Raw genomic sequence first — 276,417 nt, 5'->3', positions numbered from 1 at the left:
TATATATAATAATATAATAATAATGTTATAATATTATAACAACTGCCACCATTCCATGGTCAGCCCAGAGGGACCCTGACACTTGTTCTCTGCTGTCTCTTCCAGGAATGGAGGGATGTACAAACATCTGGGAGCAGCAGGACACCAGCACAGCCCTGTGGGGATAGGGGCGAAGGCGATTCCCTGTGAGGACCCAGCAGGAGCACCCCAGACCCTGGAGGAACGTGGGGTCTCGCCGGGAACACGGAGAGCTCCGGTTCTGCCCCGTCTCCAGGGATCTGTGCCAGGATTTGGGGCGTGCTAGTGCCGTAGGGTTGCTGGAGAGCCTGAGAGCCATGGGGGAGCCAGCAGAGAGGAGGGCCGTTCCTCCAGGAGGCCCTGCGGAGCCGTGAGCCCTGGCTGCTGGTGGCGGAGGGTGCCTGGGGCTGGGCTGCTCGGCCAGCCCTGGGCCGGGGGCCGAGCCGCGCTGCCTGCAGGGCGCCGAGGGCCGAAGGGCCGGCCCGGGCCCCGCGGGGGCAGCCCCGGTCCCCGGGGCGGCGGCGCTGCCGGCCGAGCCGCTGCTGCTGCAGCCGCCGCTGCCCGGCGCGGCCGCGGGGGACAGGCCGGCGCTGGGGGCCTGGGCCGGCCGCGGGTGCGCCCCGGCCCAGCGCCGCCGCCAGCGCTCGCCTAGCGCCGGCAGGGCCGCCCGCCTCGCCATGGTGCTGCCGCCGCCCGACCGGCGCCACGTCTGCCTCACCACCATCGTCATCATGACCTCCATGGCCTTCATGGACGCCTACCTGGTGGAGCAGAACCAGGGGCCCCGCAAGATCGGCGTCTGCATCATCGTGCTGGTGGGGGACATCTGCTTCCTCATCGTGCTGCGCTACGTGGCCGTGTGGGTGGGCGCCGAGGTGAAGACGGCCAAGCGGGGCTACGCCATGATCCTGTGGTTCCTCTACATCTTCGTGCTGGAGATCAAGCTGTACTTCATCTTTCAGAACTACAAAGCGGACAAGAAGAACCTGGAGACGGTGGCCAGGAAGGCTCTGACCCTGCTGCTCTCCATCTGCGTGCCGGGGCTCTACCTGGTGCTGGTGGCCTTGGACAGCATGGAGTACATACGGACCTTTCGCAAGAAGGAGGACTTGCGGGGGCGCCTCTTCTGGGTGGCCCTCGACCTGCTGGATATCCTGGACATCCAGGCCAACCTGTGGGAGCCACACAGGACCGGCCTGCCCATCTGGGCAGAGGGGCTCATGTTCTTCTACTGCTACATCCTCCTCCTGATCCTGCCTTGCGTGTCCCTCAGCGAGATCAGCATGCAAGGCGAGCACATCGCCCCGCAGAAAATGATGCTCTACCCCGTGCTCAGCCTGGTCACCATCAACATCGTCACCATCTTCATCCGGGCCATCAACATGATCCTGTTCCAGGACAGCAGGGTCTCCACCATCTTCATCGGCAAGAACATCATCGCCATCGCCACCAAGGCCTGCACCTTCCTGGAGTACAAGCGGCAGGTGAAGGAGTTCCCGCAGAACGCCATCGCCCTGGAGCTCCAGCAGAACTCGCTGTCGCACAACCAGACCATGCACGGCGCGCAGGGCGTCCCCCACGAGCCGTCGCCCACCAGCGAGATCCTGGACACATGAGGGCTGCCCCGGCCCGGCGCTGGTTCAGACGGCCCCGTGCCGAGCGGAGAGGGGCGATGCTGCTCTGACAGACCCCGGCAGCCAGGGCTCCTCTGGGCACAGCAACACCGACCGCGTTCCGATTGAGTGTGGAGTGTCCTCTAGGCGTCTTCATCTCAGGTATAACCCTAGGAGTCCTCCCGAAAACCAAATGGACTTGCAAAGGACCTGGACCAGCTGACCCCACCCTCTGTCCCCCTCGTGCCACTATGTCCCCTCCTGAGCAAAGACCGCTAAGGTTGCAGCATCCCTTTGTACCCCCGAGCACCTCACCTTTACTCCAAGCCCGGATCAAGATTTTGTTACTGGAGACCTTTTTACGGAGCAGGGACAAGGGCGTAGGGGTGTGGACGGGGGGGAGGGTGGGGCGTTTGAAGCAGTGACCCCTGTGATCGTCGATGTCTCTTCTCTCCAATGGTTGTGTTTACAGTTTCCTATTTATGTCGGCTCCGGGGGCTCTCAGGCTGCCCTGTGGGCCAGTGGTGGGTGACAGCAGGGAGCCCTGCAGTGGGGAGCAGGGCTGGGGCCGGCGAGGCTGCCCCAGCCCGGGCCCAGGGGGACTGAGCCTCCACCGAGCCCTGCGCCGACTCTGCCGGCAGCAATATCTGACGAGCTAAAGCTAATCTAATGCTGGTGTTTTATGTATTTCATTCACTCCAAACGACTCAGCACAATATTTCTATTTTTAGAAGGGTCCCTTCCTCTCTCTCTCTCTCTCTCTCTCCCTGCCATCTAGAGCCTCTCTGCCTGCAGCAGCCCCAGCAGCCTCCCCAGCCCCCGGCACTGCTGCTGGCAGGCATGGGCACCCAGGAGGGATTAGGAACAAGGATGGTGATGATGCATTTCACTCCGGCATCAAGTGTTTATAAAGACGGCTGCTTTCCACAGCTACTATATTTTTAAAATAAATATTGAAAAAAAAAAAAAAAAAAAAAAAAAAACAACAAACCCCCAAAAAAGCTGGGAAGGATGTGCTGTCCTGGGCAGGTGGCTGGGATAGGGATGGGATGGGAATGATGTGCTGCCCTGGTGTCTTGGTTTGAAAGACAGGTGTTTGTTAGGGAAGGCAGGAAACCTCTCTTGAAATGGAAAATGTAAACCCCATCCCTACAAATTCTTATGATTATGAAATTAAGGAGCTCTCAGGCAAAAATATGGGCATAAGAATAACAGTTCCTTACTAGGAAAATTAAAATAGAAATGCAGTATTAGAAAGAACAATCCCCAAACACTGCCAGAGTCAGAATCCAAGATGACACCCGTCAGTCAGTCAGGGTGTTGGCACAGTCCCATTCAATGGTGGCTGCATCCTCCTGCAGGGGCAGATGTGGTTCAGCTGGAGCAGTGCTCCTGGAGAAGGTGCAGTTTCCTCTGAAGGTGCAGGGATGATGTGGAAAGGTCTGGCTTTCCTCTGGAATGCAGTGGAAAGAAGGTCCCTTGGTGTCCAAAATGTCAGTTTTTATCTGGGTAGGAAAGGCTTGGCTGCTCCCCTGGCTGTAGCATCTCCCAGTGGGATGATGGAATTTTATCAGCCATGCAGTGGGACTGGATGGGCCAGCAGCAGATGATATCTTCCTGGAGGGAGGATGGGTTTTGGAAAAGATAAAGAACACTACCCCACCTGTTTTAACAGATGGTGATAGAATAGAAACCTTTGGTCACATCCTGCTTTTCAAGCCAAGACACCCAGGCAGGTAGCTGGGATGGGATGGGCTGGGATGGATGTGCTGCCCCAAGCAGGTGTCTGGGAAGGGGATGAGCTGGGCTGGGATGGGGATGGGCTGAGCTGGGGTCTCTCTGCAGGCGTGGGTGGTGGTGAGGGGCTCAGGCACGGGCAGCAGGGTGGGAGGCGAGGGCCAGCTGGACAATAAAAGCCCCATGAGAGCAATGGCTTCTGGTGGTCTCTTCTCTGCCAGCCTGGGGAGTGTGGGGCTCAGCTCTCACAGAGTCCAAATCATTGTGTCCTCTTCTGCCCCACCTCCCCTGGACTCCCAGGTGCCATCCCGAGGCTCTGTGCCTGCACTCATTGACCAGTGGGCCCACAAAGGAAATAAATCATTTTTCCAGCTGCAATGCTGCCCCAGGGCTGGGTGTGTCTCAGCTGTCCAACCCTGGGGGAGGCACGAGGAGACAAACAGAAAACCTGCATCTCAAACACGCTGAAATGGGATATTTTTGCTTTTTCTGAACAAAACCTTGCATTTTGAGGAGATGGAATAAAGCGCCTGGTGGTGTTTACATTTCTCTTCCACATTTTCCCGTGGCTCTGCTTACTGAATTTGACCTAAATCCACAAATCATTTCAGTTTCCATCTTCTCAGCCCATCACAATCTGTCCAAAACATTTCAACCATCCCTGATCCAGACTTCCAATTTTAGGACCAGGCAATCACAGTCTTGCTTGGCCACCCTGTCACCCAGGGATAACTCTAATGTTAATGAAATCCACAGAGAAATAAAACAGCATCTTTGCCAACAAAAGTGAGTTTGCAACAGATTTAGCCAACTGGAAAAATTTCTTTCCCCTTTCCCTCAGGAAACATGAGAGGAAGTGGGCAGGTGATTTAAAAGGTATTAGCAGAAATTAATTAAATTGCTAAATTATTCTGGAATACCTGTGGAATTACATATTACATCTGCTGGTGCCTTTAAAATACATGAGATTAGCAGCAGTGCAATTAACTCCCAAGTATCTAATAACATTCTGCTGCTCTTTTAGGTAATTAATTTATGAGCTTTTTGTTTTATACTTCTTCCCCAGGACTGAGCAGGGGAAAACCTTCAGGGGAACCTGTGTCATGGTGCTGTGCACCCTGGGGCTGGTACATGCCAGCTGGGCAGTGCCCTGGTGCAGAGGTATTTCACCCTGGGGATAAAACCAGTGATCTGGTGGGTTTCTCTGATGGCTTGGGTGTTTTCTGTTGTGTTTCACCTCAATAGATAGCTCTGCATCCTTGCAGAATACTTTCATAATTTCTTGAGCTGATCTGTTGCTGAAGTTGCTTGAGGGTATCTGGGTGGGATTGCTTTATCCTCCTGGTTCCATAAATTCCAAGAAGGTTTAGGAGTCCCCACAAGTTTCTCTTGAGCTTGCAAGACCCTGCTTCCTACTGCTGACGAGAGGTTTTTGTCTCTGTGGATTGGGGTGTCCCTGTGGAAGGAGCTGGAGCAGGAGCAGAGGTCCTGCAGGTGATGCTCAAATGGCAGCACATCATTCACAAAAAGCCACAGGTGCTCAAAGTCCACTCTGATGAGAGGAGGGAGAAGAGGCTTTTCCCATCTTCTGCTGCTCATCATCCCCAGGGCTCTCTGTCCATCACCTTCTGCCTCAACACAGCCCTTCCTCTTCTGGGAGCAGCAGTGAGGAGCATTCCCTCCTCAGCAGCTGCCAGAGTGTCCTGGTTTGAAGGACAGGTGTCTGCCAATAAAGGCAGAAGCTTCTCTTTCAAATGGAGAATGTAAACCCCCTCCCTCCAAATTATTATTATAATTTTGAAATTAAGGAGCTCTCAGGCAAAGTTATGTGAATTAGGAATAACAGTTCTTTACTAGGAAAATTAAAATAGAAATGCAGTATTACAAAGAACAATCCCCAAACCCTGCCAGAGTCAGAATCCAAGCTGACACCCGTCAGTCAGTCAGGGTGTTGGCACAGTCCCATTCAATGGTGGCTGCATCCTCCTGCAGTGGCAGATGTGGTTCAGCTGGAGCAGTGCTCCTGGAGAAGGTGCAGTTTCCTCTGAAGGTGCAGGGATGATGTGGAAAGGTCTGGCTTTCCTCTGGAATGCAGTGGAAAGAAGGTCCCTTGGTGTCCAAAATCTCAGTTTTTATCTGGGTAGGAAAGGCTTGGCTGCTCCCCTGGCTGGAGCATCTCCCAGTGGGATGATGGAATTTTATCAGTCATGCAGTGGGACTGAATGGACCAGCAGCAGATGATATCTCCTGGAGGGAGGATGGGCTGTGGGAAAGATAAAGATGATTGCCCCAGCTGGTTTAAAGCTGGCCCATTAGCAGATAATATGTGCCAGGAGATCAGGGTCACTGCCCCACCCGGCTCAACAGATGGGGACAGAATACACATTGCTGGCCACATCCTGTACTGCAACCCAGGACACAGAGGAAGGCTGGGGAGCAGGGAGAGGCTGGGAAAGGAGATGTCTGCTAGCAGAGGGGACAGCCAGAGCAGCCAGCAAAGCCCTTGGGGCGTGGAGGCAGCACTGCAAGGGCAGCACTGCAGCTGTTCCTGCCCCCGAAATCCAGCACAGACAATCCCCCGGGAGCCATGGGACCAGCAGGAGGGGTGGCAGCGCCTGGGCAGGGTGGCTGGCTCCCAGCCTGGCTGGCTGTTAGGGGAAGGTGATATTTTGCTGTGGGCAATGAGAACTAGAGGAAACAATTAAAACTAAATAGGCTGGAACCGAGCGATTTTTCAGCTTTCCGCTGAGAAGAAAAAGAGCTCCTTTGTGAACAGTGAAATCCTCCTGGCAAGCTGTGGAATCCCACCTGATGAAGCCAAAGCTGCACCATTAAAATGCAGAAGGGGTGCAGAGTGGAAAATCCATGGGGGTGGTGACCCTTGCTGCCATCAGAACCAGGCCATGAGCACAAGGCAGGGAGGGCTGGGGGTGCTTTGGGGACCCAGCTGGTGCTGTCCTCCCTGTTGCCAACCCCCCTGGCCAGTGCTGAGGGTGCCCCTCCTTCCAAGTGACACCCCTGGAGGAGCCAGGTCCAGCCTGTGGCTTGCAGGGCACACCAGAGGCAATGCAACCTCTGAGTCCCTCCTAGCCTTTCTGCCAGGCTGGTCCCAGGGGTGAGAAAACTGCCTGTCTGGAAAATTAATCCACAAACACCAGAGGTTTATGTCCAAAAAGGAGACAGAGGAGTGCTGTAACTTTATTGGAATAAAGGGAGAGGCCATGGGGCATTCCCCTGGGATATCTCCAATTTTTGGAGGATGCAGCCTCCTTTTTATCCCAATTTCCCATCCACATTTCCCTCTCTCTTTCCCCACTGGCTGAGGTACTTGAGAGGTACAGACTTCCCAGAATACCTGATACCTGAGATTCCCCTCTAATGTACAACCCTCCCTTTTAATTTTTGATTCTTACAGAATTCATGGTTTTTCCCCATTGCTTCTTTCATCTTTCAATATCCAATTTCATTTATCAGCAAACCTACAGTTTTTTTTGTAAAGGCAAATATGTTTTTTCCATTCATCAATCAGTGGAATCCTTCTCAATGTTTCTGTTGTCTCTCAGTGCTAGTTTTATCCACCAGCAGACCCAGAGCTTGTTTGTAAAGACAAATCCCTCATTGCTCTCACTGCCCCAGCCCTGCACAGGCACAGGGGATCTGGTATCACTGCTGGGCAGTGCCAGAGGGCTGGGCCAGGCACTGTGGGGAGCTCCCCAGTGCAGCAAAGCAAGCTATGCAGGCTCTTAAAATGCATCTGAATTGAACTGCTGCACACTTGTCACCTGCCTGGTGTCAGAAAAACACCAGGAAAGAGCCTGGACCCAGCTGCTGTGGTGCCTTCAGCAGCTCCTCACTGGAGCACAGGGTTTTACCCTCCTGGAGCTCATCCAGCCCAGCATCCTGCTGCTGCTGCACTCAGCTGTGTGCTGGCAGGATGCTGAGTGCAGCTCCAGCTTCTCTTTCCCAAGGTCCTGGCAGCTCTCTCATGTCCTGCTTGTCCTCAGCTCCTTTTGGCAGGTGAAAATCTCTGATGCTGGAGCCTGTGTGCAGGGCTGGAGGAGGGTTCAGGCACTGAGCTAAAAGCAGCAGGCAGGTTCTCCATGTGAGCACGGCTCTGGTGGCTGTGCAGGGCCCAAAAGGGCTTGGGAACACCTGGGAGAAGAAATGCACCCACCAGAGCCATGTAGCATGAGAATGGACTCTGCAGAGTCTCCTGGTGCAGCACTGGAACCATGCATGAATAAGGGATTTTTTCTCCTTTGGGTCAGTCTGGGTTAATTTGATGGGCAGAGACAGAATAAACTTTCATGCCAATAACTGTTTTCCCCCACCTGTCCCAGATTTGCTTCACTTTTTTAGCCCAGGCCAATGCTGCAACAGAAAACAGGGCAGGTGTCCAGAGCACCTTGACAGCAATTCCCATCCTCCTAAATTCCTCCTGCCCAGGAACTGAGACAAAAGTTTAATCCTGACTGAATTCTTCAGTTGTGTCTGGTTTTTAGGTCTGGCATCCTTGAAGAACAATATCCATTTAAATTGCTGGCTTGGGCTCGCTCATTTAATTTCATCTTAATAAAGATTTTATGTGGTTTTGACATATCCAGTGTCTCGAGTGTATTGACACAGGCAGCCTGAAGAAGCATTATGACCATAATGGCTCAAAAAGCATTAAAAAGACCCTGGCAAGGTTTATCGATTGCCCTCTTTTACAGCTGCTTGAAGACAAAGACCAGTGAATACCGTGTTCTGTTTTTATGTGAGCCTCCCCGGTGTTACAACAAAAGGCAAACAAATGCCTGCAAGCTCTCCATCAGGAGAAGGAGCAGCACTCCTCTTGCTGGGATGCTGGCAGGAGGGCGATTCTAAAGGAAAAATCCTGCAGGTCGCAGAAAAGTCACCTCCAAGGATGGGATGTGAAAGTGGAAATAAATCAATCAGTGATGGAGATGCCCGGGTATCTGGTGTATCCCCAAGGAATGGGGACTTGCTGTAACAGGTAGAAGGAAAGGGTGAATCACCTGCCAAAATCTGTCCTGTGGCTTTCCCCACGGACTCTTCCCAGCAAATGCACCCCAAAGTCTCTGTGAAAGCACAAAAGCGTTTGGAAAAACCCTCAGAATGAAAGTCAGCTAGCACAAGTCTATTCTAGTAACAGAACTGTTCACACCAGCAAAAACAAAAAATCTGTCCCGTAAAAATCAATGAAGAAAATATGTAAACACAGCTAGAAGGAGAAAATTTGATGAACTTATACCATAACCCTTAGCCACCAATAAACTCATTTTTGCTGTATTTCCTATAAATACAAGCTGTGTGAATAGAAAAATAGCTTGTCCTTCCTGAAGAAACCTATTGCTCAGTCTGATTATTACTGCAACAGTGCAGAAATTAATTAATTAATTAATTAAATAAAATTGGCTTCAGGGCAGGGCACAGGGAAAGAGCAAGGAGCTTCCTGGTGTCCCAAGAAGCAGGTGAACCAAACTCACCCAGTGGTGGCTGGTGCAGAGTAAGGTCCAAGGAAGGACCTTCTTTCTCCAGCCTTGAAGAGATGTTGCTACAACACTAAAAAATATCAATTTTGTGCCATAAAGTCAGCAGATATGAGGTTTGCAGCCACAAATACATTTTCTATTCCCTCCCCATGGCTGTAGCTGAGTGATCACCATTGCCTTGCTTGCCAAGGATCCCCTGCTTCTCCAAATCTGCAGTGAAACAGCAACTCATGGGGCTGAGGATGCTGAGAGCCAGGAGCAGCACCTTGGGCATGCCAGGCACATCCTCCTGCAGCCCAAGTGGGCCAGGCAAGCAGGCAGCTGAAAACCCAGCATCCCAGCTCCCAGGCTGCTCACATGGATGGAAACCCAGCATCCCGGCTCCCAGGGCTGCTCACATGGGTGAAAACCCAGCATCCCAGCTCCCAGGCTGCTCACATGGATGGAAACCCAGCATCCCAGCTCCCAGGGCTGCTCACATGGATGGAAACCCAGCATCCCAGCTCCCAGGCTGCTCACATGGATGGAAACCCAGCATCCCGGCTCCCAGGGCTGCTCACACAGCTGAAAACCCAGCATCCCAGCTCCCAGGCTGCTCACATGGATGGAAACCCAGCATCCCAGCTCCCAGGGCTGCTCACATGGGTGAAAACCCAGCATCCCAGCTCCCAGGGCTGCTCACATGGATGGAAACCCAGCATCCCAGCTCCCAGGCTGCTCACATGGGTGAAAACCCAGCATCCCAGCTCCCAGGGCTGCTCACATGGGTGAAAACCCAGCATCCCAGCTCCCAGGGCTGCTCACATGGGTGAAAACCCAGCATCCCAGCTCCCAGGGCTGCTCACATGGATGGAAACCCAGCATCCCAGCTCCCAGGCTGCTCACATGGATGGAAACCCAGCATCCCTGCTCCCAGGGCTGCTCACATGGATGGAAACCCAGCATCCCAGCTCCCAGGCTGCTCACATGGGTGAAAACCCAGCATCCCAGCTCCCAGGGCTGCTCACATGGGTGAAAACCCAGCATCCCAGCTCCCAGACTGCTCACATGGATGGAAACCCAGCATCCCAGCTCCCAGGGCTGCTCACATGGATGGAAACCCAGCATCCCAGCTCCCAGACTGCTCACATGGATGGAAACCCAGCATCCCAGCTCCCAGGGCTGCTCACATGGATGGAAACCCAGCATCCCAGCTCCCAGGCTGCTCCCATGGAGCCCACTCTGCCCAACAGAATAAGTACCTCAAGCAGAAAAAGGCACTGTTTGCCTTTCCTGTGCTGGTGCCAGGGAGAACTTAGTATTCAAAAACTGTTTTCAGATGTTTCACTTCACAGCTGGTGAATGAACTCGGAGAACTCAATAAACCTCTTTGTGAGACATTATCTCTCATTAATCTCTCAAATGAGGCTGGCACCTGGAATTGCATCAATCTTTACCTGCACATAGTAGGAAACAGGGGAATGGGCCATCATCAGGAAGTGTGTTATAATGGGAGAATCCCAAGCAGAAAATGAAGAAGAAATCCTTGTAAAATTTTCCTCTTGATCCCCTCCTGGCAGGAGGACATCAACTTTTGGAAGAGATGGATTTTAAAAGTGTCCTGGTTTGAAGGACAGGTGTCTGCCAATAAAGGCAGAAGCTTCTCTTTGAAATGGAGAATGTAAACCCCCTCCCTCCCAATTATTATTATAATTTTGAAATTAAGGGGCTCTCAGGCAAAGATATGGGAATAGAAATAACAGTTCTTCACTAGGAAAATTAAAATAGAAATACAGTATTACACAGAACAATCCCCAAACCCTGCCAGAGTCAGAATCCAAGCTGACACCCGTCAGTCAGTCAGGGTGTTGGCACAGTCCCATTCAATGGTGGCTGCATCCTCCTGCAGGGGCAGATGTGGTTCAGCTGGAGCAGTGCTCCTGGAGAAGGTGCAGTTTCCTCTGAAGGTGCAGGGATGATGTGGAAAGGTCTGGCTTTCCTCTGGAATGCAGTGGAAAGAAGGTGCCTTGGTGTCCAAAATGTCAGTTTTTATCTGGGTAGGAAAGGCTTGGCTGCTCCCCTGGCTGGAGCATCTCCCAGTGGGATGATGGAATTTTATCAGTCATGCAGTGGGACTGAATGGGCCAGCAGCAGATGATATCTTCCTGGAGGGAGGATGGGCTGTGGGAAAGATAAAGATGATTGCCCAGCTGGTTTAAAGCTGGCCCATGAGCAGATAATATGTGCCAGGAGATCAGGGTCACTGCCCCACCCGGCTCAACAGATGGGGACAGAATGCACATTTCTGGCCACATCAACCCAACACAAGAAGGATCTAGGGCCTCCAGCATTCTACAGGAGTTACAGGGGCACTGCCTTTCCCATCCTGCCATCCCAGGAAATGTCCAAAAACTTTAAATGGTGCTGCCAGCTCAGGAGCAAACTGCTTCACAGTTCTGCCAGCTTGCAGATCCCTGTGTGGTTTCTGTCTCGTCCTTCTGCCAGCAGTGAGCTGGGCTGGCTGTGCTGGAACATCTAGCACGTGCTATCACACTCCTACAAGTGGGACACAGCCGCCAAAGGCAGGACAGCTCTGGAGAGCATTTGGAAAGGACAGAGATGATTTAGCAAGTCTTGAACAGCTTGATGCAGAAATAGCATCCGGAGTGCTCTCCCTTGCAGGGGATTTTGAAATTTATTTGGGCATCCTTTGCTTTGGTGCAACAGATGGTAGGGAGGCATGGTGGCCTGGAATATTAATGCTTCCTCCAGCATCCATGTCCTCAGAGCAACTGGCAGCTCCATGCTTTTGCTGAACATTGTGCAGCCTCATCTTCTATCTTGGGGCTGGGCACTTCCCACACCAGCTAGGAATTAAAATTTGTGCCTCTGCCCACAGTGCCCCCTCAGGGGTGGGGCATTTTGCATCAGGAGAACTTCAAGGCAAAGGCTGGGGAGCAGGGATGTGGTTATTGCAGGGATACCACCCCCTGTGCCCAAATGGGAAAGTTAGGAAAAAATAGAAATGCAGTGAAGCAAATGTGTTCTGTGGCTGTAACCGCCACCATCCTCTGGGAAGGGTATTCAGCCCAGATTTTAAGAGTTGTCTTTTATTGATGACTAATGTTCCGTAACCAGCGTCCAACGAGGAGCAATTAAGCATTCCCTGAGATAAAATGTATGTCTTGGGGCAATAAACAGGCAGAGGATCATCTACTGTGATGTCAAATGTGGATTTGTACTGTGGAGCCGAGTGTGGCATAAAAATCCCTCTGCTGCCTTGCCAGGGCTGCTTTCCCCCTGTTCCTGGGAGGCTGCAGCAGCTCCCTGCAAGCTGGAACTGGGGAGCATTGCCTGACTGTCTTGGCTTCCAATATTGAATGTAACCAGCAGTTTGTATTCTATCACCTGTTAAAACCAGCTGGGGCAGTGCTCTTTATCTTTCCCACAACCCATCCTCCCTCCAGGAGATATCTCCTGTTAATGGCCCATTCAGTCCCACTGCATGACTGATAAAATTCCATCATCCCACTGGGAGATGCTCCAGCCAGGGGAGCAGCCAAGCCTTTCCTACCCAGATAAAAACTGAGATTTTGGACACCAAGGAACCTTCTTTCCACTGCATTCCAGAGGAAAGCCAGACCTTTCCACATCATCCCTGTACCTTCAGAGGAAACTGCACCTTCTCCAGGAGCACTGCTCCAGCTGAACCACATCTGCCCCTGCAGGAGGATGCAGCCACCATTGAATGGGACTGTGCCAACACCCTGACTGACTGACGGGTGTCAGCTTGGATTCTGACTCTGGCAGGGTTGGGATTGTTCTTTGTAATACTGTATTTCTATTGTAATTTTTCCTAGTAAAGAACTGTTATTTCTATTCCCATATCTTTGCCTGAGTGCTCCTTAATTTCCAAATCATAATAATTTGGAGGGAGGGGGTTTACATTTTCCATTTCAAGAGAGGCTCCTGCCTTTCTTAGCAGAGACCTGTCTTTCAAACCAAGATAGTGACTCAATTCCCAGCTGGTTGGTGACCAGCCCTGAGCTCAGCTTGGTCACTGGTGCTCCAGCCACCTCCCCCTGACAGGCTGTGAGCCCTTCAGAAAGGACACAATTTCACAGCTCCATGCCCAATATCAAGAGCCCCAGCAATGACACAGATACATTTAGTGGCACCCACGCAGAGCCCTGCTGGCTGAGCTGCAGTGTTTCACCAGGATGCTGAGCAGCACACCAGCCTTTCTCAGGCTCTAAAAGCCAGCAGGATGTGGGCCAGCGTTTCAGGGCTGTGTAGGGAGGAGCTGCCGTGGGTCTCAGCCCTCCCAAGCACGATGCTGTCAGCAGCAGGGTGTTTTCTGCTGGGATGGCAGTGCCATCAGTCTGGTGGCTCGTGCCACCCCTGCTTTGGGCTGCTGGGACTTGTGAGCATCACTTCCCTGGCTGGCTCTGTCTGGCACACTCATCTCTCTGCTACCTCACACCTCTGTCAGGCACTTCCCAGGGGCTCTGCCTGATGGAGCTCTTCCTTTATTTTTCTTACAAGTAGAAAATTGCATCTAGACTGTTAAGTGCAAAGAACATGAGTGCTGTAGGGCTCAGGGTTTGAAAGGAAGTGTGGACTCATGGCTGCTGTGCCTGTGCCATCCCAACACTCACTCCTTGATTCCTTTGTATTTACAAGGGCAGGCTCAGAGCACAGGCAGCTGCAAGAGAAGGGATGTGCTTTAATGGCTGGCTCTGCTCCTCTTCCATGGGCTCATGTGGGATCCTGGAAACGCTGCCAGTGCCCACAGCCAGCTAAAATCTGGAGCTCTGTGCTGGGAATGCCCTGGCTGCAGCACGTTTCCAACCCCAGCCTTTCCAAAGCACACACCCTGGGGATTTGCTTCTGTCAGGACCAGGCTTATGACAGGTTTCTGATTCTTTTTCTTTTTCTCCGACATCCCACTGAACACCACCCAGTGGCCCTTACCATGCTTCCAGTCTGTCCTTGGGAGAAACCCTGCTCTTCTCCTGCTTATACTTTGCCACAATGACCCTTTAATCCCTCCTTTCCTGGGCTGAGCAGCTTGCCATACCCATCTCCTTCAGCCCCAGCTTTTGCAAACACATGCCCAGGAGCACAACAGCCACAGGAGGGGTGGGGTGAACCCAGCACAGTTTTCAGGAGCACAGGAACAAGCTTGGCATTTAATCTGTTATAACCCCAAGTAGGATTTAGCAAAGGATCTACCAGTAATTGTCAGTGCCTAAAGGACTGTTAAATATGTCCTTTAACTGGTTTCTGAAGGACTTGTGCTATTTTAATAATAAGCGTCTCAAGAAAGAAAAGCTCTCTGTGAAGCATTAGCTCTGGGTTCCAAAAGCAATCTCACTAACACACAATATAAACTTTGATTGACAAGGCCAATACCCATAAACTGTGCTGATTGACACTAATTAGCCTGCCAGCCTTTAATTGCTTCTGATCGTGTTCTACATCGCTCTGATTAAAAAATTAGTCCCATGAAAAAAAAAATCAATGCGGCAGGGGGTGGTTTGAGATCCCAGCTGAGAGCCTGCCCTGGAGCCTGCAGGGAGCCTCCCATCAGGCTTGCAACACCAACCATGGCCAGCACCAAGCCATGTTTTCCTCTCCTGCCTCTTCTTCCTCCCCACAGGGCTGCCTTGGCAAGTGCATCCTGCACTGCTCCCTCTGTGCTGCTCACAGGGTGGAAATGGGGCCAGGTTCCCCTCCTGCTGCTGCCCACCTCCCCACCTGGTATTACAGGAGCGTGGCAGCTGCAGGACCCAGGTGTCTTGGTTTGAAAGACAGCTGTTTGCTAAGAAAGGCAGGAACCTTTCCTGAAATAGGCAATATAAACCCTCTCCCTCCAAATTATTATGATTTGGAAATTAAGGAGTTCTCAGGCAAAGATATGGGAATAAGAATAACAGTTCTTTACCAGGAAAATTAAAATAGAAATACAGTATTACAAAGAACAATCCCAAAACACTGCCAGAGTCAGAATCCAAGCTGACACCCGTCAGTCAGTCAGGGTGTTGGCACAGTCCCATTCAATGGTGGCTGCATCCTCCTGCAGTGGCAGATGTGGTTCAGCTGGAGCAGTGCTCCTGGAGAAGGTGCAGTTTCCTCTGAAGGTGCAGGGATGATGTGGAAAGGTCTGGCTTTCCTCTGGAATGCAGTGGAAAGAAGGTCCCTTGGTGTCCAAAATGTCAGTTTTTATCTGGGTAGGAAAGGCTTGGCTGCTCCCCTGGCTGGAGCATCTCCCAGTGGGATGATGGAATTTTATCAGCCATGCAGTGGGACTGAATGGCCCATTAACAGGAGATATCTCCTGGAGGGAGGATGGGTTGTGGAGAAGATAAAGAACACTGCCCCAGCTGGTTTTAACAGATGGTGATAGAATACATACTGCTGGTTACATCCTGTGTTGCAAACCAAGACACCAGGAAGTGCCTCCCCTGTGCTACTGCCTTCTCTCACTCCCCTGGGATAACTCTCAGGAATCCTCTGTTTTCCACCTCCCCCAGAGACACAGGGCAGCAGGATGAGCTCCTGTGTGCTGCACAGCTGGGGACAGTGGGTTTGGTGCCAAGGACAGCCCAGCACAGGGCTAATGCTGCTCCATCCCACACCCACATGCAGGCTGTGGGTGTCCTCCCTCTTTGCCACTCTGGGTTTTGCCCAGCCTGGATGCAGTGAGGGGGTTGATGAGCAGCAAGACACAAGAGTGGAGGGTAACAGGAGATGGACACCAATGCTGAAGAGCAGGAAAGAGGGGATGAAAACATCCCAGTGGATGAATGTCTGAGGGGAGCCACTCCTCGGTTCTATGCAAAGCCAAGGACATCCCAGGGGATCATCACCTCTCCCCTGACCTCCTTTTGATGCCTACAAGCCAGAGCTGAGGAGCTTTGTGAAAAACACTGTTCCCATGGCAGCCAGCAGCAGCTCCCGGACCAATAAAAGCCAAGATATGATCACACTCTATTAGTTTGATAATATCACTTATAGTTGACTTAGAACTGCATCCCATCTAATTAAAAGGGAGCTGCTCGCGAGAAGCGCGGGAGCTGAAAAAGGCAGAGAGGATCCTTGCCCTGAGCCCCAAGCCTGTGCAGATCCCTTGTCAGTGAGTGGCTTTTTATTTCCCACTCCACACTGGAGCTAATTTCATCCATCACCAGAACCAATGTGACTCATGCCCCCAGCAAGAGACAGATGCAGTGAGCACCAAGAGAGAGGGAGGGGAAGGCACTGCTCTCCAGGGCCACTGTCATCTGGAGCTCCTCTCTTCCTTAATTACACTCCTCTGTCTCCTGGGCTTTCCAGGGGCTCGTGCTTCTGCACAGTCAGGGAAAAGAGAGCAGCAAAGCCCCGGAATCCAGCCCAAATCCTCCTCCTCTTCCTCACTGCAGGCAGGCAAGCGGAGGGAAGCAAGGCTGGCACAGGGCTGGCTCAGCACAAAGTGTTCAGCTGGAGGCACAGAGAGGGCACGGGCTCCTCACAGAGATGTCTTCTTGGCAAACTACCAGCTCTTGTGGAAAGCAAAATGCTGCATTTTCTCTTACAGCCATAATGTCAGGATTCCCCAGAATGCCCCCAAATGAGGAGAGGAAAAGGAGAACTTGTGTGTGAGAAGAAGTGAGGGCTGACTGTGTCCCATTTTCCACCTGTGGGCTGTGTTTTTGAGGCAGTTCTCAGCTGCTGGAGCAGTCTGGATGGTGTGTTTGCTCCCTGAGCTGTGATGAGCAGGGCTGGTAAATCACCAGCCACCACCCCAGGCCATGGCCAGTCTCCTCTGCTGGATCTGGCAAGGAGCTAAATGCCAGGGGCAGAGAGGCAGCTTGCACAGGGCTCAGGGAAAGGGGAAACAACAAAGCCCCCTGTCAGGAAAACTGAGCCACAAACACCAGAGGTTTATGTCCACAAAGGAGACAGAGGAGTGCTGTAACTTTATTGGAATAAAGGGAGAGGCCATGGGGCATTCCCCTGGGGTCTCTCCAATTTTTGGAGGATGTAGCCTCCTTTTTATCCCAATTTCCCATCCACATTTCCCTCTCGCTTTCCCCACTGGCTGAGGTACTTCAGAGGCACAGACTTCCCAGAACACCTGAAATTCCCCTCTATTGTACAACCCTCCCTTTTAATTTTTAATTCTTATAGAATTCATGGTTTGTCCTCATTGCTTCTTTCATCTTTCAATATCCAATTTCATTTATCAGCAGACCCACAGCTTGTTTGTAAAGGCAAATCCGACATTCCTCTCACCCCCATGCACTGCCCACCCTGTGCAGTCCCTGGGCACAAACTCTTCCTTGTTCACATCCAGGGAAGGGGGATTTCCCCTGAGCAGGGCTTTCCCCAGGTAAATTACAGAGTATCCTGCTGTCTGTCCTTCCTGATGGGTGCAAGATTTGCTCCCTAAAGTCAAGCTTGCACAAAATGCAGTTTTCTAGGTGATAAATCTCGCTCTGGCAGGCTTTACACTGCCTGAAATTCATGTTTTCCAGACTCTGTACTGCATTGGTGTGTGACTCTGAACTCCATATAAAGTGTTACAAGTTCTCCTCCCAGCTCAGTCACACAGAACAATCCTTTTCCAGCCCCAGAACCAAGGACACGCTGCAGCTTCAGCCCCAAAAAGGGCAAACAGCAGAACTGAGGAGAGAATCTGGGAGGATGGGACTGCAGAACCTGGAGCTGGAATGGGACAGTGAACCCCAATATGGGAATGGACCAAAACTTATAAAAGTGTGAAAACTCGTGACTCTGAGCCCATCTTGGGTGTAACCTCAGCTGGGCTCTTGTACTGCCCAAGTGAATCCTTTGAAGGGCTTTTAATAAATCCCTGCTTTATTCCTTTAACTCTGTCCAGCCTCTGCTCCAGGGACCCTCTCCAGGCATCCCCACATGTGGGACTTTGCAGCTGGTGGCTGCTCTCTGCTGCTTCCTTCCCCTGTCAAGCACTGACACGAGGAGAAGAGTCAATAACTGGAGCTGATGAACTGCTTAAATCAAAGATTCACCCCATGTTAACACACACCACCAGGATGCAGGGAAATTAAGCAAACTCATGAAGCAGAAGCCAAATTATCTCCAAATGGGTTCTCTTTCCAGAGGTGTCAGTCACTTTTCAAATTATTTTCCCTAGCTGGGGATGTTGGGGGAAGGTGTCTGGGATGAAGGTGCCTTCTGCTGCGTGACAGCCTCTCCAGCTGACAGGCCTGGAGAATCAGATCATTCCTCTGTAAAATCAGCTTTCACAGCCGTGTCCCTGCGAGCTGAGGGTGACAGGCTGGCAAGGAGCAAGTAGCCATGGCAGGATGATTGCCAGCAAGGGGCAGAGCAGCTGGAAAAGCACGTGAGAGCAGCCTGGCCAGTGGTCCGTGAGCTTTAGGGGGAAATGAATTCCAGAATCCCAGCATTTAAACAAAGAAAGGAATCCTGTCAAACCCTGCGAGGTGTTTTTCCACCTAGTTACCAGGCTGATGGATGAAAGTGAATGCTGGCATTACACACAGCACCTGTCATGGTGTCTCCCAGCAGCCTGATTAATACACAAGGTGAGCACGTGTGAGGTTTGTAGTCTGGAAATCGGCTCACAGGGGGATCTCAGAGCACCTGGGAGTGGAAAACCTTCACCCAGTGGTGGCAGCTCTGTGGCACCCCTCAGACAGCAGTCCTCTGTCACATTATTTTCTCATTGAGATGATTCAAAGTGAATCTGGGTTTATTTAAATAACAAGCAGGCAGGGCTGGGAGCTGCTCTGCAAAGCTCCACGTTTATTTCCCCCGGGATCTGCTGCCAGCAGGATGCTGCAGGACTGAGAGCAGGTCAGGGTGTGCTGCAGGGCAATGATCATCCCCTACAACCTCCCTCCAGCCTGGAGGCCTCTGATCCAGCCTCTGAAGTGCAAATCAAAGCAGCAGCATCAAAGGAGACATCGGGGGGCAGAAAGGAGAATCTATTTTTTATCACTTCCTCTTGCCCCTTGCAGTGGTTCTCCCTGCCCAGGTGTACAGTGAGTGAGGCCAATGTCTGCTGCCCCCAGAGCCAGCCAAGCAGGAGGAGCTGGTCAGGGTCAAGGACACAAGAGGAGGAGTTCAGCCTTTTTTATGAAAATGAGAGGCCCTTGAGCTCCCCAAGAAGAGAGCTTGTGTTGGGCTGCAATACAGGATGTGACCAGCAATGTGTATTCTGTCCCCATCTGCTGAGCCGGGTGGGGCAGTGACCCTGATCTCCTGGCACATATTATCTGCTAATGGGCCAGCTTTAAACCAGCTGGGGCAATCATCTTTATCTTTCCCACAGCCCATCCTCCCTCCAGGAAGATATCATCTGCTGCTGGCCCATTCAGTCCCACTGCATGGCTGATAAAATTCCATCATCCCACTGGGAGATGCTCCAGCCAGGGGAGCAGCCAAGCCTTTCCTACCCAGATAAAAACTGAGATTTTGGACACCAAGGGACCTTCTTTCCACTGCATTCCAGAGGAAAGCCAGACCTTTCCACATCATCCCTGCACCTTCAGAGGAAACTGCACCTTCTCCAGGAGCACTGCTCCAGCTGAACCACATCTGCCACTGCAGGAGGATGCAGCCACCATTGAATGGGACTGTGCCAACACCCTGACTGACTGACAGGGTGTCAGCTTGGATTCTGACTCTGGCAGTGCTTTGGGGATTGTTCTTTGTAATACTGTATTTCTATTTTAATTTTCCTAGTAAAGAACTGTTATTTCTATTCCCATATCTTTTCCTGAGAGCCCCTTAATTTCAAAATTATAATAATAATTTGGAGGGAGGGGGTTTACATTCTCCATTTCAAAGAGAAGCTTCTGCCTTTATTGGCAGACACCTGTCCTTCAAACCAGGACAAGAGCTAAGGCATTGGGCAGCTGGGCTGCTCCTGCCTCCTCCAGCTGTGGCTTGGGGGCAGCTGCTCCTGCCTGGTTTGAATGATCCCTGCAGCACCCAGCCCTGGCAAAGCAGAGGCAGCAGAGATTTCCACCTGCCACAACAATTCCCTTGGGAATTACTCCTGACAGGCAGCTTGCTTCCTTGGGATGCTCATGTGCTGCTGCTGTCCTTCCTCCTCTCTTCCACCCTGGCTGTGGGCTGCAGCTGCTCAGCATTTACTCACATTTATGGGCTGCTTCTGAGATTGGTGGCCCTCTACCATGCAATTCCTCCAAAAATCCCACTCAGGACCAAACTGGGGTGTGAGACCAAAATCATCCAAGCCAGAAGCCAGGATGCTCTTGAGCCAACCTGTCCTGGGGAGGCTTCACCCTCATCAAAAGAGGTGAATAAAATGATTGCATCTGCAAAGTTATTGCAGGAGAACCCAGCTGCTTTGCCTTTTCAGTATTTATGACCCTTTTTATTTGTGAGTGCTCAAAAATATCAGCTTATGCTCACGTTGGTGGAAAGGAAACGCATCACTTCTGTTTAAGAGCAGAAAATAAGGAGGGAATCTTCCTGCCATATGGAAAAGCTCCTTTTATTGTCTGTATAATAATTGCACAGACTTCCAGTCTGCAGATAATTTGCAGAGGACAAGGTGCTCTCAGTAAGGATAAAAACTCATCAAAAATAAACCTCTTTTGCCAGAAAAATATTTAATTTGGATTTGGGTCAGGATTTCAAGCTCAAGCAAAGTGCCTTTGCAAATCACCCCCCACGCACGTGGTTCCACCTTTCTGAATGCCTGCATCTCCAGGGTTCAGAGGAATCCACTGTTCTCAACATCAAAACATTTCCTGACATTTTTTCCTGCTGGAACACACAAATTCTTTGTAGATGCTTGATCTCTGGGAGTGCAAGGGCATTTTGCATTTCCACGATTTCCATCTGGATGCCCACCATGCATCCATGGGCCTACAGCTGGAAACACACCTGGGGGTGACAACTGGCAGTGCATTCATGGAGAAGGCAGCTCCAAGTGCTCCAGGAGATGGAGACCATGCACTCCACCTTGGGCCAAAGGCAGCTGGGAGCTGCTCTGTGTGCCAGGACCTGGCTGGGCCAGCCAGGGCAATCCCATACCCACTGTCCTGCTTGGTGTCATGTGCTCCATACATAGATTTGTCTCATATATAGATTAGTTTCATATATAGATTAGTTCCATATATAGATTAGTTCCATATTTAGTTTTGTTTCATATATAGATTTGCCTCATATATAGATTTATTCCATATATAGATTTGTTCCATATTTGTCTCATACATAGATTTGTTCCAAATATAGATTTGCTCCATATACAGATTTGTCTCATATATAGATTTGTCTCATATATAGATTTATTCCACATACAGATTTTTTTTAAGGGTTAAGCAGGCATTCATGCAGCATCCTGATATCCCAGGCTGTTCCTGGCCTTGCATCCTCCACTGCTCAGCTCCCACCCAGCCCTGATTTCCCCAAGCCCCCACCAGCCTTGGGGCTGTTTCCTTCCTCCTCTGCTCCCAAATCAGCATGAAGAGGAAAGCAGCAGGAAAGATTTCCATCTGAACGCTTCGAGGCTGATTACACTGGGAAAGCAACTGGGAACAGGGCAAACATAATCACAGGTAGCAGTGTGAGCATCATTAAATCAGGCACTGAAAAAGCAGCCTCTTCCAGAAAAACTTCATTTCCTCTAATTCCTGCCTTTGGCCAGGCTGGTGAGGTATTTACAGCACCTTGTTTGGGATTAAAATCAGCACCCAGGCTTGGCAGCCTGTTCATGGCTCCCTGTCCCAGGGGATGGCACCTCAGAGCTTCTCCCCGGAGCTGGGAGCTTGTTTAGCTGACAGAAAAGGGGAATTCTGAGGAGAACAAAGCAAAGATTTCCCCCAGCATGGCAAGGAAAAGCCCTTGCACACTGAAGTTGTCAGAAGGATGGCCTGAATTATTCAGGGGGAGCTCTGTGATGCCTTCACAGAGTGCAGCCAACTGCTCTAGCTACAAGGTGTGTGGGAAGCAGCTGCTCTGGCATCTGACACTGAACATCAGAGAGGGCCCAGGCTGGAAATGTTGTTTTTACAGCGTTAATTATGGATGCTGCTCCAAGCATCCCCCAGCAGATACCCTCTGCCTGGAGCCTTGCTGCTCTGTGAGCTACCCCACAGCACCAGCAGCACCAGGATTCCTTGGATGGGCTGGTGGGCCCAGCAGCTCCATGGGTTTGTTTTCCAGGTATGTCCTTTTGCACAGCCAGGTTACAGGAACCCCTGGGCTTGGGTGGGTTCAGCTCACTTGAGTATTTCAGGCTTTTCTTTTTCTTTTCTTTTCTTTTCTTTTCTTTTCTTTTCTTTTCTTTTCTTTTCTTTTCTTTTCTTTTCTTTTCTTTTCTTTTCTTTTCTTTTCTTTTCTTTTCTTTTCTTTTCTTTTTTCTTTTCTTTTCTTTTCTTTTCTTTTCTTTTCTTTTCTTTTCTTTTCTTTTCTTTTCTTTTCTTTTCTTTTCTTTTCTTTTCTTTTCTTTTCTTTTCTTTTCTTTTCTTTTCTTTTCTTTTCTTTTCTTTTCTTTTCTTCTCTTTTTCCTTTCCTTTCCTTTCCTTTCCTTTCCTTTCCTTTCCTTTCCTTTCCTTTCCTTTCCTTTCCTTTCCTTTCCTTTCCTTTCCTTTCCTTTCCTTTCCTTTCCTTTCCTTTCCTTTCCTTTCCTTTCCTTTCCTTTCCTTTCCTTTCCTTTCCTTTCCTTTCCTTTCCTTCTTCTCTTCTCTTCTCTTCTCTTCTCTTCTCTTCTCTTCTCTTCTCTTCTCTTCTCTTCTCTTCTCTTCTCTTCTCTTCTCTTCTCTTCTCTTCTCTTCTCTTCTCTTCTCTTCTCTTCTCTTCTCTTCTCTTCTCTTCTCTTCTCTTCTCTTCTCTTCTCTTCTCTTCTCTTCTCTTCTCTTCTCCTCTCCTCTCCTCTCCTCTCCTCTCCTCTCCTCTCCTCTCCTCTCCTCTCCTCTCCTCTCCTCTCCTCTCCTCTCCTCTCCTCTCCTCTCCTCTCCTCTCCTCTCCTCTCCTCTCCTCTCCTCTCCTCTCCTCTCCTCTCCTCTCCTCTCCTCTCCTCTCCTCTCCTCTCCTCTCCTCTCCTCTCCTCTCCTCTCCTCTCCTCTCCTCTCCTCTCCTCTCCTCTTCTCTTCTCTTCTCTTCTCTTCTCTTCTCTTCTCTTCTCTTCTCTTCTCTTCTCTTCTCTTCTCTTCTCTTCTCTTTGCTAAGCCCTCAGCAGATAGGATCTCTCCTACTTCAGCATTTTCATGTAAGCTTAATTCCTGATTTCACGAGAAGCTGGTGTTCTCTCAGAGTTGCCATAGCTACTGATGCATGCATTTCTGATTTCACACACTAATGACTGTCCCAACCTCTTGTTTGTGGAATAAACTGTGTAACCCTGAAAGCAACATAAAATGAAATATTAAAGCACTTACGGTTCAGAAAGCCGACATCATGAATCAGCAATTGGAATTAATCGCATTATCAAGCCTGGATTAAAATAATCCAAGCCTTTAGGCTGACCAAGAGATCAGGACAGCCCCCAAAGCAGATTTTTTGGGATGCTCCAGAGGCAGTGTGGTGTTGTGGGGAGTGTCACCCTGTCCCTGCACACCAAGATTGCCCAGGCAGTGGCTCCAGCTTTGCTGCTGCAGGAAATAATGGGGAGATTTGGGAGCCTGGCACCAGGGGGAGAGGTGCAGGATGTGCCTGTCCTGAAGAGCAGCATCACTCTGCTCTTCACCCCGACTTCCAGTGCTCTTTTCCTGCCCTGAGGAGAGAGAAGCAGCAGCTCTGGGTGGCACTGGCAGCACCCAGAGTGGCACAGGGACAGGTGCAGCAATGGCCATGCAGCAAAGCCCAGCTTTGGGGTGCCCTGGTGGCCTCTGGAGCTCTGAGTCCACCTGCAAGGCTGAGGGTGCCCTCCCACCACCCCAAAGCTGCTGTTTCTGCCTGCTCCCACACCACAGCCGTGCCCTGGGGACTGCCAGAAGTCCTCACACATCCCTGCTAGCCCTGCTAGCCCCAAGGCTGACAGTGGCTCTGTCCTCAGAGGGGCAGCAAGGTGTCCCTGACACCTCAACACACATGGGGCAGGTGAGCAGGGCTGGCAGACCACAAGTGCCTTGTGCTGGCACAACTCATTTTACACTTGACTGGCTTGAGACTAAATTATAATAAATGCATGATAAAATATTTCCATTTCCAGCCGTGGGGTGGAAGTGCAGCATTGCTCCCCTGCCAGCTCCAAGCTGTGCTGGCAGTGGCCCTTTCCCCTGGCACTGGGGGTCCCTGCCTTGTCCTGCAGCTCCCAGGGATGGCAGGAACCCACTGCAGCGTGCTGACCTTGGCTGGCTGGCAATTAGAGTGGATGTGGGTAGTCACAATTAAAGCAAACACCAATTAAAGCCCAGCAGCAGCAGCAGCAGTGTCCTGCCCTTGACACTGGGGCTGTGTGCACGTGGCACCCAGGGAGCTGGGCCAGCCCTGGCCACGCTCCATGTGCTGGGCAAGCACCAGCCTTGGGACAGAGCCCTGACCCAGAGCCCAGATTCAAGTGACCCTTCCAAGGGCTGGCCTGTCCTCTGGCTGAGCTCTGCCTGGGAGCAGTTTCCAGCCTCTCTCCCATGGATGCAGGGTTATTTTAAACCCCCTTGGGCTCTGGCAGGAGATCTTTGCTGTGTCCCAGTGCCAGGATAAGCTGGGGTGCATCCCTCTGGGAGGGGCTGCTGGAGGCAGGGAGGCTCCCTGGGGCAGGCTCTGAGCCAGGCTCTGGTCACCTTGGCCACTTTATTCCCTATAGACACACAGAAATTATGGCTTTCCTTATCCCTGCTGTGGGCACTGGTGTAAGCTTTGAGTTGTCCCATCACTGCCACTTCCAGCTCTTCAGCTTCCCTCTGAACTGCAGCTTCACCTTATTATCTCTGTAAGCACAGCAGAGGAAAGAAATGGTGGGAGGAGGAAAGCAACTAATAATGTTAACTTTTATTTTTTTGTTAAAAGACACAGAGCAAGGACGTGGAGACACCTGGGGTTTCATCCCTGATGTGGTGGTGTGGGGGCTGGCCATGTCTCATAGCTCCTGGCTCCTGTCTTTGTGGAAACCTGGAGGTCCACAGCACCAAGGGACCCTGAAGGAGATGTAAAGCAGAAAAAATTGGATTGGGAGGAAACTTGAAGATCATCCAGTTCAAACTCCCCTGCCATGGGCAGGGACACCTGCCCCTATCCCAGGCTGCTCCAAGCCCCAGTGTCCAGCCTGGCCTTGGACACCTCCAGGGATCCAGGGGCATTCACAGCTTCTCTGGTCCTTTTCCAGGACCTCCCCACCTCAACAGGGAAGAATTCCTTCCGGACATCTGGCCTGAATCTCTCCTCTCTTGGAGGTGATGGATTTTGGAGACAGCCCAGGATGCACCAGGTGCTCAGTGCTCCCATGGGGCTTGGCAGACCATGGGGGATTTTCAGGTCTCTGACCTGGTCTCACAGGGCCCTGGGGATGCTGGTGAGCACCAAAACCACTCAGACACCTTTTCTGCTCCATGCCCTGGGAGCCTGCACTCCTGGCTGTCCGCCTGGAGCAGCCGCTCAGTGCAGAGATTCCTCAGTAATTCTGGGAGGTGTTTGCTTTACTGTTCCATCTTATGTATTTGCATACATCCAATTTACCAAGCTGCCTCAGTAATTGGGCAGCTGGTCTCAGAAATGCTGATTTACTGCACTGCTGATGACATAATATGTGCTTGTGCTTGAAGAGGCAGCCACAAAATCCCTCTCCCCTGAGCTGAATGCCACTATTGATTTTTCCTATTGGATTGATATCACCATGGGCTGCTGTCTTAGTCAGCACATTTGATACATTGGGAAGAACAGATCTTCTGTGTTTCCTGCATGGGGCATGTGCATGCCCCCTCTCTTGCAAGGGAATAATAATTCCTGACCATTGGGAGCAGGAAAAAGACTGCAGAGGGTTGCAAACAGTGAATGTCACCTTGAAATGTTTATTGGTTGTGTTGGGTTTTGCTCTGCCAACACCTCCTGGGCTGGGAACAAATTCCTGCTGCCTCTGCAAAACTCACAGAATGGTTTGGGTTGGAAGGAACCTGCAGATCATCTCATTCCAGCCCTGCTGCTGTGGGCAGGGACACCTTCCACTAGGTCAGGCTGCTCAGAGCTCCATCCAGCCTGGCCTTGAGCACTTCCAGGCATGGTTCATCCCTCATCCCTCCCTGCCCATCGCCAGAGCTGGCCTGGCAGCCAAGCAGAGACTTTTGTATTGCTCTGGGCAGCAAATGTCCCCAGCACTGGCAGCAGCAGGGATGCCCAGGCTGCCCACCCCACATCAGCATGGCTGGCTGAGCAGGACAATGTGCAGGACAAAGGAAAATGGCAATGAAGTGTTCCCAGCCAGCTTCCCACATGGCCAGCTGTCTCCTGTGCTTTTTGTGTTTGCTTCCTGTCCAGCCTGGAGTAAGAGCAGGCTCTGAAGGGAGGCATTTGTCACTGCCCAACAGGACTGGCAAGCAAGGTCAGCCTGGACTGCTGCTGCTTGCTCTGTCCCCAGACCTCACCCACATTCCCTCTCAGCCTCCTGATGCACAGCAAAGAGCTGCAGTACAGACTCTACACAAGTAAAAAGAGCGAGAAAACAATTTTACTTGTAGACATCCTTATTCTTACATCTTTACTGATTTTCTTTTTTTTTTTTTTTTCTTTTCATTCCTGCAGCTGGCAATTCCTGTGTTTTGTTGTTTCCTAAAGGAAAGCTTTCTCTTTGAAAGCAGAAATGACAGGTGCTGGTGCTGGGCTTGCCCACCCCTGGCACAGCAGAGAGCTCCTGCCTGGGGGACACGGTGTCACTTTGCGTCACCCAGCGGCTTGGGGACATCCAGCAGCACAGGGCAAGGAGCTCTGAAAACGTCTCATGTGCTGTGACTCACGAGAGCCTCTTTTTCCAGCACAATGGGTTCACACATCCCCCTCCACGTGCGTTTTTGGGTGGCAGAAAAAGCGCCGGGAGGAGAAACGCGAGCGAGCGGGCGGCGAGGAGGAAAATGAAAAGCACATTTTCCACCAAAATGGAAAGGGAACACTTGCAAACAGCAAGCTGAGGATGCCTGGAGGGGTCTGGGGTGCAGATCCCCACTTCTCTGATGAGTGGGTCCCCAGCTCCACGCAGCAGATTCAAATGCCAGGCTCCCCACTCGGCCCATGCTAATTCTCTCCTGTCTCTTAGTAACTGGTTGGTACAGGTTATGTTAATGTGGATTTAAATTCTCCAAAGAGCAGGAAAATAAAGGAAATTATGAATCAATTTACATTTCATCTGATTCATAAACCTACACACTCTACAAAATGAGTTGATTTGAAATAATTAAGGTTAAGAATGTCCTCATCACCTCTTCAACACTCCTACTGGATGCACTGCATCTTCCCTGTCTGCTCCTGCTCTCTTTAGCGTTTCAAATTACACATCCTCCATTGTTGTTGTTTTTTTTTTTTTTTCCAAGACACTGCAAATTTACCAGGCAATTAAATAGTGATATGTAATAATAGTAAAAACAGCAAAAGCAATAATGCTTGCAGCAAGAGGAGCAGAATGTGATCTGCCTTTCCCCAGCACACATCCATGCTCTGCTGTCACAATTCCTTCTGCAGAGCTGCCAGGACACTCGCCCCAACCCTCCTAAGGATTTCTCATCAAGGTAATTGATTTTCCCAGCAGGTTTTACTGTCAGGATGATACATTCAAATCAGCTCCACCACAGCTGACTCATGTGTGAATAGCCCCCAGTGAGAGGCAGAACCCACTCACCACGCAGAAATTTTGAGGGGAAATAGAGAAAGGACCTTTCCATTGCCTCAGACCATCTGTAAGGGAAGGTGACCCAGCTGAGTCTGAGCAAGTGTGTGGCAATTTTCTGTACCTATTGAAAGCAAAAGAGGGAGAATGGCAGCTCTTGTGGGTGGGTGCATTTTTTGGCAATGGGAGGACGTGCTCCAGTGTGTGCTTGCTTCCATTGCTGCTTTCTATTGGCAATTATAGATTTGTCAGTGATTACAGTAATTCTCCTCATTGGGAAATAAACATCAGCTACATGCAGCTCTGTGGTGGCAGTTTTAACTCTCCAACATACAAGTCCCTTCTGTCCAGATTGCTCCAGCCATAAAGCAGAAGGAAAATGTCCATGCACCTCCAATTCTGCTTCCAAGGTTTCCCCAGGGAATGACGATGTGCCTTTCCCCACTGACCCCAGAAAAGCATCATGGCAGGGATCTGCAGGCAGGAAATTCCCAAGATCCAGCAGGCAGAAGCAGAGGAGGCAGTGCCTGATGGCATCTGGAGGGGTCTGCAGCATTTCCAAGGGGTGGGATGTGACATAGGAGTGACTCATGTCTCTTTCCTTGGCTGGGCTTGCTGAGCCCTCCAGTGCTTTGGAGTGACACAGAAGCTCAGCTTCCTTCCCTGTGCCCTGGCCCAGCTCCATCATGCCAGATGCTCCATCATGGTCCAGACCCTGTGGCTGGTGGTTCAAGGTGTCCCAGCTCTGGCAGGACAAGGATTTGTGTCTTCCTGCTCAGAAACAGGCTCACAGGTGTGCCAGCCTGCACATGCACAGCAGGACAAGGCAGCCACTTCCTGGCTTGCTTCTGGAGGAACAAGGCATCAGAAACAGAGCTGGTTTGGGGCCCCAGCTCAGGAGAAATCTGGAGAAACCAAAGGCAGCTAAAAGGCTCAGGGCCAGATGCAGTGCTGCTGATAGCCTGAGCTTGGACCAGGACCAAGCAGCCAGCTTTGGTGATTTTGGGGTCCAACACACCAAGCCTTCCCTGGAAGGGGAGGAAATAGCAGTGATGTCTCTGGGGAGACGAGCACGTCGCCTCTTGTCACGCTGCAGAGACAAGCTGGAGACTCTGAAGCCCTGTGAGCAGCACAGTCTGAATTTCAGCCCTGCCAAACTGACTCAGCTGCATTTGGACAGCCAGACAAATGTCCAGGGGCCATGTCAGACCCTGGGAAATGCAGGGCAATTAGACAAGGCAAGCCTGTGGCTTACTCTCCTCTCTCCCAGCCTTCCAGCCTGTACTGTGCATTGGGAGTTATTCCTGATATTCCTCCTCTTCCTGCCTGCACCCCACTCCTTGACAGGGCTGTAAATCACTCTTGACAGGTTTAATAATGACTCAAGGGCAGTGAGGAGCCAGCAAGGAATGGGTGCTGCTCCTGCCAAAACCCAGGTGCTTCCCTCACCCGTGCCTGGCTCTGTGGGGCAGCCACAAAGGTCTTGGAGATAAAATGCCAAATCCCAGCTGGCATTTCACTCAGACTCCTCTTACTGGGGCACAGGGAGCCCCAGCTCTGCTCCGTGGCCTGGGGCTGATGGCAGCACGGGTCCTGCAAGCCTCCCCTGTGAGCTGCAGCCCTCCCAGTGAGAGATCAGCATGGCCTGGTGCTGCAGGCTGGCATCCTGCAGGACAGCCTGTCTGTCACACCATGCTGCCAGCAAAGCAAGGGCTGAGGCTTCTGCTGGCCAGGGAGCCACAGCTCCCTGTGCCTGCCATTCCCTTGGGGGCTGCAGATCGATTCTTGTCACTGGATACTGCTGGGAACCAGGCAAAAAGCAGCCTTGAAGCCTTGGGTTTCTCAGGCTGCTCAAGGACAAGGAATTATAACAATGATTAAACACCTGTGGAGACGAGTACTATGTGATATTCTGCAGAAAGCATGTTTTCAGAGAGGTGTTGCCTTCTGGGACCAAGGAGCCTTTTCTATTCTGTTTTGCACCAACTACCCTATATAACTGTAATGTTTTTTTAAATAGAAGCTCTCTTTTGCTCCTCCATTACACCAAGAACTATGTTACATTACCCTTTCCACTGCTTCTGTAGCCCAAATGCAACAACTTCTCTCCCAAATAAAGCCATGGGTCACAGTCAAAGGGCCACCCTACAGACCAGTACAAGGATGGCACATGCCCTTCTGCCCCCTGCTCCCTGCAGAGCTGTGTTGGGTTGATGTGGCCAGAAATGTGTATTCTGTCCCCATCTGCTGAGCCGGGTGGGGCAGTGACCCTGATCTCCTGGCACATATTATCTGCTAATGGGCCAGCTTTAAACCAGCTGGGGCAATCATCTTTATCTTTCCCACAACCCATCCTCCCTCCAGGAAGATATCATCTGCTGCTGGCCCATTCAGTCCCAGTGCATGGCTGATAAAATTCCATCATCCCACTGGGAGATGCTCCAGCCAGGGGAGCAGCCAAGCCTTTCCTACCCAGATAAAAACTGACATTTTGGACACCAAGGGACCTTCTTTCCACTGCATTCCAGAGGAAAGCCAGACCTTTCCACATCATCCCTGCACCTTCAGAGGAAACTGCACCTTCTCCAGGAGCACTGCTCCAGCTGAACCACATCTGCCCCTGCAGGAGGATGCAGCCACCATTGAATGGGACTGTGCCAACACCCTGACTGACTGACGGGTGTCAGCTTGGATTCTGACTCTGGCAGGGTTTGGGATTGTTCTGTGTAATACTGCATTTCTATTTTAATTTTCCTAGTAAAGAACTGTTATTCCTAATTCCCATATCTTTGCCTGAGAACCCCTTAATTTCAAAATTATAATAATAATTTGGAGGGAGGGGGTTTACATTCTCCATTTCAAAGAGAAGCTTCTGCCCTTATTGGCAGACACCTGTCCTCCAAACCAGGACAAGAGTGCACAGTGAGCAGCCCAGAGTGGCTCCTGGGGACCCACAGCCAGGAGGGTCTCTGACATCCCCCTCCAGCAGCCCCAAACCTGCCACTTGGATGTGTACCAGGATGTCTGGCTCTTACTGCCCCTGCCCTGAACCACCCACCCCTTCTGGCCTCGGGGCAAGGCTTTTCTTTTTCCATGTTCTGCCTTGGATCGCACGTTCTGCTCTGCAGACCCCTGGGTTTGGGGTGCCCAAAGACTGGAGAGGCAGGCAGGGCTGGGAGAGCCTGGCTGTGTGCACTGACAGCAGGGGATATGATGGGAGGGAGTATCCAGCTGTCATCACCATCATCTTGTGGCCAAGGCAACGCTGGGACGTGAGTTTGCCCTGCTGAACCCTCCTCGGATGAGCAGCAGCGAGCACCGAGCTGCTCTTGTTCACAGATCCCTCCTGTTGGGTTCTAATGTGATGATCCAATCTGTCCAACACAGCTGCAGCTCCTGGGCTCCTTCCAGCTCCCGTGTGTGGCACAGAAACACTGCCTGCTGCCCAGGAATGAGCTGCCCATCCTCTGCCCCTTCCCCTTGCACTGCTCCCTGGACATGTCCCCACGCCCCAGGAGTGGCTACACACAGGAATCTTCCCCTGACTTTTGGGATTTGTTGCCCGTGGTACAGAGTTTGAAGAGCTCAGACCAGAGGGGGGATGCCCAGACTGACGCTGTGCAGTCACATCATCCCCTTTTTCACCCACAGCTCTTCCCCAAAGCACCAGAATTCTCCCTTTAACTGAGGTGGTTTGGTCCCTGAACTCTTTTTAAGGTGGTAAAGAGGCAGAGCTGTGCAGATGGTGTGGGTGCAGAGGCAGCACAGACCCCTATTTCTCAGCTGGGTGGGCAAAGCAAACGCTGCCTGTCTGCTCCACTTCTCTGAACCACCCCAATCCCACAGGAGAGGAGGCTAATGGGGAATGGGATGCCCCCATCCTCTCTACAGGGCTCTGTGCACATAGCTCAGAGCTTATTCTTCTGAACTGGGGCTTTTCCTTGCCCTGAGCAGCACTGTGGGTCAGCATAGCCCCCTGCTCATCCCACACCACCTTGGGAAGGATTCCCTCTCCATCCCTGTCCATCCCACACCACCTTGGGAAGGATTCCTTCTCCATCCATCCCATATCACCTTGGGAAGGATTCCTGTTCCATCCCTGCCCATCCCATCCCATCCCACCTGTCTCCTCTCCCAAGGAAATTTGTAAAAGACTATTTTAAAAATACTGAACTGACTGAGTTGTTTTCTGTACCTTTTCAGTGTGAAAGAGAAGAAGTGTGTGTAGGGAAAAAAGTGGTCTTAAGTTTTATTTTGAGGTTTTTTTTTTCCTTTTTTTCTAGGAATAAACTTTCTCTTTGCACCATTTAAAACTGAGCCTGTTTTGCCTTCCTCCTAATCCTATCTCACAGCAAGAAAATTTCAAACTAGTCAGCCAAAACCACTGCATTAATTGGTGTTTCTGCCCAGTTTCAAACTGAAACCAGGACAGTGGGGCAGGAATGGGGCAGGAATGGGGCACAGCACAGTGCTGGCCAGGCAGGCTCTGTGCTCATGCAGCTCCAGTCAGCTCCTTGAAAATGTTGTCCTACTTATTTAATCTTTGGGAAAGATGCCTGATGGGTTTTATAAAGCGTCTGAGTGCGGTTTATGCTCATGGGCTGCAGGAAATTAAATGCCTTTTGGTTGTCTCTGAGGGTAGTAAAGAAAGAGTTCAGGAGCCTTATTAGGCTTCATTTCCATTTCTCTCCATGTTGAAGGAATACTAAATAACTTAATCTTGGTGGATTTGAAGTATCTGTCATTTGCTTATCTACGGGACAAGCCACAGTATAGAGTATTACAAGTTGAAAATGGAAAAATAATCTTACTCATTTTCTCATTTACTTTATTTTTCACTTTTTTTCCCCCTCCATATCCATCATCCTGCAATTGTAAACAACTTGGGCAGCTGAACTTCTGCTTCTCTCCAGTTTCACTGCCCTGACTCCAGTCTCCCTGCAGAAATCCAGACATGAAATGGCTCCCACAAGTTCTTATGCTGGGCTCACATTTCCCAATTAGAGGTCTCCAGGAAAAAAAGTGCATCCTATTTCATCTTCATTCTGGGCCCAGAAGAGTTTTCCTCCCTTGTGTTTTGGATCTTTTCCTCTGAATGGATCAGCCTGAGGAGGGCCAGGCACAAAGCAAGTGCAGGATGAACTTGCACTCACCCAGTGACTGCACCTTAAATTAAATCCTGCCCTGAGCTGCTCCCCCAGGGAGGCTCTGAGCCCTTGGGAGTCCAGGAGGGGGCTGTTCCTCATTTTTCCCTAAAAACAGCACCAAAAACCACTTGCTGGCTTACTGCAAGAGATGGACTTCATGCTTTTTTCACATTTTTGTGTCCACAGGACATTTCTCTTTTATATTCTGTGTATTAAAATATATATCAACTGATTGTTATGTCACAGGGAAGCAGCACAGCTATTTTAGTAATGATCTGATTTATAGATTCATAAGCTTTAGGGCCAGAAGGGACTTTTATGATCTGCAAAGCCGTGGCCAGAGTCACTTGTCTGATGATTCCCTTCTTCAATCCTGGTGTTTCTGGCCAAGTGACAATCCATCTTTGCAGAGAGAAACCCTGTCAGAACCAGACAGCACAGAGTGCTGGAGGGTCCAGCTCTCCTGCAGACACCCCATAGCTGTGTGGCAGAGGTGCCTGGCACTTGTCCCCAGCTGTCCCCACTGTGGCCAGCTCCCAGCTCACTCTCCTTTAACAGAGTTCTGGTCATACCAGAGGAAAAAATCCTGCTTCAGCCTTTTCCTTATGAATGTCTGGGGCAGTTTCAGGGCAGGTTGGGCCAGGCTTGGCTGTGGCTGTGATTCAGCTGGAGTCAGGAGCATCCACAGGCTCCCCCTCCTCACCTTGCCCATCACCTGCCTTGTCCTCAGAGGACAAAGCCTGTCACAGACGTCACAGACTCTGCCAGAGTCCCTGAGCATTTATTTTCATTTTTTCCTTTCCTTTGAGCAGAAATGCCTGGGGGTGGGAGCCAGGCTCTCTGCAGAGCTCTGATCCAGCCTGGGCATGGTGAGGACACTGAAGAATCACCCTGTTGTGAGGTGTCCAACCCTCAGTGGAATTTTACAGGTGGAATGGGCAGGGACCAGCTCATTCCCCACATTCTGGGGCTGCCAGGAGCCCCCAGGTGCCCTGGGCTCACAGCAGTGACACTGTGGCACCGTGAGCTGCTTCACCTGCAGGCACCAGGGATTCACCGGGCTCCAGTTCCATCAGCAGGGTTCATTAGGTTAATTAACACTGTGGACACACTCTGCTAATCAGCTTTGCAGTGGGAGAGTGGTTTCAGCAGGAGCTGAGGAGCTGCTCAGGAGCTGCTCTGCTAAACCCAGTCAATGGCACAGCTCAGGGAGATGATTCAGGGGATTTGTCTCCCCAGCTCTGGGGGTGTCCCCAGCTCCCCTGAAGTCACAGGGACCAGCTCCTTGCTGGCAATTGTCAGGAAAGTTAATCCACCAACACCAGAGGTTTATGTCCATAAAGGAGACACAGGAGTGCTGGAACTTTATTGGAATAAAGGGAGAGGCCATGGGGCATTCCCCTGGGATATCTCCAATTTTTGGAGGACCCAGCCTCCTTTTTATCCCAATTTCCCATCCACATTTCCCTCTTTCTTTCCCCACTGGCTGAGGTACTTGAGAGGTACAGACTCCCCGGAACACCTGATACCTGAGATTCCCCTCTGATGTACAACCCTCCCTTTTAATTTTTAATTCTTATAGAATTCATGGTTTTCCCCCATTGCTTCTTTCATCTTTCAATATCCAATTCCATTTATCAGCAAACCTACAGCTTGTAAAGGCAAATATCTTTTTCCATTCATCAATCAGTGGAATCTATCCTATTGTTTCTTTTATCTCTCAGTGCTGGTTTTATCTACCAGCAGACCCACAGCTTGTTTGTAAAGACAAATCCCCTACCAGTGTGGCAGAGCCCCCTTTGCTCCTTGAAACAATCCCAGGATGAGGGTAAGGGAGAGAAAAAAATTTTCAGGGCTGGTGTCAGCACCCCAGTGCCAGGTCAGATCAGTCCAGCTGCTCAGGTGAGCCCACCTGGGCACCTGGAAGTGCCAGGCCCCCATTCCCACTGAGGTTCCAATGCCAATGCCAGTTCTGACAGGCACTGTCCTGTCCCACTGAGGCAGGGCAAGGGTTTCAGGGACTGGTAACAAATCTGCCACACAAATACATTGCTGGATTCAATGGTCTAGTGCCATTTGGAAAGGATTTGCATTTTCATACATCTGAGAGGAAGATTAGAGACACCACCTTCAAAAAAAGCTCTCCTGGGCTATTCCCTCCTCTCTCCTCAGAGCACAGAAAGCGACTTTGAGATATGAAACAGCACTGACTGCAGATAAGTTGAAATAAAAGCACTGGTTATGGGACCCAAAGGATTTCCTGGTGGGGAGAGCTCTCCCCTGAACAAGCAGGAGGATGTGGCTGGTGCTGGCTGGAGCCTGGGCTGGCTGCAGGGCAGTGACACAGCTGTCCCTGTGACCAGGGACTGGCCCAGGCTGCTGAGCTCAAGCAGCAGGAGGGAAGGTGATGGGAAATAAGAGTGTTTTCCCACATGGCATGAGCAGGAGGAGAGAAGAGGTGGGCACCAGAGCATGCTGCAGCTATCAGGCACATTGACTGAAGGGCCAGAAAACAGCCCTCAAAACTTCACCCCAGCAAATAAAGGGCATATTTACTGGGATTCAGTGGTTTGGGAGTGGGTGACAGGGAGAAAACTCACCTCCATCCTCAGATAATTCTGATGTTGCTCTTGGATGAGATCATGCTGGTGAAGGTAACAGCACAGATAGAGTGGGGCACTTTGGCATTTGAGTCGGGAGAGCCCTGCAGTCTGATCTTAGGAGTGATCAGGAAAAGACACATTATGTGAATTAAAATGGGGCTGGCAGGCTCACTTGGAGAAGGCAGCTGAGCCAGGAGCCCTCAGCTGGCAGCACTGGTGGGGTCAGGGCTCGGCATTTCTGCCACCAGCATCACTGCAGGCAGCATTTATTCCTTGGTGTGGGCAGGGCTTTGCAGGCTGTGCCAAGCACAGGGGCAGAAATGTCTTAATTTCAGCATCTGCTCGGGCTGCAGGAGCACCTTGCAGCACTGGGATCCTGTGCTCCCGAATTTGTTGGAGTGCAGGATTATTTCCCATTGATTTCAGGCTAATCACACAAAGAAAAGCAACATCTGCTGCGTGAATGGGCTCCCAAGGAGAATTAACTGCTCCCACCCACAAAAGAATGGGAAAGAGTTGAACCAGCAAGATTCTCTTTAGCAAGAAGAACATTTATTTTTAGCGCCTCGTGTGGCCCAACCCCTCCCTCTCTCCTTTCTGCCAGCACCAGTTGGAGGCAGGAAAATACTGCTGGCATTGACTTTTCTCCTTCCTCCCCATCATCCCCATCCTCACATCTTGACCCCCCCCCCTCCACTGACTGAGGAAAAAATGGAATTTCTAGCAGACCATCCATCTGCAGTGCACATAAACTTATTTTCCAGCAAAACGAGAGAAACTGAGATGATTTGAACCCGTGCCAGGTTTCCCCATAACACACAAATCATCTGCACTAAGGTGGGGTGGGCAGCGCGGGTAATAAGATGGGAGCAGCAGAGAAAAGTATCCTAACAAGAGTGTGGTAATTAAGACTGGGCTGTTTGTTTCCCTTTCCCAGGAAGAGGCAAGCCATAAATCAGGGAGGCATCTGCCGTGCAGGATCCAAGGGCTCTCAAAGCAGTGGGAAAAAACCATCCATCACTGTTAGCAGAAGGAGGATCCCTGTTTAAATTACAGATACTCCAACTATTCAGTCGCAGTTGTTTGGAAACAAAGTTTTCCTGAGCTGCCCATCCCTCCTTTCCCCGATGGAATGATGTAAATCCTGCAGTGATGGGAGCCAGGACCATTCACTGTGCTGCTTTAATTCTCCCCTGGTATTTACAGCCACCGGGATTTGGGAGCTGATGTATGTTATTGTTTCATCTGAATATATCTCCGGGCAAGGAAGTTGAGCTGCGAGCACAGAAATGTTCATTGCCCAGACAGGAGAGGTCCCTTAGGAGAATATATCAGAGTTAGCATGTAAAATAGAGAGGAATGAGAGAGAAATCCTGCCTTTGCTGGCCAGCACCTATCAGTGGGCTGTGGGAAGGTTTGCCAGGCTGGGGAAGGGGTTGGCACCTGTCCCGGGGTGTGTGTGAGTGCCAAGTTAACTGCAGTGATCCAGGGGAGAGAGCTCCCAGGACAGCACCTCCTCATCCTCTGGCTGTGTCCTGCACTCAGGAGCTGAGCAGTAATTCCTGTGAGGATCAAAGCTGCATTCCCCCTTGAAGAATCCAAATATTGTGTTTATTTGTCAGCCTGAAGTGGCTACCAGAATCCTGAGCAGCTAGACACTGCAATTAACATATTATTTGAATACCATACATGCTTGCCACACAAATGAGGAAGATGCTCCTCTTGCTCCTTAGAAGCTGAGAAAATCCATATTTCTTCTTGTCCCTGCTGCAGCATAAAAACCATGGCCAACATTGCACCTCTGGACTGGATGAGCCTGGTGCTTTGAGCTTTGCTCTGCTGCAAAGAGTATTATCTATTTCAGCAGCACCCAGTGTTTGTTTTTCTGAAACAAAAATGTTTCAAGGCTTGGGGTTTGTGGGGAACTTCCAAAAACTTGGGATAATTTCAAGTTGAAAGGAAGCCACGGTGCAAAGATTCAAAATGTGTATGAAGACAAAAATCTGAGTTTTCAGGTGGTTTGATTAGCAGTCTGCCTGCACCCCTCTGGATAGCAAAGATGTGTCTGTGTTTTCAAAAACAGCTCTGAAGCTGTTTCCAGGCCCACCTCTAAAATAAATAAATAAATGCATACACAAGTGTGTGCCTGATGAGAATGAGCCCTACCAGCTCATCAGAATAAAATGTCAGCAAATGCCAGCAAGTTCCTGACCTTAACTCCAACACACTTCCTCCCCTTCCTGAAGTTATTTGCTTCCTTCCCAGACCTGGTTATTTGGAAGTTGATCAGAAATTGGGCAGAAAGAGCCTGTGCTGGTGGTGCAGACCCACACACCTTGCCTGGTGTTCCTGCCCCCTGGGGCTGTGCAGGCACCTCGAGGGACAAGGTGACCCCAAGCCCACCACAGGCTCACAGAGAGCAGATTTTGGGATGCCCTGAAGCCACACAGGTGGCTCTCCAATAGCAGGGCCAGGGCCCTGAAGGATTTGCTGCTGTAGGATTCTGTGGAAGGACATGAGAGCCTTGGGGGGCACGGAGCTGTGAGCTGGATCCCACCCTGGCTGTGTGGCTGCCCACCTGCCTGAGGGCTAATTTGCTTTACAAATGACTGTGCAGAGCTGCAGAGTCTGCCATCTGCCTCTTCTTCTCAGCCATGCCCTGGGATGTTCCCCATTCCCACCTGCATCCAGCACAGGAAAAAAAAAAAAACAACATTTGCATTCCTGGCCAAAATATTTTTATTATTTCTCTGGGAGGAGGGTTTGAGCACAAGCAGTGCACGGGGTGTTTTCCCCAAACCCACTGTGCTGTGCATGCCTGGCAGTACATTAAACCCCTGGTTTGGGGACACAGCAGCAAGGGAAGGGGGTGCCAGCCCCCTGATGTGCTCAGCATTGCCACCTTGGAGGGCAGCTGTGCTCTCCTCCCCACACAGGAGCTGTGGGGGAAGTTTTGGGGGAAGTTGCAGCTTGGTCGTGCTGGCACCAGCAGTGCTGCAGCTACAAAGTGCTCTGCAAACACTGCATTTTAGGTTGGATAAAAATCCTGCTCCAGACTGTGGATATTACTGTAACATATAGGACTTTCTGGTGGTATTTTCACTGTGTTTTTTTAATAAGGGTGAGACTTGTTGGTGCAGGCTGACACTCACAGGCCAGGTTGCATTTATAACTTACTTGTACAACACAATCTCCTTTCTGAGAGGAATGAGGGATTTGTCTTTACAAACAAGCTCTGGGTCTGCTGGTAGATAAAACCAGCACTGAGAGATAAAAGAAACAATAGGAGAGATTCCACTGATTGATGAATGGAAAAAGATACTTGCCTTTACAAGCTGTAGGTTTGCTGTTGTAGACAGTGTTTAGACATAATAGAGCTATAGTAAGAATATTGCTTAAGTTTTTCAGATGGAGCAAGATAGGTTGTATGTGTAGTCTATACGTAACCTGGCATGTTAAGAAAATAGAATTTTAATAGGTTAAGAAGTGGTGGTCTGAGTTTGTGTCTTAGCTTGTTAAAAAGATTCTATTTATAAGAATATGTATTGAGAAAAGTTAGTGCTTTTTGCCATCGCTTTTCTACTTTTCTGTTTTTTGCCATTGCATTTTCTGCTTTTCCTGCCGTTGATTTTCTTTTTGCTTTTATTCACCATCAACTTCAACACCCTAGGAGAAGGCAGGAGCTGCTGCAGCAACATCAGCCCCACCTCTGGGAGCAGCTTCTGCTTCTATTTAAGAGTCCAAACTAAAACTTAGCATAATGTCTGTGACTGTGCCTGCAATAAATAACCTTTTAGAAACTGTTAGCTGCTTCGCTCATTTTAGAAGATAACTCGACAAAGTTGGTGCCTAGACCACCAGAGGTTCATTAGCCTCCCAATTAGTGCCCCGTGTCTAGTACCTCGCTCATAACCTCGCATTTGGTGCCCCATGTTTCCTACCTTGCTTTTAACTCTCTTTACTAAAAACGTAAATTACTGTCACAAAAAATTACTGAGAGAAAAAACAAAAGAGGATTTTAACTTCCTTTGCCTTCGCGGGATGCCAGAGGCAGTGTGTGGGTGGCAGGTGGGGCTGGTGTCCCCGGGGCTGCGGTGTCCCCGGGGCTCCGGTGTCCCCAGGGCTGCGGTGCGGAGCAAAGGGGGAACAACCTCCACACCCCGAGATTTGGGGAGAGGCTGAGGGGGACGACCGCGGACCCTCCGTGCAGTCTGGGCTTTCCGTGCCGCATTTCTCGGCCTTCCCAGGAGATGGCAGGCCAGCCTTACAAATCCTGACATCCCGCGGATCCCGGGAGCGGCGGCGCCGGCACCGGGACCGGCACCGGGACCGGCACCGGGGCTGCTCAGAAATGCCCCAGCGGTGTCTCAGGGTGGCAGAGCCGTGTCCCCTGCCATCCCCTCGGCCCTGGTGGGGTCACCTCAGCCCCCGGGCGAGCCCCGGTGCCGCCAGCAGGGATGCGACAGCGAGCGAACCGGTTACACAGCCCCGACGGGTTATTCCAGGGCTGCTGATTATTGATCCGGAATGGGAGGAGACAGGATCTGGACTTGCAGGACAAACACGAGCGTGAGAGTTGATTTCCTTCCTTGTCCTTCCCGGACCTTGCGGCACACCTTGCTCCACGCCTGGGAGCGGCAGCAGCTCGGAAAGGCAAGAGGCAGTGCAAGGTCGCTGGAGAAGAAAAAAAATAAACCACAAAAACAAAACCGAAACCAAACAAAAAACCCACAAAAAATAAAAAATAAACAACAACAACAACAACAAAAAACCCAAAAAAAAAAAAACCAACAAAACAAAAAGGAAAAAAAAAAAAAAGAAAGAAAGAAAAAAAGAAAAACAGGGACCCCGCTGATTTTTGTGACTCAGCGAGAAGGTGGAATGGTGTTTCCCGTTTCACGCTGCTGTTTGCCGTGCCCGCGGTGCAAAAGACCCACGAGGAGCTGCAGAGAGGCTTGTCCCTTGCTTCAACCCCAATATTTTAAGGGCTGGCTCCGGGCACTGCAGCAGGCTGGGAACAGCCCCCACACTGCGGGAGAAGCCAGAGGAGCGGGCTGGCACTGCCCAGGGATCTGCCAGCAGCCCCAGTGCTGCCAGGCAAAGCACCGGGACTGCCTGGAAGGAGCTGGTGTGCTCCCCAGGCTCCGAAGGCTTTCCATCAAACCTGCTCCTGGGGAACACCTCCCCGAGGGCACCATTCACCCCAGAGATGCTCGCAAGCCCTCCCACGCGGGATTCAGTCCTTCCCCAAACCCACGGGGCTTTGCTGGCTGTGGAAATCCTCCAGTCTGCAAGAATGTGTGTCTGTAATCAAATTTAGCACAGGAGCAGGGCTCCAGAGAGGCTGTGGGATCTCTGTCCCCGGGGATACTTGCAGTATGCCTAGACACAGCCCTCATCTCAAAGCTGAAACCTACCCTGCTTGGATGAGAATCCCAGGGGATGTATGTGGTGTCTGTATCATTCCCAGCACCTGGGATTTGGGATTTCCATGCTGCCAGGCAAAACCTTCACTAGAGATAAACAGAATCCTCCAGCAAGAGCCGTGGAGCAGATCCAGCCTCAAGAATGTTCCACCACCAGCTTCTGCCTGCCGCAGGCTGAAGTGAGTTCAGGCAGATGTTCAGCTCTCTGCACCCAGGGATCTCTGCAGGTGCAGTCACAACAGCACCGATCCCCTGACCTCTCCCAAAACCAGGAGGCAAAGTTTTCCAGAGCCCAGGGCTCGCTGGTGTCTTGCTTTCAGTGGGAAATCATCCCTTGATTCACTTGTCCAAGCGCTGGCAGCTCTGTGAAATCCCACCCTGGGCCTGGCACGGGGAAGCTGGCAGCACAGCTGCTCACACACACCTCTCAGGCAGGACGGAGCACGGGGATTTCTCAGCTTGTGCTGTGATTCTCTGTGCCCAGACTGCCAGCCGAGCCTCCGGGCGTGCTGGGAAGCCCACCCAGTTCTGAGTGCAACGACACATTTTTCAGACGTGGCTGGAGTGCTGTGGCTGGCACTGAACCCTCTTATAAACTCAAAGGAAGTTTCACCACATCGATCCAGTCTGAAAAATCAATGGCCCCGGATCTGTTCTGCGCGGGGAAGGATCAGCAATCAGCGCCGCTCTTTGCACTGCAGTCATTTGGAGCCCGGAGGGAAGCGGGCTGTGGCTGTGGGAACATGCAAGGGCTTTGGGACCCGTGGTTCTGCTGTTCAGGAGCGCCTCTGCACAGGGGAGATGAGCTCTGCAGCACCCCTGGGGGTCCAGCACAGAAGGATGGAGCCCCACATGTGCCAGGGGGGTAAGGGATGCACCAGCCTAGACGTGGGGTCAGATCTATGTGAGCTGCCCCTGAACAGCTGGAAAGCAGCTCGGGGCTGCTCTCAGTGCGTAGGAAGTTGTCTTGGGGTGACTTTATGATGATAAGTGTATTCACAGCTTTTGGGACTTCGGTAAAGAAGGGCCCGGGGGTCTGCTCTCAAGAGCTGCTCTTTCTTTAAGCACAACATGGAGATTTTCCATTTCCAGCTCGCTCCGTTCCCACCGTGTAGAGACCCAGATTTGCGTGCGGAGTTCCCTGTTCCCGGAGGGACGCGGGTCCCGCTCCCAGCGCCGCCCGCCCTCCCCGAGCCGCTCCGCAGGCGCCGTGTCCCATTATCCCCGCTTGCCTTTCCCGCCTATTTGAATTTTGGCGGCGGGGCGCCAGCCCGGCCCCGCGCACCGGGCACTGGCTGTCAGCGCCGCCGCTCCGGGACCGGGACCGGTAATACCCGGGAGGGGACGCGCAGCTCCCTCCGGTACTGGTGCCGGTGCTGCCCGGGAGGGGACGCGCAGCTGGTCCCGCTCGCTCCGGTACCGGTGCCGCCTGGGAGGGGACGCACAGCTCGCTCCGGTGCCGGTGCTGCCCGGTAGGGCGCACACAGCTGGTCTCGGTCCCTCCGGTAACGGTGCCGGTGCAGCCCGGGAGGGGACACACAGCCGGTACCGGTCGCTCCGGTAACGGTGCCGCCCGGGAGGGCACACACAGGTGGTCCCGCTCTCCGGTGACGGTACCGGTGTCGCCCGGGAGGGCACACACAGCCGGTCCCGCTCTCTCCGGTGACAGTACCGGTGCTGCCCGGGAGGGCACACACAGCCGGTCCCGCTCTCTCCGGTGACAGTACCGGTGCCGCCCGGGAGGGCACACACAGGTGGTCCCGCTCTCCGGTGACGGTACCGGTGTCGCCCGGGAGGGCACACACAGCCGGTCCCGCTCTCTCCGGTGACAGTACCGGTGCTGCCCGGGAGGGCACACACAGCCGGTGCCGCTCGCTCCGGTACCGGTACCGGTGCTGCCCGGGAGGGCACACACAACCGGTGCCGCTCGCTCCGGTACCGGTGCTGTCCAAGAAGGCACACAAAGCTGGTGCCGCTCGCTCCGGTACCGGTACCGGTGCTGTCCAGGAGGGCACACACAGGCGGTGCCGCTCGCTCCGGTAACGGCAGCAGCGGTCCCAGCCCCGCTCGCTCCGGTACCGGTGCCGGTGTCCCCGCGGGCACGCGCAGCCCGCCGCGCCCCGCTCGCTCCGCGCGGGCGCGTCCCCGCCCCGGGGCCGGGCGGGGCGGGCTCGGAGCGGCGGCAGGGCCGGGCCGGGCCGGGCGAGCTGCAGCGCTGCCCGGCCGCGGGGCCGCCATGCCCGCCAAGTCCAAGTACAACCTGGTGGACGACCGGCACGACCTGCGCATCCCGCTGCACAACGAGGACGCCTTCCAGCACGGCATCTGCTTCGAGGCCAAGGTGGGCGGCGGGCGCGGGGAGCCCCGGGGGTCGCTGCGCCCCGGGATGCCCGGTTTACAGCTCGCTCGTTGGCGTAGCCGCGGGGGGTTGCTGCTTTTCCCCTTGGTGTTGCCCGGTCTCCCCTAAACTGAGCTGCGGAGTCGGGCGAGGCTTGCCACCTGTCCGGTAGGGATGCCCAGTGTGGTGGGATGGAGTGGGGTCACCCTCCGGCTTCACCCCAGCATCCCTCCCTGCCCTGCATCCCTGCCTGCTCTGCATCCCCCCCTGGCCCCGCATCCCTCCCTGGCCCCGCATCCCTCCAGGGCTCCCCGGGATGCTGCTGGGGGACGCTGCCCCCAAAAGCGGGGTCCGTGTGCATCTTCCCGGCTGGGGGAGAGCAGAGGGCTCGGGCTGTGCTCTGTGGGCACAGGGTTGGGGTGGGGCTGGGGTCTGCAGGATGCCCCGGACCGGACCCTGGTGGGTGAAGCGTGCGCGGTCAGGGGCACGCACCCGAAATAAACGCTCGCTGTTTCTCTACAAACCATCCGTGCTAGCGGATTTGGCGCGGAGTGCTCTTTTCTTTTTTATCTTTTCTTTTCCGCTGGGACTTTTCCTTCCCTCGCTCCACGTCGGCTGTGGCTTCCCGCAGGCTGGCAAAAGCCAAGCCACCGAGCGAGCCACGCTGGCCAGCAGGAAACTGGGAAGGGGCTGCCCAGGAGGTTGGGAAAGGGGAAACACTACATTTGCTTCTCCTGGGGAGCACGGTTATCGTTCCACGGAGATACTCGAGCCAGGCTGGCTTCGGAGAAAAGCCCGGTGTAAGAGCGGGAGGGCAGGCGTCTGTCACACATTGTTGTGTTCGGAGAACATGTGCTGTCAGGGGAGGAAAATTTGGCATCTGACCGCGTGCGATGCCCCCGGGGCAAGGCTGCGGCTGGTCGGAGGGTGTCGGAGTGTTATTTTCCGCCTTTTCTCGGGGCCAGGAGGGCTCCTCTGCAGAGGCCATCACCTGCCCGATGGCAGGCACTGTGTGTTTGCGGGGCAAACTTAAACCTGCTTTGCAACTGTTTCCTGGTAGGGCTGCTCAAGCTCAACTTTGCAGCTTTTGCTGCAGGTTGGTGGGAGCCCGTTGGTGTTGTACTGGCAGCACCTGCTCGCCCCTCACCTGCCGAGCATCTCACCTTCCCAACCCCGTGTGCCTCTTCCATGCCAGCCTCGGCTGACCCGGCCTGGGCAGTGGGGCAGGGGGTCAGGAACCTGCTGGTGGCTCATCTCTGCTCCACGCTGCCGGCCTGGCTGTGCGAATGCAGGGCTCACATCAGCCTTTGTTAGCTCCTCTTTCTCTTATTTGGTATCCGGTGGCACGCGCCAGCGCCGAGAGCGAGCCTAAGAAACCCAGCTCCCCAATTCCTGGGCTTCTCCAGCAGCCCTCGGTGCCAGATACAGAATGCAGATGGCTGAGGCAATTACTCTATCCTTTTATTAGATTGCTGGAGATTAATTAAATGCTTACACTCCTTTACTTCCTCTTATCCCCAAGAATCCCAGGCGCTCGCGCCCGCACGGCTCGTGTTGCAGCCAGCAAGAGCCACAAAAGTGTGGAACTGTGCTCTAGAGCAGAACTTTGGGGGAGGTTAAACCGGGAAATCGCTGCTCTGGGGTGTCAGGACTCGAGTGGCTGTCCCCTCAGATCCTCCTGGGAAAGCTGGTGGTGCAGGCAGGGGGATCCCGGTGTTGCAGCTCAGCAGCTGGACCAGCGCTCTTGGCTGCAGCAGCCTGAGATTCCTGACGAGCCTGCTTGGGGCTCACTGCAGGGGGGTGCCCTGGGCCTGAGTCAGTGTGTGCTGATTTATGGCTGGAGTTTTTAATTGTGTTCTTGCGCTCAGAGCTGCTGCTGGCTCCGAGTGGTGCGTGTGGTGGGTGCAGTGCGTGTTTTGGTCCAGCAGCAGCGGCTGGCATCCGTGCTGCTGTCCCTCCTGTGTCTCTCCTGAGGGAGTCGTGGCATCCTGGGTGGCCACAGGCAGGCAGAATTTGAACCTTTGTCAAGCAGAGGGGGATGGACTTGGTGTAAGCTCGGAGGCTTGAACCCTCTGTGTGCTGGCACAGGGTCACCGAGTCAAAGTGCCCCCTAAGGATTATGTTAATCCATTTTCTGGAGACAAATCCAAGAGATGGAAAATCCCACTCCATCTTCTTAGGAGCAGGAGTGCATTTCACACTTTTGGGTCTGTTTTCATTGGCCACTTCTCTTGGCACCAAATCCTGCTGATTCCCAGAGATGCCTTGGTCAGGCTGCAGGGAGTCGGAGGAGCTGGCTCCAGGGGGAGGCAGGACGTTTGTTTTCTTCTGTCCTGCAGCCTGAACTGTTGAGTAAAGTCAAAAGCCTGGCCTCTTTTGGGTTAGCTGAAAGAACTGGGAGCTGCAGCATGGTGCAGGGGATGAACAGAAATTCCCATCTGTGCAGTGGTTTTGTGGTGAAATAAATGGGATGTAAAGAGGAAGGACACCTCCTCCACCTCCACGAGTAGGAGAGGGATGTGAGCTTACTCCTTATCTTCCCAAAGCCCTGGTGCTGCAGGACAAAACCCAAGGGCCACCTTGTGCAACACCAGCAATTCTGCACATTCAGGAATGATGACTCAGGCTACTCCAACGCCTCCAGAGAGAGCAGCAGGCACAGGGAGTGGAGTGGGGTGGTGGAGCCTGGCACTGGGAGGCCAGACCCTCATCTGTTGGATGCTGGTTTGCTCAGGGAAGTGTTACTGTCCCTCTCCTGGGGCTGGGCTGGGGTTTCCTCCTGCCCCAGAGGTCTTGTGGTCCAGAGGAAGGTGCCACCTACCAAATGCCCATTGTTTGGGGACAGCTGTCCCTCCTTCAGGCCCATTAATCCCTTTGCAGTGCCTTGAGGTGTGTGGTTTCCAAAGAAGGGGCAGGTGGGTGTGAGGATGCTCCCTGCTGCTCCCCTGGGCAGGCAAGGGGAGAAGTGGCATCCCAAGCACATCTCAGTCCTTGGTGCACCCAGTGCCTGTGGTCTGGGCTGCCTGGGCATCCCCTGTGCTGAGAGCTGCTGTTCCTGATTCCAGCCCTGCTCGCAGGTGGATGTGGGGCTGCAGGTTTGGGAGGGTTGCAGTTCTTCTGTGCAGCAGGTGGGGTTTTTGTGTTTGGCGGGTGGGGTGGGTTTTTTTTTTTCCCCTTAAGTGGTCTTGGCAACCAGGCACTTTCTCTCATTTTTGTCAGTGCTTTTCTCTGCTTCTGTGCGTGGGAAACTGAGCTGAGCATCTGCTGCTGCCTATGTTTGGAGATGGGACACGGAGGAGACTTGAGTCTGATCCGTGCTGTCCCTTCCCCTGAACCTCCCCAGCCCACCTGCCTGCCACCCTCCAGGGGCTCCAGGCACTGCCAGCTGCTCCAGAGAGAAATCCTGTGCAGGAAAACCGTGGTAGCCTCAGGTGAGCACTGAGCAGGGAGCACCTGTGCATTTCCACACTCGTGTATTGTATTTTTATTTACACAGGAGCTGCAAATAACACTAACTGAGTGCAGGCAGCCCTGGTGGAGGTGCTCAGTCCCCCTGCCCTGCTTCAGGCTCCTTTTCCTGGAGGGCTGGGAGGCAGCAGGCAGGTTGTGTGGTGCTCTGCAGCACTCTGGCTGGCTGGGAGCGAGCTGGCAGCTGGGTTTGGGGGCTGTTTGTGCTGGCAGCTCTGGCGTGCTCTGTCGGGGCTGCTGAGCCCAGAGCAGAGCTGCAGCGTGCCTGAGCCCGGGATGGCTCACTCCAGGCTATAAATAACCTTCCCCAGTCTACAAAGGCTCTCCTCTGAAACACTGGCATATTTCTGCCATGCTTGTTAAGTCAGCTCATCGCCTGCTTAGTGGGGCTCTTAGCAAAGAAAACTCTGTCTGGCTGTGGCACAGCCGTGTCTGCCCGGCCCCAGGCGGGCAGGGCAGGTGCCAGGGGAGCAGCTGCAGGCTGGGATGCTCCCAGCCCTGCTTCCTGCAGCTCTCTGGGCTTGCACAGCCCTGCTGTGGGTGCAGGGAGCCAGGCCCAGGGCGGGGAGGGAAGCAGGGAGAGTGGGCAGTGGGAAAACTGCATCCCTGCTGCTGGGACCTGCAGCACAGGTGTGCCCCCTCTGTTGTGGCAGGGCACGGTGGGTGTGCTGCTCCTGGCTCTGGTCAGTGCCCTGCAGCCCCCAGGGCTCTGGGTTTCTGCACTTGAGCCCCAGGGCAGCTCCTGAGCAGGGCCAGGGCTGGGAGCAGCAGGCACAGGCACTGGTGTCCTTCAGGACACAGCCTGCCTGCTGTGGCTGTCCCAGCTGTGGCTGTCCCTGCAATGTCTGTCCCAGCCATGGCTGTCCCTGCAGTGACTCTCCCAGCTGTGACTGTCCCTGCTGTGACTGTCCCAGCTGTGACTGTCCCAGCCATGGCTGTCCCTGCAGTGACTGTCCCTGCTGTGGCTGTCCCTGCTGTCACTGTCCCTGCTGTCACTGTCCCAGCTGTGACTGTCCCTGCTGTGACTGTCCCTGCAATGTCTGTCCCAGCCATGGCTGTCCCTGCAGTGACTGTCCCAGCTGTGTCTGTCCCAGCCATGACTGTCCCTGCTGTGACTGTCCCTGCAGTGACTGTCCCAGCTGTGTCCATGCCCAGCTGGGTGGCTCTGGGTGGCTCTGACACCTGGCTGCCAGGCTGGGTGTGCAGAGCCCTGCTCAGGGAGGCACTGGGCAAGGCTGAGGTGCCCAGCTCAGCTCAGCTCAGCACTCAGAGTAGAATCCTGGGCCTTTTTCCATTCCAGTGGGCTGGCACTGTGAATTTTCCATCCCTGTTGGCCTCTGAGCCTGCACCACCAGAGTGTGAGTAAACTTCCCCCTTTCCACCCAGCAGAGGTGCAGGGCAGAGCCAGGACCTGCCAGCCTGGAGAGCAGGAGCAGTGGGACAGTCAAAGTCCTGGGAGTGGATTTGTCCCTGCTTTCCCTGACAGCAGCAGCCTGGGGTGAACCCCTTATCAGGCAGCCTGCAGACAGGCTGGGTGTTCCCCTGGTGCTGCCCTTTGTCCCTCACTTGGTGGCACAGCTGAGTGTGGCAGGGTCAATGTCCCAGTGCCTGGGGCAGCCTCACACCACGCTGGGCTCTCTAGGAATTTGGGGATCCTTGTGCCCACATCTGGTGCCTCCCATCTGGCTGCTGGTACCTCTGGTGTCCCCTCCCTTGCCCAGACAGGGCTCTGCTGGCCCTGATGGAGTGGGGCTGGTGGCAGCATCTCCCCCACGCTGGGAAGCAGCAGTGGTGCCCATCTGTGGCAGGGTCCCTGGAAATCAGCAGCCAGGCAGTGCAGGCTGCCCTGTGAGCTGGGCATGATTCAGCCCTGACCTTTGCACGCAGGCAGAGCAGCAGGGATGGCATCTCCTCCCCAGAAGGGCTTTGGCTGCCCACCTCTGCCCACCTCTGCCCACCACCCATCCCACCCACACCCCTGCCAAGGTGTCCCCCAGCAGTGATGCCATTGGCCTTCAGCTTTCCCAAAATATCTGCCACCTGCTGTCACTGAGAAAGCAGCTCCTCAAGGAACTCATTCCTGACAGAGCAGAAAACGAGCAGCATTCAACAGCCTGGAGGGAAAATGAGGAGCTGAGTGACTTGTGCAAACAGCGCTTTGGCAGAACGCTCCCCTTTGTTTTCTGCTTAAAAAAAACAAATTTATTTTTTTTTCCCCTTGGCATTTCCCAGAACTGGGCAGATCTTTTGTAAGCCATGGGTGCAGTGGTGTAGGCTGTGTGCCCAGGACAGAGAGGAGAGCTGTGTGCATGGGGAGGGGGCAGAGCAGAGTCCCTGTGAGGAGCCTGGTGGTGCTGCCATCCCAGGGCAGGGCATGGATGGATGGATGGATGGATGGATGGATGGATGGATGGATGGATGGTGGATGGATGGATGGATGGATGATGGATGGATGGATGGTGGATGGATGATGGATGGATGGATGGATGGATGGATGGATGGATGATGGATGGTGGATGGATGGATGGATGGATGGATGGATGGATGGTGGATGGATGGATGGATGATGGATGGATGGATGGATGGATGGATGGTGGATGGATGGTGGATGGATGGATGGATGATGGATGGATGGATGGTGGATGGATGGATGGTGGATGGATGATGGATGGTGGATGGATGATGGATGGATGGATGGATGGTGGATGGATGAATGGTGGATGGATGATGGATGGATGATGGGTGGATGGATGGTGGATGGATGGATGGATGGATGATGGATGATGGGTGGATGATGGATGGATGATGGATGGATGGATGGATGGATGCATGGATGGATGGATGGATGGATGGTGGATGGATGGATGGATGATGGATGGATGGATGGATGGATGGATGGATGATGGATGGTGGATGGATGGTGGATGCATGGATGGAGGATGGATGATGGATGATGGATGATGGATGGATGATGGATGGATGGATGGTGGATGCATGGATGGATGGATGGATGGATGGATGGATGGATGGATGGATGATGGATGGATGGATGGATGGATGGATGGTGGATGGATGGATGGATGGATGGATGGATGATGGATGATGGGTGGATGGATGGATGGATGGATGGATGGATGGTGGATGGATGGATGGATGATGGATGGATGGATGGATGGATGGATGGTGGATGGATGGTGGATGGATGGATGGATGATGGATGGATGGATGGTGGATGGATGGATGGTGGATGGATGATGGATGGTGGATGGATGATGGATGGTGGATGGATGGATGGTGGATGGATGATGGATGGTGGATGGATGGATGGATGGTGGATGGATGGTTGGATGCATGAAGGATGGATGGATGGATGATGGATGATGGATGATGGATGGATGATGGATGGATGGATGGATGATGCATGGATGGATGGATGGATGGATGCGTGGATGGATGGATGGATGATGGATGGATGGATGGATGGATGGATGGATGAGTGGATGGATGGATGATGCATGGATGGATGGATGGATGATGGATGGATGATGGATGGATGGATGGATGGATGGATGGTGGATGCATGGATGGTGGATGGATGGATGGTGGATGGATGGATGGATGATGGATGGATGGATGGATGGATGGATGGTGGATGGATGGATGGATGGATGGATGATGGATGGGTGGATGGTGGATGGATGGATGGATGGTGGATGGATGGATGGATGGATGGTGGATGCATGGATGGATGGATGGATGGATGGATGGATGGATGGATAGATGATGGATGGATGGATGGTGGATGGATGATGGGTGGATGGATGGATGGATGGTGGATGCATGGATGGATGGATGGATGGATGGATGGATGGTGGATGGATGGATGGATGGATGATGGATGGATGGATGGATGGATGGATGGATGGATGGATGATGGATGGATGGATGGTGGATGGATGGTGGATGCATGGATGGATGGATGGATGGATGGATGGATGGATGATGGGTGGTGGATGGATGGAAGGCTAGATCATAGCACAGGGATGGTGAGGAGCAGCAGGGCATAGGAAGGACTGAAAGCACCCTGCACAAGAGCTGCTTTGTGCTGCATCACAGCCAGGAGCAGCACTTGGCAGGGTCAGGGCTGCCTTTGTGGGGCTGCACCAGGGACCCCCTTGGCTGCCCATTCACCCAGCAGGGGGGTGGCCTTTCTTCCCCTAATTGGGCTGGGGAGGAGGAGGAGGCTGCCCAGAACAGCCCATGGGGATTTGTGACCCCTGATCCTGCTTGACTCTTGGGTGTGCGTGGGGGGACTCCAGTTCTGTCCCCCATCCCTAGGCAGGGTGGATCTGGAGGTGATTATTTGGAAAAGCCACATTCTCATGAGCACATGTTGGTTCACAGGGCTTGGGGAGGGCGAGTCCTTTCACGGGTTTATTTCCTTTGCCAGCTCTTTTGCACAGCTTTATTTTCTTCCCTTTTGTCCTGGGCACCTTTCTTTCTCCTTCCTGCCTCCCTTGGCCCTGGGGTCAGCTGGCTGGCAGGGATGCTGGCCTGAGCCCCAGGAGCCAAGACAATGGCCCTGCAGGGCCAGGGCCACCACATGTGCTGGCACCTCTCTGGGGCACAGAACCCTGTGCCTGGGGGTCTCTGAGCTCCTGCCCTGGCAGAGAGGAGCTCAGGCTCAGGGGTGGGGTGGCTGAGTGGGAAGTATTGCTCCCTGGAAGCTCAGGCTGCTTTGCTTATCCTGGTCTCTGCCTCACCTGCTTGCTCCCACACCCAGGCTGGTGCTGTGAGTAGGAGCAGGAGCAGCCCTGGGTGTGCTCATTGCCTGCACATCACTGCTGAGTGTGGATGGCTTCTCAGACCATCCCCCAGCTGGCCTGGGGGTTTGTTCAGCTGAAGGGCCAACCCTCAAATCCACATTTTGGGGGGATGTTCACCATGCTGTGAAGGGTTACTCTTCTGCAGCGCCGTTGTCACGTGTGATTTCTGCCCTGAAGGCAAAAATAATCTGGAGAGACTTTGTCCATCTGCTGAGTTGTGTGAAATGTGTTAAAAAAAAAAAAAGTGAAAATACCTGCCTCCAGAGTGGAGATGGGAGAGGGGGTTGTTTTTGGGGCTGTGAGCACAGTCATGGTGAGCAGTGAGTGCACCCTGGGGCTGGATGCTCTGGAACCCAGGCAGGGTCTGTGACCTGTGCCCCTCAGTTTGGGTACCTGAGCTGGAGCAGGACAGCATCAAGACAACCCTGCTGCTGTTTCTGAGGAGGCCAGTGCAGAGGGGTGGTGCCTGACCCTGGGTGCAGTTGTGGCCGTGGGCTGTGGTGGCAGCCAGGACATGGCATGGCTGGAATTCCTGTGGCCTGGCAGCTGTGTCCTTCCTGCCCAGCTGGCACTGCCTGCCCTGTGCTTGGGCTGAGCTCTGCACCTGCCCAGCCAGGAAAGCACAGGGGAAGGAAAGGGATCACCAGGAGTGACCTCGTGCAGCTGGGAATAGCTGGAAGCACAGGGGCTTCCTCTGGCTGTCCTTCTCCTCCTCCAGGGTAAGAATCCTGCTTCCCCTGTGGTCCCTGGCAGGAAAGTGCTGTGGGAAGGCTTGGAGGGAGTCCAGCAGGGATGTTTGCCTGGCAGAGCAGGATGGGGAAAGGCTCCTTCCTTAGGTGCTGCATGGGGACTGCAGCTTCAGGGCTCCAGCTGCCTCTGCCCTCCTCCTCAGCTCCTGATTTTCACTGATGGTTTCCCCCACCTCAGAAAAAGGGGTGTGTTGGTGTCTGAGATGGCCTGTCACTGTGCAGGGGGTGTGACAGGGTTCCTCCCAGGGCTGTGCTCTCAGCAGGGCAGCGAGGGGCTGTAATTCCCATTACATAAGGCACGGCACGTGGTGGCCACGCCAGCTGTTTGGGGGTTATTTTTATATCCTGCCTCTGCACATCTCCTCTCAGCACCCTGCTGGCCACTGGGCACCTGCTCTGTGTGTCCCCAGGCTGCAGCTGTGTGCCTGGGGATGGGTGTGGGGGGCCAGCAGGGAGCTGAAAACACAAACAAGGGGCTCCCTGAGCTCCTGTCCCACACACACAGCCCTGCATCCTCTGCCCTGTGCCATCCCTCCTTGGAGATGCCAATCCCAGTCTCCAGACCCCACCAGAACCCCTCTCAGCATCCTCTGCCTGAGCTGGGTGCAGACTCTGGGGTGGGTGCTGCTGCTGGGAGCAGCCACCTGGGCTGCCATGGTGCCAGCAGAGGTGGTGGCCCCTGGTGCAGGGCACGTAGCCCTGCTGGGTTTGGTGCCCACACTGTGCTGCCCAGGGTTACGTCAGCCCTGCTGTGAGATGAAGCGTGGGAGCACAGAGGGCCAGTCAATAGCTTTTCTCCCCACTACACGTTTTTAGTGCTCAGCATTGACTCTTCATGGCTTGTCTGTCTTCTGATCCTTCTTCAGAACCTGCCCTCTTGCATTTTATGTTTTAAAAAGGGTTTTGTTCCTGTCTCTCCGTGCTGGGTGGCGGTGGCGCTGCCTTTGGTCCCCTTTGAATAGCAAAGCAGCTCCTTTATTCTGCAGGCTTGGCCTGGAGGCTCAGCATTCCTGCAAAAGCAGCCACAGCTTTGGCAGGGCTGCAGTGAAATAATGGAGGGCCTGTCACAGGACAGGTTGGCCCGGCTATTTTAGGGATATTCCAATATCCAGGTCTGTAATGGATGACTCACTGCAACCGAGGGGATATTTGCTTATACCTGTGTGCTTTGATCATGGCCTAGATGAGTGAGTCCTGCTGGCCTGATGGCTGAAGTGATTTTACTGCTAGAAAAAGGGGTTTTTGGCAGCTTGCAGTGCTGTGGGGAGCGAGCAGCTTCATGGCTGGAGGCGGGCAGGGATTCAGGAGCAGCAGGAAAAACACTGCTGGTTCCCCAGAAGTGACCCTGGGCACCCTGTGTGGGTACCAGAGGCCAAGGTGGGGCCAGGGGCTTTGCAGGGCTGCAGGAGCTGGGCTGAAATCCTTTCTTTCCTTGCAGTACATCGGGAGCCTGGATGTGCCCCGGCCAAACAGCCGCGTGGAGATCGTCACGGCCATGCGGCGCATCAGGGTGAGTGGCACCTGCTCCTTCTGATTGTGGCACCTGCTCCTTCCAGTGTGGCACCCTGACCCTTCCCATTGTGGCACCTGCTTCTTCCCAGTGTGGCACCCTGTTCCTTCCCAGTGTGGCACCTGCTCCTTCTGATTGTGGCACCTGCTCCTTCCAGTGTGGCACCTGCTTCTTCCCAGTGTGGCACCTGCCCCTCCTGATTGTGGCACCTGCTCCTTCCAGTGTGGCACCTGCTCCTTCCCAGTGTGGCACCTGCTTCTTCCCAGTGTGGCACCTGCCCCTCCTGATTGTGGCACCTGCTCCTTCCAGTGTGGCACCTGCTCCTTCTGATTGTGGCACCCTGCTCCTTCCCACTGTGGCCATCCTGCCCCCCATTGTGGCCATCCTGCCCCTTCCCAGTGTGCCCATCCTGCTCCTTCCCACTGTGGCCATCCTGCTCCTTCCCACTGTGCCCATCCTGCTCCTTCCCACTGTGCCCATCCTGCCCCTTCCCACTGTGCCCACCCTGCCCCTTCCCACTGTGCCCCCATCCTGCCCCTTCCCACTGTGCCCCCATCCTGCCCCTTCCCAGTGTGCCCATCCTGCCCCTTCCCACTGTGGCCACCCTGCCCCTTCCCAGTGTGCCCATCCTGCCCCTTCCCAGTGTGGCCACCCTGCTCCTTCCCCTTCCCCATCCAAATCCCAGTGCCTGTGCCTCTCCTCCACCTGCGTCTGCAGTTTTTCCTTGCTCCATTCCTGTCCTCCAGCATTTTCACAACTCTGTGTGTCCCTGCCTGTGCCAGCTGGAGAGGCTCAGTGTGGCACAGTCCTGTTGGCAGCACAGAACAGGCTGCCTGTGCAAGGGTTTTAGGGATTTTTGGTGCTTGTGAAGGAGTTTGAGCAGCATGGGAGTCGGGGTGCTGCCTGGCAGAGGCAGCAGTTAGTGCTAAATGGCAGTGTGCAAATGGAGGTGCTGGGCTGGCCAGCAGTGAGCTTGTTTAGCAGTGAGTAGGTCAGGGGGTGTCAGCTGCTAATGAAGTCATCTGGCTTCCCAAAATACTTCTAGCCAGGATATGGGACACCCTTGCTGTACAATGCCTGGCCAGCAGCCAGGAGAGGAGTTTTTCTGCTGCTGTGCTGCCCAGCCTGTGGCCAGCAGGGCTGCAAGGTGTGCAGAGGGGCTGGGAGGGCAGCACACCCCACATGGGCAGCACACCCCATGTGCACCCCAAGGCTCACTGCCCCAGCTGAACAGAGCAGCAGCTTGCTGCTCTGCAGCCCTGGGGCTGGGCTGGCCCTCGGCTGCTCTGTGCCCATGGTGGCTTGGGGTGTCCTTGGGCCACAGCAGGGAGTGTCCCTGTCCTCCAGGGGTGGCTCTGTCCTGGGAGCAGCACCTGGAGCCTTGCAGGGATGTGGGGTGAGGGAGGAGCTGTTCTGCTGCTCCCTTGGGATCCCATAAGCACAGAGCTCCTGCATTCTCCTGCTGTAATCCCATTTTCTCTTTCACCAGAGGAGCAGAGGAGTCTCACATCCCAAGGGGAGGAGCACCACATACAAAGGACAGACATTTCAAGGCTCTTCTGTTTCCAACTTTCAGTGTGTAAATATTTTGTGGGCTTTCCTCAACAGCTTTCCCACTTGCTGTCCTCCCTGTGGGGTTAATGATGGCATTAGGTTTGCTCTCCTTGTGTCCAAAGTTTGGGATGGAACCACTGTTATGTCACTTCATTGCCCTCCAAGAAAAGACTTTTGAACCAATGCACCTCCAGCCCCAAAAATCACAGAGCTTCCACCTCAGTGTGGAAGGACTGGCACAACTCTGAGGCCTCAAAAAACAATAAAAATAAATAAGAACACCAAAACATCCTTGTTTCCCAGGAATGCACCTCCCAGAGCACAGCTACCCTTCTGCTTTAAGGCACAGCATAATCCCAAATACTGGCATTATGGGGAAACCAGAGGCAGGAAAAAATTTATTTAGGCACAGAAAGCAAGCTCCTGCAGACCACTGATGGCCTATAAATAATAAATATAAAAGTAAATATAATTATATAATAGAATAGAATAGAATATATACAATATAATATATACAATATAATATAATATATACAATATAATATGCACAATATAATACAATATAATGATATAAATATATTATATAAAATATAAATATATATTAATAATATAATATATTTTATAATAAAAATAAATACAGTAGACCTCTTCCCAGGGCTTGTTTCCTGGGCAAGCACTGGGGCTTCTGTGAGTTCAACTGGCTCCTGTCTTCTCCTCATCCCAAGCAGGGTGACCCAGCCCATGTTGCTTCATGCCCTGAATTGCTGCAGTAGGTTGGATTTCTCTCCTGGTTCTGTCTCCAGCAACCAAAAAATTTCAAAAATTTAAAAAAAAAAATTAAAAATAAATTACAATGACAACTGTATATTTTTTACAAATGTAAATTCCTGCAAATGCTTTCCTCCCCATTCCCCTGGCATGTCTCCAGGGCAGCCAGCACTGCCTGGCTGGGGCTTGGTGCCTGGTTCTGGAGAATTTGGAATCAGCCCTTTTGGATTGCTGAGTGCAGCTTTCATCCAGGATTTTTTATTTTTTTGGAGCCAGAAATCCCATCTAGGCACTTCTTAAAAGCTGGAAGTCTTCTGCAAGGCTGTTTCTGGGAAGTGTCCAGCTGGGTTTTGCAGGCTCAAAACAGGGAGGCATTCCAAGCACTTGAAAATCTTGCTCCTCTACACCTCCCACTCTGTCAGGTACATCTGATTTTGTGGGACTTGTGCTGCTTTGCATAGCTGAGCTCAAATTTAGCCAAATTGGCAAAATTGCTGAATTTCTACGAGCTTGTGTAAAGCAAGATTTCCCATCCTCTGCAGGGCACAGGTGCAGTTGGGCTGGTGTGAAAATTGGTGTGTTATTGGTGTAGAGCTCCTAGTGTAACTCTGAGCTCCTTCAATTGGAATATTTCTCTATTTCTCAGCTCTCCCTGCTCCTGCTGTGGTGGGTTCTTAGAAGCCATTTACAGCAATGCCTTCCTTGTTCTTTTCTTCTTTTCTCTCCCTGTGCATGGAGCACATTTGGGTGCCTGGGACAGCCCATCCCTGTCTGTCTGTCTGTCTGTCTGTCTGTCTGTGAGGACCAGCACAGTGAGAGCTGGAGCTGCTCATGCTTTGGCCACCTGAGCCATGGCACTTGGTGCAATTATTGATGAGCTAATGGCTTGATGTGGTTACCAAGATGAGCAAGATTATGTTGTGTTGGATCTGGGAGGAGCTGAAAGGATGTCTGTAATAATTTCAGTTGCTCTGACAGGCACAACAAAGGGGTGAAGCCTTGCATTTCTCCTGGCATCACCAGTGCCACTTAGTGTCATAATAAAACAGTGGCTAGTCTGGTATTGCTGCCATGGAATGGGATCTCCTCCTGTGGTTAGTGTTTCATCAGTCAACTGGTTGAATTAGTCTTTTGTCCAGGACTGCCCAGGTTTCCAGGAGAGCTGCTCCAAGTCATGGTAAGCTCATTGCCTCTGAGCTCCCAGCAATGCCCTGTCCACGAGTTCTCTGCCAAACCTGGCACAGCAGCTGCCCAAAACAGGGTGGGGTGGCCAGGCTGGGGCAGGAAGGAGCAGGGATGGACAGCTGGATGTGTGGAACCAGTGAGGATGAAGGAAACCATGACCAGGAGGTTTGGGGAAGCTGCTGAGCCAGGAGGTGCTGCCATGTGTGCTGTGCCCTGTGCCTCTTGTGTCTCAGCACTCCTGTTCTGGGCCAGTGTCCTTGGCCTTGTCCTTTTTTTTTTTCCTTTATTTTTTCCCTTTTTTTTCTTTTTTTTCCTTTTTTTTTTTGCCCAGAAAGGAAAGATTTGTTGCACACTCTTTCTCCCAGGCATGAGTGGATTCAGCCTGGCTGTGGAGGCAGGGAGGTCAGCAGCCTGTTCTGGGAGATTTGGGGTGGGGTTGGCACTGGTGGCTGCTGTTTGTGGGGGTTTGTAGAGGTCCTGCAGCAGCAGCATCCTTTGCTAGCCCTTCCTTTGGTGATGGCCTGAGCCTCAGGCTTGCACAGACCTCTGCTGAAGGTGTCACTGTGGGAAAAGGCTGTGGTCAGTGTCACACCCCCAGCTCGGTGCACAGCAGCCCCACCATCTCACCAAGAGGGTCAGGCTCTTCTGCTGCTGGGAGATTGCAGGTGGAGATATTTGCCTGCACTTCCTTGTGCATTTTAGAGTGAATTTCTGACTCTGGTTAATAAGCTCCTGGCTGGCTGGGAGGTTGATGATGAGAGAGGTGTGCTGAGGTTTGGCTGGTTTCAGGCTCTCAGCAGTGCTGGGCAGTGCAGTGCAGAGCTGAACCCTCTCCCTCAGTTTGTGGCTCCTCTCACCCTTGGCACTGCTTTTATTTGGAGGTTTTTCCCCTTTGTATTTACTACAACATGGAATTTTCATGAGTTTTTTAACAAATCAGTGCTTTCATCAGTTTTCTGCCTCCATGGCAACGTTTTACTCTTGGGATGGAGTGGGACCAAATGCTCCCTGGTGCTGAGTGCTGGTGCTGCATGGGCCTGAGCAGCAGCCTTGTTCTGGGCAGCCACATCTTCCAGCAGGCTTGAGAGACAACTCCTCACTCTTGCTCCATGGCTAAAGGGAGATAAACCCAGGAAAAGGAGACCAAGGGGTTAATAAAGCTGATAAGCAGGGGTCCAGCAATATTTAGCATCCATTTTATGGGTGAGAGCCTAAGGCACAGGGAGGCTGTGACTTGTCAGACTCATTCCACATCCCTGTGCAGGGAACTGGGCTGAATTCAAGTCAGACCAAACTGAAACCAGCTTTGAATGCCAGTCCTGTGTCTGATCCTTTCTGCTCTTGTGCTTCCTCAAAGGCCAGGGAGCCTTTAATTTAATCTGTTGTGGTGTTCTCTGCAGCATCACCTCAGCACAGAGACAAAAGCCTGGGGCTGCAGCCTTCCAAAAGAAATGCCACGTGCCCCAGATTCTTCCCTGCTAAAATTAATTCTTGGTGGTTTTGGCTCGGTGCAGCAGGAAGGGATGCTGAGCCCTGGGGAGGCACAGAGCCTGCAGCAAGGGGAGAGGGATTTGGGGTGTCCAGAAAGGAGAGAGGGATTTGGGGTGTCCAGAAGGGGGAGAGTGGGATTTGGGATGTCCAGAAAGGGCAGAGGGATTTTGGGGTATCCAGCAAGGGGAGAGGGATTTGGGGTGTCCAGAAAGGGGAAAGGGGGATTTGGGGTGTCCAGAAAGGAGAGAGGGATTTGGGGTGTCCAGAAAGGGGAGAAGGATTTTGGGTGTCCAGAAAGGGCAGAGGGATTTTGGGGTATCCAGAAAGGAGAGGGATTTGGGATGTCCAGTAAGAGGAGAAGGATTTGGGGTGTCCAGAAAGCACAGAAGGATTCTTAATCTGTGGCTTGGTTTTCAGCAGTGGGAGTGTAACCTGAGAGGGAAAAATCCCAACCAAAGCAGTTCCCAGTGGTGGAACTGCTGCTCTGTTCCAGCAGAAGCTGCAGAAGCCAGCCTGAAATGTGCATTTGCCACAGGAAACTTCAGCAGAGATGGTTAAATTTCAGCTTAATCCTTTCACAGGAAGCAGCCTGACCTGTGCTGTTTTAGTGTTGTTGTTGGATTGCAGCAGAGATATGCATCTGAGAGAGCCACCTCTTTCTTTTCCTCTCCAAGGCCTCCAGTTTTGTTTTAGCATTTTGCTCCAGTCACATTTTCTTACTCCCTCTTAACATGATGGATGGGACTGGTCTGGACTCCTTCAAACATTCCCTGATCCTTGGCAGCTTGGGGGATGTGTGTGTATCTCCAGCACAAAGAGGACATCTGTGCTGACCTCTGCTTACATGCTAAGGAATCCACTTTATCTGAAAGGAGCAGAGAAATCCAGAATAATTGCCCAAAGCTGTGAAAAAAGCCTGTCCTGCTGTGGTCTGAGTGGATCAAACTTCAGCTCCCACCAGTTGATTTTGTGCATCAAAATCAGAGCCTTTGATGTGAGGAAGCTCTTCCCAAATCCCCAAGTTTGGGCTGTGGACAAGTGCCCACTGAGCCTGCTCTGTGGAAAAACCAAATTATCCACAGAGAGTTTGTTTTGACCTCTGGGATGTGGGAGGCTGGGGAAGCTGCCTTGTGTTCTTGGTGATGTTTTCTGTTTCTCCTTTGAAGTGGGTGATAAAGCAGAAGTTCTGCAGGGATGGGTTGTACTGGGAGTGATTTTGGGGGTTTGAGGTAATGTCACCTTCCTGTTTTGCTGCACGTGTCCCCACAGTGTCCTTTGGACTGGGGTGACACCTTGCACTGCCTCCAGGGTCTTGTTAGGATACATTTCTGCATCTTGGCAGATGCAGCCTCTGTTCCTTTTTCCTGTGAGAGGCTGCTTGGCCAATGCCATATAAAATCATCCTGAAATGAGCAGATGCCAGATTCCTGCACACTTGGCCTGGATAGCAAATACTTTTTTTTTTTTTTTTTTCTTTTTTTTTTTCTCCCCCAGCCCTGCATAGAAATGAGCATTGCTGTGCTCTCCTGGCTGGGGTTTCCTGGAAGCACAGTGGCATTCTGTCCTCTGTCTCTCATTGCTTCATCTGGGGCTCTGCTGCTGAGGTGCATTTCTAACTTCTTCTTTTCTAACTCCACCTCAAATCTTGGTACTTTTATTACCTGGAAATTTTTTTTTCTATAAGTCTGTCTGAATCTTTTGAAGGACATTATTCTTGTTGCCTTTAACACGTTAGAATTTAGTGAATGGGTTTTAATACCTGCATTAGTTATGGTTTAAATAGGAACTGTGAAGCAAGAGTGATATGAATAATCACCTCTTTTCTCCATTGCAACCCAGAAACATTGCTGAGCACTGCCAGCATCTAAAGAGCCCCACAGGGCTGGCTTGTTTCTGATGCACCAAGCGTTTAGTGCTGCTGCTCATTCATTCTTTATTAATTGTCTGAATTTCATCATCGCTGATTTAGTTACAGAATTGCCTTCCTTGGCGTGGCACTGCTTCTCTGCCTGCCTATTCTCATTTGCCATCCCAACTGGTCTTACTCAAGCTTTTTATGCAACAGTGGGAGAGCAGTAAAAAAAAAATACCGAAATAAATTCTGTATTTCACAACTTGGGGCATAAATACCAGTGTGATTTGGCTGGCTTTGCTGAGCTGACACCTTCCTGAAGTGCTGTGTGGGGATGTTCTGAGGGTGCCCTTGCTGTATCACCTGCCCTCAGGGTGGGTTTGGGGGGGCTTTGTGCTCCTCTGCAGTGTCAGCCCTGCCTTTGACCCTTCCATGTGGGCAGGGGTTTACCTCAGCTGCCTTGAAAAAGCTCATTTTGAACACAGGAATTTTGTTTTCCTTCTCAGGTGGAGGCTGGACGTTGCTCAGTGCTGGGGTCCCCGAGGCAGAGAGGGGCAGGAGTTGATCGGGGATTATTGTGAAGGGCTGAGCTGCTGCAGTGCTGCTGTTCAAGCCAAGCTGGGTCTAGCAATGAGCTCAAACCCACTCTGGGCTGGAAGAGCAGAGGCAATTCCAGGATCTGGCAGCTCCTTCCCTTCTTCAAAGGGTGCTTGCACCGAACAGCTCTGCTGCCCCTGCCTGCACAGGTCAAACCAACATGTCTAATTAAAAATACCACAAATTCCAGGCAGACGTGGGCTTCCCAAGGAATGCTCCTCTGCTTCTTCTAGCAGCAGGTGGTGGATGTGGGCACGTGCCCAGCTGTGAGGAGCAGGGTGGGAGCAGATGCACACAGAGCCCGCCCTTGTTTTCCTGGGCTGCAGGAAGCAGCTCCCAGCCCGCTGTTATTGTGATAACCAGTTTGACCAGTATCCCACAGGCACCCACACACCAGTTCATTCACACCCCAGCAGGGATGGCAGCATGTGGAGCCATGTGCTGTGCTGCTAGCCCTCCCTTGGCTTGCTGGAAGGAAAGTGTTTTTTGGGAGGTGTTTCAGAGCTGGGGGATAGAGGGTCTGCACTGACCTGCCTGAGAGATGCTGCTTTCCCAGCTCCCACCTGGAGCTGCCACTGGATATTCCAGGCTGGAGGAGAAATGGTATGGCTGGGCTGGAAAGAAAGCCCCACCTTTGTGTCCTGAGCTTGGTGTTGGTCAAGTGACAAGTTGAGCAGTGACAGTGGCACTGGGACCCATCCATCCATGGTGGATGGAACTGAGGGATGTGCTCCTGCATCCCTCATGGCACAGTGATGCTGCTGCTGCTGGGCCTCTTCTGAACCTCTGATTGAAAAGTGGTTTTTTTTTAAACACCCTGAGAGGTATGGAATGCCTGAGGATTTCTTGGTAAGGGAGGTAAATCATCTTGCAAATGGAAGTCTTCAAAAGAAGGGCTTGGCATAAGTTGCTGCCTGTTCTCAGTTTAACCCTGTGACTGGTATTGATTTAATTCTTACCAGTTCTGATTTAATTCTTACCAGTTCTGATTTCTCTGAGCTTCCTGTGAGGCTGCTTCTCCTGCAGATGGCTGGTGAGTGTGTCCCAGTTTGCCACCTCAACTTGTGAAACTCGGAGGCAGCGAGGGGAGGCTGGAGGAAGCGGATGGAGGAGGAAATAGCAACCCGAGCAGAAGGCATTTATTGTGAAGTATTGGATGTTATTGGAAAACATATTTTGTGTGATGGATGGGTATGCTGCAATCCTGGGGTGGTTTTGAAGCAGCAACCTTAACTTTGCTCTGCTGCTCTCACCACATGGGTATTTTTAGCCCGATTCCCATTTATACCCATCGGTATAAATGAGAATAAACAACCATCACAGACGGGTACCGAAATTAAACCTGAAGTTGGATGGGAAAATAGGCACTGACCTTGTCAGTGCAAACCAAAATCATATCTATTTCAGACAAACACACGTACCTCAGAGCTGCATTTCCCATATGTGCAAATGCAAACTCCAAGGAGCTGAGGCAGAGTTTTAAAAAGCATCATTGAGCCCAAGAACAAGCATCCAGTACTTCATTATTCCTCCTCTCTTCCAAATTGCTGTGGCCTTAAACTGAGGTCCAGCTCGTGCCAAAAGCCACCAGCAATGGGGTGTAGGCAGGAGGGCAGGGGAAATTAAATCCTGAGGAGTAGCTTAAACCCAAACTGCCAGGACCCATCCCTGGTGCAAGTGTGAGTGCCACGAGCTGGTTTTGTCCTCAGCTTTGGTGACAGGAGCAGGGAGCCCAAGCAAAGTGGCCACACTGAGAAGATCCCCACATTTCCCTCCTTTTCACATCTTTTTGTCTGCCAGCTGCTGGAGGGAGCAGGGAGGTGCTGCTGGCATCCATCCCATGGCAAGTGCCCTCTCATGTGTGCAGCATGGGCAGATTGAGAGATGCTCAGAGGAACTGGGGTGCAATGGGGTCCCACACTGAAGGGTGGGATCAGACACAGCACTTTGGTAGGATGGCTTAAAGCAGTGTTTTAACAACTGGTTTCAGTCCATTTATTGCTGATCTCATCAGCAGGCTAAGCAGGAATTTCAGTGTGCTTCCCTCCAGCAAGCCTGAGTCCCCTGAGTGCAGCCCAGAGGAGAGGACTGTCAGATATACTCTGAAGCTGTTCAGAAATTCCTTTTGGATGAAGCAATGTGCTCTCCTGGGAGGTGCCCTGCTTCCCAGCCACATCATCCCCTGACACCTGCAGCTGTGCTGGCAGGGCTGTTCTGTTTTGGGGGCAGCAGCAGGGAGGGATGGAAGGATGGAAGAATGGGTGCTCCATGCCTGGGGAGCCCTGGCAGGATCTGGCTCTCTGCTGCCCTGGCAGGGCTGTTCTGTTTTGGGGGCAGCAGCAGGGAGGGAGGGAGGGATGGATGGATGGATGGATGGATGGATGGATGGATGGATGGATGGATGGATGCTCCATGCCTGGGGAGCCCTGGCAGGATCTGGCTCTCTGCTGCCCTGGCAGGGCTGTTCTGTTTTGGGGGCAGCAGCAGGGAGGGAGGGAGGGATGGATGGATGGATGGATGGATGGATGGATGGATGGATGGTGGATGGATGGATGGATGGATGATGGATGGATGGATGGATGGATGGATGATGGATGCTCCATGCCTGGGGAGCCCTGGCAGGACTCTGGCTCTCTGCTGCCCTGCTCCCTGCCTGGACACCACACAGTACCACAGCTCACATGGTTGTGGACTCTCCTGCTCTGCAGGGCTGCTTCTGGCCAGCTTGTGCTACTTCTTAGATCCAAAGCCATATTTATAACCATTCCCTCTCTCCAGTGCTCTTTTCTTTCAGGCTGAGAGGCACACTTCTCCAGTTACCCAGAAGGAAAAAGGAAGGCATGGGTGGTGTGGCTGCAGTCTGCTCCTGGTGCTTTGGCACCGAGCTCTGGGTGTGGGTTACCCACAGAGGGCTCAGTGCTGCCTTCCTGCTCCTCCTGCTTTCCCTGCCCAGCCCCAGCATGGCTTGGCACCCCTGGCCAGGCAAAAAGAGCCTTTCCCTGGCAGGTTCCCCTTCCCACAGGTGGTTCCTGAGTCCCTGCAGGGCACTGGGGCTGGTGCCATTTCTTTGTGGGGCTCAGCACAGCGAAATCCTGGCGCCCTGTGCAGAGCTGGGTTTGCCACTCCTCCCAGTTAGGGCTGTCAGGATCCCAGCAAGGCTTCCCAGGCTCCCCTCCTGGGAAGCTGCTGGCCATGTCTGAGCTTTGCTGTCACTCCCCATGATTTCAGCAGCAGGAACTGGGAGCTGTGTGCCTCCCCCAGCCGTGCATTCCTGGCGCCGTGGAGCCTGTGCCCACTGAGCTCAGCCCAGCCTGTCATTCTCTAATAAGTTAATTCTTCATCAGGAGCACAGGCCCGGCCTGACCCGGGGTTAAAGTCTAACTCAGGAGGGATTTTATGAGCCAGCTGCAGGAGGAGCTGCCAGGGGAGCTGGGGGTGCTGCCAGCAGCTCTGCATCCAGCACAGCTGCCCCGAGGTACCCCACTTTGCCCACAGTCCCATGGCCTTGCTGCAGGAACTCACAGAAATTCAGCTTTTTGGCAAAAACTGCATCCTCTTCTGTGCCTTTTCTTATGGCAGGTTTTCATCCCCTGCCTCCCAGGCAAGCAGAGCAGCAGTGAGTTTTGTGGGAATTGCTTTTTCCCTGTTAATTGAATTCTCAGAACACTGCTCTCTTCCCAATACAAGGTGCAAGCTAGTAACCTTTTCCTCTTTTTCTTTTTTTTTTAATTTTTTTGAGTTGGGAGTTTTTGAGTTTTGAGAGGGTGTATGGGGATGGGGGCAGCTCACTACTTCCTTTTAAAAACTATTCTGTTTATTTGTATAAAAAATTCCTGGTACCTTCCCTTACTTACTAGTGGGCAGCTTTAAATTGTACCTGAGGCAGTTTAGACGGGCTGGAATGAAATGAGGGCGTTTTTATTCAGGTTAACATTTTTCAGATGCTTGTGAATGTGGGGGATGATGGATGTAGAAAGACATCATCTCTCCTCCTCGGTGCCTGACCTTGGGTTTCAAGTTTTCTCACACTTCTGCTGTGTGGAAACAGCCCCATAGGGATGAGGAGCATCTTTCTAGGGATGCTGAGTTTTCCCTGCTTTTCACACATTGGATTCATACATAATTTTACTCCAAGCTGACAGGGTTACATGCGCTCTCCATTAAGGAACATATGTTCCTCAGCTCTCCAGAAAGGGCACTTTTAATACTCTGCCAGTAGGAATGATGCATGCACCAGCTGCCTTCTTTTCCTTCCAAAGTTATTGAAATACTGAACTCTGTACAAAAGACAGATGTTGAAAATAGACTCCCACTAACCCAAGGTCGATGGGAAGGCTCCCATGCTCTGGTGGAGTGGATGTTTCTCTTCCATTTAAAAAGATGAATTTTTTTTTTTTTTTTTTTTTTTTTTTTTTTTGTTCTGTCAGGATACTTAAGGGATAATCTTTATTCACTTGGATTTTATGAGTGATCTTGTACTTCTTTTGCATTACTGAGGCCACATTTGCTTTTTTTTCTCAAATAGTTGCAGGGCACTTTAATTGTTGTATCTCAGATGTCCATTTTCAGTCTTTGCTCAAAAATTTTAATTTTTCAGTAGGAGACAGACAGTGGAGCTGTGCAAATCCAGGAAGAGATGATTTTGTTGATTTTCTGTTTTCTGTGCATTTCCCTGAAATTAATCTTTCTCTTTCTTCTGGCGTTGCCACATTACTATAAACAAGAATTAATGTAATTAACCCAAGCTTGTAGTATTATTAGAGATATTTAAAGGTCCAGAAACATACCCAAGATGGGCAGAATGCCTGGGTTGGAGGCTAAGAAAGCTCTTCTGTTACGGCATTTAATTGGTTATCAGCAGTACAGTGAAATTCTGCATGGTGTGAAACCAAAGGGGATCATGGCAATGCTGTGCAAATCCTCTTTCCTTTCTTGATGTCAAGCTGGATAATTATTTCTGTATCAGTTCTTTATGAAGCTGTAGGCTGGGATTCAGCTCTCCAAGACAGAGCCATGGGTAAGCTGAGCTCATCACGTTTGAAATGTGTTTTTTCTCCTCAGGCAGTCCCCACATCCCAGTGCAGTGCCCAGAGAGTGCAGGGTGAATTGCTGCCACCCAGCTCCCAAATACAGAGAATTCCTCCTGCACATCTTTGGGAATGCAGGATGTACTCCCAGCATTGGGTGGCAGTGGAAACATGTGGGTTTCCTTTCCTTGTAGCTGCTTGTTTTGGGTGCAGCAGCACTGGCTCCTAGAGTCCCTTTGGTGGCATTTCCAGCCCTGCCATCATCACTCTGCTCTCCTCCCAGCTCAAATCCCAACGCTTTGCAGCCCTCTTTGTTCTGCAGCAGAAGGGGGAATGTTGACAGGCATGGGCAGATCTCTGTCATCACAAACAGCTCCAAGCCAGGGAGGTCCTGATCTTTTTTCAGAAATATTCTTCCATGGCCCCCTTAAGTAAAGGGGTTTGGGTTCACCCTCTGCAGTCTCTGGGGCTTAGAGGAACTCCACAAAGCTGACACTTCCTTAGACCAAACTAGGAAGCCCCTCAAAAGCAGCAATAAAAAAAAAAACCCACCAGACTAAAATAGTCTGTCTTACCCCGAGATGTTTTTCTCTCTTCCAAGCTCACATCAATTAGCACTTGGGGTAGCCCATAGCAGAAACTCCCCAGCACCAGGAGCTCCAAAATGCAACTGGATGTGTATGATCAGTGATTGTCAGGACCAATAAATCAGGCATCAGCACCCAAGGTGCCATACAGTCACCCTGGGTGCTGCAGAGAGCTCCCAGATCAGCCTGCAGCTCCTGGAAAATCACATGCAGAGCCTCAGAAAGGACTGGGTGAATTAGTCCAAGGCTGTCAGGCCAAAGCTCATCTTTTCAGGGCTAAATCAAGACATTTCTGTAGTGTTAGGTGCCAGGCACTGGTATAGTGTCCTGACAGGACACAAAGAAAGGGGTTTGGAATGCAGTGATGGGGATGGCACTGGGAAGCCCACAGAGGGGGGTTCCTTGGTGAGACCCTTCTCCCTGAGGAATAAACCATGCCAGCAGCACGTGGGGCTGTGCTGGGGGCTCTGAGCCTCACCACAGCCACGGTGGGAGCCTGAGCTCTGCTTTCTGCAGCCCATCAGAATGGCTTCAGCCCCAGTGTGGGTGGGTTTGTGTGGTCAGTGCTTGGGGCAGGGCAGAGCTGTGCTCCCCACGCTGTTTTCCAAACCTTCTGAACCTCCCATCCCCTGCAGCCACTTCAAAAGGCATTGAGGAATTGTGCTCTCAGTCTTTTATCATCTGATCACAGGTCAGGGCCAGCAGCTTTCTGTGCCTGCTGGCTCTGGCTGCCAGAGCCAATGCATCACTGAGGCTGGGAATGTCACAGGCAGGGCAGCACTGCTCTGCAGGGACACTGCCAGAGGGATGAGAGGAGAGATGCACCCCCTGTGCCTTGGGAGGGCCAGGGCAGGGTGCAGGGGTCAGACAGGGGGTCTGTCCCCATGGCTGTGCACGGTGGCACCAGCAGATCAGGTGCCTGATGTGGCTGCACCTGTGGAAAGCAGTCATGGGACTCCTCAGAAACCCCACAGCAGGGTCAGCCCAAATGACTTTATCAACCCACTCCTCCGCCAGCCTTCTCCCTGCTTGGAACACTCTAAATGCCAAACTGGGGGATTTGGGGGGAATCTCATTCTCTTCCCAGGCCAGAGCAGAGCTCTGTGTTTAGTCCCTGATCTTTGGAAGTTGCTGTTGGTATTTTTTCCTGTCTGGTGACTTCTAATTTCATTATCCCATCTCCCCTGGAGGGGTTCACAGGATCCTCAGCAATCATCTTCAGTTTTATACTGAGCCCAAAAATACCCAACTCAAGATGCCATTTCACTTTCCAGGGCTCAGCAATGGCCACGAGCCAGGCTGCAGATCCCTGGGGGCTGGCAGGGCTGGGGGGGTGGTGATCCCTCTCTGGGGGGGCCTCTGAAACACAAGCTAACATTCCCAGCAGCATCCTGAAGTGGGGAAAGCATTATCCACATCCAGGGGCTGGATTGTTTCCGAGTGTGTTCCTCCAGATGCTGAGCAAGGCAAAAAGACCCCTTGTCCTGACCTGGCATGGATGTACAGGCTGATGTGGGGCCAGGAAAACCTGTCCCTGTCCCTCTTCATCCCTCCCTGGGGCTGTCCTGGCACAGGACGGCTCATTCAGGTGTTTTCTCCCATCTCCTGCAGTATGAGTTTAAAGCCAAGAATATCAAGAAGAAGAAGGTGAACCTCATCGTGTCGGTGGATGGTGTGAAGGTCATTCTGAAGAAGAAGAAGAAGGTAGGCAGCACTGGTCCCTGGGGCAGCAGTGCCTCAGCAGCAGAACCCCTCCCCTCCTGCTGCAGCATCCTTGAATTCCTGGGAAGCCCTGGTGGGCTGGGAGAGGGAGGGATGGGCTGGGGTCAGCCTGGTGTGAGTCACGTTCCTGCAGGGTGGCTGAGCCAGTCCTGGTGTGCTGCAGATGAGGCTGGGGGTCCTGTGGGAGGTGATGTGGGCTGTGGCCGGTCCCCAGTAGCACCCAACCCTCAGCAAAGGGTTGCAGGGGAGCAGCAGCACAGCTGTGATGACAAAAGCTTCCCCAGCATGTCTCCCTGCCCTGTCCCTGTTCTCAAGGACAGCATCTGACGTACTCATTTGCAGCTTCTTTCATTGCAGAAAAGAGAATGGGCCTGGGACGAGAACAAAATGCTCGTCATGCATGATCCCATCTACAGGTAAGGCTGTGGGGTGGGGGCAGAGGCTGGAGTGGCTCTGATGTGCCCCTTGCCCACACCACACCACACCAGCTGGGCACTGGAGAGCTGTCCTGTGCAGGGCAGCTCATGGGGCTGCCCAAAATCGCCAGCTCTCCTCCTCCATCTTGTTCCCAAAAGCCAAGAGCAGGGTGTGTCTGTCCCAGGGAGGCCAAACTGGAGTGAGAGAGGCCCCCAGCCATGCTGGGGAGGGGGTAGCAGGCAGGCTGTCCCCAGGGGCTGAGCAGAGAAGTCCCGTGCTGCCTTTGCAAAATATTTGCTGCTGCTGAATCAGCAGGCAAATTTTCCCAGCTGAGGTAAAACCAGTGCCAAAAAATTTTGTGATGGGCTTTGGCAGGGATGTGCTGCAGAGATTGGGCATCTGCCAGCACCCTGTGCCATGGGAAGTATTGACTGTGGCCTTGGCAGTCTCCTAGGCACTTGGGTAATGTGTCTGCTTATATCCTGCCTTCCATTCTGTCTTTGCAGGATATTCTATGTATCTCATGACTCCCAGGACCTAAAGATCTTCAGCTACATTGCCAGGGATGGCTCTAGCAATGTCTTCAGATGCAACGTCTTCAAGTCCAAGAAGAAGGTAAAGATGCTGGACCCTGTCCTGGTGCACTCTGGGTGGAGCAGCTGGGGCAGGACCCCATGGCACTGCACTGGAGCTGCCAGCCCGGGGCATCCTGGGGGTCTGGGACCCTGTGACAGCACAGGGAGAGCTGTGCCAGGCTGGGGGGTCACCATGCAGAGGCAGCCCAGCTGAAGCTACATCTTTTCCTTTTCCTTTTCCTTTTCCTTTTCCTTTTCCTTTTCCTTTTCCTTTTCCTTTTCCTTTTCCTTTTCCTTTTCCTTGCCTTCTCTCTTCTCTTCTCTTCTCTTCTCTTCTCTTCTCTTCTCTTCTCTTCTCTTCTCTTCTCTTCTCTTCTCTTCTCTTCTCTTCTCTTCTCTTCTCTTCTCTTCTCTTCTCTTCTCTTCTCTTCTCCTCTCCTCTCCTCTCCTCTCCTCTCCTCTCCTCTCCTCTCCTCTCCTCTCCTCTCCTCTCCTCTCCTCTCCTCTCCTCTCCTCTCCTCTCCTCTCCAGAGCCAGGCCATGCGGATCGTGCGCACGGTGGGCCAGGCGTTCGAGGTGTGCCACAAGCTGAGCCTGCAGCACACGCAGCAGAACGCTGATGGCCAGGAGGATGCAGACAGTGAGAGGAATGGAGATGACCTGGATGTGCCAGGTACAGCTGGGGGGTGGCAGCTGTGGGTCACACCCCCAGGCAGTGGGTCTGCACGGCAGCCTGCCCTGCTGTGCTCCAGGCTCAGGCTGGGATCTGGCCCAGCAAGGAGCCTTCTCTAGGTGTTAGCCATGGTCTCTCAGACATGGCTCTTGCTGGGAGCCCATTAGCAGTGCCTGGGGCTCTGCTCTGTGCTTGGCTGCACACACTGCAAACATTCCCTCGCTGCTTCCGCACAGGGGCCCCCAGCACAGACCTTCCTCGTGTCCCCAGGCATGCCTGGCTCTGAGGCCAGCTCTCTGCAGCTCCCACAATGGACACAGCCCTGTTTGTGGTCTCCCAAAAAGCTGTCAGGGCTGCAGGCAGGCTGCAGACCCTGCTCCTTCTCAGCCCTGTGGGTACAGGGATGCCTGGCTGGGGCTGCTGGTCCAGCCCCATCACTCTGAGCTGTGCAGGGTCCCAAGGAGCAGCAGCTTTGCTCCTTGACTCCTGTGCTGGAGGGAGGCAGAAGTTTTAGGAGAGGTTAGTCAAACCCTTCCACTGGCAGGTCCTGCTGCCTGTCTCTGTATGGATTCCCTGCCCTGCCATGCCGTGGGCTGGATCCCCCCCATCCCAACAGCAGCAGCCTGCCTGAGCTGTGGTTTCCTGCTTGCCTCTGTGACCAGTTCTGTCCTGATGACCTAATCACGGGGCTGCCCTGGACCGGTCATTGTTTGGTTTTCCTCCACACAATGTCCCAGCCACGATATGCAGCTCCCTGGGGAATGCAGAGCATCTGTTTTTTGTTTTTCTTTCCCGTAATCTCTTGTTTACCTTTCTCCAGCTTTATCTGTGTTTTCTGTTCTCGGTGGCCCGTTTGTCCCACATCAGGGCTTTTGGCTGCCAGGTTTGGTGTGCTGGGCTGGGTGAGCCGTGTCTCTGTGCCTGGAGGGTGGGTGGGCATGGCCACTGTGGGTGCCACAGCCCTGCCCTGACCCTTTCCCACAGCCTGTCGCCTCTCAGGCGTGGAGAGAGCGGCTGCCTCTGCCGAGGAGACCGACATTGACGCCGTGGAGCTGCCGCTGCCCGGCGCCGACATCCTGGACTTCAGCCGCGGCGTCACCGACCTGGACGCCGTGGGCAAGGAGGTGGGTGCCACTGCTAGCCCAGCTGCCTGGGGGCTGTGACGTGCACCCCCAGGGCTCTGGGGTCAGGAGGGGGTTGTGCAGCATTCCCCAGCTCCCTGATCAAAGCTGTCTGCCGCTGCAGGGCTGCCCTTTGGCTGGGGCCCAGGGCGCTCCTGGAGAGCCGAGGCTCAGCTTTGTGCAGCCGCACGGAAAGGGTCTGGGGCAGAGCTGGGCTCCACCAAAAACACAAAAATAAAAGACTTTTTTGGTACAGTGGAAATTCCCATGCCTTTTCGGGAATTTTCTACAAAAGTGTTGGGGTTGTTGTTGAAACTGAAAAAAGTACTGTTTTCAAAGCACCCTCAGCAAAGCGTGCATTAGCTTTGAATGCAGCTGCTTCTTTTCTGGGTATTTTGGGCAGCTGCTCTGTGCCACAGCTCGTGTGTGGCTCTCTGAGGTGGGTACCAGGGGATCACACCTTCAGCACTGGTGTTTTGCAGAGCTGCCTCCACCCTGAGGATATCCTGACGGCGTCACCCAAGATGCTGCTGCCCTCATCTGCCCAGCTGCCCGACCTGGGAACACCCCTGTCTGCCCACCACCAGATGCAGCTTCTCCAGCAGCTCCTGCAGCAGCAGCAGCAGCAGACACAAGTGGCCGTGGCACAGGTTGTCCCCTCTGTTCTTTCCCAGGGGCAGTGGCAGGGCTGGGGCACACTGCTTGGCTCTGCTTGCCCCCAGGTGTGACTGGGGTGTGCCTGGGCAGCTCATTCTCCACGCAGCTATTTCTCATGGAAGCAGCTCTGGCTGCTGTATCCAGCTCATTACCTGAGCTTTACTTGTTCCCTGACCCTGCACAGAGCTCGCTGCAATTCACCAACTTCCTTTGTGGCCTGAGCTATGGGCTCCAGCAGCATTTCTGTGCTGCCCCCTGGCTTTGCTCCTCTCGCTTCAGTAAATCAGTATTTGTGGATCAGTTCTGGCTGAGCTGCTGCCTCCAGAGCCCACATGCCTTTTGGGGTCACAGGCTGCCAAGTTGTTTTCCCCTCTGGAAGAGAGATCTGCATCCTTGGGGAATCCTTTGTGTCTGTCCAAGTGTAGCGTTGCTCACAGTCCAAAAGGCTCCAAAGTGTCAGATATTGCACCCCTTGCTCTTGGCCTGGCTTCATGGAAAGTTGTAAATCCCAGTCCTTTGCCTGGTCTCCTGTCACTCCCAGGCTTGTTGTGCTTCAGCTCAGCTCTGCCAAGGGCACTGCTGTGCCACTTTGCTGGCCACACTGGGCCAGCTGGCACTGCCTCCTGGTCCCACCCGTGGGGGCAGGTGGCCCTGCAGCTGCAGCAGCAGCTCACAGCTTGGCAGGTACAGAGAGCTTCCTCTTCTTCCTCAAGGTCACTTTCTAGGCCATGGGAAAATAGCCTCTAGTGTTTGGTGGGGATATTTTTGTTTTCGAGTTATTTTTTAATTTTTTTTTTTGTTTAGTTGTAAATCTGTGCTTTTCTGGTCCCAGTCCAGTTGTAGGAGCCATAGGTGGGTGTCAGGAAGGGGTGCTGAGCCCAAGTGGCCCCCAGGTCACTGCTGCTCCCTTGTGCAGTGTACATTTCTGTATTCTCCTTGCTGAACACAGATCAGAGAGCTGCCCTGGGCAGGAGCTCCAGGCATGGTTCTGTGGACACAGATGTTTGCATGGAGGTAGCTGTGCTGAGATCAGTGCTGCTCTTGCCCGTGGCTCCCTGCAGGCATTGCTTCCCAGAGCCAGGCTGAGCGGGCAGCTCACAGCCCAGAGCCAGCCCCTCAGCAGCACCCTGCCATCCGTGGTGCTGCAGCCCCTCCTTGTGACAGAGCTGCTGCCTGGGCCCTGCTTCTGGGAAAGATGCCCAAACCACAGCTTTTCCAGGGCCAGCTCCACTGCATGTGCCCTCACACACCCACAGCACCATCCAGAGCTGCATCCATCTGGCTGCTCCTGGGCTGCCCTTTCCATGCACATCCCCAGCTCAGTGCTGCCCTTTCCACGCACATCCCCAGCTCACTGCACACTGACAGCTCAATGCTGCCCTTTCCATGCGCATCCCCAGCTCACTGCACACTGGCAGCTCAGTGCTGCCCTTTCCATGCACATCCCCAGCTCACTGCACACTGGCAGCTCAGTGCTGCCCTTTCCACGCACATCCGAGCTCATTGCATCACTGACATCTCAGTGCTGCCCTTTCCATGCACATCCCCAGCTCAGTGCTGCCCTTTCCATGCACATCCCCAGCTCACTGCACCACTGACAGCTCAGTGCTGCCCTTTCCATGCACATCCCCAGCTCACTGCACACTGGCAGCTCACTGCTGCCCTTTCCATGCACATCCCCAGCTCAGTGCTGCCCTTTCCATGCACATCCCCAGCTCAGTGCACACTGACAGCTCAGTGCTGCCCTTTCCATGCACATCCCCAGCTCACCTGCACCACTGACAGCTCAGTGCTGCCCTTTCCATGCACATCCCCAGCTCACCTGCACCACTGACAGCTCAGTGCTGCCCTTTCCATGCACATCCCCAGCTCAGTGCTGCCCTTTCCATGCACATCCCTAGGTCACTGCACCACTGACAGCTGAGTGCTTTGGGCTTTTCCATCAGGGAGGCCAGGGTACAATGTGCTGAGCCCTGGGGTGACACCACCCACATGCTCCCCATCCCATCTGCAGTTCCCACAGGGAATGCTGCTTCGTACAGGTTGGGTGGGGTGCTGGTGAGGCCTGGGACGGGAGCAGGGATGGCCAGAGTCGAAGCCCTTGACCCTGGAGCAGCAGTGCCCTGCTCACCTGCTGTATCCTGTCCAGGTGCACCTGCTGAAGGACCAGCTGGCAGCAGAAGCAGCAGCACGGCTGGAGGCCCAGGCTCGTGTGCACCAGCTCCTGCTCCAGAACAAGGACTTGCTGCAGCACATCTCCCTCCTGGTCAAACAGGTGCAGGAGCTGGAGCTGAAGCTGGCGGGGAACACGACCAGTAAGCGCTGCCGCCCCTTCCTGTCCCATCGCAGCTAGCCAGGGCTGTGGGGGACCTGCATGTGGGTGCTTTTCTCGGGGCTTTTTGTGCATTCCCAGTCTTCTTGTTCAGAGGGATATTTGTGCCCTTCTGGCCTGGCTTGTGTGTGTGCAGCAGGGTGCTTGCATGCAGCGTGGAAGGGCCTTGGGGAGGGCTGTATGGACAGGTAGGCACCTACCTCCATCAGCTGTACGTCTGCTTTCCCCAGTGCCTGCATGCTCCAGGCCAGCTCCATACCTGCCCAATTTGACCTTCCTCTCCAGCAGATGTGGCCACCAGCTCTCTGCAGGAGCTGGGCTGGAAGATAGTTAACTGGCCAGCAGCAGCTCCTGGCATTAGTGACACCAAAAACGCCCCTCAAAAGAGCGAGAGTGCAGAGGCTGATACCCTAACTGTCCCCCAGTGCTGACAGGCTGTGCCTCAGCCGTGCCCTTCTCTTGCAGCAGGCTCGCAGGACAGTCTGCTGGAGATCACCTTCCGCTCCAACGCGCTGCCCGTGCTGTGCGACCCGACCACCCCGCAGCCCGAGGACACGCAGCCGCCGCCGCTGGGCCCCAGCCCGGCCTTCCCCAGCGCCCTGGGCAGCCCCATAGGTAGGAACGACTGCCTGGTGAAGCTGGAGTGCTACCGCTTCCTGCCCGAGGCGGGGCCGCCCGCCCCCGAGCCCGCCCTGGGCAGCCTGGAGCTCATCAAGTTCCGCGAGTCGGGCATCGCCTCCGAGTACGAGTCCAACACGGACGAGAGCGAGGAGCGCGACTCCTGGTCCCAGGAGGAGCCGCCGCGCCTGCTCCACGTGCAGCCCAGGCAGGACCTGGGAGACAGCCTGGAGGATGAGATCGCGGTCTAGGGGTCAGCAGGAGGTGGTGCAGAGCTGCCAGGACCTGCAGGAGCAGCCCCACGGCCCTGGCAGGGAGGGAGGCGGGCAGAGGAGGGAGCGTGGAGGTGAGGATGGAGCCGTGTGCTGAGCTGCAGCATCCCTGCTTTGCAGGCTGACAGCTCCTCGTGCTCCCCCCTGGCCCCATCTCCCTTCAAACTGTGTGTCAAGGTCAGGAAGAGGCCAGGCATTTCTGCTGCTGCTGGGGAAGCAGTAAGGCAGGGGAAGGGTTCTGCTGGGGAATGGAGAGCAGTCCAGGACAGTGAGGGGGCAGCTCCAAGGTGGTGAGCAAGGACAGAGCAGGTGTTCTGGCTCTCTGTGTGCTGGGCAGGGTGGGGACAATAGCAGGGCCGTGCTAGGTGAGGGTTGGTGACGGTGCACTGTGAGAGTGGGTCTGTGAGTGAGACGTGAGGCACTGAGGGACAGTGGGGATGAGCCTGGAAAGGATCTGAAGGGCTGAGATGAGGTTGCTCAGGCTGGCCTGGTGCAGGCAGTTGCTGGCAGGAGGATGTGGCACTTCCAGGACAGGGTTTATCCGTGCCAAGGCAGGTGGAGCCCGCTGCTCTGCCAGGCTGTGGAGCAGAGAGGAAGACACAGTGCAGTGTGGAGCAGGGAGCCAGGGTGTGCAGCACCAAGCTGTGGAGTGTCCTCCCCCTCATTATCCAATGGCTCCTTGGCCCAGCTGTCAGGTTTCAAAGCCTTCCTCGTGCTCTCAAGTCACATTTTCAAGCAGTTCCCATCACCACAAACTCCCTGCTTTGCTTTATAGACAAACCCTCCCATTTCGGAGCAGTTGTTTTGCCCCAGACCAAGGCTGGGAGCTGCAGTGCTGGCATTGGCATTTTCAGGGATGAGCACACTTCCAGCCCTCGATGGGGAGTGAACTGCTGGTGTCTGCAGGGGTGCTTCACCACAGCTCTGGTTTGCACCCTCTGGAAGAGTGAATCCAAGATCTCGGGGTCCCCCACCAGCCCTCGAGACACTTAGAGCTGGAAGCCATCTGTGGGGGCCTCCAAGGGACCCAGAGCTTGTTCCTTTTCTGCAAACACTTTTATCACCTGCCTGGTGCTGAGCCTCTAAGAGGCCATGGTTGAAGGCCATGAACCAAAGTCCTGTTGTCCACCCTGCTTCACGTGGAAGCCCTCGATGAGGTGGGGATTTGGCACAGTTATCTTCCTCCCCATCCTCCCTCCTGTCCTGCTTCTGCTTTGCTTTGTTGCTTCCGTGCTGCTCCTACCTTCGCCAGCTCTGTCTCTGCTCAATCTGCCTGCAGTAACCCCTGGCTGACACCACCTCTTGCTCTCCTCCAGGGCTTAGCCTGGCTGCTGAGGAAGGTCCATCACTTCTCTCTGCCCTGGTCCCCTTGGGCCTGAGGGCTGCTGAGGGGTGATGTGTGGATGAGACCCCCGGGGTCAGCATGAGCTGAGCTATGCACCCTCCACCACGTGAGAGGACTGGATGGACTTGAGGAGCTTAGAGGGTCTAGTGGGGAGGAAAGAAGGACATGTTTAGTGTCCCCAGCAGTGCCCTGGTGTCCAGGGGAGCTCTGCAGCAGCCACCCAGCAGGCAGAGTGTGAGAGGGTGCTGCTTGGTACGTGGTGCTCCTGTCCTCCACATGGCTGTGGGGACAGCTGTGCCACCCCTCTGCTGGGGACCCAGCATCCCACTGCCAGCTTGCAGCAGTTGAAGGCAAAGGCAAGGCTGCTCCATCTAGGAGGAGGACGTGGGCATGGCAGCACGCACAAGGCATGGCACTTAGAGGGCAGCGCAGGGTGGTGGAGCTTGGGCAGGGGTTTCCACGTGGGCAGACATCATTCAGGGGAAAGGACAGCTGCACACACAGGGCAGGTGGAGGGGGAGCCTGAGAGGAACAGCAGCATCCCAGAAGTCTCTTCTCAGGAAGCAGGTGGGGGGAGCCACCTCCTGAGCCACCGCTGGGGCCCATCCCAGCTGCCACACAGATCTGTGTGCCATCCCACACACAGAGCCCAGGCTGTGTTGTGCCATCCCACACACAGAGCCCAGGCTGTGTCCCAGCCCTGCAGGGCTGGCAGGACCAGCTGCAGCCTCGGGCTCCTGCCCATGCTCTGCCCACAAGGGACAGTGGCAGGTGCCCCACAGGCTGGGTGGGATCCTGCCAGCACCATGCTGTGCCATGGGTGTACACGTGTAAATGACCCCTCCTAAGTCAGCACTGCCTCCAGGACTCCTCTCTAGCCTCTCACTTTTGTTATGGACCTTGACAGGGGTTTTATAGCTATATTTTTTGTCCTTTCTTTTCCTACAACTGTCGTATTACTAACTGTTGACTCAATCTATCTGGGAAGCCAATCTGTCAATGTAAGTGCACTTAACCCTTGGGTGTTGTCATTAGTCAACTGGCTTTTGCTAAATAAATCTTTCTATTTCTCAAGGCTTTCTGTTGTCTCTTTCTTCTCACTGACTCTTTCTTTCTGTACTTCTTTCCCTCTCCATGCTGAGTGCCAGCACCAGCAGTGGCATCCTCTGCCCTTGCAGAGACCCCCTCCAACCTGAGCTTCCTCCCCAGCCACAGGATGCCCACGAGAGCAAGGTGCCCCCAGAATATTGCTGCCAGTAGAGGTGTTTCAGTCTTGCCCTTCAGCCACAGCACACCCTTGTCTCAGGGCTGATCCAACAGCTGCAGGGTGCCAGGGGCTTCCTGGCTTCTGCAGAGCCCTCCACGCAGATGTAGAGATGCTAATCAGCACTGCAAGGGGCTCGGGAAGTTTTTGACTGCTGGAGAAGGAAGAGTAGGGAAGAGCCTCTCTTAAAGGATGGCAGAAGTGTAGCAGAGCCCAGGCAGAAGCCGGCTGCTCCTGAAACAATTCATTCTGCTGCTGGCAGGAGTGATGGAGCAGTGCCCTCCCGTGGCAGCCGCCTGGCTGCTGGGGCTGCAGGGACACCCGGGGGCTGCAGGGACACCCGGGGGACTGCAGGGACACTTGGGGGGCTGCAGGGACAGGGACACTTGGGGGGCTGCAGGGACACCGGGGGACTACAGGGACACCCGGGGGGCAGCAGGGACACCTGGGGGCTGCAGGGATCCCTGGGGGCTGCAGGGACACCGGGGGACTGCAGGGATCCCTGGGGGCTGCAGGGACATCTGGGGGCTGCAGGGACACCTGGGGTTTGCAGGGACACCTGGGGGGGCTGCAGGGACACTTGGGGGGCTGCAGGGACACCCGGGGGGCTGCAGGAACACCCGGGGGCTGCACGGACACCCGGGGGGCTGCAGGGACACCCGGGGGGCTGCAGGGACACCCGGGGGCTGCAGGGACAGGGACACTTGGGGGGGCTGCAGGGACACTTGGGGGGGCTGCAGGGACACCCGGGGGGCTGCAGGGACACCCGGGGGCTGCAGGGACAGGGACACTTGGGGGGGCTGCAGGGACACTTGGGGGGGCTGCAGGGACACCCGGGGGGCTGCAGGGGCACTTGGGGACTGCAGGGACACCTGGGGTTTGCAGGTACACTTGGGGGGCTGCAGGGACACCTCTGGGGTTACAGGGACACCTGGGGGGGCTGCAGGGGCACTTGGGGGGCTGCAGAGACACCCGGGGGGCAGCAGGGACACTTGGGGGGCTGCACGGACACCCGGGTGACTGCACGGACACCTGGGGGCTGCAGGGGCACTTGAGGGGATGCAGGGACACCCGGGGGGGCTGCAGGGACACTTGGGGGGCTGCAGGGACACTTGGGGGGCTGCAGAGACACCTCTGGGATTGCACGGACACCTGGGGCTGCAGGGGCACTTGAGGGGATGCAGGGACATCCGGGGGCTGCAGGGACACCTGGGGACTGCAGCCCCCTGTGCCTGGAGCTCCTGCTCTCTGGCCCTCCTGGGAGCTGTGCTGGATCTGGGTGTTGAGCAGCCACGGGGAATATGGGGCAGCTCAACATGCACTGCTGGCACTTGGAAGCAGTGAGTTTGTCCTGGACCATGATCTGGGTGTGCTGCTGGCCAGCCTGTGCCTCTCAGGGGCTGGAAGTCATCTGATGAGCCAGAAGAGAGCTGTCCAAGAGGTTGTCACTTGGCTCACACTCCCGAGAGCTGGAGAAGAGGCTGCCCAGGCACTGCTGGGCGGCTCTTGGTGCAGATGAATAGCTGTAGGGTGAATCCCAGGGTAGATGCTGCAGGTGCAGGCAGGGAGCTCACTGTTCAGCAGGACTGTGGGCCCCAGAATGCAGAGGAAAGGGCCTGCAGTGAGTTGGGGGTCCCTGTAAGAGCCCAGCCCATCATGGGGTTGGGGCAGTGCTGACAGCCCTTCCTCTCTGCCTGTGCCATGGGGTGTGGAGGTGGTTGTCTCTGTCCCAGTGTGTGCCCCTGAGATGCAGAGGTAGAGCTGGGCAGAGGGTGCTGATGGGCAGCGAGGCCCCAGAACAGCACCAGGCTCACCCAGAACTGGCTGGAGCCATCACACACACCCACACTGACATGGAGCCAGGGGGGTGTGAGCTGGCACTCCTGGGGGTACCCTCACAGCTGAAGGACTCTTGCTCAGAAGACATGGTGGAGAAACCAGGGTAGCTCAGAGGTGGGATGTGACTGCAGAGCACCTGCTGCCACCCAGACACCCAGCCTGGCTGAGCTGAGCTGAGGGAGCCATGGTGGGGTGGGCAGTGCAGAGCCCACCCTGTGGGTCCCCAAGAGAAGGCCCCGTGGCTTTACCAGGGTGTGGCTGACAAGGGACCCGCATGTGATCCCATCCCTTCAGACAGCATGACAGGCTTGAGCAGGGGGTGGGCAGCACCCCTCACCTGGCACTGTGGAAGGGACAGGCCTCTTCTCTGGTAAATGCTTGCTCTCTCTCTTTTTCCACAACCTGCTTCCCCAGTCGCATGGTTTCAGGTAAGAGAAGCTCTCGGTGTGTTGGCAGTGCCAGCGTGGAGGCCTGGGCTCGCTGCTACCCTGTCTTGCCCCACGCTGGTCCCCTGTGCATGCACTGCCCTGTGGAGCCTGGCACGGGGAACAGCCTCCCAGAATTGCCCCCAGAACTGTGTTCTCCCAGCGCTGGTGTGCCAGCCGTGCTGGGCTCCCCCCAGCCTGGCTCTCACGCTGTCTGTGCTTTCCCCCTGCAGTGGACCAGAGCCTGTTTGAGAACGCCAGCGCGGTGCCCCCGCCGCGGGCGCAGCCCGTGCCCGGCGCGCCCCAGCCCTGCCGGCCCGCCGGCAGCCAGCACCTCCGCAACCTGGGCAAGGCCGTGGGCGCCAGGGTGAGCGACCTGCTGCGCCGCAGGGAGCCCGCCGGCCTGGGAGCCATGGAGGTGAACGCCAGCGCGGGGGCTGTGCTGGGGGCAGGAGAGCCGGCTGCTGAGGACGGGTGAGTGCCCCGCAGCGTGCAGCCCGCTGGGGTCATTGGGACAGGCCGTGTGAGCTGTGCCTCTGTGCTTGCAGGGCTGTGGGGCTGGATGCCTTTCCCCGGCTGGAACCCCCGCCCCCCATCACCAAGAAGCGCACGCCGCGCGCCCTGAAGACCCCCCAGGACATGCTCATCGCTCCGCAGCCGGAGGGGACCAGCACGAGCAGTGGCACCGAGGAGCCTCCCGAGCCAGCCACGGCCCGCCCTGACCCCACAGAGCAGCAGCTGGGCATGGGGGACCCGTCTCCTCCAGAATGCCCTGGGGTCCCCAGCGTGACGGGCACCCCAGAGCCCAGTGGGGACCAGCCGACCAGTGCCTTACCCGTGCCCGACCTCATCCATAAGGGCAGCCGGGAGAGCCAGTGGCAAGTGGGTGACAGGGCCACTGAGATATCAGCCAGCACAGAGAAGGCCTCATGGAGACCAGGGCTGGAGCACGAGCCAGCGGGGAGCACAGGGCAGCCAGAGCCACGCAGCCCTGGCTGGGAGGTGGAGGGGGCCCATCCTGACCTACTGTCCTTTGAGTAGCAGTGGGTAGCTGTGACAGGGGCACCATGGGGGCTGGCTCTCCCCGACTTGTCTCTCGCTGCCACTTGCCTTTTTGGAGGTGTTTATTTTGGAAAGGGAGAAGCCTCAGGGTGGAAAGAGCCATTGCTGCCCGGTATGGGCTCCGGGCAGCCATGACAACCTGCTTCTCCTCAGATTCCCAGGAGGGGCACAGCCTGTCCTGCCATGGCTTCTGCAGCCCCATTCTGGGCCTGTTCACCCTGGCCAGTGCCAAACTCCTGTTGTGCCACAGTGCCACTGCCACCCTGTCTGCAGCCAGGAGCCTTGCTGAACTGGGGACCAAGGGGGTGGAAGTGCCAGCCTGCCCCAAACCCATCGGCTCTGCTGGAGTGTGGGATCCTGTGAGCATCCCACAAGTGCTACACACTTCCCATGTCTGCACTGGCTGCCTTGGTTCAGAGGATTTCCAAGCTTCCCTGTGCTTGCTGAGATACCCTATCCTGGGGTACCAGCAGGCTCCCCCAGCCGTAGTGCCTGGTGCCAGCGAGCCAGGACTGCAGATGTGCCCAGAGCCTTCTCCAGGTGCTGGCCTCGTGGTGTTTCTGTGCTGAGTGCCATCTCCTTGCAGTGGAGCCCCAGATGCAGGAAACCTGGGCACCTGGGACTGCCAGCTGCTGGCCAGTGGGCTCTGGCAGGGAGCTGAGCTCTCTGTGAGACCCCTTCCAGCTCCTGCTTGTTTCCTGGTCTCATCCCAGCCACCACAGACAGAACTGTCCAGGCAGTTCTGGGCCAGTGTCACTGCTCGCCTTTATTTCCTGGGACAGTAACCTCTGCAGGATGGGGACACGGAGCCACGTGGTCCTCTGATACTGCTGGATGAGTGTTTCACCATGGATTACAGGAGGGGTTAGCCAGCCTGGGGACACCTGTGCCATTGCAAGGAAGCAGCTGTGAGATGGAACTTTCTGCTTAGAGCTTTTATGTGCATCCTCACCACAAAGGTGGTTTTCAGAGGAAAAATTCCCAAGCTCTGGGTTGGGTTGGAGGAACGCAGGAGCTCATGGATGGGCCTGCTCACAGCTCCTTCTGGGCCACGCAGGGTGGTTGGGCTGAAGAAATGACTTCCACCACCCAAAGCCATGCTGTCCCACTGAAGGAAGGAAGCTGTGAGCATGGATCCCGTTGCCCTGGGAGCAGCCACCCATGTCCTGTTGGTGTGGTGATGCTGTGCTGGCGCTGGGGCCCTGCTTTCCTCTGGGAAAGCCCTGCTCAAGAGTGAAGGGATGCAGAGCTGCACAGAGCCCGTGTTCAGTGCTGAGGTGTCCATGCCCTGTGACAATGATCATGCTGTTAATGGCCACCTCCACCCTCAGATACAGGGTGTGTGTGTGTGCTGCCCAGGTCTGCACTGCAGTGTAGGTGTTGATGGAAATCAGGACTTGTAGCCCCTCTGTAAAGAACCAGCATCTTCCATCACTGTGATACCAATGGAACCTTCCCCATAATGAAGAGTTGTCACTCACAGCTGGTCCAGTGCCTCTATTTATGTTGTCAGGGTGCGTGTGTGTGGTTTGGGACAATGGGACAAGAGATGCAGATTGCACAATAAATTTTTTTTTTCTTTTTTTACCCACTGATGTGTGGCATTCTCTTGATGGGAGAGGACACCCTGCACGACCCGGGCACCATCCTGGTGGGGAGCCAGGGAGCGGAGGAGGACTTTGGTGGTGTCGAGATCGGGGTGGAGAACGCGGCTGCCCTGCTGTGCTTGGCACTGAGGGCGCGGGAGTCCTGCCTGGTGTCTGGGCTGAGGGGGTGCCCGGGCTGAGGGGAACGGGATCCTGGGGGTGCTGGGGGGACGAGACCCCGACGGGAACCCCGGCTGGTGTCTGGGCTGAGGGCGTGAGAGCCCCCGGGAAGGCTGAGGGGGGCTGGAGCTTGGCTGTGCCCGGGCTGAGGGGCCCGGATCCCGAGGGTGCCCGAGCTGAGAGACCCCGAGACTATTGAGGGGGCTGGAGCCTGTCTGTGCCCTGATGAGGGACGGGACTCCGAGGCTGTTGAGGGGACCTGACCCCGAGGCTGTTGAAGGGACTGGAGTCTGTCTGTGCCCAGCAGAGGGGACCGGACCCCGCGGCTGTTGAGGGTACCGGAGCCCGCCTGTACCCGGCTGAGGGGACCGGGCCTCGGGGGTGCTGGGGGGACGGGACCCGACGGGAGCCCCGCCTGGTGTCGGGGCGGAGGGCGTGCGAGCCCCAGCAGTGCTGAGGGCGCTGCAGCCGCCCGCAGCGGGCTGAAGGCACCGGGCCCGGGTACCGCGAGCCCCCGCCCGCTCCCGGGCCCAGAGCCCGCCCGCCGGGGGCGGTGCCGCCCGCCGTGCCGCCCCGTTTCCGGTGTCATGGCGGCCGGAGCGCGGCGGCGGCCGGGGCCGGGGCCGGTGCCGGGGCAGCGGCGGGGCGGCGGCGGGACGGCGATGTGAGGCGGGGCGGCCATGTCGGGGTGCGCGTGGGGCGCGGCGCCGCCGCTGCTGGAGGCGCTGGGCCGGCTGTGGGAGGTGCAGGCGCCGCTGGGCAGCGGCTCCTCGGCCTCGGTGTACCGGGTGCGCTGCTGCGGGGACCCCCGGGCCCCTCCCGGCGCCGTCAAGGAGTTCGTGCCGCCCCCGGGGCCGCGGCCCGGCCCCGCTCGCCGCCCCGGCGTCCGGCCGCCCGCCGCCGACTGCGCCGAGTACGGGTTCCGCAAGGAGCGCGCCGCGCTCGAGCAGCTCCGCGGGCACCGCAACATCGGTAACGGCGCCCCCGCACCGCACCCGGCCCCGGGGCCCCAGCACCCCTTCTCGGGCACCCTCTGGCCCCCGAGCGCCCCCAGGGCAGGCTCCCCTGCCGCACTGGTGTCTCCAAACCGCCCTCCCAGCCAGGGGAGGGAGCTCCCTTCCTTAGGGAACACAGGCAGGCTCGCTCCCGAACGCCCCCCGGATTGGCACCCCTGCGCGGGCAGATCTGAGGGCCCCAGCCTGGACACCCCAAAGCAGCTTCCCTGCAGTGCTCCACCCTTCCCTGGGTGCGGGATCTGCAGGTGACATCCCCAGGGTGGGCAGAGCGGGTCTCACTCCTGAATCCTCCTTTGGGCAGAGCCCAGAGCCCCAGCGAGGACTGTGTTCCCTGTGGGACAGCAGTGGGACGGTGTGTTCCCACTGGGCTGCAGCTCCTGGGCTGCCTTCGTGGGTGGGAATGAGCCTGGGAAGGGAGGAAGCTTGTGTGTGAGACGTGATTGCTGGAAGTGCCAAAGTTCATCCACCACTGATACTTGTTGTTGGTGTGAATTGCTTTTTACTGCCATAGTGTGCCTGGACACCCGGACAGCACATGGGTTCTCACTCTGCAAAGTTAGTCATGGGATGAGATTGGCATGTCACTGTGTCCAGTTTGCCCTCTAGGATGTGCTTATCCATGTCCCAGAGACTGTCCTGGAGCACTCCTGGAGCAGGAGCACTTGGCCCTGTCACTTCAGCAGAGCCTGGGGAGTGTTGTGAGACCAGCCTGTCCTCCAAAGTTCGGGGGTGACATGGCTGGTTTTCCCTTGCTTCTTCCTGCCTAGTTCTCTGCACATCACCCAGATGTTAGAGGTGATCTGAGCTGCCTGCCCCAGCTGGTTGCCCATGTCTGTCCCTGTGTCTCGTTGCAGTGACACTCTACGGCGTGTTCACCAACCACTACTCTGCCAATGGCCCGTCCCGCTGCCTGCTGCTGGAGCTGCTGGACATCAGCGTGTCCGAGCTGCTGCTGCACTCCAGCAACCAAGGCTGCTCCATGTGGATGATCCAGCACTGTGCCCGAGATGTCCTGGAGGCCCTGGCTTTCCTGCACCACAAAGGCTACGTGCACGCAGACCTCAAGCCACGCAACATCCTGTGGAGCGCAGAGGAGGAGTGCTTTAAGCTCATTGACTTTGGACTTAGCTTCAAGGAGGGGAATCAGGTTTGGAACGTGCTACTCTTGAGGCAGATGGCTCTGTGTTGAGTTGTGTGGCTCTGTGATGTTTTCCAAGTGACCTGATCTGAGTAGGAGTTGAGCTGGTGCTGAGGGTTTACTGGAACAGACACTGAAGCTGTGTTGCCATTCTCCTTGCATGTCTCTGGTTTCTGTTGGTGTTTTAGCCTTTGTGCTGCAAATTCCAATGTTAATGATGCACTGAGAAAAGTGGTGTCTCAGCTTCCTGGAAAGTTTGCTAGTTTTTATGTGGTCAGATGAGTGGGAGCACCCAGAAATGCAGGATTTCCTTTTATCATCCCTTATCAGGTGTAGTAGTAATCCAGGCTTTGCCATCAGCCTCCCCAGCCAAGTGTGTTATCTCTGGCAGTGTCCTTGTGCTTGCCTTTACTTTCACCCTATCTTCAGCAGCCTCCCTTCCTCAGGAAGTCTGGATGTTTCTTTCCCACAAGTATCGAAAGTGCCCTGGGTGAGCAGTGTCTGTTCTTTACTGACACACACAATCTCTGCCTGTGCTACTCTTTGTCCCATTTGCTGCTCTGCTGCTCAGTCTTCTTGCTGTCAGTTTTGTTGTGGTGATACTGAGTTGTTTGTCCTTGCCCATTTTATTCTCTTTCATGGCTTCTGATGGAAGCAGAGAGCCTCAGGAGGTTCTGCTGTTGGCTTGATAGATCTTCCTTTCACTCCTCCCTCTCTCAGTAGCAGCCTGTGAGGAGTCTCACTGAGACTTTACTCTCATCTTTTCCATCAGGTAACCTTGTATCACACTTGTCTGTAATCACTGGGTGATGGATGATATTTTTTTTCTGTGCCTTCCTACACTGTCCTGGTTTGTCCCTATTCCACGCACTTTACTCACTGAGCAGTTTGAAATTTATATACTTTTTTTACTGGTTTACCTGGTATTGACAGTACAGCCCACTGATTGTGAATATCAGAGGGCTGTGTGGGTGACCTATCTCTGAATTCTTTGGTACAGGAGTTGTTTTTAATGTTTGGACTTCTTAACTCGCCCATGTTGTCTTCAGTTCTCCCACATTCTTGGCTGAGTTTCTGGTGATAATCTGTTGCTGTCTATCAGCAAAATACATGCTCCTGGTGTCCTGTGTCTAATGCAGATATTTTTATTTAATTCAGGTCTGTGTTTTGCTGCTTGCTGTGTGAGTTGCCTCATAATAGTTGATGGGGTGTTCTGTTTGCTTCCAATCTGCCTTCTTTGGGCTGAGTTTCCTTTGCCCTTTCTCAGAAACACACAGGTTGTGTGAGTGAACCTTCTGACCTTGCTTTGAATGTGCACCAGGTACCAGTGTCCCGTCCCCAGCCCTGCCTTGGACTGCAGCCTACATGCATGATTTCCTTATATGAGTCAAAGACCATACTGCTTTTATTTGTGACAACCCTGCCAAGCCTACCCTTATGCAAAATTTCCTGCAATTGCTGTTTAATAGGGAATGGTTTTACAAAGAGCAAGGTCTCAACCGTTTGCAGCTCTCCAAATGCTTTAGGTGGTAGGAGTGAAATTCCATCTTGCACTTTTTGCTGGTGCCATTGACCACAGTGTTTTCTCTGTCTCTGAATGTTGTTTGGGGGCCTGCCAAGTTGCTGCTGTTGCCATGCTGGAGGTTCTACTCTCTGCTGATAGGAGTGGGGACATGGATGAGCAGTTTGTGTATAATTTTTAAGTTCATAAAGCACTTTTGAGCTCTGTTACTGGAAGATGTCTTCTGTAAGCTTTATTTTCACTCAGAGAACCACATAATCTTGGTCTGAATGTATTCTCATGGTAAGAATTCCTAATCCTGTGCCTTATCCAGGAGGAGGCTTGCAGGTTCTACCATCATCCCTTGAGTTGCACCAGTGTGTCTATAATGAGTCTCCCTACATGTTAAAAAGACCCAGTGTGCAGTTTGTCTTTGGGCACTTCAAAGACTTGGCTGGACAAAGCCACAGCTGGCAGACCAGGTATTGCCTGGCAGCAGGAGACTGGAGCCTTCAGAGCAGCCCCTCCAGCCAGTACTTGTGTGATTCTGTAATTCCCAGTTTTCTCTGGAGCAGGCAGCGTGTGGGCATTTCCTCTTGCTGTGCCAGCCACAGCAGCTGGGCAGGTATTGATTGCTGCAGCACTTGAGGCTTCCAGGGAAGAGGTGCAGGGGAAGTGCCTTGGATGATTTCCTTGTCTGAGCACTTCAGCTTCTTCCAGAGAACATCAGCACCTGGATAATGGCAGCTGGGCTGGCTGTGCTCTCAGGCAGCCAACGGGGGAGCGTATTGTGGGTGTTCAACCCTCATCCCAAAATTTCCAGCATCATCTGCATGTAGGAGAGGTTAAGGGGCCAGTCCACAGGGACATCCAGCCCCTTCCTCCAGCAGTGCTGTCTTTCAGAGGTCAGATGTTAGTGCTGTTTTGCTCAGAGATGTTTTTCTTCCAGACAGTCCTGTTTTTCCCTCAGCTTATTAGTGCAGGGAGTTGAACTTCCTGCCCTGCATAGCTGGGTCTGCAATGCTTTCTTCCAATTTAGCAGTAGTATTTTGGGGACCCCTTTGGAGGGATATCAGAATTGATTTAAGGATGGAACAGAGAACCTGAGTGTGGAAAATGAGCTTTTTCCATGTGTTTGTTTACCTGTAGGATGTGAAATATATTCAAACAGACGGGTATCGGGCTCCAGAGGCAGAACTGCAGAACTGCCTGGCACAGGCAGGGCTCCAGAGTGAGACAGAGTGCACCTCTGCTGTGGATCTGTGGAGTCTGGGAATCGTTCTACTGGAAATGTTCTCAGGAATGAAACTGAAACATACAGTCCAATCTCAGGAATGGAAGGTGAGACGGTTCTTGCTTGCACCAAATGAATCCTTCTGCTTCTTGTCCCTAATCTGGATTTGTGAGGTAGCCCCTGGCAACTAGCTAGTGTTTCCAGCATGTTTATCTAATCCTATTGCCTTGAGAATTAAGGTTCCTGAGCTTTAAAGACCCACCTGCCCTGTGGGACTGGCATGTCTGAATGCTGCTTGTGTTCAGGTTACTGAAATAGGAGTGTTCCAGGAGTCTCTCTCTGGAGCCTGTGGCTTGCCTGGATTTGGCAGGCAAGCTGTGCTGGCTGTAGTTGTGGCATAGGAGGAAGAACAAAATCAGTGATCAGCTGATGGCTGTCAGCTAGTTCAGCAGCACAATGGCAGGGGAAATATTTGCTGGCTTTAGTTTAATGTTACTGTAATTTGGGGATCTTCTTGTAAGTCTGTATTTTGGGAAGACAAGAGGAAAGCTCTATATTGTGAGCCTGGAGCCTGACTGTCCTCTGTTCTGTGTGAAATAACTTTTTGTGTTCCCCTTCCTAGAAAAAGCATCACAGTTTCCACAGCAACAGCAAAGTTTCCTGTATGTGGAAGTTTCCAGCTTTTGCTGACAAATGGGGAAAAGTTGATTTGATGTGAGCCTGCTAGTTTAACATGTGAGGCTTGGGCATTGGGGATCCCTCACAAAACCCCAGAGAACCACAGCCCTGTGCATCCACTTTGGAAAACGATAGGATATTGCAAGCCTTGCACAGTCTGGTTTTTACCTCCCTAATCAGTGTTTCTTTTTCTTTCCAGACAAACAGTTCTGCCATCATTGATCGCATATTTGCCAGTGAGGGGGTGGTTAATTCAGCCATTCCAGCTTATCACCTCAGAGACCTTATCAAAAGGTACTGTAGCATATTTGATAACTGTTGATTAAAGATATGCTCTGTAAAGCCAAGCCTTGCTCTTAGCAGCTTAGAGCCCACACCTAACACTTCCTTTTCTTTTTTTTTTTTAATTTCCTACTATGCTGGTAACAAGGTCAAGCATTAGCAGAGATGTTTCAGTTCCTCTGATTTTGGCACACTTTGGAGTAAGCACACAGAGATTATCCGTCATGATGTCGATCATTTGCTGTTTCAGTTCTTTGTACTTGCAGCTGAGAGATTGTGTTTGGGGAAAACTGCAGACTTTGCTGCTTTTGGGGATTGTTACCATAAAAATGAGGGAGGGGGCAGAAAGTGCTGCTCTCCACTGCTGCCAAGATTCAAAGGCACTTTTGCAGTTCTCCTGAGGAGTCTGCCAAGGGGATTGTTTTCAGTGTCCTGTGACTGTGCTCTGAGGCTACAGAGGGAATGAGGACAGCTTGGCAGAAATAGCATTGGGAGCCCCTGGTAAAGCCAAGTTAGGAATATTCTCAGTCAAGCTCTAGGTTATTAGCTGCTTTGAATCCCATTTGTGAAAAGATGTGGGAGCACCTTGGAGTGTGATCACTCTCATGGGACTGCATGTATGCCTGGGGTGTATGATGAATGGCCTGAGGATGTGGAGCTGGAACATGCTGTGTTCCTTGTAGACTTGTAGGTGAGCAATTTTCATTATTTGGTGCTGAAAGACATCAAGAAGGAAAGCCTGCTCTGCCATCTACCCAAAATGCTTTCAGGGGATCCTTCTCGTGTGCTTCAGCTGCAAATTGCAAGATGTGCTTCCCATTCTTCTCCTTGTGCTATAACCACCCCAAAGAGAGGGTGTTGCACTATGCTGAGTGGGATGTGTCAGTGCAGGAATGTCACATGTGTGAACATAAAGGTGTCTTCTCTTGCAGCATGCTTCATTGTGACCAAGGAAAACGAGCCTCTGCTGAGAAGGCTTTGTGCAGCCCATTCTTCAGCATTCCCTTTGGTAAGCTGTGGCCCCTGCTCAGGACTCTCTCAGCATGTGCTGGAAGCAGCACAGAGGGCAATTAACTGTTGTTTTAACTGTTGTTTCTTGGTCTGGCCTTGTTGTTGCTCCTCTGTGGCACTTGCCAGCTCTCCATGGCACCACAGGAGGGAGGTCAGAGTGATGCCTGTGCTCTCAGTGCTGCCCTGCTCTTCCAGCCCCACAGGCTGTCACTTTTTCCTAGCTGGACTCTGCTCTCAAGAGTGTATTGACAGCAGCATTCATCTGAGGGCACAGAAATAACCAAGATATTTGCCTAACATTCTGACTGTTGAGGTGCTTTTGAAGAATGAAGTGCTGTTTATGGTGAGTGGATGGGTTTTCTTACCCCAAGTGTTTCCCAGTTCAGAAATCACCAGGAATGTGAGTGCCTGGGGCAGTGGTGGCTGCTGCCTCTGCACAGGTCAGACAGTCCCAGTGTGTTTGTGGTGTGAGCCTGTTTCTGCAGTGACTGGCCTGCAGTGACCTACCTGGCAGGTCATGGGCAGATGTCACTGTCACGTTCATCTGGTGCTGTCCCTTTGATTTAATAAAGCAGTGGTGTTTCCTCAAGACCTCCTCACGTGCCTTGCAGGCAGTCAGCAAAGGTGGGCTGGAACCTCCTGCTTAGGCTTGTGTCCCTCCCTGTCTTCTGTTCCAAATGCAGCTCAGTAGCATTCTCCAGAGCTTGTCTGATTTCCAGAGCACCAGTGGTGAGCTGTGCATCCACGTTTTCTGCAGCATAAATTAATGCTTCAGGCTGAGCTAGCATTTCCCCTGCTTTTCTTAAGCTCCTTGCTGTACCTTGCAGCAAAGATTAAGTACTGCTTCTTACAGATACTGATATTTCTGTATGTTAGGCAAAGGTGACAAATTCATTCCTATTTTCAAACTTCATGTGTGTCTCAGAAACTGGGGCTGTTCTAATCAAAGCTGAACCTTGCAGCCAGGACTGCTTTAGAGCAGAGGGAATTGTATATTGGCAGTGCTTCCTGGGCTGGTTTCAAACACACAGACCTCTAACTGTACTGAGGAAGGTGCTTCTGTGGTTAGTGCTTGGAGTTTATATAACAGCTGCCATTTTTCTTAGTTCTCTTTGCTGCTTCTTTTCTTTGCCAGCCTTGCACATACGCTTGTCTGCACAAAGAAGCATTTACTGCTGCTTTCCCAGCACGTCAGAAAGTGATCTGTCCTTGCCTTTCACTTGGACACAACTCTTCTGTTTAGAGCAAAGACAGCTGAGAATAGCTTTCCTTGTCATTTACAGCTAAATCTTGACTTTCCTGTTCATCAGGTTCTTTCCTGTGTTGTCAGTGTGGTTGGTGTCACCTGGCATTTGCAGAGGAGCTGGGCAGAAGGCACCTCCTAGGGCAGAGGGGGATTGTCAGAAATGCATTTGTCACTGGGGTACAACACCAGGTGTCTCTTAGTTCTCTGAGGGGTTGGTTTGCCTTATTCTCTGTAAAAAGACATATGAAATGAAGGACAGGTTTGCTTCAGTGTCTGTCTTTTCTCCCAGGTAGCAAGGGACAGGGCAAGAAAAAACAGCCTCAGGTAGCAACAGAGGAGGTTTAGATAGGTTGTCAGGAAAAACATCTTCAGCAAAAGGGTTGTCAGACATAGGAACAGGCTGCCCAGGGAAGTGGTGCAGTCACTATGCCCATTAAAAGATGTGCAGATGTGGCACCAGGGGACATTGTTTAGTGGTGGGCTTGGCCATGCCAGGTTTCAGCATTTAAAAGGTCTTTTCCAACTGAAATGATTCTGTGATTCTGTGAATAAAAAGATTGGCATATAAGACCATGGTGACACTTAAATGTTTTTTCAGCCTTCAGTTCATCTGGTGTGTCTTGGTTGCAAATAGTCCTGTGGAAGAATAGAACTGGAGGTGCACTAGGAGCTGGAGCATGTCTGGTGATCTAAAGGCAGCACCCTTCTTCAAAGGGCTGCCCTGAGAGCTGTCTGGGTATCATCTGTACTGATAAGGCCTTTCACACTCTGAGCTTTTCCTAAGGGCTCTTCCATGACAGGCAGGAGATTCACAGCATCTGTGCTTGCCTTGCATCTCTTCTTGCACTGTGAGATCATCATCTGACTGTGCCTGGCAGAGATGTCAGCTCCCTCACAGGCATTGTGTGCTTAGCTGGGAGAAGTATTTCCTAGGAAATAACAGCTCACTTTGCAGGCAGAGCCAGGAGGCTCAGACTGGGGGAATGAGACCATTTCCCTCTTCTCTTCCCTCTCACTGTCAAGTGGCAGAGCTGTGAAGTCCTGCTATTGTGTTCAGCTGCTGTAGCTGCCAAAACAAATAAACATATCAACACTCTCCAAGTACTGCAAGTTGGGTTGCCCAGATCTTAGATTCAATAGTGGCTTGTTACTAGCGTGCAGGAACATGAAACCAAGCTTTTTTTTCCTGCAGAAGTGACACTTCTGTGGCTTTGAGTTTCTAGAGAGCTGATTATCGTCAGAATGTGACTGTCACAGCTTGTCATTAACCTTTTCTCCTTGACTGTTGCCTTCTCCCACCATGGCATCTATGCTGCCCTGCTCCAGGCCACCCTGGAGCTGCTTGTTTTCTAGAGCCAAGTGCCCCATGTCCAGCACCCAAAGGGCTTCATTTCTGCTCCTGAGAAGTCCTTCACAGGATCACTGCTCACACACCTTGTGGCCGTGCCTGATTCTACAGCAATGCATTGTTCAAGTAGCTTAAGTATGGTGGTCTTCAAAACAGTGGATTGCAGCTGGGTTTTAAGGGGAGGAGGGGTTTATGTGGTGTTCAGGGAGGAACTAAAAGATACTCTAAGGAGATCTGAGGCCTGTGCCTTAGAACAGCTGAAGAATGGGAATTGGAGAAGCTGGCCAGCCTGTTTTCAGCTTGTCTGGAAGCAGTGATAGGAGAGGCAATTGTAGAGCATTCCTTTGATCTTCTCACATCTCCATATAGATGGGGTAGTTTGTTCAGCTAGCATAGTTCTTGAGGTCACATCAGTTTCTGAGACTGGCTAAGCAGACACAATTCTAGCCTTAATTTGAAAAACAATTTCAGATGCTGGCCTCAGAATAATTGCAGAGTGCAATTATTGGCATTAGATAGATAGATATAACTATATCTGTATATATATAGAGAAAGAGAACCCTTTGGAAGAGTCTCTCACTGTACGAGTAAAGATAAGATGGAAATGGAGAATTCAGACTATAAATGCAGTTAATAGTGGAGAGAAGCAAAACTGTACTGCAAAGAGCAGCAAGTGCTTGAGTATCACAATGCATATTGAGTCAGCTTCCTGTTAGCTCTCTCATTTGACATTGACTTTGTTTCTTTAATTCTGTGGGTGTCAAACAGCTCCCCATATTGAAGATTTGGTGATGCTCCCCACTCCTGTGCTGAGGCTGCTAAATGTTCTAAGTGATGCTTCTCTGCAGTGTGAAGAAGAATATGAAGGTTGGTGCAATTCCCATATAGCAGTGTTGTCTTACACACTCTGTTTTCTGTGGCTTTGGGAATGTGACAGCAAGCAGGTGAGCAATTAATAGGCACAAGAAAATAGGCAGCAAACAGAGCTGCCCAGCTGAGCTTTGGTTGCAGGGGGTCAACTGCACCAACAGAGAATGGACTGAGATTGAGAGAGACAGCAGAACTTGTAGAGAATTCTTGAAGTACCCCAGATTTAAAAAAAAAAAAAAAAAAAAAAAAAAAAAAAAAAAAAAAATTTCTTCTTTGGTTAGATGCCCACCAAATTCTCAGTATGTACAGGACTCTGAAGCCCAAGACCACAGATCCTTAAAAATTTGCTAATGAACTTGCCCAGGATCTCAGCAGAGAACTAAAATATCTCACTGGAGTTCCTGAAGTGTGGTGGATGGCAGGCATGGTGGTGGGATTTGCGTTTCTGTGAGTGGCACAAATGACAGAGCTCTGGGGACATGAGCTGAAAGGCCAAGTTCTGCTCACACAAAGAAGGGCTTGTGCCAGCTCCTTCAGCCCCCCTCCTCCAAGTGCCACAGCAGGCACTCCTAAATCCCCCATGTTTTAGCTACTGGAACCTGCTGCTGGAGGTTCACTGCCTGCAGAGCTCAGTTCCTGAGACTCAGTTCAGACATTTCCATCTCATTACATGGTCATTAAGTAGCGTCAGCTTCTGCTGTGTCACCTCGTGCTTGTTTGTTTTAAATAGAGAGGAAAGTAGTATTTGTTGTCTGGGTGTTCTTGATGTGTTCATCTCAGCTTCACTTGTTTCTTGGCTCAACCTAGTTTGCAAAGTGAAAGCTCTTTCTTTTCCCAGATATCCTGGAAGACATAAGGGAGGAGTGTCAGAAATACGGACCGGTGGTTTCCTTGCTTATTCCAAAGGAGAATCCTGGTAAAGGCCAAGTAAGTGAGTAGAGGGAAGAGGCTGTATGTGTGTTCCTATGTGCACTCCATGTGCTGCAGGACTGCTGCTCAGTGCCTGCAAATCTCCTGGCTGATGGCAGTGCTAAAAATAAATGGCTGTTTTGAAGAGCAGGACAGGTTCCTTCCTGGTTATGTAAGGTTGGCCAGTCAGCTTTAGCATGGATGGAAGGAATGAGAGGGAGAAGCCAATGAGTGGGAGAGGAATTGTTGAGGGTGTAGACCACCAGCATACTTCCTCCTGTCTTACCAAAGGGAGGAGCAGGAGATGAAATCCCAGTTTAGAGATTAGACTCTAAGCTCCAGCGTCCTCTGCTCAACCAAGGATGGAGAGGAAAAATTTGTTTGGGGATGGTTTTCCCCTATTGCAGGGGTGGGAGGGGGCAAGTGGCATGGTGCACTGGAGGTCCTACTTCTCCTCTCTCTCTTTCAGGTCTTTGTTGAATATGCAAATGCTGGTGATTCCAAAGCTGCCCAAAAAATGCTGACTGGAAAGATTTTTGATGGCAAGTTTGTTGTGGCTACGTTTTACCCACTGAGTGCCTATAAGAGAGGATATCTGTACCAAAACTTGCTGTAGGCAGTAGCAACAATCAGGAGAGTTGTCTTGCTCCTCTTCCTCACGTTTTACAGTTGAATGTGCAAAAGAGCTTCCTAGCCCTGCTTCCCAGTCGTCTGTGAAGGAGAGGTGCAAAGGATTTGAATGGGCTTTGAAACTTCCCTGCTGCTTTGTGATGTGCTGAGGAGGCCGGGACGCTTTGGCGTGTGCTTGTGTGTGTGCTGTGCTTGCTCGTTTACAGGGGGCGTGGCTCTGCCCGGGGCACTGGGCTGGCAGCAGGGGACAGGGGCAGCCTGGGAGGCCCAGCAGATCCTGGCAAGGGCTTCTCCCTGACTGGAACTGAGACCAAAGTTTTGGCCTTAGCACTGGGCTTGGCTTGGGGGAGAGCATTTCTTTGTTAAGCTTTCCTATAATGCAAGTCCTTCTCTCCTGTGTTGGGGGAGGAAGAAGAGGAGGAGGAAGGCTTGCCTGCTTTTTGATGATACCTGTTATAAATAAGGAAGCAGAAACACCATCCTCTCTAAAGCAGACCAGGAGGGCTTTTGAGTCTTCCCCTCACCCAGAGCAGAAGGGGGCAATGCAGTTGGATCTGCTGAGCCTGTGGGATTACCCTGTTGTCCTGACCTGAGCAGAGCCGTGCAGCTGGGCTGGGCAGTGAGGTGTGGATGATGCTGCCTGTGGGGAGCTGAGCTTGCTTGTATGCCTGGGGTGGGCTGGGACTGACTGGGAGACCTGGTCAGAGCAGTGCCAGCCTCAGTCCCAACACAACCTGTAAGCACTTTGTAGCCTGAGTAGATGTGAAAACCCCACCATGTGGATTCATCTTTCTAGCACATACCCTGTGCTGGCACTGATGCTCCTAGCTCTGATGCCAAATCATCTGTGATATGTAAGCGTCTTTGGGTGATATTTTTGGGAAGGAGTGCTACAGCACACAGTATTCTTCGTGTCACAGCAGGACTCCTGCCTTGGGAGTCTTACAAGAACAAATATTTGTCTGTTGTAGGTCCCACGCTTGGCTTTTCTGTGTTGTGCGTTTTGGTTTTGCATTAACCCATTAAGACTTGTAGATTAGAAGCACTGACACTTTTGGTCCTTCATAGGTTACAAAAAGGGCTTGAGGCACTCTGAGATCCTGTACTGAAAGGGCTTAATCAGTCATCAGACTGGACTAGCCAGGAGAAGGTGTTTCACAGTGTCAGGGACAGCAGCCACATGCCTTGGGGGAAGGCACTGTGGTGAGCAGCATCACCTCCCCCAGAGCACGCTCTGCTCCCGTGGCTGCAGTCAGCTGCTGCCCTGGGGCAGGCAGGGGCTGTTTCCCAGGGATTTCCAAACCCATGCACCCAGCAGAGCCTCTCCCTTCAGGGTGGGCACTCTGCTCCTCATGGGCATAGTGTGAAACAATCCTGTTTAGAGAGTCACCAGTGTGTTCTGGCCTGTGGTCTTGGTCCCAGTTTTATCGAGGTGAAAGCCCTCCTGAATTCTTTCCTTCAGATGAAATACTTGTGGACAGCTGCCTGAACCATCCCTGACCTTCCTTGGAATAATACCTGAATTACCTTGCAGTTTACTGTTTGCATCTTATTGATGCTGGACTTGCTGGAATCCTGCACTTAAAAAGTTCCTCTTGATTTTTTGCCTTGTGTGTGGTGTGTCAGGAGATCCAATGTCTGTAGCATTTCACGAGTCTGAGTTGCTCTCTGTGCTGGTGTATAGTCCTGTCTACTGTGGCCCTTACCAAACTCCCTCAGAAAGGACCAATCTCTGAATTCTTCTGTTGCCTTTGAGATGGTGGGCTTGCCAGGGGAAAGAAAAAAAATAAAATCCCACAATGAGTTTTAAGGTGTGATTTGCTGATCAGATTTTTCTGGGAATGATGCTACTTTGGTGTACATAGCTGTTCCTCAGCCTTTGCATAGGTGGGGTATGTGATTCATTGCTTTTAATTTATCTGTCCTTTTAGTGAAGCACCTTTTAGTGTCTGGGAGGAATGGAATGATTAACTGGGTGAGGGTTTTTCCTATGTGGAGAGCAGTGTTTAGAGTATGGTTGGGTCTTGGCTGATCTCCTGAGCTCTGTGTTCCTGCTGTCCCTGCAGGTTCAGCCAGGGGTCAGAGCACTTTGGTCCAGACATGCTCTTGTTGAATGGCACCATGTCAGCAGCACTGAGCTGGCAGGAGCAGACCCCAAAGCTCCTGCTCTGCTGGGTGCCAGCCCAGGTGGGGCCACTGGGAGCTCCCCTGGGTGCAGGGTGTGAGGTCTGTCACCTACAGCAGCACTGGTGCAGGGAGATGCTGGGATGCAGGAATGGAATTAAATGTGTTTAAGGTTCTCACATACATGTGTCTGGGACTGTGAGCAGCTCTGTCATCTTTCAAGCATGACTTTTTCAGCCAGAATTTTTTCAACTAAAGATAAAGCTGTGCCAGGATTGATCTTCAGAGAGGAACTATGGCCTGTTCCTGCAGCATGGCAGCTGTTCCACCAGTTTGGCTGGGGTTTTGTTCAGCTTCTTTAATGGGAGCTAAGTAAATCCTCAAAATGCAAACTCCTGCTACCAGACACTTTTTCTCCAGATGTTCATTGACCAGGCTTGAGCACTGAGCTGGGTAAAAACCCTAAAGCTGCTTTTCTTTATATTCCTCCTGGCAAGAGTTGAAGATACTGATCTCAGTCCTGTCACTGGATGCACTCTTCTGCAGGCTGTGGGGTACTGGGAGGTTTAGAAGCGTTGTATTGTTATTCCTCACCCTCTGCCTTCAAAGACTTTTTCTATCAAGATGAAGCTCACTCTGGTGTCTCAGACCTGTTGGTGTCTTGGCATGAGTTTTAGCCCTGCTAAAACCTCTGAGTTCCTTAACTCTAGATTGTATCTGAAGTGTGCATGGCGATTCAGTCCAAGGTGTCTATTGTAGTGTGTCTGGGATGGGCCTGGCTTTCTTCATCTCCAGATTACTGCCTGCTTGAGGTGCACAAGTGTTGAGGCTTTCCACTCAGATGCTCGCTGGGTTTCCTGGTCTGTGCTGTTCCCCCTGGTAACCCTTGGTGTAGCACCAACCTGCACATCCTACCCTAGCCATAGGGTAACTGGTGTTGAAATCACTGGCCAAAGCACAAGTCAGCTCCAATCTTAGCTGTACTCCTACTTATTCTCCCTGGTGTTCAGCCTCTAGCAGCACAGCCTGAGCACGGTGTTGTAGCCAGGTTTTCCCAGAGGGTTCAGTACACTTGCTGCTGCTGTGCCGGATCCTGTACCCACGTGCCTCCCTTCGGGTTCGATGTCAGCTCTTGTATCCCTCACTGCTGAGCAGATGTGTGCTTGATCCAGGTGATTAATAAACGATGCTTCAGTACGAGCTGCTTGTCCAGCGTGCCCTTCTTGTGGGACACAAACGCCACAGAGCTGAGCAAGTTCTCTGTCCCCGAGCACCAGGGGGGACAGGGTTGTCACCCAGCGTTGGTGTCTGCCAGAGCTCCTTCCAGTTCCAGTGAGGGGTGCTCGTAGCTGTGGGATGGAGGGGGCTGTTAACATCATTATTAGGCTTTAACACAAAACCAGTTCATCTCAGGAGGGGGATTTCATGGCAGCTGGTGGCTCAGCACAGGACATCTTCCCCATCTCCTGGGGTTGACAGGGGATATGCCAAGTATCACTTGGAATTACCATCAAGTCCAGGAAATCTGGATGTCTCCATTCTACCTCCCCATTCTCCATCCCCCTTAGCATGTGTGTGTATGGGACATCATCTTAGAATGCGTTTCAAGTCCTCCCAGCCGCCTCCAATCCAAGGATCAGTAACTGTGACTTACCCTATAATTTCCGTACTGTTATAACTCCCGTTAAGACGCTAATAAAAATCCTCACTTTCCTCTAACTGTACCCCCGGTTAGCTGTGCACAGCCCCACGCAGGGCTCAGCCTGGCCGGACCCACCGTGTCCCCTCCCGGTCACTCGGGGCTCGGTTCTTGCGGCAGCACCGCTGACTCACGGCCCGCAGGGGCGCTTCCCAGAAGGAAGGCAGCAGGGGCGAGCCGCCTCTGACGCACAGCCTGCCCGGGGGATGCTGCTTGCACAACTGCCCCGTCCCGGCAGCGAGCCTGGCGCGGCTCCAGAGGCGCTGCGCGGGGCCGGGGGCTGCGCTCGGTGCCCTTGGGGGTCCCTCCCAGTTCAGCACGTCCTGTCATCCTGGGATGACGGCACGAGCGGCGCGTGTCACCGCGGCTGATGCCTCAGCGCCGCCGGTCGCGGCGGGGCGGGCCCCTCCATCCGCGCATTTTGGGGCGGATTTGGGGCGGATTTGGGGTTTTTGGCTCGCCCCTCGTCGCCCCCGAGCCCGCCGAGGCCGCGCGCTGACGTGGCGCGCGTTGCCATGGCAGCCGGCCGCGCGCGCCCCCGCTCCGATTGGCGGCGGCGCCCCGAGGGGGGCGGGCGGTCCCGCCCCTGCCCGGCGCTCATTGGGCGGGCGCGCCACACGTGGTGCGGGGCGCGGCCATTGGCCGGCGGCGGCTATAAAGGGCGGCGGGGGGCGGCGGCCGCACGGCGGCGGGCGGGATGGAGGCGGCCGGCGCTGAGGGGGACGCGGCGGTGGCGGCGCTGCGGGAGCGGCTGGCGGCGGGCGGGCAGGACCATGTGCTGCGCTTCTGGCCCGAGCTGGACGGCGCGGCCCGCCGGGCGCTGGCGGCCGAGCTGTGCCGCATGGACGTGGCCGAGATCAACCGCTTCTTCCAGCGCGCCCGGGGGGACGGCGGCGGGGCGGCAGCGGCGGCGGGGCTGGACGCGCGCATGGAGCCGGTGCCGCGGGACGTGCTGGGCAGCGCCTCCCGCGACCGCGGGCTGGTGCCGCGCTGGGAGAGCCGCGGTAGGTGCGCGGGGCGGCGGGGCGCGGCGCGGAGCGGGGCCGGCGCGGAGGGCCCCACGCGTGTGTGCTCCCGCAGGGCTGGCGGAGATCGCCGCGAGCCGCGTGGCCGTGCTGCTGCTGGCCGGCGGGCAGGGCACCCGCCTCGGCGTCCCCTACCCCAAGGGCATGTGCGACGTGGGGCTGCCCTCCCGCAAGACCCTCTTCCACCTGCAGGCCCAGCGCCTGCGGAGGCTGCAGCAGATGGCGGAGGAGCAGCACGGCACGGCCTGCCACATCCCCTGGTGAGCCCGGCAAAGGGGGTGCTGTGGGCAGGGTCCCCCGGGCACTGATGGGTCCGGCAGATCGGCACAGCCCGCTGGCTGTCAGCTGCCCGCAGCCCCCGGGGTTGGTGCAGCTCCCTTTGGGAGCCCGAGGCTCGGGGTTGGTGCGGTTCCCTTTGGCAGCTCGAGGTTAGCCTGGATTAGTGCAGTTCCCCTGAGTAGCCCCTGGGTTGATGCTGAGCCCCTCCAAGGACCTGGCTGAGCCCCTCTTGATGCCAGTGCTTTGCAATGGGCACAGCTCTTTAGAGTGGCACTGGCAGGTCCCACGCTGTCAGACTCAGTCCCACGGCCCGTGCAGGTGTTGTATGGTTTTGGAGATACACGTGTTGCAGGGAAGGGTGAAACCCTTAAGTGGCTTGTCAGTGATGGGACCACAGGGGCTCAAATCCTGCTGACTGTGGAGGAGGAAAAAGCCTGTCCTGAGTGTTCCCCACACTGGGGATGAGGGGTGTGAGACCATGCCTCTCCTCCCTGCTCACTGGGTGTCTTCTGCTCTGCCACAGGTACATCATGACAAGTGGCCGCACTATGGAGTCCACCAAGGAGTTCTTCCAGAAACATCGGTATTTTGGCTTGAAGAAGGAGAATGTCATCTTCTTCCAGCAGGGCATGCTGCCTGCCCTGGGATTCGATGGGAAAATCCTGCTGGAGGAGAAGGGCAAGATTGCTATGGCACCAGGTAGGTGGCCAGGGGCTGACAGGAGAGGTGGCCAGGGCTAACATATTGTGCTGTTTTGGGGACTGTGAGCTGGCCCAGGGCTGACTGGGACTGGGAGGTGTCTGTCGTGGCAGGCTGGGGTGTGGCTGGGCTGATGCCCCTCCACATCAGCTCATGGGGAAGGAGTGTGGGTGGCTGAAGGACAGCAGGGCGTTGCTGCAACCCCAGTGATGTGTTCCCTCTGCAGATGGAAATGGGGGCCTGTACAGGGCCCTGGGCTCACATGGCATCATGGATGACATGGAGAGGAGGGGGGTGCACAGTGTCCATGTCTACTGTGTGGACAACATCCTGGTGAAGGTGGCTGACCCCAGGTTCATCGGGTTCTGCTTGGAGAAGGGAGCAGACTGTGGGGCCAAGGTATGCTTTAGGGAGTAGCACTGCTTCTGCAGAGCTGGCTGGGGTCTGTCTTGCTTCTTGCCTGGCTCCCCTGACTTTTCACCCTTCACTTGCTGCCTTGCCACAACCAAGAGGGATAGCTAAGTACCTGGAGCTCACTGGTGAAGTAACACATGCTGCCAGAGTCCTGCCTGCCCCTGGCCTCCTGGAGAATGCCTGGCACTGCTCTTCTGCCTTGCACAGGAATGTGGCATCAACAGGCCCAGGGCTCAGAGGTCCCCCAGGGGCCAAAAGGCTGCTTGGGAGCCCTGTGTAGCTCTTTCCTGGATGGCTGTGGCTAGCACAGGCAGGATCCTGCCAGCTGTCCCCAGCCTGACATCCTGGTCACCAGACCAGGACATGGTGGGTGCAGCTGACACCAAACCCAGTCCCATGTGTTGTGGGTAGGACATTGCAAGCTTAAAGCTTTATTTAACGACGGGCTTGACATCCAAAGGTTTTGTTTGCATTGGGCTTGGCTCTGGCAAACAAGTGAAAGGACTTACTGGCCTTGTAGCTTTCAGAGGGTGAGCTGAGAAAGGGAAGCCAGTTTTTCCTCCTGGCCTGCCTGAAAGAAAGAGGAAATAAACCTTAGCATGCAGAAAGGAGAAAGCCCTATGCCCCTGCATGGCACTGCTCTGTAGTGACAGTGGTGGGCAGGGATTTGCTGGGGTATCCCACACCCAGATGGAGGTGTGTGAGGTGCAAGGAGGAGAGGAAGGTCAGGGGGATGGCTCTGCTGAGCCAGCAACCTTCTGGTTGTGCATAGCTAAAAATACCCGTGCCTGCTGCCAGCTGCGCGTTGGCTCGGTGCCACATGCTGCTGTTCCCTCTGGGTGTGTGTGACACCTGTCACCCAGCCCTGCCTCCTCTAGGCCCCGTTGGCAGAAGCACCTGGGAGGGCAGGGCTCCAGCAATCCCCATCCCTGCTTACAAGGGAACGTGTCTGAGGTGTGGGGCTGCATTTCCTGACAGTGCTTCCCCCGGCAGGTGGTGGAGAAGACCAACCCCACGGAGCCGGTGGGCGTGGTGTGCCGGGTGGACGGCGTCTACCAGGTGGTGGAGTACAGCGAGATCTCCCTGGCCACCGCCCAGAGGCGGGGCTCCGATGGGCGGCTGCTCTTCAACGCGGGCAACATCGCCAATCACTACTTCAGCACTGCCTTCCTCAAAGACGTGGTCAAGTAAGGGCCTGCCCAGTGCCTCCAGCTGGTGCTGGAGTGCTGCTGCCCAGCAGAGCTGCCTGTGCCTTGCTTTCTGCTGGGGTGCTGGGATGAGGCCCCCCAGTGTCTGCACAGACCCTTCCTTGAGATAAGGTTTCTCCAGGCCGTGTCTGGATGCTGCTTCCAGAGTGCAGGCGTGTGGGGAGAGCAGTGGGGGGCTTGGGGCAGCCAGGGTCAGAGCAGGGCAGCCATGCTGCTGCAGCACTGTCTGAGCTGGGGATGTGGCTTGCTTGGCCAAGTGACATCTCTCTCTTGGCCCACTGCAGCACATATGAGCCACAGCTGCAGCACCACGTGGCTGAGAAGAAGATCCCACACGTGGACATCACTACAGGGCAGCTCATCCAACCCGAGAAGCCCAACGGGATTAAGATGGAGAAGTTCGTCTTCGACATCTTCCAGTTTTCCAAGTATGTCCTGTGCTCTCTGTGGGGCCCAGGCTGGCTGCTGGCTGTCCCTGGGGCAGCTCTGAGAGCCTCTGGGGCTGTGCCAGGCTGTGCCCACTGGTGATGCCCCAGGATCAGGGTAGGGTGGAGGGATGGGTGCTGTGTGCCCTGCTCCTGCTGACCCTATAGACCAGACCTTCCCTTCCCTCCTGCTGGCTGTGAAAACAGCCTGTGGATATGGGCTGGGGGAGGGCTGTGGGCCCAGCCTGGCAGGGGAAGCAGCCACAGATCCCAGACTGACCCTCCCATGCTGTGCTCCCCAGGAAGTTCGTGGTGTACGAGGTGCTGCGTGAGGATGAGTTCTCTCCCCTGAAGAACGCAGACAGCCAGAACGGCAAGGACAACCCCACCACAGCCCGGCATGCCCTGATGTCCCTGCACCACTGCTGGGTGCTCAATGCAGGAGGGCACTTTGTGGATGAAAATGGCACACGCATCCCTGCCATCCCTCGGTGAGCTGCTTCTCCTGTCACTCCTGCTCCTTTTTGGGCTGGATATTGAGCACAAGGGATGTCAAGCCCAGCACTGATAAGTGTCACAGAAGCAGCCAGCTGTGGGTCCCCTCTCCTGGGTGATCTGTGGAGCAGAGCTGGGTGGGAGCTGTGTGAGCAGCAGCTTTCCTTCTCACTTCAGCACCTGGGAACTGAACCCTGCCAGCCTCCATTGCCCAGCCGAGGCTGCCTCTGCAGGGAGGAGATGGCTCCCTAAAGCCACCAGCAGAGCTGTGCAGCAGCCAGGCTGGCATCAACACATCCCTCAGCCACAAGAGCTCCTGCCACCCTCTGCAGGGATCAGCAAACCCCAGCCTGGTTGTGCTGTTTTCCCCCCTTGCTAACCCTTGTTTATTCCCATGTAGCATCCCAAATGGAAGGTCAGCTGCCAGCCCAGCAGATGTCACTGACAAGTAACTATCCCAGTGCCAGGTGCATGGTGGTGGGGCTGTGCTTAGGGACTAACAGGCTGCAGGCAGAGCAGCGTGCAGGCTAACAGGGCCGGGGGCTGGTGGCCGCATGCGGGGCTGGGGCATGGCACCCCTGGGCACAGGGACACCTCTTCTCCTGGTGGTGGGCACGGGCAGCTCTGCTCCCTGCTGGGCACCTTTCTGCAGGGGTAACGGGATGGGTGGGGCTCATGTGTTGGTACAGGGACAGGATGGCAGCCCCCAAGTGTCACCCCACAGGCAAACACCCTTTGGTGCCACTCCCTGTTTGTCACAGCATAGCAGGGACTGGTCCCAGCCAGTCCCAGAGCTGGGGATGGCTCCTACATCCCCATGTCCGCCAGGCATCCGGGCAGATCATCCCGAAATGGGATTAAAAACATGAAGCAAACGTCAGGCAGGCTTTGATGTAGCATGTGTGAGTCTGAGCACAGCAGCCAGCTGGGCTTTGTGTGACTCCAGCTCTCAAGTTTGGAGGATGCAGAGTGTGACATCAGGGAAAGCCCCTGGCTCAGTGCTGGAGAGTGTACGGGAACACATGGGGAGCTTTAACTCCTGTTGTGTTGGGCGTGCTGGGACCTGGGGCTGGTGAGTGTAAATGACTCACAGAGTTAGTTAGCAATCTTGTTACCTTCCCCTCCTTCAGAAGCTGTATCTTCAGGTACTTTCTGCTGGAATACAGCTGTTTTATCTCTGTTTTAATTCAAGGCTCCAGGTGTTTTCAGGCTCATGACTAAGCCATGGCACTAGTTAACATATAGGAGAAAGGATGCACCTTGTCCTACATTTACCCTTCATTACCAGTTATTGTCAATTTGTTTTTTTAAAACAACTGTCTTGAATTAACACTCAGGGTAAATACCAGTGTGGGTAGGGATGGGTGAGTTTTATTTACTGACACCTGGGACAGGAGGGGGCTCAGTGAGTGCGTGGCAGCAGGAATGAGCTTTACCTCCCTGGGTGAAGGGAGCATGGTCACAGATGGCATCCTGCCATGCCTGCCTGGCCACTGGGGCTACTGCCTGGGGAAGGGGCACCCTGGGGTGCTGTTGCCATGGCTGCTTGTTGGGTCCACACAGCTGGATCCAGGGATCATCCAAGCATGTCCTGGTGGCAGTAGGAGCAGGGTCAGGGACCCCACACTGCCCCTGCCCAGCAGTGCTGCTGCAGTGGGCAGCACTGGTGTGGTTCTGATATTTTGCTCACCAGCTCCAGCTCACAGGCAGAACAGAGGAGCCAAGACAGTCAATCTAACAGGCAGAGGCAGGAGGAGCAGGGAGTGTTTGAGCAGAAGTACTTACCCTGTGTGCTTAGGATATGCTTTAAGCAAGAGAGGGCTTACAGCAGGACCTCTTGTGTCCAGCCAAACAGGAAGGTGCTCTGTGATTGCATCTCACATCACCCCAGGGCTGCAGGGGGAGAAGGAAAGGGTGACTTGTTTCCATGCAGCATCAAAACCAGCAGGGCTAGGGGCACAGGCACTGCTGTGGTTACACACGTGGAAGGGCATCATGGAAGCTCCATCTAAAGCTCTCTTCCCTTTCAGTCGCTGCTGGGATCTAAACTTTAGCTGGCACCTCTGTGGAGAGCACGCAAGGCTTGACTAACCCAGGGCAGCTCTGTGTGGCCCAGACAGCCTGTCCTTGGCAGAGCTTGGGCCCCCTCTGTGTGCTCCCAGGCTGCACCTAACTCTGGATGTTTCTCCCTGCAGCCTGAAGGATGCAAACGACCTGCCAATCCAGTGTGAGATTTCTCCCCTGGTGTCCTACGGAGGAGAGGTGAGTACTGGGGGCAGGGCACACACAGAGCAGTTCCAATTCACTGGGGGCTTTGTGGGGCAGTGCCCCCCGGATTTCCAGCACAGGGGGGAGCAGAGGCACCCCTGTGATGTGTGGTGTGTCCCAGTGAGCCCCCTCTCGTTCTGTAGGGTCTGGAGAAGTACGTGAAGGACCGGGAGTTCCGCACACCTCTGATCATCGACGAGGACGGGGTCCACGAGCTGGTGAAGAACGGGATGTAGTGGCAGCCTGGTGCCAGGCAGGGCTGCCCATCCCTCCAGGAACTTGGGCACACAGAGGAGGGATGATAGCTGGGCCTAGCAGGGGCTGCTCCTGCTCGCTCCAGCCCTGTGCAGAGCAGGGTCTGACCCACTCGGTTCTTGGCACGCTGTATGCTTCTATTTATATTTTAATTTAAAAACCAAACACTATGGATTCCCCTGCCACAAGGCACAGCTGTGGTGCTGCTCTTTGCACTCTAGGCTGTGGGCATTTATTTTTAAACATGTATATAGTAATAGTCATTGTACATGCACAAAGAGGATTTTTATGGTACGGGGCTGGGTTTAATCTTGAATTTTTATTTTTCTTAAATCTACATGACTATTTTTTTTTTTTTTGTTAATAGGGTCCTTGCCCATGTCCTCCCTTTTGGTCATCCTTTGTATATTGCACAACTGGAAGCACCCAATTAAACTCTGAGTCCCTCCTGTTTGTCATGTGGTGGTGTTTGAGTGACTGACTTTCCACCAAGAGGCTCGGGGAGCAGAGAGCTGGCTGCTCATGCCAAGTGCTCAGGGTGAATCCAGCCAGGCACAGAGCCCTCCACCCCTGCCATGTGCCCTCTGCTGTTTCTGGAGGGGCTCTTTAGCTCCTGCATGAGCCCACTGCTCCTGGTGGTGTCCTGGCTGCCTGGGACAGAGCAGCTGTGCTCCCTCCCCTCCTGTTAGGGAAGGAGGATGTAGAGCTTGGCAGCTCCTCTCCTGATCCTAGTGTGGTCACAGCCTCCTGCTGCCCCGTGGCTGCCTGGGCAGGGGTTTTCCCTTGCAGGCCTGGGAATGGCACCCAAACCACTCCCTGTGGGGGAAGTCACCACGTGCCCCCAGTGTAAAGGTGGCTGCTGGGCTCAGCCAAGCCCTGGGTTCCCTGGCACTGTGCCTGGGCCACCAGGGCAGTGTGGGGGGTCCTGGCTGGCACTGTGCCTGCTGCTGGCTCACCACAGGCTGTGTGTGGCCAAGCCTTTGGCCTTTTGGCTTTGCAGACCACCACCTTTGCCTTAGGTCCCAGGACAGAGCTCCAGGGTGCTGGCAGCTGTCAAGTTACTTGAGCACCAATTCCAGGTAGCAGAGGGCAGCGGAGCAGAGCTGGCTGGGGTTTGTGCTGGTGTGCACCTAGGGCAGCCTGGGCTTCTCCCTGCCAGCTGATGTGGGGCAGCATATGGGGCTCTGCTCCCTGCCAGCCCAGAGGGAGCTGTGCCCTGCCTCTGTCACCCTGGGCGGTGCTGCTGCTGCAGCCCCTTTCTGGTGGCAGTGACTGGGTCACCAGTGTCTGCTGGGGGCAGTGGGTGGCTTCCCCTGCCTGTGGGTCAGTTGGTTTGCCTGGAAAATTCATGTTGGTTGAGGAGCAAGGCTACAGCCCTGAGGCTTTGGGGTATCTAGTGGGACAGGAAAGCCTTTTAGGGAGGTGCTGAGCTGCTGCCAGGGCTGCTACTTCCTTCCCAAATAATGTGAGTGTGGAATCCAACACAGCCAAAACAGTCTAAAAAATAATTTTTGAGAAAGCTCTTTAATTGTGGTTTCTGCTGCTGCACAAAAGTCAACACGGGCCCCTTATTAGTAATATTATTATTTTCTCCCTGCCCCGTTGCATAGCCGTGCCCATGATGCCAGGCTGGAGCCTGGAAATGATGTCAAGCCACCAGTTCTGCGTGAAGCTGAGCCCTGAGCCAGGCTGGCTCTCTGGCTGCTGTGCTGGCCACGTGTGCCCGTGCAGGAGCCCCAGTGGCTCCCCCAGGGGCCCAGACAGGGGCAGCCCTTTGGGACACTCTGGGCTCCTGTGGAGTGTCCCCATCCCCGCATTTTGGGGTGTCCTACACAGTGCAGGACAGGGTCCTGGACGTGCCTGCCAGGGGGCAAGTGCTGGAAAGTGAAACGTTGCCTATTGCTTTAAGTTCCCTTGCTGGCCATGGGGATTTTTTATTTTTTTCCCTCTCGCTATGAATGGGTTTTGCTGTAAATTATAGCTCTGCGCACGTTCCCTCGGGCCAAGGAAAATAAGCTGTGCCGAAAAGCCAGCCCGGCTCGCTGACTGGCTCCCCCTCTCCGCTCCCTAATTGAAACCAAATGTGCAAGATGTAGGATTGTGGGATTTCTGGCCGGCTCCCAGGAATCCACAGAATGCGAGCGGGCTCCCAGAGGCATCTTGCATCAGCCCGGGGAAGTTCTCTCCTCACCTGGCTCCCCCGGCCCGGCCGAGGGGCTCGGAGCCCGCCCGGCCCCGGCCGCCGCCGCGCTCCGGTGAGTCTGGGGATGAGTTTGTCCTGCTGGGGCTGGGATTTTGGGGGGATTGGGGCCAGCAGGGCTGGGCTGTGGGTCTGCCTGGGAAAGCTCTGGGGCAGCAGCAGGGCGCTGTCCTCGCTCGGAGAGGTGGCAGCTGACCCCTTTCCTGCAGCTGACCCCCAGTGCCAGCGTGTGCCCCCGTGCCTCGTGCCAGTGTCCCTGCTCAGCTCCCACCCGTGTGTGTGTTGGCAGGGCTGGGCAGCCAGAGAGGCCCTGCTGTCCCCAGGGTCCCCCAGCCGGGCAGCAGAGCTCAGGCCCTGTGCTGTGGCCAGCCCTGGGTGGCCCTGGGGCGATGCTGGCTGGCACAGAGCAGGGCTGGCAGCCTGGGGAGCCCACGGGACACTGTCCCCAGCCCAGCCGTGCTCTGGAGGTGGCACCAGGGCACAGGAGCTCCTCGCACCCCAGCTCAGCCAGCCAGCCCAGGGCTGGGGAGGCGCTTGCTGCTGCAGAAAATGGGGCTGCATCCAGCCCAGAAAAAGTCTAAAATGGCATTTTTGGAAGGGAGGACTACAGGTCCCGGCATGCTGCACTGTGCTCCGGCTGCTGGCGCGGCATGCTGGGGGCTGTAGTCCTGCTCCCTTCTAAAAATGCCATTTTTGGGGCAGGGATCCTGAACCCCCTCATCCAAACAGCCCTGGGCTGGGTGACAGCCAGCTTTCCTCACTCAGGGACATCCCAGTGTTCCCCCAGCAGCACCAGCCCATGTGAGGACGGCAGCAAGGGTGGCAGTGCCCACCTGGGACCTCACCTGGAACAGGCTGGCAGCAACAGGGACCATGGCTTGGGTGGGGTTTGTCTCTTAACAAAGGCGGATTTCGTTTTCCCTCCCTCAGTTAGTTCCCTGGGTTGCTTCAGTAGAATAAGGAAGGAGGGAAATAAGAAGGGAAAACAACAAAACAGCAGCAGCCAAGGGAAACTTGAAGCCTGGGCGATGCCAGGGAGGAGCTCCAAAAACTCTCTCTGCACTAAAACTTTCCAGTGATTGAAAATTTTCAGCAAACATTTGCAGTCAAAACGTTGCAGAGCCATCCCTTTTGCAGGGCTGGTGGAACAAAACTGATTTCCAGCTGTGTTCGACTATGTGTCCCCTAGCCCTCAGCCTGGTGTCCCCACACCCCTGAGGGGTGATCAGCACTTCCCAGTGGCTATGTGGGGATGATTTCCCTATACCAGGGTAAATGTAAATGCATTCCCTGCAGGAGATTACAGCATCTGGTATCCTGATGCTCGAAGAGTTTACTCAGCCTGAAAGAACAGTGAGGGGAAAATATCCCTGGATATATTTTGGAATGCAGAAGGAAATTAAGATTTAAATGTTGGGGGGAACTGGCCATCATCAAACACAGCAGCCTCCTGCGTGTGCCTCTGGGCAATGCAGCTGAAATTCCCAGTTGCTGCTGAATTAATTGCAACTAGCTACAGTTTCCCACATATGTGCTTTAAAAAAAAAAAAAAATTAGAAAAAAGGAGAAGGAATCATCCCAAGTGCAGGTGTTAACCTGTGCTCCTGCCAGGAGCTGTGGTCCCTTGACTCCCAGTGGGTTGCTCTCTCAAAGGTTAATGTGTGTTTAAACTGGATTAAAACGGGATTTTTTTTTAAATAGAAAGAGAACTGATTGCATCTGTGAAGTGTCCTCTTGGCAGATGAGGGGTGCCAGGGAGCCTGGGGCAGGGCTGGTGATGTTTAGGGTGTCCCTCGTGCTTCCCCTGGCACGGTGCCATGGTGGTCACCCCGAGGTGTGTGGGCACAGCAGGAGCTGCTCGGGCTCTGGGAGCTCCTGGCAGCTGAGGGCTGTGGTCACACAAGGGCAGGCACATCCTGGGGAGGTCCCTTTGTCCCCTCCAGCAGCACCAGCCCTTTTTCTCCCCATGCTGTGGCCCAAGCCCTGTTGCCAGGTCCCCTCCAGCCCCATGCCATGCTCCCCTCGAGCAGAGAGTGCAAGCTGGCTCCTGAGCACACCCTCTGTCACACCCTTCTGTGTCACCCACGTCCCTGGGATCCACTCTGCCATGGGAAGCTATCCCAGTAAACCCCTGGAAATCTCAGGTGTAAAATCCCTGGAAATCTGCTCTTCCCTCTGGGAGCCAGCAGGCAGGGACCCCACTCTGGCACCGTGGGGTTGTGCAACTCCTGCCCTGCACAGGCAGCCAGGAGTGGCCGTAGCCTTTGTGCCCTGTGCTGGAGGTGGCCAGTGCTGGCCTCAGGGAGCTCCCTGCAGGTCCTGTGGCCATTCCACGGGGATGTGGCACACCATGGCTCCAAGGGGTGCTGTCTGGGATCCCCATGACCGCCAGCACAGCTCTGAGCCCTGGGCTCTGTTGCTGCTCCAAGGCTGAGGTGGGGACGTGGGGTCTCGTGCAGGAGAGGTGCTCCCATCCTCAGCTGGGCTGGTGTTTGCCCCTGCTCAGCTGCCTCAGCCTGAGGAGCCCTGTTCTGTCTCACAGGACTGCCGACATGCCAGCCACCCCCAGAGCAGCCCTGCTGCCACTGCCCCTGCTGCCACTGCTGCTGCTGCACGTCCCACATGCTGCCAGAGCCCAGGTCAACCCTGGTAAGTCACACAGACAGGTGGCTGCAGGTGCCACCATTGCATTTCCCCGGGCTCCATCACCTCTGGGCGCAGGATGTGGTGGCCCCCCAAGGCTGCACCTGCCACTCTGCTGTCCAGCACCTCACCTGGGCACCTGCAGTGACCTGCAGAGCCCCTTCTGTGTGCCCCTGGACATGGCAGATTTGGCACTACAGCCAGAGCCCTGTGCTCCCAGGGGGCCCTTGCCATGGGGGCTCCCTGAGTCTGGAGGTGTCAGGTGCCAGGCTGCTGTTTGCTGGGCTGTGCCTTCTCTGGTGGTTTTGGGGAAGTGGCTTGACTTGGTGCCTGGCTTTTCTCAGAAACCACAACACTGCGTGGCCAGCAGCACAAGTGTGTTTAGATGGCTGTTCCTGCAGGGCTCAGCCCCATCCTGTGCTGCAGGGATGGACAGAGCCCAGCTTTTCCCAGGGAGTCCTTCAACAAGTCCCTTCAAAGGCTTCTTCCATCTGTGGGAGGAGTTAGCTGGGTCTTCCCTGGAGGTTGCATGGTGCTTATTTAGGGAGGCAATCCTGCTTCTCCTGCTGACAGAAATGGATTTGCCTGGCCAGGATGGTCATTACCAAGACAAAAAAACAGGGCTGGCTCCATGTTTGGCAAGAATTAAACTGGAATTCTGTGGGAGAGCAGGAGACAAGAGGAGATGCTCCCGCTGTGCCAATGCTCACGGTGCAGATGTGGGATACGGTCTGCCTGATGTGGGATATGGTCCCTGTGGGTGCTGTCCCGGGGATGGTGGCACAATGGCACCAAAGTGGGTTCTTTGCCAGTGAGCCAGGGGCTGTGGGCTGGGAGGTGGGCCAGGCACAGAGTCCTGCCTGGCCCTTGCCACCTCGGTGCAGTGTTTGCTCGGGGTGCTGCGGTGGGCTGGAGCCGGCAGCCAGACGGTAAACACGGCCAAACAAGCCGCCCTTTCAGCACGGCTCTTGGCAGCCAGGCGTGAAAAATAACTGCTGGGGAGCAGCGGGGATGCGGTGCCGAGGGATCCCTGGGGCTGCAGCCCGCCTGCCACCCCGGGTACTTTTCCACTGCTGGGGAGGGGTGGGCAGGGAGGATGGCTGCCTGTCTTGGTCCGGTGGATGTGCCCCAGCCTGGCCAGGGAGTCAGGGAGGGAAGGATTCCCTCCTGCTGAGCTCTGTGCCCGTGTCCTTGCAGCTGTGTGCAGGTACCCCTTGGGAATGTCGGGTGGGCACATCCCCGACGAGGACATCTCGGCCTCCAGCCACTGGTCTGACTCCACGGCCGCCAAGTACGGACGGTGAGTGTGGGCCCCCTCCTGCAGCAGCCACAGCAGGGGCTGGAGAAGGGGCACACAGGGCTGGCCTGGGCCACCCACAAACAGCTCCTCCGCTCTGGGCTCGCAGGCTGGACTTGGAGGGTGGCGATGGAGCCTGGTGCCCCAAGACCCCCGTGGCACCAAACGACCTGAAGGAGTTCCTGCAGATCGACCTGCACGCCCTGCACTTCATCACGCTGGTGGGCACGCAGGGCCGCCACGCCAAGGGCCACGGCAACGAGTTCGCCCCCATGTACAAAATCAGCTACAGCAGGGATGGCACCCGCTGGATCTCCTGGAGGAACCGGCACGGGAAGCAGGTGAGGAGGCTGCACCGGCTGGTGGCTGAGGAGGCTCCTCCTGCCCATCCCCACCGTGCTTCTCCCTCTCCAGGTGCTGGATGGAAACACCAACACCTACGACATCGTCCTCAAGGACCTGGAGCCGCCCCTCATCGCGCGCTTCGTGCGCTTCATCCCGGTCACCGACCACTCTATGAACGTGTGCCTGCGCGTGGAGCTCTACGGCTGCCTCTGGCTGGGTGCGTGCTGCCCTCCTGTGCCTGTCCCCGTGTCCCCAGCGCCCGTCCCGGCCTGCTGGCCATCCCAGAGGGGCTGGCTGTCCTGCATATGCTCACCCTCCCTCCCTGCAGATGGGCTGGTGTCCTACAACGCGCCGGTCGGGCAGCAGCTCGTCCTTCCCGGGGGCACCATCATCTACCTGAACGACTCGGTGTACGACGGGGCCTTTGGCTACAGGTGAGGGCTGGGCAGCTGGCCAGGGGGATGTTTCTTCCCTGCTTTGTCAGGCTGGTCTTCAGCAGAGCAAATGCTTGTGGTGTCCTTGAGGCAGGGGATGTGGCCGGCCTGGGAAAGCTGCACATCATGATGGGGACAGTGTGATGCCCCAGCCCTTCCCTTGGATTTGCTCTAGCTGCACCACACGTTCATCACCCCACAGCCTTTTCCAGAGGGAACACTGGGAACAAAATCCCCCCCGAGTGTCCCGTGAGGAGCTGCCAGGGCGTGCTGGGTGGTGCAGGCTGGCGGGGCTGGCCAGAGTCACGCTCCTTCTGTCCCCTTGCAGCATGACAGAGGGCCTGGGCCAGCTGACGGACGGGGTGTCAGGGCTGGACGACTTCACCCAGACCCACGAGTACCACGTCTGGCCAGGCTACGACTACGTGGGCTGGCGCAACGAGAGCACGGCCGGCGGCTACGTGGAGATCACCTTCGAGTTCGACCGCATCAGGAACTTCACGGCCATGAAGGTCCCCAAACCCCCGCCCCGCCGGCCCCCCCGTGCCCCTCGGCGGCCGTGCTGACCGCCTGCCCCACAGGTCCACTGCAACAACATGTTCGCCAAAGGCGTGAAGATCTTCAAGGAGGTGCAGTGCTACTTCCGCGCCGACGCCGGCGACTGGGAGCCCGGCGCCGTCTCCTCGGTGCTGGTGCTGGACGATGTCAACCCCAGCGCCCGCTTCGTCACCGTGCCCCTGCTGCACCGCATGGCCAGCGCCATCAAGTGCCAGTACTACTTCGCTGACACCTGGATGATGTTCAGCGAGATCACCTTCCAGTCAGGTACCCGCCACCCCGTGGGGCCAGGCTCTCCCGGGTGGGAGGCTCGAGGGGATAGCTCAAGAACATCACCCTGATGTTCTCTTCTCCCTGGCCAGATGCAGCCATGTACAACAACTCGGTGCCCCCCGCCGAGGCACCCGTGGTCCCCACCACTTATGGTAAGCGTGTCACCTGTGCTGACAAGGAAAGAGGCAGGGGTCACCCCACACCCCACTGTGACCAGCCCTCCCTGTCCCCTTCTCTGGCTAGACCCCATGCTGGACCTAACCCTAACCCTAACCCCTTTTCTGGCCAGACCCCACGCTCAAGGTAGACGACAGCAACACGCGCATCCTGATCGGGTGCCTGGTGGCCATCATCTTCATCCTGGTGGCCATCATTGTCATCATACTGTGGCGGCAGTTCTGGCAGAAGATGCTGGAGAAGGTGGGCGAGCGTGGCGTGGCTGGTGAGGTGCCCTGTGGTGGTGGGCTCACTCTGGGAGGAAACAGACTCCTTGCAAGGGCTGCTGCTCCCTTCCCCTCTTTAGAAAGGCTGTGCTTTGCAGCCATCTCCCATGCAAGGGCACTTAGCTGAGCAGGGTGGTGACTTTGGGACTTGTCTGTTTGTCCATCCCTCTGTCCTGAAGCTGATCTGGGGGACAAGGAACTGGGGCGTGGAGGGTTCTCGCCACAGCCACCACCTAACCAAGGTCAGTCAGAACTGATGAAGCCAAGCCCTCCTCCATAGAGGCAGACAAGAGAAGGGGGGATCATGAGGACGAGCTCAGGCAGGTGTTGCAACCCAGGGACTAGCACTAGAGAGGAGGTTTGATGCTGTGGAACAGGAGCCACGCCGTCCTGCCGCACTGTGGGGAACCCCAGCTCTCTCCTCCCTTGCCCCGCTGTCACAGGCGTCACGGAGGATGCTGGACGATGAAATGACCGTCAGCCTCTCGCTGCCCAGCGAGTCCAGCATGTTCAACCACAACCGCTCCTCCTCCCCCAGCGAGCAGGAGTCCAGCTCCACCTACGACCGCATCTTCCCCCTGGGGCCCGACTACCAGGAGCCCTCCCGCCTGATCCGCAAGCTGCCCGAGTTCACCTCGGGGGAGGAGGACACAGGTGAGAGCCAGGACACTGAGCTCACAGCACTGAGCCTGCTGAGCCCCTCTCCCCAGCCCCAGCTGCTGGCCACTCTCCAAACATTTTGGCACAGAGGTCTCACAAGCCCCCGTGCATCCCACATGAAGCCTGTGACCACTGATGTCCTCTGCCAGGCTAAGCTGTGTCCCACTGTGGGATGCTCTGGCACCTCTTCCTCACCCATCTGGAGGCCAGGCACTGATCTCTGCTCGCCTGGAGCTCAGGGCTTGGCTGGTTTGGTGTTTGGTGGGGAAGGAGTGCAGGGCTCTGGGGCAGAAGGGACAGAGCGGGAGCAGGGAGCAGGGGCTGCAGGGCAGCACACCCACGGCAGGGCTGGCCCCTCTGTGTCCCCCCAGGCTGCAGTGGCCCTGCCAAGCCCCAGGCCAGCGTCCCCGAGGGCGTGCCGCACTACGCCGAGGCCGACATCGTCAACCTGCAGGGCGTGACGGGCGGCAACACCTACTCGGTGCCGGCCCTCACCATGGACCTGCTCTCCGGCAAGGACGTGGCCGTCGAGGAGTTCCCCAGGAAGCTGCTGACCTTCAAGGAGAAGCTGGGGGAAGGCCAGTTTGGGGAGGTGAGCTCCCAGCAGGGATCAGGCCAAGCTCTTCCCAGCTGGTGGGAGGCCGTGGGTGAGCAGAGGGAACGGCTGCCCCTTGCTCCCCCAGGTTCACCTCTGTGAAGTGGAGGGCATGGAGAAGTTCACAGGGAAGGACTTTGCCCTGGAGGGCTTGGATGGCAGCTCCGAGCACCCCGTGCTGGTGGCTGTGAAGATGCTGCGGGCAGACGCCAACAAGAACGCCAGGTAGGGGCTGAGGGGGGCACACAGAGCCTCGCCAGGAGAGCTGGGGTGCTTGGAAAGCATCCCCTGCCTCCATCCATCAGCTGTGTGCTCAGTGCCATTGCAAGGACCACACACCTGAGCTCTCTGGGGATGCTGGGCTCTCCCATGGCAGGATCCTTGGTCCTCACCAGCTCCCCAGTGCCTGTCTACATGCTGAGCCCACCCGTCTTCTCCAGTCTCAGGGGAGAGGGCCCACAGCAGACTGGGGTGGGTGGGTGGCTCTTGGCCAGTCTCTGCTCACCTCCGTGCCCCTCTGGGTCTGTCTGTGCGAACTCGTGTGGTTTCTGTTCCGGAAAGGAATGATTTTCTGAAGGAAATCAAGATCATGTCTCGGCTGAAGGACCCCAACATCATCCGGCTGCTGGCGGTGTGCATCACGGACGACCCCCTGTGCATGATCACCGAGTACATGGAGAATGGGGACCTCAACCAGTTCCTGTCCCGCCAGCAGGCAGGCGGCCCCGCTGCTGGCCACACACCCTCTGTCAGGTAGGGGTCCTGCTTTGAAAGACTTAACAAAGGCAGAGATGGACAGTGAAAACCCCCTCCCTCCAAATTATTGTAATTTGGAAATTAAGGGGCTCTCAGGCAAAGATATGGGAATGGGAATAACAGTTCTTTGCTAGGAAAAAATTTAAAATAGAAATACAGTAATACAAAAAAATCCTAAGCCCAGAACACTGCCAGAGTCAGAATCCAAGCTGACACCCGTCAGTCAGTCAGGGTGTTGGCACAGTCCCATTCAATGGTGGCTGCATCCTCCTGCAGTGGCAGATGTGGTTCAGCTGGAGCAGTGCTCCTGGAGAAGGTGCAGTTTCCTCTGAAGGTGCAGGGATGATGTGGAAAGGTCTGGCTTTCCTCTGGAATGCAGTGGAAAGAAGGTCCCTTGGTGTCCAAAATGTCAGTTTTTATCTGGGTAGGAAAGGCTTGGCTGCTCCCCTGGCTGGAGCATCTCCCAATGGGATGATGTAATTTTATCAATCATGCAGCGGGACTGATTGGCCCATTAACAGGAGATATCTCCTGGAGGGAGGATGGGTTGTGGGAAAGATAAAGAACACTGCCCCAGCTGGTTTTAACAGATGGTGATAGAATACAAACTTTTGGTCACATTACATTGCAACCCAAGACAGCAAGGCTGCCTGGGAGAGCAGGGACAGGAGCAGGGTGGCTGCTGTCCTCCCTCCGTTCCCCCTGCTGACGGGTCCGTGTGCCCCACAGTGACCTGCGGTTCATGGCCACCCAGATCGCCTCGGGCATGAAGTACCTCTCGTCCCTCAACTTCGTGCACCGGGACCTGGCCACGCGCAACTGCCTGGTGGGGAAGCACTACACCATCAAGATCGCCGACTTTGGGATGAGCAGGAACCTCTACAGCGGGGACTACTACCGCATCCAGGGCCGGGCCGTGCTGCCCATCCGCTGGATGTCCTGGGAGAGCATCCTGCTGGTACACGGGGCCCGGGCTGCTCTGACACACGCTCTGCCCTGTTCCCTTGGCCTGGGGGGTGCAGGAGGGGTGGAGAGGTCTCTGCTCGCTGCAGCCAGATTTGGGGTGGAGCGTGGGGAAAGCAGGAGTGGTGGCAGCTTTTCGAGGCAGGCTGGGGTGAATTTTGATGTCCCAGTGCAGGGCATACTTTAAGGAGGATGCTTGGCATCTTATCCTGGCCATGGTCAGAGCTGGAAGAGGGAGCAGTGCTGGTTTTTACCTTTGCAGGGAGCTGGGTCTTGGTCTGCAGCCAGCCAGACCTGCAGCTGCCCAGATCTGGATGCTGAAGCGTCCAGGAGGTTTAGATCCTCGAGCACCTGCAGCTCCTGGAGCAGGATGGGGTAAAGCCCACCCCTGACCCTGCTCTGCTCCCTCCGGCCAGGGCAAGTTCACCACGGCCAGCGACGTGTGGGCGTTCGGGGTGACGCTGTGGGAGACCTTCACCCTGTGCCGGGAGCAGCCCTACTGCCACATGTCTGACGAGCAGGTCATCGAGAACACCGGGGAGTTCTTCCGCGACCAGGGCCGGCAGGTGGGGATGGGACAGGATGTGGGATGTGGGATATGGGATGGGATATGGGATATGGGATGGGATACGGGATACAGGATGGGATATGGGATATGGGATATGGGATATGGGATATGAGACGGGACAGAATGGGTTATGGGATATGGGATATGGGATGGGATGGGATACGGGATACAGGATGGGATATGGGATGGGACAGGATGGGATATGGGATGGGATATGGGATATGGGACAGGATGGGATATGGGATGGGATATGGGATATGGGATATGGGATATGGGATATGGGATATGGGATATGGGACGGGACAGGATGGGTTATGGGATATGGGATGGGATATGGGGTATGGGACGGGATGGGATATGGGATATGGGATATGGGATATGGGATATGGGATATGGGATATGGGATTGGGATATGGGATATGGGATATGGGATATGGGATATGGGATATGGGATATGGGATATGGGATTGGGATATGGGATGGGATATGGGATATGGGATTGGGATATGGGATATGGGACGGGATGGGATATGGGATATGGGATATGGGATATGGGATATGGGATATGGGATATGGGATATGGGATATGGGATATGGGATTGGGATATGGGATATGGGATATGGGATATGGGATATGGGATATGGGATATGGGATATGGGATATGGGATATGGGACGGGACAGGATGGGATACGGGATATGGGATATGGGATATGGGATATGGGATATGGGATATGGGATATGGGATATGGGATATGGGATATGGGATATGGGATTGGGATATGGGATATGGGATATGGGATATGGGATATGGGATATGGGATATGGGACGGGACAGGATGGGTTATGGGATATGGGATGGGATATGGGGTATGGGACGGGATGGGATATGGGATATGGGATATGGGATGGGACAGGATGGGATATGGGATATGGGATATGGGATATGGGATATGGGATATGGGATATGGGATGGGATATGGGATATGGGACGGGACAGGATGGGATATGGGATATGGGATATGGGATATGGGATATGGGATATGGGATATGGGATATGGGACGGGACAGGATGGGTTATGGGATATGGGATACGGGACAGGATGGAATATGGGATATGGGACACAAGATGGGATATGTGATATAGGATGGGATATGGGATATGGGACGGGATGGGATATGGGATACGGGATATGGGATATGGGACGGGACAGGATGGGTTATGGGATATGGGATGGGATATGGGGTATGGGACGGGATGGGATATGGGATATGGGATATGGGATATGGGATATGGGATATGGGATATGGGATATGGGATGGGACAGGATGGGTTATGGGATATGGGATGGGATATGGGGTATGGGACGGGATGGGATATGGGATATGGGATATGGGATATGGGATATGGGATATGGGATATGGGATGGGATGGGATATGGGATATGGGACGGGACAGGATGGGTTATGGGATATGGGATGGGGTATGGGATATGGGACGGGACGGGATGGGATATGGGATATGGGATGGAATATGGGATATGGGACACAAGATGGGATATGTGATATAGGATATGGGATATGAGACGGGATATGGGATATAGGATATGGGATATGGCATATAGGATATGGGATATGGGATGGGATATAGGATGGGACAAGAGGGCCAGTGGTGCCCCTGGGACCTGGAGAGAGACTTTAAGGTGACAAAACAGGGAGCGTGGCTGTGAGGCAGCTGTGGGACAGGAATTCCTCTGGGGAGGAATCCTGGTGAAGGGCCCATCATGGCAAACCTGTGCTTTACACAGCCCGAGGTGCTGCTTGCTCACTGACCCCACTGCAGTATTTAGGGTCTGGGGGACAGAGGCAGGTGCCCCTGGGCCATGGGCAGATGGGACACTCTGACAAATGGAGCTCTCCAGGAGCAGTCTGCACCTTGCTTTCTGCGGCTGTAATTCTCTCTTTGCCAATTTTGCCTTTTGTTTTGCAGACCTACCTTCCCCAGCCCGTGCTGTGCCCTGACTCAGTCTATAAGCTAATGCTCAGCTGCTGGAGACGGGACACCAAGGACCGCCCCTCCTTCCAGGACATCCACCGCCTTCTCCAGGACTCAGGCAGAGAGGAATGACCCTTGGCTGCCGCCTGTCCTGCTCCCCATCCTTCCCTGTCCCCGGAGGAACCCCATATGCAAATGGAAGCCACTTCACTCGGACTTAGCCATAAACCCCGAGCAGCTGCTCGTGTTCTCACAGTGCAGTGAGGCCTCTGAGGAGACCCCAAGGACACAAACACAAACCCCATGGCGTGGGACAGCTTCCCTGCACACCCGGCAGCAGCAAGACTTGGGGGAGAGTTATTTATTGGAGCAGCGTGTTCTGGTGACAGACAAGGACTGGGACACAGCGGCTGTTCCTCCCTGGCTGGGACCTTCTCGGTGGGGAAGCTCAGCCCCCATGAGCCTGGGGCAGGGATGTGTGCCCTGCCACAGGGACAGCCGGCAGCCAGCACCTGCGAGCTCCACCAGCTCTCCGTGGGCTCTCCGTGGGTGGAAACAAAGACTCCACGGACATTTAGGGCGTTGGACATGCCACAAGAGCCCTCCCTGCTGGCCAGCCCCAGGTGCTGAGGGAGAAGCCTGAGGGCTGTCCAGCACCTCACCCAGCTGCTGCAGTGAGCAGCCAGGGAGGAGCGATCATCCTGTGCCCAGGGGACATTCCCTCACCCACCACAGCCACTCCAGGGCAGCTCTACTGCCCACCAAACGCATTTTGGATGCTAGCAGGGATGCCAGCACCTTTTACTGCCATGGGGAAATCTCCAGGTTGTCCTCCCCCACATCTTCATCTGCCAGGAGAGGAAGGCACGCAGCAGAGTTCCACTGGCAGCTGCCTGGTGCCCATGCCTGCATGGAGCAGGGCACTGCAGCTCTCCTGGCCCTCAGCCTGGGAGCACAGCCCAGCTGGAGAAGCCCACCTGAGCTGGGCTCTGCCACCCCGAGCATCCCACAGCCTCTGGCACCCGTCCATCCTCCCAGAGCTGGCACCACGTGCCCTGGCAGGTTATACCCCAAGCTTGGACCAGGAGGAACTGTGGACTCGGGGGGTCCAGGGACCCCTCCACACTTGTACACATTAGTTCAGCACGGTTCCCAGCACCCCATGGCTAAGGCATGTGTATATTCAGTAGATGCACCTGTGTGTAGGGGCAAACCCGCTGAAGAGACACTCGGTACGTGAGCCTGGCTCTCTGGTTTCCTTGGGCGCCTCCGGAGCAGCTCAGCTCGCCTTCCCTCGGGGCTGGAGGGCTCTGGGGCTGCGCTGTGTGCTGGGATGTGGTGTGGGAGCACAGCCTGAGAGCTGGAGCAAGGGGATCCACTCTAGCTGGGTGGGAGCAAGGGTGCTCTGGGGCTCAGCATCCATCTCAGGACATGTCCATGAGCCCCGCAGCGCTCCCGCAGACACACCCTGCACAGCCAGCCCTGCCCGGCACGGCGCTGGGCTCTGCAAAACCTGCCCCGCTGGCAACGGGCGGCAGCGCGGGGCGGAGCGGGATCCAGTGGGAATGGGAGGGGGAGCGGGAATGGGGAATAGGGAAGGGAAGGGAATTGGAATGGAATGGTGAGGGAATGGAATGCAATGGAACGGGAAGGGAAGAGGAGGGAATGGGAAGGGAACGGGAATGGGAATAAGGAATAGGGAAGGGGAATGGAATGGAATGGAATGGAATGGAATGGAATGGAATGGAATGGAATGGAATGGAATGGAATGGAATGGAATGGTAATGGAAACGGGAAGGCGAATGGAATGGAATGGAAAAGGAAGGAAATTGGAATGGAATGAGAAGGGAAGGGAATGGGAAAGGAATGGAAATAGGGGATAGGGAAAGGAATTGGAATGGAATGGAATGAGAAGGGAAAGGAAGGGAACAGGAATTGGAATGGGAATAGGAATGGGAAAGGATATGGAATGGGAAGGGGAATGGAATGAGAAAGGAAGGGAAGGGAACAGGAATTGGAATGGGGAGGGAACGGGAATAGGAATAGGGAAGGGAAATGGAATGGAATAGAATGGAGTGGAGTGGAATGGAATGGTAAGTGAACTGGAATGGGAACGGGAACGAGAAGTGAACGGCAATAGGAATGGGAATGGGAAGGAATAGCGGGAACACCCGAGCCGCTCCGCGGAGGGGGCGGGCCCCGCGCGAATGGGCGTGGCCAAGGTCACGTGGGCACGACAGCTGTAGGCGCGGCCTCACCGGGGCGTGTCCCTTTGTGGGCGTGGTCACGGTGAGCGCGTCACTGCGGCCCCGCCCCCCGCGCTCTGCTCACCATCACGCCACCTCCCGCGCGGGCCCCGCCCCCCTGCCCCGAGCTGATTGGCTGCGGGGGCGGAGCGGGGCGGGGCCGGGCGCGCGCCGCGCTTATAGCAGCGGGGGGGCGGCGGCTGGGGGCAGACATGGAGCGCGTGGTGCTGGTGACCGGAGCGAGCGGGTGAGTGACCCTGCCGGGGGCAGCAGGGAAGGGCTGGTCTGGGTAGGGCTCGGCTCTCTCTGACCCCGTCCCCTTACAGCGGCGTGGGGCTGGCGCTGTGCCGGCGGCTGCTGGAGGAGGATGGCCGCATCCACCTGTGCATCGCCTGCCGCAACGAGCAGAAGAGCGAGGCCACGCGCGAACTCCTGCTGGCCGCCTACCCCGCCGCGCAGGTGTCCACCGTGGACGTGGACCTGGGCAACCTGGCCTCCGTCCTGCGGGCCGCCCGGGAGCTGCGCTGCAGGTACGGGATCTGCCCTCCCTCACACACCGGGCACCCCTGAGCCGCTCTGACCCGCCTCCTGTGCTCCCTTCCCGCAGGTTCCAGCGCCTGGACTTCGTGTACCTGAACGCCGGCATCATGCCCAACCCGCACGTCAACTTCAAGGCGCTGTGGCACGGGCTCCTCACCGGGTAGGACATTCTGCCGGGGCTTCCTGTGGGGTGGCATCGGCAGGATGGGCCCCGTGTGGGATAGAGCACTCACTGTGGGACGCTGTCCTGTGCGGGGTGGGTTTGGCCGAGTGCCGTGCTGGGGTGGTCCAAGGTGCCCAGTGCCACTCCTGATCCCTGGTGTGAGGTGATAAAAGGTGCCCAGTGCCCCTCCTGATCCTGGTGTGAGGTGTAAAAGGTACCCAGTGCCCCTCCTGATCCCCGGTGTGAGGTGTAAAAGGTACCCAGTGCCCCTCCTGATCCCCGGTGTGAGGTGTTCCAAGGTGCCCAGTGCCCCTCCTGATCCTGGTGTGAGGTGTAAAAGGTGCCCAGTGCCCCTCCTGATCCCGGTGTGAGGTGTAAAAGGTACCCAGTGCCCCTCCTGATCCTGGTGTGAGGTGTAAAAGGTACCCAGTGCCCCTCCTGATCCTGGTGTGAGGTGTAAAAGGTACCCAGTGCCCCTCCTGATCCTGGTGTGAGGTGGTAAAAGGTACCCAGTGCCCCTCCTGATCCCGGTGTGAGGTGCCCCTCCTGATCCCGGTGTGAGGTGCCCCTCCTGATCCCGGTGTGAGGTGCCCCTCCTGATCCCGGTGTGAGGTGCTCCAAGGTGCCCAGTGCCCCTCCTGATCCCGGTGTGAGGTGTAAAAGGTGCCCAGTGCCCCTCCTGATCCCGGGACTGAGCCCTGCTGGGTGCGTGGGGAGGGCAGGAGGTCACCCAGATCCCACAGCCACTGCATGAGAAGTGTGGCTGTGTTGAAGTCTGGGTCTCTTTGCTGTTGCTGTGATGCCAGTGGAAGGTTTGTAGCTGTTCATAGCTGTGGCTCACAGTATTTTGTGAAGCTCATGGCATTGGTAAGAGCATGGTACTCTGTGGGGAAGCTGAGCTGATGGGTGCAGTGACTTGTGTCAGTCTAACAGAGCTGTTGGGGTGGTGAGCCAGACTGGTTTCCCTGCCTGCATTAGGTATGGCCCGAGGGCTTGGCTCCATGCTGGAGCTTGATTAAATTATCTGAGCGTGAAATGAGGGAAGGAGATGTCTCTTCCTTCACTTTCCCATGCTAAAGCACAGTTACAAGTCTTCTCTGGCCTAGTCAGTATTGAGGCACTTGCAAATAAAGGACCTGGGATACTCTGTAGACCTTTCCCATGGTTTGATATCGCCCTTGGAGGTGAAGCTGTGTGGAGCCTGTGAGATGGGGGGTACTGCTGAAGTAGGGGGGTGGTGGATTCCTCCTGGCAGTGTGAATTCCTCACTAACTCCTGTTCCTGGCTTCCAGGAAGCTGCTCCACATGCTGACCACTGCAGAAGGCGTCATGACCCAGACGGACAGGCTGAATGGAGATGGGCTTCAGGAGGTGTTTGCCACCAACCTCTTTGGACACTTCATGCTGGTGAGGCCCTGTGTGAAGGCTGGACCCTCAATCTGATGTTTGATGTGGGTAGGGATGGGTCTGGACAGGACAGATCTCACAGGTTCAGGTGCTGATGAGGGCTGCAGATAAAGAATGACAGGGAAAAGGCCTTGACATTTGTTTAAATGCTGACTTTTGTTGCAAGAGTTAACGTGATTTTGAGGTTGCTCTAGTGAGCCAGCAGACAGAGGTCTGTCATATATAGTTCTCCATTCAGGGTAAATACTGAGGCTTGGCTGTATGAAATTCTGAGGTGCTTAGCTGAGCTGTCCAGCAGAATGACAGCTGCTTGTACAAGTGTCTGCTTCTGGCTAGTCTAGGAAAAGCTGGCTGAGAGCACTGAGAGAAGCTCACAGCCTCAGGTGCTGTAAAGTTATACCCTGAGAGTGGGGAAGTGCTGTGTTAAATAAGTCAACAACTCTCCTTCCAGGTGCGCCAGCTGCAGTCCCTGCTCTGCGGTCAGGAGAAGCCCTCCCGACTGATCTGGACCTCCTCCAGCAATGCCAGGGAGTCTGCCTTCAGCCTCTCTGACTATCAGCATGCCAAGGGGCAGGAATCATACAGTTCCTCCAAATATGCTACTGACCTGACAAGCGTGGTTCTGAACAGGAAATTTAATGGCCAGGTGATGATGGGGTTTGTGCTGCTGCAGAAACCTACTGATTACTGTTGAATTAGTGTTTGTAATTATCGTGGCATTGTTGTTACCTGGTTGCATTCGTTCACTCATAGCAATCTGGTGCGTTCCTTAGTGCACAGGTAAGAACTAAACATGGCTGAGCTTGAGCTGCTGGTGTAGGAGGTGGAGAATCTGCCAGAGAGACTGCCAGGTTCTGGAGTTCTGGCCAGAAAAACTTCCCACAGCAGGAGATTCCGGGAGCAGTTCTTACCTTGTGAGCTCTTCTCTCTAGATCAAAGCTGATGTTAAAGAGCAAAGAGGCTCTGCTTTTCTCATGTGTCCCTGCCTGCCAGCCCAGGGCTGCTGTGGCAGTGCTGGCAAGCTGCAGGCTCTGCTGCTGGCCCTGCTCTGCTGCTCAGGTTTGTTACAGTGAGCTGTACAAGCAACCTGCCTTCCCTGTCCTGGGGGAGTGATGGATTTTGTTGGCAGCTGCAGCCCTGGTCCAGCAGTAGTGGTTGTGCCATTCTCAAACACTTCCAGATGAAATGGTTTAGTCCCAAAAGGCTGAACTCTTATATCTTAAAGAAGAGGTAGCCTTTGGGCTGTAATTGGTGGTATATCTGCTGTGGCTGCTGAGCTGCCTGGAGATTGCACCAGGAGGCTGCACTTTATACCCTGGGGGTTTGGAATGGGCATGGATTTAACACAAACACTTCCAATTTTCACCTCTTAAAAATCACTCCATCTAATTGCTGTCTGCTCTGGTACTTAGTGGAGTATTACTGTCTGTACACACCCTCCCCTCCTGAGGAGTACAGGGAGGGAAGGAGTGTGACCTGTTCTTTTCAGTGTGGTGCAATTGCACCCTGACATGGTTTCTTCTCTGCAGGGTCTCTACTCCAGTGTTGTTTGTCCTGGGCTCGTTATGTCTAACATGACCTATGGAATTTTGCCTGTTTTTCTGTGGAAGCTGCTCATGCCCATCATGTGGTTGGTAAGTGGGTAAATGTCCTGGCTGGTTTTGTGCTGTGACACACTTCACTGTGAGTGATGTACAGCACACTTCTGGCTCCTTGCTGCCTGTGTTTCTATAGATTTTGTCCTTCTGTTGGGCTGGGCAGGCTGCACCCTCTGCAGTCTTTCCCTTTCTCCTCTTGGGGCCCCAGTTTCCAAGCTGAGTTTGAGGTTTGGTGCTGGACTCTGTGCAGAGGGGCAGGGTTCAGCCCTTCAGCCACAGCAGTGTTTGTCAAGGCTCCCCTTGGAAGATTTGCCAGCTTTGCTTGGGCTTGTGAAACACCATGAGCTTTCTGGCAGCAGAGCTGGGAAGTGGCTTGGCCCCTGTGCTTTGAGATGCTGTTCATTTCTAGAACAACCTGTTTTTCAGTGTTGTTTTTTAATTCCCACCCTATGGAAAGCAAAGCCTCCTGCTCTCTACTGCCTCTCCCCTGCTTCCCCAAAAGTTTCCTTGCCTTTCTTCCTCTGGCCCTCAGCTTTCACTGCAGTTCTGTCCCTGAGGGCTGCCTGCTCTGAGCCTTGATGCTCCTGCTGCAAGAGTGGCCTTTCATCTTAAGCTGCCCCAGTTGCAGCAGCTGATCCTGATGGATCACATTTCTCCTGGCAATGCCTTCTCAGCTGTCCTCCAAGCTGGCAGAACTGCAGATCCCCTCTGCCTTCTGCCATCCCTGCCCTTGAGACCCTCCCAGCAGAGGCACCTGTGAGGTGTGTGTGGCTCCTGCCTTGGGGTGGACTCTGTGGGAGTGTGGAGTGACACTTGGTGATTGCTGGGGGGCTCCAGAAAGCAGTTTGTGGTGGTAAAGGAGTGCTTTAGTCAGTGTGCAGTGTTACCAGTTTGAGAAGCATTTCTGGTAGATAATCTGGAGTGTTTGGGCTGCTCAGGGCTTGCCAACAAACCTTGGGCCACAGCACAGATTCTGCCATGTCCTTCTTTTCCCTCAGATCCGATTTTTTGCCAAAACTTACACTCTGACACCCTATAATGGAGCAGAAGCTCACGTAAGTAGTTCACAACTTGGTATTTTAATATTCCTTCCTTCTGGGTAGCTCTTCTGAGGTCCTGTGGCTTGAACAAAGAGCCTCTCAGCAAGGCTGCTGGATGGGTGCTGTGTTTGACCCCCAAATAGCACACAGCAGTGAGTGTGGGGGACCAGCTGTCCCCAGGGCTGATCTGCCCTGTGGTGCTCTGTGACCTTCACCCAGCACCCACAAATAAAGGATTTTGGGAAAACATCCTGGCCAGGGGGAATGATGTGCAGCACAGGGGATGGAGTTGGGTGATGGGGGGCGCAGTGGGAGCAAGTTTAGCCATGCTGAACTGCTGAAAACTTCACAGATCACATCTTCCCCTGCTTGGTGGGAGATCCTGTGGTGTCTGCTCCTGTGTCTGCTGGCAGTCAGGCTTGGCTGGGACAGTGTGTGCTGGGCTTGTACATCTTTGTGCTGTTCTTCCCAGGTGTGGCTGTTCAAACAGAAGCCAGAGTACCTGGATGCCCTGGTCAAATACCACAGCTGTACCACTGGACTGGGGAAATGCTATGTGGAGCCAAGGAAGGTAAATGGAGAGGAGCTTCCTGCTGCAGGGGCCTTGGCAGGGGGTCTGTGATCCCCTCTGCATGGGAGGGCTGGTGCCAAGGTGTCCTGTGCCTGTGGTGGAAGATGCCTGTTGAATGCCAAGTAGCAGGAAGGGATGTGGGGTTATCTGCAGTGTTTCCTAGAGCAGCTCTGGCTTAGGCTGGAGTTGGAAGGTAATGGAAGTGATGATCAGAGCAGATTAAGTGTGTCATGATGCTTCCTCAAAATTTTTTTCTGGCTTATGCCGTGGGGGCAGATGCCTTCAGCTGGCTGTTTGTGAAGGTGGAGGCTCTGGAAATGCACCCTGCTTATCCCCAGAGCTGCCCTTGTGTCTGCTGGCTGCCACTGAGGGGATGGTCTCACAGGGCAGTTTTCCTTGTCTTCCAGATGGATGTGGATGAAGACATTGCTGAGAAACTTTACCAGAAGCTGTTGGAGCTGGAGGAGCAGACTCTAGAGAAATACCATGATCTCTTAGACTAAGTAAAGCCATTCTCAGTGGGGTGAGAGTCTTGTATCAGTAACGTGGGATTTCTTCATTCTGGTGCTACCTCTGTTGCCAGCTGTTTTGCAGGCACATGGCTTCAGACACAGATCTTCCTTCTCAACAGAAGGTGAACAGTTCCTGAAAATGGAAGTGTGAAAACTGAAGAGAAATACTTAGACCTTTTGCTATGGGGGTTTTTCTTTTGGCATAAAACTGGAGACCTCGAGTAGGCAGAGTCTGTCCTAACACAGTTGCAAAGCAGGGCCTTGGATGACTGAACTGTGCATGGTTCAGGAGCAGCCTCAAAACCTGTGCTTTCAATCTGGCAGCAGCCTGGGGTGCTGCCCTGCATCTTGGCTCTGCTGCTGTTTGTAGATGGCTCAAACACATCACCTGTGGCTGATCCTGATGTACTTGAAGGCTCACCTTCACCAGAGCTGGGGCTGGCTGTGCAGACCTGCTCTGCAGGATTGAGCCTCCCTGGCAGGCAGGGTCTGCACAGCAGCTGGAACCAAGCTCCTGGAGAGGTGGCCTGAGCAGCACACCCTGCCTCAGCTGTGACCACAGATGCCTTGCTGTCCCCTGGGGATGGGCATTGAGGGTTTTAACCATGGCTGGCTGAAAAGGATGGTGTTAACCTGGACTCAGGGCCAGTCTGCTCTGCTCAGAGCAAGAGTGAGAGGTTGCCATGTTGTTTTATCTATTTAACTCTTTTTATATAAATCTCTTGTACCAACCATTCTTCCTGTTCTTGATCTGGGGACCTTCACCAAGTACCTGCCACCCAGTAACTTCAAGTGCTGTAATGAATAAATGACTGAAACTGACTTGTCCTTGAAGCAGTGGTGTTTTTACTCCAATATCCATCTACCCTTGAAGCAGTGGTGTTTTTACTCCACTATCCATCTACTTTTGACTTGGAGGGCTGGAAGGAAATTCCATTTGTTGCCTTGTGCTGTAAACCTGTGTGTACCTGGCAAATGTGGAGTCTCTCCCCTCTGCCACAGAAGAGCTGCTAGCCACCTTTTTGGCTTACTTCTTTAGGTCAGGAAAGACATGAGTGATTTCTGAGGACTTCAGTGCTGAGCAGCTGTGGGAAGTCAGACTATTTCCCAGCCCAAGGCTCTTGGGAGATGTCCCTGCTGCTTGCTCACCCTGCTGTGTCACATAATTACTAGCTAAATGCTTGGTGGCAAGGGAGCCCAGGTGCTTCCCTGGGGCTGGCAGGGTCAGGTGAGGTCAGAGGAGGCTGTGCTGGATGCCCACAAAGAGGGGTCTGGGTAGGGAACCTGCACAGAGCTGCCAGCCAGGAGGATCCAGGCTCTTGGTGGAGTTGGCTTGCAGGGATACAGATTTGAAGAATCTTGCTTTCAGTTTTTAACTTCACATCCTCCACTGGTTTTGAGCAGAGGTGTCTCAGTCTTGAGTTTGGGCTGAGGAAACCCTCCCAGTTCAGCCTGGTGGAAGACCTGAGCCACCAGCATGAGTGTAGGTGGGAATGTTCTGGGTTTTGTCCTGACAGTAGAGCAGAATGAGGAGCTGGCCCTTGTGGGGTGTGAACAGACTGGGCTGTGCTGCTGTGGATGTTTATTGAAATGCAATAAAACCACTCCCAGCACCAGATCTGCATTCTGTTCAGCTGTGTCCTAAACCACCCTGGGACCAAACCCCTCTATTTCTGGTGGAGTGCCTCCCACTCTCTGCAGAGTCAGTGGCTGATCCCAGGCACAGCATCCCTGGCTCGGCTCTGCAGAGGGATGAAGCACAGTGCCTGGGTGGGTTTTGGATGAGTTTGGAGCTTTGCTGTGCTCACTCACCAACTCCTCATTCAGCATTCTCCCCCCACCCCAAATGCAGACACCCTCAGCCATTTGTTATCCCATTCTCTCTCTAGGCTGAGGTAAATGAAACAGCAAGTGTTACTCAAAGTCTGACACAATGCTCCTGAGCTGAGTGCAACTCAGTGGGAAATGGGAGGGTCAGGGCTCTGGTGCCAAGCTGATCACCTGTACTGCCCTGTGCCAGCTGGCACTGCAGCTCTGCCAGCCTTGGGGTTTGAGTCAGTGAGGTCTGGAGAGCCTAGGAGACATAGCTTTGAATGATCTAGCATACTTCAGAAAAATAAATATTTTCTGATACATGGGTTTGGTGGTTCTGTTGGATTTTTTCCTTAAAGCTTGGGAAAAAAGGGGAAAACTTCTAGGATGGGCAGAAGTTGATGACCAGAGGTTTTAGGTTTTATTTCAAGTGTGCTTGTAGGATGAAGTTGGACATTTAACAGGAAAGGTAGGGATGGGATGGGACAAGTTCAGTGGCTGATGAGGGGAGAGGATGGACCAGTCTTTATCCATGACATTGGTCAATAAACCTGTGAACTTGTGTCTGGTTCATCTTAAAAGCTCTCTGTAGCTCTCCCTCGAGGATTTGCAGCTCAGGGTTAGAGAAGATGTATTTTTCTGTTTTCTGCTGTGTGGTTGAGCTTCCCCTCACTTGCTGGGGTGGCCCTTGGTGCACTGGAGTGTTGTTCCATCCTGGGAGGTGCAGGTGTGGGATTCAGGGATCCTGCAGCCCGTGGCTGTGCTTGGTGTGGGTGCAAAGTGGCCTCTGGAGAGCTGGAGCTCAGCTGCCTGCTCAGAGTGGCACAAAGAAAGAACAGAGGGTTCAGGAATGACCTGAAAAGACGGGACAGACCTGTGATGTCCCACAGGTTTGGTGCTGCAGGGGCTGGAGAGGCACAGCCAGCCCAGCTGTGTCCAGAGGAATGCTCCTCAGTGGGAGGAGGTGCTCCACTGTTCTGTGGCACTTGTCACAAGTCCCTGCTTCTCCACAGGGGTTCCTGTCTGATCCCAGGCATTATTTTCTGTAGAAAATAGACTTGGCTGTGCTCAACCTCAGTGAGGAACTGGGATGGGACTGCTGTGTGGGATGGGAACCATAAACACTCCCACATTTTGCCTTTTGTCCTGAAAGCACAGGTAGGGCCTGGATCCTTGAAGCAGGGGCTGCCCAAAGGGCAGGAGGTGGCTGCTCCCAGGGTCTGGCTGCCCAGCACCCAGCTGTGAGAAGAGCTGGGATGTGCTGGGATGTGCTGGCCTGCAGGGAAGGATGGCTCCTCACACCCTGCTCCTGGCTAGCAGACACCTGAACACAGAGCTTCATCCCTTTCAGCTGGATTTTCACTTCTGTGCAATGAAAACAGCTCCAGCCCAGAGCTGAGAAATCCCAGCTGGATAGGGCAGAGCTGGCTGCCATGAAGCTCTGCTAACACAGGAGCTTGCTCTGTGTGATCCCTGGGTATGGAGCTTTCCAGAGAACCTCCAGGACAGGTCTTGAGAGTGAAAATTGGCTGTGGTTGCCCTGCACAATCAGCTGATTGTGTGATCTGGGATCTCATGGCCATGCCTCATCCTGAGCCACTGGTTTTTCACCTTTGTAAGCAAGCACGTTGCCTTGCTCCAAACACAGCCTGAGTTTTGCTTTTCAGCTATGTAGGGCATGGATAACAGGAGGGTGGGTGGGACCTGAGCCCTGGCCAAGGGAGGAGAAAGCTTGAGATCAGCATGTCAGAGCTGAGATCCCGTGGCTGGGTGACCTTTGCCTCTCCAGGAAGGGAATGGAATGGGATGGGATGGGATGGGATGGGATGGAAGAGAACAACAAGGACTGGCATGTCCCTGTAAACAGGTGGATGTAACACAGCCAGCTTGTTTGGAAAGACCCAGGCTGAGTGGATGGCAGCTTTGATGTTGAAAGCCCTGGAGGGGAGCTGCCCAGAGTGGGGAGAGGAGAGACAGCTCTGGAGAGCTGGGTGAGGAGCAGGGAGCAGGAGCACCCCTGAGAGGGTCCCAGCAGCAGGGAAAAGCCAAGAGGGACCTGGATCTGGGTGGGTCTTGCTGAGAATGGGCAAACTGTAGAGCCAAGACTGCTCCTGGGGTCGGGGAAGATTGTCAGAGCTGCTTTGGAAAATGGAGCTGTGCTCGGAGGAGAAATCAGAAAGGGAGCTGGGGGATGAGCTCAGGAACAGCCAGTGAGAAGAATCAGTAAAAGAATCAGGATCAAAAGAATCAAAAAAAGAAGGAGTGGTGAATTCCTTGTGAACTCATCAGTTGATGCTCCTGTGCCCGAGCAGAGCGTGGAGAGGCTGTAATTGTGATGCTGTAATTAACATTTTGGCTCCTGTGCTCAGAGGAGAGGCTGCCCTGCCAGAATCCCTCTGCAGACACAAGGGTCTGTACCAAACCACGGTGCTGGCAGGCAGGTGACATCCCCCTTGAGGCTGAGCTGCTCTCTGTGCACTCATTTCCCCCTCCAAGCTGCCTCCAGCACAAACAGGAGTGTGGTGGGTGCCACAGGGTGTAGGACCCTCTCTGGTGCAGGAGAAGCCACTAAAGACAAAGATGGTGCACCAAGCTGCAGGCTTGGCTTCCTCTGTGTCCCAGCAGGAGCTCAGGCTGGCTCAGGGGGGGCTGTGTCCCTGGGCAGCTCCCTGAGTCACTGTGGCTGGCTCCCCCTGGGCAGCTGCAGCAATATTTGGTGTCTTTGTCACCTGGGCAGGAGGTGCCTCCTGCCTGGTGAGCCAGCAAAAGCCAAGCTGGCTGTGATGGTCACTTCCAAGCTGCAGGGTGTGGGGGCTGTGGGGATGCTGCTGTGGAGCCTTGGGATGTGTGTGCATGGCTTTCAGGGGCTTATTGATGGCTCAAAATGCACTGAGAGCAGAGCAGATCCTCACTCTGCCTGGCAGCAGCTGCCCCAGCTCAGGGCTTTGGGAGGGCTGCATCCATCCCTGCCTTGAATTCCTTGGATACCTCGGAGCAGGTCATGGCTTCCTTGGCTTTGGGCAGCTCTTGGGCTGACTCAGGCTCTTCCTGCTGTGCCCAGCTCAGGATGGGCATTCTTTTCTGGAGAGTGATGTGCTGTCAGCTGGGTGGAAGGAAGGCAGAATGAATGCTGTGGGAGGAAAGACTCAGGGCTGTGTGACAGCAGAAATGCTGGAGCACAGCAGGGTGGGAGGCCAGTCTGAGGATGGCTCCTCCTCTGGGCATGGGCCAGCTGCCAGGCAGGGCCACAGGTGAAGTCAGGGGAGGAGCCCACAGCAGGCACCGTGCCTGGTGTTTGGGCTGGGAGCACTGGATCGAGGTCAGAGAATGGGAATGGCAGGAGAAGCTGGCAGCCAGGGCATGGCTGGGGTCACACCTGCAGGGGTCTGTTACAGCCATGGTGCCATGAGCTTGGGAACCCCCTGGTCAAGGTCCCTGGTCAAGAAACCCTCCCTGGGAACATTGGATAGAGGCCAGAGATTGGGAATGGCAGGAAAATTCAGTAGCCAGGGCATGGCTCTGGGGTCACACCTGCAGGGGTCTGTTACAGCCATGGTGCCATGAGCTTGGGAACCCCCTGGTCAAGGTCCCTGGTCAAGAAACCCTCCCTGGGAACATTGGATAGAGGCCAGAGATTGGGAATGGCAGGAAAATTCAGTAGCCAGGGCATGGCTCTGGGGTCACACCTGCAGGGGTCTGTTACAGCCATGGTGCCATGAGCTTGGGAACCCCCTGGTCAAGGTCCCTGGTCAAGAAACCTTCCCTGGGAAATTGAATAGAGGTCAGAAAATGGGAATGGCAGGAGAAGCTGGCAGCCAGGTCATTGCTCTGGGATCACATCTGCAGGATTTTATTACAGCCCGTGGTGCCATGGCCTTGGGAGCCCCCTGGTCAAGGTCCCTGGTCAGGAAACCTTCCCTGGAAACATTGGATAGAGGTCAGAAAATGGGAATGGCAGGAGAAGCTGGCAGCCAGGGCATGGCTGGGGTCACATCTGCAGGATTTTGTTACAGCCCACAGTGCCATGGGCTTGGGAGCCCCCTGTCAGGATGTCCCCCCTGGTCAGGAATAGGCAAAGCATTAATGATCCACCTCTGGGTTCCCTGCAGGCCCACGTGGTGCTGGCCATTCTCCTGCTCTCCTTCCATGTCCTGCATGGGTCAGTGTAGCTCTGGAGGGCTCAGCTGTGGGGACATCCATGATGGATGCACGAGGTGGGCGCTCTGGCACATCCCCTGACCCACAGAGAGCTCTGGGGCACCCTCTGCCACATGCAGGGGGAGCAGAAGTCCTGCTGGCAGTGAACCCCTGCCTGTCTGAAGGGCAGGCAGTGAGTCAGGCAGCAGCAGCACAGCCCAGCAGGCAGCTGTGGCATGGGCACCAGCCCAAGGGCTTCCTGCCACCCACGTGTGGTGGCCCTTGGCATCCCCATCATCAGCAAAGCCCTTCCGCTGCTCCTGCTGGGGCAGGCACGGTGTCTAATGAGCTGGGACAAGGAGGGCAGGGCATTCCTGCAGGAGATGGTGCTCCTCATCCTCTGGGAGCTGGGTCCAGCTTCTGCTCTCACCTCCTTCCCCAGACTCAAGGACAGCACTGCTGCAGAGCTGCCGAGGACACAGGGGAGAAGGGGGAGCATGGAGGTAGAAACTGGTGGTGTGAGGGTGTCCCAAACACCTCCTGGGCCCCCAAAAACCCACGGGATTTTCAGGGAGGTGTGGGCACTGCCATGGCAGGTGATGTGCTGTTGGTGTCCCAGGGCAAACAGAGAGCCTGCTGGATCAGGTTCCATCGAGCCCCAGAGTTGGAAGGGACACACAGGGATCATCAAAGCACCACTCCTGGCCCTGCACAGGAACACCTGAGAGCATTGCCCAAATGCTTCTGGAGCTCTGGCAGGCATGGCCACCTCCCTGCAGATCCTGTTCCAATGCCCAGCCACTCTCTGGGTGAAAAACCTTCTCCCATTAAATAAAACCAATAAAACCTTCTCCTGTTGCTGGCCACCAGAGAGGAGAGCTTGGTGCTTCCCCTGAGCATGCTGCAGGCTGCTGGCAGGTCTCCCCTCACCTTCCTTGGGACACAGGTGACACAGGGCAGGTTTGGTGGCGCTGGCACGGGTGGCACCTCCGGATGTGCTGCCCAGGGCACCTCAGTGCCAGGTGCTGCTGGCATGTGGTGGCTGCTGGAGAAACCTGTCCCAGCACATCCCACTGGGTCAATCACCTTCCCTGAATGCTGCTCAGGGTGATGCTCCCTGCCTGGGGAGCTGAGCTCATCCATTCCCCAGGGACCTGTCAATACTGACACAGCCTGCTCTCGTGTTTTTAGCAGCCCTAATAATCCCTAATCCCTGTTTTCTCCCCACCTTTTCCCCTGCCCATGCATCCCTCAGGGAGGTGCTCATCAGTGATTTGATTGCTGCAGGACAAAGGTCAGGCTCAGCTTTCCTGATGTTTATCCCAGCACTGCTCTGTGAGCTCTGGGTCCAACCACGGTGGCCTGGACACCTCAAAAGTGCAGCTTGGAGTGGGACAGGCTGTGCTGGACCTGGCCCATGCTCACTTTGCTGGATGTGGGCCCCCAGCAGCCCCTGCAGGGTCTCCCTGCACAGCCCCCTGCCCCCTCAGGTCCATGGTTCAGCTCAGGAGAGAGCAGGGCAGGGCGATGACAAGGGGGACATCCCAAGGTGGGTGCCAGCACAGCTGGGAGTCCTGTGGGTCGGCCAGGCTGGTTTCCCAGCCATGGGGCAGGGGTTTCCATGCTGCTCCCTAGGTACCAGTGCCAGCACAGGACAGAAATCCTTGAAGAGTAGGAAAGCCCAGGTGAATCCCAAAAGTCTTTGACACTGGTGGGAAAATGCCAGGCCGCAGCATCTGCCACTGTTTGGTGACTGGGAAGAGGAAGCCAGGAATTTCAGTATAATATCATGATAAGGCAGAACTCGTGTGAAGTCCCACTTTCCTCACGCTGCAGTAATCCGCCCTGAGCTTTGCAATCAGTGCCTGTGCTGCTCAGCTTAGTGCAAGCTCCCCTAAACCCAGCTTTAAGCTGCTCTCAAGAGCTCTGGCAGGTGGAACAGACCTGCCTGGGGAGCTTGGGGCCCATCCCAGCCACCTAACCCACCTGACACAGTGCAACTCACCTGGCCTGCTCCTGCTTCCAAAAACCCTTCTTGGAAAGTTCTATAATTGCTGGTTTCAGGACACAGTTTTGAATACATTTTTTGTTCTGTTCTGGTTTTTTTTTGGGGCAGTGGTGCCTCCTGCTCTGTGGACAGCCCAGGAAAGGTTTCCGGAGCACGAGCCTGCTCACCCAGGTGTCACTTGACTCACAGACGTCAACAAAAATCTCACTGCTGAGGTCAGTGGGGAAACCTCTCAAATTGCTGAACAGCTCAGGGTCACACCACGAGTTTTGCTGCCTGTTAATTCACCCCACGGGATGGGTTTCCTGCTGCGGCGGATGGACGTAGGAGGGAGCTGCCCTCACCCTGGGCTCCCGCAGCCAACCTGCCTGCTGGAGCTGCTGCTCCAGGCTGCCACTGCCCCCTGTGCCACCTGGCAGGCTCTGTGGCCTCCTGCCACCCAGCCACAGCTTGTGCCAGCTCAGTGGCAGCACCTCCCACGCTCAGCCATCTCCCTGCCAGCCCCTGGCAGCTGTGGAGGTGCTGCCTCCAGGAGCCCAGGGACAGGGTGGCACCGCTGACACCAGCCCCGCTCGGTCTGTGACCCCTGGAAGGCACGGGAACACAAACACCTCCTGCCTCCTGAGGCTTTGGGCTCTCAGCAGGATGTGGTGCTGACACCCAGGGCTGTGGGAGCAGCAGCCACATGAGCTGAGGCCACAGGGAGATTCTGGGAAGAGCTCCAGCACACAGCAGGAGCAGGCAAGGATCGACCACAGCCTGCAGATCACCTTGCCCACCTCCGGGCCGGGTAACGAGGAAGGTGATGTGTCCCATCCACGTGACGCTGTAGGGATCTTCCAGCTTTTAACCCTAAATTGTCTGCGTCCTTTTGCACTGCCAGGGGTGCCTGACAAGCTGGAGGCTTGGTCTTTCCCTGCCTGGGGAAATGGGGTGCCGGGGACCTCATGCAGCCCAACACAGAGAAGGGCACGGGGCAGGAACAGCCCCCACAGCAGGGTGTGCTGGGCCACCCGGCTGGAAAGCACTTGGCAGGGAGAGCCCTGAGGGTGCTGGTAGGGAGCAGGCTGGGCAGGAGCCAAGAACACACCTCGGCACGGGAGAAGGCGGATGGTGTGCTGGTGCATGAGCTGGGATAGCAGGCACACGGAGGATCCCTGCCCTCTGCAGCGCTGCACCACTGCGGGGCTGCCCGGCGGCAGGAGAGACCCTGGGGAGGGTCCGGCCCCGGCAGGAGGGGTGTTAATCGCCAGGAGCTGCCAGGAGCCGCAGTCCCGAGCGCCCGGGTGTCCGGGCCGGGCGGTGCCGCGCGGGGGAGCTGCGCCCTCGCCAGAAAAACGGGCACGGGCCGACCGGCCGAGTGCCGAGCATCCCGCGGGTCCAGCCCCGAGCATCCCGCGGGTCCAGCTCAGTTCATCCCGCGGGGTTAGCCCCGAGCATCCCGCGGGTCCAGCCCCGAGCATCCCGCGGGTCCAGCTCAGTTCATCCCGCGGCTCCAGCCCCGAGCATCCCGCGGGTCCAGCTCAGGGCATTCCACAGGATCCAGCTCAGTTCATCCCGCGGGTCCAGCCCCGAGCATCCCGCGGGGCCAGCTCAGAGCATTCCACAGGATCCAGCTCAGTTCATCCCGCGGGTCCAGCCCCGAGCATCCCGCGGGGCCAGCTCAGAGCATTCCACAGTATCCAGCCCCGAGCATCCCGCGGGGCCAGCTCAGAGCATTCCACAGTATCCAGCCCCGAGCATCCCGCGGGTCCAGCGCCGAGCATTCCACAGGATCCAGCCCTGAGCATCCCGCGGGTCCAGCTCAGAGCATCCCGTGGGTCCAGCCCCGAGCATTCCACAGGATCCAGCCCCGAGCATCCCGCGGGTCCAGCCCCGAGCATCCCGCGGGTCCAGCTCAGAGCATTCCACAGGATCCAGCCCCAGCATCCCGCGGGTCCAGCCCCGAGCATCCCCCGGGTCCAGCTCAGTTCATCCCCCGGGTCCAGCTCAGGGCATCCCGCGGGTCCAGCTCAGAGCATTCCACAGGATCCAGCCCTGAGCATCCCGTGGGTCCTGCTCGGTTCATCCCGCGGGTCCAGCCCCGGGCTTCTGTTTTGAGACTGTTAAATTCCCTTTTACCCAGATCTCGTGGTGTTTTTTCTTGTTGCACTTTGAAGAGCATTACCTGCACCATTGAGCAGCCCTGGCTTGGCTGGAGCCACAGAATGGGGTCAGGTATGGGGACACTGGGGCCTCCTGCTCTGAGCAAAGTTTGGGCCAGTCTCCATCAGCAAGACAGAAAAGAGAATCACATCTTGCTCTGCTGTCCTTCTCGATATATGGATTTATCTTTTGTTTTTTCTTGAGGGAGGAATGCTCAGACTCTAGAGATGACTGCTTTGAAAAGTGCCTGTCACTTTCTGTCCTTGCCCTCAAAGGATAGGCTTAAACTCATCTTTAACCCAAACTAAATACTGCCAGAAATGCTTTCCTTCAGGGATGTCAGTAATATATGAAATCCTTCCCTTAAGTTTTGAAATACCGTGGTTGATTTGTTTTCCTTATGTGTTTCCAGCCTTTGGAAGTGATCACTGGGAAAAGGCCTCCCCAGTTTCAGGAGCTGTTTGCTGTGGCAGCTCTCTGGGCTGGTGTCCCTGGCAGTGCCACGGGGGTCTGGTGGCCTGGGCCAGCTGGGCACGGGCTGGGGCCTCCAGGAGTGCTGGGCTGGCAGCCCCAGGGCAGCCTGTGCTGGCAGATGGGGAAGTTGAGCCATGGAAACAGAAGGGAAGGAGCCTGTGCTCCAGGGACAGATTATCCTTGAGAGGGGCTGCTGGGGGGAGGCTTTTAGAGGTGCCTGTGCCTCCCACTGCTTGCCATGTGCCAAAAGCTGGCTGTCCTTCTCCTCCCAGCCCCCCTGGCTGCTTCCCTCCTGCTCTGCTCTGCTCAGCCCTGCCCCTTCCCCACCGGGGCCAGGGAGGCACAGAGCCATCCCACACGGATCCTGAGGTCAGCATCTTCCCCATCCCTGTGCCACAGGCGCTTCCTCTCCCACACAAAATGTTTTCTTTGTGTCTGGCAGCCCCATCCCTTGGAGTGACCGTGGGGGACAGGATGGGATGGAGGAGCTGGAGCTCCCCTAAGGAGGGTGCCTGGTCCTAGGGTGGCAGGCACCACATTTTGGGGTGGTTTTGGGATATGTATGCATTAGAGATTGGGGGTGCTTGGCTTGTGCTTGCTTCAGCAGCTTAGGTGGCCTCTCATGCCACTTGCTGTGCGTGTCACTTCTGCCTGTGACCCGTTTTGAGGAAAACCTGAGTCTGTGCCATACCTGGCACGTGGTGCTGACCTGCTCAGGTGTGTTCATAAGGGCACCTCGGGTTTCCCTGTGTGCCAGCGAGGCCCAGCCGCGGTCAGGGCAGTGCAGACACCTCCGCAGCAGCAGACGCTGTGCCTGTGCTCTCCCTGGGAACAGCGTGTCCGGAACATTTCCGTTTGGCAGGAGGTGCAGGAGGATGCAGCACTGCCAGAGCGCAGCCCAATTTCAGTGAGCGCACGGAGCTCCGCACTCGTGGCTGGGAGCCTGTCCTGGAACACGCAGCGTGTGACCCCAGTGCGGGCTGGGCGCCGCGCCTTGCCACACCCTGCCACCCAAAGGATGGAGAGCCAGGCTGGAAACGGAGCAGACAGCCGGCTCACGGCACACGGCAGCGGGGATGCTCAGGCTCGCCTTTTGGGGAGGTGGTGGCTGCTCCCCAGAGCATCCCGGGGCTCCCGAGTGATGCCCGAGCAGCGGGATCCAGCGGGAGCCCCGGGAAGGTGGGAAGGACCCGGGGCTCGGGGAGGGGAAGCGGAGGGAGGAGCGGAGCTGGGAGGGAGGACCGGGAGGGAGGGAAGGAGGATGGGAGGGAGGGAGGGAGGGAAGGAGGGAAGGAGGAGGAGCGGGGCTGCCCGGGCCGGCCCCCCCCGCCCCGCTCCGCACCTGAGCGAGCAGCGGCGGCTCCGCGCCGGCCCCGGCCCCGGCCCCGGCCCCTCCGCGCCCGCCCATGGCTCGGCCGCTGCCGCTGCTGCTCTGCCTGGCCGCGCTGGGCGCCGGCTGCCGGGCTGGCACCACCCCCGCCGGCACGGCCGGGCCCTCCGCTGAGCCGCTGCAGGACGAGGCGGACAACCAGGAGAACATCCTCTCGCAGGTACCGCGGGGACACGGCACTGCCGGGCCGGGCGATGCTGGGGAGTGCTGGGTGATGCTGAGTGTCGCTGGGTGAAGCTGGGGGGTGCTGAGTGATGCTGAGTGATGCTGAGTGATGCTGGGTGATGCTGAGTGTCCTGGGTGATGCTGGGTGATGCTGAGTGTCCTGGGTGAAGCTGGGGGGTGCTGAGTGTCGCTGGGTGATGCTGGGTGATGCTGGATGATACTGGGCTATGCTGAGTGATGCTGAGTGATGTTGGGGGTGCTGGGGGATGCTGAGTGATGCTGGGGGTGCTGAGTGATGCTGGATGGTGCTGGGGGATGCTGAGTGCTGTATGAGCTCGACAGAGCTGGGTGCTGCCGAGCGCAGACTCTCGGCAGTGCTGGAGGATGCTGTGCACACACTGAGTGCTGCTGGGTGTACATTCTCAGTGCTGCTGGGTGCTCATCCTCGCCGCTGCTGGGTGAACACTGCTGGTGGTGCTGGGTGTACATTTTCGGTGCTGCTGAATGTACATCCTCGGTGGAGCCCAGCGACGCTGTGCACTGCAGGAAGTTCATCCCCCGGCGCTCAGTGGAATCACTGAAGCCCACCAGGGAGCACCTCGCAGACTCCATCCTATCGTTTTTCCCGTGGGGATTCAGAAAAAAAGGGGAACTCCCGGGTCGGAGAGCTGGTGGGGCCTCTTTGTGTGCCGAGGGGAGGGATCCAGGCTCCCTCCCTGCCAGTGGGATGCGGTGGAGGCTCCTGCGAGGTTTGGCTGATCAGGCAGTGTGTTATTATCTGCCCTCGGAAATGGCTAAGGCACAGACTATTGGAAACGTACCGCCAAAGTTATTTTTGTGCCTGGGCTTTCAGAAGCGCTGTCTGCAAATCTCCGTAAAGGAAATTCCTGGCATTGTATAGGGCTAATCAGAAATACTGCTTCAGCACCAGGTTATGCTGCTTATAGGGTGGCTTCCAGCCACTCTTCCAATGCCTGTGTTAAACACCCTTGCTGTGGCTAGCAGGTGACTTATGGAGTCTTTTGCGCACAGAGAGCAGAAAAAAATTAAATTCTTTTAAATAAAAGCAGCGTGGAATAAAAAACACCCCATTGGAAGAAGCCAATTTTTATCCCCCTTGTAGGCAGCGATCAGATAAAAAAAAAAAAAAAAAGGAAAGCTGTCTAGGAGCTCCTTGGCTGGCAGGTTCTGGGGTATCCCGAGTGTCCTTGCCCGGACCTTGAGCTCGGGGCTGGTGCTCGTGGCTGGCAGTGCAGGCACAGGATGGGGTGTGCTCAGCTGGTGGCCTGTGCTCAGCTGCTAGGTGACTACGACAAGGTGAAGGCGGTGTCCGAGGGCTCCGACTGCCGCTGCAAATGCCTGGTCCGACCCCTGGGGCGCGGCGCCTGCCAGAGGATTAACGAGGGCGCCTTCAGGGCCGAGGATTTTTACACGGTGGAAACCATCACGTCAGGACCCAGCTGCAAGTGTGCCTGCGTGGCCCCCCCCTCGGCTCTCAACCCCTGCGAGGGCGACTTCAGGCTGAAGAAACTGCGGGAGGCAGAGAGCAGCGACCTCAAGGTAGGAGAGCAGCTTCAGCTCCTGCCTCTCTGGGGACAAGCAGCTCTTCTCTTCCCACCCTTTTTTTCCTAAACCATCTCCTAGTCACGTTCATATCTGCATGTTTGATATAAAAACCAAGCTCAGCTGAAGGGATTGAGCAGAGCAGCTGCAGTGGATGATTCACTCGGTTCATCCCGTGCTGCCTGGGATCCACTGAGGCTGTGCTGGGAGCCCAGCAGGGACTGGGCTGCTCCCTGCCCTCTGTCCAGCTCCAAGTGTCCCTGGAGGACAGCTCTGCTCCGCTCAGCAGCTGCCAGGTCTTTTTTCTGTGGCACAGAGGGACTCCCAGGGACCCACACAAAAAAGCTGTTTTGGCTTCCCTGGGCCAAGAGCTGCTGATGCGTCAGCACGAGGGTGTGATGCACAGCTGGCTGATGGCAGGATGGATTTGTTGTTTTAAGTGCTGACACTTCCCTACTATTCAGTATTTCATCTCTCTAGTAACATATACCTCTTTTCCAAAAGTGACAGTGTTTGTTTTAAGCACTCCTGGCTTTTACTGGGTGCTTCCTTTCGCTGGTGCAGCAGCTGGCAGCAGACCCCGCTGGGTTTTCCAGTTTGGTGCTGGTGTAGGGCAGCAGAAAGTGCCCCTGGCGAGTCCCTGGAGTGGCAGGTTGATGTGTAGTCAGATTTTTCTGCTGTGTTCATGCAGTTTTGGCCACTTTTCAGCTGGGGGGGTGCTCCTGAGAGGCCAGTGTTGATATCAGGGGTGTGTGCAGGTCAGAGATGCCAAACACCAGGCTGGACTCTGCAGGACAGAGGACCAAAGTTTTGGAATCATTATAAATAGCTCTGGGACTGTGGAAAAGCAGTTCCCTCACAGTTCACTCAGGAGGCCAAATCCAGGACAAATGCCATCACTGGCATCCCACTTTGTCTTCAGTTTCTCCCAGTCAACCCAAATCAGCCCCTTTCTGTCCTGGCTAATTCTGCAAGGGCTCCTGCCTGTGTTTTATGGTTGCCCTCAATCCCTCCTGGCTGGGGAGGCAGGAGGTGTGCAAGGCCATCGAGGCCACCACCACGATGGGCTTGCTCTGGTTGATTTGGAGCTGGAGGATGTGTTTCATCACAGTTAGCAGCTCCTTGTCCAAGCGCCCCTGCAGCTAGGGAAGATAAACAGGCACAGGCAGACAATCCATCATTCCAGGGGAGGAGGAACCCCAGCCTGTATCCTTTGGTGGTCCCTCGTCTGAGGAAAAGCCAGCAGGTCCCACGTGGCCTGAGATGAGAGTGGTGAAGGGACAGCCCCGAGGTGACAGAGCCACCCCTGTGGTCCCTTCTGGGGAGGCAGCAGAGCCCCTGCAGCACAGCCCCCACTCTCCTGCTGCCCCTGCAGGAGGAGCAGAGCGTGCCTGGCTGCCCCTTGGCTCGGGCTGTGCTTCCCAGCAGGAGCTGCTCGCAGCCAGCTGTGGTGTGAAGGGCTGCCTGTCCTCTAGGAACTGGCCCCGGCTCCCTCCTTGCGCAAGGGCTCCGGCCGCTGCCAGGGCTTGTGCAAACACGGCTTTCTGCGTGCCAGCCTCCGTCCCTGGCAGCAGCATTGCTTCCCTGCCAAGCACAGAGCCCCTCCTGGCCTGGGCAGCCCTGGGAGCAGCCCTTGGTGGAGGAGGAGCTGGGCACTAGGAGAGGACATAGCTCCAGTTCTTTTTTTTTGGTGAGGAGCAGCTCCCACAGCCCTGAGCAGCCCCAGAAGGGTTTTCCTCTCTTTGCTGGTCCAACCCGCCCAGTGCAGCAGCAGGAAGGGCACAGGCTCATCTGTGTGCTGTGTTTCACTGGAGTTTTTTGTGATCTGACACGAAAGCCCTGCGTGGGAGAGCCTCCAGCCCCTTGGGTGGGCTGGAGGATGAGTCCCTGTGGGAATGGTGAGGAAGAGGCAGAAATCCAGGCAACATAGCCCAGGGCACTGAAGGTTTCAGCCCCATCTGTGCCTTTAGCAAGGCTCAGTGGGATCTCCTGGGCTGTCAGAGCAGAGCCCAGGTGCAGGGTGGCTGGAGGGAAGGGAGCAGTGAGCTGACAGGACCATCAGCGTGGTGTCCAGCGTGCTGCTGGCAGGAGCAGCTCGGTCTCAGCCCTGCTTTAGTGCCATGGCAGCCTGCTGCCTGCAGGCACAGCGTGGTTCTGGGGGTCTCAGCGCTGAGCCAGGGCAGGGAGGCAGTGCTCGGGATCGTTTGGAAGGAGGCTGATGCAGTCTGCAACCTTTGTGCGCTGATGGAAGCTCTCCAGCCTGGGGGGAAGGCTCTTGTCTCCAGTGGCTGTCTGGCAGGCTGTGTGCATTGTATCGGCCGTCTCCATCCAGCTCTCAGTGGAAAGTGGATGCACAGCCATAAAACAGCTCTTGTCTCTTCGTGCTGCCATTTTATCTGGCCCAAAAAAATCTTTCCTTTGCTGTCAGCCCCGCAGGGAGGCCGGGGTGGAAACTCCGAGTGCTGCCAGCAGCGCTGCCTGCGATTCTCCCGTGTTTGTGATCTCTGCTGACCCGTTTGTGGCTGCTGGGAGAAAATGTCAGCACCCTGCAGTAATTCCTGTGCGCTGAAAATCCTGCTCAGCCATCGGGGCTGTACAGTCTGCAGCTCCATGCTGGACATGTGGGGACACAGGGGACCTGGGGAAGTGGCCCAGGAGCCTTTCCTGGTAGCCCTGCCATGCTCAGCACTGTCCAGCACCAGAAACTGCACAAAATGCAGAGCAAGGGCCCTGCTGTCCCCAGGAATGGTGACCAAGGGCTGGGGCTGGGCAGGACACAGGCACAGGGCTGGCTTAAATACAGGGTGTCTGTGAAATGCAGGACAGGGCAGCATCCCTCTGATAAAATTGTTCTGCAAAAAGGCAACTGTTGCCAGGCTGGCACAGAAGTTCTATTTTTTCACTCTTGCAATTTGAGAGCATTTTAAAACTTTTTAACAAGTTTCTTCTTGTTCCAGGAAAAAGAGCACAGGATGGCAGGAGCTCAGAGTCTGATCTCAAACTGAGCTGCCTCTTTCTTGTTGCCTCTTTTGCTGGCAGTCACATCACTGCTGGAGTATTTAAGCCTTTGGGCTTGTGGGAGAGCCTGCCTGGAGCTGGCAAAGAGAGCAGCATGTTACCTTGCTGTGCTGCTAATCCCCAGCACCCAAAATGTGCTCCTGAACCCCTGGGGCTCTGCTTGCTGTGCTCTGACTATGTAAGGGAAAACTTGCTGTTTAACCCGAATTCTTGCACTCAGATGGGTGCATCACCCTTGGCTTTTGGGCTGAAAGGAAAGGAGCGCTGCTGCCTGACTGCGCTCTGCCCTTGCCTTGCAGCTCTCCTCCATCGTCGAGATGCTGGAAAGTGCCTTCTATGGCTTGGACCTTCTGAAGCTGCACTCAGTCACCACCAAGCTGGTGGGTCGGGTGGAGAGGCTCGAGGAGGTGAGTCCTGCTGTCCCCCAGTGTCCCTGTCCTGGGTGGGAGCTGCCTCCAGCCAAGTTCCTGCCCCTGGTGCGCTCAGAGCCGCCTCGCCTGGGGAGAAGGGATCATGAACTTTTTGGCTGAAACTAAGCCAGAGCAGGCTTGGATGTGTGAACCAGCCCAAGGCACAGACAGTGCCCAGTGCATGCCCACCCCATCAGCCTGGCCTGACCCTCTCCAGCTCTCCCAGTCCCTCCCTCTGGACTGGGAGCAGGATCCCACACAAGGAGCAGTATCTCCTTTGCTCAGAAGTCCCTGCAGTTCAGTTTTTCCTCTTCTCAGGTTTCCTTGTGTGCTGGTGTGCTGGCTGCTCTCAACCAGGAGCTTTTGTGCTGTTTGATGTGGGGGAGAGAGGTTCAAGGCTGGTGCTGGGGTGCACTCAGCAGGGCTGTGGGGAGCCAAGAGCTCGGATTCCTGAAGGACCAAGTTACGTCTTGGCCTGTGTTAAAACAGAGCAGAACCCTCAACCTTCCATTTTATTTTGGAGCAGACTTCCAGTGAAATAATTTTCACTTCCACACAGTTTAATATTTCTTTGGATAGCACAGCTTGCAGTTTAAGCTGTGCTCAGCTATGGAGAGACAGGTTGCCAGATTAAATACTGGAGTTTTCTCCCGTGGTCTCTATCTGGGACGGTAATTCCACGTTCCTGTTGGGGTGGAGCAGTCCTGTTTGCTTCCAGCCAGGAGCTGAGAGGCTGTGATTTATAAAGCCAAAATTCCACTTGTGCAGTGTTTTGGGAAGTGCTCCATCCCAGGGGCAGGAGTGAGACACCTGAGGGGAGCACACTGCCTGGAGGGCTCTGGGTTTCCAAGTGTGGAAATTCACCCAGAAGGGGTTTTGAGGTCTGAAAATAACAAAGCACCAATGTTCCCCTTTGCAATCCCACCCTCTTCCTGTGGCTCAGTGTGTTCTTCAGTGTCCTGGTTTGAAGGACAGGTGTCTGCCAATAAAGGCAGGAGCTTCTCCTTGAAATGGAGAATGTAAACCCCCTCCCTCCAAATTATTATTATAAATTTGAAATTAAGGGGTTCTCAGGCAAAGATATGGGAATTAGGAATAACAGTTCTTTACTAAGGAAATTAAAATAGAAATACAGCATTGCAAAGAACAATCCCAGAACACTGCCAGAGTCAGAATCCAAGCTGACACCCGTCAGTCAGTCAGGGTGTTGGCACAGTCCCATTCAATGGTGGCTGCATCCTCCTGCAGGGGCAGATGTGGTTCAGCTGGAGCAGTGCTCCTGGAGAAGGTGCAGTTTCCTCTGAAGGTGCAGGGATGATGTGGAAAGGTCTGGTTTTCCTCTGGAATGCAGTGGAAAGAAGGTGCCTTGGTGTCCAAAATGTCAGTTTTTATCTGGGTAGGAAAGGCTTGGCTGCTCCCCTGGCTGGAGCATCTCCCAGTGGGATGATGGAATTTTATCAGTCATGCAGTGGGACTGGATGGGCCAGCAGCAGATGATATCTTCCTGGAGGGAGGATGGGCTGTGGGAAAGATAAAGATGATTGCCCAGCTGGTTTAAAGCTGGCCCATTAGCAGATAATATGTGCCAGGAGATCAGGGTCACTGCCCCACCTGGCTCAGCAGATGGGGACAGAATACACATTGCTGGCCACATCCTGTATTGCAGCCCAGGACACTCAGCCACTACTTGGCTTTGCCATTATTTCAGTGGGGTGTCACTGCTCTCTGCTCCAGTACCAAGGCAGCCCTGCTGAGCAAGCAGGTTCTGCAGGAGGCTCAGAGCCAGCAGTGGCACTTTGGGCACAGAGGGTGACCTTTGCAGCCTGGTCGCTCTGCTCACAGCCCATCACAGGAGGCAGATGGGCAGAAAGCTCTATGGGGATGAAGGGGTTTGGCCTGAGATGGAGCTGTAGAGGTGCAGCAGCAGGGAATTCACAGGGGTCTCTAATTTCCCAGAATGGGGGCTGCAGGATCATGTAAAAGCAGCTGAAGCTGCCTGCAGGCACTTGGGCAGGATGGAGAGAGACAGGAGAGGCTGGGCTGGGAGGAGTTGCCCTTGCTTGGGGCAGAGCCCAGCTGATGCAGGCAGCAGGTGTGAGATGCCTGCTGCTGCTGGCTTAGCACGGGAATTCCACAGAGGGGATGTGGAGGAGATCACACCCTGCCCAGCCGTGGGGTCTGACAGCAGCTGAGACGCTGGGCTGGAGCCTGGCACGGCTTCAAAGCACAGCCCTCCCAGGCAGGCGTGCTCCTGGCAGCAGCTGAGCAGCCTCAGAGCATCACAGCCAGGCTGTGCTGCTGCCTCTGTGCTCAGGGGGAGGCAAGTGTTATCCCCAGGCAGGTCAGAAGCCAGGCATTACATGGGAAAAGTGAGGGCACGAGGCTGCTGGAATCAGTCATCCTCTCCAGAGGAGGATGGTGCTGAGAGCTGGGAGAGCATCACAAGGTCCCTGTTCCCCTGCTTGCTGCAGCAAAACGTTTGCTGGAGAGTCCCTGAGCCACTGGACTCAGCCTCAGAGTGTCCTGCCTGATCTGGGATTTGTGATTCTTGGGTAAAGGCTGGGAATTCAATTCATGGAGGGGGCTGGGGGTTAACCCCTCTGCTTTTGCAGAGGTTGGAAGGTTTCATGAGCTCTTTCCAGCACAGGAAGGTATTTGAGACCCATGGTGTTGGCAGAGGGAAGGAACCCCTGATTCTTGATTTGTCTGGTGGGGCAGTTCCTCTGCTTTGTGCTCAGCACGCAGCTGTCACATCAGCTGGCAGTGCTGAGGTCACAGATGGAGGTTTAGAAATTAATGGCAGGACAGACTGCAGATGAAGGATCAGGGTAACACCCCCAGAGCCTGGCTGAAGGGCTGTGAATGATGTGCCACCTATGCAGAGCAGCTGCTGCTTGAGCTGGAGAAGCCCAAGGAGTGATGAGCAGAGCCTGAAACAATCCCCTGGGTATGGGGTGTGCCTGTGGCTGGGGGAATGAGAAGGGTGAAGGGTTTTGCTTGCTGGAGGAGCTGCAGCCAGCCCCAGCTCCCTGCTGGTCACAGGACAGCACTCTGAGGGTCACTGGCTCTTGTCCTGTCCTTCATTCTGTGGGAGCAGAGAGTGTTCAGGGGGAGCAGTCCCTGAGTGGCCAGGTCAGGAAAGTGGGATTCAAAAAGTGCAACATGAGCTTGCTGCCACAGTCCAAGGACACCAGGCTGGGTTAAAGTGTTTGAGCTTGTCTTTTCCTCCTGTGAGCTGGGGAGCGTGGCTGAAGGTGGGGCTGGAAGAGCCTCAGGGCCACTCTCCCACCCCATGGGAACCTGCAAAGGGTGGATCTGGGATCTGCACACCAGGGATGGGCTTCCTGGATCCCACTGGGGCATCTTCTCAGCAGCTGGAGTGCCCAGCCTCATGGAGGATGCCCAGCTGTGAGCCCAGGATGGCAGCACAGAGCACTGGGCTGTGCTTTGGGGCATCCCTGGCTGTCAGGGGGGTAAAGTCTCCTCTCCTGCTTTCCTAGGGCATGGCCAGGAACCTGACACAGGACAGCCAGCGGGCAGGGGCCAGCGGGGAGGATGCCCTGCAGGATGCCCCTGGCAGGGAGAACTGCTCCAGGCTCCTCCCCAGCAGCCTGGCTGACATCGAGAGCTCTCTGCAGAGGGATGCTGAGGCTGCCTACGCCCACCCAGAGGTACAGAGAGGTGCAGGGCAGCCCTGGGGTGGTTTATCCTGCCCAGAGTGACCCTGCTTGTGCTCCCTCCCAACCCAGTGTCTGCACACCCAGCTGCTGGGATGCTGGAAGCAGAGGGAAGCTGCTCCCCCCTCCCACGGGGCTCTTGGGTTGGGGTCAGCAGTGGCTGAGCTGCTGGGAAAGCTGATGTCATTGTGGGGCCAGCTGGGAAGCACAGCCTTTGATTAGAGGGCTTGGGGCTCGCTGCAGGGACAGCCTGTCACCTCCCTGCCAGGCAATTACCCCTGCACCACCAGGAAATGGCATGGGAAATGGAAATGGAAAATGGAAATGGGAAATGGAAAATGGAAATGGGAAATGGAAATGGGAAATGGAAATGGGCCTGGGAAATGGCACTGGGAAATGGCATTGGGGGAAATGGAAATGGGAAATGGCATTGGGGAAATGGCACTGGGAAGTGGCACTGGGAAATGGCATTGGGAAATGGCATTGGGAAATGGAAATGGGAAATGGCACTGGGAAATGGCATTGGGAAATGGCACTGGGAAGTGGTCCTGGGAAATGGCCCTGGGAAGTGGAATTGGGAAATGGGCCTGGGAAATGGCAATGGGAAATGGCATTGGGGAAATGGCATTGGGGAAATGGGCCTGGGAAATGGAAATGGGAAATGGCCCTGGGAAATGGAAATGGGAAATGGCACTGGGAAATGGCACTGGGAAATGGCACTGGGAAATGGGAAATGGAAATGGGAAATGGAAATGGGAAATAGCCATGGGAAATGGAAATGGGAAATGGCATTAGGAAATTACATTGGGAAACGGCCCTGGGAAATGGTACTAGGAAATGGTACTAGGAAATGGAAATGGGAAATGGCATTAGGAAATGGCCCTGGAAAATGGCATTGGAAAATGGCATTGGGGAAATGGGAAATGGCATTGGGGAAATGGCATTGGGAAATGTCCCTGGGAAATGGAAATGGGAAGTGGCATTGGGGAAATGGTATTGGGAAATGTCCCTGGGAAATGGTACTAGGAAATGGAAATGGGAAATGGCATTGGGAAATGGCATTGGGAAATGGAAATGGGAGATGGCATTGGGAAATGGAAATGGGAAATGGCATTGGGAAATGGCTCTGGGAAATGGCACTGGGAAGTGGTCCCAGCTGTGCTGCTCAGAGCTGTGCCCAGGCAGGGGTGCCCTGCCCTGCCCCACTCCCTGCTCCCCACCCTGGGCTGAGCAGCTGCTGCCTGCTGGAGAGGAGCCAGCCCTGGCCAGGCAGGGGAGCAGAGCGTGGGGCTTTTATTACCCCGAGTGACCTCATTTCCCAATATTCCCCTTTGCTGCCTGCTAATTGCAGCAGGGCCCATCCTCTCAGCCAAATGGGCACGGCTTCAACCCTCGGGCTGGCTTTCCCATTCCCTTTAATGAGATGAAATCCTTCAGGCCTGAGCTGTGGCAGCTGGTCCCTGTCCCGGGGGGTTCCTGCTCCTGCCTGGGAGGGTCCCACTCGTGCTGGGAAGGTGCCCTCACCCCTGTGAGCGCTCAGTGCACACTCTGCACACTCTGCTGAAGCAGCCCCTGGCATGCCAGGCAGTGTCCCTGCTCCTCCTGCCTGCCCTGCATCCCACAGCTCCCACAGCTGCAGGTCTGGCAGCACTGCTGGTCTGCCACCCTGCTGTCTCCTGGAGGGATTCCCATGGCACAATGCACTGAGGGGGACCCTGAGCAAGGAGGGAGCTCAAATCCCCCTGCCCAGCGTGGGGCTGTGCAGCCTGACCTGCCCTGTGCCCAAAACCTGCCATTTCTGGCCCCTCTGGTGACAACCTCCCGTGTCTCTTCCAGGGAAAATACGAAGAAAGATTCCTGAAGGATGAAACCATCTCCCAGCAGATCAACTCGGTGGAATCCCTGCCGGAGCTGCAGCTCTCCCAGGAGGACAAGAAGCCAGAGCAGCTCTTGCAGAGGAAGCTGGGGGTGAGGAGCCGGCCTCCTTCCAAGCCCACCATCGTCAGGGGGGTCACCTACTACAAAGCCCAGGCCCCTGAGTCAGAGAATGACATCGAGGAGACACGTGAGTTGGGTATGCAGCCCTGCTCGGAGGGATGAGGCTGCATCCCGCAGCACAGCCAGTGCCTCATCCCCTGGGAATGTGTGGGCAGAGCTGTGGGAGCAGCAGGGGGAGGTGGGACAGCTGGCACCTCACGCTGTGCAGCCTTTGAGCTGTGTTTGTGGGGCATGTGGCATTGTCATTCCATGGAAAATCAGCTAAGGAAACAGCTCGCTGCCTTGGTGCAACAGCACTGACACCTTTCCAGAAGGAAATGGAGGTGTATGAAATGTGCTCGTGTTTCAGATCTGCCTGCCACAGACAGATCTGCACAAGTGGTTGTGCAGTGTTTGCTGTGGTGGGAGGCAGCTCAGAGCTGGGAGCAGGGGCAGAGCCACAGGGAGCAGCAGGGCACAGGGACAATGGCCTCTCTGTGCAGGCTGGCTCAGGAGCAAGGGTTGGGTGAGTGGGTCTGGGTGGGAGTGCAGCTGGGTCTCCATCCTGCCCAGTCTCTGGGAGTGAGGGCAGAATGGATCTCCATCAGCTCTGCCTGGCCTGAGTGCTGGATGGCACAGGCATGGGCACTGTCCCATGGGAGGGGACACAGGTGGGTGTCCTGGTTTGAAGGACAGGTGTCTGCCAATAAAGGCAGGAGCTTCTCTTTGAAATGGAGAATGTAAACCCCTCCCTCCAAATTATTATTATAATTTTGAAATTGAGGGGCTCTCAGGCAAAGATATGGAAATTAGGAATAACAGTTCTTTACTAGGAAAATTAAAATAGAAATACAGTATTACAAAGAACAATCCCAAACCCTGCCAGAGTCAGAATCCAAGCTGACACCCGTCAGTCAGTCAGGGTGTTGGCACAGTCCCATTCAATGGTGGCTGCATCCTCCTGCAGGGGCAGATGTGGTTCAGCTGGAGCAGTGCTCCTGGAGAAGGTGCAGTTTTCCTCTGAAGGTGCAGGGATGATGTGGAAAAGTCTGGCTTTCCTCTGGAATGCAGTGGAAAGAAGGTCCCTTGGTGTCCAAAATCTCAGTTTTTATCTGGGTAGGAAAGGCTTGGCTGGAGCATCTCCCAGTGGGATGATGGAATTTTATCAGCCATGCAGTGGGACTGAATGGGCCATTAACAGGAGATATCTTCCTGGAGGGAGGATGGGCTGTGGGAAAGATAAAGATGATTGCCCCAGCTGGTTTAAAGCTGGCCCATGAGCAGATAATATGTGCCAGGAGATCAGGGTCACTGCCCCACCTGGCTCAACAGATGGGACAGAATGCACATTTCTGGCCATGTCCTGTATTTCAACCCAGGACAGTGGGTTTGGTTCAGGCAGGCTGCAGAGGTGGGCAGGGAGCAGCTGGAGGGGCTGTGGTGGCCTGGCTGCCCTGGCTGACCCCAGTTTGTGCCTGGCAGCAGACGAGCTGTTCAGCGGGGACAACACGGTGGACCTGCTGATAGAGGACCAGCTCCTGAGGCCCAGCAGCAGGGCAGGCGAGCCCCTGAGGAAGCCCTCCCCGGTGGGGTGGCCACCCACCCCTGGCAGCACTCCCAGCACGGTGCCAGCTGCTGTGACCACCCCGGTGTCCCTGTCCCCTGCCACGCCGCAGCCCAGCACCGCCCGCCGGCTGATCCCTGACCCAGAGGCTGTGACTGCCCCGGCTGGGCTGGCTCAGGAGGGCACCCCACTGCTGCCCACAGCCTGGGCCAGCACGGTGGTGGCCACAGCCACAGAGGACTTGGCCACGGCCACCCCTGCTGGGGGCTGGGGTGACATGGAGGGCAGCCCAGGAGCCTGGCTGCAGGCGAACACCCCCCCGACGCCCATCAGCCCGGCCAGCCCTGCCACCCCAAAGGAGGGCCTGGAGGAGGAGGACATCAGGAACATCATTGGTGAGTGCCTGCGGGTCCTGCACCCCTCCAGCTGTCACAGGGGGCTGGCTCCTGCCCGCAGGGTGTCCTGCTAAGCACAGCACACTGGGTTAGGTCACAGTGAGGGGTGTCACAGCGAGCTGACAGAGCTTTGGAGGGGTGCCAGTTTAATGATTAACTCTGGAACATGCTGTAGTTCACTCCCACCTTTTGGGGCTGGGCTGGGCAGAGCAAAAAGAAGCAGGACCTGAGGCTGGGGGGAGATGTTTGTGGGGTCTGGGCACCCTGCTGCACCAGGGCCGAGGTGGCTGGGGGACCTGCCAGGGGCTGGAGGGGGCTGATGCCTGCAGGGACAGTGTGGCCACCCTGCCTCTGGCCTCAGGAGCCTTTCCTGCCCACGCAGGGCGCTGCAAGGACACGCTGTCCACCATCTCGGGGCCCACCACGCAGAACACCTACGGGCGCAACGAGGGAGCCTGGATGAAGGATCCCCTGGCCCGGGAGGAGCGGATCTACGTCACCAATTACTACTATGGGAACACCCTGGTGGAGTTCAGGAACCTTGACAACTTCAAGCAAGGTGGGTGTGCACCCCTGGTTCCACTCTAGCCACCACTCAGCTGGTCCATCCTCACTCCTGGGGATGGGTGGGTGGGGGGATGATCTGCAGTCTCGGGTGTGGGGGTACAGAGCCCAGGGCAGGTGGCCAGAGAGGGAGTGTCCTGGATTGAAGGACAGGTGTCTGCCAATAAAGGCAGAAACTTCTCTTTGAAATGGAGAATGTAAAACCCCTCCCTCCAAATTATTATTATAATTTCGAAATTAAGGGGCTCTCAGGCAAAGATATGGGAATTAGGAATAACAGTTCTTTACTAGGAAAGTTAAAATAGAAATACAGTATTACAAAGAACAATCCCAAACACTGCCAGAGTCAGAATCCAAGCTGACACCCGTCAGTCAGTCAGGGTGTTGGCACAGTCCCATTCAATGGTGGCTGCATCCTCCTGCAGTGGCAGATGTGGTTCAGCTGGAGCAGTGCTCCTGGAGAAGGTGCAGTTTCCTCTGAAGGTGCAGGGATGATGTGGAAAGGTCTGGCTTTCCTCTGGAATGCAGTGGAAAGAAGGTCCCTTGGTGTCCAAAATGTCAGTTTTTATCTGGGTAGGAAAGGCTTGGCTGCTCCCCTGGCTGGAGCATCTCCCAGTGGGATGATGGAATTTTATCAGTCATGCAGTGGGACTGAATGGGCCAGCAGCAGATGATATCTTCCTGGAGGGAGGATGGGCTGTGGGAAAGATAAAGATGATTGCCCCAGCTGGTTTAAAGATGGCCCATTAGCAGATAATATGTGCCAGGAGATCAGGGTCACTGCCCCACCTGGCTCAACAGATGGGGACAGAATGCACTTTGCTGGCCACATCAACCCAACACAGGGCGGGCAGGCAGAGCTGGGGGCAGAGGGGGAGTCTCACAGCCAGCTGTGCCCGCCCTGCAGGTCGCTGGAGCAACTCCTACAAGCTGCCCTACAGCTGGATCGGGACAGGACACGTGGTCTACAACGGCTCCTTCTACTACAACCGCGCCTTCACGCGCAACATCATCAAGTACGACCTGAGGCAGCGCTACGTGGCCGCCTGGGCCATGCTGCACGACGTGGCCTACGAGGAGGCCACCCCCTGGCGCTGGCGCGGCCACTCGGACGTGGACTTCGCCGTGGACGAGAACGGGCTGTGGGTCATCTACCCGGCCATCAGCTACGAGGGCTCCAGCCAGGAGGTGATCGTGCTGAGCAAGCTGAACGCCGCCGACCTCAGCACGCAGAAGGAGACCACGTGGAGGACGGGGCTGCGCAAGAACTTCTACGGGAACTGCTTCGTCATCTGCGGGGTGCTGTACGCCGTGGACAGCTACAACAAGAGGAACGCCAACATCTCCTACGCCTTCGACACGCACACCAACACGCAGATCATCCCCAGGCTGCTCTTTGAGAACGAGTACGCCTACACCACGCAGATAGACTATAACCCCAAGGACCGCCTGCTCTACGCCTGGGACAATGGCCACCAAGTCACCTACCACGTCATCTTTGCCTACTGAGACCCCCCCACCACAGTGGGGCACTGCAAGCCAGGGGCCACCAGCACCTTTTATTATTATTTTTATTGTTATTATTGTTATTTTGTACAAATCGAAGAGTAAATGATGGGTTTTGTTTCGAGCTGGTTTTTTATGGCGGATTGTAGATCGATCCCCAGGCCAGAACCACCCCCTTCGCCTTTGCTGTATCCTCGCTTTTGATTTTCCTTCCCAGGGGAAGGAGGTTCTCCTTTGGAAGGGCAGGCCCGGCTCTCCTGCCCAGGCAGGGTCCTCCTGATGGTGTTTTCAGCTCAAGATGATCAGCAAGCCACCCTGCAGCAGTGCAAGGCTGCACACACCGGGTCGCAGCGGGGCTGCTGCCTGTCCTGGTGGAGGAGCTGCACGTCCCACGGCAATGTCCCGTCTCTCAGGACCACCTTCCCAGCTGACAGCCAGCAGGGAGACCCTGCTGTACAACGGGGCTGCGAGCCCAGCTCCAGCTCCCTGGTGCTGGTACTGACACCCAGGACTGTCCCCTCTGCTCTCTGCTCCGGGGGCCGGGCGCACCCCGAGCCCTGACTCAGGAGGGGCGTGCTGTAAATACGTGTAGATGGCTTTTGTTTGTTCATTTTGTAACCCAAAGTAGTCCCCCTCGGCATCTGCTGGGCGCTGGGCAGCCTGGGCAGGGGCTGGCAGAGCCTTCCCTGTGCTGCTCCATCTCCTACACCCACCCTGCTCCTGGACCATCAGGATCCCTCAGAGAGGCACAGCCCTTGCCCTCCTGCCCAGCAGCATCTTGTATTTACCTGCTGTCAGTAATAAAGGATCCAGTACCTTCGCAGCTGTTCGGGGCTTTCTTTGCCTCTGGCTCACCCTCTGAGTGCATGAAACGCTGTTTTGGGTGGGTTTTGGTTGGCTTGGGGAGAGCCAGCTTCCACACCAGGTGGGGACAAACCCCAGAGGGCTTTAGGATGCCTGGGACTGGCACTACTGGGGCAGGGGGACATGGCCATGTGGGGTACCCCCTCTCCAGCAGCAGGAGTGGGACAGGGTGGATGTGCCATGGGCAGTGCCAACACTGCCAAGCAGAGCCACACCACAGGTGTTCCAGTAATTTGCCCAAGGAAAACGGTATTAACAAGTACAATAATAAAGTTATTAGTAATAAATAAAAGAAGGATTTTATTGCCTTCAGTACTAGGGACACAGAGGACAGAATTACACAGGATGAGAGATGCTCTCCACCAGCAGAGCCCAGGGGTGCTGCTGCAGCAGTCCTGAGCCCCCCAGCCCTTGCCAAGGTGCCAAGCCCAGCCACCAGCCCAGTGGCCTCCCCATCTCCCTGGCAGCAAATGCCCCCAGAGCAGCCAGCAGCCCCTGCCCACAGCTGCAGGGAGCTGTGTGCCTCTGCCTGGGGCACTGCTGGGGTTTTTATCCTGCCTGTTGTGAGCTGGCCTGCAGTCAGGTGGGGCTGGGCCAGGAAAATGAACTGGTGTGAGCAGAGCCAAGCCCCGGCCCAGCCCCGCTCCTTCTCAGCAGGGGAACGGGGACGTGGCAAAGGGCACAGCTCTTGGTGCTGCTGCAAGGTACATGCTCCACAGGGGTGTGCTGCCCCTCATCATCCTCCTCCTCACTGCCCCTCATCCTCCTCCTCACTGCCCCTGCAGCTGTCTTGCTGCAGCATCCACGTTTATCTCCTAACAGCCACACACACACACACACACCACCACCAACACTACTAATTAATAATTAAAAACCCCACACAGCCAGTTAAAGCTCAGACCGTGAAGGAAAGGCAGCTGGCTGGCAAGCTGAAGCTCATCATCTTCTGTGTGAACTGCACAGGGGAGAAAAAATAATGTAATGACATGCTGAAGTCATTGTGCAAGGCTGATGCTCTGCTGAGCCCCGGTGTGCTGCTGCTCCTGGGGGCTGGGGCTCAGCTGAGAGATGTGGGATCAGAGGCAGAGCTCCACAGACACTCTGCAATGGCAGCAGTTGGCTCAGCCAGTGCTTGGGGTAGTTGGAGCCTTCCACAGTGCTGGCAGTGCTGGAAGGGCAGAAGGGTGTGTGGGACTGGCTGTGTGGGACCTGTGTGTGGGTCTGGCTGTGTGTGCCCTGTGTGTGGCTTCAGAGAAGGTGCTGTGGCTGTGTCTCACAGAACTGAAGCAGCCCCTCTGCCCCAGCAGGGCCCAGTGCTGCTCCCCAGGCTGTTGTAAGCAGTGAAAAGTATTAAATAGCACACACAAAAAAACCCACGCAAACAAAAACCAGGAAGAAAACAAAACAACAAACTCAAAAAACCCCAAACTTTACAAATGCATCTGCTGCATGAAATCACTTCCTTTGGGCCAAGCCTTTTGTGCAGCCCTGTGGGCTGGGGAAGGCAGCAGCAGGACCCTGGAGAGCCAGGCAGGTGTGGGCCTGGTGGGCAGCCCAGCCCTGGGGCACTGGGGCTGCTCTGCTTGTAGTGCTTTAGGGGTGATGGGGGTCCCAGCCCCCTCCTGGGGACTGGGCTGCCCCACCACTGCTGCAGGGGAGGCTGTGCAGGCAGGATTTGGGCAGGGAAGGTGAGGAGTGGGGCTGCCTGGTCAGGCCCATCACCTGCAGCTGGGAGCTGGACACAACAGCTGGACACAGCTGGCCTCCTCCTGCTGCCCAGGCACCCAAGTGTGGGTGTCTGCTGCCACGTCTCTGGCTCATCAGCCCACCTCTGGCAGCCCAGCAGGGACAAAAACACAGAACAACCCCAGCTGTGGACAGTGCAGAAGTGGCAGGGATGGCCCCTGTCCCCCACGCTGCGTGGGGTCCCCAGGACTGTCCCTGGCCAGGAGCCAGCTGAGCTGCACAATCCTGGGCAGGACGGGACCTCTGGGTAAGGTGGGCTCGAGGGGACTGTCCCTGCTGTGCCCAGGAGCTGCCAGGGAAGGGCTCAGGCTGGCAGCAGGACCTGCTGCAGGCCGGGTGCTGCCTGTGTGTCACTGCAGGGACTTGACAATGGCCCTCAGGGCGTGGGGAGTCTCTGGGACCGAGGGGGACGAGCTGTACAGGGGGTGGCTGTGATTCCTGCGCTGCTCCCGCAGGTAGGGAGGGACAGAGGAGCTCTTGATGTGCAGGATCCTGGTGTCCATCACCTCGCAGTCTATCTGCATCATCACCTCGTAGTCCTGCCCGTTGATCACATTCTCTGCACAAGGAAGGATAAAAAATAACAGGTCAGAGCTAGCCCTGCAAGCAAGGCATGCAACAGCACTGAAAGCAGAGCTTTGAGACTTTTTCAGTCTGGAGCAGGAGCTGCAGTGAGGGAGCTCACTTTCTGCAGCTGCACACGTGGAGCTTCATCTCACACAGCAGAGCCCCAGGCTGCTCGTGACACCTCAAAGAGCCCAGAGCACACTTAGCATGTGCAGTCACACCTAGAAACTAATGTCTTTTATTTCCCCTTCTTCATCTGTACATAATTACTGATGGAGTTTGCACTGCGTAACATTTATTACAGAACTGTTGTTCTTGAGCCACTGAAGCATGGGAGTGATTGAGGATAAGGTTTATTTAAGAAAGCTGAATGTTTCACTTTCTGTAACCCTCCTGACACTGAGGATCTTGAGGAATTTCTTCACCAGTTTATTAATTAAAAAAAGCTAAAATGTGATCTCTCAAAAGAATTAACTGTGCCTCATTCCCACCCTGACCTGGCTGTTGCACTTGAGTGATGTGGTGATGCTGGGCAAGGCCTGGCAGAGCCCTGGACACAGCAAGAGCCTGACCAGCACCCCAGTGCAGCCCCAGGCCCCATCTGCTGCCACAGGAGCTGCTGGGCTTACAGGCTGTGCACATGGCTAGCATCTGCTGCCTGCATTGAAAGGTGGGAGACTATTCCTGCACAGACAGTGTGCCCAGGAATGCAAGAGCCCGGATCGGGTTTCCAGGCACGACCAATCCTCTCAGAGTCAGAAGGCTGCCACTGGCAGGGTTTCCTTTCTGTGCTGAGGAGGATGGAGGATCACCTAATGGAAAGCGTATGGACTGCAGGAATGCAATATACATTACTAATTTTTACTGTTTTCCTGGATTAACTCTGACTCTGGATGACAGCTGACAAGCATGGCCGGACCCTCTTGCACCCCACACCACCTGTAGAAGCCATCAGATCAACTGTGTCTGGTACAGTAATGAAAAGCAGGAGCAAACCCTTGCTAAGGGGGCTGAGAGCCTGCAAGGGAAATCACAGCTCCCACCTGCAAGAAATGAAATAGAAAAGGCTCTGTATGTGCCACTGAGAGCCTGAAGCCAGGAGCAGCTGTGCAGGTCCCTGTGCCACTGACCCAAGCCCCTGAGCAGCCCCTGAGCCCTCCTGGGTGCTGCAGTGCTGCTAAAGCCCTGCCATGCCATCAGGTGCCAGCTGGGACCCTTCCAGAGGCCATCCCTGCAGGTCACCCTTCCTGCCTCGGGATGTGCTCTTGGCTCCCACCCCACAGGCTCAGGAGCAGCTCAGGACAGGGGGCTGGGCAGGGCAGCAGAGGGGCACGAGGGGCACAGAGCCTGGAGCCAGCAAAGGGACACAGACGGGCTCCCTGTGACCCAGCAAGCTGGAAACAGCTCCTCAGCTCTCATGCTGCAGTTGACAGGACCCCAGCTGTGTGAAAACAGTGCTCCAAAGCCACAAGTGGGTGAGTGGGATGGGATGGAGGCCAGGGCCAGGAAAATGTTCTGGTAAAGCAGAGCTTCCCTGGCTACCCACAGCAGCCAGCACAGAGGGCTGTCATTAAGGGCTGGGCACTGCACAAGACAGAGAAGAGCAATCCCAAGGGCTGTCCAGGCAAGGCAGGGAGCTGAGCTGTGTGGGTGGCACTGGGGAACCAGCCCAGCCCATTCTGGCCAGCTGGGATCCTGCTCCCCCTGTGCTGACACAGCTCCTTCCCAGCAAAGTCTGCCAGGATCAAGGGAGCCACAGCTCTGCTACCCCATGGCAAGAGGGGCTGTGTGTTCTGAGCCCACCACAGCAGACAGAGCTGGGAGGAGGCTCAGGATGAGCCTTTCTGGCCAGCAGGCACACAGGGGATGCACATCCCCCACAGTGACATTCACAGGAGTACCCAAATCCTGCCCTGGGCCTGTGAGCCAGCCCAGGAGGTAAGGGCAGGTTTGAAGCTGGCATCTGGTTCTTTCCCTTTCTGGGGTGAAGGCACTGAACTGCTGCAGAAAGCCTCTGCAAAGGCTTTGATGTCACAGGGGTGAGGGCAGCAGTGGGAATGGCTCAATGCCCACCACAGGCATTTCCAGCAGCTTTTCTCATTAGCATTAGCTCCAAACACACCTAGAAGAGGAGGTGGCATGCTCCCCAAAGACTGCTTGGTGCTGCTGCCAGGCCCCTGGACCAGCTTGGTGGTAAGGAGGGCTCTGGAGTGTGGCAGCCCCAGCCCAGGGAGGGGCTGGAGCTCTGGAACACCCATGGGATGGTCTCAGCACAACAGCAGGCAAACGTGACCTGAGTGCAGCTGGCACAATCCCCTGCTTGGGAAGAGTGGCTCACTATCATTGTAAAAAATGATTCCACACTCCATCCTGAGCTGCAGGCAATTAAACTGCTTCAGGATCTGGATGAGAAATAGACAGCATACTTGGAAGATTTCTGGAAGATGCTAAACTGGGCAGATTCCAACCACCTTGGAGTGGGGCTAGATTGGATGAGACTGCAGTTTTGATAAAAGAGAGAAGCTGTCCAAAATCTTCAGAAGGCATTTCAACCATGGCCAGAGTTGGAAAACATGAGTAAAAACGGGGCTGGGCAGAAGTGCTACAGAAAAACCTTGAGGACTGCAGAGGATCACTGTGGGTAAGCCAGCAGAATGACAGGACTAGAAACAACAGCTCCACTGCAAGAGAAACATATTTAACTTTGCCCGAGTTTCTAAGGATAATGAAATACAAACCCTGGATGAAAACACCTCGGGGAGATGAGAGGATCTCCATGATGAAGAGTTTTTAAGGCAAGGCTGGAGGAGCAGCTGCCCATCAAGCCCTTGGGTACCAGAGCTCCACAGACACTTGCATCCACTCCTGGTCCCTCTGGCCTGCCTTTCTGTGAGCTCATGACTGCTGCACCTGGAGCTGTGGGTTCTCCACCAGACTCCATGGTCTGATCAGATTCCCAGAACAAGCAAATGATTTTGCCTGGTGTCAGATCCTTCAAACCCAGCCTTGTCAGGCTTCCTCTCCTTCCCCTCCCGTGCAGTACCAACACCTGGAGGCACCAGTGGGGCACAGGGTGGGTTTCCAGAGGGGCTGTGCCCAGCCCTGAGCTCACCAGCTGCGTGTGGCTGATCCCTGGAGGGGTCAGTGTGTGTCAGAGCAGCCCTGACACAGTGATTCCCAGAGTTTATGTCTGAATTACCTGGGCCTGATGTTTGCTGGGATTACGTAAGTGAAAACACAGGAAGGGATCTCCTGTAGAGGTGTCTGGATTTATAAATAGATTTATTGCTCCTCTTTGAAGTTCAGAACATACAGTTTCTCACACAGTGCAGACTCAGGCTTAAGAAGCCATCCTTGCTGGGCCAAGAGCCTGTGCTGCAGTTAATTATTTGTTAACAGGTTTAAAAGCCATGCCTCAGATGATTGACTCTTTCAAATTAATAGCAAAGGTAATTGTGCCAAGCATTGCTGCTCTGACTGCACTTCCCCAAAGAGCCTTGCTGGCTCCTGCAGGCTGGACCAAACTCCCAGCACGAGCTTGGTCTAGGGAGCAGAAACCTAATTCCCAGTGCTGCTCTCCCCCTAAAAACAATCAGCTTGCAACACCCAACAGATGAAAGATGAAGTCCAAACCAAAACCAAAGAAGGCTGGGGGCATTAACTACTGCTGCAAATTACTGAGGATGATGGAAGATTGTCTTCATATCTGAAACACTAGATTTTTAAAGCTGCCTGAAAAGGCCATAAAACCAAAATCCTCCTTCTTCCCTCAGTAGCAAAGACATCCATCAATCAGCTGGCTGGTCAAATGTCTGAGAATGAGCACCTACTTCTGTGGGAGATGCTCTCTCAGAAAAAGGCAGGAGACAGGCAGTGAAACTTTTGTTCTGCAGTCAGTAATAACAAAGGGTGATGTCAGCTGTCTCCACAGACTTCAACTTTACACATATCATTAGGCTGTTTGGCCCTATCTGTCTTAAAAAATATGTAATTCTGGTGATTTACCCTTTCCTACTTATATCTCCCCAAAAAGCTTTGCTGCAGCAAATGTTCATTGTGACAACTGGTGTCTGCAGGGAAACTGAAACAGAGCTTCCCTGAAAGACCACCTGAGCTGGCTGGACTGTTTAACTCCATGGAAAAGCACTCATGCCATAGGTACATTTACAGAGCCTTATTCTACCAGAACTATGAATTTTACCTCACTCTGGGCAATATCACAAAAAAATACTCTGTGGGACCAATATTCTGTCATTCAGTGAGGTCCTCAGGCCCTTTTCTAAGGCCCCAGCTGCCTTTGAAGCAGATAACTCATGCACCTACTGGCTGCTTTCTGAGCACTTTCAAATGGTCAGAACCTGCCTGGCTTATGTGCTTTGCTCACTGAGCACACATTTAAGGTGCTATAAACCAAATAGATGTGGATTATGTGTCCTTGCTCCTGGTAAGGTACAGGGAGGGCAATCACTTGCCCCATCCTTACTTTAACTACCTGTCTTTGTCAACCAGGCTGGAGAATCACCCCTCCTTGTGGGGGGAGCAGAGGGTGACTCCTATCCATGAAGCAGTTGAACTGATGTCAAAATAGGAGCCAGCAAACTATCCCTGGGTAAGGTGATCCAAACCCACCAACTTATTAAAGCCATCTTTGCTGAACACCTACTCACACTCTGGACTTTCCACAACTCCTTCAGAAGAGGAAGTTTTCACTCTGTGTCAGCATTAACCTACACTGGAGCCCCTTCTGCATGCCCATCTCTCAGAGCAGCAGAAGCCAGGGCAGACTTCAGAGAGCCACTAAGGTGTTCCAGCACCTGGGTGCTTTGTGCCAAGCTGCCAATGATAAAGTTCAGCTTTAGGAATGATTTAGCACAGAATCACCCAAATAGTTTTTACTGTAACCTGCCCTGGCCCAATCCAGAGCTCGTGTTTGGGGCAGCAGGGCTCAGAAAGCCGAGCTGCAGGAGCTGAAGGCACCAGCTGCACTCTGGCACTGCTGGAGGGCTGCAGCTGTCCCCACACATAACTCAGGGGCTCTCTCCACACTGTCACTGCTGCAATCTTCCATCTCATCTCTGTTGAGAAGCCCTGACTGACTACCCACACATCTGGACAGTGTTTCCATCTGAAGGGCTGCTATGCACTACCAAATAAGTATATAAATGAAGCAGTGCTGCAGACTAAAAATACGCTCGCTGCAGCAGCGCAGCAGGATTGCTAAAACATTTACAGATTGGCTCGTTGGACAGGACTGCTTGAGGCAAGGGAGAAAGTTAGAGTGTGACCCAAATAACCTCCCTTTTAAAAAGCAAATCCCCACTTGGAGCTACTTCCAAACAGAAGGGTTGTAGTGGTCTCACCTCTGTGAAGTCAGCTGTCCTCAGTCCTGGGCACAGCCTAGGTGAGATCCTGGCATTTCAGTCTCCAGGTCTCCTACCACCCCTCTGACTGTGAGCCAGGCACCTCCAGGAACACAGAAACACTGGACCCACACCATCAAAGTCACCCTGACCAGCCATGAGCTGACAGCAAGGAGACAGGGTCTCTCTCCAAGCCTAATCCATGGGAGCAGTGGTGTCAGGGGTTATCCAAGGGAGATACACACAGGCATGAGAGGGAAGCAGGAAAACCAGAACACTCCCTGTGGCCTCTGAAGTAACCAATGGAGCCACCAGAGGCTGTGGGTGAGGAGCATCAGCTGCCCTTAGCTTACACCAGTGTGGTTTTTGGAAGAGTCAGCAGCACCTGTGAGCAATGTGGTCAGTGGCCACCTGTGCCAGTTGGGGCTCTGCAGGACCTGCTCTACCCTGGGAGGTCTCAGGGAGAGGGAAGGAAAGCTGGCTTTTCCCAGGGACCATTCCCCACTGGATTTCCCACCTCCCTGTCCAATCTCCTTTCATGCTGCCTCACTTCCCTCTAAGATGAAGAACATGAGCTGCTGAGGAGATGGCCCAGTGTGCACTTGGTGTGGCTGCTCTCATTTTGGAGAGGGAGCCAATGGTCACCTCAGGAAGGGAGGATCAGACTCACCAGTGCTGACCCTCACAGGCACCTCATTTAAAACTCCCTCTCATGGAGTATTTCTCGGAAAAACAGAGATATTTTTGACAGCTCTGGCTGTGCATATGTGTGCTGTTGGCAGGGCAGCATTGCTGCAGGATGACCATATTTAAAACCTAACCAGCTGTGACAATGCTAATGACAAGAGGCAAAAACCCAAAGAGAAAACAAAGACAAGGGTAAGGAGTTCTGCTGCACAGAAAACTCTGGGGAGTGAAGGCAAGAGGCTGGAGAAGAGCAATGCTCTTAGTCAGAACCATCCCATGCCCACTTGGGAGGCACTCAAAGGATAAACAAACTTCCCACACTGCCTGCAGATCCAGACCTACTCACTTTACAAGCCATAAAACTGCACACAGGAGAGCAGCCTGGAAAGGCATTCCAGTAAAGGCTCCTTTCAAGAAGCAGGGCTGGAGGGCTTGTCCCAGGCCCAGGGCACTGCTGCCTGTGAGTGCAGCAGGGACTGGGAGCCAGGGCACCTCCCCAGCACAGAGCTGGGTGTGAGCCCACTGCAACAGCCCCTCCACTGCAAAATGAGAGCAGCTGTTTGCACCTTTTAGAGAGACACTACCCTGTCAGTGAGCCTTCCCTCTTGCTTCCTTTCAGCAGCCTCAAAGAACCATCTTTTCCCAGGTTACTGAACCCCCAGCATGTGACTGTGCTGAAGAGACCATCCTCATCCTCACTCCCTCCCTCTGGGGCCTCCATGGGAGCACTAAGGATGGGCACTAAGGTAGGGCTTTCCTCTGCACAATCTGTGCTCTCTTCCCAGGCTGTTCACATCCCAGGACACGCTCACTTCTCACAGATTCTGCCAACTGGTGCAAAACTGACACTTTGGTTGAAGCCATTTCTTAAAAGTTTGCCTTATTTGTCATTCTCCTGATACTTACAGAGCCTCAGTGGTTAACACTAGCACAAGAACACTTTACTCCTTCCTCCAGCAGTGCTGACTTCAAGTGCTCCTTTACACCTTGGTCCTCCACAGGCACTAGAGATTCCCTGGCAGGCTTCCTCTGAAAAATATTTTTACTATTTTTTTAATGCCTCAGGCACACTGTTGCTCAGTATCTTTTTCTGGCTTAACATCTTATGGTTTGACATTTAGTCTGCCAGAAATTATCCTCCTTTTTTTTCCCTATTCCCTCATTTGGCTACAATGTTCATTGTTTAGAAGATATCTTTTTACTTCTATGAATTGACTTTAATGTGTTACTTAAGCCCATTGGATTTTTTAGTGTTCTTTTAAAGATTTTTGCAGTGAGATTTTAATCTTTAATTAATCTTCATCTGCCAGCATTTTAACCCCACTAGTTTTTCTTTTCATGTAGTCCTATTATATTTAGCCCCTACCTTTGAACTGCAGCATTTCAAGTTGCAGGCTTACTGATAAAATTAATTTAACGACTGAACTTTTATTTTCAAGAGGCAGCATGATGTTTTCATTGACATGGACTCTGCCTATCACCCAGTATCACTTGTACCCTGGTGTTAAAGTGTGTCACTGATTTAAGACTGAAGGCTGCTGAGAGCCTGTATTCCTTTACAGCTGAAATGTCTTTATGGGTTGGACAGCATCCAGAGTGAGCCGAATTTTCCACCTGGACACATAAAGCTACTTCATTTATTTAGACACTGCAATCAGCTCTTGATCACAGAAGAGTATTTTTAACAGCATCTTCTGTGTGTGTGGGGTGAGCACCCTCCTCCACAGGAGCCTCTGTGATTCAGTGCCTGTGTCAGAGAATGATGAAAGTGCTGTCTGAATGCAGCGTGCTAATAAAGACACACTGCAAACATTTCTGTCTCCCACTACAGCAACAGCAGATTTACAGCTTTAATGCTCTCAAACAGGGCTCCTCCTTCCCCACAGACAGGGGCAGCTGGGGCTGGCAGTCACTTCTCCAGCCACATCCATCCAGAGGGTGTCTGTGCTGGACGGGGATGTGGCACAGCCTCTTCCTCTGGAGCTGCTGCAGGCTCAGGCAGCATGCAGGGAGGTGATTTACTTAATGAAGTGGGGAATGAGCAAAAATGTCCTTCAGGAGCTCAGCATGTGCTTTTCAAACACTTTCCAAGGCCAGAGGATGCCCAGGAAGCAGAGCAGGAAGCACCAGGGATGGGGTGGGCTGTGTGAAGAGGTGAGGAAGTGGAGCACAGAGCCAGGATGAGGAGCAGGGAAAAGCCTCCCAGCCCTGCTGGCAGGAGTCTCCTTAGAGACTGACCCAAACACTCCAACAGGCCCTCTCAGGGCTGTGCTCTCACCAGTCCCTAGCTGTGCTCCAGTGATGTCCTCAAGACATAAACATGAACCTCCTCTACCAGCTCTGTTGCAGATTTTTGTGTTTTTATGGGGTGAGCTCATTATGGATAATTATGCTTCAGATCACTGCAGAAATAAAGAGCTACCAGAGTTGGCCTGTGTATCACAAACATAAAACTGTTTGCCACCTATAACTTCACACCGAGAGGGATTATATAATCCTGAATTTTAATCCTGAATTTATATAATCCTGAATTTGACACAAGTGTGTCATTCCTGTGGGAAAGCCAACCCGCTGGAATAACTCAACACTGGCACTGGAAATACTAAGTATGAAGCCCAATTAATTTATGACTAATTATCTGCCCCCTTGATGAACAGCACATTCCCAGCAAAATGCCATCTGCAGCAGTTGCCCTGCCTGCTCCAGCAAAACCCAAGAGTTACTCTTCTCTGTATTAATTAAGGGGCAAAAGGCACTGAAGATCATCTGAAATAACCTTCCTGTTATTTTGAATGCATAAAAATAGATTACTCATTTAGCAATTTAGGTAAACAGCTCGTTATGAAAAGTCATTAGGGAATAAGCCTTCATGATTTCATTTCTTGATCGTTTCCTGTCTAAATAAATAAACATGAACTCAAGTGACACAGATTCCATTACTTTTGTGCACAGATTCTTGAATTATTTCTTTCATACTTTTTTGAATAATTCAATCTCCTCCCTTCTATCAAAGACAACATATTAACAAACATGGCTGGGGAGTGCAGTCTTTCAAAAGTAACAAAAGCTGTTGAAAACTTCTGTGTAAGGTTTAATCTAGGCAATGATCAATTCTGATTCAAAGAAATGTAGCAAAGTTTGAGGGAATATTTTATTTTGACAAGCTGCACTTCCACATGGCTTTGAGACCAGAGAGGCAAATAGCAGCATCTTACATGATTACTAAAATCTGTTGTTAAAACTCCTCATTAAACAATGTTCTGCCATCATTTCAATCCTGACCCCTGCAGCACAGCTCTCCATGAGCACAGGAGCACAAGTGCAAGTCTGACATTGGCAAATCCTCCAAAAGCCAGGAGAACCACAGGACATGCTGCCTGTCCATGGCTGCACACAGGACTCTGCAGGCTCTCCTCTGTCCCAGCCCAGGCTCAGGCATCAGCTGCTGCACTGAGGTCTGACCATGGCTCTGGTTCTTCCCTACTTCACCAAACTACTTTTATTCCTCAACTGGCAGCTCAAGAAACAAAAGAATGGCAGTTTGAAAACTGGAATGACAGCACTGGAGACGTTCTCAGATGTATTTCCCTACATCCTGTTTAGAGAACTTGATGGACTCTCAGTGACTTTCCCAAAAAACCTCAGCAGTCACCCTGCTTTCATCTCCCATCCACGTTCTAATCCCACCTACACAACTTCCAGAGCTTCCTGATCACACACTGCAGCTTGAAGGCTGTGCTGACTTGTCAGCACTTTCTGCTAAATGCAGCAAAAAGCAGAAACACTGAGGGAAGTATCTCTACAGCTCATGCTTGTGCAGGCAAGAGATGTGTCCTGTACACCTGGCAGAGTGGCACGAGCTTCCCAGCCTGGTGCCCAGGACAGCAGCTGTGACAGGGAGCCACGGGCACCACCACAGGGAGAACAGTGAAGGACAATAGCTACGGATAGCAGGGACCATCACCCTCCTGGAAACTCTTCTGGAGTTATCCAAACAGAGAGAGAGGCCTCCCAAAATGCCAAGCACAACCTTCAGGGAAGGCAGTTGCTGTTCAGTCAGATATGTATTGTTTTAGACCTTCCCCAATGACTGACTACCAATTCTGTTTCTTGTTCTGAAAAAAGGAAACAGCATCTTTTGTTTGCTTGACCCTGAAAGGCAGAGGAAGTTGAAGACTTTATTTATTCAACCCTAAGACATGGGAACTTACAGACCATTGTCACTTCCCAAAGAGCTTTTGTTTTTATTTTCCTCCTCAGCCTGTGTGGGTTCTGTTTGCCTTACAGATTTTTCACAGACAGTTTGCTACTAGCCTGGGACATCTGTGACTTGCCTGCACATGGCTGTCACTTGAAAGGAGGTTCTTTGTAGCTGCATGCAAATAATCATGCTGCTCGATGGCAGAAATTGCTCCAGTTTTGATCAAAAAGCCTTACCACTAGATTTGTTTTCCACCTTTTTAATTAGAACCTGTATTATTTCAGAGCACTTTTGAAGTCTGTTTCATCAGTATGGTGATGGATGACAAGAAGGAAAGCTGATGGAACTGGTCACAAATCAGAAGTTGGCCAACACAACAGAGCACATGGACTCTGCTGGGGTTGCCATTCCATTTCTGCCTTTGGGAGATTACTCTGCTGTTGGATTTCATGACAGAAAGCAACCCCTGGGAGAAGAGAGCTCCTCAAGAAGCCAAAAGCACAGAGGTTATCAAGGGTCAGGCACACAGACAGCTTTCTCAAAGGCAGACTGCAGACAAGCCCCACTGGGCTACATCAGACTAAGGTTCTACCCAGAATATCTGTAAAAAATCCAAAACTCTCTCTGTCACAGCTGCTAATTCCAAGAAATGAGCTTTAGACTTCACCAGAGGCTTTCTCATCAGGTCTCTCACTTTTGTTTTGGCCTCGAGCACAGACACCAACCCCCAGTTTTTAAAGAGAGTGAATGATGGAAGGACTTTCACATGTAGGGAGCTGTTTTGCACAGGGATCCTAAGAAGAACAAAGGCCTTTTTGGTATTTGTGCTGCTGCTGAGGCCACCAGTATTGCTGGTGAGTATACACCTGCACAGACACTTGGAGCTGCTCCTACCAAGATCATGTGCAAGCTGTGAGAGTCCCTCACCTAATCCCAGGGAGAGCTGCATTCCTGGAAGGGGCTCCTTGGGCACTGCCTGTGCTCAGCTATGCTGCTCTCTATAGGTTACTTGGCTCCAAAGTAACCCACTGCAGCTAAATAAATAGAGGGCTAATGGCAGATGGTTCCACTTAAACTTCAAGAAAGGCACCGCCTATATGTCAATTTGGAATTGGGGTAATGAGCCAACAACATTCTGAACTACAATAAAAGCAAATTTAGGAATGAAACCTACTGGAGACTTAACTACTCTCAAGTGCATAGTTAGATTTCTAAAATAATAGCTGCAATCCAGCATAACAAACATGACTTGCTTGAAAACAAAAGCCTGAGTTTAACTGTAGATTGCAGTTAGTGTTCATTCCCATGAGGAACTGTGAGATATTTCTTCTTGGAGTAACTTCTCAGGAAGACACACCAATGGTGCCTCCAAAAGAGTGGGACTAGGACTCCCCAGTTCTGCTTTTTTCATTCCAGGCTTCCCAATGCTGAGGTCCTTAGGTACCACCAGGCAGATTTTCTGAGTATTGCACGTGTTGACAAATGCTGGGCAGGAATGGAATTGGGCATGGCTGGCTGCAGGGCCAAGGGCAGAGCTGCACAGGGTACAGCAGGGACATGGCACAAGGTCCAAGGGCTGCCAGAGCATCTGGGGAACCAGAAAAGGAAGAGCTGCCAGCAAGCATTCCCTGTGAACTGGGGGATGGACCAGCAAGCTGGTCTGAAAGGGAGTAAGAGGTGGAGGAATAACATGTACCACCGTATAAAAGTTCCTATACTTAAAAAAAATTAAACATATTTAACATATGTTAGCATATTAAACATATTTAAATAGGCAAATATGTTTCTGTGCACCTGCACAGTGAGGATCTGGTTCTATCCTAATGCTCTCTGAGGGGCATGGGTGATTCAGGCTGACTGTGAGAAGGAGCACATGGCACAACATTACAAGGTAATGGCTGTTTTTACTCTTTTCCAGCATAGAACAACTTAACACCCAAAAGCAAGTTTTTATCTGGAAAATTATTAACAAACTGCTATTACCTTGCACAAGATCTTCTTTTAAACTTCCATCTTATTTACTGCACACACATGCATGTGCACATCAATTAACAGATTGTTGACATCTGCCACTACCTCACAGCACAAGGACTGCCACTTTCCTCCCAGAAAAACTCTTCAGGCTGTAACCTTGACTCTGTACAGTGGTGAAAACTGCCAGATCAGTCTTGCAGAGCCATGCCAAGAACCACCATGTAGGACAGCAGTGGACAGCTCATTCTACTCTGTACTCATCGTCCACCCGTGTTCTCTGTCCTGCAGCCGTGCTGGGAATGCTCAAGGCAGCAAAAGGCAGTCTCCAGTGGACCTGAGAAGGCACCAGAACAATCAGTGTGACCAGAAAAGGGTGCCTGCCCTGCTGGGAAAAGGTTGCCCAAGTAGTTTAGAGAGCTGGTTCCCAACTCCCTGTCAGGTATTTCATCTTTGGGTAGGTTTTAGTACACAGAAAAAGATCCTGCAGAAGCAAGTGATGGAGGTCTGAAAAAGCTTCAAAACAAAGTTCCCTTCACTTGCATTCCTGTCATCTCCTCTGCCAGGGCTGTGGCAGTAAAAATGAAGGGCAAAGAAGTGGCAGCAAAAAGGTTTCCCTTCTTGCACAGAGCTCTGGCTGAGGCACAAGGGAAGTGGGGACAAGTTCTTTCACTGAAAGTTTTCCCAGTTTTTCCAAAGGAGACTCCTTTTCCAGCAGCCAACTCTGCAGGTGCACAAAGATTGAAGGTGGGCTTAAAAGAACAGCTGGGAGGAAAGCTTTGCTGTCAGCTAACTCCAAATACTTGTGCAGATCATCTCCAGTCCCCACAGAGGCAGAACAGGCTGGAGAAGCAAAGTTCTCAAAGGACAGAAATGGGTTCTTGTCCAGGCAGCACATTTTAGGGAATCATTCCCTACAGGTTATCAATAGTCAAATTAAAAATCAAGCCAAATTACCCACTGGCCCTTGTGTGTCTTGTAACTTTTCCCCCAGCACCTGGCTGGGTGTTTGATGCCATTGTTTACTCAATGCTATTCTCGTGTCTCATCTGTTTCAACATCTCTGCCCAAATCCCTGGACATTTTTTTTATTTATTTCCTGGATTATGCTGATGTTCCAAAGAAAAATCCCGAAGAACTGATGAAAATATAATTTCACAATGTTTCATTATTTATGGATGAGATTTGTCACTGGACTCTGATGCGTATTTTCCAAATTATATTTACTCCAACAAACGAAAAGTTATTTCATGTAAAAACAGGACTCAATAAAATGTTAAGAAGAAACAATTTGTAATTTTGAAATAGTGTTTGTACTTCAGTGATAAAGTGCCCACTTGCATGTGATAATTCAGGTCAGCCAGAAAAGGATTTTTGTAATAGACATAAGAAGGGAGTTTCAGGCAGATAAATGCCAAAAATAATTCTGATACATCTAATAAAAATTCCCCTAGGACAGCTGTACAGATTATCACACTCGGCTGTACTGCATGGGAAAGTGCAATTATCAAAATGCCTAAAGCCTGAACTGATTCTTTTTTTCTTAGCTGATGGAAATTCGCATCAGCAGATAATGCTTTCGGCATGCTGGGATTTAACAATAACATTTGGGTTTATGATTCACATGCACTGTAAAACACAGATGTTTTAAAAAAGCACTATGTGCACAGTTGCTCAGAAAGTAAAGTTTACACTGCTCCAGGGTTCTCGATGCGTTTGATGAGTGTGGCAGTGACCCTGTGTCCCAGCTTGGCAATTCCTCCCCATGTGAATTCATGATACATTTGTGCAGGTCATGTCCTGTCTCTCATGTGGGGCTGAAATGCTGACCCAGAACATTTCTGTGCACTAATAAGCCCGTGCCCCAGTGCAAAGCTGTTTTCTCTGCTGTCCTGCAGCACAGTAATGTGATGGTTATTAATCCTGAGCAGGCAGTGCTGAGAGGTCCCACTCACACTGAGTGTTGTATAACAGCGTGGTAAACAGCTGGGGAGGGCCAAGGAAGGCAGTCAGCATCCCAACAAACCAACAGGGCCAAGGAATTTGCCCTGCTAAGCAGGCGTAGGAGGAACCCAAATGAGGAGATGAGGCCAGTCCCACGGGCTCTGGGAGCCACCAAGCCAGGAAGTCCAATGCCATTCATGTAACCCTTCATCAGCTGGCTGCAAACCACCAGCACTGGATGGCACCTCCCCGTCCCTGATGGAGCCAGAATGCACAACTGCTGGCCAAGTGCCACCTCTCCCCACAGTCTGGGTGACCATGGGGGATTTGCCAGAGCTCCTGCTCCAAGGGGGTCCCTAGCAATTAAACCCCAGTAATGATCAGTTTGATTTCTTCTGCAAAGCTGTAATGACAGACACTTGGCCCAAGTTTGCTTTTCATGTATGAGTCAGGCACATCTCTTTGAAACTGTTCTTTCTTCTCTTGCACTCACCGTTGATGTTTACAGCTGGCAGCACTATAGACATCTTTGGTCTCCTGGTCTTGTTGTGTGTGGTGGCTGGCAGTAACAGGTGGTCCTGGAAAACAGCAAAGATGTGTTAATCTCCTCTCACAATGGAGAGCTGGGAAAATGCCTCTCCATTCTCTCTTACTGGCATCCCACACCAAACTGTTTACAACAGCTCAGAAAATTCATATTGCTGAGGGAGTCTTCCAAAAGTCACAGCAATTGCTCATGCTGTGTAACCAAGAAGAAATCCCTGTTGCATGCAGCAGAATATGAAAAAGCCTTGATCATGTGGAAAGAGATGGAAACTACTATTAAGCCCTCATTCAACAGAGTGCTTATGTATATGATTAAAGTAATTAAACTTGACTTCAGTGATATTTTAACATGTGGTTAAGGACCTTGCTGAATTGAAGCTTTTACTTGCACAGCTGTTTACTTTCTATGTAAGTTGTCTTGCTGTCCCAGTGAAGCTCTACACCACACACCTTGGAGCAGCAGGACTGCACTTAAAAGCTCTGGTCCAGGCATCTCCCATATTAAGCCAGTCTGATGCTCTCCTTTCATGCTTTCCCATGCTTTTCCCATACAAACATCTCATACTTTTGGGCAAGGTTATCTTTTTGGCAAAGTGAATTAGACTTCCATCAGGACTTGTTAATTTATTAATGTCAGGGTAGCTGTAATTCTGCCATTTTAAAATATAAACACTACAGTGTTGTATGTAAGATTTGGGGAATTGAGTTACACACAAAGTTAGGTATTAAATATATCAAGATATTCTGTAGATGCATTGCAGAAATATCACTTTCTTTCTCTTTTTTTCCCATCAGAAATTTTTCCCCCCAAAACACCAAATGACTGACCATGAGAAGAAAACATTACTTAAACAAATGTCTGCAAAAAACATCTTGGTACCAAAATTATAAAACCACTCTGGTATAATTCTCAGATGACATATGCAATTCCCATTTCACTTCTGAACCGCTCAAGATTAAGACAACATTCACTAAGACAATGAACTTTACATAAAAACTGTTCTTGAAACCCAACATTCCCAAAGGAACAGGCCAAAGATAAGATGTCCATTAAATTACATTTTGTAACAGTGCCCTTGCCATGATTTGATGACTATTTTTAGCAGAACTTAAAAAATGCTTATACTGTTTGTTGTTTTTTGATTTTTCAATGCTTCTGAGAGTCCATCATTACCTACCAAACCACAAGTACTGCTCAGATGATCACCTGAGAGTCATTACAAGTAGCAACTGCTTTTTGCTAACCTATCTGAAGGCTGGAGCATTAATTTATGCTGCCTTGTGATGGCACCTCTATTTACTGTATGTATAAATTGTATTAAGAGCTACCACAAGGACTTTACAGTTGCATTCAAAAGTTTTGGAGCTGCTGCACAACCTCCCAGTGATCCAACACCAACTCTGGAGAAAACAGACTAACAAAAACCTCTAAACCCAGACTGCCACCAGGAGCTAATGTGCAAGATGCACACATTGTCTGGAAGCTGCTTACCTATGAAAAGACATTTTATAGATCTGGAATTGGTGAAATGTATCCATCTCTTTAATCACCTTTATCTTTCATATGCATTGTGGCCATCAGTGCAAGCTTGCAAGGTTACCTAACTACCTTCAATCTTCACTAAGTTGAAGGGTATGCTGTAGGGTATCAGATATTTTGACCACAGTCAAGCCCAAAAGTCTTCAAGTAGTCCAAACCTTTCATTTGAAAGCAATACATAATTAATTCTATGCCACAAAAATGAGTGTACAGTTAAATGACTTAGAAGATATTGGACATTTAGAAACATATGTCTCTAAAATGTCCTGTGCCATTCTGGAGGATGCTGCATTGCATCCCAGAGGGGGCTGTGACACTATCACTCATCCTTTATTTTAAACAGTAGACGAACAAAAAAAATCTAAATTAAAATACTGTTTGTGATATTAACACATGGCGTACAACTGAAAATGAATAAAAGCAAATTTTGCAAGTCAGCATCTGGCTCAGGAGCATGAGTGTCAACCAGAGGCAGAATAAATCAGAACTATTACCCAACAACAGATGGCCTTGGCTTGGAGCAGGAGCTGCACTTAGGACGACAGTTTAAATAGACAAAGCAGACCTGAGACTGCTGGCAGAATGACTGGAAAAATATCAGCCTGGAAAGAATATTCCAAATGAGACCCCTGCTTCAGCATTCTCACTTTGCTTTTGATCAGCTCTGCAGTTCTGTGATGCTGAAGCCAGATGAGATGGACAGACAGATAAATATAGACACAGATACTAAAAATCCAGTCACGAACACGTTACCTTAATTTAGTAAGTCTCAACAACACGTGGAACATAAGGATTTTGAGGTTTCTTGCACATCAGATCAGTGTTATCAGGGATAAAGCCTGAGAGCCTCAAGTATCTCTAACTCTACAGCCAAATGGCAATGGAAATCCTGTTCCATCATGCTAGAATATTCCAAAAGTCCTGCTGCTCCTGCAGCTTCAGCCTCAGTCTCATGACATGTGGTTTGGTACCCAAAGTCCCTCCTACCCAGATGCATGAAAATATGGAGACATTTTAGCTTTCATTTCCAATTTTTTGTTAAAAAATTGGTCTTAACTCTCACAGTTTTAATGATATGAACAAAATATCATCACTGCAATCCCTTGAGGTTTCATTAAACAGAGAAAAAAAACGCCAGGCATGGCTCTTTTTGATTTCACTTTGCTTCTTAACCTATCACCTTCACTTCTAAGCTGGACTCTTGGCTTTTAAATTAACAAACTGGTCATATTATATTGCCTGGTTTGGGTTTTGCAATGCATATCCCATCAGCCACAGCACCTCCTCCACCCCTGCTTCAGACAGAAGCACACAGGAATTAACCCTCACAGTATGCCCATGATGGAGGAAAACACTGCAGGCAATGTTTGGAGGAGAGGTGCAGACATTTGAGGGAAGCCTGTGTGACACAGGACACAAAGGAGAGGATTTCCAGCCCCCCATGGCTCTGCACTCCCAGCAGGAGCTGTCCTTCCTCCTGTCCCAGGGGTTTCTATCTGTCAAACCAATTCCCCCAGACCCTTCTTACCTTCTCAGCTGTTGTGCTTAGGTATGGAGAAGTGATTTTGAAAAGGCTTTTTTGAGGTCCTAATTAAGGACACTTGGCTGAGTTGTGCTTTGCTGGAGCACACAGCACATCTGCCTGTGCTGCCCAGCCCCAGCCCCTTCCCAGGGCTTGGAGCACAGACCTGCAAAGCACAGATGTGATCCATGGGGCCAATGCTCAGGAACACAGCCCCCAGCCCACAAAGACTTTCTCAACATGTCCCCAAGAGCCCTGCTCTTCGTTAAGAGATCCATCTCTGGCAAACCAAGGATAACCTTTTGCAAAAACAAGTGACATTTGCTGCTTTACAGCAATAAAAGCTCTGAGGAGGCTGGATTAAAATACCAAAGGAAAACTTTAATGTGCTGTTCTGGTAATTTGACTTGATGAGGAGATTTGATCTTTCCCATTGCCTTGGAGACCAGTTCTGTGCTAGACTATTGCAACCAACAAAGGCAGCTGCCAGAGCAGAGGGGCAGCAGGAGCCAGGCGTGCCAAAGGGCACTCTGTCCAGCAGCTTCCCAGGGCTTCTCACAGCAAACAAACACTGGAGCTGGGCATTTTTTCATCTCTGTTTATGACTAAGAATTCTCCCAGGGAACTGTGTGCCTCAACCTCTTCCAGCCTCAATCCTCCTGCTGTGGTTGCAGGACCACACTACAGCTGCTGCTGCCCCACATCCCACCCTTCTTTCATCCTGGCACTGCTCTACACCTCCTGACAGCTTAAAAACTTACCTGTTCACTCTCTGACCACACCTAGAGAGTGATCTCAAGATGCAGCAGATAGAAAACCAGCGCTTTTTTAATCACACAAAAATGGTGCATCAAATCCACGCACTGTCTTTTGATGCTATTTTTTCTGAACACCTTCAGGGACTTCAAGTCTGACACAATACTGGACCTTCTTCACAGGTATGCTTTTGACAATACAAAGAATGTGCAACAAAAATGTGCTCTCCCAGGCCCAAAATACTGCATGTCACTTCAGAGACTGATTCAGAGTACAAATACTCCAAGGAGCTAGACTTCTTAAATCCCTGGGTTGACAGAGCCCCTGAGCCAGCTTTTTTTTCTACAAACCAGATTTCACATGTTTTAAAAATTTCAGGATCATTGTTTCAGGCCTTCTGCTGTTGCCAGAGGTGTGATGTGTCTGTCCTGTTCACCTTGACCTGGCCCTGAGCAGCATCCCAGCCCTTGGCACACATTGCTGGCCAAGCCAGGTACCTGAGAGCTCCATTCCCAGGAATGCAGGGCTGGATGCCAGCAGCTCTCTGAACACAAAAGGAGGCTGTTCCCCAGGGCAGAGAACTCACCAGTGCACACCCAGAGCCAAGGGGCTGATCCCCACCTACCCCAGCAGCTCCCAAAGCACAGAGCACAGATCAGGATGGAAATGGGAGTCAGGCCTCTGCCAGCTCAAAAAGGATGTGTATGCAAGTTTACAAATTTGTAGAGGAAATGGCTGTATAATTTCATTATTGATTCTTTTGGGGGATGGCAACCATATGGTGCCCTGAGGCTACACCACACTGGATGCAGCACTGGTCCATCTGAAAATGCCAGAAGCTCCTGAAACACTGCCTTTGCCACCAGTGGATGTTAGGGCAGAAATGCAGAGGGCAGGGTGCCTCTGGAAACATTTCTGACCCTTATATCTTCTTGTTTTTGAGAATAGGGAAAAAAAAAAAGAGAGGAAGCCAATTGAAACTTCTACACAAACTATGACTCATAGCCACCACTCCTGCTCATCATACCAGGAACTTAGTAAATCTTGTTTTTAAAGTTGATGTGTTGAGTTTTTTTGTTTGGTTGGTTTCTGAGGCTTTTTGTAAAGGTAGACCTTAGAAATCCAAGGAGATTTACCTACCTCATCATGGATCCTTACAGGGAATCCATGACATGAAGAGTATGTGAGCAGGTGAAAAATGGGATAATGACAGCAAGGAAGCCACAGAAAACCCCCAACACAATTTCACAAGGGATCAGAGTCTCTGCAGCAGATCTCTGCAGCCCACCCTGAGAGCAGCTTTACCTCTCTGAGTTTGGCAGTGCCATTTAACTGAATTGGAAATTGTACCAGTTGTGCCTATGCTAACCATGCTGTTAGCCAGCACACATTAACACAGCCTGAGTTTCTAGCACACTTAAAGAAGAGAGTTTGTAATTGAGAATTCAACTCCTAATCATAGTGTCTACTTTTCTAGGTTTTAAGCCCATTTTGAGGGATGGGGAAAAGGTTGTTCCAGAACAAGAAGGCTCCAAAAAGCAGCGGGAATAGAGATTCTTTTTGTGCCTTCATTTTTGCCAAAATTGCTCCTTTTCACCCAAGTGCTGTTTCAATCCCAGTGTTTCTGTGCACAGGTGGTTTTTACAGCCTATACTGTGCACACAGTGATGGAATGAAGTGATGAGATACAATTTTTATTTAAGTGTTTTACCAGAAATAGCTCCATCCCACAGTCAATAAAATGTCTTCTAGTGTAAGATTACACCTTTCTGCCATTCCCAGACAAATTTTCATAAATAAAACCTAACTGCACTTTGGAACAGCCTCCAGTCACTGCCCCTGCAGAAGAAGGAGCTGCTATCCAGTTTAGTTCCCACATGAGAGACCTTTTAATGAAGAAGTCTTTAGTGCCTTTTATTGTAAATTGTGCTACTGCCAGATGTGATATGGCCTGGACTCCAAAACCAAACTGACTGGAAAGCACCTCAGTGTGAGTCAGAGAGCCTTGTGAAAATCCCAGAGACCTCAGAGGAATGGAAAATTCACTCTGCCACAAGCTTCCTTCAGAGCAGTTTCCCCTCCTTCCTTCAAAGGCAGCTTGTCCAGGAGCAGGGCTCAGCTTTGGGGAGTTTTCTCTGAGTAAAGGAGAACCAGCAGCACAGGATCTCTCCTGGATTAAGAACTAGAAAGGTTATGGAGACTCCTAAGGATAACAGAGACCTTGCTGGGAACTGTGTTCTTTGCAAAGCATTGTGGAGTTGCACAAAAGGCAGCTGTAAAGCAGGGCTCAGAGAAAGGTGGAAAATATGGATACACTGCTCAGTTTTCCTATCCCTCTGGTCAACACACAAGGCCAAAGAGGAGGAATCATGCCCTAAGGTAACTCTGAAATATGAAGTAGTCAGGTGTCTCAGTGGGCTCTGAGAAGGCAGGGGAACAAGAGCACATTGCAAAGACAGGCTCACTGACCTCCTGTCCTACTGAAACATCCATCTTCATCCTGTTAAAAACACACCAGAGCAGCAAAATTCCCAGCTTCTCTCCAGCTCCACGTTCCCCTGCAAATCCCTCCTCCTGGAATTACCCAACATGAACCTGCCTCATTTCTCACCAAGCTATTTCAGGATCATTTCTGACTTGCAAGACATCCAAAATAAGAGGCACTAATATATCATCCTTGCCCTCTGGATAGGGAATGCCCCAGGAAATCACAGTTTGCAGAAGCTTGAATGGGCCACATCAATGCCAGTCCAATTGCAAGGGAGAATGAGGTGAAGGAAGCTCATTTGGACTTTATTTCTCTCATAAATGTATTTTTCCTTGTAGTTTTGTCCTTTTTGATTGGAATAGGAAGGAAAAAGGCCATGTAAATATGGAGGGCACAGGACAGAGACTGGACAGAAATCCTGCCAGTTAAACTTGTCTGCAGAAGTGCTCTGCAGGCCCAAAAGTAAAGAACAATGCATGCATTTGCTATGATGTAATTTTGGTTTGGCAGCAGATTAAAAAAAATTCCTAAACGCCAAGTAAGAGGATGTGAGGGACAGAATTCTATGTTTAAGTGAACAGTTTTGGTTAAAATCATATAGGAAGGTTCTAAAGGACTTGAAAATGCTTTGGTAAGTTGTGTGTTATTTGTGGAAATTACCAAAGTTTTAGAAGAAACTGGAGAAGGTATGTCTAGATGACTTAGTCCTGTGCCTCTGTGAGGGAAAAAGAATCCCAGCTTGTACTGGTGGAAAAGTTTCTCCATCACATTTGACATTTCTTCTAAAGGCTCTCTCAATCTAACCAGAGTCATAAAATTATAAATATTTGCTTCAAATGATTTGAAAGTTATGTTTCTCTGCCATTTTCTGTCCTTCCCAGGGGCTATAGAAGCACAGAAATGCAGTTCATCTGTAACTTCCAGCTGAGTCTGTCAACTGTCTTTGCAAATTTTACAAAGTTGTAAGACCCAAAAGGAACTAATTGTTTTATTACTGTTACCCATAAAAAGAAATACCCCTCCTTCTATAACTCACTGCAGCAGAGCTCTGTTTTGCATAGCATCTGCAGGCTATTAGTTTTGCAACTGCAATCTGTAATTGCAAAAACATGTAATTTAGGTAGGGCATGTGAATCCAGTCCAGTAAAACCAAAAGGGATGTAATCCAGATTCTGTGCTTCTCTCACAAAACATTAACCCAAAGTTTCTATACTTGTCAGCACAACCTCAGGTCTTCTCCAGAAGACAAATCCTGGATTCCCAGAATTCCTGCTTGGCTGGAGACTGCCCCAAAAAGCACACACAGAGGGGAATGCTCCTCTCAGCAAACACCTTTGCTGTGCTGTTGTGCTGCTCTTTGGCAGCCCAGGCACACAAGCCCAGAGCCAGGCAGTGCACAAGAACAGGGCAGTGCCATGGGCACACTCCTTGGAGAGTGGAGCAGGATCTCTTCACATCACATTCCTGTCAAACAGAAGCTGCATGGCTAACAAGGAATTGATGCCAGGCTTTCTCCAAATGCTGGCTCAACCTACCACTGCAAATGGTTCCAAATCCATTTGCTAATACAGCTGTCCTCTGCTTTCCCTTCCAGCTGACTTCAAAGGACAGGGAAGTGCCAGAACACTTTGATCTGGCTTTGTGCTGAGATCTCCATCCTGAGAGCTCTTCAGAGCCCACTTGACAATGCCACAGCCAACTCACTGTGCCAGCAGCAGCCCTCCTCCACACATGAGACTGCACCAGAGGGCTCCTCTAAGCAGCATTTCCAAGATCCAGAAGGACCTGGGCTCCAATTTGGAACTCTGTCAAGATCATACTTCTACCCTACCTTCTCCCTGACTTGCTGACCTCTCATGAAAAGAAAGATGCTGACAGCAATCAGGATTACAAAGACATCAAAGACAGCAATCAGGGTTAAACACACATGAGAAACAGCTCAGGAATAGCTACACAAGTCCAGGAAAGGTCACACAGCCTGTGACTGAACACTCTTCTGGCAGAACAATTTCATTTCAAAGCAGGAGAAAGGATGCTTTCTTACAGAGCAAAAATGCCCACACATGCAGGCAGCTGGGGATTCAAGAGCACTTTAGAATCCTAATCAGAAACAACTGCTAAGTAGAGTCAAGACTTCAATCTTTTTTAAATCAAGGCAATTAATTAGATCACAGTGTGTTCAGTCCTACAACACATATGGCACAAGAGCCAACCCTGATCTGAAATTGCTCTCTTCTTGCTTTCTGCAGCAACAGAAAGAATTTAAACCTCCCACTCAAGCTCCACACCATGTAAGACAGCTGCAAGCCAAGAAGGAGATCACCTGCAGTTGTCAGTGCAGCAAACTCAGCATCTCAGACAGCTCAGCTAAGGAAGCTGAGACAGTCAGAATTTGGACACAAGATGCAGGATTCAATCTGAAGGGCAACTTCTATTAAATGGATCCAAACGTGTTCCCATGCACGGTGAATATACATTTAAAGTTTTGGGTAAAAATACTACTAGACTGCAAAACTTCATTTCACAGAAGCTGTTAATTATTCAAAAAAATATTCTAAAAGGCACATTTGGCACAACAGGACCCAACTGTCCATTAGCCTAAAAACTGAGCACACACAGATGCATTCTTGATTTGAACACCTGAGATTTACCTTGAAATATGTTTTAGTGTCTGCAAAGAGAGCATACATGTCCTTTGCAGCCAGGTTATCAAGTGCTGGATTCTGATCTGGTTTGAGGGAATAAAATGACAACTGCAGCTTACATCTCCCAGCCATTGAGATTTCTTCCCTTTCCTGATCCATCCACTCATCTGTGATTGTTGACAACTTGCTGGAAATATATTCACTGGGAGGGGTAAACAAACAAATTGAAAGCAAGGCTAATGACTAGAGAGAATAAAGTAAGCCTAAATTAAACTCAGATCAAGCCCAGTGGGAGCCCAACTCAGGGTGCTCTTCTCCCTGCTGGGACAGCCCCAGCTTGCTGCTGCTTGCTTGAGTGCCTGTCCTGGTTTCAACTGGGAGAGTTATTTTTCCTCTTAGCAGCTGGCACAGTGCCTGCTTGGAATTTATCTGGATAACACACCAATTTTTTGGCTGTTGCTGAGCAGAGCTTACCCAAATCAAGGGCCTCTGGCTCTCCCATGCTCTGCAGTGAGCAGGTGCAGTTCTAGGAGCCTGGACAGCTGACCCAAACTGGCCAAAGGGATATCCCACACCACACAATGCTGTGTCCAGTACACAAACTGGGGAGAACTGGCCAGGATTGCTTCTTGGGACAGGCTGGGCAGTGAGCAACTGGACTGTGCATCATTTGCTCCTCTCCCCTCTCTCCTTTTCATTATAATTACTATCACTTTTATAATCATATTTAATTTTAATTATTAACTGTTTACAAGGTGTAGTCTTTTTTCCCCCAGTTCTCCTCTCCCCTGGTGGGAAGACAGGGCATGAACAAGTGTCTGCATGGTTCTTATTTACTGGATGGGGTTAGCCCATGGTACTGCCCAAGAGCAGCTTGATTCACATCTGCAGCCAGAGAGATGCTGCTTCTGAGAGCACAGCAGATGCACAGGAAATTGGCAACAAATCTTTCCTAATTGTGGAAGTTGCATCAGTTACACAGAAATACATCAGAGGACTGGAAAGTCTGGGTTAGAAGTGTTTGCTGTCCCTCAAATTCTTGGAAAAAGCAACTGACAGTGAGTTAAGTCTCTGAGATCTCCTCCTCCCTCCATCCTTCAGCCTCATATGCTCAGGGTAGTACCTGACTCTCCCTCTAAACCTACAAAGTTAACTCCTTTCCACTGAGATGGAGGTCATCACCTCCCAAGCAGCAGCAAGAAATTATATTTTAGGTCACCATGATGATGGTCACAGGCAGAAAGCTGCTTTATAAAAACAGGAAGGACTTTCACCAAACTGCCTTTGGCTTTGGAAGTACAGGTCTGATTTGAATTGTCAGCAGCTGCTGGGTAAAGCAGCTTTGAAAACACCTTTCTGTGGAACCTAAAGAATTGGGTGCTCTTTCTTCTCTACCCATCTGACATTTTCTCTCCTTTGATTTCACTGCTGAAAGTGGCTTCTCCCTCCCTCCAGATCCTGCCAAGCTGAATAAAAGAATACCTTTATATAACTATAATCACCCACAATGCAGCTGCCCCTGCCAAAGCCACAACAACAGAGCAGCAGGGGACATAAGGACAGAGCACAGAAATGAACATTTCTCAGTCAGGTTCAGCTCAGGTATTTCTGCCTGAGCCCCCCAGCCTCACCCAGAGCCCTGCCATGGCTCCAGCTCAGAGCTGGCTGGGTCTCTGGCACACTCAGACCATGGCTGGGGCTCCAAAGCCAAGCTGCCTCCTGTTTCCCTCAAGTGCTGCTGCACAGACAACGAGGTTTTAATATCAGGATGCAGTGGGCTGAATCCAAATTGGATGGCAGCATTTTAAGCTGTGCAATGTGTATTGTATTACAGCTGCTTGTTGGAAAGATGTTTCTCATTCTGCAGATCCCAGAACATCTGTATGGCTAAGGATTCATCAACTATTAATAGCTTCTTCTAATTAAAGAGATATTCAATATAATAATGTTAAAGAAGTTATTGCCTCTGTTATTAATAATCTCAGTTAAGAGAGCATGAAGTTCTCTTTCTTTTTTTTTTGCCTATTGGTTTGTATTTAGCCCAGCCCAATGAGCTTCCCTCTTTTCACTTTTGTAGCTGTTTCACTTCTAAGTTTCACTTCTAAATCTCAGTTCTGAGTCCAGATTTTTTGCCAAATGTCTGCTCTGTTTGAATTTCTAGTCTGAGGAAGACATAAATCAGCTTTTAGAAACAGAGATCATTTTATGTGGGGAAAAAGGATTATAAAAACTTAGCATTTTACCCCAGAAAGAACCCCTCAAACCAAAACAATAAAGTAAGCTGATGGAAAATGTCTTAAAAGTATATATAAGGTGCATTATTAACTCATACTTGGAAGCAAAAAAAGATGCCTGACACTGAGGATTCTTCATTACTCACCCCCAAGTTACCCTAAGTGCAGTTCAGAATGGCTGGGCACAGCCTGAGCAGTCTGATCCCCATGACCACCTCAAGCAAGAGGGCTCCTTCTCCTTCCCTGCCAGCCTCTGGCATTGTCAGACTCTCTTGAAAGCCCCCTGAACTCCTCAGGCTGTTTTCCCACCAAGACAACAAAATGGCCCAAAGAGGGACCTGAGTACTCACAGCCCAGGAACTGGCATGGACAACAGCAACTCTAATTCTGGTGCTGACAAATCCTGTGAATAACTCACTGGCCTTTACCCTTAAAAAGTCCTGGGGGTTTGCTCATGTAGCTCAGGAAGAAAACAAACCATCAGTTCTGAACAGTGTGAGAGCACTACAGTGCTGTACCAGCCATCACACAAGCCACCTGCACTTGTCTGGTGTACAGCTGGTAGAAAACAGCAGCTTCCACAGAAAAAGCTTTCTCTTGTGACAACAGCTCACATGGATCCTGCTCTGAAGCCTGAGAATGGCTCAACAGAGGCATAAACTGAGCATCACACTGCTTGTCCAGCTCTGTGCATGTGAGTAAGTGCCTGTCTGCCACTGCAATTGAATTAGTGAGATCACAGGCACCAGATCAGATAAAAGAGAGGGAGAGGTCAGCTTTGGGAAGATAAAAACGTGGAGATGCTTGCCTGCACGCCACTCAGAAGACATCAAGCTGTAGCTTTCAGGCTGGGCTTGTGTCTCTTCCTGCAGAGTAATATGTTTTCTTCTATCAGGACTTGCCAGCTCCCCACCACATTTAGAACATAACAGCTCGAGCAAATAAAAGCCTTTCATCTCCCCACTCAGAGTGAGATTAATTTTTTGCAGCTTCAGCTGTCTCAAAGGCTTGTCTGGGCTCTTTTTAAAACCTACAGAAGGAAAGGTACCTCTGGAAGGAAATCCAGTCCACACAATGGGAGGTGTTTGGGATAGGTGGGGAAAACTGAGAAGAGCTTTTCTGGCTCCATTTAGCAGAGAAGGAGCCTTGAGTGGTGCTTGAGAATTTGTGGTGCCTGGTAGTCTGTAAAGTAGCAACAGCAATCTGTGAAATGATTTAAGAAAGAAAGCCAGATGTGAAGAAATTAAGGAAGTAAAACAGAAATATGAGAGGAATACTGCAAATTAAGCAAACCTAAGCCTTTATCAGTGCACTTCTCACTTGACATGTGCCAGCAACATCCAGTAAAGACTTTTGCCTTCAGCTGTTCTAATCAGGTACATTTTGCTCCTGGAACAAGAAGCCTTGAGTTAATTTCAACATTTTCTACAAACATCCTCAAAGTATGATGCAACCATATCAGAGAACCACAAAAGCTCTGTTTTCATAAATGTGGGTTTTAAAAATTAAATGCCCCAATGACAACATTTCACCAAGCCACTGGAGTTTCCAGCTTTTTTGTTGCAAAATACAGGGCACTTTGAGGTCAAGGAGAGCTCTATCAGAATTCTAACCATAGAATAAAGATGTGAGGAATAATGCATGAACAGTTTGAGATGAGTACATACATGAGTGCTCTCTTGGACATTGAGGGCACAAATACTATGGCAAAATAACTGATTTCACTACATCAGTTGCATGGGTACTTCATTAATCACCTGAATTATGCTTCCCTATGAACCTTCCCCTCTTTTCTTACTACTGTACTGATTTTAATTCTACATGAGACAACTGAGCATCTTGAACTCACAATTTCTGCAAAATATCAGAGGTACTGAGCACCCTGAAGGCATCTACCCAAATCTTCTCTTCTAGCTGGAGGGCCACTCAGCTTGCCATTAACCAGTTCAGTATGTGTAGTCACCTCAACTCATCAAAACCAAAAGTACCTTATCAGCCCTGTAACAACTGCACATGCCATTACTGGCAGGGAAACCCAGACCAGGAGCACAGCAACACATCCTCTGATGGGACAGATTCAGCACTGCAACTTCCTACAATCCCAGGCAGCTGCACCAAGGCTTTGCCAGGGCATTTTCAAACAGAAAAAGCACTGCAAGCAGCTAGAGGTGATTTGTAGCAGAACTGGACAGAAGGTGCCAAAACTAAGGCACAAGTTTCCTTCTGGTTTCTTCTTTCAATCCACAGCAGTCTTGTTTCTAGATGCTTGTTTCCTAGGAGAATTAAAGTACAGAAAGTGACCTTTATAAGCAAACAGCTAAATTCTCAAATCAACCATCAGGATTTGAAGAGACTAAGTCATAAGGGTGTCAGTTTTGATTCATGTGAAGAGGTTCTACTCTGATGGACAGTGCTGGTTAGAACTGCCAGGAGAGCAGAGGAGGGACAGAGTATTGTAGGGAACTAAATGGTCATTATTCCAGAACTTACAGGATCTCAGGTGCTGCTCTCTGGCTATCCTGCCCTCTTTAACTGCATGTGTGCACTACAATGAGACTGAGGGCCATACATGCTTTTTACATACATTTCTTACATCCTTTTGACAAGTGCCATGCTGTGGGCAATATCCTCCCCCTGGACTGCCATACCAAGCCAACACCAACCAACTCTTCCCTGAAATGGAAATACCTGTCACCACATTGCTGTTTACCCAGCTGGCTTCACACCCTTTTTTCAGCATCTGTAGTACCACACCTGTGTTTAGCCTGAACGTAAAGTTTCTTTCTGGTTGTGCAAATGTAGTTTCTTTACACTTTCTCTTATTCTCCTAGAGCTGCAATCACTTGATTTTGCCAAAATTTTACTCCAAACAAATTGCTGAATCTGTTGCTTTTCTCCAAATGAAAGCATGCTTATGTTTAGTTTTATTTTTGTACATTTTTTCTACGTTGGCACTTTGGAAACTGAGCTTGAGTAGTCAGGAAACTTCATGCCTGTATTCTCCTCTGCTACCTGCTGGAGAGTTAAGGCTTACAGCTTGTCAGCAAATGCCAAACATGGTCCAGCAAGAGCAAAGAGAAACCCACAGTGTGTTTCCCTGATATGAAGGAGATGCTGGTCCCAGATTACCTGAGACAGCAAAATAATTTTTTTTCAACCACCTTTTCCAGGAGCCACCTGTCCACTGATCACCCACTGATGGAAAATTGCAGGTCTGAGTGCTTGGGACTGTTCTTAGAGAGAAGAGCTCCAAGCTGATTTCCTAGAAAGGAGATCAAACAAGGGCCTCCCAGATGCTAACAAGTGACTCAACCTAAGAATCTCCAGGCTGAGGAACAGTTTGGGAATGTGCACTTGCAGAGTCTCAGAGGAGAGCCCTGCTGAACACTCAGGGGCCTGGCAGGCAGGACTCAGATCCTGAGAGGAAGGCTTGTGCACCTTCTCACACAGCACCCTGGATATAACCCTCTATGAGGCAGCTGGCACTTCCTACCTTGTTTTGGAGAGTCATGGAACCAAGGAACAGTAACAACCACTTATGCAATGCTGCAGTGGCCCATGGCACGTAGCCAGGAGGCTCCTCCACCATCCTCATGGTGCAACCCACTGCTCGAGCTGTGCACGTGTCCCTCCTGCACAGCTCTGCCTTCCCTCCACCAAAAGCACTTTCAAGTGCCAGAATTATTCCCAGGCACATTTTAACATTTGCAATCCAAACACAAAGAGGATTTCCTGAACAGTGCTTTCCAGAGTGAAGGATCTCTCACTTAGCCCAGGGCACTCCCAATTCTTACTCACTAACTCAAAGCCCAAGAGTCTCTATCAAATGTGCTGGCTAAAGTGGAGTTTGTCCAGCTGCAGGGTGAGGAGTAACATGCCAAAAACGAGGCAAAACGAGATCTTGTCACTCCCATCATCATCCCAGCAGATAGAGCACAAGCAACTAGGAGACCCAGAAGTTGAAAACAAGCTTTATGTTCCACTTTCAAGCAGTTTCAAAGCCAGTTTAAAGATAAAAATGTACAGTGAATTCTACCACACTTCATGTCCTAGGAGTGTCAGCTATTTAAAAATAAAACTGGAAGCTGCAAGAGTTCTGTTCAGTCCAGTGGGAGGTGATGATAATCTGCACATACTCACAACAGCACCTGGGCTCTTACTTCATAAAATAAGCTCTGTGTGCTGTCCAGCTAAAAATCTGGCAAAAGGATTAATTCCAACTGGAAGCACATAACTTCATCTGACCAGAATTAACTCTAAAAGTGTGCCTAAGATTTTAAATAATGGTCTCAAATGTAACACTGTAAAGATTAACATTTGCTAAAAGGTAGGACACTAATGAAACCAAACCCATCTCTATTCTGCATGCTTTACTTTTATACAGACTTTAGAGAGCCAGATATAAAAACTGAAAATGAACAGAAAAACATCCCTAGTCTGAAGATGTGGAAGTGTGAAACGCAGAAAGCAAGCATGGGTACTTTAAAGTGCTCTCTGCATGCAATGTCACTCAGGACAAATGAAGTGCCATTTTTACAAGCAGTTCATTCCTACCAGACTCAAGTCAGTGTCTCACTGGCTGCTGCAGCTCCAGAGCTGAAGGTATCATTTATGTCTCTGTACAGTTAGGGCTCGGTCAGCATCGATCCCATAATTAAATACTGCTACAGATCACAAGCAAGAGCCCATCATTCCCTTCTGGGAACTGTTCACAATAACCTCAGTAAAACTTTCAATGAATACCATGCTATCACTAAAGAAAGATGCACTATTATCTGGTAAAATTAAAGTATTATTAATGCACTACTGAACTTGGGCTATTTCCTGAAGGAAGGGAACTGCTTCAGAGCTACATATTTTCATCACCTGCTCTAACTGAACACAAATTAATTGTCTGTGGACAGACTTGTGCTCCTGCTCACTTTGCTGGTAGCAATTATCTTTTCTGTACTAATTCTGTACTCATTAAGTGAGATACTGCTGTCGCTTCCTCTACTGAGACAATTCCCACTGCATAATCACATCTTCCTCCCATGCTTCCTAATTATACTTCTCTAGCCCATGTCCACACCAATTTCATAAGCAGTGGGTCTTTCACAGAGGTTTTCCAAACCCAACAATCTTCCTTTCCTTCTTGCCCACAGCTCTTTGTCTCTCAAGCATGCAGCACATTTTAAATACATGTATGCTATTACTGATCACGTCTCTCTGCAACCACTTTGGCTTCCTGAGACATTTCTTGTGGCATATTTTATTTTCACTATAATTATCTGCTGTGTATGTTGTCCTTCCAAATGCTAGTTTAAAAATAACAAAGTATTAGTTAGATCTGGGGCACGTAAAGAAGTTCAGCATTAATATGATTCATGAAGTTCCAGCAGCCATGGAGAGGACAAACGAATTTGCTTCATGCCAGACATCCAAATTGACTTTTCTGCCTTTGCTTATACATCTGTCCTCAACACCACATCCATTCTCAACTTTATTTGGAGGACATTGGGGTTCAAAGGGACCCAAGGAGATAAAAATCAGAGTGACTAAGACTTTGCTTCCAAAATGCCTTGGGAGAGATTCCCAGTAGGAACAGCTCTCCAAGCAGGAACTAAGAAGAGAACAAAGGAAGAGCACAGAGAAGCCTTCTCCCCACTACCTTGGAAAATCACCTCTCCCACCTATCTAAAATATTCCATATCAGAAAGGAAGAAAGACCAGAAAGAAAGCTTGCTTCACTGTTTTCTCACCAGGGATTCCAAAGCAGAAAATTTCCTGACACAGAAAGAATCCAAAGCCTGGCCAGAAAAGAGGGAATTTGTAACAAAGAATGCAACAGGCCAGACTTAATTTTCACTAGCGACACTTAGATGGAAACAGGAGGTTTTCATAATGGATTTTCAAATTTGAAAGTCAAATACAGCTGTAGTTTGACAGAGGCTGACTCACTGAGCTCCAGGGCATGCTGAAGCACAATCACACTGTTTGCTTCCTCCAGTTCTCCCAGAGAGGCAAGAACTGGCATCAGAGAGATGCCAGGCTAAAGGGTGACCTCTGCTTTGAAAAGAACAGACAATTTTATCATGGATACCATGCCCTGAGCCTCAGTTGTTTTATCACATATTATTCTCAGCACATTTATAAAATACAGGACAAGATCTAAAAATCCTACAATTCTGGGATAAAGTAACCTTTTTCCTCTGTATAGCTAAGGTCAGGCTCCACAGGAAAATGAGTAGTTTGCGAAATCTTTCAAAAATCTGCATGTTAACTTGCACCAGCTGCAGATCCACAGGGCTCAAACATACAGAAGAGCTGCTTTATCTCCAGAGCAACAGGACTATGTGGGTCTGATCAATGCATCTGAATGAAACACCAAATTACACCTCCCACCCTGCAGAAATCTGCAAGAAAGTCAACAGCAGAAAATTCCATGTTCAGTAAAAACCACCCATTGTCAAGTGCAACAAAGTAGGAGGAAAGTATATGTTAGGACTGAATTTCTGGCTGTGAAACATCATCTGGAGCCAACTTCTTACAGAGCAGTTTTGCCTGCAGGATGTAGATGGCATTAGGAGTGCAGTGAATTGGAGCCTGCCTCATGCCTTCTGATATATTCAAATTATTGCTGCCAGAAGTGTGTGCAGCCCAGCAAACTGCTGTGCAAGCATGTTATATAAAATATATGTTACAAAGCCAAGCTTTATAATCTTCACCTCCTAAAAGTAAAAGATCACCCCAAATACAATTATATCATCTCAAATACAATTAGCACAGCACAGGCTTATTACCAACAGAAGCACATCACAACCTAAGACATTTTTATTCCTAGCAAACAAAGAAAGAACAAAAGTTCTGACTGAAATTTGGCTTAATCATTTCAGCAAAAAATTGTTTGCAGAACTTGAGAAACCCTTAAATGCTTACTGCAGATGTTGGCTTGTAGGACCAGAAATTTACTTTCATAATAAGAGGTTTCCCTGAAGCTCTATGGTTTATGGCACTGAAGCAGAAATTTATAAAACAAAATCCTGGTCTTACACATGTTGGTAAAGGCTTTGCCATTGATTCCCACAGGACCAGCATCACTCTTGCTCTAACAAACAGAATCACCATTTAATATCTACTTTTTATTATTCTACTGTAAGATACTCTATATATTCTGCAAGATATGCAAGTGGCAAACTTTGATATTAGGAGACATTTGTGCTTTGAAATAGAGAAAGTAGTGAGAGGAAATGCCAGAAGTCCCCTGGATTTCCCAAGTGAATTAAACTTTAAACTGTGTTTTCCTTAAGAACAGTAATTACATTCTTACCCCCAAAAAAGTCACTGTCCTTAAATAAGTCTGCAGAGATGTCATCTCATCAAAGGGTCACTGAGTGAACCTTCCAGGATGGAGAAATCTACTGCTTAATCACTCCAAGTTGTGGGGACTCTGATCCTAACCACACCAGGGTGGAAATGATCTGCAGCAGCATTTACAGGCCAAAGTAAATTGGAAGGGATTTGTTTTCTCCAATGATTTCCTTAATTACTTTTCAAATTAAGCTTGCTATTCAGGTAATTCTGGAAACAATCTGAGTGAGCAGTCTGTGGCACCCCAGATGTGACTCTGGCAGAGCTGTGTGGCTGCCAGGCTCACAGAGAGGCAGCCAGGTGAGCACCTCAGATCCACCAGCTGGGGCTTTGCATCCACACTCCACTGGGCTTTTAGGACACATCAAGCAGACATTACAGAGCAGAAATCAAAGGGCTTGGCAGAGCAGCAGGCTCTTCTTGTTTAAAAATGACATTACAGATTCCCCTGAAAATAGCAACAAATTAATTTCTGTAGGCACCCAGAGCAAAAGCCTTGCTTCTTCTATGGACTCAGCTGATCCAAATGCTACTTTATTTTCCACTCTCGTCCTTAAAAAGGAAAAAAAAAAAACCCAAAACCATGTAAACTTCAACTTCAATATGTAAATATGCAAACCTGCAAGCCTTCCAAGGAAAGAAAATAAAATTGCTGAGATCATGGGAATCTCAGTCTTACAGGTAGCAAGCATCACCAGAAGAACACACAGTGTGCAGGAACCTTGCTTCCCAACCCTGCACTTCCAGAAGTCTTGCCTGAGTCCTACCATGCAAGAGGCAGGGGCAGCCCTAGCAAATCCCATTTTCTAGAAAATCCAAGGAACTCAGGGCTCCTGCACTGCAGGTAAGAACACACAAAAAACATTACATTTTATCAGATGCATGGGCATAGAGCAGGAAATGGGGACAGAGGATCCAGGGACATCAGTGGAAGGGAACTCCTGAGATCCACAGTCTCATCTTCCACCAGAACCACCCACCCCCTGCAACTTTGAACTGCATGATTCTTGCTCTGGCTTTTATGTTCCAGGGCTAGAACAGCTTATTAAGTGTGGGGGAGTGTCTGCAGGGCAAACAGCGAGAGAGGAGAACAAAACCTTTCATCTCCAGGCCTGGGCTCCTCACTTGGACAAGCCAAGCAGCACAAGTGAGCTGTGGGACAGCTCTGGGGAGGAACCAGCCCCCTCCCAGCTCCTAATCAGCACTGAAAGGGGAGCTGTGGGCCAGAGAAAATGAAGTCAGCAATCTCCAGGAGGAGGTGAAAGGGCACCTCCCAGGCTGGGGCCCTGCTGATGGCACCCCTCGGGCTGTGCAGGAGTCCTTTCTTCTGCACTCACAAAGGAATCCAAGCAAGCCATTGAAAAGTGCCTCAGGGCAGAGCCTGCTGCTAGATCAGGTTTGCCCTGCTAAAACAATAAATGAGGTAATGCATGAAACTGCCTTCTATTTGAGGACATTTCATTCATAAAACAGAAATACCAAAAGCTTTGTGACCAAATAAACTTCATAGAGGGGTTTCAAAGGCCCCCCAGCTGGCCCTGCAAGAGAGCAGAGGAGCTGCAGAGATTCTGTGGCACAAGGCTCACTGTTTCCAAGGACAGCCCTGCGACTTGAAATGAGAGCTGACAACTTCCAGGTCATTAACCCGACAGTGTAAACAGGACTATGGACATGAACAGCACTCAGGTGGGCTGGAGCAATGGCCCTGAGTGCAGAACTCCACTGCTCTGCTTTGTCTTCAGAGCTTCCAGGAAAACTTTTATTCTCCTCTCCCTTCTTCTCATCCTCAGGATATGTGGAGCCTGGTGCTGGCTATATTTGTGTTGCTAGCTGAAAGAACAGCACAACATGCCAAGCATTTAATAACAAAATTCCAGCCTTGTGACACAACCCAGTAATCCCAAGACTGGAAACTAGCCTCATATTTCTACTCAGCACAAAACCTTAATCCTAAGAAGAAGAGCACCACTATTTTTGTTTTGCCTGAACCTTTTCTACAGACATGCACCTCATAAATTAAGGAACTTGCTGTGCACCAGGTGGAATAGGGCTGTATTACCTGGGTACCTATGGCATCTCTAGATTGGTAGCTCTGACAACACAGGAACTGCTAAAACTAGTTGTGCTTATCTGTGTGCTCTCACAACAACTGGTTTTAGCTGGGTGAGCTGCTGTTGTGGCCACTACTGGTCCTCCACAACCCTGGGAGCCCTCTGGGGACACCCCTGTGAAGAGGAGACAAATGGAGCTTTGCATGGAGGATCACAGCTGGGTGAGAACATGCACAGAGCAATTCTCATCTAACACCCCCACTGCAAAATGGCAGGGCAGGAGGCTCAGCAAGACCCCAGGGTCAGCCCAACGTGCATCAGAGGCACATCTAATGACTCATCAAGACCTCTGTAAGGCAGGGAAGAAATTCTTCCAGCTCCAGGTTGGTGTTTCAGCCACTATTTGGCTTGATCATTTCCATCACCAGATCCCAACCCTGTTCTCACTGCTGCAGCTGCCCTGGCTTCAAGCCTAGTCAGGCTTGCAGTGCACACAGTGCCATCAGACACCTGAAATTCCATTTTATAACAGCATTTACATCACTAACTGTGCTGCAGATGTGAGGCTGTGCCTGACAAAGCTGCAGCACGAGCCTCTGCTGTATCTCAGCACAGACAGCAGACACAAGTCACAAAACAGCAGAAAAACTGTGGTCATGCACACAGTCATGTACAGCTGCAGTATGTGACACATACAACTGCAAATGCAAGAGTTATAGGGGAAGATAGAAACTGTGTTAACAATAATAATAATTGATTATGCAGAGGGTGCATTTGTTCCTATACCCAGAAGCACAAAAGGTTTGTACCCCCACTAAGTAGCTCTAATGTGTGTTTAACCACAGGGTTCATGCCATTTTGGGCTGTCTTGCCCTGGCACTACAATGCTTTCTGCAAAGCTCTTTCCATTCCCAACGTGATGGGCATGTTTTACAAAGCCCATGATCTGGCCATCACTGCAAAGCACAGGGAGAAGCATCCTTTCAGAAGGAACAAATGACCTTCAGTCAGGACTAGGCCATGCTTGGTACCTGCTAGCAGCAGTTTTAGGGGCACAGGTGGAAGGTGCCACACTTACTCTGCGGAATGACACCACGTAGAACGTGTCCTCCCTCCGGTGAATTGCTTCAAAGAAGTCTTGATAGCTCCTGGGAGAGGCATAATACACCTGCAGCTCATTCCCTGAGTTCCTGCTGAAACAGGGAAGGGCAAAGGTAATTATTTTAGACAAGACAGCTAATTCCAGGGAGACAATGACTTTGAAACCTGCTTTTTAAAGAAACTGCAGCCCTTCATCCACTGAAAGAAAAATGAGACACACAGAACACAGGTAAAGACAATGAAACTACTCTGTACTTTTGGAAAGTTCAAGGTGCTTCAAAGGTCTTACTGTGGCAAAGTTTTCCACATTTGTTTTTGTCTGTGGTTCTGAGGCCAGCAAAAACCTGTTTGCTAGCTCAACAGGAAAAAAAGTTTCAACCTAAGGTGTCTGAAAAACTGTGATGACTTCTGAAAATACATTTAAGGATAAAATTTCATTCTGAAATAAAATATCAAATAATTTAATAATTTTCTTTTATTGCTAGGAATCCAAACCACTGAAATTGAAAGAAGTGCAAAGTTAAGCTTAAACAGAGCTTTCAATTTACTGTCAAATGACAAATCCACCTTCTTTCTCACACACCTTTTTTTTTTTTTCTGCTGTGTCCTCTGGTCAACTCAAAGATTTTTCCCCTAGTCAACTCATAGGTTTGCTCTTGATTTCCAGTTAAGACAGAGGAGCAAAAATAAGATGTTCACCAGCCAAATTCTGGCTTATCTTTTCCACGGTTCTCATCTTACACATATGAGACACAAGGAAAAGATGCTCTAAACCATTCCAAGCCAAAACACTGGCAAGTCCTATAATCATGGTACTTATGCACTGTTTATCTTGGAAAGGTGAGAAATTCCTAGCATATACTGCTATCATTTATACTTCCCCAATCCCATTCCAAACTAACTAATTTAATCAGGCTGGAAAGCTGTACTCAGGGAAACCATTAGCTGCACCTTCAACCTGTCATTGCAATTTCCTCCACTTTAACAGCACACTGTGTTTGTGGCAAGGACACTGACCAGGCATCCCTCCCCTCCCAGGCTGTCTCCTGTTGACCCAGGTTCTGAACTAGGGGGACTAATTTAGATTATTTATTATTTAGATTATTAGAGATTTTCTCTAGCAGCAGTAAGAGCAGGCTGTCACCATCTTCCCTTCCACTGTTACCAGAGTCCTGTGGCAAGCAGCCTGCCAGGCCAGTTGCCCTTTCTGGACTGGGGGTGGAAGTCTTGGAGCAGGCAGTTCTACTCTGCACATCCCCTCCTGCAGAACTATGCATGAGAGGAATGGGCTCCCAACCTCCACACACAGCAAACAAAGACTAATTTGGAGCTAATTTGGGCTTGATTACTCATTCAAGAAAACAGCAAGGGCCAGCAAGCCACTCCTGAGATGGAGCAGGATGCTGGACTAGAGATCTCCTTTACAACCCCAACTACTCTGAGATTCTATGATTTCATGGAGCACCTAATAGCTGGTGGCTCTAGGAGGAACTGGAAATCTGTTCTATGTTCTTAGCAGTTCCAGGACAGCCTCAGCATGCAGCTGCCATGACTCACTGGTCCTGTTCATATAAACATCATTAATCTGAAAAAAAACCCCAAAAAAATCTCACTTCCTCTGGAGCACTACAGATGCTGAGCTGCATGATGTTGCACACTGTTTCCAATAATCCAGATAATTTCTTTTCAAGAGTAATGCAAGCATGGATATTAAACTGCCTTATGGCATGAGGCTTTTTCATCAGTGTTCAGTTAACACAGCTATCCTTCATCTGCTTGTAGAACTCAAAAAGCTTTTTTTTTTCTTGTAAGTCAAGATGTATCAAAATTTGACAGCTTGTTTTCTGTAACATTTGCCTGCAGCTTGCTCTTTCCCCCAGGCTGATCCTGCTTTCAATGCAATGCAAACAGAAAGGCCACAGCTGCCTTCCTTCCCACAGCACCACTTCAGGTGCTGCTCTCACCAAAAAGTCCCCTCTGTACTCCATCCTCTCAAAGCACACAGCCCCCTACACCCCTCTCAAAGCACACAGCCTCCTAAACAGTCTCACACAGAGATCAGGAGAGAGAAGTCTTTTCTGCCCAGTACTTCCTGTCACCAGGACTGGGAAGGGAAGAGGTCAGGGTAGTTATGAGGAAGGGACATCAGCAAACTCTGCATTAATGTGCCCCAGTAATCAGCAGAGGAAAGTCAGCAGATGGAGACAAAGAATACAAATGAGATACAATGGTACTTTAAGTTCATCATCATAGTCTGGTGCCAGCTGTAATGGCTCTACTCTTGAAGACAATGAGAAAAACCTTTACCAGACTCAGGGCCCTCTGAAACCTTCTTCCAAACTTACTTAGGATGTTCACACAGAGTCCAAAGTCAGTTCCCCCTGTTTTCCCCTACATATTCCAATCTGTTTAGAAAGGGATTCTGGAGAGCAAAGCAAGGATTTCCTTAAAATTCATGACTAGAAAGGCCCTGGAAGAGTGGTGCTGTGATACAGGGGTTCCTTTAAGTGTGATATAATAATTAGAAGCAGTTATTTGCTAAGGGACAGAATGAGGACAAGAAAAGCAGCTGCATTTCCCTTAAGAACCTTGAGAAGATGAAAATGGGCATTCTTTACCAACTGTTGGTGAAAAACTAGGAGCTGTTCTGCCTTACCTGAGACTGGTGTCTGTGTAAGGCATGGCCATTAGCTGGGAATCTGTTTTGTCACTGAGGGAGCTCTAAAAAAGGAGGAAAAAGAAAAGATGACACAAAGTGAAACCAATAAGCATTCCCTTGGTTTGCCACTACATTAAATACAACACACAGAGTGGGGGCAGAGGTCAATCAGTGCCCTGTACCAGAAATGTGCATTTTTCCACTGAAACATGAGAAACTGCAATGGTCAGCAATCAAGCTGGAACAACAAAACCAGCAAGATTTTAATACAGCCAAATTTAAAGTCAACATTCAGAGACAAGAAAGGGAGTTTGGTACCACAGACAATATTTCTAAATATTCTACCATTCTGCTCTGGACACCAGTGAGAAGGATCTGAAGGATACTGCAGTTTTCTTAAGAGTAAGTGTTGTGTATCTCCCACGTTGTAATGCTCAATTCCTTTTAAAGCTGTTACTGCCTCTAATCAACTTAAATACTTTGAAAATTCATTGTCTTAATTTCAGCCTTGCTATCAGTATGCCATGTAGATAAAAGAGTTTTTAAGAAATGGGAAATATGAGCACAAGTCTCATAATTTCTTAATCTTACAAAAAAAAAAAAAATCCCTCTAGCAAGAAATTTAAACAATAGAAATATTTCAACACAATCAATTACCTATGGCCCTTATCAGTGAATCAGATGAATGTCCTGTAGGTTGGATTTCTCTCCATTAAGCAATTGCTTATCCTTACAGAGAAGCCATTAAAAGGATAACAATTTCTTTCATTCTAGAAAATGCTGAACATATTTTGTTGGCTGCTAAAACAATTCAAAACCCTGAATCCAAGAGCAGGAATGGAAGAGAACAACTCTGACAATGTAATAACCAACCAAACCCAGCAATTTAAAATGGGGAGTGCTGGCTGCTCTGGTTACAGGCTGGATGGCACTTTAGTATGTGATGCCAAGGGAAAGGAGTGAAGGATGCTCTTGGGAGTGGTGAGGGATGCCCAGGGAGAGGTGAGGAATGAACAAACAGAGCTGAGGGATGCCCAGGGAGAGCTGAGGGATGAACAGGGAGCGCTGAGGGATGAACAGGGAACGCTGAGGGATGAACAGGGAGCGCTGAGGGATGAACAGGGAGCGCTGAGGGATGAACAGGGAGCGCTGAGGGATGAACAAACAGAGCTGAGGGATGCCCAGGGAGAGCTGAGGGATGAACAGGGAGCGCTGAGGGATGAACAAACAGAGCTGAGGGATGCCCAGGGAGAGCTGAGGGATGAACAGGGAGCGCTGAGGGATGAACAGGGAGCGCTGAGGGATGAACAAACAGAGCTGAGGGATGAACAAACAGAGCTGAGGGATGAACAGGGAGAGCTGAGGGATGAACAGGGAGAGCTGAGGGATGAACAAACAGAGCTGAGGGATGCCCAAGGAGAGCTGAGGGGTGCCCAGGGAGTGCAGAGGGCTGCCCCAGGACCAGTTCTGTGCTGCCCACCTGTGGCACTCGTGCTCTCTGCTGCTGCTGGCTGTTGCTGAGGCGCCGGGACCGCGTGCGCTCCACCTCGTGCCTGTGCACCCATCCCCGCAGCTCGTGGGTCAGCCTGGGAAATCATGGAGAGGCACAGGGATGGACTCAGATGGGCTTTTTTATTTAAATGAAAAAGGCACTGCTAAGCTCAGAGTGTTCTCAGTGGTGAACTTCCCCAGGCTTCTCTTGAGCAGCTAAGACAATGTGCACCACCACATGCTGCAAGCAACATTGGCACAGCAGCTCAGGGGTGTGCAACAGCTCAGCCACACAGAGGTGGTGCCTTAGGATTCCAGTTTTTGTATTCTTCATGTATTTCCAATCCTGCAGTTCTTTAGTGTATAACTCTATTCCACATACAGTCAGCTGCTGCTTCCGCACTTTGGTCAGACACAACAATTCCTCTCCAGGCCTGGGAATCAAGGACACTTCACTGTTTCAGGCCCCCAGAGATGGAAACAAAAGTGAGTTGGGGGAGCAAGTTTATGGTAAATGACTTCATTACCTGAAGCTGTAATTGGAAGGTTAACCCCAAATATGCAAATGAACCAAACTTATAAAAAGGTGAAAACCTGTGACCCGTGGTCCATTCTTGGTATAGCCAGAACTGCCCACCCAGTATTTGAAGGTCTTTAATAAATACCTGCTTTTACTTTCTTAATCTTGTCTAGCCTCTGTTCTAGGTAGCCACTACAAGGCATCATAGATGCTGAATTTTACTATTAAGATAACGTATTTTTAATACCACAGGAAGGAAATACAATTTTAAGATTTATGTATAAACTATTAGCTTCACAGGTGTTCCCATATAAAGTAGATACAGTCCTTTCTTTTGGCCAACAAACAGTAATTTCGAAATTCCTGGAAGGACTACTGAAATTGAAAATCAAAAGTTGATCAATTCAAGACAAATTATTGGTTAAGAATAAATTATGGCAAATAAATCTGAGAAAAAGAATGGACAAAGAATGGAGATAAGGTTAGTGACTCACATCTACAGAAAAAGTGGAGCTAGGTGTTTTGTAACAGTGAACAAAGAACATCTGCAATGTCAGGTTCAGTCTGCTTCTATCAGAAGCTGAAGAATAGAAGACCATCTCTTACATAACTTTTAGGGAAAGGCTTTTAGCTGGACTTGATTTCCGTATCATTAACATTTCTACATACAAAGTGATTGCTCTTTAAAGTCAGGAAAACCCCACACACAAGCAGAAAATTGTTACTTGGTTATTGCAAGTGTGAAAAGAGAGTGGTGAAAGTCATTACTAAAACCATGGAAAGATTACAAAGATCCAAGTGGATCTGTCCTTATGACAGCAGCACCATTCCCAGCTGTCCAGCAGCACTCAGCCAACACAGAGTTTATAGATCAGCTCCCAGTAAGCTCTCAGTGCTCACAGAGGGTGTTTGCTCACCTCAGGGACTCTGTCCTGTTGATCAGAGGCCGGCAGGGGGGTGATGGTGGTGAAATATATAACAGTGGCTCTTCTGAGACTATCATTAGTGCTTTGTTATCAGATACAGAACGGTCATACCTGGGAAAAATCAACAAAAGCATGTCAAGAAACCCCTTAAAAAACTTCATGACCTTTTGACCAAAGCCAGAGATTGAGCACTAACTCCAACAGACCCATGAACGTTACAGCTGCTCCCATGAGAGCTCAGAAACAGGTGAGAAACAATTGCTATCAAACATGCAATGTTCTCAGTCAATCCCTCAAAGGAGGCTGACAGCTCTCAATGCAGGGCAGACAGATGAGCATTAGCAGATGTTGGATCTCTTCCCAAGAAAGCCAGATATTGATAGAATATGTAGTCTGTAAAATATTCCTTATAGTATGCAAACTATGTGATCTCTGCAGACACAACTTTGTTTTTCATTCCAGAGCTGTGCAAGACTTGCTACAGAAATACTGAATTTATTATCCACTAAAACCATGCAGATAGAAAGACCATAAGCAATATGACAATTGAGCAGCCACAAACTATATTACAAGTGAGTGCAGAGGACTTACATCTCTGTCTCCAGAATCTAGCTTGGTTTTGATAAAAAGTGAAAAGGAGCATGTATTTCTCAGTACAAAAATCCATAACATTCTCAGCAATTCCTGAGGGGTTAACTATCTATCATCAAATACCTAGTGTAGGTTTCCCTCTCGACAGGTTATCAATGTAACAGCTTTAATCCTCTGGGTTTGCACTGACTTATAGCTCCTGAACCTCAACTTCTTTTTGAAAAATCAGGTATAAGAGTTTATGAAAGCCTTACTCATAGCCCCCTCCCTTTCCCAGCTTTCTCTCCAACTTCATGTCTGCTTCTCCTCTCTACTGCATCTAGGACTGATAAAGAATATGCAGCAAAGAGCTCACAGCTTGCCAAACCCAGGGTGAAACAGTGAAAGAAAAGGAGGTAGAGGCACGAGCACATCCTCCTAAGAAAACCACTCCACTCCTCTGTCCCACAGGTCATGGTCTGAAATGTACCACGTAGGATACAAAGCCCTCACCATGGCTACAGCCTTAAAATGCTCCTGATTTATTGCCTTCTTTCTGCATGGCAAAATACATGAGGGCTTTCTGCACATCTGTGCCTGGCTTTGTTCAACCAGCCAAAACACTCCACTGGAAAGGGACAGTCTAATAGGATAAATCTTGTAAGGGGAAAACATGAGCTGCATTAGCCAGACTTCAATCTGGAGGCAATTATATGTTCACTTATGCACTGCATGCTGGAGATCTAGGAAGCCTGAAAGTCAGTATTTAATTAAATAATGGATAAGCACAGGGATGGACTCAGACTTTTTTAAATGAAAAAGACACTGCTAAGCTCAGAGCGTGTTCTTAGTTGTGAACTTCCTCAGTCTTCCCTTGAGCAACTAAGAAAATAAATACCCTGGCTTGAAAAGTAAAAAGAGATAGATAATATGACAAATATCACAACTATGCAAGCTAAAATATAGATCAGAGGAAAAAAGCAAACAGCTGAATTGAAGAAGGTCCTGAAAGTCTTTGTGACAAGCACTTGTGGATGTGCTCTCTGCCCTAACACTGTGCAGCACAGCCACGTGTACACTCCTGAAGCTCTATGTGTGGGTACTCTGGGAGATAAAACACCACTTTCATTAGAAAAGCAAACTGAGCAGCTTTCAAAACACTGTGTTTAGCACTCAGGTGCTCTGTAAAAGCAGCAGGAGCACTGGCCAAAAGGTGAGCAAGGCAGGGAGGGCTACAAGCACCATTGCCCTCTGCCACCCAAAATATGTAAAAGGTTTTCATCTCACCTGTTACTCTCCTCAGAAATGATGCCCTCAGGTTCCTTCTGAGCTGGGCTGGACTCCTGGCCAGCTGAGAACTCCAGAAGATTTCTGGTGCGGTGGTTAGAACTCACAGTGGAATCTGCTCCGTTGGGATCCTTCTCAAATACACTGGAACACAATAAAACAGAACTTAACATAATAAACATAACAGCAAAATGTACCACACACAGAAGGGGTCTGCACTCAAGTGAAGAAGTTTCCGGCTGCTGTTACATTACATGGATAAGGTTCATGTCATATCTACTGTAAAAAATTGATGTGTTAATATAATATCATTGTTCAAAGCAGTATAGTCAGAAAAGCATTTCTGTTCTCTCTTTCAGTTTTAATTGTTTGAAGGATTCTGATGTTGTAGTTTTCACATTCCCTCATACAAGCTTCACCTGCTGATACTGAGAACATTCTGCTTGTAACCCAGGTCTACAGGGATAAGAAAATTATCTACAATCAAATCAAAGCACTCTTAAACTTTAACTTTCACCAGCCTCAAAGTACAATTTACATAGTTTATATGAATATAACATGTAAGGAAAACTTAGCTATCAAATTCCATGCAGCTGCAAGCCTGGAATGTTATGCCAGGACTGTACACAAACCTAAATATGTTCAATTCTGCTTGGATTTAGAACAACTGGCAAGGCCAACAGCCCCATAGGCAGCAGGCCATGGTGCCAGACACCCTGTCCTGGCCTGGATGAAGGATCCTGTGCTGGAGGCTGCTCAGCCAGGCAGCCATGCAGCTCAGGGGTGTCTGTGCTGCTCTCCATGCAGAGAGGCAGCAGCACTGCAGTGTGAGCTGGAAACAACCCCACCACTGCTGTACCACACCTGCAGCCTCAGGAGGGTGAGCTGCAAAGGAGAACTCTTAAAAGCACACAAGCAATACTTCAATTTCTCCTCTCCAGAGGCTGGCTTTCCTCTTTCATAACACGGTTGCTTCCTGAAATATGCATGTTTACAAACCCAAGCCCTAACCTTCTTGGCTGACAGCAGCAGAGCATCACCAGCAGCAACAGAGTGAAAACACAGAAATCCAACAAGCCCCTTCTCTGCCATTCATGCTGATCACAGCCCACAGAGTATATTTTGACTCATGCCCCACCCCTCCTGTGCAGCAGAGCATAAACTCGGCAGGGGAGGATTTCCTGGTTTTACATGGCATCACTTTGCAACAGGCAACAAATATAAGCAGAGATGGGCAAAACCTAGCAAGGAGGGCAGATTAAATACTCCATAACTAAGCAGAAGGCAGACAGAATTGCCTAGAAATTACCTCTCTTTTGCCAATACTTTTGCACTTCTATGAGCAGTAACCCAGCTGTCCCTGTGAGCAGGTGGGTCATGTTCTGAAGCACAGGAGTCAGGACAATCCCAGACCCAGGCTGACATTGCTTTGACTGCCTCTTCTCCTCCAGGTTTCTAGGCAGCAGCACAGAATGAGGGCAGCAGAAATGTACAGGCTCTGCTTTCACTTGTGCCAACAGGAAAGCACAGACAGTTTCCTTACTGCCTGTGTGCATTGGTATCCAAATGTCTCATTGCTTCTACTGCATGGAAAGCTGGATGGTTTATTCATAACCTCCTATCAGGCAACACCAGGCCTACCCAATTCTACAGAAACAATCTCCACTACCTACTAGGTTTTATGAGAACACATTTCTTCTCTGTCAATGAAAGCATCAGCACAACTGGCAGTGCCTCAAGCCCAAGAACCAGAGCTCACAACTAAGGCTGATGCTTAAACAGATGCCTGACGTTTGTGCTGGAAGCCACTCACCTGTGAGAAATGCCCTTGCTATCCTTAATCTGCAGTCATGAAAGCCAGAAGTACATGGTACTTCATTCATCACACCAAGAACAGCCCTCAGAAGATCTGAAAGTTGTTAACTCTCCTGCAAATCCTTTCTCCACTGCCTGAAGTGTATCAGCCATGCAGAGTGCTGCTGGACCTCCTGGATCCTACTTCTTTCCCATTCAAAATGACACAAAGAACCAGAGAAACTTCCCATGTAATTAATTAGTTAAAGCTGAAAAAAAAAACCTAAGCAGAAGAACTGCAACAAATTGCTTTTTTTCCATCATGCCTCCTCCTTCCTGTGTGTCTCATTCTGCAAAAGCAATTCTTGCTATTTCAGGCTCCAGCTTGGCGAGGTGAAGTGTCACATACAATTCATTCCTGCTGCAGTTCACCCTGAACTCTGAACAACAGAGAAAGCCAAACCAAGGATAAAGACACACACTGCTCTACAATCACAGCTAATCTTCCTTTTTGTGATTTAGTTGTTTTAACCACACACCCACTCTAAACCACACACGCCTCACTTTATTGCATCAGCTCCAGAAGAGAGGAAATGTTTATTTTTCTTCCTCTGAAGTGTAAAGCCTCTTTATCTTTTTATCAGACATCAGCTGAGCACAGGATGTTTCAACCTGAAAGAAGATATCTCTTCAGCAGCAAAAGAGAAAGAAGGAGGTGAGCAGAGTATGTTCTGCCATCCTTACAGGCACAAACCATAAACCATGGCGCCCACTTCTGACAGCCTCTGAACACAAACTGGAGAAGAAAACACGGTATCAGGCTGCTTTTCCCAATGCCCTTTCCTTTATCAGAATTGTTATTTTTCTTTAGAAGTAGGGCTAGAAGCAATTTCTGCTATATGGGCCACTTTTGCACACCCATTCTTTTTCTAGGACATTGAAAAAGACTGTTCCTTGTCAACGTCTCAGACACGTCTGAAAAAAAATACATGTAAAAATCCCCTTTGTTGCTCCTCTGGTTTGTGGCAATGACCCAAAACCAAAATAACTTTAGTTCTGAATAAGGAAAAGCCCCACAAATTGATATCCTGCCCCACTTCCACATTCTAATTACTTGGGGAGTTTTGTTAGTTTTTTCCCCATCTGAACAGTAGATGCTGGTGTCCTGTTGTATCATTTCTTCCTGTTCCCTTCTTCCCAGAGGGAACACTAGTGAAGTTTGTCTATAATAGGGCTCCATCTTCAGGAAACAAACAGGGGAGGATGTATAGGTAATGGTCCATGTCCTCCAGTTTCTCAAAGGCCTTTCCTTGCCACGTGGCTACCTCAGGGTCTGAGACAGGGTATCAGAAATATTCCTCCTTTGACATCTCAATATGGGGAGAAATGCATGAATTAGGAGCAAGGAATCCCTTCAAGCAGCTGGGATGGTGATGGACCTGTCCTGCAGAGCTGCATCTGGAAACATCTGCCCACTTCAGGCATGCTGAGCTTCACAAGTGCCAAGCAGAACAGCAACAGGAAGGGTCTACAGAACAGATCCCAGCACCATGGCACTGAAGAGAAGTAAATATTGGGCATTTAAAAACATCAGGCAGAAGAGTGAAGGAAAAAAAAGGTAGAAGATTCCATTCAAAGGCAAGAAAGCTTTAGAAAAAACAGTATTTTCAACTAAGATATCTACAGCTGGTTTAATATGACAGATGGCAAAAGCATGGACAGTTTTTTCATCATGTTGAGCTACAAGATGAGAAGGTGGAAAAGGAAGAGCACTTTGGCATACCTGCCCTGTACAAGTCCTGCTATTTGCTGGAACCGAGTTACTGCCCCACATGAAAAGTCAAAAAAGACTGAAGCTGAGATTTGGCTTTCCTGAGCAGTCTTTTAGAAGTTGGAATCTTTGCTGTTTGGCTCACTCACACACCTGGGGTGCCTAGCAAGGCTGGAGAGGCTGCATTTGGACATCCCAGATACTGTGAGCATGAAAGGGTTTTCACAAAGCACAAACACCCTGCCCAAGCTGGCTGAGCTCTCAGCTTGTTTCAGATGCAAAACCAGATCCAAGGGAAAAAAGAACCACTAAATACTTCAAGCAGATGTTTGTTCAGAAGTGTAGATAAATTTGATTATCAGAGGGAAAGAAAAGCAGCACTCCTGCCATGGTTTCTCCAGGCATTCAACAGCACCTGATATTTTAGCTGTATTTTTACTTCTTTGGTTTGAATGTCAGTTTGATAAATGTGAAAGCAAGTCTTGCCAGGAGCCAAAACTAAATTTCATTTGTGCTTCTGGCTGAACAAATCCTGTGCACTTCAAGTTTTGAATACTGACATTTAAGTTGTACAGTAATTTGTAGACGAAAGCCAACAGTGATATCATAACAAAGAGTTTTCTGGGGACAGAACCATCTCTGAGTATGAGCTGGGAAGTTTCCAAAAAGCTAAAGTTGACATTGCAAGGAGACACCAACCAAAGACCTTGTCCTCTTCCTAACTGATTCCAGACAAGGCTGCCATAGTGCCAGACACTCTCTGGAAAGTATTTCTTGTTTCTATTCCCAGTGAGTGCACCATCTGCTGACAGCAACCTTCTTCCTCTGCAGGGGAACAGGAGGAAAAGCAACCCAAAGTGGAGTTTCTGTGTATTTTTATTGTGTTTTGCATGCTTTAAATAGCAATTTATTCTTAATAAAGCCACTGAAAAAGAAAGGAAGGCAAATATTGACACCCAGAGCACTTTTTTTTTGCTTGGAAAATTCTGTACCATTATCTGGCCTTTATTGCCAAAGCTTGTGGCTGTGATCAGCAGAAGAGAGAGGAAGGAAAACCTTCCTGCTCCCAGAGCTGTAGTTTGTAAGAAAACCAAAGGTATCCAATTTTATTAAAGCATCAACCTATCAAGAGAGTTATTGAAAGGTCTGGAACCTAGACCCATGTCCAATTCACTCAGCCTCACCTTTTCATCTTGATTTCTCCCTCAGTCTTCAAGGAAAGGCTACAAACAACAACAGAGCAAACAGCAAACTTGCACAAAAACACTGCTGAATGCACCAGGCTCAGAATAATCCTGCTCTCCCACACCCCAGCTCAGGATTGCTCAGCTTGAGTGAGGGCACTAGCCCATAGTGACACCAATACAGGTGTGCTCAATGGATGGTGCTGCCAGCTCCAAAAAGCTTAGCAGATCCCAGTAGTGCTGACCAGCACCCTGCACACCAGGTGGGATGCTAATCTGGGTACTGGTATCAAAGACTTGTGTTTTCATTACTTTATCCTCACAAGCAGAAGGTCAGGGTTGCTTGCAAGCTGAATAATCCTCGGGCAATTTCCTCATTTTTAGTAAAAGATGATTAATCTTAGCACTTCTGGGGTTTTTTCCCCTGTTTGTGCTACCAATTTAAGAAGTGAGACACCCATAAGTCTTTCAGGAATCAAAAGCCACTGCTTCTTCATTTGCTATACTCTACGACAACAGCAAATTACACTTCTCAGCTAGCAGGGCCAGTGTCTTTATTTGCAACTGCTCAGTGGATCTAAACTTTTAACAGATGATTCAGTTTCCAGGACAGTCCTGGAAAGTAAAGGAAAATCCAGGAGGACACCCTGGAGAGGAGCTGCAGTGATGTGCCTGCTGAAGGCCAGCCCTTCTAGTGCAGCTGCTGGAGGTCAGCAGGACACAGAGATTTGGAAGCAGCAGCTGTACTGAGCTACATGGATCAATCACCCCCTCAGCCATCCTCCACCACAAACACAGCCTTCTGCACATCACCAGGTGTGTGCTCCAGCTTGAAAGGGGTCCCAGCCACAAGAGGTGGCCAACTTGTAAGAAAACACAGAATTAATAATACTTCTAAAAAACCAGCATCACCCAACCCTCTCAGACCTCCTGTTCCAATCTCCTTGCAAATCTGCCTTTCCTCCCTCCAACTTAATCTTTTCCTTTGTTTTCTGTCCACTACATAGCTAAAGTGGTAGTCAGGACACATTCTGGCTGGCTGACATCTTAATAAATGCTCTAAGACTGCAGCTAGGTGACAACCACCATCTAAGCTTACACAGACTGGTTATGAGGAAAAAAATAACTAGCTGAACACTTTCTATAGCCAAAAAGATAACGCTACAGCCACCAGCAAATACCTGGCTTACATGCTTTGCTGCTACTGTCCCAAGAAGAGATGCAGAAAATTTATCTTTTGCATCTTCTGTGATTGTTCTCCTTTCCCTGCATTTTACACATGACTTGGGCTACTTTCCTGCAAATATTTTACTATAACATGTAGGAATTGCATTTAAAAAAAACAAAACAAGCATACAAGACAATTTATATTCAAATGAGAACAGAGAAGAGAATCAAAATAAAAATATTCCCAAAATAAATACATGGATTGTTTAGACTAGAACATGTGCTGGGTTGCCATTTCTTTCAGCCTTGTTTGTGCTTGTTTAACACATTTTCAGATGTGTTTACTCTAAGGCACAGTCCAACACAAATGTGGAAATCAAAGAAGGAAAAAAAGGCATGTAGCAACTGCAATAATTTGAAAATGAGCAGATTTGATGTGGTAAGTGCTAAAAAACCAGCACAGCTAATTAGAGGTTTGTCAATGCCAGCAGCCAGCCATGTCTCAGGCATGCCATGCCAGCTGGGAGTGGCACCAAGGCTGGCTACACAGAGGGCACACATGGAGGCAGGAGAGCCTGCCCTGTTCCAGCTCCCAGCACACCTGGCTCCAGGTGCCCTGTTCCATTCCCCAGCACACCTGGCTCCAGGTGCCCTGTTCCAGCTACCAGCACACCTGGCTCCAGGTGCCCTGTTCCATTCCCCAGCACACCTGGCTCCTGGTGCCCTGTTCCAGCCCCCAGCACACCTGGCTCCAGGTGCCCTGATCCAGTTCCCAGCTCACCTGGCTCCAGGTGCCCTGTTCCAGCTACCAGCACACCTGGCTCCTGGTGCCCTGTTCCATTCCCCAGCACACCTGGCTCCAGGTGCTCTGTTCCAGCCCCCAGCACACCTGGCTCCAGGTGCCCTGTTCCAGCTACCAGCACACCTGGCTCCTGGTGCCCTGTTCCAGCCCCCAGCACACCTGGCTCCAGGTGCCCTGTTCCATTCCCCAGCACACCTGGCTCCAGGTGCCCTGTTCCAGCTACCAGCACACCTGGCTCCAGGTGCCCTGTTCCATTCCCCAGCACACCTGGCTCCAGGTGCCCTGATCCAGTTCCCAGCTCACCTGGCTCCAGGTGCCCTGTTCCAGCTACCAGCACACCTGGCCCCTGGTGCCCTGTTCCATTCCCCAGCACACCTGGCTCCAGGTGCCCTGTTCCAGCTCCCAGCACACCTGGCTCCTGGTGCCCTGTTCCATTCCCCAGCACACCTGGCTCCAGGTGCCCTGTTCCAGCTCCCAGCACACCTGGCTCCAGGTGCCCTGTTCCATTCCCCAGCACACCTGGCTCCAGGTGCCCTGCTCCATTCCCCAGCACACCTGGCTCCAGGTGCCCTGTTCCATTCCCCAGCACACCTGGCTCCAGGTGCCCTGTTCCATTCCCCAGCACACCTGGCTCCAGGTGCCCTGTTCCATTCCCCAGCACACCTGGCTCCAGGTGCCCTGTTCCATTCCCCAGCACACCTGGCTCCAGGTGCCCTGTTCCAGCTCCCAGCACACCTGGCTCCAGGTGCCCTGTTCCAGCTCCCAGCACACCTGGCTCCAGGTGCCCTGTTCCATTCCCCAGCACACCTGGCTCCAGGTGCCCTGCTCCATTCCCCAGCACACCTGGCTCCAGGTGCCCTGTTCCAGCTCCCAGCACACCTGGCTCCAGGTGCCCTGTTCCATTCCCCAGCACACCTGGCTCCAGGTGCCCTGTTCCATTCCCCAGCACACCTGGCTCCCAGCACACCTGGCTCCAGGTGCCCTGCTCCAGCCCCCAGCACACCTGGCTCCAGGTGCCCTTCTCCATTCCCCAGCCCTGCTGAGTGCCAAGGCCTGTGTGCTCACTGCCTTTTGTGCAAGCACTGCTGGTTGCCAACTCCTGCCTTGCACCTCACGGAATGTAAGGCTGGGGCAAGGGGGTGAACTCTGTAAAATGTACCCTTTTCCTCCACACACCTCACCAATCACTCTTAAATAATAATACAAGTAAGATTTTGTAAGTGTTGAATCCAAATCCAAATAACTCACAAAGATTACAGAATAGTTCACTGACACACAGATGGGAAATTCCTGGGCACCTTTCTTCTGCTATAACACAAGCAGATAAAACAGAAACACTGATAGAATTCCTGCTAAATTGCTTCTGCTTTTAATAGCTGAAAGTTACAGTTTTCAATACAAAGCAGCAACAAGCCCAATGAGTTCAGTAACAGAACTACCTAATGCAGAGTGACCAGTGACTCCACACAAGCCCTTTTCACATCTTCAAACCACACTGGCATTCAGTTTCTTAGGGAAATTAATCTTAACTTGCATTCTTTTCTTAGGGATACCATGGTGCTGTGTCAAAGACTGAAGGATGTTCTGAAAGGCATGGTGGTAATTAAGCAGACTGAGCAGCACTCTTCCTTCAGTATTTTCAAACTGATTTCTTGGGTCAACAGGCCAATTTTCCTACCAGACTTTCACCCCCCACCTCCCCTCAAATTCCCAACTTACAGATTACCCCCACACATATCTGTCAGCATGAAAAAACACATCAGCAGAATAATTTTATCTGCTGAACTTGTTTGCCAAGGGCTGCCACATCCTGGACTGCTTTCCATAACCTTAAAACAGCTGAACAGCAGTCTTGGAGTCCTCCAAGAAACATCACAAACATCTCACCACACACACACACAGTCAACAAGACTCAAGACCAATTTAAAAAACTATGAGTTAGTCTTTGTTAGTGCAACACACCTCCCTTAATGCAGAGGAAAACACAGAACTAACTCCACAGCTGCCCATCCAGGTGGGATGGTTTTGTGGGATGCTTTCTCTGATTTGACAGGAAGAGGGAATCTATACATCTGCCCTTCTGTTTTACCCCTAGTCTTAAAAAAAAATCTACCACTTCTCACAAAAAACTCAGAAGCATCTTAGAATAAGGGAATTTCAAAGTCTGCTACAGATTTTAGGGGGAGAATTTCCCACGATTTTGCTTTTTTCTGGATGTCACTCTCTCTTTGCAATGGTTCATTTGTTTTAAGTAACAAAATATTCGGTGTTTGGATCAAAACTTTCTGAGCCCAAATGCTGGCACACCTCCCTTCAGATATGCAAGTGAAATGATTTCCTACACAGAAAAATGACAACACAAGGTTTCAGAACATATTCACCTCCAGCTGACCACTGCATGGAAATTAGGGATTCCACAGTTAGCTAATTTGGGGGAAAAGAGTGTTTTTGCTGAACTATAAGCTAGCACGGATATTATCACAAAAAATTACTTATTTCTGTAAGAAATTGCAGGGACTGAAAAAAAAGCACATCTAATGAAAGCTGCTGTTGTTAAGGACTAAGCAGAACAGCAATCCTGTCACATTTGTGGAGCTGGCATTCAGTGACACCTCTATAAAAGGAAGAAAATGTGTATGGGAGGAGTTAAATCTAAAGAAATGGTCTGTATATCCTATATTCTGGGTCTTCTAAAGAAAATTGCACAATTAAACATTCATATCACCTTGATACAGCCTAGGATTTTAATTGCAGTGTGAGCATTTCTTCTGCTAAAAAAAGACCCAGAAAGAGTAATTCCTTGCAAATTGGCAATTACATTTCTCTCCATTGCCTAAATCCAGTGCTGATGTAAACCACCTGGTTCAGGCACAGCAGTTACACTGGCATGCTCAGCTACTGTCCTGGCCAGGAACAGCCAGACATCCAAGGATTTCTTCTTGCTTTATCTACTTTATTAAACATCAAACATGTCAGGAAGTGAACCCTGCCACATTCCTGTAGTCACTGAGTGCTGCAGAGACCTTCCAGCCCCCTCTGACAGCAGTGCCTTGCCATCCAGCTCAACACCTTGCTCATTCCTAGGGCAGGGAAATGCCCCAGAACCCCAGAGCACTGTGGTAAAACACTTCCCACCCATCTCCCTGTGCTCCCAAACCTTTCAGCACTAACAGGAGTTTCATGCATTCCATCACCTCACTGCAATGCAGACACAGTGCATTGCCCCCAGCTTCAGAAAGAGGCCTGGGTCCAGTAATTCTCAATCTCTCAAGTGAGTGGGAATGCTTGAAATGCACAAGATGGACAAAGATGGACAAATCAATCCCTTCGTATCTGGAAGATGATTTTTCTGCCTGATAGGCAAAAATCACAATACAAATCCTAAATACACTAAGAAATGGTCTACCTTAACATCAGCCATATCAAAGCAAAATTATCAGCTGTATTTCACGTCCTGAGATAAACAATATTTGCAGTAAGTGCAAATACTTCGGAAGTCATTTCACCTTTAGCAAATTTTCTAATATTAAAAATACAAACATCACTTTCTGAAAACTTATCACAGTCAGAAACAAAGTCTTTATCCATACTTATTCCATTCCTTTAGTTTGACTGGGATTTTGAGGACAAATGGAGACACTGCTGACTGGGATCCTGATGAAATATTGTGCCTTTTGGAAAAAGTGAATGGCTCCATCTAAAAGGAGCCATTATGTTCCAAAGCCAAGTTAAATAGACAGGTATGTGCAAGAAGTATTCCTTTCTATTCTCTTTTCTTCCACAGATTTCTTTATAAGGTGTGTGGGAAGTGAAGGAGCTTTTCCCTGCTGCTCCCTGGCTCCTATGCCCTGCTGATCACAGCTCACACAAGAGAGGTTTCTGATCACCACTTCAGCTACTCAGGGAGAGGGAACAACTTCTTCACCAGACCTGGGAGACAAGGGCTCACTCTGGAATGAGGGACACTGCAGCTGGACACATCTAAGGATCAGGACTGCAAGGCATGAGGGTCTCCTGAGGATTTTGAGTACTAAAGCAGCTTCAAGTCACAGCTGCTGAAATTAGCATAAGTATGAGCAAGCAGATAAGCTCTCCAAGACTGATGCTTTTCCTAAAAGGATTCTAAACACAGCTCTTAACCTCTGCAGGTATAAATGGAGCAGAGAAACTGCTGTATGTTGCACTGAATAAAAAACTGCCAAACCAGGAGAAATGAGATGTACAAGATCTAGCCCTTACTGCCAAAAGGATTCCAAGAGAGGAACCATTATACAGATGCATCTCCCCTAAAGAAGGAAGAGAATAAAGGATGGATTTCAGATTTCAAGCTCAAGGCTTTAAAACACAACACTGGCTGTTACTAATGATTCAAACAAAAACCTCAGGACAGTAAACTTGCTAGGCAAAAAGGAATTTCTAAGCATCTTACCTCAATGGACCATAATTCAACATTATAAAGGCCAGGATCACCATCACACACAGTGTCCTTCTCTTTGGAGATGATACTTTGAGCTTCTGGTTCTAGACAAGAAAACAGAAGACACTGAGCAAGAGGGGCACACATATGTAGGGGATTGTCAGAAACCAAGTACATCAGATTATACTTGATTTTTACATTTATACTTGCCTAATTATGTGTAAAAATATTCCTGAACTACTTAAAAGCAAAACTTTGGTTTATACATTATGTTCAGTTTCTATCAAGTGAAATATTCAGAAGCACCATGAAATAAAGAATTAAAAGTCTACCAAACAATGTGTCAGCTTTCCTGACCTAGCCATGGGCTAGAAACCCACAAAGTTCTTCCAGCCAACACTTCCCCACCTCTGTTCTAGTGCCTTCCCCCGAACAACTGTTTTCACACGAAATCAGACTTTCACCACAATCCCTTACCTCCAATACCACTTCATCCAGCTGCCTCTTCAGCGTGCTGTTTTCTTTCTTGAGTTTCTCATTCTCCAGCAGGGCTGCCTCCAGCCTGGCCTCCAGTCCCAACATGTATTCCTTCTTTTTCTTGCGTGACTGAAAGGCTGACTCGCGGTTTTTGATCATGCGCTGCTGCCGCCGCAAGACGTTGACCTGAACAACAATACACGGGCTGTTAACAAGCCACAAGTCAAAACTGACTCCTTCTCATGCAGAATTTCTGCCTCTCTGCTTTCTCAAAGGTCTGCACAGATAGCTTCCCACTCTCTGCTTCAAATGAGCTGGATGATCAGCACAGAGGCACCTCAGGTACACCTAAGGAAAAAGCAGGTCCTGCACTGGCTCAGTTTTCCTCTGTATTCCCAACATCCTACATGGAGAGGGCATCAAACATATACTCCAGTTTGATTTGACCCATCAAAGCACAAAGACAGAAAATACTTATCTTCAGGTCTGCAAGGCAGCAAGAATTCTTTCACCTTGACTTCTCCCTGACCATCAGTCATCTGCTTTCCTAACAGGACATTTCTAGGGTTTCCCAGTCTGCTCTGTATGAAAGTCATTTCCACACTGATTACACCTGATTACCTCTTCCACCTGTGCTATACAGTTTTTGAGATTTTGATTGGTGTTGCTGATCTCAGACTGCACATTCTATGTGCATCAAGCACTTACAAAGAAGTTTAAATGCAGTCTCTGGGTGCATCTACACTAACATCTTAATTAAATTAAATCTACACTAACATCTTAATTCAGATCAGGAGTGTGGCTTGGGTTCACATTTCCTGACTGTCCCACTAAATGTGCTTCACTTCACATCACAGAACAATCTCTGAGAGCACACAAACTGGATTCCTTCAGGATGAAGCTCAACCAGCAAATATACTCCAGGAGAGCATATAATTCACTCTAACCACCAGCAGGCATTCAGACTGCAAGAGCAGACTGGGACAGCTCAAAGCAACCCTTCCCCATCCTCCAACAGTCCTGATGACTGATTTTTTCCCAAGCAGGAACACTCCATCATCTTCTACCACTTACTCATTTTGTGGTTTGCACTGAGTGGGATGACCCAGACCAAAACATCTTGCTGCTGACAAGGATAACAATGATGGATACTGCAGAACTATACAAAACTACTTGAAATCCTAAGTTTAAACACTAGTCTATTGATTCCCTCTCCCTCACAGATTAGCAACTCTGTTTTCATTAGGAACAGAAGACTTCCATCACATTTTTAAGCTGCAACTGGATGTTGCCTTAAAGACAACTACACTGACAGATAACTAATGATCCATCTTACACAGACCTGGATATTCTTCAGTACCTACCACCACAGGCACTGGTGTAACCTGTATCTCTCACAGCAGGAACACTGAACAAAAAAGATGAGAACTATTCCAGAAGTATTATTCTAGAAAAATAGTATAATCACAGAATAGTTACATTAACTAACTCAGATTTTGAGTCCAGCTATGTAAAAAAACCTTAACCACAGCTTTTTAATTCTCTCCTTGTATCTACCTCCAGACAACATGTTGTAGGGCACTGGTGTCTTCAACAAAAAGTAGCCACAAGCTGTTTGAAGACAATATTCTCCTTCACAATGCTGCAGTTTGGTGACAAAGATGAAGAAAACATGTCACAGTGCATTAACATTCTGGGCTGCCTCCATGCTGGTCTAATTGCTTTTTATAAAGATCATTTATTATATGTCTAGTCTGCTGACACCAACAAAAGTCTGTGGAAGTGAAGCTGTTTGTACTTACTCCAGTTTCTGTCTTCAACAGAGAGTAGAGAAGGAAAATATTTTAACATATTTTCATTAACACTAAGCTTTGTCTTGAATTTTTTTAAGTACTACAACATTTAACATAAAAAAGCTTCTGCAGACATATAAAAACTGGACCAAAAAAAGAGATTCAGGCTAGCCAAGAACTGCAGTGTATAGAACACTCCAGTCTGGGGCCAGGATCACTTAAACTGTTCAGAGATGAAAAAACAAGGAATGAGTTCATGCAGCAGCTTTGGCTCAAGTTGTGTGCTATTCCAAACAAGGAGTTATGGTCTCCTTTTTAAAAAGGGGTTTTGCATCATGAACTTTGCGAAGACCAAACTGTTTACATCCATTCTTGTTTGCAGACCTGCTCAGGATTATTCATTACTGGACAGCTTTAAACTACATGTCTGGAACCTCTGGTAAATCTACATGCTTCCCTGAAGAAAATAAGGTGTTAGAGCACCAGTGCAGTGCCTCTACAATAACAGTACATCCTGAGATGTACTGTACTGTACTTTTCAGACACTGCCACCTATATTTTATAAGTTATTTATCCAGATTGCTCTGCTTTACTCACAGTTCTCCACATGCTGTGAGGAACAGCAGCTCTCTCCAGCCTGATTCCAGGTACTCTGCGCAGTATCTGCATTTCAGTCTATGCCACACCAACTACATTTTGACTCATTCTTAAAGCTTGCTTTAATGAAATCCAGTACTTGTGTCCTTAAGTTATTTTGCTTTAATTTACAATCCTTAAACAGCTTAAGGTGCTCCTTGGTCAGCCCTGTGGGTCTTGTGGGCTTTTCCTGGGGAATATGCCACAACTGATCCCACCTAAACATGCTGCAGGAAATGGAAAGAGCTGTGTGAGTGAAGTGCTGCAGGAATGCTGAACCTGGAAGCAGTGTGGCAATCAGCATTACACAGCTGGCCCAGCACCAAGGCAAACGTGCCCCCTGCTCGAGCACTTTGATACTCAGGAGGGAGAGGAACTAATTTATAATGTCAGCCTGCTTCAGCAACATTGCTTTGCACAAGTGCTGAACCAAGATTAAAGGTAGCAAATGCCTCTGCTAACTTCTTGTGCAGCCTCCAACTTTTAAAGTTGTATTGATGTTCCACTCAGGACAGCAACTTCTGGTTCCAAGGAAACACAGACCATAGAGGGAGAACATTGCCCTTAAAAATAATCACTAATCAGTGATGCAACTTCTGCTTTCTAGCTTTGAAAACCACACCACCACTACCAGAGACACACACAAAAATGCTGGAAATATGGAGAACTGGCTGGTTCATTGCAAACCCTTGCTTCACACAGCACTAACAAGATGCAGATTGTCCTCTATCTTCAGAGGTTTTACAAAGAGTCATGCACTTTACAAATAAACACTGCTACCTCCATTTACTTCCAAAGAAAACTCAAATTATGAGCAAAATTTAACCTCCCTTCCAACACAAGCTGTACTTCTAGAAGCAAGAATGTCTCTCATACTCCAGGAAAGCTTTTTGTACACATGCTGGGAAAGTTAACAAAGAGCTGAAAGTACAAACCATTCAAGGTAGCATTAGCTGGCTTCTTACCTCATGAAAGCTGCTGTCTTTGAAGACATCTTTGCTTACAGGAATACAAAACATATGCAAGGTTTTTTTGCTCCTATGGAAGTTCTGGGTTTTCTTGTCTCTAACTCAACAGAACACAACTTGCTTAATGAGTTTATGCTGCACAAATATTACACAATGTCCAGCACAGAAACGAGGATTCTTCAACAGAAATCCACACTTATGTTGAAGCTATTTTGCATAATTAATCTTTTCTGGATTTTCAGTATTCTGGCTCTTGCCCATGGCTGGCAGGCTGCACATGTGAGGCCACCAGGGCTTCACACCTACAGCCTGCCTCAGCCCATCCCAGTGTAATCCACAGGCAGCCTGAGTGTTAAGCTAACAGTTTATCCCTCCTAAGCCCAAAAGAAAGTCCTGCAGTGTTTCTTTTTATCCTGCAACATCTGATTAGATTAGCAAACAATAACCCATGCTCCAGAGCTCAAATTACAGCTCCATCTGTGCAGCCCTGAGCACCACATACAGCGTCCAAACCAGCCAGGGATGTTTTAACCCTGCTGGCCCCAGCTGAACCCCAAAACATTGCCTTTTTCTAAAGCACTTCTTCACACTATGTGCCAAAGAGCAGCTGCAACTGTTTTTTCATGTTGTAACAACACAGGTAAGATGTGCAGCATTTCACACGTCTTAAAACTGCTTCCCTAAAAGGCTTTGGGTGGAAATCCCCACACAACCACCCTCAGAAACAAACCTGTTTGTTACCCCAGCTGCACATCACACTCCTGATGTCATGGATGTGCACATGGAGTAAGGTAACAACAAGAGGGTTTTGTCAATTAAATCTTACATTCAATGGCAAGGTGCCATGCCAGTCCTGCTTACTGGGAATCACAAATCCAGTGACTGCAGGTCATTGATTTGTGGTCTCTTGAGTTAACTTTGCATGACAGGGAATTAGCACTAATGCAGCACACTTAACTGCTCTACCTACTGACAGACCTTTGCTTCTTGCACACTGAGTATCAAGTTTCCACTGCACTCCGGCTGCTGAACTATTTGCAGCACAATATTTTCATTATAAAATGCAGCCCACACACAAATATGATTTGTGAGGAAAAGTTACCATCTAGCCTGGGTGGCAATCCTAGGAAACTATACAGCAGCATCCCTCCAAGGCAGCTGAAGGAATAAGCTTCCCACTGCTTTTGGGAAATAGTGACCTGCACTGCTGACATGCAGGTGCCTATACAGCAAAATTCCACGTGTTTTCACCCTTACATTGAGATGTGACAGGACCCTCAGCTCACAACTGTGCTTGCAATTGGAGTTTTGAAGTCACCAACAAGAACCTTTGGTCCCTTCCATAAGCATGTCTTCTCTGGACAACAAAATGTAATCAAAGCAGCTCCAAATTACCAGGAGCTAAATCAAATTAACACCCAGCTTGCTAGCTGGTTAAGATGCCAAAGCTGAAGGGGGGAAAAAACCCTCCACACACCTCAAAAGCTACTGTTTACACCCACTGCTTACTGTGAGCTGCTATGGAAAAACTTACTTATTTGCACTGTCATTGTTGAAAGCTTAACCTTCTTCTATTCACTCAATACATGATCGAAAGGGAGCCTGAAGAGATTAGCATCATATGGAATACAGTAACTGAAGTTTCTAAAAATCATGAGTAAGATCTGGAGAGATAAACGGGTATGGAAAAAGAATGAGGTATTGAAATTTCAATTTCAATGCGGCAATTCATCTGCTTGCAAATAAATATTTTTAATTTATGGATTAGAAAAGTGATTTAGCACTAATCAAAAATCAGATATATCAAATCTTCCTGTATGTAAGAGAGGTCCATCCATTGAGAGCTTGCACATGAGAATAGAAAATATCTATCAGCACTGTCTTCTGCCCCTGCACTGCACACCTGCTCTGCAGCTCCAGGCAGGCCAGCAGGTACTTAGCTGTTCCTCCCTGCTCTGTGCCAAGCTCCTAATTCCCTGTTTACAGCTGGCACTCCTATTAAGAGTTTTCCTGAGGCTCTGGAGGGACCATTAGGCCCCACATGCAGAAGAAGAAGTGCACAAGGCCTGGCTAGCAGCTGGCAGAGTCAGGACTTACATCCAGCCCCGTGGCCGGGGCGCTGCTCTGGAGCAGGGGCTTTGTCACCGGCACCTTGCCGCTGCCGGAGCCGCTCCCAGCAGCTGCAGACAGCGCCTTCACCGCCTGGCTCTGGAGAGCTGGGGCTCCTCCAGCCACTGCAATGACTGGCTGGGAGGCAGGGAGCACCCCAGAAGCCTGGAGCTGTACCACAGCAGGCTGGGGCAGCACCACGGATGGACCTGCAACACAAGAACGGCAGCGCTCAGCACGGATGAAATGGTTTTGTACACTGCTATCCCCTCCTGTCCTGCACAGCTGATCCCAAATCCATCCACATTCCACACAACAGGCATGGAAAGAAATTGTGCCAAAGTTTACAGGACTCTTAATCCATTCTGCAAACCAAAACTACAGGTATTAAAGGAATCCAATAAACCAAGCTCTGTCCCAAAAGTTAATATAATTCAACACTTGTTATATACATTACTCAGTATTGCTAATACTTGAAGCTGAACAACCTTTTCAAAGAATTTAGCCAACTTACCTCAATCCTCCTTCTCCTTTTTGTCTATAGCTGCTTTATTGCTGTACACAGTGTCAAACTTAGTACACAGAAGTGACTCATGCCACACAGATAAATTTAAAATAGCAGAGATGGAAGATGAACAAAAAAGAACAATGCAAGTCACACTTTCAAAACTTACACTGAAGCTTCAATTCACACTAAGACCATTACTTTAGAAAAATGTCTTATGCAAGAAAGTTTATACACAAGCTGAATAGAGCTTAAAGAAAAGCTGGCAGAAAAAATGAGGTAATTTTAAAAGAGTTTGAAATGGAATTAAAACCAGTCACTTCCAAGAAATTTCAGGCCAACAACTACATTTAACTCAAGCAGGTGCTTGAGTAATATTTTGTTTTCTGAAAACACATTAATGTCTCTCTAATCCTTTGTAACAGGATGACCTCGCCAGCTTTCAGAAAGAGCACATTCCAGCTGAGCATTCCAACCAAAATGCACCACAATGGATTACAGCATTTATCCAGCCTTCTGGAAGGTGAAAAGTGGAGTAATTTACCTAGTGCCAAGATTTCATCTATGGGGTAAAACTAGACCCCTTTGTTTTGTTTTTTTTTGCAGGCATCATAACTTAGTGTGACCCAGTTTAAGAAACTTAAATGATGAATTTGAGACTATTTCAATTTTTTGGTAATGTATAAAAGAGATGATGCTCTAAGACCATGCTTTTTCTTTTAAGCCTTTATAAAAGGGGCTGTGAAAAATCAAATTTCTCATGCTTCTTTGAGGATAATGGCATATTTCAAATTGGTAGTTCCAACTTGTCATATGCAGGGGATTTAGACTGATGAAAAAAGATCCTTATGGCTTTTGTTGTGGAAGCTGCACAAGAGAATTTTTAAAGATACCATCAGTTAAAGGAAAGCATGGACATACTTTCTCAAAAGTATTTCCTCTATACTGTCTCACAGAAACTACTGTCCTGACTTTTCTTCAGGGAAAAGGAGAGGCTGATCTTCAGAGTACTAGACCTATATCCCCAGCATTCCTTACTCCAGATGGTACTTTATCAGCTGGAACATCAGAAGGAATAAGAATTAGGTCACACTGACTGTGCTGACCTGTGTTTTAAGCAGTCTAGCAATCTTAGGCATGTTATAACAAATGTCAGCACCTCCAGATTTGGCTGAACCCCTGATGGAAGAGAAATCAGTAATGCAGACAAATTTTTCCCAGCTGCAATAATTTCTAGATATGTGCCCTTAAGAATTTGTCTCCTTTTCCTCACATGCCTGTGCAATCAACTGCAAGGGACTGTGGCCATCAGCTGGTGAAAGGAGCAACTGCAGCTGGCAATTCCTGCAAGGCAAGCAGTGTCCCTACAGCCCAGGCTGGAGAGTGAAACAGTGCTTTGGATCCAGAGATGACAGCTCCAGTTACTTCAAAAATGGGTAACAGAGTGACTGTAGGAATGCAGAATTATCATGGGCCAGGAAGTCATTTTCCTGTTGTTAACATCAGGAATTTTTCTAACCTCTGACACAGCTCTCAATTTTCAGCAGATTTCATTCTATTTAATGCTGTTTAGTGAGCTAAAAAGCCATAAACTCATGCTCCCACCATCCTGTGGAAGAGTTTCATGTGGGTAAAAAAAAGCTTGTATCACTTCTCCCAAGTTTTCCAGCTTCAAGCCATCCTACCTGATTCTGCTTTGGTTATGACAGAACAGCACTGTAATCATCTTATGCACCACCTGACATTGCAAGCAGAGCAGAGCAAAGCAGATCCTTCCAAATCAGCAGTTTTATCCACACAGCTGCCAGTGTTGTGCACAAGCTCTGTTTTCCATCCCAAATAATGAAATAATCTAATCCAGTCTTCCATTTTACACCATAGTCATGTGAGTGCTGTTTCTCACAGGACAGTATGAGAGGAGCAAAGACATCTTCTCAGCCTGAAGCCTTTCCAGCAATGTATGTAGAACCCTTTTTGCTCCTATTCCTCCTCTTTCATACATCAAACCTAACTTCATTCCATCAGCCATCCCAAACAGACAATGCTACCACCAAGACCTGGCCCAGTCAAGGCAATTCACCCACCTTTAGGAGGTGCTGGCTGGATGTTAACAACTGGCTGATTCTTTGGCAGTGGCACAAGCGTGGGGAGAGTCTGAATAATGATGGTTTTAGCTGGGATGCCAATGTTAGCCTGAGTTTCAGGCACAGCAGGCAAAAGGGGTTTGGGTTGTAGCAAAGGCCTGGACACTGTCTGACCACACTTCTTCAAGCTCCTCGCAGAATTATTCACTAGAAAAGGAAAAAGAGTCAGAATTGGACCAAGAGGTATAAAATACATAATTAAAGCAATAATGAAGAGGCTTTTAATGTGGGGTTATTTACCCATCTATAATATTTGTTAACAATAAGCATATCTGATCAAAAATCCAAGTCATAAATGATAGGACATCTAGTGTCTGTTAGTTAATAATTTAGATGCAAGATAGCACACATATTTTCTGTAGCATGAAAGTAACTTTGTCTCTCATACCAGATCGAGAAGAGAGTCCCCCAGGAGGCTTCTTCCCATCTCCTTCAGGGGATGCAGGGCTTCTGCAGCTCTTGCTGTAGAGAGAAATGGGAGACATCTGGGAGCTACAGCTGAAGTCCACATCATCCTGCAGACAGAAAGCACAGGAGATCAATGCTTCAGAAACTCAGAGCAGTATCTCTAGCAGTTCAGAGTGCATCTGTCACATCTGTGTTGCTGCTGCAACCAACAGGAGAAAGGTTTTACCCTGCAATTTGATTCTGGCCAATGCCAGGTACCACTAAAAAAAAAAAACCCAGCAAGTACTTCTCCCCATCAGCAGAGCAATGGGAGGCAGAGGCCAACACCTGCTAGACCCAGAAGCCTTTAGAAGGCATTTTGTTTGGCAACAAGGCTAATGAACATAGCTGAGGAAGGAGAGCTGAACATGCTCTTTTTCAAATGGGTCACAGAGAAGAGATAAGAAGACACCACTGAGGGGTTTCTGCAAGGGCTGGGAAAACAAGCTGCTTCCTCTTATGCCATGAATTTGACCAGAGTGAATCACAGGGCTTTTGGTCAGTCAGAGCTGTTGCTGCCTGTGTTCCATGGGGGGTTTTGCATACAGGCACGTTCTGCACTGGAGAGTCCACAGACGGTGGCGAAGGGACCGAGCAGCTGGAAGTGGCTGGTGACAAAGGTTCTGTCTTCACATTGGCATCTGCAAGAGGCAGGTAAAGACATTTCACTGCACAAGCTTTTAGCAATGGGAAAGGTAAAGGACACGCTGTCCTACACCAGATATTTAATTCCCAAAGCAAGGCATAGCAGAAAAGACAGGCAGATTAAAGGTATTGTAGGGCAGCCCTTGCCAGCTGTACCCATCCAGCCTAATTCTCATCATAGAGCAAGGCTCTAGGCCATCAAACAGCTCCACATGAGTTTTAAGAGCTCACCCTTGTGGGGCAAGAGGGGAAGAGCAACACCTGTAAAATACAGAAGGGTTATTACCTGCATAGGCATGGCCTGTAATATTCCAAAGGTCCGAGTCCCAAGACATCAAATCCAAATCAAAATGAAAGTTGTAGAGATCATTTTCCTGAAAAGACAGTTCAGCAAAAGAGAAAAGACAAAAAGAAAGATACATTGACACCATCAGCCATTATGTTCACATTCTTACAGCTCCAGAAAACGAAACAAACAATGTAACTATCAACCATTTCAGGTGCCTTAAGGTATGTAGGGATGAAAGTCCTTAAAGAAGAAATTCTCAAGTGAAACACACAAAACAAAGTTTCTTTTAAACTTCCACCTGTAGGAAAGGGCAGGTCAGTTTAAAAGCCTCACTAATTGTTGTACTCTTATTTGTAATTTGTAAAGCAAAAGTTCTAAGTTCAGTCATTGAAGCATCTCACATCAAACACAAGCCCTAGGAACCCAGTGCCATCCTCTCCTTCATCTGCATTGAAAAATTAATTTCATGCTCTTCCACCGTTATCTCTCAAAACACATTACAAACAAAAGCAGCACCAGGGACAGTTTACCAGCAGGAAAACAGACACAACATTGATTAGCCCAAGACCTAATTAACAGTATGTGTTAGGTCTCCCTATCCCTGAATACACTGATGACATCATCTAAAACCAAAGATACCAGTTTTCTTTTCCTGAAATCAAAACAAACAGGCTAAAATTACTCCACACATATTATTTATCATATGATCTTAAAAACAACAGTTGGGGTTTCTCTCCATTTATTCTGCTTGTGCATCTCTAAGTCTCAGTTTCCTATGCATATGTGATCCTTTATGAGCACTTGCATGAAAAATACAAACATGACCTACCCAGCTTATAACATATACAACAAAGATTCTCCTAAAAACTATACTGCAATTCTACTTTCCCTTATGCTCTCAACTTGCCTTGTGAAGGGAGGCTGAAAAACCTTCAAACTGCTTAGAGATGTTAGAAGTTAGAATGAAAATCAAGCTCACCAGAGGACATTTAAAGGGAGAATGGCCAAAAAACCACAATGTGAGCTGTGTATTAAGAGCCTTAACCCAGGCAAGGAATGCTGACCTGCTGATGGGGAATACCTTTCCCTTGTACCATCAGTCTGTTCCCACATTTTCTCCAGTGACTGTTCCACACCTGTAGGAGTGCTCTTAGAACCTGGGGTTTACATGGGATGATAACCCATGGGATGGTATCCTGGACTTGTGCTGGAGGTGGATTAGGACACAGTGAGCAGGAGAAGAACACAGAGGAGAATCCACAAGGGAAATTCCCCAGGAGAGAAACAGCAATACGGACAAGCAGGCAGTGAAAAAGATGGGGGTTAACACAAGGTTGCAAGCAAAGGTTTTTTGAGAAAATCCTACATTAAAGAAGAAAGCAAGAAGGAATCTGATAGGCAAAGGCATAAATAAGAGGCTGGATGGATGCAGGTGTAACACACCTGTAGGAATCAGTGAGTTAGGGGATTCTCTGAATCCCTCAAGGAGGAATTAAGGTGCAGAGATTGAGTTAAAGCCTTTGGATGGATTAAAAGATATTAAGCCATTTACACATAAGGTAGAAGTAAGTCAGTAAGATTTAGTAGGAGCTGCAGTATTTTTAGTGAGTAAAAAGCCTCAGATACCACGGTAGCAGAGAGTGTTCTACTGAAGGTTGTAAACACATTGGTATCTTCAGTAGAGGCTCCAGGCCTGTAGTTGTAGACAGGACTTAGACACTATAGAGTTACAATAAGAATATTGCTTACATTTCTTAAATGGAACAAGATAGATTGTATGCATAGCTCTATAAGTAACCTGGTGAGCTAAGAAACTAGAATTCTAATAGGTTAATGAGCAGTGGCCCGAGCTTACATCTTAGCTTGTGGGGAAAAGCCTATATAAGTGTTAGTATGGGGAGAGTGGGTGCTTTTGCCTTTTATTAGCCCCCTGCTTTGCTGCTCTTGCTATTACACCCCCTCTTCCCTCAGACAGCCCCAAGGCAGCACTGTCCTGGGGGGTTCACCTTCCCTGGGGCAGTGACCACACTGCAGGACACCCGGCACCCTCACACTGCTCTGCTCCTCCTGCGGGACACCCTCACCCTGCTCCTCCTCCTGCGGGGCACCCTCACCCTGCCCTGCCCAGCTCTTCCTACAGGGCACTCGGCACTCTCACCCTCACCCTGCTCCTCCTGCAGGGCACCTGGCACCCTCACCCTGCGCTCCCTCCTCTCCCGGCCCCCGCCATCCCCGCTACTCACGTCGGGCTCGTCCTTGGGGGCCGCGGCGCCCAGCAGCTCGCTCAGCTCCTCGCCCAGCACCGCCTCTGTGGATAGACAAGGGGATCAGCGCCGGTCCGGCCCCGCCGGGGAGCTCCGCGCCGGCCCGGCCCCACCCCGGCCCCCCGAAGCCGCGCTCACCCCAGTCCAGGCCGCCCCCCGGGGCGGGCAGCAGCCCCGCCGGCTCCCACTCGGGCTCCACCGCCGCCATGGCTTCCCGTTCCTCCCGATACACACACGTCTACTTCCGGCGCGGCCGGGCCCGCCCCCTACGGTGGCCGCCGGCGGACACGCGGCGCAGCAGCGCGGTTCGCACGGCCGCGCTCCGAGCTCCGCGGGGAATCACCGCTTCCATTCGGCTGGAAAAGCCTCCAGGATCAGCGAGTCCTACCCTGAGGCCTGTGCCCAGTCCTTAAACACTCCAGGGCAGTGACTGCACCACCTCCCAGGGCAGCCCATCCCGTCCCAGTGTCCAGTCCTTAAACACTCAAGGGCAGTGACAGCACCATCGCCCATCCCATCCCAGTGTCCAGTCACCCTTTCTGTGCAGAAATTCCTCTGAATGTTCAACCTAAACCTCCCCTGGCACAGCCTAAGGCTGTGTCCTCTTGTCCTATCACAAATAGCCTGGGAGAATCAAATAGCCAAACCCCACCTGGCTCCAATCTCCTTCCTAGCAGTGACAAGGTCACCCCTGAGCCTCCTTTTCTCCAGGCTGACAACCCCAGCTCCCTCAGCCTCCCCTCATCAGAATTGTGCTCCAAACCCTTCACCAGCCTCGCTGCCTTCTCTGGACATGCTCCAGCATCTCAACATCCTTCCTGAAGTGAGAAAGGACCGGACACAGCACTCGAGGTGTGGCCTCACCGATGCCAAGTCCAGGGGAAGAATCACTTCCCTAGCTCTGTTGGCCACGTTATTTAATGAAGATTTCCTCCCCCTGCCCCAGGCACACAGGAGGCATTAGTTCTTGAGACAAAGGTGTTTATTCACACCCTGCTGACACAAGCTCATAGTTGGAAGCGTGAGTGGAGCAGCCACCAGGGAATGTCCAAATTCCCAGTGGGACAATGTCCAAGGGCTGGGTGGCAGGCATGTGGTTCTTGGCCCCTGGTGGGTCTCCAGCTGCTCCCCTTCCCAGGGGAATGTGGTGGCAGTGTCCAGGGGCTGTGCCAGTCCCTACAGCCACGGGCATGGAGCCCCGCTGTGCTCCAGCAGCAGCTCCTGCCATGGGGACATGGTGGGTCTCAGTCTCGGGCAGGCTGGAGGCACAGGAGAGATGGAGCTGGTGTCACCCACTTCAGTGCCAGCCAGGAGGCGATGGCCACCAGGTGAATTTGGAACAGGGTGCTGTGAGGGTCTCACCTCACAGGTTGCCATCGTATGCTGTGTTGGTGAAGGTGCCCGGCGCTCCCAGGTCACTGCAAGGCAAACACAGGGAGTCTGTCACCTTGGGAGTGTGTGAAGGGCAGGGGTCGGCACAGCCCTGTCAGCCACACAGATGGTCCCATATAAAAACAGGCAGATCTGGGTGTCAGGAGAGTGAGCACAGAGTTGTAACAGTCAGGGCACAGCCACCCTCCTGCAGAGCACAACTCTCACCTGGTGGGTTTCAGGAGCTTCCTCTTCTCCTCTGATCATGGTGTTGAAATGCCCGTGGAGATAAAGCACATAGAAAATAAATGACAGATCTGTTTAGTGAAGGCCATGATGCTGCAGCAGCATCATTTAAAATTGAGTGGAGTTTAAGAAGCATGGGGTGGGGCTGCCTTAACAAGCACTTGCTGCCTTCTTCAGAGTGGTGACGTTTATCTGGCTCTGCCCTCCCAACCTGGCTGCTGACACCCTCAGCTGGACAAACTGCCAAGGACCCAAGCAGCTCAGCAGATGAAACGTGAATGGAGGCAGTCACACTGTTAAACTCTTCTGATCACCCCAGCCTCCCCTGAGACTGTCACCACCTTGCCTGAGAGCCCCTGGCCAAAGCTAGGGTGGGCTGCAGGAAGCATTTCTGTACCTCTGTCACTGAGCCTCTTGACAAGGAGGGCAATGAGCCCCCCAGAGAGCACAACACCAGCTACTGCCAGGGCTGAGCCGCTGCTGTAAGCCAGGACTTGCTTTAGGAAGGCACCATCCTCTGAAACAAAGCCCCAGAGCCACACATTAGAAAGCTGGCAGGACTGTGGGAGTCCCCTCCAGCACACTCAGGATGTGCTTGGAGCAGAGCTGGAGCTGGGGGTCCTGCTGTACCTGCACACACAGGGGCATCCCTGCTCCAGTTGCCCGTGGGCTGGCAGCGGAGCAGCTCTGCTCCCACCCGGACAAAGCCCTGCTCGCAGGAAAAGCTGCACGTGGAGTTGTAGGTGAAGTTCCCGTGCAGGTGGGAGCAGCTCAGCTGGCCTCTGCTGGGGGGGGACAGCTCTGGGCAGCTGATGGCTGGAGATAAAGCACAGCAGGAGCATCAATGGGGGCACTGACATAGCCCAGGGTGCTGGGAGAGCACTCTGCTACTACAGAGCCCTCCCAGGCACGTGTGAGATCACAGGAGTTACCTTTGCAGTGTGGGGTGTCCCCAGTCCATGTCCCCGTGGCTGTGCACTCACGGCTCTCTGGCCCCATCAGCACAAACCCCTTCTGGCAGGAGAAGGCACACGTGGAGCCAAAGGTGAAGTCCCCATGGAGGTGGGAGCAGGCAGCCTGGCCCATCTTGGGGGTGGTCAGTGCTGAGCATTTGATGGCTGCAAGGGTGAAGAGGCACAGCTCAGAAAGAAGCCTGGGAGATGATACTGTTGGGACCAAAGGGGCTGGGACACATCATGGTGTCACCCCAAGGCCAAGGACACCCTGAGCAGTGGCAGCAGCAATACCTTCACAGTGAGGAGCATCCCCTGTCCATGTTCCCGTGGCTCTGCACTTGAGACTGTCTGGCCCCATCAGCACAAATCCCTTCTGGCAGGAGAAGGCACACGTGGAGCCAAAGGTGAAGTCCCCATGGAGGTGGGAGCAGTTCAGCTCTCCCTGGGCTGGAGCTCTGAGCACTGGGCAGGTGATGGCTGCAGGGACAGAGAAACATTTTCCAGCTGAAATGTGGGTATTACAAGGCTAGACTGTTGAAACAAGAGGATCAAGAGGGTCCTCTAGAGAACATCCCATGCTCAGCACACAGCCTGTGACACCCTGAGCAGCAGCAATACCTTCACAGTGAGGGGTGTCCCCTGTCCATGTCCCCGTGGCTGTGCACTCATGGCTCTGCAGCCCCATCAGCACAAACCCCTTCTGGCAGGAGAAGGCACACGTGGAGCCAAAGGTGAAGTTGCCATGGAGGTGGGAGCAGTGCATCTCTCCCTGGGCTGGAGCTCTGAGCACTGGGCAGGTGATGGCTGCAGGACAAAGAACATTTCAGGCAGGAGCCTGGGGACTATGAGGCTGAACTCTGGTAATGAGAGGACAAAAAGAGAACACCCCAGGGTCTGCCCAAAGCCTGTGACACTTGGAGCAGCAGCTCTACCTGCACATCTTGTTGCATTCCCTGTCCATGTCCCCGTGGCTGTGCACTCACGGCTCTCTGGCCCCACCAGCACAAACCCTGTCTGGCAGGAGAAGGCACATGTGGAGCCAAAGGTGAAGTCTCCGTGGAGGTGGGAGCAGTTCAGCTCTCCCTGGGCTGGTGCTCTGAGCACTGGGCAGGCAACAGCTGCAGGGGTGGAGAAACACTTTGAGCAGGAGTCTGAGGACTGCCAGTCTAAACTGTTCAGACTGAGAGGCTTCAGGGGAACCCTGGTGTCACCCCACAGGCAGTGACACCCTGAGTTCTAGCAGCAGCAATACCTTCACAGTGAGGGGTGTCCCCAGTCCAGCTCCCCGTGGCTGTGCACTCACAGCTCTCCTGCCCCACCAGCACAAATCCCTTCTGGCAGGAGAAGGCACATGTGGAGCCAAAGGTGAAGTTGCCATGGAGGTGGGAGCAGTTCAGCTCTCCTTTGTCTGGAGCACTGAGCACCGGGCAGGCTTTGGCTGCAGGAAGAGAGAAACACTTCAAGGAGGAGCCTAGGAGCTACATGGCTAAACTGCTTGGTCTGAGAGACTGGGAAACCCCAGAGGCTTCAGGGGAAACCCTAGAGTCACCCCACAGACAGTGACACCCTGAGTTCTAGCAGCAGCAATACCTTCACAGCGAGGGGTGTCCCCTGTCCATGTCCCCATGGCTGTGCACTCACAGCTCTCCTGCCCCATCAGCACAAATCCCTTCTGGCAGGAGAAGGCACACGTGGAGCCAAAGGTGAAGTTGCCATGGAGGTGGGAGCAGTTCATCTCTCCTTTTTCTGGAGCACTGAGCACTGGACAGGCAATGGCTGCAGGGATAGAGAAACCCTTTGAGCAGGAGTTGGGCTAACAAGGTTGAACTGTTGGAATGAAAGGAGTAAGGCACTGGAGAACATTCCAGGGTGAGCCAGAGGTCTGTGACACCCTGAGCAGCAGCAATACCTTCACAGTGAGGGGTGTCCCCTGTCCAGCTCCCCGTGGCTGTGCACTCATGGCTCTGCAGCCCCACCAGTGCAAACCCCTTCCGGCAGGAGAAGGCACACGTGGAGCCAAAGGTGAAGTTGCCATGGAGGTGGGAGCAGTGCATCTCTCCCTGGGCTGGAGCACTGAGCACTGGGCAGGCTATGGCTGCAGAGAGAAGAGGTACACATCAAGCAGCAGCTTGGGAACTGGGAGACTAAAATTGAGGGACCAAGGGGCTGGGGAACACCACAGTGTCACCCCAAGGCTATGACAGCCAGCACTCCAGCAGCAGCAATACCTTCACAGCGAGGGGTGTCCCCTGTCCATGTCCCCGTGGCTGTGCACTCACGGCTCTCTGGCCCCACCAGTGCAAACCCCTTCTGGCAGGAGAAGGCACATGTGGAGCCAAAGGTGAAGTCCCCATGGAGGTGGGAGCAGTTCAGCTCTCCCTGGGCTGGAGCTCTGAGAACTGGGCAGGTGATGGCTGCAATGGGAGAGCAGATCTCAGAGATGGGATAGATGAGGTTAAATCTAATGATTCAAGCTGAATCCAAATCAAATCTTACCCAGACTCACCTCTTCAAAACCGTAGTTGGCACAATGGTTTTTCTGCCCTACAAGTGATTTCCTCAGGGGGACACAGTTGCTGCTCTGCCCTGTTTATCCCTTTCACTACCCTGGGCCCAAGCCCCTGGGAGGGAGGAGCAGAGCTGCTGCAGTCCCCTTTGTCTCCCTCCCTTTCCTGGAGCAGAAACCAGCCTGTGTCCCTGTCACAGTGGCAGGAGGATGGCTCTGGGACTGTAAAGCACTGCAGTGGTTAGCCTGTGTGTACCAGCCTGTGCCCAGGGTATGTTTTGCTGCATGCCAGGGCAATACCCAATGTTTTCTGGGGTGAGTGGCTCTGCTGCCTGTGGGACCACCAAGGGTCAGTGCCAGCAGGGCATTAACACCACCCAGCCCAGCTGAGACAGACTGCATTTGCTGCATCTTCTGCTTCCAGACTGACACCATGCACTTTCATGGGCAGACTTTTCCTTTCATTTTACAGGCAGTTCTGGTTTCCCAGAGTCCCTAGAGGTGCCTGTTGGTGAACATGCTGTGCAGGTGGCAGCAGCTGGCCCAGCCCCTTTGGGGCCAGCCAGCAGTGGGCACACAGGGGCTGCAGGCAGGCATGGGGCAGAGTTTGGGGCAGGGCAGGCAGCCTTGCCTTGTCCCTCACAGTCCTTGCAGCACCCCCAGCCTTGCCTGCAGCCTTGCTCTGCTCATTTCTGGAGTGAGCCCAGCTGGCAATGCTTGCTAACACCATTTTGTTATCAGCACAGGCGACCAGCTGACTCCTCTGATTGTTTGCAATAAAACAAAAATCAATCATATTACAGCCAGCAGGAAAAAAACAACAAGCTGGGAAAGCAAGTCCCTGGGAACCCAAAAAGCCTGGAGCACACAGGCTCAGCCGAGCTTGCCTGTGGGGATTTTCACAAAATTGGGAGCCAGCTCCTGCCTTTGCCCCTGCTGGGGACACTGGTTACAGAACAGTCACATCTCATCTCCATGCCTGTTCCCCTTAACTGCAGACAGTTTTGCTGGTCTCAGCTACCAAGGTCCTGGGTGGATCACAGACCCACCTTGCACACAGGCAGCAGCAGCAGCACTAACTTCAAGGCAGGCTTTTTTTAAAAAGAATGTATATACACCAAGATGCTGCCCACTCCCATTCCTTCCCAGTACAGTATTCCATGTGTGCTCCAGTCCTCCACTCCCCCCATCCTTGTGCCAGGCTGAAGGTGTACCACACAGCAGCACAGGAAACTTGGAGCAAGGCTCTTGCAGCCCCAAAAAAGCCCAGCAGTTCTGTGGGATGCCTGGTGCCTGGCTGCAAACCCTCAACCCACTGACAGGAAGACTTTCTCTGCCCCTGCAGCACAACATACAACAGCTTTCTCTCCTTTGTGGTTTCCTGCCACACTCTATCCCTCCCAGCTTATTTGTAAGCTCATTTCATGAGTCCTTATCCCTGTTCAAGGTGGCCCATCCTGCCAGGATACACCCTTCCCCCGGCTGTGGGACAGCAGCCCTTCTTTTCTCTTTCCCAAGATGCCAAATGCCTTCCCAAGACAGATCAGGGTGGGCTAGGGGAAAGAGACAGTGCCACAGGGTTGACAGAGGAGCCAGGACACCACCCTGACCCTGCACTTGGTGCACACAGGTGCAGATATCTGAGTGGCATTCAGGGCACTGGGACAGCCAGGCAGAACAGGAACTCAGAGCTCACAGTGCAACCTCCTCAGGGAATCCCATCCCATGTGCAGCAACCAGGACATGCTCCCACAGTAGGTAAGGGCACAGCAAGGCTTGCCTGAACAGCACTGGGCACACAGGGCTGCACCCCTGAGACCCCCAGCCCCTGGCAGGCCCTACCTGTGCAGGTGGGGATGCTTGCTGACCACTGCTGGGAAGGCAGGCACCGCAGCACGCCCACCCCTTGCCGCTCAAAGCCCTCGTGGCAGCTGAACTCGCAGGTGGAGTTGTAGCTGAAGTCTCCATAGGGATGGCTGCAGTTCATGGGCACTCCCTCGGGCTCCAGCCTGGCACACTGCACCACTGGGAGAGAGACAGTGCCACAGCCCGTCAGGAGCACCAGCACCCAGCTTTGCCAGGGTGTGGGCCCTGCAGCAGGCGGGCAGGGAGGGCTGGGGGTGCTGTCTCACCATCTGCACACTCGGGGCCGTGGAAGCCGGGCTGGCACTGGCAGCGGTAGCTGCCGATGGTCTCCACGCACTCGCCACGCTGGCTGCACGGGAAGGGCTGGCAGGAGGCTGCACACACACAGGGCATGGCCATCAGGAGCTGCTGGCCACCCTGCCAGCTCCCTAGCCCTATGGGGCACGGCCATCAGGAGCTGCTGGCCACCCTGCCAGCTCCCCAGCTCCCCAGCCCTGCAGGGCACGGCCATCAGGAGCTGCTGGCCACCCTGCCAGCTCCCCAGCCCTATGGGGCACGGCCATCAGGAGCTGCTGGCCACCCTGCCAGCTCCCCAGGCCTGCAGGGCACAGCCATCAGGAGCTGCTGGCCACCCTGCCAGCTCCCCAGCCCTACAGGGCACGGCCATCAGGAGCTGCTGGCCACCCTGCCAGCTCCCCAGCCCTATGGGGCACGGCCATCAGGAGCTGCTGGCCACCCTGCCAGCTCCCCAGCCCTACAGGACACAGCCATCAGGAGCTGCTGGCCACCCTGCCAGCTCCTCAGCCCTACAGGGCACGGCCATCAGGAGCTGCTGGCCACCCTGCCAGCTCCCCAGGCCTGCAGGGCACGGCCATCAGGAGCTGCTGGCCACCCTGCCAGCTCCTCAGCCCTGCAGGGCACGGCCATCAGGAGCTGCTGGCCACCCTGCCAGCTCCCCAGCCCTATGGGGCACGGCCATCAGGAGCTGCTGGCCACCCTGCCAGCTCCCCAGCCCTACAGGGCACGGCCATCAGGAGCTGCTGGCCACCCTGCCAGCTCCTCAGCCCTATGGGGCACGGCCATCAGGAGCTGCTGGCCATCCTGCCAGCTCCCCAGCCCTGCAGGGCACGGCCATCAGGAGCTGCTGGCCACCCTGCCAGCTCCCCAGCCCTACAGGGCACGGCCATCAGGAGCTGCTGGCCACCCTGCCAGCTCCCTAGCCCTATGGGGCACGGCCATCAGGAGCTGCTGGCCACCCTGCCAGCTCCCCAGCCCTGCAGGGCACGGCCATCAGGAGCTGCTGGCCACCCTGCCAGCTCCCTAGCCCTATGGGGCACGGCCATCAGGAGCTGCTGGCCACCCTGCCAGCTCCCTAGCCCTATGGGGCATGGCCATCAGGAGCTGCTGGCCACCCTGCCAGCTCCCCAGCCCTACAGGGCATGGCCATCAGGAGCTGCTGGCCACCCTGCCAGCTCCCCAGCCCTACAGGGCACAGCCATCAGGAGCTGCTGGCCACCCTGCCAGCTCCCCAGCCCTACAGGACACAGCCATCAGGAGCTGCTGGCCACCCTGCCAGCTCCCCAGGCCTGCAGGGCACGGCCATCAGGAGCTGCTGGCCACCCTGGCAGCTCCCCAGCCCTGTCGGCCCCGCTCACCCCGGTAGCAGAGCGCCTTTTTCCTGCGGCTGCAGGGCTCGTCGTTCCACTTGCCGGCCTGCTGCGGCCGCTGGATGTAGATCTCCACGCAGTCCTGGTTGGAGCGGCGGTTGTTGGGCTCGCCCTGGGCCCAGTTCTCGGCCTCCTTGGTCAGCGCCTTCCGCGTGCCCACCCAGGTCCAGACGCCGCCCAGCTTGCGGATGCCGATCCAGTAGTAGTGCCGGTGGTAGGGCAGGCTCCTGTTGAGGTACTGGATCTCCTGCTGGTTCTGGATGGCCACCAGGTCGGTGAAGAAGGTCTGGCAGTAGTTCCTGGCCTGCTCCCACGTGTAGTCCCCTTGGTCGCTGTAGTGGTACGTCCAGGCTCCCACCTGCACCCACAGCACCAGGCCTGTGGAAGGGGATGGGGGCTGGGCTTGATGCACAAGGGATGGGATCCCTCGGGACATGAGGGTGGGCTGAGCCTGGTGTCATGGCCAAGAGATGCCAGAGACGGGCTGGGTGAGGGGGTTGGATGTGTGGATGAGAATGGGACCCTGTGGGTGGATCAGGCATGCAGAAGGAGCTGAGGACAGGGGATGGCACAGGCATGAGGAAGGTGGAGGTGACAGGGTGAGTGAAGGCTGAGATGGGGCAGGCAGAGCACAGGAGGCAGAAGAGCCCCAGGCAGCGATGCCAACCCCTCCTCCAGCATGAGGATTGAAAACTCAGCCCCATGGCCCTGTTCCCCTGCCCACAAACGCTTCCCAAAGGGGAAAGCCCCACTTCAAGATGGTTCTGTATACACAGTTCCTTCCTTGAGTGCAGATGTGTACACTTCAGTTTTCTTGCTTTACCCTGCTACACGAGAGCCAGATTGGAGCAAGGCAGAGCAGCCAGTATGCCCTCACCCCAAAAACACTTGGACCCCAACCTGCTCATCTGAGACAGAGATGCTCTAGAGCCTTGAAAAACTCAGTGTTGCAAAACAAGGTCTTTCAAAAACAAGCTCACATCACGGTCATGCCCACCAGGCAGGGCAAAGCCATGAAGTAACTGGAACCCACACCCAGAAGTGAAGGGCACTTTGCTGAAACCCTGCTCTTATTTACAGCATTTCACACCACAACTTTATGCAATCAAAGGGTTTTAGCCACAGAAAGAAGCTTCCTCCATTCTGCCCTGAAGCAGCTATCTCCACAAGTGCAGAAAGCGATGTGGGGATATCATATCTCCATCTGTGCAGAAAGTGGGATGGGGATCAAAGTCAAACAAGCAGCCTGGCTTACACTGTATCTCAGGAGAGCTTTATCACACAGCAGTTGTGCAAGGATCTGGGCACTGCAGATTAGATGTGAATACACGCCTTCTAAAGTCTAATTAGGGCTGTACTTTGGTCCATTGCTATATATTTTTGTAAGTAATTTCCCATAATTTGTCTGGTTTTTCTTGTTAAAGAGCAAACTATTCTCTTTATTCAACCAAACCAAAGCTGAGGAAAATGTGGCTCCCTGTTTACCTTTTGGGAATCTGGGACTGCAGCACAGGAACTAAGGGCACCTTCTGGGCTCCTGCCCCATCCCCAGCTCCCACCACCTTCCTCCTGGCCCCTGCTGCTCCCCAGCATGGCTCAGGCCTGCTACCTTCACACAGCCCATCCCCAAACTGACAAGGGCCAAAGTTTGACATCTGCTCTGTGCCCATCCTCCACGTGCTCTCCTACCTCCTCCCTGCAGCTCCACCAGTCACACCCTCTCTATGGCACAGCTCATCTCCCTGCCTCATGCTACCTCTCCCTGCCCCACCTAGGGGGGTGCTGAGCCCCCAAATGGGTGCTGAGCCCCCACATGGGTGCTGTTTTCCTGTGTTTTGACCCCATGGCTCCAATGGCAGACCTGATACCTCTTCTCAGCATCTCTGCCTTTGCCTTTTTGTTTTCTCTCAGAGCCAAATCTCAGCCTCCTCCTGACACTTCTGCACTTGCATCATTTCTGCTCCTTAGCTCAGTCACTAAGGTTCTTAGGAAAACATTTCAGCTCACAGAGGATTTCCAGGGGCAGAGCAGGCACCAGTAGGACTTGCTCTGTGCAATGCCAGCATGTGAAGGAAATATCCTACAGGCAGCAAAACCAAATTATTGTCTATACTCCTGATGCCAATTAGCAGCTCCAATTCTGTGTGGTGCTGCCCCAGCTGTGCTACAGGGTGTAACCCTTGTACCGTGGGCCCTGTGGCCCCATCCATGCCCAACTCCCCAGCACAAACATGGGTGTAGGAGTGGGTAGAGCTGCCCTGCCCTTCCCTGGTTCACAGCACAGGGCAGCAGCTGCCACGCTGCAGCTGGGGAACCAAACATCCTGCCATGGCTTGGTTCCCCTGGGGGAGCATAGGCAGGGGCAGCCCCCTCCCTTGCACAGGGATCCAGCCCTGAGGGGGTGTGACTGATGAGCCCCCAAAATAAAAACGCTCCATTTCTCCAGTTTTGCAGCTTCTTGGCAGCAGGGGCCCGCTGTGCTCACCGAGGGGGTGGTGGGTGCTTACCCCATGTGATGGCAGCAATGCCCAGGTAGGTGCCAGCAGAGCCCAGAGTCCGTGTCCTCCCGGCAGATCTCAGTCCCACAGCAGCGCCCTGACAGGGAGGGAGACGTGAGTGTGCACATCCCAAAGGGCTCACACTGCACCCACAGCGCTGCCAGGCAGTCCTGGCTCTCACAGGGGCAGTGCACACACGGTGCTCCCAGCCAGGTACAGCTCTGCTGCAGGAAGGGCCCCTTCAGCTCCCCACCTCGGGCACTTCACTCCTGGGGAGCCCTGTGCCCCCCTCCTGCCCAGCCTGGGCTGGCATCCCTCTGCAGCAGCAGTGCCCCGTGTGCCTGCAGTGTCCCGCCAGCCTGGGGCAGCTGCAGCACACAGCCCCCAGCTGTGGTTCCTGCAGTGCCTGCCCACAGCCCTGCCCTCCCCTAACCCCCTGCCCAGGCAGACCCCTGTCAGCCCCAAGGAAAGCAGCAGGACTCACCATGCTGGTCATGCTGTCCCCCGGTGGGCAGCGCGGCTCACGCTTCCCCCGAGCGTGCAGCGCATCGCTCCCTGCCCCTGGCCTCTTCCCCTCCCATCCCAGCCTGCCAGCCCACATCCTGCCCACACCCCTGCCTCCCCCGCCAAGAAACCCTGCTCTGAGCCCGGGGCTGCAGGGGTGCAGTGGGGGCAGCACTGGCCACGGTCCCCATGGACTCCCATGGCACCAGAGTTGGCTGCATCCCCACTGCCACGGGGACATGACAGCCACAGGAGATGACCCAAAGTAAGCCAGGCTTGCCCAAGCACCCCAGAAGGAGGAGAAGGGCCCCCTGAAAACTGTTCATCCCCAGTCCATGGTGCCCAGAGCACTCAAACCTCTCTGACCCACCATATCCATGTGGCAGTGCCTACACTGGTGGCCTCAGAGGGGGCTGAGGTGTGATGAGGTCCCTCGTGGCTCACAACCTCCCAGCTCCCGTGCCAGATGCTCTCCTGGCATGCAGATGTTCTACTCTGGCTGTGCATCTTCATGTACCAGTTATAAACAGTTACTTACACAATGTATTTTCCTGTCTTTACCTTTCTGTCTTTATGACAAAGGTCCAGGAATATACCAGAGGAACTTCCCCCTGACTTACTAACATCCTTTACTTCCACAAGTGTTTCAGGAACACATCTAATTGTGTCCACCGCCCCTTAGATCATTATAATCATTACAATCATTATAAATCTTTTCTTACCCTGTCCTGCTCGTAAGTAGAATTGCCTTGGCCAGGTTTTCTGCAGAAATGACTCTGCTGACCTCCAGCTAAAGCCAAACAAGAGCCATGCAGGTCACATGCATTTTCCAGTTCCAAAGAAATTGATGTTGCTCCACCAGGACTCATTCTAGACAAAAGGAGGAACCCATTCCACAAGAGGCATAACCTACTACAATTAGTTTATCACTGGCCAGTACAAAAAAACCTTGTTTCCTGTCTCTGAACATCTTCCTTGGAAAATGTTTTAATGCAGTTGTCTCTTTTCATGGAATTGCTGAGTGTGTATATCCAGCAATTCAGGAGCACTTGCTTTCTAGCAGCTGCTGTGCCCAGAGTGCTCAGTTATGGGAAGGGAAGGAGCAGCCAGGCAGGCAGAGAGGCTGAGGGTCACCTGGGCAGGGCAGCAGCTGCCTCTGCTACTGCTGAGACACTGCTGGGGACGTTCATGGGTACACAGCCCCAGGGCAGGGCAGGCTGTGCCAGTTTCACTTCTGCTGGAACCCAGCACGGTGGGGCAAAGCAGTAGGAAAAAAACACCACCCCACCTTTATTTTTGTAACTGTTGGTATTGCTTTAAAAATGGAATCAAGGGGTCTGGGGTGCAGAGGCTGCTGCTGCTGCAAAGACAGTACATGACCAAGTTTGAGCTCTGTGGATATTGAGTTTGCTGTGCAGGTATTGGGAAAAGGTAGGAGGGAGAGCAGACCCGAATCAGCTCTGCTGGGAGCTGGTTAATCACCAGGAGCCCTTTCACATCTCAGGGTATTTCCAAGGTTGGCTTCCCTGAAAGGGGCTCAGGATGCTGCAGGGCACAGGCCCCCGCTGGATTCCTGCTTTTTATCCCATTTTATCGGTTTCCCCCAATTTTATGCCTTTTTAAATCCCATTTTTCATGTTTCCCCCCAATTTTCCTCCAATTCTTTTTCCCCAAATTCCCCCAATTTTTCCCATGTCCCCCAAATTTTTCAATTTTCCCCAAATTTATTCCTAAATTCCCGAGTTTCCCCCCCCCCATTTCTGATTACATTTTCCCCCAATTTCTTCCTGCTTTTACCCCAAATTTTCCGTGTTTTTCCCCATTTTAAAGTAAATTTTTCCAAATTCTGACATTTTTCCCCATTTTTTCCCTTTCCCCCCAAATTTCCCAATTTCCTGTGTTTCCCCCTATTTTTCATTCAATTTTCCCCCGATTTTTGAACTAATTTCCCCCCTTTTTCTTCCCAAACTCCCGAGTTTTCCCCCCATTTCTGATTAAATTTTTCCCATTTTCCCCCAATTTCCCCATTTTTTTCCCAAATTCCTCCAAATCCTCACATTTTCCCCCATTTCCCCCTTTCCCCCAAATTCTCACATTTTCCCCCATTACCCCCCATTTTTCCCAAATTCCTGTGCTTTCCCCTATTTTTCATTCAATTTTCTGCAATTTTCCCCCATCTTCCCCGATTTTTGAACTAATTTCCCCCGATTTCCCCCCTTTTTCTTCCCAAATTCCCGAGTGTTTTCCTCCATTTCTGATTAAATTTTTCCCATTTTTCCCCAATTTCCCCCAACTTTTTTCCCAAATTCTCACACTTCCCTCCATTTCCCCCCATTTCCCCAATTTCCTCCAAATTCTCACATTTTCCCCATTTCCCCCCATTTTTCCCGAATTCCTGTTTCCCCCCTATTTTTCATTCAATTTTCCCCAATTTGCCCTTCATTTCCCCCCGATTTTTGAACTAATTTTCCCCGATTTTCCCCTTTTTCTTCCCGAGTTTCTCCCCCATTTCTGATTAATTTTCCCCATTTTTCCCCAATTTCCCCCAATTTTTTCCCAAATTCCCCCAAATTCTCACATTTTCCCCATTTCCCCAAATTCCCTCAAATTCTCACATTTTTCCCCATTACCCCCCTTTTTTCCCAAATTCCTGTGTTTCCTCCCTATTTTTCATTCAATTTCCCCCCGATTTTTGAACTAATTTCCCCCCTTTTTCTTCCCAAATTCCCGAGTGTTTTCCCCCATTTCTGATTATTTTTTTCTCATTTTCCCCCAATTTTTCCCCCAAATTTCCCCCAAATTCTCACATTTTTCCCCTCCCTCCTTGTGCAATGCCCCCCAAAAACCGCAGCGGAACCGAGTCACTGCGCGGCCGGCGGGGCTGCTGCCCGCGATACCGTGGCACCTTCCTGGGAGCCCCGCTCGCCCCGGCAGGGCTCCCTAACCCATTCCTCCCCCAGGACACGGACGGCTCTCCCTGGGATTTTAGATTCCCTCCCATCACAGCTCCCCAGGAAGTGCTTGACCCAAAAGGTGTCCCTGAGCTGCAGGGTGCCCTTGGGAAAGGCTGCCAGCGCACAGCTCCAGCAGCCGGAGCCTCCTCCACCCTTTTATCAGCTGCTGCCCCGCCTCAGGGAAACCTGATAAAATCGTTCTCACGATCTGAAAGCGTTTGGACACCGGGAGATGCATTAAGAGTGCTACCCTGGCTTGGGGGGACAGAGATAATAGCGAGGATTAGCCAGGACCAGAAGTCCAGGGGCAGGTACCCTGTGCCCCCCACCCACAGCGACCCTGAGGCACTGGGACAGCCCTGGCTGTGGAATATAGGGGTGGTTTTGGGTAAATCACTCCTGCCCACCCTATCGAGATGCTCTCAGAGACGTTTCTTTGACTTCAGCTGTAGGACAGCTCTCTGCCTCCTGCCTCTCACTGCAGAGCCTTTTCACCGGGCATCACTGCCACACGGGTACCCCTGCCCGTGCTGCCTGCCTGGCAGCAGCCACATGTGCAGGGCACAGATAAGGGTTTGCCAAACAGGATGCCTGGGGCACAGATAACACTGACATTATCTCACTGCTTGAGTGGCACGGTGTAAACAAGTGACTCTGCCCACCCGGGGAATCCCAGGCGCTCCTCCGCCCTGCCAGCTGGGGCACGGGCTGCTGGGATGCAGCTGCAGGGATGTGCCACGTCCACAGTGACAGCCAAACCACCCAGCCTGCAGCTCCTAGGAGCTGTGATTGCTCTGCTGGCGCCCTGCCTGCCTCTCCATGGCACTGTGTGTCTCTGGAATGCTGAGACAAGCCACCAGCAGAACCCATCCTCCTGGCAGGACAGTGGTACCAGCCACACCGGCCTGGTGTGGGGGCAGCCCAGGCACAGGAGGCACTGGCAGCCAATGGACAAGCCACCCTTACCCTGGACACCACCAGTACTTTTGTCACATGTCTGGTTTAGTGCAGAGATTTCAACCTTTTCCGCTCTCACATAGCAAACCCAGAGCCAGATTCCTCTGCCTGTCACCTCTGTCACTCGCTGTGTGCCATTGCCTGCTCTCCTCCCTGGGCAGCAGATGAATGGGCTCAGCACCAAGAGCTGTGTCTCCAGCCAGGGAGAGCCCCTGCAGAGCAAAATACATCCTCTCCTCTGGCCAGGAAATCCTCTGGCATCTCCAGCAGGCACTGTGCCCAGCTATGTTTCACCCCTCACAGAATGAACTTCGAGGACATTCTTGGCCTTCTTGCTGAGCTTTCCTCTTCTAAAGCTTCTCTCTCCTTCTCACCTCCCTGCTTCAGCTGCTGCCAGTGATGCCACCTCCTGGGTGATGCTTTCTCCTCTGGGATTTCTGCTCCAAAGAGTTACTGTGTTGTCTGTTTAGATTAGTAATTTACTATCTGCAGGTAGCGCAGACATTGGCACAACATGTTTTAAAGTAATTTTTATGCCTCAACCATCTTGCTTTTGTGGCTGTACAGACTGCCCTGTCTGCACTGCAAACGGCTGGGCTCTGCCCAGCGCAGCATCCCTTGCTGTGTGACCTCAGTGACACGGCAGCTCTGTCTGAATCGCAGCCTCTGTAACCATCCAGCTCTCCAGGCACAGGGTGGGTGGCCCTAGCTGAAGCTGGCTCTGCCTAAGAGCCCTGACTTCTGGGCAAGCCCCTGCCAGAAACAAAAGCTAAAGTAATGAGGGATGTTCCTAACCACTTGTCCTCTTGCAGCTCTGCCTTAAGAGCAAGACAGTCACGGACAACTATTTAACTGTGCTTCATCCACGGGCAGAGGGGTATAGGATCCTTCACATCTAAGCAGCAAAACAAAAATCTTTTCTCCACTTTTTTGACAGGAAATGGCAAAGCAACATAGGCAGTGCTTTCCTAGCTTCTTTTTATTTTATTTACCCTTAAGTAGAAGGACTGTTTTGCAGAGAGGCATCTGGGGAGGCCTCAGTGGCCCGACAGGAGGTGAGGCAGGACGTTTTCCCCCACCCACCCCGCGGGACTCAGGCGGCGCAGCCCCGCACCGGCACCGTACCTGGCTCCTCGGAGAGGGGCTGCCCGGCTCCTCCGCCGCCTCTGCGGCTGTCACACCGCTGTCCCACGGAGGCTCCCTGTCCTGCAAGCCCTAGCCAGCCGCTTCTGCCCGCCAGGCGCTGAGGCGGCCCGGCAGAGGCGCGGGGCCGGGGGCAGCGTCCTTGCCGAGGGGCAGCGCGCAGAGCTGCGCTGGCCGCGCCGTCTGGCCGCTGTGCCGCGGGGGTGCCGCCACGGGAGCCTGGCCGTGCCGGGGGCCGCCGTGCCCTGTCCATTGCTCGCCACGATGAGGCGGAGGAGGCCCGAGCCGGGGAAGTCCATGATGACCACTCCCCAGCGCACGGGCTGCCCGGCCCGGCGCCGCAGGTGCTGGCAGCAGCGCGGGTTCACGAAGCGGGCCACCTGCTCGGGGTACGTGAAGAGCCCGTTGCCGGAGCAGAAGGTGAGGAACATGGTGCTGGGGTCTCCGCCGGCCGCCTTCTCCAGGTGCCGCCGCACCCGGGCCCACTTGCGCTCCAGCGAGAGCACGTTCCAGGCGTCGCTGATGCTCAGCTGCTCGTAGGGGATGCCCAGCACCTCCCGCGCCAGCGCCTCCAGCACCACGATCTTGCCGCGCACCTGGCCCAGCGTGGGCACCTCCTCGCGGCACCACACGCAGCCCTGGCCCTCCTCCAGCAGGCAGCGGTGCAGCTGGGCGGCGAAGCCGGGCCGGGAGAAGATGGGCAGCTCCTCCTTGATGCGCATCAGCACGGCCTCGCCGGGGTGGGCGCGGAGGAAGCGCAGGGTGCGGCGCAGCACGCCCCGCAGGCTGGCCCGCTGGAAGGTGCACAGGTGGTAGATGCGCAGCTCGCCCCGCCACAGCTTGCAGCGCACGTCCAAGAAGCGGATGCCGGCCGCCAGCTGCGCCTCCAGGCCCCAGCTCTGGCACCGCAGGCGCCGGCCGCCGAACAGGCTGAGGGAGTCGTGGGTGCCCGGGATGGAGAGGCGGGAGAGGGGCAGGGCGTCGGGGAGCTCCGCCATCCAGTCAGGGCAGCAGGCTGCGGGCTGCGGCACGCAGTCGAAGGCAGCGCCGCGCCGGGTCCATGTGTCCATGCCACCGGGCGAGCGGGCACCCCGGCACCGGGCTGGGCCCCCGGAGCCCTGCCGTGGGGAGAAGCAGACCATGAGCTGTGGGAACATGTCCCCCGTGCGCCCCGATCCCTCCTTCCCCGGCGGCATCCCCATCGTACATGAAACCCTAGAGCACACCACACCCTATAACACACCCCATGCGCCCCATAGACGTTGCTGCCTGTACTTCGGTCGCACTGCACTGCTCCCCTGCCGCTCTCAAGCATCCGTCCCAGTATCCCCGAGCCCCGGTACGCCCCAGCCTCCCCCTCGTTCACCCACCTGGGTTTTCCTGTGGCTGCGGAGCAGAGCCCGCTGGGCAGCGCGGCCGTGGGTGCCGGCGGCACAGTGGCAGGTGGAGCGGGATGCCAGCCATTAACCCGGGGACAGTCATGACGCGCGTCCTGCCTCGCAAATGGCACGTGCACCTGGGATTCATCCTCAGCCCTCGGCCAAGGAGCGCACTTGACAGTCACACCGGGCTGGAAAACCACCGGCTGATCCCGACAGCAGCCAGTCAGGCCTCCGCACCTCCCTCCCCAGGAATCAGGACAAACGGGATCGCGGCGCCGCGGGGCCCCCTGATGCTGCCCGCGGGAGTGGCTGTGCAGAGCCGCGGGGTGCCCGCATACCTGCTCCAGAGCTGCGTCCTGCTGGGACCGCGACCACCCCGCTGATGATTGGCATCGTCCCCGTCAGAGGGACCACGCACAGGACCCGCAGCAGGGGTCTGTGCTCAGCCAGAGTTCCCAAGGAAGTGGGCTTCATCTCCTTGCTCTCCAGGCACCAGGGACTGCTGGAAGTGACTCCCCTCCTGCCCAGGGGACACAGCTGCCGTGCACCCCGGTCGGCAGCACACACTGAACCCGGCGGGGTTTGGAGAGGAGCCCCGGACAGGTCACAGACCCCTCCGAGCATCCCTCCCGCTCACATCTCCTCCGCCTGAGCGGGCCGGGCACACGGATGGATCCTCGGGGGGCGTTCGGCTCTGCCACTGCAGGAGCAGCCGGCGGGGACAGGCCAAGGGGCACCGTCCCCGCGGGGGTCCCTGGGGCTGAGAGGGGTCCCTGGGCTGAGCCGGGGGTCCCTGGGCTGAGCGGGGTCTCTGGGCTGAGCTGAGGGTCCCTGGGGCTGAGCAGAGGGTCCCTGGGCTGAGCTGGGTCTCTGGGGATGAGCGGGGTTCCTGGGGATGAGCCGGGGGTCCCTTGGCTGAGTGGGGTCTCTGGGCTGAACTGGGAGTCCCTGGGCTGAGCGGGGTCTCTGGGGATGAACAGGGTCCCTGGGCTGAGCGCGGTCCCTGGGGCTGAGTCGGGGTCCCCGGGCTGAGCGAGGTCCCTGGGCTAAGCCGGGGTCTCTGGGTTGAGCCGGGGTCCCTGGGCTAAGCCGGGGTCCCTGGCGCTGTCCCCGCCCGGCCCCGGGAGCTGTCCCGCGTCCCGTCCGCCCGCGGCTCCCCGGGCACGGAGCGCTCCACCCGCGGAGCCGCAGCGCGGGGGCGCAGCCGCTGCGGCCTGGGCCTGCCGCGGCCCTGTCGCTGTTCCCGTCCCTGTCCCTGCCCCTGCCCCTGCCCTGTCCCTGTCACTGTTCCCGTCCCCGTCCCTGTCCCCGTCGCCTTTCCCGGCCCCGCCCCGGCCCCGCCCGCTGCTCTCGGCATGGCGGCGGCGGGCGGCGGCGGCCGGAGCTGCTTCGTGCTGGGCGGCTCGGGGGAGACGGGCCGGGCGCTGCTGAGGGAGCTGCTGGCCCAGCGCGCCTTCGGCCGCGTCACGCTCATCGGGCGGCGCCGGCTGAGCCTGGGCGAGGCGGAGGCGGCCGTGGTGTGTGGGAACCGGGAACGGGGAGAGGGCTGGCCGTGGTGTGTGGGGACCGGGAACCGGGGACAGGGCTGGCCGTGGTGTGTGGGGACCGGGACCGGGGACAGGGCTGGCCGTGGTGTGTGGGGACCGGGAACCGGGGACAGGGCTGGCCGTGGTGTGTGGGGACCGGGACCGGGGTCAGGGCTGGCCATGGTGTGTGGGAACCGGGAACGGGGACAGGGCTGGCCGTGGTGTGTGGGGACCGGGACCAGGGACCGGGGAGAGGGCTGGCCGTGGTGTGTGGGGACCGGGACCAGGGACCGGGACCGGGGACAGGGCTGGCCGTGGTGTGTGGGGACCGGGACAGGGGACCGGGGAGAGGGCTGGCCGTGGTGTGTGGGGACCGGGACCGGGGACAGGGCTGGCCGTGGTGTGTGGGGACCTGGGACAGGGGCCCGGGCGGTGGCGCTGACCCTCGGCCTCCCCGCAGGAGCAGGCGGTGGTGGACTTCGAGCGGCTGGGCGAGCACGCTGCCGCCTTCCAGGGACACGACGTGGGCTTCTGCTGCCTGGGCACCACCAGGGCCAAGGCTGGTGTGGTGAGTGTGGCCTGCCCTGACCTCGGCGGTCCCGCTCGTCCCTTCCCCTGCCCCACTGACCCCGCTCTGCCCCACAGGACGGCTTTGTCCGTGTGGATCGGGATTATGTGGCACAGGCAGCAGAGCTGGCACGGGCAGGGGGCTGCAAACACTTTGTCCTGCAGTCCTCCCGGGGAGCCAACGCACAGAGCCACTTCCTCTACCTCCGTGTGAAGGTGAGGGGGCAGCTGGAGTGGGCTCCCGATGCTCGTGCAGGGGTCACGGGATGCTGGGATGCTCGGAAAGGAAGCAGGAGATGCAGGTCTTGAGATGCAAATGGCTCTGGGGTACTCCTGCTGCTGTGGGACAAGAGAAGGGGCTGGCTGGACAGCTGTTCAACTGCCTTCTTATAAAGCAGCACAACACCTGCATGCAGCATCTGTCTCCCTCCTCAAGCTCCAGAAACATATGCTGGGGTCTCTAGCCCAATAAAAGCTCCCCAGCCTTAAGCTGGGATGGCTCCACAGCTGGGTGGGGAGGCTCAGGCTATGTCCAGGTGGGACATGAATTATCCTGTGATGGAAAGGCTCCCCAGGGAGCACCACACCCATTGCAAAAGCTTTGTTCTCCATATGTGTGCTGCAGCTCCCACCACCTGCTGGACTCAGCTGCCTGCCAGCGTCTTGTGGATCCATCCCCGGGCTGGATGCTGAGTCCAGATGCTGTCTGGAGCAGCCTGCTGCAGTTTAGCTGGTGGTTGCAAGGGCGCGCTGCTGCCCTGTACTCGTGTCCACCCCGAGCCCTGCCCCGCTGCCTGGCCTGGGAGCTGATCCCTGCCTGGCCTGCTCCAGCCTCGCATTGGCGTTAGTGCCATCCTGCCCTTGGCTCAGCAGCTCTTTCCTGCCCGTTCACGGGGTGGCACGGATGGTGCTTGCAGTCATCCTTGTCTCCTTTCATCCTGCCTGGCTGCCCTGACAGGGAGAAGTGGAAAACCTGGTCCAGGCTGTTGGTTTTGATCGCTGTACCATTCTCCGGCCAGCGTGAGTAGTGGTGGAGGAGGGAGGACGCAGGGTGGAGGGTTGCCAGGGCAGCAGGGAGGTGCTTCACTGGGAGATGGAGGAAAAGAAAGGATATATGAACACAGGGCTGGGGAGGGAGGTGGAGAATGGCAGCAGCTGCAAATGCAGCTCATGGCTCAACACACTGCTTCCCGGTGCTGCAGGGAGCAGACTCTGCACTTTCCTATGGCCCATCCCAATGCTAGTGCCATGTGGCATGCAAGGAGAGGAGCCTTGGGCTGAAAGCACAGGTTGAGGCACATAGGTCAGAGCTTATCTCCAGATGGACCTTGACTTTATGCAGAGGGATCACTCACCTGGGTTCTTCCAGCTGTATTGTGCTGCCTAGGAAAGCTGGAATTGTTCTTTTGTCAGCACAGTGGGGAAAGGAGTTTAGTGTCCAAGGGCTCAGGTCTGTCACATTCTGTGACCCTGCCAAAGCCCCAAAGCCCATGTCAGTTCAGGGAGCTTGTCTGGGCCCTGGTGCAGCTGGAGAGCTCAGTCTCTAGGCTTCCCCCAGGACTGTTTGAGGCTGACCCCCTCCCTTCCTGTGTCTGCAGGGTGCTGCTGTGCAAGCGCCAGGAGTCCCGGCCCATGGAGTGGATAGCCCAGCAGTTCCTGGGCGCCGTGGCTCGGGTGTTCCCCGCCGCTTACTCAGTGCCCGTGGAAACGGTGGCCAGGGCTATGGTGGCCTGCGTGCTGCAGCCAGGCGAGGGGAAGGTGAAGGTGCTGGAGAACAGGGCCATCCATGAGCTGGGGAAGGCAGTGCCACAGCAGGGCACGTAGAGCAGAGGGGATGGCAGGCAGGAGCCTGGGTCACCCTTCAGTGCTCTTGGGGCTGAGGCTGGACGCACACATGGGAGAGGTGTGGGGTGCTGGCATGGCTGGCGTGGAGCCAGAGCTGCATCCACTGCTTTGCACAGTGGCTGATTCTGTCAGGGGATCAAAAGTGCAGGTGCTGGCTGCTGGGTGAGGATAAACAATGCTCTGCTGCCTGGATCCGCGACACAAATGCAGGTAAAGATGATGTAATCCAGGCCTTGAATAAAATTCTGTGACTGATCTGGTTGTGCAGGCTTTGTGTTGAAATAATGTCTGTCACCCACACACCAGCAACCCAGCCTCAGCCTTGTGTGCTCAGATTGTGTCACTTCAGGGAATGCTTACAGGCAGGCAGCAGGCACAGGAGAGCAGAGACAGGCAGAGCTGCCTGTGTGGAGACTGCACTTCACAGAGCACACGGTGGCACCAGTGCTGCTTGGATAGCAGAGCTGGATGCTACAACAGCAACAGCTGCTGAGGCACCAGGAGCGGTGGCTCTGCCTGCAGCAGGCACTCCTGGCCTCATCTGCTCAGGTGCAGAGGGACTGCTCTACGGAGGTGCTGTTCACACCTGGGCTGCCACTCGGTACCTGCAGTCACAAAAACACTGTGCACATACTTGCATGGACTGGCAAACGTCTGTCTCTCTGCTTTCCTTCCAGGCACAAATGAGCCTGAGCCCAGCTCTGTGTTCCCAGGAGTGCTCTGCATGTGCAAAGGTTGAGGCCAGCCCTGTGCACACCTTGGAGGGGGCGTGCTCCTGCCAGGTGCCAGAAGGGGAGCAGGCTCCTCCCGTGGGCGTGGAGCAGGCACCAGGAGCAGTGCAATGTCCCAGGCACGGCCCCTGCTGTTCTCAGGCCTCGTGCTCGGGGTCGAGGAACTCGGTGGCTCCTCAGATGGGATGCAGGACATACGTGACTCCCGAATTCCCTGCTGGCCAGAGTCCCAGTGCTCCGGGTAATGCTGCTTTCCAGGATTTTCTCTGACCTCCCCTACGGCTCCTGTGTCAGTGACTTGGATGTGGCAAATGGAGGGAGCCTCGATGTCATCTCCTCCTTCTACACGAGCATTTCCATCGCTGGGCTGGGCCTCAGGAGGGTGGCAGAGGCAGGGAGATGGTGTACGGCCTGCACCTAGACAGCTCCTCAGCCACTTGTGAGCTGGGGCCACAGAGCCACAGCTGCTGATAAAGACGGTCCCAGTGACAGCAAAACAACTCTTTCAGAATGTATTGAATGCACAAAGGGAATTCAGGCAGGCTGGTCAGCATCCCACAAGTATGAAGAGCACAAAGGCTGGTCACCTGCAGCACTGGGTTACACAGGCATAGTGCACTCAATGCTCAAAGAGGTTTTTTTCAAGGGATCTGTGCTTGTACAAGGGAAATGAACACCTGAAGTAGTAAGACCTTAAAAGAAGTGAAAATTGAGATGAGAGAATTAAAAAAAAATAATTCAAGCTCTGGAAGGTTACAGGTGAAAGGCAAGCCACAGATGTGAGGAGTGTTCTAGGCATAAACATGAATTATAACTATGTGAGAAGCAGAAAATTCTCTAGGGAGGCTCAAGGACAGGATGTGATCAGGCTCTCTAGGAAGGAATGAGCCATCACAGAAAGCCTCAGTGAGTTCCTTGCATTGCCCTTTGCTGTTAGGAGCTCACACTACCATCATTCCTTAGGGGACCCACATTTGCATGACTGTCCCAAAGCATGGCGGGGGGAATAAAGAAAATATTTTAACCCCATTTTTAGAACACGTGGTTAAAAGTCTGCCAGAAGGAGCACTCAGATGAACGGCCAAATACTCTCCTGGGTGAGAATTGCAGCGATCCCTTTACCAGAAGGTCAACATTGTTAAATATGATGCTAGTTCTTAAAAAGTTCCAGTGGGAACCAGGAAACTGCAAAGCAGCCTTCTATAAAAGGCACGTTGCTAGAAAGGATAATAAAGGCTGGAAATAACAGGGCCCAGGATAAATCGGGTGTAATGGGAGATTCCATGTGGCTTTTGAGGGGGCAGCTGCAAGGCACAAGCCTGGAGCCCTCTTGGAGGAAACCAGCCATTGTGTACACAAGACAATCTGCTCCTCAGAGTGCACTGAGATCTCCAAAAGCTCTCCCAGAAGGGCTCTCAAAGAAATTATGCTGTCGTGGGAAGACAAGGTCTGTGTAGTTTCTTATTGGAAATATTTTCTTAGCACTCCAAAGCCTTGAAGCACACAAAACAAATATTTCTTGCTGGACAAAGGTCTGTGGAAAACACAAGCTATTTCTGTGTAACCCCTGTTTCTGCTCAGTGGTAACAGTTTCTTTTTCAGCACTTTTGATTAATCCGTCTTAAAATGTACAGCTGCAATCCCAGCACACATTACAGCATCCTTATTACCCTCCCACACGGAGTTTCCTCACACACTTTGGACCTCAGTTCCCCAGTTTGCTCTGTGCACTCCTGAAACCACCACCCCCGAGCTCTGGAAGAGATTTCAGACCATCAGCAGAGGGGATTTGCCCACCTTGGGCTGGAAGAGGTGAAGGAGACGAAGGTCTGCAGGGAGCAGACCCAGATCCTGCAGGGGGTGCCGTGGGCACTGCTCCAGAGCAGCAGGAGCTGTGCAGGGATGGAGCCGTGTCCTTGGCACGCTCTCTGCTCTCTCCAAGGGCGCACAGCCCTGGCTGCAGCTGGGGGAGAGCAGGGCAGGGCGCTCAGAGCCTGCTGAGCATTCACACACACCACCTGGTCCCACAGACCCTCCCTCTGCTGGGATCTGCTGCTGGCTGTTACAGAAGCTCCACGATGAAAGGATTGCTGCATTCCCAAGGAATCAGCAGAGGGGTTCCCCAGGAGGTGTCACTCTCAGCCCTGAGCTGTGGCCACCACTGGCCCGTGCTGCCAGCACCTTCCCTCCGAGCCAGGGGCTGCCTGAGCAGCAGGCAAAGCCTCCTGCCAGCAGCACCACACTCCACAGCAGCTCTTCAGAGCAGCCTCTGAGCTGGCAGGCACTGAGCTGGCACTCAGTGATACCCTGGTGACATCCCTGCTTGCAAATGCGTGGCCCTGATGAACCCTCTAGCCCCAAAGGCACTGGCACAGCCCAGCAAGGGTGCAGTTTGCAAGGCTATGTTCCTTCAGAGAGCAGGGGCTGCACCCCAGCTGGGAGATGGGGCCACTGTGCCACCCCTGATTGGGGTGAGGCACCTCCAGCCTCCTCCTGAGTCCTCTGGGAGCAGGGCAGAATGAGAAGAGCCTGGAGGAGTAAAGGACCTCCATCCTCCTCTGGGGAAGGCTGCTGCTTTTCCCTTTCCTGCTCTGTGAGACACAAGGGAGGCTGGGGGCACCTCCATGCTAGCAGAGGGAAGGGCAGCCCAGCAGACCCCAGCTCTGACCCCTTGCCTGAGTGCATCCTGGGGGCTCTGATCAGCCCAAGCCATTGTTATCTGAGCCACTGTTATCTGAAATTGTCAGCTGTACTTTTTTCGTTCAGTTTCCACTACAAACCAGTACAAAGCCAGCCCCAGCTCTCCAGGGAGGCACAGTTTCCAGCAGACTTCCAGCTTTCACTTACTGCACTCAGATGCCTAAACACAAGACAGTGTCTTGCTGCATAACCCCACAGCAGGCCCCAAATCCAGCCAGGAGCCAGAGCCAGGCAGGCACAGCTCTGCCACAGCACAAGGGAACGAGGACCAAGGGCTGAGCTTAAATGTAACCCTGGCTTTTACCCAGGGAAAGGATGGTTGTTAGTGCACCTGGGTGTGGACAGCCAGGTTGGGAGCAGAGTCCCAATTCTCACCTCCCAGTGTTAAACAAAGCACAGAAATGCACATTTCACCCAGGAGCCAAGGTCTGAAACAAAAGGCTCTGTTAGCCACCATCACTGTTGAAGCAGAGAGTATTTTGACATTAGCCACAGCCTTGAAATCAACAGCTAGACTTCTCCTAAGCACTTTAATTTTTCTGAAAGTTCTGTTTTCCGCTGGAAAAATCTCACTTGAATGAAGCATTTCTACCTGGCTCTTCAAAACACTGACCTGGAGCCTGATGCATCATTTAAAGAAATGCTGTGGGCTTCCTGAAGCCCCTTAAACATCATCTTGGACCTTCCAATTTGATTACCTGACTTCACCCCAGAAAATCCTCATTTTTCTTCCCCCCGTGCGAGCTCGGAGAGAGAAGAAAACAAACTCCAGAAGCCGGCGGGGCCGGGGCCAGCTGCAGCAGCCGGCATTGGACACGGGGCTGGCGGGGCTCCAGCTCCGGCGCTATATAGGAACGGGGGAGGCGGCTGGGCTGCAGACCGAGCCCTGCTGCCCGCTCCAGCCGTCACTCACACCCTTCTCACGGCCGAGGAAACCACAGCCTGCCAAGATGTGCAAGGGATTAGCAGCGCTGCCCCACTCGTGCCTGGAGAGGTGAGAGCGGCCGGGGTGTGCGGGATGCCAGGGCTGCCTGCCCGCGGGGCTCTGCCGGGGCTGGGGGCACAGCGGGCACAGGGGGCACAGGGGCTCATCCTGCCCGTCATGGGCATCTCTTATTGGGATTGTGCAGCACTGAGCAGGGAGGGAAGGGAACCTCGCTGGAGGTGGCTCAGCGGGTGCTGTGAGATCCTTGGTGGGATGAGTGCTGATTCCCAAACTCTGCCCTGGGGCTCAAACTCACCCTGCTGCTGGGTGAGCTTGGGCTGCTGCAAATCCAGCACATCCCCAGACCTTAACTTCCACAAAGCACGGAGGAGGAGAGGAGGAAAAAAATCAGGAGAGAGGTTTTGCCTTTCTGGGGTGAAAACAGCCCTGTCTCCAAAGTGCCTCACAATCTTCTTCTAACTGCCCAGGTGTTGCTCACACATGGAATAACCAGAGCTGGCTCCTCTTGTGAGGCTCAGCCTTGTACAGAGCATCAGCTCTCCCCACCCTGGTGCTCACCCCAAAACCTGCACCTGCTGGTGGCAGAGGCTCCTGGGGAGCCCAGGCAGGCTGCAGCCCCTGGCCATTTCCATGCTGCTTGCACCCTGTCCTGTCCTCTGCTCCCACAGGCTTTGGAAGGGTGCAGTGAGAAGCAGAGGTGAAAGCACCTGAGGCCTCACTGCTGCAGCAGGGCACTCCGTGCTTCACTGAAGGAGGAAACTCAGGAAAAAACTCAAGTGAACCCCTCAGTGAGGGCTCCCTCATACCTGCAAAAGCCTTAGCACTGGTTTTGGCATGAGAGTGGCAATGGGAAATTCACTGCCCTGAGGGGAGCTCCAGAGAAACTCCAGCTGAAATTGTGCCGCTGGGGGCTGATACTGCTTGCCCAAAAGGAAATCTTCATCACAGGCACAAACAGGGGCACACGCCTGGGATGGTTTTCCCGTTGGAAACTTGTCTTTCAGCCCCCCTCATGGATCCATGCTGACCTTGCCTGCTCCCCTGCAGTTCTCTGTGCCATGGGCAGCCAAGAGCTCTCTTCCAACTGTGGGTGATCTGCATGTTTCTGCTCTGCTGTCTCCCTTGTTGTCACTCTTCTGACACTTTTTAACTGCAAATTTTCTTAATAAAGATTTTCTCCTGCTGCTGCTATGCTGATGTTTCCATCTGCTGTGCCCTCAAATCCTCACCCTTGAAGGCTTCACTCACACTTTGACGTGCAGTCAGGGCTGCATTTTCCCCCTGTGCATCACCTTGTGCTGCTCTCCGAGGCTTTCCAGCTGTTTCTCTGCCTCGTGCAGCTCTGCACAGCTTGTCCCCAGTGCTGTACCAGGGACTGCAGGATCTGTGCTCGGCCCTGACCCCTTCTCCCAGGGCTGGTGACACTGACCAGCCCAGCATTCCCCATCCCAGAGGTGTGTGCTCCCTTCCCACACTGCCATCCATGGACTCACCTTCCTTCCCCTGCAGAGCCCATCCGCAGTGCCCTGCGGCCCCAGGGGCTGCTGCCCCCGGCTCTCCCCACAGCACATGTCTGCTGCCTCCTCAGAGAGGGATGAGAGGTTGGAAGGAATCTCTTCCTAGGGCCAGAGGAGCCTTGACTGCTCTCCAATAGTCCATATTTGTCCATGTGTCCAGCACGGGTCTGACAAGGCTGCCCTGACGTGCCCACACAGCATCACTCTTGTGGCTTTATGGCTCCTCAAATCCCCTCTGGAGGCTCCTGCACGTGAAGGGGCACTTCCTCTGGCACCTCCCTGCCTGCCCTCAGGCACAGCATCACCTTTAGCTTTCAGCTGTGGCTTTAAACTCCTTTGAGCTTCTATTTTTGTTTTGTTTTTAAAGCTGGAGTCTCTGCTGGCCCTCCCCAGCAGCCCTTCTTGCTCTCGATATGTTTGACAGAGCCCATATATTCTATTAATGCTTCTTGGAAGCTATTTCTCAGACTTTTTCTTGGCTTGCTCCCACATGTTCTCACAGTTAACCTTCCACCATTTACAGTCCTCTTGCTTTTTCTCACTCAGCCACAGCTGGGTTTTTTTTTAAAGATGCCTTTTTTTGTTTATAGCTGCCTTTTTCCCCTGCTGTTTAGCCTTTCCTGAAGCCTTGCTTGAAAGCTTGTAATCCATCTGCTGGAGGATGTCAGGATGGTGTCTTTAAATAGCCCTTCCCTCCCTCATCCTGCAGGCTTTCAGCCCACTCCTGTCCTTCCTCGATTCTTTTTAACAGCCTTCCTTATCTCTGCTGTCTCTGCAGATGTTGTGAATCCCCTGTCACTGCCAGGGAATCGCTCTGGTGCAGGGGGGAGGCTCTCAACACCTGCAGGGCTCCAGCAGGGTGGGCAGCTGCTGGGGGTCCCTTGGCAGCACTGTGGGATAGGGCAGGATGGGGCTGCTGAGGGCCTCAGTGCCTGTTGAGCCTGACTTGGCCATAAGTCACTGTCAGAGGATGGGAATCAGAGAGCAAGGTTTTGAGCCAGGTCTGAGCACTTGTTGCATGAATCCACCATCGATTGCATCCAGACTTTGTGAGGGTGTTTGTCTCATCCACACCGGGGCAGGGGTGCCCAGGTGCTGCTCTGACAGCTGCAGAACCCTGGTCCCCTCTCCCCAGCTCCTTGGGCCAGCATGGGCTCAGTTTGGCTCTTGGTGCCCCTGCTGCCAGCACAGCTGGTGCTATCCTTATCCCTCTGCCTGCTCAGGAACTCTTGGGATCCACTGTCCTTGCTCCCAAGGGGGCAGCCCCCCATCCCCATTCTCTTCCCCCCTGCTCCTGCTGGATTAAATCCCCTGATGTGCCACAGGGTCCAGTGGCTTGGAAGGGACTGTCCCTGCTGCACAGGACCTGGCACTGGCAGGGCTTGGCAGTGGCAACATCCCCACTCCTCCCTCCTGAGTGCTGGCAGAGGGACAAGGTGGCACCCAGCATTTCTGCTCAGCCCCTCCTGGGAGATGCTCCTGAGCCCCTGTGTCCCCTGCCTGCAGGAACCTGTGGCCACAGGCACAGATGTGTGGGAAAGCAGAGCCAAGGGAGGGGCCAGCCTGTCCTCTCAGCTTTCCTGCAGCACCTTCTGCACCCACCCACTGCTTTGGTGCCAAGGGGGCTGCCCCCTTCCCCTGTCCCCTTCTCCTGCTCCCTATGCCATCCCCATGGGTCAGGGCCATGCCAGGCAGTCCCAGTACAGCAGTGCTGGCCAGTGAGTTGCCAAGGGACAAGTGAGGCTGGCCAGAGAGCCAGCCCCAGGACAAGAGCACTTGTCTGCATTTTATTTATTTACTGACAGCAGGATGAAGGGCAGCATCCCTGTCCCAGACACCTCAGTGTGGGAGCGTGGCGACCTTGTCCCCCTTTTCCTGAGCTTTCCAAGGTCCTGGTTTTCCCAGAAGCACTGGCAATGGAAAGTGTCCCTGTAGCTGCTGACCTTGTCCATCACAACAGCTGTGTTTCTGGGGGGTCCCTGCACCCCAGGCTGGGCTGCTCTCTCTGCCTGGTCCTGCTGCCCAGCTCCATGCTGGGCAGGTTTCTGCAGCAGAAATGGGGGCAGCTGGCAGGGAGCAGAGCAGACACCCTCATGCCAGGTCTTCAAATGTCACCCGTGGGGACTGGCGGGTGGAAACCAAAACACAGAGAGACTTTTACAAGGAGGGGAAAAAAATCAAAGGAATTGAAATGGAATAGCAGACATAGCAGTGGAGCAATCATCCACAGAGGGCTTGTGAAAATAAACAGCAGAGAGGAGAATTGTAGGGAGCCCTGAAGACAGGGAGCTGCAGCCTGGCTTTGCCAGCCGTGCTGAAAGCTCAGCCCAGTCAGCCTGTGAGGATCAGTCTGTCCATTCTCCTTCTCCTTCTGTGCCAGCAAGATGGCCTGGAAGCCACCAAATGCTGCTGTGCCAGGGAAAAGCCCTGCTGTGCAAAGATGGGGACTGGGGAGGAGTCTGTTTTCACCCCTTTAGCTCTTCAGCCTCATGCAGAACACCTGAGTGTTCCCTGCAAAACTCAGCTTGCTCTTGCTGCCACCCCTGAGCTGCAGCAGTTTCAGGTGCTCAGGACCTAATTACTACTTGTACTGCACAAAAGGGAACGTTTTGGAGACAGCTGGGCCTGCTGCCAAGCCCCAGGACCCCCTGTTTTCTCTGCACCCTCCAGATGCAGGTCTGGAGCGTGGCCTTGGTGCAATGGAAGTGGCAGTGAGCCTTTGGCAGTCTGCAGCTCCTGAAGCCTTTTTCCCCTCTCTGCCCAGGAGGTGCCTGTTTACAGCACCCTTCCCATTGCAGACATAAGGCTCATATATTGCTGATAAACATGCCACATATCTGTACAAGGGCTCAGTGCTGTCAGCAGCGTGGGGCTGGTGGCACAGCGTGGGTTGGCACCGTGGGGCAGGTACCCCCAGCACAGCACCCCCACAGCCTCTTCTCCAAAGGCAGCTCCCTCACCTCCTCACCAGCCCTTCTCCAAGCTGCACACAGGTCCCCAGCTCAGCCCCAGAGCAGCCTGACAGCCCTGCTGATGCAATTACCCTGGCCACAGCCGGGACAGAGCGAGCACAGGCAGATCAGGAGCTGCCGCTAATGCGCAGCGCCTGTTCAGAGACACAGGCACCAGGTCCATCTGCCCATCTGGGTTAATTACAGCTGGGGCAGGGCAGGGGCTGTGAGTGTCCCACTGCCCCATTCCCCTGAGCTGTGTCTGCCCCTCCCCTGCTGCAGGGCCAAGGAGATCAAGACGAAGCTGGGCACGCTGCTGCAGAAGCCTGACTCGACCATTGACTTCATCATCCCGTATCCTGAGAAGCCAGAGAAGCCACCCAAGGCCCAGAAGTGAGTGCTGCACCGGGCTGGGCTGCAGAGGTACCTGTGCCCAGCCCCTGGGGTGGGTACAAGCCCTTCTGGGCTGGCACAGCAGGCTCTATGTGGCATGTCCCTTGTGGGCTGCCTGCTAGGTGCAGGCTCAGGAGGTGGTGTCAGGGCAGCATGAGACATGTCAGGCAATACAGCTCTATGGAAACTAGATTTCCCATGGAAACTCAATTTGCTTTTGATGAGATTTCATGTTATTCGATAAAGGTTTTCCCAGAGGCATATGGCACTTGGGCTCCTCTGAGTCACCTGCCTCAGCCCAGAGGTGCCAGCCTTTGCAGCTTTGGGGTGGCAGCCTGTCCCTGAGCTGGGTGCTCAGCCTCACAGCATGATGCCTGGCTCGGGGCAGCTTTGTGGGGGTGGGACCTCCTCACCCCACAGCCTTTGGCTTGACCACTGCTCTCCAGCACTGAGCTGGTGTATAATGCATCTGGTGTATAATACTGGCTTACCAACACTATTTGAAGCACATTTAACACGAATTATTTTGCCTGCCAGTCCAGAGCTGCCTATGCCAAGGAGGGCTAGCAGAGCCTGGTGGGTTGTGTGGTTCTCACTCCACTTCTGCTGCTCCCCAGATGCCTTTGACAGAGACACATTTGTCTCCATTAGCCATCCCTGCAGAAAGCCAGAGAGCATCTCCATCCCCGCTGTCTGGAGGAGCTGTTTGTTTTCTCCTCCACTGCATCACCCTGCAGCCCTGGCATCACTCACCTGCCAGCATCTCACTCACAGTCAATATCATCCCAGGGACGCTCAGATAATGGGAAACTGAATTTGGTGGTTTCCAGGAAATCTGGATTGTGTTAGCTTGCTGCAGTGATGCTCCTCCTCACTGGGGTGAGAAGTCACCTGACAGGGATAGGGGGGCAGGGAGGGCTTTGATCCTTAATAGAAGTGCAAACACAACTCAAGGTCCACAAAGTGAAGGAAAAGAACCCCCTGTCATGGTGCTGGTGGTTTGGTGGCAAGTGAGGGCTGGTACCCACCCTGAGCAAGCCTGGCATTCCTGCCTCTCTCCTCTCCCTGCTGGAGCCTTCTGGGCAGCCTGGCACGACTGGGCACCAGCACCTGCTAAAAAAAAACCAAAACAAAAAACAAACCAACAAAACAAAAACAAACAAACAAAAACAAAACAAAACAAAACAAACCCAAAAATCCTAAAATCAAAAAACCCAACAAAACAAGAAAAAACCCCAACAAAGCAAACCCACAAAACTCTTCAGTCTCACTGCAAATATCGCATTGAAAAATATATTAAAGAAAAAAAAGGAGGAAAGCCGGTGTAGATGGAAAACACAGGAGGTTTGCAGTGGGAAGGGCGCCGAGGACAGCGACCCCCCTGGCCGCAGGGCGTGGGAACGGGGCGAGCGGGCTGTGGGAGCCCAGGGCACTGACCCCGCAGTGACCGAGCCCTGTGGCCAGCGGGGAGCATCCCTCCCCACCCGCAGGAAAACGCGGGGATGCTTCCCAGCCGTGTGTGTGTGTGTGCTGGGTGAGGAGGAGCCTGGGGCTGCAGAGGGGACTCGCTGGCAGCTCAGCCACTGCTCTGCTCCAGGACGGGGGAATTCGCCCTCCCCATCCCATCCTCACCCTCCCCATCCCATCCTCGCCGCCCGAACCCGTTCTCGCCCTCCCCAGCCCGTCCTCACCCTCCCCACTCCATCCTCACCCTCCCCACCCCATCCTCTCCCTCCCCACTCCATCCTCACCCTCCCCACCCCATCCTCTCCCTCCCCACCCCATCCTCTCCCTCTCCATCCCATCCTCTCCCTCCCCACTCCATCCTCTCCCTCCCCAGCCCATCCTCACCCTCCCCACTCCATCCTCTCCCTCCCCAGCCCATCCTCTCCCTCCCCACCCCATCGTCACCCTCCCCATCCCATCCTCTCCCTCCCCATCCCATCCTCTCCCTCCCCACCCCATCCTCTCCCTCTCCATCCCATCCTCTCCCTCTCCACCCCATCCTCTCCCTCTCCATCCCATCCTCTCCCTCCCCACCCCATCCTCTCCCTCTCCACCCCATCCTCTCCCTCTCCACCCCATCCTCTCCCTCTCCACCCCATCCTCACCCTCCCCACCCCATCCTCTCCCTCTCCATCCCATCCTCTCCCTCTCCACCCCATCCTCTCCCTCCCCACCCCATCGTCACCCTCCCCACCCCATCCTCTCCCTCCCCGTCCCATCCTCTCCCTCCCCACCCCATCCTCTCCCTCTCCATCCCATCCTCTCCCTCCCCGTCCCTTCCTCACCCTCCCTGCACCCTGCTCTTCCCCGGAGAAGGGCACCTGTGCTGTGGTGCAGCAGCACCCCCATTCCATCCCCAGACCACCGCCTCCGCTCTGAAAGTCTCTGCAGCTTGTCACTCCGTCCCTCCCCCCCGTTTTTAAAGGAACTATTTAAAAACCTGGAGGCTGTGGGGTCACCCTGGATCACCTGGGCTTTCTCTCCTCTCCCCAGGCCGTCTCCGGAGGAGGCTCTGCAGTGGCGCGATTCCTTGGAGAAGCTCCTGCAAAACCCCTGTAAGTTCACATCCCCCTGTGGCTCTCTGCACATCCCCGGGGTGCTCGGGGAGGGCTCGGCCCCTTGGCAGCGCTCAGCCAGGGCTCACCGCCCCTGGCCCCCAGATGGGCTGGCCAGCTTCCGCAGCTTCCTGCGCTCCGAGTTCAGCGAGGAGAACGCCGAGTTCTGGGTGGCCTGCGAGGACTACAAGAAAACCAAGTCCCCTGTGAAGATGGCAGAGAAGGCCAAAAAGATCTATGAGGAGTTCATCCAGACTGAGGCACCCAAAGAGGTCAGTGGCCATGGGGGCAGGAGATGGTTCTGGGAGGGATGAGGGTGCTCCCTGTCAGCTCCACCCCAAAGCAGAGCCATGGCTGCAGGGCACCTCAGGGGCTCAAGGGCTGTGTCCTTGGCAAGGGGCAGCCCATCCCCATGTGCTGCACTCCCATCCTTCACAACCCTGCAGCCCCTGTTTGCATGTCAGCCTCTGCTGACACCCCCATCCCCACAGAGGCGTGACACCAATCACAAGGGATGGCAATGCACAGTGATCCTCCTCCCCAAGCTAGCTTTGCAGCAGGACAGAGCTCACCCTGGCAGCTTTGCCACCAGTAATCCTTCCAGTGGGATGAACCTGCTTCATCCCTGCCCTCACCCTCTGCGTGCTCGTTGGTGGGATGGAGCAGGCGAGGGGACATCACCCAGCCCTGCAAAGGCAGGCTCCCATCCCTCCCACACTCTCGTGGCAGGTCAACATCGACCACTTCACCAAGGCTGTGACCATGAAGAACCTGGTGGAGCCTTCCCCAACCAGCTTCGACATGGCCCAGAAGAGGATCTTTGCCCTGATGGAGAAAGACTCCCTGCCCAGATTTGTGCGGTCGGAGTTTTATCACGAGTTAATCAAGTAGCAGTGCAGCAGGGCTGTGCCAGGCGCCCCCGCTGCTTCTGTCTCAACACCTGCCCCTTCTCCTGCTTTGCTTTCTCCATTCCTCCCTGGAAGAGCACCCAGGGGTGCTGCTAAACACCTCCCCTCATGCTTTGGGCTGTCAGATGTCCTGGTGTTTCCTCTTTTCCCATCTTTTTTCCTCTCCTACAAAAGACCAATTTGCAGAAGCTCCCTGGAGTTGAGACCCAGAAGGGTGAGGTGTGGCCAGGAGCCACATGGCCAGCTGACACATCCCTGGTGCTGTGGAGCTTGGCATTAGCTGGAGGCTCTGAGGTGCTGCCTTTGCCTTCTTGGGACTCCCTAGAACGTGACAATTCCTCTCCCAGTGCTGCCCACATTGCTGGTTTGGCCCAGGCTCGCTCCCTCTCCCAGCTCCCCGGGGTGCTGCTGACACTGCTCAGGTACCCTGCAGGGGCTCCCCTCCCTGGCCAGGGTGAGGTGAGACACATCCACTGCCTGGCTGGCATCACCCTCCCCCTGAGAGCAGCTGCCAGGCCCAGGGGCAGCCGGCAGGGACGCGGCAGGGACAGCAGTGACACGTGCAGCGAGGATGGCACTGTGACCAGGATGGCAGGGACCGCTGTACGGCACAGCCAGGCACCCCTGGCTGGCAGCAGGGCTGGGCAGGGCGAGCCTGGCACCCCTTCCCCACAGCTCCACTCAGACTCAGCCTGTCTGCTTCACTCCACATACAAAACAAGAGGATAAAACGAGACCTGCTGGTCCAAAACACCAGGACTGTGCAGCACCCCAGACCTCCTGCTCACTGCAGCCTTTGCATGGTGCCCTGAGCCCCCAGGGCACATCCTGTGCCCCAGCCTGTGCACAGCCCTGCTGGGGTGCTGGGATGGCAGCTCTGGGGCTGTGCAAGGCTCTCTTGTTTCAGCTGCTTCTCTCTCTGCCAAAGCAAAACTTCTGCACAAACCCAACACAGGGGTGTCCAGCACAGCAGGGAGGGAAATGAAAGCTGAAATTCCAGCTGTTCAGATCCAGCCTGAAAAACCCAAACCAAACCCAAAAAACCAAATGCAAACTCAAACCCATCATTGGAAACATGAAAAATAACCCCCTGGCTTCTAAAACAGAGATGAGATCCTGCTGGGTTTGTGTAGCCTGCACCTCTCTCTCTATCTGCCCAGGCCATGTCTCTAAAAGGTACCAGCTGCTTTCTAATGGTTCAAAGCCAGCCCTCTGCTAACAGAATAAACCACACCTGAGGACAGGGCAAGGCCATACATGACAAGCAGCCCCCAGGGTCTCATTTCAGCTCTGAGGGAAATGTGATAAACCCCTGGATGGTTCATCCCGTGTTGGTTTCCTGCCTCATCCCCAGGGTCATGGCTTGCAAAGAGCTGCTTCAGCTTCAAGCTGACAGGTGCCAGCAAACATCCCTGGCCCTGCTGCCCACAGACACCCCAGAGCATCCCCTTCCCCGGGCTGCTCAGCCTCTCTGCAGGTCATGGCACTCTGTGCAAAATGCAATAACATAAACAGCACATTTGCCAGCCTCTTCAAGACTGCAAAGTCTCATCAAAACCCCACCAGCCCCAAATATTTACACATTGTCACTATGGCAATGAAGAAAAATCCATCCCAAGCTGCAGGAAATGGGCTGTGTTTTCCAGGGAGGAGCAGGGAGGCAGGGCAAGGATGGAGGCAGTCACAAACGTGACTCTTTTTTTAAGCTCTGGAGCAAAAGGCCTGGGAAAGTCGGTGCTGGAGCAGCAGGGGTGATGCTTGCAGGCATTCCCCTGGGTGAGTGCAGAGGGTGACCCTGAAGAGCCCAGGGGAGCTGCAGGAGGGTCCCATCAAAAGGGCACAGGAGCCCCTGTGGGTGCCCCATCCAGGGGAGGCAGAAGCAGGGCTGGGTGTGGGATGGGGGCTCGGCCAGCTCCTCTGCTGCAGGGTGCTCCCCACCTCTGCCTGCACACACTCCCTGCACCCTCCCAACCTCTCCATAAAGTGGGTTCAGCATGTTCAAGCTCCTCATTTGCAGCGTGACTCAGAAATGCAAAACCAAACAGGCTTCCCTGCAGAAACACCTGGACCTTCCATTTCTACTTCATCCCTTGGCAGCTGTTTCCAGGTTGCCCCACATGTTTCACAGTTAAATGCTGCCACCACCAAAGCCTTGAGGTGGGGATGCTGCTGGAGGCTCCATCAAGCCCTGGGACGTCCCTGCTGCAGCACTGGGGCAGGGAGAAGGTGTCTAGGTATGTATGTGCTGGAAAGAAAGGAGCAGGCTGGATTCAGGAGAGATGAAACAGCTCTGTTTGCAATCCTTCCCTGGCCCAATTTCTGCTGAAATGCTGGAAGTCTACTTTGGGGGCTGCCAGTGACCTGCTGGGTGGCCAGAAAATGGAGCTCTAGGGAAGTTGTGTTTGTGTAGAAGGGTCATTGGGCTAATTGCTCCAGCAGGCTTGCCCAGAAAGGTGGCCCAGCTTTCCACAGGCCCAGAGGCATTTACTGTGGGGCTGATGCCACCCGTCATATTCAACCATCATAGGAGATACTTCATGCATTTTATCACTCTAGCTCTCGTGAAACCTGGCATATATAGCAGTATATAAACACAACATGTACATCTGTACTCCTGTATTCATATATACACACACATACATATATTTGTGACATGGGCATCTCCCTCCCCCGAGGGTCAGAGAGCCAAAAGGCAGAGTTTCTGGGTGTGCTGCTTGGCAGCAGCGTGTGGGGGTTCTGCATGGTCCCAGAGCCTCTTGAGGGAAACCTTGCTGAGCAAACACATCCTCCAGGATCACCCTGAGTGCCACCCTGGCAGCAGGTGCTCCTGCAGGCAGCCCAGGCTGCAGCCAGGGCATGGGGCACCAGGCACTGCCTCCATGCCCCCTGGCACCACTCCCTGCCGTGGGCACACGAGGGAAAGGGCTCCCTGCAGCTGCACCCCTCAGAGCAGCACCAGCCCATGGCTTGCTGTGTGTTTTTTTCAGCCAGCTGGAGCCTCAGCAAGCACAGGGTGAGCCTTGCCCTGCGTGCTGAGGCTGGGCACTGCCAAAGCCCGGGTGAGGGTGTCCCAGAGCCCATCCTGGAGGATGCTGCACGCTGTGGCCAAGGGCTGGAGCAAAGGCAGGAGGGCACATCAGCTCCTCACATTGTGAGCTGCAGGTTCTCAGGCTGGAGCTCTCCGTGGGATTTCCACTGGAGATATTCACTGGGGCTGGGGAAGATGTGAGGTGCTGGTGTGCACTGAGGAGTTGTGTTAACCCATATTCATGTACCACTCAATAACCCACATGTATTAAACATGTAATAAACATGTATTTCTGCTACTGTCTCAGTGGACTGGTCATTTTGTCCCTTTGTACTGAAGCCACAGACCCATAAAAACCCTGTATCCCCCAGGCTTATGGAACTGAAGGTGTCAGGAGGATATAACTCTTGTTGTTTCATCTTCCTGTGACTTACAACAATCTCTGAGTGAAGCCACCTGTAACACAACATTTTAGAGCAGCCTTGTCCAAGGAATTGGATCTCTGTGCATTTTCTTTTGTTCACATAATGGCACTTCAGAAGGGAGTAACGCAAACATTTTTATTTAGACTGCATTCATCATTATTTAAATATTGACACAGTTTTTCAATAGTTACCAAGAGTTCCCAGTACCAGTGGGACATAAAACATAGCCACATGCTTGGCTATGTTCAGAGCTTTAGCAAGCCTCTCCACCTCTTAGCTGAACATGCATGGTGTTAGTACACTGAAGAGATACAAAATAAAGCACGTGTTAAAAATGGAGTTTCTCTATGGGCCTGGAGAGCCACAGCCTCCTCCTGCCACGCCAAAACCCCGGTGTGAGAGCTGTTGTCTGGGCTGGGATGCAGAGTGGCCAGAGCAGCAGTACCAGTGAAGGAGAGCCCAAGGCTGGGGACAGTGACACACCTGGTGCTGCAGCAGGAGGGCAGAGGAGCTGCAGGGATCCTGCAGCTGCCTGCCCTGCTTCCCACTGCAGGGAGTGCCAAACCCCACAGCAAAGGCTGTGTCTCACCACAGCAATCGAAATGTGAGCTCTGCCTTCTGGCAAAGCCCTGGAGCAGTAGGGAGATAGACACGTTCCTCCTCCCATCTTCAGGAAAAGTGAGCCAAGCTACTACTGAAATACATAAACAACACCTCAAAAAACTCCACTGTTTTCAAGTACTCCCAAGCAGGGCTTTCCCTCCTCAGATATTGTGGTCCTGCTCCTTACAAGCAAGGACAGGCAAAGCTGAGTCCAAATGGAATATACACCTGGCTAGGACAGCAGGAGCAGTTTCTGTTCTGCTCTGCTGGAGTATTTCACCTGTGAGGGTGAAGGTTGTGATTAATAACACGGGGAATAATGAGCCCCCCAAAGTGACAGCTCTGTGCAGCCCTAGGGAAGATCCTTGGCCAGCATGAGCATGGTGTCACAGAGGCAGCAGCTCCCTGCCACCCTGCCTGTGGTGATGGAGAGATGCTGTCCAAAAAGCTCTGTTCTCCCTTCAGGAGAGAGCAGGAGCTCTGATACTGCAATGCAGCACAGCCTGAGCTCTGGGCAAACACTGCTGACAGCCTGGACATTGGGGAGCTGTGGACAGCTAAGGACCAGAGCCAGCCCTTCTCACTAAACCTCTGCAGATCAGCAAGGGGAGACCACAAACCTCGGCTTCCTCTCTGCCCTGCACCTTGCTGGGTGTCACAGGGTGACCTCGCCAGCCTGGTCCCTCCTGGGCAGAGCCAGGGCTGGCACAGCAGCTCCTGGGCTGGCACAGCAGCTCCTGGGCTCACAGGGCTGGCAGAGCCTGGCACACACAGCCACTGCCCCCAGCTCCTACTGGACACAGTCCCCAGTTCCTGGTGGACACTGCCCCCAACTCCTGCTGGACAGAGCCCCCAGCTCCTGCTGGACACTCCTGTTCCCAGCTCCTGTCCCCAGCTCCTGCTGGACACTCCTGCCCCCAGTTCCTGGTGGACACTGCTCTCAGCTCCTGCTGGACACTCCTGTCCCTATATCCTGTGCCAGACACAGCCCCCAGCTCCTGCTGGACACTAGTCTCAGCTCCTGCTGGACACAGCCCCCAGTTCCTGCTGGACACAGCCCCCAGCTCCTGCCCTGACCCATCAGAGGAGGTTTGCTGCACACACTGAGCCCGGATGGGGTTACAAATGCTGGCTGTTGCATGACATGGGACACGAGTGGGACATTAGACAGCTACTGGAGACAGCTCTGTTGCTTCATGCCAATGGGTGCTTTTGCTGCCGAGCATTCTGAGCCCGGCCCCGCCGTGCTGCAGGCTCAGGCACACTGGGAGATGATGTTGGAGTTGCAGTCTAAGCTGTGGGTGTGGTTCCTTTTGCAGTTTTCGGGCCCACAGCCAGCAGCAGGCGGGCTGACCAAGTCCAGGTAGTACGGGGACTTGAGGAAGCGGCGGTAGGAATCCTTCTCCATGAGGGTGAATATTTTCCTCTGAGCCTCATCAAAGCAGGACAGTGTGGGCTCCAGCATGTTGTGGCTTGTCTTCTCCCTTGTGCATGAATCCAAGTTCACCTGGGGGCCAAAGGCACAGTGTGAGAGGAGCCTGTCCCAGAAGGGGCATAGGAAAGGGAAAATCCAAGTGTCTCCCTAACACAAGTGTCTGAAATGGCCATTTGATACCAGGGATACCAATGCATCCCTGCTGCCAGGAGAGCTCTCAGGGGAGACTGACACACTTCAATCTGGAAACTCAAACTGCATGGGAGCAGCTGGAGCATTGGGAATCACAGTGCTCTTGGCTTCTCTGGAATGGCCACACTCCATCTCTCTATCCAAGTTTAATACAAAATCAATAAAAACCCACCCTGTCCTTGCTAACTAGCAGAGAAGCAGAAGCCTTCCCCTCCTGTGAAACTGCTGAGCTCTGCTTGCCTGTGCTGCTGTGCAGAATTTAGGGTGGTGCCCTTGCCCACGTACCTCTTTTGTGGCCTGCACTGAGATGAACTCATCGTAGATCTTCCTGGCCTTGGGGCTGAGCTTGGCTGGTGACTTGGTTTTCTTGTACTCCTCGCAGCTGACCCAGAACTCGATGTTTTCCTCACTGTACTCAGACTTGAGAAAAGCACGGAAAGCAGCCAGTCCTCCTAGGGATTGCCCAGAGGAGAGCCAGGTCAGGTAAGGGTGTTGGTCCCTGGGTGCCAGCACACAGTGGCTGTGGGCTCTCCTTTCCAGGACGCTGCCCTGGGCTGGCACTGGGGACAGCTGCCGCCTGCTGGAATTCAGGCTGACCCCATGGGGATGTCACTCGTGCGGACCCAGCTGCCTGTCCCCCTCTGTGACCTTCAGAGCTCCTGCCAGGGCAGCACAAACCACTGGTGTGCTCCCAGGAGGCCTGGAGGAGACAGCCAGCACGCTCCACAGAGCCCCAGACCATGGGAACAACGTGATGCAAACCTCAAGGACATCAGTGCAGCCCACAGCTGGTGGGAAGACAAAGTCTCCCATGGGCTCAGCTGCAAATAATCTCCACTTTTTGGTTCTGGGTCAACCCACCCCTATCTGAGTGTCCCAGCTGCCCTCCTCTTGCACAAGGGCCAAACCAGCTGCCTTCACAAAAGAGAGAGCTCAGCAAAAAACCACTCTTATTCTGCATTGGGATTGACCCTTGCCTTGGCTGGGAGCAAGAGCCCCTTTCCCAGCCCTGCCAGGGGTCTGGGGAGCTCCTGAGTGCCCCAGGGACACAAGGGGCTGTCCCCTGTCCCCTCCCAGCCTGCTCACAGCACAGTGCCCTGCAGGCAGCGTGGGAGCCCTCTGCACTTACTGTCATGATGGATCAGATTTTCCAAGGAGTCTGCCCATTTCCTGACTTCCTCTTGGCTGAGCCTAGGGAGGGACAGAGGGAAACACAGGGCTGGGTTAAAGAGAGTACACAAAGGACAATTTTGGTTTGTTTCTCAGCACCACTAGAAAATCTTTTTTCCCCTGATTGTTGTAAGAGCACACACAAGAGACTGAAAATGAAATATCAGCTTGTTTTACAGATACCCCCAGGGATCCCAGATCTAACCTACAGAAATTTTGGTTTGCAATCCTCATCACCAGCCATGGGCTAGAAATGAATTTTCCTGGAAAAATGACTGTGGAATTCATATTTATTTTGTGCCTGGCTGCATCTCTTGCTGGAGCACAGACCTGGAATCACTCTTGCAGGTCTCATCAGTGACTTCCAAAGGGCTGATTCTTTTACTCTGTCAGGGGAACAGTAGCTATGAGAAAAAGAGGAATGTGGGAACACATGGGAGGCAAACCCTGGCTTTTGGAGCCCTCTTTGGAGAGAACAGTGTCTCCTTGCAGCTCAGGGAGAGCAGTGATGCCCTGCCAGGCTGCTGTGTGTGCTACAGCTGTGTGGGGCACTGCACAAACCCTGCTCAAAGAGGCAGGGGTGCTGATCCTGCAGTGTGTCCAGAATGGCCATGAGCACTGCACACACCCACACTGAACCACAGAAGTGGCTAGTTCAGCATTCTTTGTGGCAGTTGAAGTGTGCTGACAGGACTGACAGGACCTGGGAGCTATTTCCACACTGGATCCAAGCACAGGTGTGCAGGAAGGACTGGGAGCAGCAGAAACACAGCCCAGCTCTAACATGCTGCAGCCAGTCTGGGATTAACTAACAGCACCTGCTCTTACCTCTGGCTTGAGGATATCTTCTCCTTCTTGCCCTGGGAAGAGCTGTAGTCACAGGAGTCTGACTTCTGCAGCAAGAAGCCCAGACGGTGCTTCATGTCTTTGGCACTGGAAGAAAAAATCGAGGAGGAGATGAAGATGCTGCTTTGCACTCCCTCAGCTGCCTCCCCCAGCATTACTCAGTGACACAAATGCAGGTCACTGATGGGGACTCCAGGGCTGATTTTCCACTCATCACATAAGGCACATTTCTGTTTCTAGACAAACACAACCATGTCAAAGAAGTCATTTTTCATGTTCAACAGCTTCTGGCTGAGAAGGTCATCAGTCTGGAAGCAGGTGGCAGAGGGGAAGAAGCTGCTGCTCTCCTCCTGTTTACAGCAGAAATACTGTGACAGGAAAGCATCACCATGCTGTGCATGTCACCCCTCCTTGAGCTGATTTGCCCAGCTGCCAGTGTGTGCTTCTCACACCCTTCCTAATCCTTTCCTGCAGCCCCACGCACAGGAACAGCCATGCCAGGCCCCCCCAGCAAGCCAAGACACAAAGGAGAGGGGGGAGCCCAGGGCATGAGCCAAGAGCTTCACCACAACCAGCCCAGGCTGGCTGCAAGCTGCTCCACAGCAAGCTCCTCTAAAGAGTCATTCATCCTCAATTCTGCTCCCCCTTCCAGCCTGCTCAGGACAGCCATTTCCCCACAGCAGCTTCTACATACTCAGCTGACACTGGCCTTGGCTCCTCTCTGGGTTTCCTTCCAGTTTAAGGATGAGGGAGGGGTGGGTAAACCATTCCTGCTTGCTCAGGGGCACAAGCCCTGGCCTGCCCCAAGGTGCAGTGATGGTGTAAAGCAGGAAATTCTGCTTCTCCTCAGATGTGAGCCTGGGAAAGGGCAGGAGGCTGTGCCACAGGGCTGAGCCCTGGCAGCTGCTCACCCCCCAGCCCCCTGCCACGGGTCCTGGCCATACCTGATCCCACTGCTGGCCTCAGAAATGGTTCCTCAACAGCTCCAGCACTGGGGGACAGCAAAGGGAGCTCAGAGCTGCTTTAGAGCAGGGTGCCTGTGGCCAGCACCAGCACCCAGGCTCACATGGGGACTCTGGGCTGCCTGTGCTGTGTGCTCCTTGCCCAGGAGGAGAGTGCTCAGGTCAGGAAACAAGACACTGCTGCTTGCAGCCAGTCCCACAGCTTGCTGGGATCTTGCTGGGAATCCTGGACAGAGATGTTTAAAGATGTGAACTATTTTTCACCGCATTTTTTCAAATTTTTTTTTTTTTTTTTTTAATCCTCATCAAATGTCCCCGCAAATTGGCAGTGTCAACGCTTTTCCCTTGCATTTTCAGCACCTGTTTTCAAATCCAGCCATGAGCAGGAAGCTTTATCCTCCAGATGGGAGGCAGCTTGAGTGTCTGCTGGCATTTTCCCACCCCACTGCACTGAAAGGCAGCGCTGCACCATCAGGGACCCGCAGAGTTCGGACGGGCTGGATGAGCAGGGAGCATCGTGCCTCCCTCCTGGGCACCTCCAGAGCCCCTGGAAGGCAGGAACACCCCTCCAGGAGGGCTGGTGCCACTCACAGACCCCTCCTGCTGGGTTTTTGGGCACATCTGGAGCTGTGCACATCTGCTCTGCCCATCCCGCACAGCAGGATGCAGCCAGGTCCCGCGGGGCTGCAGCTGAGCCCATCCCGACTGGCAGCCCTCAGGAGGGGTGTGCTGAGCCCCACAGGGCTGGGGTACAGCCCAGCTGCCCCCCAGCATCGCCCGGGGACCCAGGGCTGACCCGCTGCTGCTGCAGCATCACACCCCGTGCCCCGCATCCCTGCCTGCGGGCACACGGCTCTTTGGCATTTCTGCAGCTGAAATTAAATGCATTTCAGGGGACAACCCTTCACTCTTATCCCGCCTGCCTCGCTTCCCCCTCGGAAGAACCAAGAGAATTTAGCAGCGAGGCGCCAAAGGAGAAAAGGGGCGCAAAGACTGCAGCAGAAGCAGCTGACAGGAATATCAAAATATCGCAGTGCTGAGAGCTGCTGGGTTTGGCGGCGGGGATGGTAGGAAGGAAGCTTTAGAGTCCTCACAGCTCAGCACAAAACCTGCGATTCTGCTTCTAGCTGGGGGGAAAAAAAAAAAAAAAAAAAAAAAAAAAAAAAGGAAAAAAAAGCCTCTAACAATCATTTGTATCTAATCTTGCAAAACAATCAGAGGCAGACGCGTCCTCCCGCCGGACACGGAGCGCAGCGTGCCGGGCTGCAGGACCATTCCCAGCCTCTCAGAAATAAACAGTACCTTTTTAAGCAAGTGGCTGGCAGCGCAGCGAGTCCCTTGCACATCTTGCTGCCGGGGTCGGATCAGTATTCCAGGAAAAACAAGGAGGAGGAGGAGGAGGAGGAGGCTGCGCACGGGTCCTGCGCTGGCTGTGTGAGCCAGCTGCGCTGCCTCGGCTCGGTTTTATAGCCCAGCCTAGCCCAGCCTAGCCTAGCCCAGCTGGCTGACCCAGTCAGGAGTCAGCACAGCAGCAGCCCCGTCCCCCTTGTGCCCACCCCGGAGGAAGAGGGTGACGTACAGAGCCCAGACACAGGGGTGAGAGAGGCTGAAAAACCTTACCAGGAACCGAGCTCGGCGTCTGGCTGCAGGGGTGGGTTCTCCTAAAAGGGCTCCGAAAGCTTCGGGGACTTCCTCTGTTGCAGCAGGTTGGAATGGTGCGGATGAAAAGCAGATTTTTCGGGGGGGTGGCACACAGATAGTAAAAAAGGTCAGAGAATCAGTTCTGAGAAGTGAGATGAGCTTCGCTGGTTCCTCTGTTAATTTCCTTTCCTCTTCTATTTACAGGAACCTGGATCAAGAAAGGGACAGGAATTTTAAACAGAAAAGGTTGCTGTAATCCCAACAAATGCAGAAAATAGAGCTCTTAAGGAAAGAAGAATGTAAATTCACCAGGGAACTACCCAGGCAGATGAGACTTTCCTGTTTTATTCTAGAGTCATGTGAATATATATTTTTGGTGAGGCTGCAACAAAAGCTCGAGGAGGGGGATGCAAAGTGCTATTGGAATATAAAATGTGCATGTCTCAGCACACAGATTTGAGAGCAGCTCATGTACATGCGTGGAGAAAAGGAATTTAGGAGGTTGGCAGCATGTCTGCCTCAGATATGAGTACCACTGCAACACCTTCTCCATTTGCATTAGCAAAATCAAAAGCCAGACCTTGAGACTCTGGTATCCCCAAGGAAAGATGGTTAATTAAAATAAAATAATTAAAATAGAGGGTTTCTCTGCCCAGAGAAGTCTTTGAAGCAGTTCTGAGGGTATTTTGTGCTAAAGAATGAACCCCTGAGACACCTGGGGGTGCCTGCACTGCCCTGGCTCTGCTGTGGCTCCAAGGAGAGCAGAATGACTTCAGCTACTTGTCCTCAGCCCTTGGATGGTGCAGAAGGCAGCTGCCCCTCTTGGGAGAGACAGAATTGGCTGATATTTATCGAGGTGCAGCTCAGCACAGCCTGTACCATCCTTATCAAGGAGGGAAGGCTTTGGGCAGACGGGCGTGCATATGGGCTGCTGCACTTCCAGTCCTGCTCCTGCTGGGAAATAAAGGGGATCAGCAGCAGGCTGCCTGCCCACACTACCCACTGCTGCAGCCCCTCTCCCAGAAACCTCCCAGTGCTTTGCAGGATGAGCCTTTCCCTCCTGTGTCTCTAGAGCCCGCAGCCAGCAGCACAGAGTCCAAATCCCAGGAGGGTTTACCTGCCCTGGCATACTGCATCCTTTCAGATCATTAATTGTGCTGAAAGGCAATGCTCTAATTAACTGTAAAATGCTTTTGTAGGAGTGTGGCTGTCATGCTGCCAAACCTGAGGCAATGTGCCTGTGAGTCCTGCACTGTTTGGGCTAAAAATCAGCTCCAGCACAGGGCAGTGTAAAACTTTACCTGAGTGAATGCCCTGGTCCTTTTAGTGTTGGTGAGTTAGCAGCACTTGGGTGGATCTGTGAGCACTGAGCTCCCTGGTGTCCTTTGTTTGGGGAGAAGTCAAAGGGCTGAATATAGCCAAAACATAACTAATTATTTACTAATCATCCAATTAATTTTATTTGACTATCAAACTTGTGCAATGTTGCTGACATTCAAACAATTCAGGAGCTCATCTGGCTGACACAATCAAGGTGTTTGCAAGCTCTGCCCTTGCCCCTCTCTCTGGCAGGTCCCAAAGGCTGCTTGCTGGGGCAAGAAACACAAAAATTCTGCAATTTGTCTGCAAAACGTTGTTTAGCCAGATTTAGGAATGTCACACTTCTCTGTGGGTTGCAAGCACGTTTGCTGCATGGCTCTAACAAGACTCAGATGGTGTGTTGTCAACATCAGGTCACCTTCTGCACTTCCCAACTTGGGTGTGAGCAGGCTGGAATTGGGGATTTCTGGCACTGCCATCACAACAGCCAGCCTAGAGGGCTTTGCAATTACCACCATCCTCCCTGGACTGGGCATGGAGACTCCTGGAAGTGCTGCAGTTGAAATTTCCCTTTTTTCATTAACACTGACAGGCTCAGCCTGGCCCCCAGGAGAGCAGTTTGGGCTTGAGCACTGTTTCTCCTCTGAGCTGTGTTTCTCTGCTCTGGCAGTTCAATATCCTCTCAGTACTCCAGCTGGCCTCCAATCTGAGGCATCCCCTTCCATCTCCCACCACCACAGGCAGGCCTTTTCCCCCAGGGTACAGACTGGGCTGTGCTCAACACCAAACTCCCCTGTTCCTCCTCCTCCTCGCTGCCAGCCAGTGCAGCAGCAGCTCCTGCCACCTTTTACACCTGGCACGCCATCCCTGGCTTGCTTCACCTGCTCATGGAGAGCTCTAGGGAAGAGATGGGGTGGGATTCAGGGCTGGAGTGGGCTGGATGAGCTGGGATGCAGGGCTGGGATGGGATACAGGGCTGGGGACGAGCTGGGATGCAGGGTTCCCTGGGATGGATGGATGGGATGGGGATGGGGATGGGGATGGGCATGGGGATGGGCATGGGGATGGAATGGGATAATGGGATAATGGGATAATGGGATAGGATGGGATAATGGGATGGGGTCCATGGGATCGGTTGGGATGGGATCCTTGGGATGGGATGGGATCCTTGGGATGCGATCCATGGGATGGGATCCATGGGATGGGTTGGGATAATGGGATGGGATCATGGGATGGGATGGGATCCATGGGATGAGATGGGTTGGGATGGGATGGGATAGGGTGGGGTCCATGGGCTGGGATGGGATGGGATGGGATCCATGGGATGGGTTGGGAAGGGATGGGTTCCATGGGATGGGATCCATGGGATGGGATCGGATGGGATCCATGGGATGGAATGGGATCCATGGGATGGGATGGGATCCATGGGATGCATTGGATGGGATGGGATGGGATCCATGGGATGGGTGTCCATGGGATGGGATGGGATCCATGGGATGGGATGGGATCCATGAGATGGGATGGGATCCATGGGATGGGGGTCCATGGGATGGGATGGGATCCATGGGATGGGATGGGATGGGGTCCATGGAATGGGATGGATGGGATGGGATGGGATGGGATCCATGGGATGGGATAGGATGGGATCCATGGGATGGGATCCATGGGATGGGATGGGATCCATGGGATGGGATGGGATCCATGGGATGAGATGGGTTGGGATGGGGTCCATGGGATCGGTTGGGATGGGATCCATGGAATGGGATGGGATGGATGGGATGGGATAATGGGATGGGATCCATGGGATGGCTGTCCATGGGATGGGATGGGATCCATGGGATGCATTGGATGGGATGGGATCCATGGGATGGGAGTCCATGGGATGGGATGGGATCCATGGGATGGGATGGATGGGATGGGATGGGATGGGATGTGTGCCCAGCTCCCTGCAGCCAGAGGCAGCCCGTGTGAGGAGGCAGGAGCAGAGGAGCTCTGCTGCTGCTGCTCCCGTGGTCATTGCCCGGGGCTGAGCTGCACAGGCTGCTGCCCTCCCTTCCCCTCCCCTCCCCTCCCCAGAGCCCTGCCATGGGAAGGGACACTCCAGGAAGGTGCTGCTCTTTGGGATCCGGGAGGGTGTGACACGGGAATGTGCTGCTCCCAGGACCTCTCCTGCCCTGTCACTCACCCTGCTGCTCTGCAGCACCCACATCTCAGCCAGGCACCTTGGATAGGGCCCAGCAGATGCCCAGGTGTGCAAAAACCCTTCCAGTGCAAGCACTCACAGCTGGTATTTTCTCCAGTACACCTGTTGGCAGGTGAGATTTCCTCCCAGCACTGAGGGCTGCCTCTTCCCCACGCAGGCTTGGGTGAGTTAGGGCTGAGGAGCAGCAGCACAGAACCCTGGAAGGCTGGGGGCTGGGTGGGATGGATGAGCTCAGCCCAGCCTGTGCCTGACACATTTCCTGTCCCACTGACTGCAGCCTGACATGATGCTCTGTACATGTACATTGCTCTGGAGCCTCCCTTAGCTCCAGCTTCACACAAACAAACATGCACCCCAGACCATTTCCCTCTGCTCTCAGTTGTTCCCTACTTCCATGTGCACCTACAGCACCATTTTGGCATTTTTAAGGGCTTGGAATTTCCTAATCATCCTCAGGGACCGGTGGGACTCGTATTTTTCTTTGCTTCAACCCCTACTTTTCCTTTTACTACCCAGAAAAAAATGTTTCAACTTGTGTCAAAGGAAGAATTTTGTTCAGGCCAAATGGATGGGTTTTTTTCCTCTCCTGGTTTGGATTTGCTAATGAAATAAGTGTTGATTTTGCTGGGGTTTTTTTAGTTTTTGGTTGATTGGTTGGTTGGGTTTTTTTGCTTTGGCTTGTTTTTTCTGTCTGGCCATTGTCCTTTTTTTCATGGCCATTAGAACACAGGAAAATCTATTATTTGACTAACTTGCCTTCCAATTTCCCGAATCTCTGTCTCCTCATCCATTTTGATTAACAGCCCCTTAAACATTTCCTGCTAATCACTAAGACAGTTTGAGTAACACTGCACCACAAGCCAGCCAACATATGGCTGTTCACTGATGCTTTCTCAATACAAAAACCACTTTGAAATGTCTCACTTAGCCACTTTCAGTGCATTTAATATGGATTTTTTGACACTTCAAGCCAAATATTGATAGCACATCATATTCACTTATAAATCTATCTCACCACCATAACTTCCTCATGAAAAAACCATTAAGGTCTATTTTTCCATTAGGTCATGTCAGCTGCTATCAGTGACATCACCACCAGCATTTCCAGTGTGCCTGCTATTGTCTGCACCAGCAGGGCTCCTGCACTCATCAACAGGTTAACACTCTGTGACTTGTCCTGATCCTCAACTTTCAGTGAAGAAATTCTCCAAACATGCAATCCAGACCATGTCCCTCTGCTCTCAGTTGTTTCCTGCTTCCATGTGCACCATTTTGTCATTTCTAAGGGCTTGGAATTTCCTAATCATCCTCAGGGACTGCTGGGAGTTGTATTTTCCCTTGCTTCAAACCCAAGGTTGTGGGGTGCCTGTTACTACCCAGAAAAAAATATTTCAGCTTATGTCAAAGGAAGAATTCTGTTCAGCATGGTGTCCAGGCTGAACCTCCTCTCGTGGAGGTTCATTTCCTTAATTTTGTGGCCATTTCCTCTCATCCTGTTGCCCAGGAGAAGAGGCCAGTCCCCAGTCCCTGCCTGGCTTCAATCTCCTCTCAGGCAGTTTAGCAAGTGATGGGGTCACACCTGAGCCTCATTTTCTCCAGGCCAAACACCCAGAGCTCCCTCAGCTGCTCCTCATGGGGAGCCTGTGCTCCCCAGAGCCTTCAGCACCTCCACTGTCCTTCTCTGGACCTGCTCCAGCACCTCAGTGCCTTTCCTGTAGAGAGGAGCCCAGAGCTGGGAACAGCACTTGTGGTGTGAGCTCAGCAGTGCCCAGAACAGGGGGAACAATCAGGGAATAATCCCTTCCCTGTCCTGCTGCCACCCTGCTCTTGCTCCAGGCCAGGATGCCCTTGTCCCTCTTGCCCACCTGGGCACAGCTGGCTCCTGCTCACCCACTCCTGACCAGCACCTCCAGTACTGTTTTATTTTAGAATGAATGGAAAAGAGCCACTCTTTGTCCTGAGAGCTCTTGGACCTGTTTCTCCAAGAGTCTTAGTGCCAGCCAGCTGCACTTAGCTGGCACAGGACTGTGGATGGTTCCCAGGGCTGTGCAGCCCAGGCAGGGGAACACTGGCTGTCTTTGCAATGAGCTGCTGTTGGTTAAATACACATTTTAATGCCTTTCTGCTCCTCAGGAGCTGTTTGAGGCTCACTGGGAGATTCCCTGCAGAGCCAGGAGCTGTGATGGGTGCTGGTGGGATGCCCAGAGTGACCCTGCAGGGCCCATCCAGCAGCCAGTGGCTGGCACACACCTCTCACCAGAGGCAGGAAGAGAGTTGGTGGGTCAGAAATTAAGATGTCTTTATGTACAGTGTGCAACAGAGCCACTCCTCGTGCCTCCTGCACCCTGGCAACCCAGCTGAGAGCAGGGACAGAGGTGCCACAGCACAGGGCCCATGGCAGGGAACAAAAGCTGCAGCTTTATTTATTACTGACTCTGCAAAGCCCAGGGGACGTTTTGGCTCTGTTGCCACAGTTTGGATGCTCCCAAAAGGCAGCAGCAGCAGCAGGCAGCTGTCAGAGCCTGCCCCAAGGGCATGCCTCTCATTTCAAAGGTGACATCTGACAAGCCTGTCACTGGGTGGCAAGAATCACCATTTCAGGCTAAGGAAACACAAAAGCAAGGACAAGGGGCTGCAGCAGAGAGACAGCACCTTTTCAAAGGCACTGTGTGGTGCCAGCTGCTGCACACAATGGATGCTGACTCCAGAACAAATAAAGGTCTCCATGTGGCTCAGCCTGAGGGGCAATTCTAAAAGGTGCCAGGCATCCAAGGGCTCTGATGTGCAGCCAGTTTAAACCTCACAAAAAGGGAGAAGAGGAAATGCTGGCAGCAGCTGATCCTTGCCTGAAGTTTCTTGACCTCTGCCTTGGAGGTTGTGAAAAACGAGGTTCACTTTCCTGGTAAAATTTAAAAGGTTTAATAAAAGACAATAAGAGACAAACCATAAAGCAAAAGGTTATAGTGGCCAGGAGCTTGGCATTCAGCCAGGAGCACTCCCTAACTCAGAAAACACTTCTTTAAATGCATCAACCTGTTGCATATTCATAGATCTTCATGCATCATTCCAAATCATTCCCCTCCAACCTGTAAATCAACATTTTTTCCTTCCCTAGGGTTCTGGTGGCTGATAATCCAAGAATGTGGAGAATTTCCTGATTATCTTTTTTACCATTCTCTGAGTTAGTTACATGAACAAAAGCTTTTTACATCACCACGTTGCAGTCCAAGAAAAATAATACATATTTATCACACTACTATTCC

At 52.8% G+C, this 276,417-nt stretch overlaps 13 protein-coding genes across 31 annotated transcripts; 9 read left to right on the top strand and 4 right to left on the bottom strand.

The window, feature by feature from the left end:
- Positions 1-665: 665 nt before the first annotated feature.
- TMEM121 (transmembrane protein 121) lies at positions 666-3,553 on the top strand. The gene has a single exon (XM_056497440.1). It carries the CDS (start codon positions 696-698, stop codon positions 1,632-1,634), a length of 939 nt encoding a protein of 312 aa, XP_056353415.1. The 5' UTR covers positions 666-695; the 3' UTR covers positions 1,635-3,553.
- A 39,401-nt stretch (positions 3,554-42,954) lies between these two features.
- Positions 42,955-82,655, top strand: NOS1AP (nitric oxide synthase 1 adaptor protein). Of its 8 annotated transcripts, none has more exons than XM_056497669.1 (12): positions 42,955-43,131; positions 53,610-53,681; positions 68,354-68,446; positions 68,822-68,880; positions 69,388-69,496; positions 69,988-70,129; positions 71,129-71,253; positions 71,733-71,900; positions 74,057-74,222; positions 74,705-74,854; positions 80,236-80,476; positions 80,551-82,655. In XM_056497669.1, the coding sequence occupies exons 1-12, from the start codon at positions 43,027-43,029 to the stop codon at positions 81,041-81,043; spliced, it is 1,923 nt and encodes a 640-aa protein (XP_056353644.1). In that variant the 5' UTR covers positions 42,955-43,026; the 3' UTR covers positions 81,044-82,655. The 8 variants fall into 8 exon arrangements, with proteins under 8 accessions (XP_056353644.1, XP_056353643.1, XP_056353640.1 ...); XM_056497668.1 differs by having other exon boundaries at positions 71,114-71,253; positions 74,708-74,854; XM_056497665.1 differs by having other exon boundaries at positions 71,114-71,253.
- Positions 82,656-83,407: 752 nt separating this feature from the next.
- Positions 83,408-98,017, top strand: UHMK1 (U2AF homology motif kinase 1). Its single transcript, XM_056497629.1, has 8 exons — positions 83,408-83,802; positions 84,701-84,993; positions 87,635-87,826; positions 88,597-88,691; positions 89,612-89,688; positions 93,053-93,151; positions 93,993-94,081; positions 94,533-98,017. Exons 1-8 carry the CDS (start codon positions 83,511-83,513, stop codon positions 94,677-94,679), a joined length of 1,284 nt encoding a protein of 427 aa, XP_056353604.1. The 5' UTR covers positions 83,408-83,510; the 3' UTR covers positions 94,680-98,017.
- Positions 98,018-99,213: 1,196 nt separating this feature from the next.
- Positions 99,214-106,042, top strand: UAP1 (UDP-N-acetylglucosamine pyrophosphorylase 1). Its single transcript, XM_056497977.1, has 10 exons — positions 99,214-99,520; positions 99,597-99,801; positions 100,344-100,519; positions 100,746-100,918; positions 101,927-102,120; positions 102,426-102,569; positions 102,869-103,057; positions 103,462-103,509; positions 105,257-105,323; positions 105,473-106,042. Exons 1-10 carry the CDS (start codon positions 99,214-99,216, stop codon positions 105,563-105,565), a joined length of 1,596 nt encoding a protein of 531 aa, XP_056353952.1. The 3' UTR covers positions 105,566-106,042.
- A 1,651-nt stretch (positions 106,043-107,693) lies between these two features.
- DDR2 (discoidin domain receptor tyrosine kinase 2) lies at positions 107,694-120,554 on the top strand. Its single transcript, XM_056498038.1, has 17 exons — positions 107,694-107,839; positions 110,327-110,433; positions 111,625-111,727; positions 111,834-112,065; positions 112,139-112,286; positions 112,398-112,503; positions 112,832-113,015; positions 113,085-113,328; positions 113,424-113,486; positions 113,624-113,754; positions 114,221-114,431; positions 114,809-115,029; positions 115,121-115,257; positions 115,594-115,785; positions 116,518-116,746; positions 117,168-117,317; positions 119,309-120,554. Exons 2-17 carry the CDS (start codon positions 110,337-110,339, stop codon positions 119,444-119,446), a joined length of 2,586 nt encoding a protein of 861 aa, XP_056354013.1. The 5' UTR covers positions 107,694-107,839; positions 110,327-110,336; the 3' UTR covers positions 119,447-120,554.
- A 1,148-nt stretch (positions 120,555-121,702) lies between these two features.
- Positions 121,703-128,213, top strand: HSD17B7 (hydroxysteroid 17-beta dehydrogenase 7). Its single transcript, XM_056497843.1, has 9 exons — positions 121,703-121,807; positions 121,887-122,090; positions 122,168-122,260; positions 123,556-123,670; positions 124,122-124,316; positions 125,200-125,304; positions 126,267-126,323; positions 126,781-126,879; positions 127,287-128,213. Exons 1-9 carry the CDS (start codon positions 121,773-121,775, stop codon positions 127,380-127,382), a joined length of 999 nt encoding a protein of 332 aa, XP_056353818.1. The 5' UTR covers positions 121,703-121,772; the 3' UTR covers positions 127,383-128,213.
- An 11,063-nt stretch (positions 128,214-139,276) lies between these two features.
- Positions 139,277-155,019, top strand: OLFML2B (olfactomedin like 2B). Of its 4 annotated transcripts, none has more exons than XM_056497417.1 (8): positions 139,277-139,517; positions 140,819-141,082; positions 144,403-144,510; positions 148,014-148,184; positions 150,027-150,255; positions 151,653-152,126; positions 152,509-152,685; positions 153,598-155,019. In XM_056497417.1, exons 1-8 carry the CDS (start codon positions 139,374-139,376, stop codon positions 154,197-154,199), a joined length of 2,169 nt encoding a protein of 722 aa, XP_056353392.1. In that variant the 5' UTR covers positions 139,277-139,373; the 3' UTR covers positions 154,200-155,019. The 4 variants fall into 4 exon arrangements, with proteins under 4 accessions (XP_056353392.1, XP_056353391.1, XP_056353390.1 ...); XM_056497416.1 differs by having other exon boundaries at positions 151,650-152,126; XM_056497415.1 differs by having other exon boundaries at positions 150,027-150,264.
- A 314-nt stretch (positions 155,020-155,333) lies between these two features.
- Positions 155,334-224,881, bottom strand: ATF6 (activating transcription factor 6). 2 transcript variants are annotated; one of them, XM_056497418.1, is made up of 16 exons: positions 224,773-224,881; positions 224,614-224,678; positions 222,368-222,455; positions 221,983-222,077; positions 221,378-221,504; positions 220,930-221,136; positions 218,329-218,549; positions 212,835-213,020; positions 212,370-212,461; positions 201,223-201,366; positions 199,357-199,476; positions 197,909-198,014; positions 196,426-196,490; positions 193,747-193,861; positions 172,030-172,114; positions 155,334-157,365 (listed from the first exon to the last, which is right to left on the bottom strand). In XM_056497418.1, the coding sequence occupies exons 1-16, from the start codon at positions 224,840-224,842 to the stop codon at positions 157,157-157,159; spliced, it is 1,995 nt and encodes a 664-aa protein (XP_056353393.1). In that variant the 5' UTR covers positions 224,843-224,881; the 3' UTR covers positions 155,334-157,156. The 2 variants fall into 2 exon arrangements, with proteins under 2 accessions (XP_056353393.1, XP_056353394.1); XM_056497419.1 differs by having other exon boundaries at positions 193,747-193,858; positions 224,773-224,875.
- A 717-nt stretch (positions 224,882-225,598) lies between these two features.
- SELP (selectin P) lies at positions 225,599-237,123 on the bottom strand. 6 transcript variants are annotated; one of them, XM_056498023.1, is made up of 18 exons: positions 236,971-237,123; positions 235,754-235,841; positions 233,235-233,624; positions 231,846-231,953; positions 231,556-231,738; positions 229,436-229,621; positions 229,117-229,302; positions 228,798-228,983; positions 228,460-228,645; positions 228,140-228,325; positions 227,826-228,011; positions 227,499-227,684; positions 227,184-227,369; positions 226,882-227,067; positions 226,649-226,768; positions 226,234-226,264; positions 225,997-226,052; positions 225,599-225,893 (listed from the first exon to the last, which is right to left on the bottom strand). In XM_056498023.1, exons 1-17 carry the CDS (start codon positions 237,115-237,117, stop codon positions 225,998-226,000), a joined length of 2,796 nt encoding a protein of 931 aa, XP_056353998.1. In that variant the 5' UTR covers positions 237,118-237,123; the 3' UTR covers positions 225,599-225,893; position 225,997. The 6 variants fall into 6 exon arrangements, with proteins under 6 accessions (XP_056353998.1, XP_056353999.1, XP_056354000.1 ...); XM_056498024.1 differs by lacking the exon at positions 236,971-237,123 and adding an exon at positions 236,229-236,322; XM_056498025.1 differs by lacking the exon at positions 228,460-228,645 and having other exon boundaries at positions 225,599-226,052.
- Positions 237,124-241,136: 4,013 nt separating this feature from the next.
- LOC130256188 (1-phosphatidylinositol phosphodiesterase-like) lies at positions 241,137-242,765 on the bottom strand (the record flags this gene model as incomplete). The annotated part of the gene is made up of 2 exons (XM_056497609.1): positions 241,137-242,420; positions 242,673-242,765. Coding segments are annotated over 2 exons (1,179 nt in total), but the record flags the coding sequence as incomplete, so codon positions are not given.
- Positions 242,766-243,974: 1,209 nt separating this feature from the next.
- Positions 243,975-246,877, top strand: HTATIP2 (HIV-1 Tat interactive protein 2). The gene is made up of 5 exons (XM_056497975.1): positions 243,975-244,201; positions 244,671-244,778; positions 244,856-244,993; positions 245,736-245,797; positions 246,376-246,877. Exons 1-5 carry the CDS (start codon positions 244,040-244,042, stop codon positions 246,599-246,601), a joined length of 696 nt encoding a protein of 231 aa, XP_056353950.1. The 5' UTR covers positions 243,975-244,039; the 3' UTR covers positions 246,602-246,877.
- A 3,931-nt stretch (positions 246,878-250,808) lies between these two features.
- Positions 250,809-262,660, top strand: LOC130255932 (regulator of G-protein signaling 5). Its single transcript, XM_056497019.1, has 5 exons — positions 250,809-251,047; positions 255,750-255,860; positions 258,360-258,421; positions 258,527-258,693; positions 259,151-262,660. The coding sequence occupies exons 1-5, from the start codon at positions 251,004-251,006 to the stop codon at positions 259,310-259,312; spliced, it is 546 nt and encodes a 181-aa protein (XP_056352994.1). The 5' UTR covers positions 250,809-251,003; the 3' UTR covers positions 259,313-262,660.
- A 243-nt stretch (positions 262,661-262,903) lies between these two features.
- On the bottom strand, positions 262,904-269,842 carry RGS4 (regulator of G protein signaling 4). 3 transcript variants are annotated; one of them, XM_056497016.1, is made up of 5 exons: positions 269,611-269,842; positions 267,011-267,115; positions 266,142-266,203; positions 265,298-265,464; positions 262,904-264,892 (listed from the first exon to the last, which is right to left on the bottom strand). In XM_056497016.1, the coding sequence occupies exons 2-5, from the start codon at positions 267,103-267,105 to the stop codon at positions 264,641-264,643; spliced, it is 576 nt and encodes a 191-aa protein (XP_056352991.1). In that variant the 5' UTR covers positions 267,106-267,115; positions 269,611-269,842; the 3' UTR covers positions 262,904-264,640. The 3 variants fall into 3 exon arrangements, with proteins under 3 accessions (XP_056352991.1, XP_056352990.1, XP_056352992.1); XM_056497015.1 differs by having other exon boundaries at positions 269,293-269,626; XM_056497017.1 differs by lacking the exons at positions 265,298-265,464; positions 269,611-269,842 and adding an exon at positions 269,293-269,428 and having other exon boundaries at positions 264,822-264,892.
- Between the last annotated feature and the right edge of the window lie 6,575 nt (positions 269,843-276,417).

This window comes from Oenanthe melanoleuca, chromosome 8, assembly GCF_029582105.1.
Source record: "Oenanthe melanoleuca isolate GR-GAL-2019-014 chromosome 8, OMel1.0, whole genome shotgun sequence".
Lineage (NCBI taxonomy): Eukaryota > Metazoa > Chordata > Aves > Passeriformes > Muscicapidae > Oenanthe > Oenanthe melanoleuca.
Note: the sequence above shows the minus strand (reverse complement) of the source record. Positions and strands in the feature narration are given on the sequence as shown.

What these genes read in the sequence shown, in the direction of transcription:
- OLFML2B (XM_056497414.1), top strand. Translation starts at nt 139,374, where the DNA reads ATGGCTCGGCCGCTGCCGCTGCTGCTCTGCCTGGCCGCGCTGGGCGCC. An exon ending in CTGCCTACGCCCACCCAGAG is followed by an intron (nt 148,185 to 150,026) that starts GTACAGAGAGGT and finishes TGTCTCTTCCAG; the next exon opens with GGAAAATACGAAGAAAGATT. An exon ending in CGAGGAGACACGTGAGTTGG is followed by an intron (nt 150,265 to 151,649) that starts GTATGCAGCCCT and finishes TGTGCCTGGCAG; the next exon opens with CAGACGAGCTGTTCAGCGGG.
- RGS4 (XM_056497015.1), bottom strand. Translation starts at nt 269,336, where the DNA reads ATGTGCAAGGGACTCGCTGCGCTGCCAGCCACTTGCTTAAAAAG. An exon ending in AAGATATCCTCAAGCCAGAG is followed by an intron (nt 266,204 to 267,010) that starts GTAAGAGCAGGT and finishes GTCCCTCCCTAG; the next exon opens with GCTCAGCCAAGAGGAAGTCA. An exon ending in CAGTGCAGGCCACAAAAGAG is followed by an intron (nt 264,893 to 265,297) that starts GTACGTGGGCAA and finishes TTTGGCCCCCAG; the next exon opens with GTGAACTTGGATTCATGCAC.
- SELP (XM_056498023.1), bottom strand. Translation starts at nt 237,117, where the DNA reads ATGAGTCCTGGTGGAGCAACATCAATTTCTTTGGAACTGGAAAATGCA. An exon ending in AAAGGCGCTCTGCTACCGGG is followed by an intron (nt 231,954 to 233,234) that starts GTGAGCGGGGCC and finishes GTGTGTGTGCAG; the next exon opens with CCTCCTGCCAGCCCTTCCCG. An exon ending in GGACACCCCTCGCTGTGAAG is followed by an intron (nt 228,646 to 228,797) that starts GTATTGCTGCTG and finishes CTCTTCCTGCAG; the next exon opens with CCAAAGCCTGCCCGGTGCTC.
- UAP1 (XM_056497977.1), top strand. Translation starts at nt 99,214, where the DNA reads ATGGAGGCGGCCGGCGCTGAGGGGGACGCGGCGGTGGCGGCGCTGCGG. An exon ending in GAGCAGACTGTGGGGCCAAG is followed by an intron (nt 100,919 to 101,926) that starts GTATGCTTTAGG and finishes TTCCCCCGGCAG; the next exon opens with GTGGTGGAGAAGACCAACCC. An exon ending in CGCATCCCTGCCATCCCTCG is followed by an intron (nt 103,058 to 103,461) that starts GTGAGCTGCTTC and finishes ATTCCCATGTAG; the next exon opens with CATCCCAAATGGAAGGTCAG.
- DDR2 (XM_056498038.1), top strand. Translation starts at nt 110,337, where the DNA reads ATGCCAGCCACCCCCAGAGCAGCCCTGCTGCCACTGCCCCTGCTGCCA. An exon ending in GGAACCGGCACGGGAAGCAG is followed by an intron (nt 112,066 to 112,138) that starts GTGAGGAGGCTG and finishes CTCCCTCTCCAG; the next exon opens with GTGCTGGATGGAAACACCAA. An exon ending in GACGCCAACAAGAACGCCAG is followed by an intron (nt 115,258 to 115,593) that starts GTAGGGGCTGAG and finishes TGTTCCGGAAAG; the next exon opens with GAATGATTTTCTGAAGGAAA.
- TMEM121 (XM_056497440.1), top strand. Translation starts at nt 696, where the DNA reads ATGGTGCTGCCGCCGCCCGACCGGCGCCACGTCTGCCTCACCACCATC.
- NOS1AP (XM_056497663.1), top strand. Translation starts at nt 43,027, where the DNA reads ATGCCCGCCAAGTCCAAGTACAACCTGGTGGACGACCGGCACGACCTG. An exon ending in ATGCATGATCCCATCTACAG is followed by an intron (nt 68,881 to 69,387) that starts GTAAGGCTGTGG and finishes CTGTCTTTGCAG; the next exon opens with GATATTCTATGTATCTCATG. An exon ending in AGATGACCTGGATGTGCCAG is followed by an intron (nt 70,130 to 71,113) that starts GTACAGCTGGGG and finishes CCTTTCCCACAG; the next exon opens with CCTGTCGCCTCTCAGGCGTG.
- ATF6 (XM_056497418.1), bottom strand. Translation starts at nt 224,842, where the DNA reads ATGGCGGCGGTGGAGCCCGAGTGGGAGCCGGCGGGGCTGCTGCCCGCC. An exon ending in TACACAGACACCAGTCTCAG is followed by an intron (nt 193,862 to 196,425) that starts GTAAGGCAGAAC and finishes TCCCTGTTTCAG; the next exon opens with CAGGAACTCAGGGAATGAGC. An exon ending in GCCAGCTGTAAACATCAACG is followed by an intron (nt 157,366 to 172,029) that starts GTGAGTGCAAGA and finishes TTCCTTGTGCAG; the next exon opens with AGAATGTGATCAACGGGCAG.
- HTATIP2 (XM_056497975.1), top strand. Translation starts at nt 244,040, where the DNA reads ATGGCGGCGGCGGGCGGCGGCGGCCGGAGCTGCTTCGTGCTGGGCGGC. An exon ending in GCGAGGCGGAGGCGGCCGTG is followed by an intron (nt 244,202 to 244,670) that starts GTGTGTGGGAAC and finishes GCCTCCCCGCAG; the next exon opens with GAGCAGGCGGTGGTGGACTT. An exon ending in TGTACCATTCTCCGGCCAGC is followed by an intron (nt 245,798 to 246,375) that starts GTGAGTAGTGGT and finishes CTGTGTCTGCAG; the next exon opens with GGTGCTGCTGTGCAAGCGCC.
- UHMK1 (XM_056497629.1), top strand. Translation starts at nt 83,511, where the DNA reads ATGTCGGGGTGCGCGTGGGGCGCGGCGCCGCCGCTGCTGGAGGCGCTG. An exon ending in CTCAGAGACCTTATCAAAAG is followed by an intron (nt 88,692 to 89,611) that starts GTACTGTAGCAT and finishes CTTCTCTTGCAG; the next exon opens with CATGCTTCATTGTGACCAAG. An exon ending in ATTCTTCAGCATTCCCTTTG is followed by an intron (nt 89,689 to 93,052) that starts GTAAGCTGTGGC and finishes GGTGTCAAACAG; the next exon opens with CTCCCCATATTGAAGATTTG.
- LOC130255932 (XM_056497019.1), top strand. Translation starts at nt 251,004, where the DNA reads ATGTGCAAGGGATTAGCAGCGCTGCCCCACTCGTGCCTGGAGAG. An exon ending in GAAGCTCCTGCAAAACCCCT is followed by an intron (nt 258,422 to 258,526) that starts GTAAGTTCACAT and finishes CCTGGCCCCCAG; the next exon opens with ATGGGCTGGCCAGCTTCCGC. An exon ending in AGACTGAGGCACCCAAAGAG is followed by an intron (nt 258,694 to 259,150) that starts GTCAGTGGCCAT and finishes CTCTCGTGGCAG; the next exon opens with GTCAACATCGACCACTTCAC.
- HSD17B7 (XM_056497843.1), top strand. Translation starts at nt 121,773, where the DNA reads ATGGAGCGCGTGGTGCTGGTGACCGGAGCGAGCGG. An exon ending in CTGGTGACCGGAGCGAGCGG is followed by an intron (nt 121,808 to 121,886) that starts GTGAGTGACCCT and finishes GTCCCCTTACAG; the next exon opens with CGGCGTGGGGCTGGCGCTGT. An exon ending in GCTATGTGGAGCCAAGGAAG is followed by an intron (nt 126,880 to 127,286) that starts GTAAATGGAGAG and finishes CTTGTCTTCCAG; the next exon opens with ATGGATGTGGATGAAGACAT.